At 40.0% G+C, this 288,358-nt stretch overlaps 2 protein-coding genes and 1 long non-coding RNA gene across 7 annotated transcripts; 1 reads left to right on the top strand and 2 right to left on the bottom strand.

Annotated features, from left to right (window-relative positions):
* Positions 1-20,093: 20,093 nt before the first annotated feature.
* LOC110350533 (uncharacterized) lies at positions 20,094-21,777 on the bottom strand. Its single transcript, XR_002397148.2, has 3 exons — positions 21,546-21,777; positions 21,054-21,263; positions 20,094-20,972 (listed from the first exon to the last, which is right to left on the bottom strand). It is a non-coding gene; the product is annotated as an uncharacterized LOC110350533 (long non-coding RNA).
* Positions 21,778-34,074: 12,297 nt separating this feature from the next.
* Positions 34,075-91,382, bottom strand: Kif18a (kinesin family member 18A). Of its 4 annotated transcripts, none has more exons than XM_087211508.1 (17): positions 91,252-91,382; positions 83,644-84,009; positions 82,047-82,204; positions 79,061-79,165; positions 78,589-78,699; positions 76,412-76,609; positions 73,999-74,175; positions 72,646-72,720; positions 72,321-72,433; positions 68,970-69,132; positions 66,140-66,304; positions 64,417-64,496; positions 60,523-60,758; positions 42,998-43,436; positions 42,267-42,374; positions 36,960-37,069; positions 34,075-34,746 (listed from the first exon to the last, which is right to left on the bottom strand). In XM_087211508.1, exons 1-17 carry the CDS (start codon positions 91,361-91,363, stop codon positions 34,664-34,666), a joined length of 2,799 nt encoding a protein of 932 aa, XP_087067634.1. In that variant the 5' UTR covers positions 91,364-91,382; the 3' UTR covers positions 34,075-34,663. The 4 variants fall into 4 exon arrangements, with proteins under 4 accessions (XP_087067634.1, XP_004851641.3, XP_021119613.2 ...); XM_004851584.3 differs by having other exon boundaries at positions 64,417-64,538; positions 91,252-91,381; XM_021263954.2 differs by having other exon boundaries at positions 34,075-34,741; positions 64,417-64,538; positions 91,252-91,381.
* A 2,130-nt stretch (positions 91,383-93,512) lies between these two features.
* Mettl15 (methyltransferase 15, mitochondrial 12S rRNA N4-cytidine) lies at positions 93,513-276,497 on the top strand. Of its 2 annotated transcripts, none has more exons than XM_004851585.4 (6): positions 93,513-93,689; positions 97,413-97,702; positions 167,037-167,173; positions 219,649-219,840; positions 223,530-223,708; positions 255,085-276,497. In XM_004851585.4, the coding sequence occupies exons 2-6, from the start codon at positions 97,430-97,432 to the stop codon at positions 255,519-255,521; spliced, it is 1,218 nt and encodes a 405-aa protein (XP_004851642.1). In that variant the 5' UTR covers positions 93,513-93,689; positions 97,413-97,429; the 3' UTR covers positions 255,522-276,497. The 2 variants fall into 2 exon arrangements, with proteins under 2 accessions (XP_004851642.1, XP_004851643.2); XM_004851586.4 differs by lacking the exon at positions 93,513-93,689 and adding an exon at positions 93,761-93,883.
* Positions 276,498-288,358: the final 11,861 nt, after the last annotated feature.

Here is a 288,358-nt window from a genome sequence, read left to right as displayed (position 1 = left end):
AAGGAAGTCTAGGCCATTTAACTGGCATGCTGTCCTCTCATTTGCCGAGTAATAGTGAGGCCCCACTCTGCTCTCTGTAGACACAAAATCCTCTTCCCATCAATCCTACACACCTATGGGGCACAGAGTGAACCCCCTAGCCCTGCAGCCTGCTTCTGGGTCTGACCCAAGGAGGGCTTCAGGAGGCAGAGCACTTGGTAGGAAAGCTCTAAATTGGAAACAGACATGGTAGGCAGGGGCCTGAGGAGGTGAACAGAAAGTCAGGGGCCAGATCAGAGCAGTTTTGTTGACTTCCTAAGAAAATAAGAAGTTCCTTTCATTGCAATGGGCAGCTGTGGTGGGACCTCCAGCAGATCCCTAACCTTCGGAGTAGGATGAGGTCAGCTGTTGTACTGAGATCTAACTCCCCGAGAGCAGTCATCTATTTCTATGTCACAGAAGCATCTGGGGGCTGACAGAGCAGCTTCATGGTGCTGTGATGCTAGTTTTTCATTCCTTCAGCAAATATGTACTGAATGCTCATTATACTACAAGAGATAGTGATTCGAAACATCTACATAAACAAATTCTCAATTCGATTAATACTCTAGCTTGAGGCTGGACAATAGACAAAAACCCCAACAAATTGAAGAGTATGTTGGAAAATGGTAATATTGAAAAACAGCTGAGCCATGAAGCCTTCAGCTGGGTGGTGGAGAGCTCACATTAAACTCGAGAGAGAGGGTATTCCCCATTCTCCCACTGGCCTCCCTCCTTGCGGTCCTCAGCTGTTTAAGTGGCAAAGCATTTCCCATAGATCCTACCCAGCAACGCTAGGGACACCAGCTCACATATGAAACTCCAAGTCAGCCCTCTGCACCTTACCCAGAAAACATTACCAACACCCACCATGACCAAAACCATGTAATAGGAGCTGCGGGAGATTTAATGAGCTGTGTCATACAGCTTCGAATGCTGAGGCCACAGAGCTAAAGAGATTTCCTAGGACACAAAGATTCAGGGCCAAGCCTAACATCCTGTGCCCTGTCATCTGGTGCTGTTCCTGCCATTCCAGCCCCAGCAAACCCTTACTGCCATTCAATCTCATCTTCTTTGGGCCCAGCTTTTGGGCCAGAATAGGCCAAAAAAGAAAAATGCTGTGTCTTATAGCAACCCTAAAATTCAATCAAAGCTTTCATTTTTCAGGCCTAATAATTTTTGATACTCATTAGTACATTTCAGTAAAAATGCAGAAATACGGAGCTCTATTAAGACTTGTGCTGGGTGTGCTGCTGACGGGTGGACTGCTTGTTTAGTATAGGTGAGGCCCTGGCTTTGATATTTAGCACCACAAAAATAAAGGGGAAAAGAGAAGAAAGGAAGGAAGAAGGGAAGGAAAAGAAAAGGAGGGAAGGGGTTTGGCCTTGCTGTCAGACATGGGTAGCTGCGCCCTGCTCCTTCAGGCTTGCCCCGCCCACTTGCATCCAGGAGACCATGAGGACACACCCCCTTGGCCGAGCTGGGCCTGTAACAACAGCCCCCCATCCCCACCCCCTGGCCTCTTGGCTGTGCAGCTACCAGGTTCCACACTGCAGAGGCACAGGGGACATAAAGGCCATTGTCCTGAGTTGCAGAGGTGAACAGCAGAGAGAGGGACTCTCTCAGCCTCCCTGATGAAAACTGAAGCCCACTGGAAAAGGGAAGATAATATCTGCAATTTAGGCACACCAGACCACCGGGCTTGGTAAGTTGGAGGGATCATCACCTCCCATTTGATCCTGGACTATTTTCACGGGAAAGACAACTGGAACCTGCAGTAGAGCCCTGCAGAGTTCAGCCCTGTGGGAGGGCAGGGAACTCAATTTGAAACTTGCAGCCAGAAGTCTCTGTGAATCTCATGGGTCTGTGACTGGTTTACTGGGACTCACTGACTTATAACTGACAGTACCAAAAACAAAAAAATGAGAAGACATTTAAACAAGTCACAAACTCAGGCTTCCACCCCACAAAAGGCAATTTCTTGGGAAAACGAGGTGGAAAAGCCTGATAATCAACCACCCGGACACCCTGAACTGATACCACAGGAAGTAACAAAACAGATAAATGAGGCTCTAGAAAAATACAAAGCAGAAATAATTTCCCAGATAACTACAGAGATGATGAGCAGAGTGAAAGACATAATTAGAGGCTCTAGAACAGAAACAGATAAAAAAAAAATAGATGAGCTGAAATATGCTGGAAGCTATGAATGCCCAACATGAGAAAGAAATAGAAACCATGATTGCCCAATTTAAGAAAGAAATGGAATCAATGAAACAGATTCGAACAGATATTCAGGAAATTAAAAACTCCACTGAAAGCATGCAGAGCAGATTGAGGGAATCTGAAGATAGAATATCAGATATAGAAGACAGGATTGCGGTGAAGGACCATGAAAAGAGAGATGTCTTAAAAATAGTAAGGCACTACAAGAAATCAATACAGCAACTGCTAGATTATGCAAAGAAGAATAACATAAGACTGATAGGAGTCCACAGAAAAACAGGAGAAAATACAATTGACATAAAAAAAAACTGTTCACAGAAGCAATAGCAGGAAGCTTCCCAGACAGAGGTGGAGAATTGAACATACAGACAAGTGAGGCATATAGAACTCCAATTAGCCATGATCAAAAAAAATCTACACCTAGACACACAATAATCAAGATCCCAGAAACTCAATAGAAGAATAAAATTCTACAGGCAGTTAGAGAAAAGAAACAAATCACCTGTGAAGGAAAGCCCATGAGAATCACAGCAGACTTTTCCACACAAACCCTCAAATCAAGGAGAGCCTGGAGTGAAGTATTTCAAGCCCTAAAAGAAAATAACTTCCAACTTAGACTGTTGTATCCTGCAAAATTATCTTTCAAAATTGATGGGGAAATTAGATACTTCTGCAACAAAGAACACCTGAGAAATTTCATGAACACCAAACCAGCACTCCAAACAATTCTAAGCAATATCCTAGAAAAAGACAATGAAGGTCACAATTCCATGAGGCCCAATGGAAGGAAGCCACCAGACAAGGTAAGAAACTAAAGGGAAAAGGAGAAATAAATAAGAAATAAAAGAGCCAACAACAGCAAAACATTATGACAAGGATTGGTCAATATCTATCAATTATAACTATCAATGTTAATGGTCTCAACTCACCAATTAAAAGAAATAGACTGACAGAATGGATTAAGAAGCAAAGCCCAGCAATATGCTGTATACAAGAAAAACACCTAACTCAAAAAGAAATACATAAAAAGATGGAAAACAGTTCTCCATTCCACAAGAACCCAGAAAAAAGCAGGGGTAGCAATCTTATTTGCAGAAAGAGTAAATTTCAAACCAAAACTAATTAAGAGAGACAAAGATGGTCACTACATCCTTGGGAAAGGAACAGTCCAAGAGGAAGAGATGACAATCATAAATATATATGCACCAAATACAAAAGCCCCCAACTATACAAAACAAATATTAATGGACATGAAAATCCAAATAAGCTCTAATACAATTTCAGTGGGGGATCTCAATATCCCTTTATCACAATTAGGCAGATCATCTAGACAAAAAATTAACAATGAAATCCTAGAATTGAATCAAGCTATTGAACAAATGGACTTAATAGATGTTTACAGAGTGTTCCACCCACCAAAATCAGAATACACATTCTTTTCTGCTCCACATGGGTCATTCTCCAAATAGACCACATGCTAGCTCATAGGACATGTCTAAGTAAATGCAAAAGAATTGAAGTTATCCCTTGTATATTATCAGACCATAGTGCAATAAAACTGGAGATCAAAGACATAAGAAACTGCAAAACTCACACAAACACATGGAAATTAAATAGCACCTTCCTGAACAACCAATGGGTCACAGAGGAAATTAAAGAAGAAATTAGACAGTTTCTACAAGTAAATGATAATGCCATTACAACATACAGGAATCTATGGGACACAATGGAAGCAGTTCTACATGGGAAATTCATAGCAGTCAATGCCCATATTAGGAAAACAGAGAGAACTCAAATAAATAACCTAATGCAGAACCTCAAGCTTCTAGAAAAAGAAGAGCATAACAAACCCAAAGCTCATATAAGAGAGGAAATTATAAAGATCAGAGCAGAAATCAATGCAATGGAGACTAAGAGAACGATACAAAAAATTAATGAATCAAAGAGTTGGTTTTTCAGAAGAATAAATAAAATTGATAAACCCTTAGCCAGCCTTATCAAAAAAGGAAAGAAAAGGCTCAAATCCATGCAATCAAGAATGAAAAAGGTGAAGTCACAAGAGATCCAGGAGAAATCCAAAGCATCATCAATACCTACTTTGACAATCTGTACTCTAATAAAATGGAAAATGCAGAAGAAATGGACAGATTCCTAGATACATATGAATTACCAAAGTTAAATGGAGAAGATATAGAAATTCTCAACACCCCAATTACAATGAAAGAAATTGAAAATGTAATAAAAAATTTACCAACAAAGAAAAGCCCAGGTCCTGATGGTTTCACTGCTGAATTCTACAAGACATTTAAAGAAGAACTATTGCCATTACTCTTTAAACTCATCAAGGAAATTGAAAGGGAAGCAAGGCTTCCAAATTCATTCCTGGAAGCAAGGATTACTTTTATTCCAAAACCAGGGAAAGACACAACCCAAAAAGAGAACTACAGGCCAATCTCACTAATGAATATTGATGCAAAAATCCTCAACAAGATACTGGCAAACAGAATACAGAGGGTCATCAAGAAGATCATACACCCTGACCAAGTCGGATTTATCCCAGGGATGCAAGGATGGTTCAACATTCATAAATCAATGAATGTAATACACTATATTAACAGAGTCAAGGACAAAAACCATATGATCATCTCAATAGATGCAGAAAAGCATTCGACAAAATCCAACACCCATTCATGATTAAAACCCTACAGAAAATTGGAATAGAAGGTCTTTATCTCAACTTGATTAAGGCCATCTATGAAAAACCAACAGCCAATATCATACTAAATGGTCAAAAACTGAAAACTTTCATGCTAAAATCAGGAACAAGACAAGGATGCCCACTATCACCACTCCTGTTCAATATAGTTCTGGAATCATTAGCTACAGCAATTAGAAAAGAGAAAGACATAAAAGGAATAAAGATAGGAAAGGAAGAAGTTAAACTGTCATTATTTGCTGATGATATGATACTTTACATAGAAGACCCAAAAAACTCTACCAAAAGACTTCTAGACTTAATTGACAGATTCAATAGAGTAGCTGGATATAAGGTCAACACTCAAAAAACAATAGCCTTCTTATACACAAATAGCAGACTCACTGAGAGAGAAATTAGGGAAACAATTCCTTTTACAATAGCATCCAAAAACATGAAACATCCAGGAATCAATCTAACAAAGGAAGCAAAAGACCTCTACACTGAAAACTACAGCACCCTGAAAAAGGAGATCAAGGATGATATAAGAAAATGGAAAGACATCCCTAGTTCTTGGGTAGGAAGTACCAATATAGTGAAAATGGCCATACTTCCAAAACTACTATATAGATTTAATGCAATGCCAATTGAAATTCCAACAATATTCTTCACAGAACTAGAGAAAACAATCCAAAAATTCATTTGGAATCAGAAGAGACCTAGAATAGTAAAAGAAATTTTAGACAACAGAGATATGGCTGGGGGTATTACAATCCCCAACTTGAAACTATACTACAAAGCTACTGTGATAAAAACAGCATGGTATTGGCAAAGAAACAGATCTGAGGATCAGTGGACTAGATTAGAAGATGCAGAAACAACTACAGACATGCTCAGCCCCCTCATCTTTGACAAAGGAGCCAACCACCATCATTGGAGGAAAGATAGCTTATTTAATAAATGGTGTTGGAAAAACTGGATTTCAACCTGCCAAAGATTAAAACTAGACCCATACCTATCACCATGCACTACACTAAGATTGAAGTGGATTGAAGGTCTGAATATTAAGACAGAAACACTAAACTTGCTGGAAGATAAGTTAAGTGGAACTCTTGAAGATATTGGCATAGGAAAAGACTTCATGAACAAAACCTCAGTAGAATGGGAGCTAGCACAAAGAATCAACAACTGGGATCTCATCTTATTAAAAAGCTTCTGCACTGCAAGAGCAACCATCAACAGAGCTATGAGACAACCTACAATGTGGGAAAAAATTTTCAGCAACTGTACCTTAGACAAAAGACTACTATCTAGAATATATAAAGAACTGAAAAAAATCAGACCCCTCAAATTCAAAGACTCACTTCAAAAATGGGCATCTGAAATAAACAGACATTTCTCAGACAAAGAAGTAAAAGCAGCAGATAAATATATGAAAAAATGTTCAACATCTCTGGTCATTCGAGAGATGCAGATGAAAACAACGCTGAGATTCCACCTCACCCCAGAAAGAATGGCTGCTCTCAAGAAATCAACAAATAACAAATGCTGGCGGGGGTGTGGAGAGAAAGGAACCCTTCTCCATAGTTGGTGGGAGTGTAGGCTGGTGCAACCACTGTGGAAATCAGTATGGAGATACCTCAGAGAACTAGGACTGGAAGTCCCATTTGACCCCGCTATTTCCCTGCTGGGGATCTTCCCCAAAGAATTACAAGAATCATACCACAGTGATATATGTGTACCCATGTTTATAGCGACACAGTTTGTAATAGCAAAAGCTTGGAAATAGTCCAATTACCCATCAACTGGAGACTGGATAAAGAAGATGTGTTTTTTTTTAAATAAAATGGAGTACTACTCAGCCATAAAGAAGGAGAAACTAGAGACGTTTATAGCTAAATGGATGCACATTGAGGCCATACTCTTAAGTGAAATAAATAGGACACACATGTGTAAATACCAAATAGTTTCTCTAGTGTGAGAAACTGAAAGTGTAAATGAGGATACACACGGATGAAATGCCCTAATAACATATTTCTCAGATTGTGTTTCCATCGCGTGTCATATGACTGTATCGAAATTTAAATTAGGGAGAAGGTTGGCTTATGTGGAGTCTGCTAACTAACTGGAGTTTTTTTCCAGACCACTATTTGTTCAGTGTTGGTTTTGGGGATCTTTCTGAAACAAATCACATCCTCTGGTGTCTTGTTGGTGCTTGAGATGTTTTTTTAAGTTATATGGAAAAATGTTTAAGTGCTTTTCAGTATTGTTTTGGTTGAGTTCTACTGTGTTTGAATATTATTGTGTTTTTTTTCCTCTTGTATTGTCCTTCTTTGAATGATTTTAATTTTTTGTATGTGTGTGTTTGATAATAAAGTTATTTTAAAAATTAAAAAAAAGAAAAGAAGGAAGAAGGAAGACTTAAAATATCATCTGGCTCAGTTATGTAACCTTTACATCTCTTTGACTTGACTTTGTCGGAGTCCTAAGGGCTTGAGTTGATTGTTACCTTAGGCCAATAAATAATAGTATGTATTCCTTCCATCGTTCATTCATTCAACAAAAGGGAAGGGGCCAAAATAAACCTAATTTTCAAAATGCTTCCAATGCAGTAAAATACTTGAAAATTTTCTCAATTTTTCCTCTTCTACCTTCAAAGCCCTTGCAATGGATCTGGCCTTCAGGGCCAATGTAGCACTGTGTTTGTGGATTTATTCAACAGTCTAATTTGACTTAAGAAACCCTAGGACTCATGCAGAAACGCTGCTCCACGGCCAGCCTCCACCCTGTGGCTGCAGCCAGCCCCGCCCGAGCCTCTGCTGGGCCCGAGCTGTCCCCGCGGGCCGCGTGTGCCGGAGAGGCCCCTAGGGCAGGGCCAAGCATCCTGAGGAGCCCTGGAGGTGAGCTGCCCTCGTGAAAGGCAGGGCACACCCAGGCCATCAGTGGAAACCCGGCTTCCCTTGTGGTCTCTGTCTCACGGCAGCGCGGGGCTTCGTGGGGCTGAAGCCGGATGGGACCCTCGGTTCTCCTCGCGGGAAGACGCTCCGCTCCTCGTTCCTTCCCGCTCTTCCCGTGGGCACTGGCTGAGGCGCCTGCTTGCAGAGCCTTTCTCATCTGTGCACGCCCTCGGTGTGCAGAGCAGGAGAGGAGCCAGGAAGGGGACAGGGGGAGGGGGAGGGGGGCTCCGCCACCCCCGCCGGATGCCGCCTTCCATCTTCACGAAGGCTCAGAGATCGTGCGTTGCTGGTTGCACGACGTAGTCCTGGGCAGAGCTAGTTGCCCTAGCGCATGGATGGCAAACTTTTCAGAGCTTTCAACGCTACAAGCAGCCCGCTGTGGCACGCATGCCCTAAATTCGCCACCACGGCCCTACGGGAACAGTGGCGTCTTGTCTTGGGTCCGCCACTGGAGAGCTGAGCCTCCGGCGCCAGAGCCTGGCCAGGGGACAAGGCTGAGCTGGGAGGTGTTTGAAGTGAAAAATGCTAGGGGCAGAAAAAGAAACAAGAATTTAAACAGCGTCTCCTTCAGAATGTCTGCATTCGCTGCACATTTTAGATGCCTAACATCGAATGAAATACACCGTGCAAACTAATTCAACTGTTTCTGTTTACCTTTTGTGATCTGACCCCTGAAGGATGTAAGGGTGCATAGGTGCCCGGCTTTGTATCTCTGGGGGACAGCGCGGCTCTCCTCGGTCAGGGATGAGCTAGTCTCAGCTCCGCCCCTCGACGCATGTCGCAGGGTGTGGCTGTCCCCAGCACCACAGCGCGGAGACCACTGCAGGCGGGTCCAGAAGTCTCCGGAATCCTCCCTTCCCCAGCTCCAAGGCCCAAACCAATGAAACTCTTGGTGGGGAAGGCGACGCTGTGGGTGTCCCTGCCGTGTATTAAATAATGATAAAGCAGAAGCCACAAGCCAAACATGGTGGCACACATCTCTAATCCCAGCACTCTGGGAGCCTGAGGCAGGTCGACTGCAAGTTCAAGTCCAGCAGGGACTGAGCAACCCAGTGAGCCAAAGCCAAAGCACTGAGGATGTAGCTCAGTGCAAAGGCGCTGGGTTCAGTCCCCCTTACTGTGAATCCAAATACCTAATTTACACCAAGTCATCTGCTCAGAACCTTCCTTCCGCCCCCGAAGCCCTCCCAGCCCCTTGAGCGAGTCTTCTCCTCCTCCCTTCAGCTCACTGGACTCCCAGCCGCACCTTGGTGCTGGCTCTTCCCTCCCGGTGACCACAGCCTTGTCCTGCCAATGCTCTCCCCTCTAAGCGTCGCCTCAGTTTCCCTTTCTTAGCAAGGTCTCCGGACAGCCCATTCCTGGCAGACCCATCCCTCTGGACTGCCTCTGCCCCGTCACACGAAGGCTATCACCTAGGTGTTCCCAGTCGTCCTCTCCTCTGAACACAAGCGGCACAGTCGGGGACTTGCATATGTGTTTTCTTCATTAATGCTTCCCAAGCATCCAGAGCAGCGGTAGCTTCTCAACTACTGTTTTGGAAAGTGAAATTATAGGAAGTCTGGTCCCCATCACTACCTTTCCAAGATAGACCTGTATCACCTGCTTCTGGGGCAACCTCAGGAGCATCCCACCTTGTCTCTCTGCATGCAGGCTTTTCTCAGTCCCATCCGGCTGAGCTTCCTTCATCCCTTGCTGTACAAATCTACCAGATCTGTGTTGCTGTGGATATTTGTGTCTCTCCAACATTCGGGTTGCAATGCAGTTCCCGAGGCTATGGTACAGGGAGGTGCAGCCAGCAGGAGGGAGAGCCCTCAGGAATGGGATTCGGGCCTTAAAGGGAGTGCAGGGGACATGTGTCAACCTCCATGCTGTCATTCCTTCTGCCGGACCCAGAAACAAGGCACCATCGTTGACATGGAAAGCAAGACCTCACCAGGCCTGGTGTTTGCCAGGTTGACTCCCCAGCCCTTATTATTTATTCATGGGAAATAAATGTCTATTATTTACACATCTCCCAGTCTAAGGCATTTTGTTATATCAGCAGTAATGGACTGAGACGCTTTTGCCGGCATTCAGAGTCAGTAATACACACATGTGGGAAAAGCTGGAATACAAATAGTTTATGATGGAAATATTTAACAAGTCTTAGAGGTACTGCTCTTCTGCTATGGAATATTTAGTTTTAAACCTGTTCCAATGGAGAATCATCGAAAGCTTTTTAGTAAGAGAGAGATGTGATAAAATTAATGTTTAGCTATTCATTCTTTTCAATTCTTCAAGGCAATTTTCTCAGAATCAATTTAGATAGTCATAAAACAAACCAGTTAGTTTGCATTATCTCAGACCTCATGGAATGCCTGAGTTGAGATTCGATTTGATTGTATGCATATTAAAACAAGTATTTCTATAAAGAGCTATGCAAGGGTCATCTATCTAAACCACCCTACCGTGTATTTCACAAAGTGGAAAGCTTTCTTGTTTGGTCACTAATAATCTAATAAAAGGCCAACATGATTTCCCCCACCTTAAAAGTTGTAACAGAAAATTTCTTTTTGCTTCAAGTAAGTGATTTAACTTTCCTTTAGGAAGGAATGACAGCAATAAAATCTCTAATATATTTATTTTTTGTGCAAATTGTCCAAAAAGTTTAGTTGGATGCTCTTTATGATATTTATAACATTTATTCCCTAGGCTTCATTTGGGAATCCATCCCATTACTGTTACTGATTTAGAGGGCTCACATTCTTTTGAAAGCATATGGAGTTGAGATGACAATTTTTGCCAAAATACTCAACCTTAATCTCAAGATTCATTGTAATCGGGCCCTAGAGTATCTTTCTGAATTTAGTTTAACTAAATCCTTATATACTCTTGGTTCTTTGGCTTCTTCTAAACCAGTTAAATGAACTTATTCCTGAAATTCATCCTACACTGTAGTTTCTAACCTCTGAGCCTGAATTCACATTGGAAAATCTTTCTCACTGCTGTACATCCATTCACATTCCAAGCAATATTTTTTAAAGCATCTTTTTTTAAAGTAATTTTATTTTTGTTTGTTTTTTGGTACTGGGGATCGAACTCAGGACCTTGCGCTTGTGAGGCAGACACCAGAACCACTGAGATAAATCCCCACCCCAAGTAATTTTAAATTGATAGAATATTTTCAAAGACAGTATTAAAACATTCTTGTATGTCCCATACCCAGCTTTGTCTAATGTTAGCATCTTATAAAGTAGTAAATTAACCAAAGCTAGGAAAATAACAAAAATACTATCAACTACAGACTTTTTATATCTCCCCACTTTCCCCACTAATGTTCCTTTTCCATTCCAGGGTACCATCTTGTGTTAACCATGATGTGTCTGCAGTCTCCCCAGTCTGTGATGGAGTCTCAGTCTTTCCTCGGCTCTCACAGCTTTGATCTTTTGAGGAGTAGTGGTCAGGTACTGCTGTGCTTTAGGTCTCGATGTCCCTCTGAACCTCATGCACTCATAGGTTGAGCTTTGGAGTGGCAATTGGGTCAGGGCACATGATGCTCCTCAGTGGATGAGTCCACTGATGAGTTTATAGCTAGCTGTGATGTTGGGCAGTGAAGCCTGGTTGGAGGAGGTGGTCACTGGGAAAGGTCTACCTCCCTCCTCCTCCCTTGATCCCTCTCTCTGCTTCCTGTCTGCTATGTCATGAGCTGTTCTCCTCTGCCCTCCCTCGCTGCCATGCTTCCATGCCTTGGAGCCCACTATCTATGCACTGGAACCTCTGCAAACCTTTCTTTCTCTAAGTTGTGGGTGTCAGGTATTATGTTCCAGGGACAAGAAAGCAACTGGACAATTACTTTGTAGAATGTTCCTCAGCTTGGATTAACCTGATGTGTTCTTATGCTTAGAACGAAGTTTTGGATTTGGGGGAAGAAGGCCACAGAGGGAAAGTGCCCTGCTCACAGCAAACATCACTTCAGGGTTCTGTGTCATGTAAGTCACTGGCTACAGCCACCCTGACTGGATCCCTTGGCTAAGGGGGTGTCGTCCGGGTATTCACTACTTTTCCCTGCTCCACTCTCTACTCAGAGAGGTCCAGCCTATACTCCGGTAAAGAGAATGAAGACGTGTGATGTCTATGCACCAGCTCACCATGATGAGTGTGATCGTTATACACTCCAAACATGGGCTAATAGAATAAAAATTGGGGGGCTGGGGATGTAGCTCCATGGCACCAGGTTCTGAGATTGATCCCCAAAACTGGAAAAAAAAAGAAAAAAAAATTTTAAGAAAAGAGAAGGCAAATTAGGCTGCACTTCTGGGAGGGAGGAATTTCAAAGAATTTGCAGACAGACATGAGAAAAACACAATAAATATCTGGAGGGAGATCTTTTGAGGCTATCTAGCATTATTTTAATTCCAAATTCAGTCCTTTCTTTTCAGGTGATTTTCTAACCACAGAGATTTCCAGCCTCTGATTTCCTTGCAAATGGTGAGTACATCAGCCACTCCCTCCTGTGATCTTCATGGCAGGCACATTTCCTTCCATGTCATTTGCCAGTGGCCTCACCTAGAACTCATAGTATCGCCCAGGCTTCTGACTGTCATTCTGCTGCTCCCCTCCCAGTGACCAAGACACACCAGCCCTGATGTCACCCCCAATCACACATATGCTTGTGCATTTGTGCATGTGTAGTATTCCAATCTTGCATTCCACTTAAGAGTAGGTGTTGTCATGGATCCTGGCAGTGGCTGGTCTTGTGTCTGCACCTCAGGCCTGGTAAACACAGCCATGAGATATTAAGTCATTGTTGCCTTTCTGTGTCTAGGTTCGTTCACCATCAGACAGGAAAGGTTACACCTGTTGGTATAACTCACAACTGCTGGAAGGTTATACTGTTAGAGGCAAAGCTGCCGGAAGAGTGGACAGCTCCGGCGGGAGTGTTCTAACTGTGGTTTCCTCACCATGGCCAAGCACATGAGTACTGGGCTCTCATGCATCGCCATGAGCTGCTGGGGTCAGTACTGTAGTTTGTGGGGGATCTTAGGGCTACTTGGGAAAATACATGGTTAGGTCCCCAGGCCTCTGTCTCTGCAGCTTTCAGAACAGTCTATTTTGATGTATTTTATATATTGTTTTTAGCATGAGATTTTAGTTTGAAAAAATGAGCTCTAGAACTTAATTTTTAAATTATATTATAAATTTCCTTAAGGGAGAGGAAATTGCTTATATTTTTTTGACATTCCCCAATGCAAACCATTTGACTGCACAAAAAATTGATGTTCAGGGAGTATTTAACCGACAACAGAAGGAAAAGCTCCTGTGGCTCTTTTTCCTTTGGTACCGGGGATCGAACTCGGGACCTTGTGCTTTTGAGGCAGGTGGTGGAACCACCGAACTCAATCCCCAGCCCTCCTTGTGGTTCTTTTTTTTTGGTACCGGGGATCGAACTTGGGTCCTTGCGCTTGCACAGCAGGTGGCGAAACCACTGAGCTAAATCCCCGGCCCCCTCCTTGTGGTTCTTGATCCAGTAGCAGACCTGACCCCTCAGCACGTGCCCAAAATGTCCTATAAAAGATCAAAACCAAGTTTCTTTCTCAGAGACCTGATAATTCTGAAGCTCTTGCCACACATTAAAAACAAAGCAAAGCCAAGACAACAGATCAGTGGCTTTCTGTGTATAGCATAACAGGAGAGAATCTGTGATCCTGAGAATCTTTTTCAGGGGGGATAGAATAATGAAATTTACATTCAAGTTTCTTTCCCTAATAGATTTTTTCTGCAGTAATCATGAAATGCTGTTACCTGAAGCCTCTGGGCGCTTTACTTAATGGCGACAATGCCATTTGTAGGCTCGCCGTCCTCTGGTAGGCAGGCGTGGTAAGTCACTGTCCTTGGCAGGTCTGGGGAATGGCCAAAGCCATCGTGCAAAGGCCGACCCCGCATTATTTGTGCACAGCCTACGGCAAGTTTTGCACACCTTTCCCAAACTACTCAGGACCAGGAGTTTCAGGTTTCAGGATTTTTCCCCAGATTTTAGGATTTTTGCAGGGGCATAAAGAGATATCTTTTGGGTAAGACATAAGTCTAATCAGGAAATTCACTTACGTTTCATGTCTTTCTGCTCGTGATTTTGACGTTATTTTTAGTGTGCCTGCACTTTGACTGTAACCGGCACACGAGGTCGGGGTGGAACTGTCTGCACATGGCTTCATGTCAGCGTCACTGAAACGTCAGATTTTGAAGCCTCCTGGATTTTCAGGCAAGGAATGTGTAACCTGTCTATCGTTTGGGCATTGCAGAATCTTAGGACAATAGAGTCACAGGTCTCACCCAGGACAGCAGAAATTCCAAGAGAGGAGGACATGCTTTGCCCGAGTGCGTCTTCCCCAGAGAGCTCATTCTTCCCCTCTCTCGGCGTCCTTGTCCATCAGAACAGCTGCCTACTCTTAGTTTTCTCTTCAGGCAGCTTTCAGAGCTGCATCTTCATTGCAGTAACCAGACAGATCAAACCGAAAGAAAACATCTTGGAAACAGAGCCGTGTCACCCTTCTTCCGCTCAGCCTACTGCTTAACGACCTAAATGCACCGTCACTTTGGGCAGGGTATTGACTGACCCGGGAAGAGGGTGCTGCTGAAGAGGAGTGGGTCGGGGCATCCATGCAGGGGTACGACACTCTTCACACAGGACCAGCCAAGCCACCAGGGAGCGCGAGGTGTAAGTTTTTGTATATTTAGGACATTGAGAGGAAACCTCACAGTCTCCAGTCTTCTCAGGCCTCCAAACCTACCGAAAGTAGGCTAGAGTTGAAAGGTCGCCACTGGTCTCGTCGTCTTGGAATACATCCTGGGCACATAATCTAACAGTGCAGGCCTGTGCTGCTAGCTTTGCCCTGATTTTGATTAAATAACGCGTATTTGTTTTCTGCAGCTGCTGGGATGGTTTCCCACAAGCTGGGTGGTCTAAGACACCAGAAATTTTTTCTCTCCCAGTTCTGAAGGCTCGAAGACCAAGATCAAGATTTTGGTAGAGCTGATTGCTCCTAAGGAACCAAGTCCCAGCGTCCCGTGGGCTGGTCTCTCTCTGACGGTGTCATCACCTGCTGCTCTCCACATGCGTCCTTCTCCTCGTCTTATCAGAACACCCATCGCACCAGACCCTATTCCGGTGTGACCTCATGTTGATGATTGTACTGCAATGACTCCATTTGCAAATAAGGTCACATCGAATTTTAGTTCTTCAATATGTTTTCTTGGGGGGGAAAAAAACCTCAGTACAGGGAACGCTGGGCTGAAATCAGCCGTAGGCTTGCATCCTCGAGGAAGTGTTCACTGGAGAGATAGGTCTCACGGACAGTGTTGGCACTGATTGTGAGCCTGTGTGGGCAGGAGAGGGAATGCTCGGGACATTTATAAGGAGGTAAGAATAGATCCAGAGCAGCAGAGTTTGGGGCAAAGCAGATGGAGGGAACAGAAATCTACCTCTGGCAGTAGTTCCTGAAGAACTCTGGTGGCTGGAGGTCCAGATAGGCCCAGAGAATGAAGACGCTCAAGCGGACCAGTGGAAATTTTTGAATGCTTGGGATCAGCTGCTCCCACAACTCGCGACTCTAGCTTAGGTCTGTCTGTGCACTGTCAAACTCTTGAGTATGCCTGATAACGGACATGATATCGCCATGCTACTCTCCCCCCATAACTCATTAAAGTAAGAGTTGTAAAAGAGAAGATCTAGGGGGGCCAGGAGGGCAGAGAAATCCGAGCAGTCGATGAGGAATGGGATTCTGAAAGTCTATGGAGCTTTATGGGCAACGGGGCTCAGGCGGCATCGCACCGAAGCTACAGGCCCTTGGAGGGGCACCCAGGAGGCGCTCCAGCCCCTGCCGCGGGAGCATTCGCGATTGCTTCATGGCCCAGCGCCTCAGTGGGAGCTGCTGCGCTGACCCCACCCTGCCCACCACAGCAGCTCCTCCTGAGGCCTTGGGACGCAGACTGCACCAGCCGTGTCGCCTCGGGCGAGTCGCTTGACCTCCCGGACACTCGTTTCAACGCCCCCACAGCTCTCTGAGAATGTCTTGCAGAGGTGAATGAAGTCGCGCTTGTGAGCAGCCCGACCTGGCTGCGTCCTCCCCGCGCCCGCTCCTGGCTTGCGGCCTTGGCGGTGGACGCTCACTGGTCCCTCCTCAGGCGGAAGGGCGGCCACTGGGTCGGGGCTCTCGTCCCAGTCAGGTTGGGAAGCGACGCCTGGGAGCTGCCACGCATCACCTCAGCGTGCACGGTGGGGAGTGGAAAGCGTCCCGGGCACCTGTGGACGGGGGACTCCAGCAGTGGCGCCGTTCAGTCCTGTGAAAAGCCTGGAGGTGACTGCACGGATCCCTCCTCTGCCAGATGAGAACACAAAGCTTCAGAGAAATATTTATCTCTGGCCACACAGCTGAATGTTCACAGAGCAGGACAGGCGGTGTATATTTGTGTTTTTGTTTGGATTTCGAGCTTGAGAGAATTTTATGCTTTTAATTGAACTTTGAACATTGTACAAATTAATTTAAACAATGCTAAGTAATAAATGTGTTCTTAATTGATTTGACAATGAAATACAAATTTTGCAGTCTGAAATAAAACAGAAAAATAAAAGTATGCCGACCAAGCTCGACCCAGAGTCCCCTGCCTCATCTTGGAAGAGAGTAGATTGTATTAGAACCATCTTGCCCTGAGATGCAATGAAAGTTTGTAGTTTCTTTTAAGGCTAAGGTTTGCTTTGATCTGTTTGGCAGGGAACCTGAGGTGCCCTGTGCTGGTGCCTCCCGCATGAAGTTCAGTGTGGGCCCTCGCTGCTCAGTGCCTCCAACCTCATTAATCCTCCATACACCATAGCTGCCAGCCTCCCTGCACTTCCTCCCCCGCTGTGTACTGTGCTCCAATACTGGCCGGAAGAGGCACGTGGACTTCACACTTCCATGGTGAGCATTTGGGTACCCATCAGTGTCCTTTGTCTTTGTATAGAGCTGGAAATTGGTACAGGACCCATCCCATGAATGTACTCAGCAAGTTTTTGAATTTAGTTGCTCTATTATGCTGCATTCAAGTGTAAGAACTCTGAGGGTGTTCAGAATAGAAATTCATTTACATATTTATTTGTTTACATCCCACTGTATGCTACAAAGGGTTTAAACTACTTGTGTTAGCAATATAAGTGTTATTCCAGGGAAATTCAAGAGGTTGCTTATCCAAAAGACTGAATGAATCAAGCAGGTATTTATGAGATAATTGCTTCCTTGAATTCTGAGGACAGGCATAGGTATTTTGCTTCTCCCTGATGAGAGCTTACACACAGAGGGACTCATGACTTAGAAGCCAGGAGATTCGGCTCAACAGGCAGGAGCAAATGGAAGTTCTCCAGCTCTTCTTTGGCACCGAGAGGAGAGCTGCTCACCAGATCTCTCTGCGGCTCAGAGAAGCAGAGGCGGCTGGTTTTAACGTGGGCTCTGTTGTCTTCTGGATAAAATCAGTCTCAGGACCGCTTGTGTTTGTCTAGCCAGTGGACACGCCCTGCGTGACTTCACCGTGAGACCACTGAGGCAGGGCTTTCTGGTCAGCCTTCCCCTGCAGCCCAGCAGAGTGTGATGGTGCATGACAGTCATATCAGGGCCAGGCGCCACTTCCAGTGCTGTGACCCCAAAGCCCCCCAGAATGCAGACACAACCAGCAAAGTGGCAGGTTTACATTCCCTTGACCACAACTAATTTTGTAGTCACAAAAAGGAATGAAGGGCTTTGCAGAGACATTAAGCTCTAGGAAAAGCGAACATTTTTTCTTCTGAGCTTGTGAACTGAAATTTATAGTGCATATGTACAATTAGGTGGCTTTAAACCTTGTTGTTTTTCTGATTTTTAAGGTGACGTGTTCTCCTTTCAAAAATGTAGCCTGTTTTAATTGTCACCTATTTTCTGAAAAAAATGGTATCTCACATTTATTTACAACGGTATCATTTAAAAGGTATTTTTGCATTTAATATCTCATCTCCTCCTGGTGAAGATTTGCAAGAGAATGTTGCCTTGTAGTCGCAGATGAAGAAACCGAGGCTTATGAAGCCCACGAAAGTTCCCCGGGACCAGGACCCTCTCCCAGCTCCTGTGCCTCTTCCTTGTTTCTTTTCTTCAGCTGAGTTGCCTTTCTTCTTCCTGTTTCCTGTAAAACAACCCCTTCTCTATTTTACAGGTGGATTATTTCTGTCTTCATGCAAATAAGACAAAAGATAGGGAAGGGTCTCGGAAGCAGTGAAGGAAATCCCACGTAGTACCTACCGCCTTTTGTTCCTGGTTATATCCAAACTTGAAGTTAAGATTTCTTTCCCCCTCTCAAACAGCTGATACCTACCACTTTTTGAGGATTTAGTCCTATAATATTCTCCCCTCCATTTTTATTCACTGCGCATTTGTTCTGACCTTTCTGCTCACATCTCCTCCTGAAGAGCCCAATGCTAAGGAATATCGGGTAACAAGGAGACTGGTGAGCAGGTGGGGACCATGCCTGGCCAGTGAGCAGAACTGGGCGGAAACCACTTCCCCAGACCGGAGGTTTCCACCCCTCGAGGCGCGTCCACCTGGAAGCCCCTCATGTGTACTATGGGAAGTCAGATGACGTCCATTCATTTATTCATTGAGTATTTATCATTTACTGAACATTTGTTTTGTGCTACAAGCTGTTTTTATGCAGAGGATTTAACAACATACAGGGCATTAATCACATCTTTACAGAGTTCACTTATACTGGCAAAGAGAAAAAAACAATCAAACGTGCAGTGGGTTGCACATCTGTGGCCAGGTCTGCATCTGAATCGATGCCAATTACTTCTGCCATTGTGATCGACAGTGTCATGGCTTTCGAGTGGAGCGAGGAAGTGCATGGGGTTCCGATCATGCAGGACAGTGTTCAGCAAGAAGCTGCATTTCCGGGGGCCTCACATCCTGTCTCGCGGTGGACAGTCTATCACATGATTTGCCGCTCTCAGTGGCAAATGTCAAGTTGGGGACCGAGTGCTGGTCTCCCCAGAGAGCTGCTTACGTGGTTAGAGAAGGCCTGGCCTGCTTTTGGAAGCAGTGAATGTGACATATGGAAGTAATTATTGGAACACCTGCAAAGAAATTTCCACTTCTCAAGGTTTGAACAATGAAATGACGGGCACCACACATGTTCCAACCCCACAGCCCTCAATTTCAGTGGGACAGGCTGAGGGGAGCTGCTCACAAGTCTGGTGCAGGACAGTCAGTGCCCTTGAAGATCCATCACTCTATTTGACTGGTGTTAAAGGAAAGATCAGATTTTTTTAAGTCAAGGTGCAATGAGAAGCTGTGAATCAGGCAAAATAAGCGGGATGAACTTCTATGAGCATCACGTTCACATTATCGTAATGTCCGAGGCTGCTGAGAGCCAGTGCTGAAAGTTTTCAACTTATAGTAGTTGGTTTTTGAGTTTTTGGCTTTAGAATAGTACCACAGCACATCCACACACCATTCTGCCTTTTACTTTCAGAACAGCAGTGGGTAAATTTCATGGTCAATCCACGCTTTATTGTAAGATAGGCCCTGTGTTAGATGGTTTTACCCAAAGGCAAGCGAAGGTGAGTGCCCAGAGCAGACCTGAGAAGCTCAGGACGGGCTGTGGTGTTTGGCAGACAGACGAGTCCAGTGCATGGCAACTGTGACACTGTCAGCTCTTGGTACTCATCAGGACGTAGCTCCACTGTAACCCAAGAAGCGCCCATACTTACATGTGTCAGCGACCGTGTAAACTCTGACCTGTCCTTTGTTGTCACCTGCAGGCCTATCCCTGATGTTTTACTGCTTCCCCACCCTTGAGGAGCAACGATACGGGCTGTTCTCCGTCACTCATGGTCCAGCAAGAGGAACCCCTGACATCTCCACCCTGGCCCCTCCGCACGGTGGAGTGGCTCCCTGGAACCACTGATGATGCATCGCAAATTTTGTGATGACCTTCTTATGCTGGTGGATCACACGGAAAATGAGCCTTCAAACAGATGCAGAATTGCAGGTTCCAGGCACACAGCAAAATTTAACTTCTCAGTTGACCAAATACAGCTCACACCAAAACCTGGGCTGAGCGCGTGGTGTTCAGGTCGGAGGTCTAAGGGTCCTATCCCGCCACACGCGCAGACGCACCTGAATGACGCAGACAGCGTTAATGAATGCGCCCATCTCCCGCCCTGTTCTGATCCCGCAGCCCTGCTGCCCCCTCGAGCCTCTCTCCCACAGGAAGGGTCGGGAGCATTAGCGTGCAGGGCTGGAGGGAGCAGAAGCAGCTTTATTGCTAAGGCCGTGGCTGGGCCTCAAGACACTCGAGGTGGCTCCGAGGCATTTGGCAGGAATTGTCCACCTTGGAAACGGCCCGCACCTCGCCAGACCTCTGCAGACCCTGGGCCGAAAGCAAACACAGAGCTCCACGGTGCTTCTGTCCCTTCTGTCCTCGGCCCGGGCTCACTCTGTCCTGTCTTCTGCTCACACGCTGCTTTCTGGCCGCTCTGTACACGGAGAATTCCGCTCAGCCCCACCCACCCCTATTCTTATTCCAATTTTATTAGGTGTGTATTTATTCATTGCTTGTGGGACGAGAGCGTCAGGAAAGCAGAGATTTTGTTTCATTTTGTTTACCACACTCTCCTGAGCCCTTGGAACAGTGCTGGGAACATTGACTGTGTGCGCACAGCGAGTGTTTGTTGAATGACTGACTGACTACGTATTGAATGCATGAATATGAAACAAAGTAGTTACAGTCGTAGCAGGAATCGGCCTCTGTCAGCACGTCTGCAGGCCTGCACTGTGCTGCGTGTTGGCAAATATCATCCCAGCAAGTTCTCCAGCACAGACTCCCCCAGAGCCTGAGAGGAGGAACCAGTTACCTCTCAGCTCACCATTCTCCTGCAGCAGTGTCTGGCTGGGGATCGAGAGGCCACAGCGCCAGAGGGACAGCCCAGAACTTCCCTCCACTGGCAGAGAAGAGGCTCCTTTCTTTCACTCAGAAGCATTTGGTACTGGACAGGGCAGTGGGCATCCCTGTTCTGAGAGCAGACTCAACTCGGGTGAAACCTGCAGGAGCGAAGGCAAAGTACAGTGAAGGAAAGAGCTCGGCCCCTGCTGGCATCATGGAGCTGCAGGGATAAACCTTACCCGAGGTTCATCCTGCTTCTTTCATTTGTACAAACCAATCATTCTCTCAATTCCTGAATCCAGCTTGGGAGGCTTTGTGGCTGCTTGAAGCTGAAAATCTCTTCACTAGTCAGTGCAGACGGTATTGGTAACGGGGAGCTCTCAGGAGTCGGTGATCTTCTGTCCCTTCATTGATAGAGTGAGGATAACACAAGGATAACCTCAGGTTTGCTGTGGAGCATAAGAGACAATGCAGAGAGAAGCACCGAGCTCAGGGCCCAAAGCTGGCCATGGCCTGGTACCAGCCACAGGGCATTGCCACAGAGCAAAGACAGAGGACTGTGGTTTGGTCAGAGTGAGATACCCATGCATTTCTCCTCCCAGGGGAACATTTAGACTCCTCTGTTAGCCCTGAGGAGTATACTGATCTATCGTTGACATGGTAGCCCGCTAAGCTCTCCAGTGAGCGTCTAGAATCTAACAGACAAGACAGCATCTCAGTGTTCTCTGTACCTGGGGCCCAGCATTATGCCAAGCATGTGTTTCATGGAGACTTGTTGAACCAAAGAATTCACTTGTGAAAAAGGCACTCAGAGAAGGAGAGAGATAAAAGGCCAAACGTTAGGAAATATATAACCAATGAACTGAGTGTCAGAGAAAGGCGGGACCAGAGTTCGGGTGAAAGGCACAGCCCAGGGAAGGGGAGAGGTTAATAACAAGCGGAATTCAGTTTCTGTCCCCAAAGGACTCCTATCATGTTTCTTTTAGGCCATGCACACATCCAGGCACTAAATATTTCCTAATGATTATGACCTCAGCAAACCCTAGGAGTCACATTTGTACCTGAAACAATATCACAATGGACTTGCATCCAGAGGGTTAGGACTGATAGGTCTCCCACCACCTCAGCAGCTATTAGGTATAGTTGCTGCCCTCTTCCTATGGTGCCTTGCCCCTCCCCTGTGTGACATCATACCAAGATGGTTGCTCCCACCAAAGAACAAACCCTTCTTCCCAGCATGCCCCTGTTCCCACCTAGAGAGTAACCTAATACTCGCTCACCTCCTACCACCTAGTGACATCACCGGCTCCTCCATTCCCTAGTCACTACCTCAGTCAACCCCGCCTCAGCCCCTACAAACCCCACCCCAGTCTCTATAAAAGACTCTCCCTGCCCTGGCCATATTGCTTTTGTCTCTCCTTTGTTCAGAGACAGCCCGGCAGATCTATTCCCCTAATAAAGGCTTGTTGTGGCCTGGTCTGGTCTTGGTCTTTGGCCCTCTTACCTGACAAGGACCAGGGTATTTATGTTGCAGATTTAACTGAATATAACTTTTTAAAGAGACCTCTAATGTGTTAATCTTCACTACATGACACAGGCTTGCGGCGATGGGACAGCTCCAGTGGAAAAGAGAAACGAGTCGCTGAAGGTCCCAAGTTACATCCACAAAAAGAGCAGTAAGTGTCTTGACACGCTCTTGTACTTTTAGAAATATTTCATTGTTTCGTCTTCACCAAAATCTTCATTAGGGGAACAAAGTATGCATTGTTCTTCCTTTTGAGCATGGATTAGTCATGGATTAAGTGATTTGGAGAACCGCATGCTCAACAATGCCATTGTTTCTGAGTTGGGCAGCGGAGATCTCATCCCAAGCACAGGGTGACCCCAGGGCCTTGGAGATAAATGAGGCCAGAGTTCTACCCTCAAGGAAATTATGTTTCTATGACATCAGCTAATTGGAATGCATCTATAATCAGGTTTAAGGAGAAGGAAGGCAAATACATAGAAGAAGGTAAGGTCATCTTGGGGTTCTGCCTTTTTAAAAGTTTACTTTTACTACTACACATGATTGCCTTCACAGTGGGGAGTTGGTATATTACATAGCACATCTGAATTCTTTCATCCCCTTGTTTCCTTCTGCATTTTTATAGCAGTGCAGGCTGCCCTGGGGTGATCTACCTCAAGGCCAATGGTCCACACACCAGTGCTCCCACGTAACCTGCCCAGGCTGCATCTGGGGAGATGAGCTCCCCTTCCCAGAGATCTGAAATGCCCACGAACTGCCCTGAGCGAATCCAAGAGGAGCAGGTGCATGGATTGGCGGGGTTGTCCTCCCTGCACCTTTCCTGGTGTGCACTGGATATCGGTTTCTAATCTCACCGCGTGCAGGACGTGGTCGTGTTGCTAAAGGGAATTTAGATGTTCTTTGTCAAATCTTCCTGCAGCTGCTCCTGTCCTCTTCTGCACTCTCCCTTCCAATTGCCACGGTTCCTGCAAAGAGGATGCGTCCCTTAGGGAGGCAGAAAGCTGTGGCAGGCTGTGTGGTCAGCATTTTGCAGAGCACCATGGTAGAAGAAAGCTCTGGTTTCTAAGCTGTACTGGATAAAGCTCGAGAAGACACAGATAAAAAAACCATGTTAGCTACTTTTCTCTCATTGCTGAGACAAAATACACAACACCCAAAGTTAAAGAAGGAAAGGTTTATTTGGCTCACAGTTTGTAGAGGTTTAGTCCATAAGCGGCTGGCTCCAAAGGGGCAACAGTTCATGGCGGTGGAAGACAGCAAAAGCAACAAGAGACCTTAACAATGTCTTTCTGCTCCTTTTATTTTATCGAGACTACTGGGATTAGGGCAGTGCCAAACCATCACTCCCTTGTAGTGGTTTAGTAATCACACGCCCTTAATCCTAGTATCATACACTCTAGATTCACCAAACCCTAACAAACCATAAAAGCAAGCTCTTGGGGAAATGCATTGGCAAAGCTGCATATTCAGTGGAAAGCTCCTGGAAGAAGCAGCAGACATCCTAGTGGGAGTGCTGTGTGTGACTGGCCTGAGGGAGGCCAGAAGGAAGACACAGATGGTTGCAGTAAGGGGCTGGCTTTAGCAGTGCCTAGTGGTGACAGAACACCTGTGCGCCGTGTGCACTGTGGGCCAGGCATTGTGTTAGTGCTTTACTTAGGCCATCCATACCTACTCTAACTGGATCCAAGACAATTCCTTCTGATCTCTATGGTTATTATCATAATTGTATGGATAAAGATAGCAAGATTCAGAGAAGTAAAGTCACTGCCCAAGATTACATGGCCAGAACTCAAACTCATGTCTTTCCAATTGACTTTGTTCTACCACCTCTTTGGTGGGGAAAAACTAGAAACTGATAACAGAATCCATAATCAATCTTTTATGATCTGTTGTGTGTATGCTGTTGTGGTTGCAAGTTATGCAATATGGCTTTTATTCCATAGAGTGCCCTCAATTATTTATTTTTAAAAAGTCTTTTGTCCTTTCATAAAATATACCTGTAAAGAATACCTGCAATAATTCTGGAGATAAAAGACAAACATAAAAATTTCAGTAAGTAACTAGAAACCATTAAATTTAGAACATTGCTTATTTTCAAAAGAAACAACTAGAAACTCAAGAACTGAAAAATGTAATAATGAAAATTAAAGTGCGAAAGATGGATTTAGCAGCAGTAAAAGTTTGAAAATACAGGGAGAAAGGTACTTAAATATATAGGAGGTTTAGCATGGATTTAATTAAAGTTTCAGAAGGAGAAAAGAGAAAGGGCAGAGGTCATAAAATATTTCTTTGCTGAGATGTACATTGGTTCTTCATATTTTTCCTTTTCTGAAACCGAGATGTGTCGTAGAATTGAAGACATCTTACTTTTACTAAAGCTGGGCAGCAGTTACCAATTATCATTGCCTGTGTATTTGTAAGTATCATATGTGCAGCCATGTGGGTCACTGTTTTGCAAGAAAATCCCAGAGACAGCAAGGAAGAACTTTATTTCACTCTCCATGAAATAGTTATGGGAAGGAGAAATTGCTACTGTGCTACCTCCACAGATTCAGATCCCATAACATTAATGGCCTTTAAATCCTTTATGGAATCTTTGAGGAAGTTCTTCACACAGACAGTAGCCAAGAAGTGACCCTGAGATTTGGATACATCTTTGACACTTTCCTCATCCCTGAGACACAGTATGTGTCAATTTAAAGGAAGAGAGATTTATTTGGGCTCACAGTTTACAAGTTTCAGTCTTCGCATGGTTGGCAGCATGTGTAGAGGGCGAAAGCTGCTTACATCACAGTGGCCAGGAAGTAGTCAAAGGAGGAGCCTGAGAGGGAGATGAACCCTTCCAGGTCAGCTCCCAGTGACTCACGTGTCCCAGCCAGACCCCACCCCTACAGCAAGTCAGTCATAATCCAATCATCTTCCGAACGCCTGAGGCTTTGGAGGCCATGTTAGATCTAAACCATGAAAGATTCCTTGTGGGAAGAAGTTTTAAGAATACCTGTGTAGCAATCTGTTTCATGTGTATTTTCTTTGTTTGGTGCTGTGATGGTGAATTTTATGCATCAACTTGTCTGGACCATGTGGGCCAGATGTTTAATTGAACATTATTTTGGAGATTTCTGGGAGGATGTTTCCGAACTCTGAGGAAAGCGAATTACTTTCCACAGTTTAGGTGGGCCTTGCCAGTCCATCGGAAGCCGAAACAAGAAAAGTCAGACTTCCGCTGAGCAAATGGGAATGTTCCAGCAGTCTTCCTCCGTACTGTGGCTGTGTCTTTTCCCAGAGTCCTGCCCGTCAGCTTCCCCACTGGACTTCAAACTTGACAAGACTCTGCAATCATGTGAGCCAACTTCATAGATTGGATCTCTCCCCCTTCTCTCAGTAGAATGAACATACATCATTGTATATAACGACCTATATACATATAACACATTTTTTCCTAATAAAAAATAATAGCAACAAGTATAAGATGATTCTTAAATGACAAGAATACATGTCAGAATTTATTTAATTGGCCATAGGTTTGTTTTTTTCATTTATTGGTTATATAAATTAATGGTGCCAGTATATTTGATGATATTGTGAATGTAATTGAAATATTATATTTAAGAGATAATGGTTGAAATATTTCTCTAACTGATAAAGACCTCAAACTACAGAGAGGGAGAAAGGAAACCACAAAGTATCCAACCCCAGAGAAAAAGAGATTATCTTTAAAGCAGTAACAGTGGGGCTGTCACTGACTTCCACAAAGCAAATGCTTAAATTGTTCAGTGATGTCATGATGTGCTTACGGAACATGCTTGCCAACCTAGAATTCTGCAACCTGTAAAATATTCATCCAGAATACAGGTGGGGGCTTTCCTCAAGATAGCTCACCCTATGCCCTCCAGGGTACTTTTATCCTGCCTTGTCCTCTTGCACTTGGCCCAAGTCCACTCTGCAGAGCCAGTTTCTCTTCACTTTTACATTTGCAAATAACCTTTTCCAGTGTTTTTTAAAAAACAGAACAAAGGTGGGGTTAGACAGTCTCAGGAAACGAAACCACAGAATTCACAATAAGATCTGTTTCAAAAAATTTTTTTTTAAATTCAGGTTAGAAGAGTCTCTGGGGGCAGCCTGGAAATATAGGAAGAAAGCAACCAAAATGCAAGCTGATAGAACGAAATCCCAATAAACATGCGGTGTAAAGCTAGCAGTCCCATTGGAGGGTTACCATGGAGCAAATTCACGGGGGCAGCAAAGGAGATGAGCTGAGTGGTATGAAAAGTGTAGGGGTGCTGTCACCGGAAGGAGGCAGAAATATCAAGTCCTGCTTGATCCTGGTAAGCCACATACATGCTCTAATTTCTAGTGTAGTCACCAGTAGAGAAAAAGGACACACATTCAAACTAATGGAGAGAAATGTAACAACAAAAATCCCAAAGAAAGCGACAGAGGGGGAAAAGAAGTATAGAAAAGGTAACACAGATAGAAAGGAAATATTGAATTAAACCATATGAAATTTGGGTGTAAAGGAAAAACAAATGTTTGAATATTGACAGTTTCACATAATTCAGCCTAGAGTATAATATGGACTTCAGCCCAGATATATAACAAATAACGGTAACTCTGGTGGCAGACTTTGTATCGGCAGCTCTCAAAGGCCAGAAAACAATGGCCTCAAAGCAAATGGCCTTTCTCAAAGGCCAGAAAAGACACTAGGTATGGATTTCCATCCTCAGCCAAACGAGTCAGGCCAAGTCAGTATGGATTCAGTATGTTTACTGTCCACACATCACCCATTTAACAATTACTCCAAGAGAAACAGTAGCAAAAAAAAAAAAAAAAAAGATCCAAGCAGATAGAATAACATGAAATGCAATAAATAGTGGCAGTTGGTATAAACTAAGACGTGAACAAAGACATAGAATGAAAATAAGAAACGTTGCCTGGAAGATGCCTTGTCAAATGGCAGCGTTTGAATGAAGAGCATTGTTTCTCCACTGTGACTGCTTTGCCCAGGGGAAATCTGGCATTGTTTATGAAGACTTTTAGTTGGTACAAAGGAAGTGATCGGAACAGGTTTCTGGTGAGCAGAGGCAGGAATGCGGCTCAGCAGCCCGCACAGCGCAGCAGGGCTCTTTGGAACAGAGGACAAGGGCCCACTGCTCAACAGAGCCTAGGTTGAGCAATTCTGCCCTGCGGTCCACATTTCCTTACATCAAACCAGGTGACTTAGTTCTGTATCATAACATCTATAATTATAACAATAACAGCAATAATTATAGTGGTAATTATCATATGGAGAGTCCTTAGGATTATGCAACAGAATAAAACACTTATTCTATAATAATATAATTAAGAAAGATTGATGTTGAAGGGGGGAAGGATGGAAGGACATGCACACTACAGATCACTTGGGCATCTTGCTAAACTACAGGTGTTTTATAGGTGAGGTCTAACATGTTCCATTTCTAATAAGCTCCTAGGGGTTTTTTCCCCCTGCCTGGAAACTTAATATTTTTCTTTCATTGTTGGTGGTTTGATACTTCAGCAGGAAAAATTCCACAACAAAATCTTATTGATCACTTACTTAACGTGTGGTGTGATTATCTGAAGAGAAAATTAAGCAGCTGTATATCACTGAAGCCCTCTTGGTTAGTTTTCAATAACTAGCAAGCAAGAAATAATGCTGAAATGCTTCTCCTTCCCACTGCTTCCTTAGGGTTGTTTTCCTTGCCCTTTTGAAGAAGAATGAGAGGCTTTTGATGGCTTTGTGTTTTGATTTTGTATCTATCTCTGGTTTGGATTCCTCTCTGGCCGGAGTTCATTCACATGACTATGTGGATGTAAAGACATTCATTTATGCCTTGATTTTCTAACATTTAGTTATCACTTACTAGTGCCATATTCTTTTAAGGGCTGGGATCACAATGGTATGTAAGCCATACAGTCTGGTTGGAGTGCTTCTGAGACTGCTTTTGCTTTTTTGAGAAAAAGAGGTACAGCTGGGGAAAACATTGCACCTTCCCTTTTTTTTTTCCCTTGCCTTGAACCTAAGGAGTGACCAGAAAAACAAAACAAAACAAAAACAAAAACTAGAGCATTGTGAAGAAAATATCCCTGAACATTGCTGATCTGGAGTGAACTGTAGCAACTGACTCTTGGTTTCTAGTTCTGTGAGGAAGCGAGTCCCCCTTCATTAAGCTGTCCGAGTTGGGTAAGCTCTTCTTTGCAGCTGCAGGCATTTCTGAGTAATATAGCATATGCAAACAATCAGGAACAGGCTATTTCCCAGTGACGTTATCAAGTCCTTGTAATAAAGGTTAATGATCCTGTGTGGCAGATTTTATATTAAGCATAAGTGGTAAATTGACGACAAGATATGGGACTTTTTTGCTTTCAAAAACAGAGCTAGAACTGATGAACCAGTTTCAGTAGTTCAGATTTGGATCCAACATAAACTAGAACTTTCTAAAAATTAATATTCCATTAGTGGCATGTGCCAGCTCGCAAAGAGATTGGTTTCTTATTCATTAAAAAATTTCACGAAGAATTAGGAATGCTATGCAAGGGATTCCTGCACTGCATGTAGAGGAAGACATGGAGAGAAACTCATATTTCTTCTTACCCTAAGGGCCTAACATTAATTTTCGACAATGAGAGCCTGTGAGACTGTAAGAAATAAATATTTTGTGTTTGTTTCTGGCACAGAGCTTCTAAAACTGTTGGAATTTCCTAAGTGTTAAGAGCGATCCCTGTGAATGGAAGATTTTGTTGCTCAGAACAAGCCCCTTCCAACCACACCTGAGCTTAGTTTAATGAGGTGACTTTTGGAAAGTCCCGGATAACCACAGGATGGGAGGGGGTAGTTGCCAGGGAACCAAACACGTGATTAGAGGGGAGGGTTGAGGGCCTGAAGATTGTCTTAATCATCAATGGCTGAAGGTTTAATTGATCATGCCTCCTTTATCAAAATCGAGGAGGGTGTGGATGGTTTCCAGGTTGGTGAGCACATGTGGCTGGTGTGTCTCGAGGGTATGTGGGCGCTCCATGCTCCCTCTCTCTGGTCTGGCTCAATGGGTCTCTTCCTTTCAGGTTTTCCTGAGTTGTGTCTTCACAATAAATGGGTAAATATGAGTGTTTCCAGAAGTTTCCTGAGCTGCTAGCAATGATCACACATGAAGAGGAGGTCATGGGAACTCCAGCTTGCAGCCAACATGGGCAGATGGAGAGGTGGGGATCCACTAGTTGTGACTAGGGCCCGAGGCCGGAGGTAGTCTTGGGGACTGAGCCCTTAACCTGTGGGCTCTGCACGAATCTGGGTGGTTAGTGTCATAACTGAATTGTAGGATATCTAGCTGGTGCCCTGAGAGGTGGGGAATTGGTTAATGTGGGGAAAACTTCCACCGACCTGTGTCAGAAGCGAAGTATGGAGGGTGCAGTCAGGTGAGTTGAGACTGGAGAGAAATAGGATTCTCCTTTTTGAGAAAACGGGAGTTTCTATACAGGATCAAAATTTAAAAATGTTTTAAATCAAAAACTTTAGAACTGGTAAACCTCAAAAATCAAATGACCAGAGTACTTCAGTTCCTCAATTCTAATTGAGATTATACAGGACAAAAACAATGGTAATTTCACCATATTTCCACTCTTTAAAATGAAGTATTTACATACAGTAGGCAATTATTTTTTCTTTCTCTATAGGTCAATAAGCATAGGAAAATCAAATTTAGTAAGCAATCTAGACTCTTAAATATATTGACAGTGTAAATGTACATAGGACTAATAAAAGCTGTCTACCAGAGATGTGAGATGAGTTTTAATCCAGCACATAAAAGGAACTCTGCACTTTTTAGCTAAAAATATCCTGTAAATAATTATAGTTATAACTCTAGGTGATTATTTCATAATCTTGACAATATAGGAAAGTCTAAAGTGTTAAGATGTGATTTTAAAAAAAATTTCAACCAAAGTTAAGATTTAAAAATAATCAATTCAATGTTGAGGGCTGAAATGAAATACTTGCCATGAGTGCATAGCCACATCACCTTCTGCCCACACAGGGGATGGCACACGCCTCTCGGTATACGGCTCACCTAGGAGATCCGCAACAAGTGATCCAGGCTGTCTGGGAGAGTTAGAACATATTTCAAAAGATGATCGTAAGGAGTCACTTTTTAATTGCTAGTTGAAAACTTCACTGTGCAATTTATACCAGGTTTGCATTGCATTGCCAAAGATGAAGCAGTCTGAGCCCCTCTGGGGAATGCCAGTGTGAACTATCTCAGGGTCTTCAATTAGATGCATCGAGCACAACCAAACACAGGACCAGGTGCTGTGTTAGGCACTGAGGTAAAAAGTGAACGGGAGGGAACAAGAACAGTGTGATCTTGGACTTCATAGAGCTCCCAATCTGGTTGCCACGAAGATACCACAACTAAAATGCAATGGGAGTTGAAATTATTAGTGCCTGTATATTCCTTTGACATTGAACTCAGGGTGTCTTAGTCATTTTCCGAGACTCGATACCTGACAGCTGTGACTTAAAGGAGATTTACTTTGGCTCACAGTTTTAGTCCACAGCGGGCCAGCAGGGAGGCGTGTGGAAGGGTCTGGTGGAGGGGCGGCGCTCACATCATGGCCCACTGGAAGCAGAGAGGGAGGGGAGGAGGAGCCGGGGAGGGCCATACCCCCTTCCAGGCCACGTCCCAGGGATGCTCTCCTTGGACCAGAACCGTCTCCAGCGGCAAGCTTGGCCATAATCCCATCATCTCCCAAGCACACAAGGATTCAGGGGCTGCTTTAGACCTATACCAGAACACAGCAGTTTCTGCCAAATACTTACAGTAGCACAAAATTATTAGATGATTTGATCTGATTTTAGTTAAATAAGAGAATAAAATATTTCTAAGCTTTATGTATAAAAGTTAAATCTATAATAAGGACCAAATGGAACTTTTCAGTGTGATTGCCTAATGAATATTTATGAGTATTTTTCTGCTGTGTGTTTTGTTTTCATCTAAGCTATAGGCAGTTTCATGTTTGCTTCAATGCTGCCTTTCTATTTTCTTTGACATTGTTAACCAGTTATGAATGCCTTAGCAGTATGCAGCTCTGGATAGCCTGATTCACTCTTTCACAGAGACAATGTCTGAATACAAAAGATCTCATTTGCTACAGGTGGGGAGCTAATCCTACAACTGGCTTTATCAATATAATAGTCTAAAGAATTGATTATTCAGGAACAAGTTTCTTTCCCTTCAACCCCAGGAATTTTCTAATGATACTTCCAATTGAAAAATATTGTAAATCCAAACCACTTTCATTGCTGAGTCATGCTATGTTATGCAATATTATGTTACATCCCATCTGGCATTAGATAATATGCTAGAATGTAGAATCTCTAATTGTCATCTGAATTGTTTTAGGTATAGATATATTTTAAGGTGCTATCTATAACAGGATCTATCTTGCAAATGTGTCCTATAGATAGCCCTTTCAATGACCACTAAAAGGTAAATATTTGTAGCACTCATTGTACTAAATGTGCTTTTCCCATCCAAGTGTTAAAAATTATTGGCATTCATTTGACGAACTTGTTAAGCTTCTAAAATTTTGTACCAGCAAGTATCTGGAGTATGCCTTGAAGCAATTTCTGTTTATAGACAAAGTCTGTAAGATACCCAAATACCACTGTGATGTTTACAGTTTATAAAAGAATTAAATATCAAGTCCTTTTTGGTGTGCATTTCTAAATGAGCATTAAATGAATTGGGGGAGGGCCAGGGATTTAGCTCAGTGGTTTTGCTGCCTGCTGCACAAGTGCAAGGATCCGAGTTCAATACCCGGAACAACAAAAAATGAATTGGGGGAAAAACTAGAAAACTTTCGCATCTGGCACGTGCCCACTGAACAATTACTTTCACCTTCCCTTTTAAAGCCTACTTTCAGTGGCAGGGGGACTTTCTAATGGTCATTACAGGCATGGCTGGGAATTAGTTTACTTCTGTAAATGAATTTCACCTGGAAATGTCAATTCTGTACCGTCGACTGCATCGTCTTGGGCATATGAGCAGTGAGCTGAACAATGACAGATGGTGTTCCAGCTAATCCAGGAGTTCCAGCTAATTCTGAGAGCCACTGCTTCCCACTACCCTTGGTTAAAAATGAACATCTAATAGTAGGGTGTGTGTGTGTGATGAAACGTACTCAATACCTAGAAAAGAGGTTGAACATCGCGAACTATTATCCATAATTTTTTCTGGGAGGGGGAATGAGTCAATCGGGGCATTGTGATGACTTCTAAATAAACCCAGTTCATTACACCATTTCTCTTGCCAAATTAAACTCAAGCACTAGGGAGCTGGTTCACAGGAACAATCACTGTTTCAGGATTTCCAACCACAAAGGAGGGCTAACATGTCCACAGGGTTTATTTCACTTGGTTCTCAAGGTCTGTCTTTCCAAATCTTCCTGTGAAATGGAGAAGAGAAATGGTGTATTTTCTGACGGGCTAAAAGACCTTGGGCTTGACTCAGTATTTGTGTTGGTTTTGGATGCAGGAGGCCCTGGATTGTCCCAACCTCTCCCTGAAAAAAATCTTCAGTGTTTAAAAAAGAGCACTTTTCAATGGCCTGGTACCACAAGCAGCTAATTAGCTATTTAGGCTTCTGCCACTGCTTCAAAGCAGAAAAGGTCGCAGAGGCACTGTGCTTGGACTGTAGGCTTTGGAAGCAAGAGTTACAATCATGGACTGTCAGTGCTCGGCAGCAAGGTGAGTCCCAACTGCCTGAATGATTTGTACCTATGGGGAACGTCTCAGGGTGGCTTTATTAAGTACAGCCAAATAGATGATGCGGACAGAAGCATCGGCTTGGAGTTAAAAACTGATTTTGGAAAAGTCCCCCTGAAAGATGGCCAAGATACCTAGGCCTGCGACCGCAACTGCGGCGGACGCTGCACTTTCTCGAAAGCACCACGCACATCTTTTCAGTGCCCTGTCTCCTCTGGCTTCACCGCTCCTGTGCGTGACACTCACCAATACTGGTGCCGGGTCTTTTTTTCTTTTTACTTCAGAATCGTGGGAGGGATTCTGCAGCCAGAATCATGAAAGAATCAAGTTTGTGAACCAAAGTCCGCTGTACATTAGAAAAGATGGAAGAATGGTAATAAGTGAAAATTAATGCGATTTAATAAGATAAAAGGGCGAAGACAGAAATGTAAAAAGTGTACATGACAGTAACGTAAAAATGAAAAAGGACACCACTGACCCCTCCAATGAAAGTGTGTCTGAGCTGGGATGGAAATCCGTGAACATGCAGTAGATGCAGTCATGCAGAAGGAACAACTGTGTGAAGATTCTTCTACCTCATACTTTCTCAATCAGATGTTAAACAAAAAAGCCCACTAAAAGGTTTAAAATGTCACGATTCATTTCATAGGGTTGTTTGCTTTGGTGTGAAGGTTCTGATGCTAGACAGAATTACAAGTGCAAACACAAGTTTGTTGTATTCAGCAGAAAAACAGGCCAGATAAGGCAGCTGGACAAGGCTGCAGTTCCACGTAATCCCCATAGCAGCAGGAATGGCTTAGAATATTTTCTCATTATTATTAAGCAGCCTATGAATTATTTTCTGATTTGGTTCTGGTACCATATGTCCTGATCTAGTCTGAAATACAAATATACAGAATCCACATTTTATACAGAATAATAGCATATGTAAGGGGTAGTAATCAGAGGAGAATCAAACACTTTAAAATCTACATCTTTAATGTATCAAGTAGCAAGGAACAATATTAGCATTTTATTCATTACACACATTTAAATAATATTTACAACAACTTTATGGACAACCTTTATCTACATTTATACATCAAAGGTATTTCTGGAAAATAAAATACATACATGTATGAGTAAAATACAGCATGGAAATGTCACAGAATGTCTTGGACTATAATTTTACCATTTCTAAGTTTTCTTTATTTAAAAACTAACAAGGGTAATTTAATAAGGGTAATTTAACTATTGTTTCCTAACTCACCCTCCTCAACTTGTTACAGCACCAGCCTGTTATAAAAGTGAGTGGCCACCATGCTGAGTTGGGAATTTTAAAGGGAACAAATATTTCAGAAGCCTAAAACATAAGCTTTTCCATTGAAAAGTCATATTTACTTAAAGTACCAAAGAAGACAGTTGCATTTTCTGCTTGCTGAAGACATGTGGTAAACGGCTCTACAGGACAGGTCTCTGTCGAGGTTTGAAACACTTCTGGGAGGACACTAACAAATCCCTTCAGAAGCAGACTGGATCAGTTTCGCCATCCTTGACTTTGAAGTGACTTATCTTAGATTTCCTTTTGAAATGTTTCTTCCAAATTTTCTAACCATGTTTGAGTTTATTTTATGGATGGTTTTATTCTGCGCTAGAGAAAAAAAGATACAGAAATATAGTACAAGGATAGAAATGAGTTTTCACCATTCAACTTATTTATTAAAAATTATACCCAAAGGATGGAAAATTTACTCTTTAAACAATTTAAAATACAACAAAGACACATTATATCTTGAGCTTAAAGGCTGATGGCCAAATTCCATGACACGTGTGTACACACAGGTATCAGGTGAAGTCCTGAATAAATGCTACACTCACTCACTCTACATGTCTCTTCCCTTCTTTCTTTCACAAGCAATTGTTTTCATTCTTTGGATTCTTTCCACTGGGCTTTCAAACTTTGATGATGACCCTGGACCCCATCCAGTGCTGCCATCACACCATCAAATGACCTCTTCTAACTGTGTATGCATTTTCCTGGTCACCTTAGCTTTGGAGGCACACAGTTTCCTGACACTATTTCTTCTTTCTGTAACTGCTCAGCCAACAATGGTGGGCTTCTTTACCAACCGATGGCCCTTTACTTTTCATTTGTATGTTGCTAGCTGAAGAGTTTAGGTGGGCTGGGCATGACGGTGCATGCCTGCAATCCCAGCATTCCGGGTGGCGACTGGGCAACTTACAACTTCCTGAGATCTGGTCTCAAAAAAAGGCTGGGATATAGGTCAGTTTGAAGGCCTGGGGTCTAAATGTTGATATCACAAAAACCTTCCAAAGAGGAAGAGAGTCTCATTTTTACTTTTCTAGTAATTTCCGATATGTATTTAGGTATTTTTCAATTGGATATTCTAATGTATGTAAAATATTACATTTTTTAATACCTCCCTTCTAAGTGGTCCTTTATCCTTAAGAATCTATAGTTTAAAAGAAAAAAAATCTATTGTTAGCTTTTTTTCTTGTTTGGCAAGAACTGTTGTTTAGTATTATCTACCACTTATTCTTCCACAGTAATTTTTTTCTCACTTTGCTTTAAATAAATTGATGTATTTTATACCATTCCTAGACAATAGAAAACCAAATTTCTATAATCTGAGAATTTTCATAAGGTTATTATTTAGTTGCAGAATTATAACATCTTGAAAAATTTTCAACGGAGACAAATGGAGCAGTATTCACCTACACCAACTACAGATACACATTGCTAAGCATTATGGAACACAGAATGTCAAATCAAATAATCAACCAATTTTCCATTTTAGTACCTGATTATTTGATTCTTAAATGTGCATAAAAGGTGTTTACATCCAGCTTAAGGTAAACAACTTCCACTGGCTACTACAGGAAGTAAACAGCAACACAGGTTGGCAAAGTTTTGAGAAATTATATGCAATTCAAACAGAGCATTGACAAAAAAGAAAAAAGTTTTCATATTATTCATGGAAGCACTCATAATCTCTTGAGACCCCTTCCTCCCTCCCTCCCCCTCTCCCTCTCTCTCTTTCTCTTTCTTTCTTTCTTTCTTTCTTTCTTTCTTTCTTTCTTTCTTTCTTTCTTTCTTTCTTTCTTTCTTTCTTCTTTCCTTTCTTTCTCTTTCCTTTCGAGACCTCTTTATATACTAAGTGCTACCGTTCCTTTTGAGACAAAACCAAATTGGATCTTACAGTATTTATCTTTGTGTTCACTACAGGACCTAGCACAAGGTGAACGGTTAGTGAACAGGTACTTTCTGAATGAAGTCTTTGGAATTGTAGAGTCAGAGAGACAGAGGTTTGGACATCGTGACCTAGAAACTGGTGAGCATAGTATGCCTCTAGTTCCGCTGAGGGCCCCTTCCCTCACTCCCACATGTAGCTGAGGGAATACAGTCACCTTCATTATTATCTTTTTCCATTTGTCAATGAGTGTTACAATCACTGGGAACAAATTGCGGCCAGTACAGTAATTACACAAATGAGTCAGAGGCCAGATTATTAGAACAGGTTAAGAGGAAAATTACAAGTGGGTATAGTTTATAAAACATACTTAATCAACTTATTAAATAACACATTTGATTATTAGCTAAATTATTCACCAATTCTGCAATATGAGGCAGCATAGATAACAAGAGAACAGAATGGAAAGCTGGGAGATCTGGTACCAAGCTCCCCTGCATCACAAGACCCTCTGCATGACCTTACCTGGGACACGTGTTAAGTAGTACATAAACAGGCATTTTAATGACAACATTGTAAAAATAAGAAGTAAAGTATTATGTGTACGTTAGATAATCAATCCTGTCATTAACAAGTGAGGGCTGAGACATACCTATGGCTGGTCTGTTTTCTTGTAAGAGGTTATTGCTTGAATTCTCTTGTCGAACACGTTTGGCAAATCCATGATTTTCTTCAGCAGTTAACGGATTACTTGATGTAGAGCTTGAGGGTGAAAGTTATTATTTTATTTTTAGTTAAGCAGTTTTTTATATCTTTAAGTTCTAATTCATGCTCTCTATGCAACAGTGATAAAAATCAGAACCATGAAGTTGAGAAATCTCATATCCTTTGGAGGCCCTGAGGACATTCTCCACAGGGTGCCTTCTCAAGTGGATGCTATGACCATAGGTATTTTTGGGTCACTGCTGAAATGGCAGTGATTACTGCTATGTGAGGTATAGAGAGGGCAGCACGCAGCCAGATGGTGAAGAGCTAAGCTCTTGTTTATTAGTTTGAAGCAAGAACCCTAATGGGGGGATGTGGACAATTGAGATGATCTGGAAAGCACCGTGGAATCAAAATGGTACTGTTTTATAATAAAATTGAAGATTGTTACAATTACAGTTATTACAACTATAGAAATGGAAAAGAAAGACCTATTTTCATTTGTTGCATCTTGAGAACCATAAGCAGTCACACACTGGTTATGGTTAAGGGGCCAAATTCTCTTCAGTCTGAGGTGACACATTATTAAACTCCCATGCAAGCTTGGGGGCTGAATCGGGGGAGGATTGCTCTCTTGTACACTGACTAAAACCAGCTGATTTTAGGGACTTTTTTTGGCTACTAAAGATACATTCTGCCATTTTATAAGTGATGCTGACTTGAGTGTCAGCTACAGTAAGTTGGAGGTTCCCTTGAAGGGCACAACTTGCCCTTCTGCAGTCCCAGTCGTGCGTGTGGTGAACCAGCAGAAGCGCACATCCTAGGGACGGGGCAGGTTAGCCTGCTCACTGCAAACAGCCAGAACTGCCAGGCTTTGGAGAACACCGAGGGCGGGGAAAATAACTGAAGTGCTCTGTTCAGAAGTGCAGATGGTGCCTAACCAAAATGGTTACAAAGTACTAGTGTTATACAAGGAATGCATTCCATTGCAGAAATTTTTTATTCCTAGATGGTCCTACAGTCACTACCTTTCTATTTGGATTACTAAACACTGTTGTTGACTTTATTTCTTCAAGTATATACATCACTGTCATTAGTTACTCTTGATAAGAGATAATAAATTTATGATAAAGTTGTTTTTATTATTTTATAGTATGGTTCTTTGGTTAATTCTAGGACGTCAATTTTTACTTGTAGCACACCTGCATTTGAAAATTAATTTTCTAAATAAATCTGTTTCACTAGAGCTCATACTTCTAGGAATAAAATCCAAGGCAAATAAGTTGCATATTTATACACAGGACAAGTACAATGAAAGAGTTTTGGGATTTAGATAAAATAGTCTGCTGATGAAATCTTTATAACATAAATAAAATTTAAAATTATAAAATTTAAATTGTGTTAAAGATGACATTGATAAGAAATCCAAAGATTCTTCCAACCGCGTAGGAAATATATTTTCATAATTATTGATAAAAGTTAAGAATTAAACTTTTGCTTCCTAGTTGATTAATAAACAACACATCTCATATTCTTTTAGTTGAAAACAAATTTCTAGTTGGAATGACTAGACAACTAAAAACAACAACAGTAACAACAAAATCAACCAACCAAATAAACACAAACAAGCAGAAACCCAGAACTCTGATCGATACAAGTAAAAGCTATTGGACATATCTTATTTATATATGTAGGCTAATTAATTTACTCAAAATGGTCTGCTCCAGTGATATTAAATACATTGTTAAGATTAAAAATTGAATACTCCTGGCCAGAGATTTAGCTCAGTGGTTCCAGCACCTGCCTCTCAAGTGCAAGGTCCTGAGGTTGATCCCCAGTACCAAAAACAAAACCCAAACTGAATACTCTCAAGGTTAAGCATTAAGAAAAAATTGATAGATTTTGGACTATCCAGTGCTTTTAGACTAATTGTTTTTTTCAGAGAAAATTCTGATATAAAGTAAGATACATATACACGGAGATTTATTTTTAAAAACAGAACACATAATTATACACACACCATATATATATATATATATATATATAAAATTTATCTATATAACACTGCTTTGTGGAAAATACCAGTTTATTACTTTCAAGCTCATGTAGCTTTAATTGGGGAAAAGGAAGATTAAAAAAGCAATTATGTACATTTCTAGTATTAATCTCTTTTAACCTTCCTTAATGGCAGGATCTAATTATTGTTACCAGAGGGAATGTAATAAGAGTAATTAATAGGCTATGAAAAATCAAGTTACTTTCTTTACATGTCCTTTAATATTAGTTGCTCATGTGCAAGTCCTTTAACTCACCTAAAGCTACTCCAAATACAGCTTCACACACTTAAGGCATTTCTTGAAAAGTCATGTGATTTGATAATGACCAAGTTTACATTTGAAGATTATTTTTAGCTGTAAATGTTACCATAATTAGTAAATACAACAGGGTAGAGAAACAAAAGAACCCAAACCCTCAACATTAATTAACGGAATGAATGACCAAACTGACAAAACATGAATTAGTGACAGAGTGGATGGAACAGAGGACAGTGGTTAGCTAGGCTTCCTCATGAAGTGACTGAGTCTCATTTATGAGCCAGACTAATTGCACAATTTAAGTTCATGTCTTAGAAAAATATAGTAGACCCTTTTTAGCCAGAGTATTATTCCAAAAACACCAGTGGATAATCCAGAATACTGAACCCAATACAACCTATATTTTTTCCTACTCATTTACATCTATGATAAACGTTTATCTTTTCTTTAAAGGAGGCAATTTATGGCTTCTCTTTGGCACATTTGAACTGCCAGCATCACTATTCTTTTGCAACAGGGAAACTGCTAAGTAAAATAAGAGTCACCTGAACAAGCACTGCGATACCATGGCAGCTGATCTGGTAACCAAGGGCTGCTAAGGGGTGGGACAACGGGATCACAGGCTGCAGGATGGAGAGGGACAGTGGAAGATTTCATCATGCCTCTCAGAAGAACACACATTTGTAAGACTTCTAAACTGCTAATTTCTGGAATTTTCCACTGAATGTTTTAAACCTTCCTGAAAGTGAAACCGTGAACAAGGGGCAGGCTACTGAACAAACCCTTAGATGTCATGTATGCTCGGACACTCAGGAAAAACCAGCCATGCATTTGACATTGAGACATTCCGAGGCTCTGCTGTCCTTGGGTTTTGAGGGCAAAGGCAGACCCTAAGCTCACAAGTGGAAGATGTGGTGATGTGGCATAGAATATGTGCATGAATATGGGCCATGAATGGCATGCGGCATGCCATTTGTACTTTCATTTCTTGTAGTCCACATGACAACAGGTCCATGGTAGAAAACAGGAAGTTTAAAAAGACTTAAGGTCTTATACTTGTCTCCCCATGGTAGTATTGCAAAAAAAAAGAAAAGAAAGTCAGAGGCCAGGGATTTAGCTCAGTGGTTACACCGCCGGCCTCACAGGCGCAGGGACCTGAGTTCAATCCCCGGTACCAGAAAAAACAAACAGTTATTCAGTGTTATTTGGTCACTGTGTTCATTCTGTAGAATATAAAGAATATGTGATGAAATTCAGGCCATGTAACTCCGTATCCTCTTTGGACTTTCATTGTTTTACTACTGTGGCCTGAGGTATATTTCTTTGTGTTGGTCCTGCATGTAATTTGCAGCACTTCTCAAATGTATGATTTGTCTTTTGTCAGTTTTCAGAAACCAGTAGCCATCATCTCCTCAAATACTGTTTTTGCTCATTCTTTCTCTTGCTTCTTTAGACTCAAGATCCATACATTCCAGACCTCTGTAACTGTGCCCCAGTCTTTCCCGCCTCTTTCTATATTCTCCACCTATCCTTTTGTGCATGGGAATAAATGGTTAAATTGAGTTGCTGAATTTTTAATTTCAGTAAATTCTACCCTTTCAGTTCTAGACTATCCATTTGATTCATTTTAAGAGAACTCAGTTCTTTGTCAAATTTTCTATCTTATCTACTTTGCTGAAATTAATCACAGTTAAAAATTTAACGTTGTTATGCAATACAGTTAGTCCCCGAGTTATGAACGAGTTCTGTTCTGGGAGAATGCTCCTAAGTTGGATTTGTTCATAAGTCTGACAAAGTAAGTCTTATATACCTCTGACACAAATACACAATGTAAAGCATAAAAAACCCAAACACACACATAAATACAGGAAGCCCCCGACTGTACTGTACCACTGTGCACTCTCGCACTGTACAGTAAACACACAGCAGCCCAGCTGTGACAGTGTCCAGCAGACACGGGAGCTACATCCATGACTGGTTTACATCTAGGAATGTTCCTAATTCGAGGTCTGCTCACAGTTGTGAAAGTTCGCAACTCAAATGTTCGTAGGTCGGGGACTCACTGTAGTCCCAAGCTCTGTAGCATGTACGGATCACGGCTTCTCTAATTTTTCCTTCCTATTGATTTTCAGTCATTTGATCGTGTCTTTGGCATACTCATCATAGCCATTCAAGGATTTCAAATGAACTGCGGGTGTTTGACAGAACCTGTTCTGTTATACTTCCTGAACCCTAAGTCTTGTACCCCAGCTCCAGCAGAATGTCAGAATGCTGCTTAGTACTGTGGCCCCTCACTTAGTCCAGAGTTTAGAAACTGGTAAACTGAGGGCAAAAGCTGCACAAGTGGTTTGCTGCCCTACGCCATGCATGGAAAAGGGCGGGGAACCCTGCTCCCCTTGTGCCCACTCTGCCGGGTCTGAGGCCCTCAGCTCCTGGCTGCCTCGGGCGTTCCCTAGGGCCTCCAGCAGCTGCCGACTGTACTTCCTTCATCCAGCAGGACAGCTGGCTGACACACCCACACTGTCACAGCCAGGACCAGCAGACCCTCATTTCACTGCATTACTGTCACTTATCAGGATCCACTGAAATATAATTCTAGGATGAAAGAAATTCAGTAGTGTTTAAAAGGACAAATAACTAAATGATAAAAAACTGCCACCAGAAGAAAAATTAAAACTCAGTGACATTTTGAAAGCTAGAAGACTTTTCAATTTATTGTTAATAATCTAAAAGACAGAATACTTTATGTAAATATCAAACGAAACACAGAGGCTTCAAGATCTCCCAGCAATAATGGAAATGCAGTGCCTGCTTCACAGCGATTTACCCTAGGTATGCTTAAACATGAACTGTCGATCTAATCACAAGAAATAAAAAGCGCTGCGGGCAGGGAAGAAGGGTAGAAGCCAAGGTGGAGGCAGGTTACCGTGCGGCCGTACCTCGCCAGTTTCCGTTTCTTCTTAGCGGCAGCGGTCATCGCCATGTAGGATGGCATCGTGCTCGACACAGGCACTGGGTGCGTGCCTGAGAGCGAAGAAGGGCCAAGCCTGTCAGGAAACAGCGAAAAATAAAAAATAAAGAGGAGTAACCCTGATTTATACTATCGAGACAAAAGGCATAGATAACTCCATAACTACAGAACGATGGGGTATTAAAATATAAAGGGAAATATATCTCTATACTGCATAATTGCCCTCGCTTGTGCTGGGTTTTTTGTTTTGCAAAGAGCACAGGTGGAGGTGGCAGCTTGGACGGCACAGGCAGGCAGTGCTCAGATTCAGACAGGTGGTTGCTTCACAGCAAGCCCAGCTCGGTGAGCTGCAGTGGAACTGCTGTGAAGGACAGCGAGCTGGTTGCCCTGCAGTGATGGCCTGGGTTACGGAACTGTGGCGCGCACAGGACACAGTCTATCTTACAGTCTCTCAACGAAGGTCAAGTGAGTGGAGGTGGCAAATTTACGACTTATGGTGGATTTATACTCAGGAAGCTAAGTAAGACCTCATGGAAACAAAAGGAGCACAATTTTGTAATCAAGGGAGCACACTTGATCTAAGAAATAAACCAAATACAGCTAAAGAAGAAAAAGGAAGACAAGTTTAAGGGCTGTGTTAAAAAGTAGAAAAAACCAAACTGAACCAAACAAAGAACTGGCAGCATTCTCTTTTCCTACCTTTCTAAACTGTTTTTGGTCAGGAGCGAGTCCTGTTCGGGTAACTTTCGCTTCAGGGCCCTGGTGTCTTCACACGCAGTGAGGGGCTCTGTGGCGCTCCGTCCATGTGCTGCCCTGCAGACAGCAGGGCTGTCGACCCTGCCCAGCATTTGCAGTGAGTCACCACTGTTTCCACAGGGGCCCAAGGCCTGGATGCCTGCAGGGTGCGAGGGCGGCCTTACCCAGGGCCGTGGGGACGCACACGGGACAGGTTTTCTGCAGTTCTCGGGGGTGTACAAAAGGGGCTGAAGTTCTCTGGTGAGAGAGTCATTGAGCGGGACACTTTCAGCCAGCGTTGGCTTCTCGGGATGTTTTACTGTCAGGGGAGAAGGCATCAGTTTTCTCCGAGTTCTTTTGTGCAGAGGAATTTTAAACAGATTCGGGTCACCTGAAGATGTGCCTGTACAATAAAATAAAAAGTTCAATACTGTTGCCTAGTTTGCCAATAATCCCATTAAAATTGCTAATAATTTAGTACTTTTCTGCCAATAGAGAGAAATCTTAAACAAAATAAGTAAATCAGAAAGGAAGAAAACATGGTTTATTGCTAAAACCTTTAAATACAGTTAATTTATTAGATACAACAAACATAAATAATAATGCTAACATCAATACCAATTTACAAGTATCACTATCTCGAGACCTGAGAACCCATGAAAACAACTTTCCAACCAGGTCTACTCATCCTATTGTAGGGTATCACCGTTTATCACTACTAGCTGGGTAGCTGGGAGGAAGTCTAGCCGACGTCCACAGGAACGGCAGTAACCAGTAAAAGCCCAGGCTAGTGGGAGAGCTGTGTGCTGGGATGACTGCACGGCTGTCTCCTGTATCAGACACAACTCAGAGCAAAACGACTTCGGTTTAATACCCCAAGTAAGTGAGCAGAATTGGCGAGTTCAGGGTACTCTGCCTCTTCCCATTCCGTGAAAGCCCGTTTCCCAGATGTCATGAGAATCTCTCAATACCGTCAGCTCCTGCTCCAACATGTGTTACTCTCTTCCTCCTCCACCCAGGAGACGCACATGCTTCTCCAAGGAGCAGTGACTTACCCTCTAGTCTGCATTTGCTCATTTCTTTTTACCACTACTTGCTTTTTTTTTTTTTTTTGAGGCAGGGTCTCACTGTGTCTTGAGCTCCCTCTGTCGCCCAGGCTGGCCTTGAACTCGCAGCCATCCTCCTGCCTCTGCCTCCAGAGTGCTGGGATCACAGGCGTGTGCCCCCATAACCAGCTACCAGTACTTTCTTAACAACAACTACAGTTTCTAAAACCTTTCTTTTCCCCCCTTGAATTTGCTGACCCCCCATACATCCCGCTTCCCTTACAGTTGTAGTTAAAACATGACACTCGCTGTGTCATTCTTCTCGTTCAAGTCGTTTAGTAACCCTTAACAGAAACATAATATCCAGAGACTTTAGGAAAAGAATTCTTGGTCCTTGCTCCAAAATTAAGATATAAATTGCTTTGCTAGAAAGAACTTAAGTTTCCATTCCTACAATACTAGACACACTTAAAATATTTAAGTACACAGACATCTCTAACGCCTTTTATCAATGCCTCAAAGACCGCACGGACCAGACACGTGACCATGCCCTCCAGCAGCCCTGCTGCGCTCATCTCAGGGACCTGGTGACTGACGTCCCCGGCTGCTTGCTTCATGACTGCCAGGAAGTACCTTCGCTTGGAGAAGACCGCCCATCAAAGAAACCAGGATGTATTATCTCTGCCCATGTTTTCAAAGCATGAATTGGGAACCACTGAAATTTCCACCTGACGTTCCATTCGCTTTACAATGAAATGCTAACTTAAATGGAATAACTTTTACATATTTCAATAAAGCAATTCAAATTTTCAACCAAGTCAAAACACACGTATTGCAGTCACCAACACTGTATGCATTATTCCTGTTATGCTGGTTGACGATAGGTTCTGCTATGGCTACGTTGACAATTACCCTCTAGGAAATACAATTTAAAAACAGGAAGAAAAATATGATCTCTGTTCTACTAAGGAATTTTACTTTTCTGAGAACTAGATAAATGAGATCTAGATCTTAAAATAATTTTCCACTCCCTTTAACATGACATTTGTCAAATTTTCCATTACCAGATATTTTTATACTAATGCTGCAGTGTAAAGACAGTTACTTTTCTCCACTGTGCTGCTACCACCAATTTGGTGGCTATTAATAGCTGGAAGATTAACTTCTTTTCCCATGAGAGGCAGCAGGGTATAGAGGATAGAAAAGTATATTGAGGATAGAGAAGTGAATTGGGAGTCAGGAGACTTGAATTCTATTTCTGGCTTCACCAACGACTCACTTAGTGACCTTGGGCAACTCACTCAAAGCAGTGTGGGCATTCATCCCCTCTAGTAAAAAAGGGACACCATGTTTTTATGGACAGGGAATTTCCTAGCATTAGATGACAGAAACACTTCGGGTTCAAAGAAAGACTCTATAAATAGAGATATGTTTCGAGTGTTAGCATTACGACTTTCACAGGGATGGTAATTTACTTTCCAATTGTCCATCAATAACTAACTTACAAGACTCTCTGAAACAACACATTTCAAACAATGTCTGACTTTCAGTGGCTCAAATAACAGGTTTATCAAGGGTGATCATAAATTATGATATAGGGCCGGGGATTTAGCTCAGTGGTTTCGTTGCCTGCTGCACAAGCCCAAGGACTCGAGTTCGATCCCTGGTAGCAAAAAAATAAAAAAATAAAAAAATAAAAAAATTATGATATAAACCAATTATTGTTAAAATAAGAGCATATAAGTGTCATCTGTAAATGTAGTTTTCATAACAACATTCAAAAATTTAGAACAAAACAGAGCATGAAGGCTGAAAGAGTAAGGGTCACCAGAGTCACCACTGCTCCTGTGCATATCTAGAGGGGCAGTCTCTGGGTGGGACTGGCCAGGGTCCCAGGGTGTGGACTAATGCTTTCCCAACTGCTAGGACAGAACATGAAAGCAGAAATCTGGAGAGAGAACCACTGTCCTCCGGGACAATCTGACCACAAGCCCCACAACGAGTTCTGGAGGATCACACTGACATTCTGTGGGTGGAAGGGGCAGTCTGTCATGCTGGACATCCTCAGCCACAGTCTCCCTGTCCCCTAGGATGTGCTGCAGGAGGAACCGGAAATGTGGTGGCTAACACGGACAAACACAGCATTACTTTGCTGGGCTTGGAAGAAGACATGCTACCCACATACAGTATGTACAGAACACAAATCTAAAGATTCTTTACTTTTGTAACCCTCTTAATTATTCAATTCAAAACAATGATAAGAAGAGAGCAGAAGGTCAATTCAGGACTATCCAAGGCTGATTCGTTGCTGAGAAAGGTTCAGGAAATGACCAGAGCAAAAAATAAGATTTAAAGATTCAGGTAAAAAGTAGTCAATTCACTGTAACTAACATAAAAGGATAATGACTCTGCTTGCTAGTTTTTCGTTTATATTACTGTTTACAGTCCTTGTGTGGAGTTGGTACATGTATGTAACATATCTTAATTCCTCTCTTTTCATCCTAAAACATATAATAACCACCAGACATTTCACTTGGAATGGAATCCCTGGAATATACGAACTAATGGATACGCTAGCTCTGTCTATTAGGAGAGGTGCTGTACTTTTCCATTGGAGAAAAAGGGTGCACAGTAAATTTCCAGAAGAGCAGGCTTGGGGTAGTTGTCCAGATCCCCCTGACTCAGCTTGGAAAACAATCTAATAAAGACTGTAACTCTTGGGCCTAGACAGTAGAATGATAAAGAAGGAAGCCGGACGTAGATTACAATCTCTTTGGAAAGGTCTCAAAGGGAATCAACACAGTTGCAGGCTCAGAACAAGAGACCCTTATAGAAGAGGATAATCAATGAATTACCCTAGCAAGTGAGTGCTACACAGGCTGGGGCAGGAAATTAAAAATGCATTCTTTTAAACTGGGATAGAGAAGACTGGCAGCCACTTGAGAGGACAACAGGTCTTCCCTCCAGTGGAAGGAAGTAGACAAGTGCACCATGCACTGGAGTACAGGAGGCAGTGGGGAGCAATGTGCCTTATCGTTTCTGACTTTGCTGTTTCTAGATCATCTTTAGGGGACTTTAACTCCCTCACTTATTGGAGATGTGCTACATTTCTACTGCCTTGAGATAGTTATGACCTACAGGATATAAGTGATAATAATATGCATAACATCAAGACATTTACAAGAAAAAGTTACTGCTACTATTTTTAATCTAGGATGATTGTCTTATTTATGAAAGGGGGGAAAAAAAAGCTGCAGTCAGCTACAATACAAGGACAACAATCTGAGAGGCCTGCACCTTCATAAAGAATCACGCCAGACATGTTACAGGCACACACCTGCAACTCCAGCTACTCAGGAGGCTGAGAAAGGAGGATTCCGAGTCTGAGGCCAGTTTGGGCAACTTAGCCAGATGCTGTCTCAACATAAAAAAAATGAAAATGGATGGGGATGTAGCTCAGTGGCGGGCAGGAGGCTATGGGTGGGGGAATTCACCGTTCATTTATCCAATATCTATTAAGTCACGTTCCTGCTATGCAAGTATTGGGAATAGAACAGCAAATAAAAGAGCAATAAAAGTGTATTTTTGAGGGATAAGGGGGAAGACAACAAATTAATTAATTTAATGAGGGATAAGCTGTGGAGACAAAGTAGAGAAGCGGAACAGAATGGCGAGAGATCAGAGGGGGATTTACAGATGAGGGCAGGATGGCCATTCTGAGATGGGACACCTGATCTCAGGCCCCAAAGGCTGTGGATGAGCCACTGCCGCAAAAGTCGGGGAGAAGCCGAGGACATGACAAGCACACTGACCTAAATAAAGGTGGCCATGGATTTGCTGAGGGCTAGGAAGAGAGGAGCTTTTGAGACTGAGTGCAGCAGGCCAGGGAGCAGAAATGAAAAGCCGCTACAGAGGTCAAAAGGGGTCAGCTCAGCCTAGGCTCAGGGACAGGACAAGGGTTTCGCTTCACCCCAAGCACAAAGGAGTGTCCGTAGAGGATGGGAAGTGTGGAGCGAGGTGGTCTGCTTGGCATTTAAGAAAGTTTGCTTTGCTTGCCGAGTGGAGAATGCAATTTGAGTAGGAAGAGAGGAAAAGGGAAATCAGTAACAAGGCTATGGGCGCAGCTCAGACACACTGCGAGCGTGGTGGCAGCAGTGACGAGAGCTGTGAGAATCAAATAGAACGCGCCAAGAAATCCATCGCGGCTGATAACAAGGCACGAAGAGGAGGCGCTCGCACAGGAGTGGTACGTGGCCACCCTCGGAGACGTGCCCTGGACCCCAAAGCTCACACTCCAGCCTCTTACATAGAACCAGGTAGCATTTGTACACGAGCCACGTGTATCCTTCCACGTACTCGGACTCAACTCTCTAGGCTCTCAGCGTTCCTAAACAATACTATGCAGCTTGGGGACCAGGGACACCGCCAGCACACGTCTTAGCAGACTCACTTTTCTCCCCAAACAGTTTTGATCCTAGGTTGATGAATCTGAGGAGCTGGCGGGCTGACTGTATAACTACACGAGGGAGCTAACAGAAGCTGACAACTCTCCCGAAGTCACAAGCCCTGCACACACGTCATCCCTTCAGACTCCTTGCCAACCCTGTGCACCAGGCTTGAGCTCCCGCCCTCTCCTTGTAAGCTCTGCTCCAACTAACTGCAGACATCCGGGATCTGGGTCTTTCTCTCTCTAGTTGGATGCTCATGGGCTGCAGGCAGCAGAGCTCTTTGGGGCCTGAGGACGTAATCTCCTCCTCAGAGGACGTACGTTGTAACTACCACGCTAAAGCACAGAAAGGGAAAGAAGGGGAGTGAGGACACATAGGGAAGGGTGCCAGAACAAGAGTGGCAGATGGAGGAGACACTGACAATGAGCCTTTGCTCCTCGGAAGCTGTACCACGGACAACGGGAGGGCGAGAATGAGTCAGTACGACGAGGTGCAAGAGACACCTATCTTTCGGTTCTCTGCAGATTCATCTCTGCAAGAGACACGGACACACTATGATTTCAGAAACAAGGACTAACTGCTCTACCCCAGTATCTTGGAAAATTACTGGATTGAGTTAATGTTGCTAGTAGAATATCACCTGCACCCCCGAATAGCAAAGGACTTTCTGAGCACTCTGCGCAGCTAGGACTTGAAGCTAGGAAGGCACAAAGGAGAGTGACCTGTAATAGTCCTTTAGTGCTATGTCAGGAAATTAAGAAGACAGTGGGAAGTCCTGAAGTTAAGGGCAGGGATGAAGAGGGAGGGAGGATGGGAACAGAAGGTGAGCTCAGCCGTGGTATACAGAAGATGGGGAACATCTAAGACCAGCAGGGGCACCAAGATGCCCCATGATGCAGTCCTAGCTCAGCAGCTTCAGAGCATAAAGGGACAGGAGACAGAACCTGCTGACCATGGGGGGCTTGGGACACCTGGATGAGACACTCTTGGGCAAACCGACCAAAGTTCTACCCGAGACTACTGTGACACTGCTTCCTTCTGCACAACCCCTGTGCTATTGGATCTGTAAACAGTAACACATTTTCCTCAATTTTTTTTTTTTTTTGAGACAGGGTCTCACTATGTAGCCTGGGCTGGTCTGAACTTGCAGGCTCAAGTGATCCTTCTGCCTCACCCTCCTGAGCAGCTGGAGCTACAAGGGTGTGCTGCTGTATAGGCTTTTCCTTCTTAATTTTATAACTTTTTTTGTTTTGGTACCGGGGATTGAACTCAGGGTCCTGCGCTTCTGAGGCAGGCAGCAGAACCACTGAGCTAAATCCCTAGCCCTATCCTTCTTAATACTGTAAGCATAAGTACACTTACAAGAAGCAGACAGAAAGTGCTCTGGGATGATGCAGGGGAATGGCAGAGCCAGCAGACAGACTCAGGCGCCCCAATCTTTACCACCGCACAACGCTGAACCCCTATCTTAGGGGAATTAAATCAACCAGGCAGCAGCTAATTAAAACATGGAACATTCAGAATTGCAGTGCAATTTAAAACTATCACTCACAGATCTGATGACATGGGAAAAGCTTTTTAAATAAAGCAGTATAGAAATTTAATGTACAGCATAATCCCACCTTTGACAAAACAATGGGAAAAAATAAACCCAAACTAAGTCAAAGTGTACACAAACAAACCCCACATGCAAAAGAGGTGGAAAAAGTCAGAGAAAAAAGAGCCAAAAGAAACATGGCAAAATTTATCAACTTCTTAGGCACATTATAGCTGAGAAAATTATGAGTGATTTATTTTCTATTTTATATAATAGATCTATACTGCTTCTATAAAATTATACATCACAATAACCAAACAAAATGAAAAACCCAGGAGCAATAAGAACCAGGTTTTCAGGCCTCCCAGGGCCTTACTAACTGGGGGACGAGGCACTCTCGGAAAGTCTGAGGGAAAGGTGATACGGAAAGGCTGGAAAGGCCACATGAAGCAGGGGGACTGGATTCCCCTCCCCTCTCACCCTGATCCCAAGCCGGCCGCCCTGCCTGCCAGGCTCCTTACTGCTAGTGCCTCCTTACTCTGCTCAAAGACCAAGCTTTGCTCTCTGGCCAAGTTGAAGACTTAGGGGATTAATTAATAACTTAAAAGTGAACATCTGCATAAGGCTTCTGTCCCAGTTCTCTAAAGTACTGGTAGCTGGGCTTATATATCCCCCGAATGGGAAATCAGGAAGTTCTTTTTAAGTGAAATTCAAAATGAAAAAGACCCAGATACTGACACTGGCAGGTTCCCCTAAGTTTGATAGCTTTCAGAAAAGCACTGTAAGCAAAGCTTTGTGAATCCTGCCCTGGCCTTTATAATGCTTATCCATTACTAGTTTAGGAAATATTTCACAATATCTATAAGATACTTTAAGGGATCATCCACAAAATTAAAAATGTGCATTTCGGGATAAAGTGGTTAGTGTTCTATTAATCTGTCCCTGTGTGATGGCCAGAGAGTCCCATTTTACAAAGCTTGTTTACTATAAGACAGACACAGGTAAAAACATTTTGTTGAGCCTGCCAAGTTTTAGATGCTTCTAAACAGACTTCTACACATTAAAACCACTTTTAAAATTAACTGTAAATACAGGCACTGAAGTGATTAGATGGACAAAGAACGAAAATATTTTCATCCTTAATCGTTTGGATTCTAAATGTGATACAAATTGCACTGAGTAGATGAAGATTTGTGTTTCTGGAGTGCTGTGTGGCATAAACCATGCGTTTAGGGGCTGGGATGCTGCTCAGCAGTAGAGCGCTTGCCTAGCATGCATAGGGCCCTGGTTTGACACCCAGTACTGGGGAAGTGTCCAAGCGCACATGCATACACGCGCACACGCCACAGACAGCTTAAACCCAAAACAAAAATCTATAAGTCGTAATAAAAATAGAATTAATTTTTTCCAACTCACTGAATTACATTTGTTCAGTGGCTACATCAAATTAAGAATGAATATTTGGTGCCTGGTTAACGCCTAATAAAGAAGTAGAGGAAGTTTAGATACTTGTCTGCCGTTTGCTATTTCTTTCAAATTTCTGGGATTTTAATACTAGTGTAACAAAAGCAACAAAGTACGCATTTTTTATTTTAATAATGAAATATGAGTGTCTGATAAAGAAGTATACGAAAAAAAATCTTTGATAAATTGACTGCATATACTTGTACCTTAAGGGAAATATATAAAAACTGTATTAATTGGTTGTATTCTTCTCTAAGCTAAATAAATCTACCTGTCAACACAATCTGTTCTAATATTTGTATCTTTCAAATATCTCATTTTTTTTCAAGAAGTGTATCCCACAGATTGGGCTAAAGATTCTGAACTGTTTCTAGAAAAAAATGGGTTTTTTATGTCTATCTTCCTAAAAGTATTTTTAAGAAATGTTAAGTATTTTCTTAATTTTAGATTTTAAAATAATTTTTATTATACAAATGTCCTTGAATGGAAATTAGAATTGTATTTATACACATATGACATTACATATAACATATAAAAATACATTTTGTACATACTACTTTTTACCAGATTCCAGTAAAATCATTAGCTAGACAAGGACAGAAGAAACATCTCATGTCTCATATCTCTCATATGTAGAAATTATAATATCTCCACATAGATGATTCAAGAAATATCAGTGCAACATAGTATACAGAAGCACTGGGTAAATACCAAAAGATTACTGTAAGTCATCCAGTGTGCATTTCTATAAAAAAGACATACTGTTTTATGTGTTTTCTTAAGAGTAGTTTTAAGCAATATTAGTATATTTTTTTACTTGTAAATGGTTCTTGTAAGTATAAGAAATGTCCTTAAATTAGTGCACTAAAATGACAAATCATGTTCAAATACAGTGGACCCTCAAGTTATGACCGACTGGTCTGACATATGAACAATTTGGGTTATGGCTGGAAATTTAGTTTTAACTTATGACCAAAGTCTTGAGTGACGACCTGAATGCTGGCCACTTGTGCTTCCAGATGGTCTCAGATACAGATTTCACCCTTAAAGGATTCTGGAAGGAACATGACAGCATCCTTTCCCGTGTGGGGGTTAAATGAGAAATCCCAGACCAATGTTTCTCTAAAGACACTGAGATCTGCCTGTGTACAGGAGAGAGACTTAGAAGGTTGTGTAGAGGAGCCTGATCAATTTGAGTTACAACCAGCCCTCAAGAATGAATTGAGTTCGTAAGTCAAGGGTCCATTGTAATTCTAAACCAAATGCATGATTTTTACTCCATCCCTATACAGGAGGAAAAAAAAAGCTTTAAACTTATAAATGTTTTGTAGAAGCAAAGAAACGGAAAGAACCAAGTAATATAATCCCTTGCCAACTTTATGATAGCCCTCCCTCACAGGGGCGCCGTAGTCAGCAGTTGGAATCTCCACTTTACAAGGCGTCTAACCACTAATTAACTAGATACCAAGAGAACTGCAGCAGCAATGACCTCCTCTACAGAATGAAAATTTGCTATTAGATGATGTTAGGGTGAATTTACACTCCTTACTTTACAGTTTGCTGTTCACAGCCAAAAAAGTGACATGCTCAAAGCTGAAATATCAGTTACATTTGACACTGGTAGAGCTGCAGTCACATGGCTTGTCTTCCAGTTTACTGCTCATTACCAGGAGGACAGTCAGGTAAAGAAACTGAGTAACACAAAGTAGTAACATATGCGATTAATGTAACGGAGACCCTAGATGTGAGGAGATGGTAAGATACCACTTCATCCCCCAAATGAAAAGCTAAACCCTGACTCCTATTCTTTATTACTTAAAACTGGGCTATGTAACAACTCAAACCCTAGCTTGTGCTAGGCCCCAGCATGTAACACTACTGGGAAGCTCCTAGAACTCATACAGGTGTATCTATCTATCTCCGTGTGTATGTGTAGTCAGTCGGTCTGTCTGTCTGAGAAAAGGAGTGCTACAAAATTAATAAGATAAGAGATGACTGAAAAACCAGGCAAAGGAAACGAACAGGTAATTCCGAGCACAGACAAAATGTTTGCTTTCACGTTTACGTTGGTGGGCTGTACGTAGTTATAACAGATATGGGGGTGTAATGTGACAATATCAAGTGCTTTAGTAAGTATATACTCTTTGATCTGGATATTATACATCTACGGACTTAGCCTAAGGAGATAATTACACAAGTTGCAAAATAAATACACACAGATGTGTAATGGGGTGCAGCTTATAACAGTGACAACAAAGTAAATGTTCGTCAGCAGGGGATTGGATAATTATGCTGCTATTAAAAATGACTTAGATTCATATTTATTGATAGCAAAATGCATCCCTAACAAGTGGCTCAGTGAAAATAAAAAAAGTTGGTGACGATCTGTATGCATAACAGATCTGTTTTTGTTTTTTTAAAAAAGCAAACTACATATGCATGCTTAGAAAAAATGTCTATAGCTATTAAAACAAAATATTAACATAAATTAATAAAAATATCTTATTTTTCTTGGCTTCACTTGTTCCCAAAGTAAGGTAAACAAGATAATAACAAGTTTAAAATATTATTGAATGGGGCCAAACCGCAAAATGAATTACTATTTCCAGCTTCAATAAAGTTAAAAGTTTGCTGGTGAGAGAGAAGGTAAGGTGTGCTAACACTGTAATAGTGGAATTCAAAGATAGACACGGGGCTGCAGAGGAGGAGATGTTAGCCAGTTGCGATCACTTATTGGAAGGACGGTTTCCCAGGGCAGGTTTGGGAGTAGGGTGGGGCCAGTGCTGCATCCACCACCTGACACCCACCGGGTAGCCTTTGAAGGGTCCCTGAACGCCCTGCTCTGCACAGGAGAGGAAGGTGTCTGGTGGCCGTGTAAAGGGCAGACTGGAGGAGAGGGAAGCAAAAGAGGCCAGTTTAGATGTCACTGTGATTATTTAGTCCTTGTTCCGAATTTTCTCAAAATGTTGTAAAATAAAATGAAAGAAACACCATTTTGTTCTTCCTGTTTTATATAAATCTCTAAGACACAACCACTGACTGACAATTCACATGGTTTCATAATCCAAGGGGTTATGAAATATTCTTTGAATATTTCACAGATGGTTCCTTTAAATAAAGCGACTAGATAATTTATGACCAATGAGTTTACAATCCCTCTCTTGAAAAACGGACAGGCCTTTTGAGGTCATCTTTTGATGTGCCATATCATGTGTTCTGAATGATTTTGCCCAGAGGAACTAATTTATCAAAAGCTTAAGACTGTAAATGTTAAAAGATTTAGAGCTGTAAGTTAGCATAAAAAGCAGAATGCAGTGTTTAGCAAACATGAGTCACAGGCTGCAAAGGAGGGCTCATGTCAGGCAGGCAGTGATGAATGGGATTAGATCTAATCGAAGCTCGGTACAGAATGATGGCAAGGGTGTTTCTTTTGCTAGCACTCCTGTTAATATGCATGCAAGGAGGTATTTTTGGAAATCATGCTAAGTCAAAATTAGGTGGCAAAGTTCTAAAGTGAAATCAAGTATTAATATATGCATTTCAATAAACACTTCTAGGCTACACATGATTGATACAATTACTGTACGAATCATAAATCTGGATTTTTTTTAACAGCCTCGTGACTCATGGAATTCATAGTTGGAAAAGATATAGACAAACGAATTTAACTATTTAAAAGATACGAAGCACAAGGCACCACCGAGTGGACCACATGGGCGCTCTACAATGCATTCTGGCAGTGCTGTGGCTGTCCTGGCATTAGTGCCAACACAGATGATATCAGCTGTATAAAAATACTATAAGAAGAACATACATTAGAAAACTGTGGTAGTCCATTACAAAAAATTCAGCACTTTTCGAGTAATAAACCAACCATAACCTTTCGGTATTTGCCTCTGTGGGAAATAGCAGAAGTCATGTTTCCTGCTCAGTTCCATTCCTCAGTGTGTATTCACACTTACTTCAGAAGGAAAAAGGGACGTGCGCAGATCCCTTCATTTAGCTGCAGGTGAGTAACTTATAGCGCGTATGCCTGTGGGGAGTAAGCGTCAAGTGGAACGTATTTGGGGCCACGGCATGACTTACACTATTGGTAATGAGGATATTTTGTTGTCAAGAGGGAAAAAACGTGGACGATTAAGTTCAAAACATTTTTACTACCTTATATTTGTTATATGAAGTAGGATAGAGATTAACCATTTTATTAAACATGAAATTTCCTTGTATTCGAGTAATCTGAGGGAAAATTTAAACTATATTCAGTCAGAATATCTGTACTATAACAATCTGGTTTCTACTAGGACCTTTCATTGTGCTTTTAAGATAAAACCACTGACACAGGGTGCAAAACTTTAAAAAAAGGAAAGGTTAGAGACAGAAATATTACTGAATGTGAGTTTCCAGATGGATAATGAGGAAATCTTGACTTTTCATTTAATGTCAGAAGTTTTATCAATCCCATAAATAAACCTGCCGTTAGCACCCGCACCCTGCCCAGCACTAGCGAGTAAGCGTTCTGTTTTCTCCACCCAAACTGGGTGTGCTCTACCCTAAGTCAACAGACAGGCGACATAAATATCTACCCCAAATCTACAGTAATGATACTGGCAAAGTATCAAAATTGACAAAATTAAAAATTTGGCTTCTGCCTCAATAAAAAGTAATCAAAGTTTATAAATAAGGATATTTCTAAAGTTTATTTTATAGGTATAGCAAAGAATATTTTAAAAACCAGGAGTAATGAAGGAGGACTAGCTCTGCTACAGATCAAAAGATACTATCATGTATGAAGTACTAAAATATTAACTCCTAGCCCTAGAGTGGTAAATAAAAAAGAATAGAACCAAAGTTCAAAAAACACAATTACATGACTACAGTGGCACACTGGTTCACGAATTTAATTCTTTGCATGATTCTGGTCACAAACCAAATTGGACGAGAACAGAATCAAATTTCCCCATAAGCTCAACATTGAACCTAACCACTGAATTTGATTTGGTTCTCGTCCAACTCGGTTTGCGCCAAGAATCGTGGAGAGAATTGAGTTTGTGAACTGAGGTACCACTGTACTCTGTCTGTAGAATGTAGCGACGTTGGAGGGGTGAAATGTATACAAGTGTGGACACACACACCCACGAATAACAGGCTACTCAGAAAAAAAGCTGGATTCTTGTCACCTTGTATCAAAATAAATTAGAAAATGGAAGAGAACATTTAAAATTTATGGAGGGGCTTTCTGAGGAATGATTCCTAAGGCCTGAGAAAAAGTAACTTTTACTACATGAAAGTTTGAAAACTTCAGCATTAAAATGGACACTTCAAATAAAGTCAAGAGTAAATGATAAAAGTTATATGAAGGATATAACTGCACTATGCATATTACCGGAGTTAATGTTCCACGGTGATCTCATCTAGTCCTATGGCTTTAAATATCATCTAAATGTTAACATTCTTCAAATTCTGTGTTTCACTTAGACTCCGCTCCTGAATGGCAGATTCTTAGCTGCCTACATGAGGTCTCCACTTGGATGGATCTCAGACACATTTAACATGTCTGAAACTGAATTCCTAGTTTGTTTTACCATCTCTCCTCTGCAAACCACTTCACATGGTCTTCCCCATCTTATTTAAGGCAAGTCCTTTCTTTTAGATGTCCACCCCAAACATCTTAGCCATCCTAGACCTCTCTCTCTCCTACTCCAAATCCAATTTGTCAGCAAATCCTTTTAGTTCTACTTCCAAAATACATTGGAGCTGGGCATGGTGGTGCACACCTGTAATCCCTGGATTTTGGAGGCTGAGGCAGGAGGATTACCACGAGTTCAAGCCCAGTCAGGGCTACATAGTGAGTTCAAGGCCAGTCTGAACTACACAGTGAGACCCTGTCTCAAAAAAACAATACAATGAAAAAAACCCTGCAAAGCTGTTCATGACCTGTCTTTCCCCCTATTTCTACGGTCCCAGCATTTTCTACTTTCCTTCTCTTTTGCTTCCTAACAGGCAGTGCCTTCTTGGCCACTGTGAATATGCCTGGCAAATTCCCGTGTTAGGGATTCTGTATGCTGCTTATTTCCCCTACTGGAAAGATTCTTTTCTCCCATGTGTGCGGACTAACTGCGTGAAGCCCCTCGCACTGCGTCAGGGAGCTCGATGTACCCTCACCATCCTGTAGAGTACAGCAAACCCCTCCCTGCTTTCGCTCCTAGGCCTCCGTTACTTCTTTTCACACAGCATGCAGATAAGACTGACTGAGTTATCGCACTTACTGCCTTTCTCCACTAGAAAGTAAGGTGCGTGAAGGCGAGGACAGTCTGCTTTATACTGTGCCATATTCCTTTGCATTAGTTAAGGGCCTTCCACATCGGAGAAGCTCAGTATCGCTAGGGAAATAAATACCCTCATACTTAAGCTCTTGCATATAAGCCATCATTTTGGCAAAAGACAACTATACCAGAAGAATGTTCAACAAAGAGTGGGCAACTCACAGAAAAGAACAAACACAGATCATTGTCAAACAAATAAAAACACCCTATATCCTAGTAAATAAAATATTTTAGTGATACATGCATCCTATATAGCTATTGCTTCATGTCTTTAGAAATGTATGCTAACACAAACTGCTGTTGATGCTTTTTTCCATTCATGTACTCCAACATTCTAAGACTAAGAACAATAAATGTGTATAGGTAGACTCATATCTTTGTTACTCTTTGACTCTATTCATAATGCATAGAACATACATAACTCATGGAATGGACAAGACATATGAGCAAGTAGTCTATGAAATCGTTTTAACAAAATTATAAAATAACAAACCAAAAACTAAACATAATAAAGCCAAAAGTCACCCTCTGAATGTTCCCAAACGAAAGTGCTTATTTATAAAATGCAACATGTCTTTCCTTTTGAAAACATTTTGAAAAAGAATTTAGAGGCAAATAAAGGCTTTCTTGCTGACAAGTATAGTCTATGTAATTACAATATCCATGAAATATGGATTTTTAAATAGGAAATAATGACCATCAAATAGCAGGTGGCCAGTATTTCTCAGGCTTTGTGCTAAAACCCTATTTCCTCTCCAACATCTTGAATCCATTAGAAAGAATCAGGCCCTAAAGGTAGAAGAGAATCTGAAAAATTCTTCACTTTCTAAAGTTCTCAACTATATCAAGCCGAATGACAATTTTATTAAAGAAAAAGAAGATATTATGTTTATGGAATGTATCCAACTTCCCTATCACCATATAAATACAACATGGAGGCCTTCTGTTAGTAACAAAGATGTAGTTAATTCAGACCAAGAGCTCCTCTGAAGACAACAGGAGTCTGACACCACACACACAGCTTCTACCTGAGGGCGCTGGCCGGCTAAGGAGCCTGCAGAGCTGGCAGTATCAAGAGGGAGGCACAGGGAGGCCATCTCTGCAGAAGCAGCAGCTGGCGGCTCCTGAGGGTGCTCATGGATGCCAGGGGTCAGGAGGAAGTGCCAGCAACCCTGGCAGCAAAGAGGGCACAGCAGCTTCAGGAGCCTGCTCCCTGCCCTGTGAAACTATGCTTATAAAAGTTAACAATGCTGTACAATCAAAGTACTGGCACATCATAGAGAAAGCATTATCAAATCAACCCAGTGATGGAATGTTGAGTATCTAGCTCAAAACACACAAAAACAAAAATACAAAACCAATAAAACAATCCCACTAACTCAAGGAAACAAAGGATATGTAACAGAAGACGAAGCAATCCCACCAGTAGGCTAAAAGTTAGTTGTTTTTAAAGACTTATGCTCCCACTAATGCTAGTTAGATAAAGATGAACAGGTATTTTCACACACACACTGGTATAATAGATTGTAATATCCCTTATCCAAAATGTGTGGGACTAGGATTGTCTCAGATTTTTGATTTTTTAAAATTGTGGAATATTTGCAGCATAGACTTTACTGGTTGAGTGTCCCTAATCTAAAGATATTAGATGTCCCGAAATACAAAATAGTCTTGTCTTACGTCAGTGCTCAGTTTCAAGCTTTGGAGCATTTCAGATTTCCGCTATTTGGGTTGGGTATCCTCAATCTGAACAGCATCTTGGTTTTTACAGACCAATTTGATTAATAGCATGGATTAAAAAAAAAAAAACCTATCCTCCAATCCAGTAAATCAGTTTCTACAGATTTGCAAATATGAATACACAGGTATATTCTCTGATGCACTGCTCAACAATAGACTGGCTAAGAAAATTATGGTACACCTATTTCTTGGATTTTCAAAACTTAAAAAAGGTAAATTCTTCATGTAAGTAGGCTAACCATGTTCATAATGAACTAAATAAAGGAAAATTACAGACTAGTATGTATAACATGGTACCTTTCATGTGAACATCAACAAAAAACCTGAAAGATATTTGTATTTCTCTCTTACACACACACACACACACACACACACACACACACACACACACACAACTTAACATTAATCATCTCAAAGAGAGAACACAGGACTGGAGCTCTGGGGACAGCCAAATACGGCATTCTACTTCTTACATTCTACACCATCGGAATTAATTTTAACCAAGATTATAATGTTAGCTTCACAATTAACACATTCCACACATACTTCTGAAAGTAATATGATAATAGAAAAATAATAAATTCTACACTGTGATCTCAAGAACACATTATTAGATATTAGAGAATATAGTATTATATAACTTTAATCTTTAATAGAGGGTAAATTTTAAAGAAGGATAGGAAGAAAAGCTGTTTCATCAAAATGGGTAAATGGGTTTAGTGCCAGAGCTGTTTTGAACCTCATTTTACACTCGATCTTAGATCCTGGGAAGATACGTGCTAAATGAAATGACTTTGAAGCTAATTTCCATATTAATTTTCATAAAATAGCCAAGCATACTGAAAATTAACTGTTCTGTAGGCTGACAAATAAAAGCATCTCTTTAGGAATAACGTTACTGTTTAGCTAATAAAATAAAAGCCATACTTACAACAAGGAATAGACTGAACAGGTGCAAGCTGTGGAAAGGTCATCAGAACAGAAATTCCTGGTAGATCCTTTTGATTTGGGGGTTCAGTAGTCTGATCTGCCCAAACCACCACTTTTTTCCTCTCCACCAAATGTTCAATTTCTTTGAAGTCAGACTCAAAAGAAGCATTTGACAAGCCAGCTTCTTTCAGTGTGCAATACTGTCTTCTTAGGGTTGGAAGTAAAGCATTCAGAACTCTGTTGTAGAGAAGATGGTGAGAAAGGAGAGACAAACACTAGTTTTTAAATACATCATTTACAATTCTTTTACGTAACACCTATAGCATTAGCATATTAAAATGATTTCCTGTGTATGTTTTATTTTAGAAAATGTTATTTCAGTCAAATGCTTTGACAAGAGTAATATAACAAGTGCACACTAGAAACAGTCTTGGATGGGAAGTTAAGGACCAGGCCCTCTTCCTGGATAGTCTCCATATACTTTTGTTCACTTTCTGGAGCATTTCTGGGAGTCCTTTTTTCTGAGTGTTGTTAGTTGTGTTGTCATGGCTACTCAATATCCAGAGTCAATTCTTGGGGAAGAGCCAGATCTGGCGAATAAAGTGGATGAGGACCTACAGTGATGTTTTTATGAGCCCGCCTTTCTGGTGGATGACACTCAGCAGCAGCATTCACTGTATTTTTGATCATTCTTTGCAAAGACACTCATGAAAGAGGACTCCAAGAACTGCTTTAGAAAGTGGCAAGAACTAGGGAATAAGTGTGTTTGAAGTAAGGGGGAGTATTCTGAGGGAGATTAATGACAATGTGTCTTTTACTGCAATAAATTTTTAAGAAAGTTTAGACATTCACTATGTATTTCATTTACCCTTTATACACTACTGTCAAATGAAAAGTCTCCCATTTTAAGTATAAAACATTAAAACACACAATACAACAACATAACAAAATCCAATTCTCCTTTAAGATAAGTGACCTACAAGCAGTGGTTTTCAGAGTGAGCTTCCAAGGGGTGTCAAGAAGAAAAGATCTGGACAAGAATGTTGCGTTTGAGGAGTATTTAAGGCTTTAAATTCTTGGCTCTGACTCAAAATCTTGCATATCACCAATAGTAGCACTGATGGTATCTTTTCATGTATTAGACCTCTGTACATATCAGTTTGCCCTAAACAGTCTTAACTTTGTGTACTAAACTTGTAGCCCCTAACTTTTATAAAGGCAGATTTAAACACGATCTTCAAATGGCTCAGTTCGGATTCACTGAGACAGCTGACAGACGGTGTTCCAGTTGACTTACCCAAATAACAGAACCACCTGAAAAGTACGGACAGAGCAGTTTGAAAAAATAACCAGGTGTTAATTTTAACATACAAGGAAATGATTGCCTATTGCCCCAGAACATAAAATATTTAGAAACAGTAAAAATAATCCATGGTTCTTTTCTTCTTGGCTGGGGTTGGTGTGGAGAACTCCACTCAAGTCAAATAGTTAACAAGTACAGCTGGGCTCCTGCATCTCTGGACTTATCTATGGATCCAACCAGTAGTGCAGCAGGAATACTCCCCCTCCCTGCCCCGAATCCAGAGTTCCAAATAGCAAAGTCTTAATTAGCTGCCTGACAAACACCATGCTGACCCCACAGGAAAGAAGGGGTGCGGTCTGCCCTGCTGTAGCTTCTCACTTCTCAGAGTCCCTGTCTCTCTGGCCCCTATGTGAACTATCTGCCTCAGGATTCGTTCGCCTACTCTGCAATCTGACCTAGCACAGCTGTGACTGGACTGAACTGGGGAAGACTCCTTCCTTTGTTATGATTTTCTACACAGCACAGTGTAACTATTTGCACAGCATTTGCATTATATTAAGTATTCCAAGGAACCTGGAGATGAGTTACCGCACACAGAAGGACATAGGTGGATTACTTATAAACACTACATCACCTTACGGAAGGGGCTTAAGCATGGGCTGGTTTGAGTATCAGAGGGGTTCTGGAGCCAGCCTCCTGGAGGTATTAAGGGACAGATGTATAGAGATAAAAATTATTCAAGGCTAAATAAAACATTTATTGAGTACTTGAATAATGAGGTACTGTTGTCCCCCCCTTTGCTGCCAGTATCCCACGGGGATGGTTCCAGGGTACCCTCAACATCCAAACCCAGAGTTTCGGCCTGCAGCTGTTCAGAAGAGTATCACGGGGCTACCCACACAGGACCTGACTAAGTCACGAGACAGCCAGCCCCGGAGAGCTGCGGCTCTGTGCCAAGGTGGGGGCTCCTCCAGGGTGCACCCCACACCCAGTCTGGCCAGCTGGACTGTGCAGAAGGTGACCCAGAAGGCCCGACCGAGGCTGGCCTCTTCAACCTGATGGGAAGCATCTCCCTCAGTTCCTGAAGGCATGTGCTAAGAGTGGCTTTGTGCTAGTTCCTTTAGAAAAGCCTTGAACTTGCTAATGCTAGTGAGAGGGTGTTTATGAAGATCAGCTCTCAACAAAAACTCAAGGTATTAAGTCTCGAAAGAGCTCCCAAACCAGACAGCATTTCCCATGTGCTGTCACATCTTCTGAAGGTGGAATACACCACAAGCTGTGACTCCCCTGAGGCAGGGTTCTGAGGCTCCCCCTCCCCCTCGCCTCCTTTCCCGCTGTGCAGTAGACTTTGTGAACAGCTCACAACTTAAACATAATCACAGGATGAGTCTCAGTCCTGTGGAGCCTGAAGGTGGGCACCAGGGGCATGTCTGTGCTGTAATCTGCTTGAAGGACAGGGCTTGGCAGGCTACGCAATCACTGCCTTGCTCACAGAAGCCAGAGTTCGGGACTGATTCTGAATCTCATGCTCTTCCCCTTATGCCACATTGTCTCTGTGATGCCCGGGTCACCATTTTCTTAAATTAGTGAGCCAGTGGAATCCTTTTTTTCCTATTTTAAAGTAAAATATCACCCTAACTTTATTAACCTGTGTGCCTGATACAGTAAATACGCATGGTGAAAGTGTTGTTTTGGCTCTTGGCTTGAACTTCCCGGGGCGGTCTGAGAGCCAGTGGTCGGTTGGAAGACCAGCTGCTCTGGGAGGCAGCAGGCAGCTTGGTGTGAGCTCCCATCCACAGAGGAAAGTGCCTTGAAGTTTCGTTTTCTTTTTTAAAATCTGTTACACTAATATGATTTCCTATAAATCAAAAGTGTAGAAAATTAACCAGCAGTTACAGGGCAGAGTAGACTTCAGAGTGGAAGAATGTCCGTAGAGAAACAATTTTCTATTTGCATAGAACACCAGTGACGCCGAGGAGCTGGATGACTCATCTGAGGTGACCAAAACCTCTACGCCATACTTTAAAAAAATTCTGTTTGTGAAATTAGATGACTGAAGCGTTATTACTGAGCTAGTGGAGAGGGTATTAAGGAGCATCACATAAAAATCGGGACCCTTGATATTTAGCAATTTTAGTAACAGAAAAATCATTCTAGAATTATGAATAATTAACAGTTGCCTACATAAAAATGCAGTTAATGTTAATTTCAACTGCTTCACTGGATAAGAATTCTTAGAATTTTTTACTATGTTGCATATATTAAGTCAAAATAACAAAATTTTAAAGAAAAATGCTTAAAAAATTATAAAGCATTGTAAAACATTAGTTACCAGGAAAGAATCACATCTTGTATATTCTCAGTATCTTCTTGCGAGGATTCTCTGTTGCTGGCAGACAAGGGGAAATAATACACACTACATATACAAAACACGTTTTCTTGGCATCTGCTGTGCAAGCATAAGGACCTGAGTTCGATCCCCAGAAAACAAAAAAATGCACATTTTCTGGCAGTGGAAAAGTAAACTTCGATGTTTTGAGCACTTTAGGTCTACAGTTGGAAACTGTAGGACAGGTAAACCCATATACTCACACCTCAGTCTGCCTGTGCTGCTGCTCTTGAAGGCAAGCGAGATCTATCATATGTCTAATTTGTGCTTTCAAATCTTCATTCTGGAGGTGTAAATGGTGAAAACGAAGATCTTTACTGAGTTCCTAGGGAGACCATTGCAAAATATGTCTTAGATTTATTTTTAAAAAACATACTAAAATCATATTAGCTTAATAAAACTTTATTTTATACTGATGCCAGTAGTTTTAATTTTTTATATAGGTAAAATATGTTTACAAGCAATTTTGAAAATAAGAGTCCTGGTGTAGGTAATCTCTAACTTAGTGGCAGGATAAGGTTGGAAGTTTCCTTAGAAACTGAACATTAGGAAGTCTATCCATCTTGTTCACAATATTGTGAAAATACATTCTTAGGGCCAGTTTTTGCTAAAATGGTACTTCTACCATTTTGGCCCACATTTACATGGGCTACATTATGTCCCAGTACACAACCTCTACCCTCTAATACTGTCATAGCATTGGCCAGTAACATTTCATTTACTCAAACTAGAGTTCAGCGTCTGGAGTTGTATGAAGTAAGTTATCTGCCCACACTCACTCTTATTAGCATCACCCTGGGCAAAAGCAAATTGTTAAATATTGTCAAAAAATCTCCCATCTTCCCATTTTCTTAAGCTTCATCTATATAGTCACTTGTGCTTCAATCTATAACCGAAAATTACATTTCTTTCCTCAAACCTAGTAAGCCTTAAGTACAAAAAGTATCAGCTAAATGAATACACTGAAGTATGGACAACGATAATCCAGTAACATTTTCTGCATCTTTAAATGGGAAATTTCAGTCCATGCAGTGAAAAATAATGATTTAGTTGTTCATTCTGAGTAACTGAGCCAGCATCAGGGCTGCATCTGGAAACTTCCTCCTAGAAAAATTCCCGTGATCTGTTTTAGCTTCTCAGTCCCAGTTCTCTCTCCAATACAGCTGAAGATGGATTCTCTAAAAGCTCCTGTTCTTTCTTTTCTTTTCAAAAGACTTCACTAGTAATGGGACTATGACTAAAAACATGTTACACTCTTCGTCTGAGATATGTTAAAGACAGGATTTATTTACTCAGTTCATGTTAATACTTCAAGGAATACAGTATGTATTTAAGAAAATTTCTTCCTACGAAATCAGAATGATATGCTTAGAACACTGGCCTAAATTATGTGAGTTTTAGGGATAGATCTGGTGTTAAAACAAATGCCAACTTAAGTCACAAATACGGCCTTTGTGGAGATCAGGTTACTTGACTAAAATTGAAGAGCTGGGTGAGATGATCCCTTCTTTCCAGTTCCATCAGATCACTTTCTGTAGCCATAGTAAAATCAGTGCCACTCCATTTAAAATAGTTTTGCACAAAATATCAAGATTACAACAAATTATCTACATGATGAATCCTTACGTAGTTTGAAACAGATTACTCAACTGAAGCGCTACCTCATAAAAGGCATTTATTCCTTAGGAATTACAACATGTAAAAGTAACTTTACTCTTCTCAAGTAGAGGGAAGTTGATTGTAGTAGGTAATTATCAAGCAGAAGGGATGTTCGGGTAAAAACAGTAAAAATAAGTCAGTTAAATCTCAGAGAAATGGGGCCACAGTTGTCTTTTTCAAAGATATTTATCTACTCAATAAGAAAGATAAGAAGTTTAAAAAGCTCAGTTTTCCAAACTTACTCTGAACAGAAAAACACATGTGTACCTTTGGAATATGACCATTTTGGCCCAAGAGCCTCATCTCATTTTCCACATGATAAAGCCAATTGGTATTTTCATCGAATTGCTTCAACTCCTCCTCTCTCTTTTTCTCCAGGTAGCAGCGACGAGTTTTCAGCATCGCAAGTCTATGATCTCGTTTGCAGGTGGCCTAAAACACAATGTAGTGATAATTTTGGATCGCAAGGATTTATTATAAATACCAAATGAATTAATCTATAAAATATCTGGCACATAGTCAATGTAAAATGTTCAATAAGACCCTTTGTTAAAATTACTTAGTGGTATCAACACAAAATTAAAAAAAATTATCCAACTAAAATTGTTTTATAAGAAGTGCTAATAATCAAAATAAATACAATCCTTAGAATGTATAACAAGGTTAGATTTCAGAATTTCGCTTAGCAACCATATGAAAGGGTTCACAACAAGGATATATTAATCCCATGAGACATTCTGCTACTTGGAAATCATTATATTTGTCAAAAAAATTGGGAATCACTATGTAGTTCAACCAGGTCAGTGTGCAAATGTAGCAGCAGGTCTCAAAGGTAAACATTCAGGGGCTGTGGAGTAGCTCAGTGGCAGAGAGCCTGATTAGCCCGTGCAACGCCCTGGGTTTAGGCCCTAGGAATCACACACACACAGCCAAAGGACAAATATTCACTTTTTCTTCTATCTTAAGAAGAAATTTTCAGTAAGACCAGGTATATATTGCACTTAATAAATAAATTACTAATTTTGATAAAAGATTAAGAGCTACTGATAAAGTGATATCAATGATATGTTAACGAATGTTCTATGATTAATTTTTAGTATATCACATCTTCCCCATTTAGTAGGTAAGAAAAAAGTGAGATTCTAGTTTTCAAAAGCACATGAGGGCTGAGAGTGAAGCATGGTGGTAACCCTTGACTATTGTGCATGAGACCTTGAGTTCTGTCTCCAGAGCTGCAGAAAGAACAGGAAGAGCCTTTTGGACACCAAGAAATATACGATCTATAGAATATATCTCTATCTATACATACCTAATGATTACTTCTGTGAAGGTGGGAAAAGCAAAAACATTTGGGCTGGTAATCTAAGAGTAACAGGTAGTTATTTATATGATAAAGCTTCATAACAAATAATACGGGGTACAGGGGGTGTACCTCAGTGGTTGGTAGTGCTTGCCTAGCATGCATGAAGCACCAAGTTCAAGACCCACATCAAAAAAACAAAAAACAACAACCATGTATCTACCAATGTATCATGTATCGTATGTCTTACATACTTTAGAAAATGCAACTACACTTTATCAATGAACACCAAAACTGGAAATAATTATTCAGTATTTTCGAAATGTTTATTTCTGATATCTGGTAATCTACAGTTTCACAGGTCTAGGCATATCTTTATTTCGTATTGCTCAGACTCATGCTTCTTGAATTCACATCTTTTTGGTGCAGCACTAGACCATCACGTGTCCATCCTCACGGTCTCCCTGCAGGATGCCTGTGACATGAGCGTATGACTTTCTCATTAAGAAGTCTGTCCCTCATGTAACAGCACCTTGCCCTGGATGCTACCTCTTTGTGCCGCATTTGGTGAGACTTTCTTGGCTATTTATGCGCTCTGTAATTCTGTCTTCTGCTGTAGTGAACATGGAAATCAGCAGCACAGATAGTAAGAGCACAGGCGCTAGCCTCAGCTCACCAGAGTTTGGATCACAGCTCAAGAGGAGGAGCTGGTGTGACCCTGGACAACATGACTGCTACTGCCTTGGTTAGGAGGATATTAAATACCACATGGGATTTCTGAGAATGTAATGAGTTAAGAGACTGGCTAATACTGTATCTAAAATGAGTGTTTAGTAAAAAAATAACACCTCTGGAAATTTTTTTTCTCCTTATTTGGATACTTTTTTGATAGTCTTTATCTTTGATTCTTTTATCTTCCATTTCTTCTTTTGTAATTTCATTCATTTTTAGTTTCTATCAGCTAGCCCTAGTATCTAAAGTTTTACGGATTCTGTCACATGTGCCAAGCCTGTTGATTTTTCCCTATGGGAAATTATTTCAGGTGTTTTATGATTTCGGACTGGGAGTCAGTGGCTGCTGGCATTGAGGGCTTCTTTCTCAAGGCTGAGTGTTCACTGCTCCTGCCAGGTTCCCCAGAGGCATCACTGTGCTGACACCATATTGAATATTAATCTTTCAACTTTATGGGTTCTCTCAACAACACACATGGGCTGTTAAACTTCAAACCTCAATCACTGAAAGGTACACAACAGTGACAGTCCTCAAACGAGACCTGTTCCCCTTACCGTCCTGTGCGGGTTGGTAAGATAATAGGAGGGGCACAGATTCGTGGGGTCCCCAGCCCGTTGTGGAGTGCTCACTCGCGACACTCGCCTCTTGGGTCTCAGTGGCAGGGATGTGGGAGTGCTCCGCGTGCACAGGACGAGTGCAGCAGTGCCCATGCTGAGAAGTTCCCTGGAAGCAAACCTGCCGCTGGCTGCAGCTGCCTGTATCTGAATGAGCTGCTTCCACTGCCCTGTCTGCAGCAGGAAACTAACTCCTTCACCATGTGAACTTTGCTAGGATGTGCAGCAACCCTCCAAGAAACAACAGTTGCAATCAAAACATTGTGCTTTTCTGGTTTCCTTTTTCTGAAACCTAGGAATTTAAATTTCTGCCTTGTTTACATTACGCATTTAAAACAGTGTCTGCTATATTACTCTAGCCATTCCATGAGTTTGCAGAGAATGAGTGAGTAGGTAACCTCGGCTATCAAATTTCTAGAAATAGAAGTTTGGATGTTATATTGTTGAATACCTTTTCTACTTTGTCTTCAGAACACATCATTTCTATTTGCTTATGGCATTGCTGTTGATAAAATGATTTAAGTTCATTTTCTTTAAGTAACATTTCCAACTTCAGATATTCTTGCCTGATTTCTTCTCGATTCTGGAACAAGCAGTTAAGAATCTCTTGAAATCTACCAAAAATAAAACAGATTACAGAAACTTTTCAATTTTATGATCAATGATACAAAATTTACTTAAAGAAATGAATGAATAAGGCTGGGAACGGTGGTGCATGCCTGTAATTCCAGCTACTTGGGAGGCTGAGGCAGGAGAATTGCAAATTCAAGACTAGACAAGGCAACTATGTAAGACTTATTTCAAAAAGAAAAAAGAGGGCTGGGTGATCAGAGGTATAGGGGTTGCCTAGTGTGCATGAGGCCATGGTTTCAATCCCCAATACCATAAAAAAAGAAAAGAAAAACAGAAAAAAAAATCATATTTACCCACTTATAGAACTGCACTCTGTGACAAACAGCAAATAAGTTAGAATAACTTCTGCCTATTACAAAAATGCTTAGAAAGGAATATTGTGTATTTCTTCTAAGTTTTCATTTCTTTCTTCCAAAGCTAATCACGTTATAGGAAATACAGGTATCACAAATTCTCTGATATTAGTACTGTATTTTGTCTATGCTTCTATCAGTATGTGATCTAACTGCTTAGGAAAAAATACACTGTTTCATGTCTGTAGGCAAAGGATGCTGTCTTGGTGAGCACTATGCCATTCCTAAGGCCCATGAGCAACCAGCAGGGTGAGCTGGGTATGCTGGGTGCTCTGGCGTTGGCTGTGAAGAAACAGCAGTGGGAGGCATCACCACATGGTGCCTCTGTGGCCTCCCAAGGACTGCCAGCGAGCCAGGTTTTAGCTTCCAAAGAAGATACAAGGGAAACACACCATACGGTGGTTCAGTACCCCCTGCAGCTTGGAAAAGAAAAGAGCCAAGGGACACTGGCAGGATCCAAAACTGTCCAAGTTTACAACCTGGTGAAGGGAGGAAAGCTGTTTCCTCCAAAGGGGAATATTCATCTAGAGAATCCAAGTTGAGGGGTTCGATTCAGATCTCTGAATGCCCAAAGACCTGTAGGTGACTGACTCCTACCACAAGTCTTTAATGATCCTGCAATCCTCTACCTGTCAGGGTCAGCAGAACATTGGTCACAGTGATACTTTAAAATTATAAAAAATGTATCTGTGCAGTCAAATCACAGATCAGCTCCAAGATACAGTCACAGCATAAGTAGTCACACACAGGCATGGATCTCAGAGAATAAGTAACTGCGAAGCCTTTAAAATAAAATCAAGTGTGTGCATTTAAAAATAAATGTTCTCTGGCCAGAATTTTATATATTTGTAAGGATCTGTGGTAAAAATACTGCCAATTTACGTCAGTAGTTCTTAATGAAACTCTGTTGGGAATGAATATAAGCCACAATACATTGACTTTACCGCGGTTTTGTCAAACTGATAAATATTTCATAGGAAATATGTACGGACATTGTGATTTCACTGTATCGTATTACACCAAGGCTCATGCCAGTAAATGAATTGATAAGTTCTCTTTAGGTTATACTCAAAGATAAATTCTTGGTTTTTATACAAGTTTTTACTCAAGGACAAAGTTAAGTATTTGTCAATTTTGTAATTCTGTGGTCCAGACATTTTACTTGGTGTTTACTAATTATGATGGAAGAAAAGGATTTAGTATTGAAGGTTTCTAAAGAGCTCCTTTACAAAAAAAAAAAATCATTAAAACACAAAGTACCCTAAGGGTACTTAAAAACTATTTAAATATGAAAAATGTCCAAATAAATGCTTATTGCACAGTTCAGACCATCTGCCTCCACATGATTTGACTCAACATGTTTCCACCGCCTTGAACTACCAGCGCACATGCACAACTGTCCCATTGGGCGGCTCGTACCACTGATGCTACCAACAGATCTAATCACTTTCATCAGCCTTTTTATTAATAAAACTAAATCACAGCCACCACCCAACCATGAGACAGAAGAATTACAGCCCTGTCCAATGTGCTTAAAGCTGTCAAATCCAGAAACGTTTACTAATCCGTAAGATTTTAACTGATAAAGCAGACTTGATTAAGTAGTATGGGGAAATTCTACAGAGCAATTAATCCAATTCTGAGAAGCTGATGACTTCTTTTTCAAGAATCTTTCATTAACAAAGACACTGGTTGCCCAATGACAACTTCTATGTTTGACTAAGGAAACGATCACAACAAACTAACAACATCACAGCTGAACACTTTTGTTAAGGGGAATAAATGAATGCCAGTAAATTACTTATGGTAGTTTTTAAAGGCTAAAACTAGTAGGAAATAAAAACACCTTAAGACTAATAAAATTTGACAATTTTATCTTGAAATTGGTTGCTACGAGGATGAAGAGAAATAATTTAAGCATAGTATAAAATCTGCAGGATAAACAGAGCTCTTCACTCTGATAATATATACATCAATCTGTATGAAAAGCTGATTCTTGTCACTGATGGAAACAACAGCTGTTGGGCTGTTGTAATTACTTCTTATACTGTTTGCAAAATAACAAGGGGTGGAGACCTGGGATGCCAGCGCAGACGGGACGTTTTTGCTACTGTGAGGCAGCGAGGGCCAGCATGGCCCTCAGCACTACTTGTAAGGAGTGCCGCAGTGATCAGGCTAAATGACTGCATACCTAAGTCATCAACATCTACACTGCCAAATACAGAAATAAGCTCGCAGTAGTTTAGGAAGAAACACAGAGTACTTAATAACAATAATAAAAGGAACTTTTCCTCCAAGCCGTTCTGACAATTTTCCACACTACGGGACACTGGGCCAAGAAATGTTAACATCATGTGGTTCCAGGAAGGCAATGGGTCAGGCTGGAAAATAGCTACTTATTCAGAGATCTTCTTTCACATAATTAATGATTTAAATTTAATAAGTGGGCTAGTAGTGCTATATAGAATCAATAAAATAAAGAAGAGCAGATTTGTATTCAAACTATGCAAATGATCAAGCTAGAGGAGGAAAACAGGAGCAAAACTAAAGATTAGCTAGCTTCACAGGTGATATAACTGGTGTCCACTCCTCTGTCTCATACCTAAGTCCTGCTTTTCCTGACTATCTGTAAAAACAAAATGAAAATTATTTGGTTTCCAAAATGTGCAATATAGACAGCAATCAGCGACTTTCTGAATTCCTGAGTTTGTTTGTGATGCATGCAGCGTATGACAAATGATGATGATTAACATGAAATATTTGCTAACTTTTAAAACAATAAATTCCTCAAAATGAGACTTTAATGTTCATTTTACCTTTCGATTTCTTTTTCCTGAGGGTTTGGAATCATTAACTTTGCTTCATCACTTTTAGCAGTGCAGGCTGTCTGTTCTTCATAGGCTTTTAATTTTTCCTTTAACATTAAAATCTAGGAGAGAAAATGAGTTAAAAATCCAAGACAAGTTATAGGATTCCATTATATATGGCCAAGGCAAACTTTCAGCTATACAAAGTTACTGAATAAGCCAGACTGACTTTTTCAGAGTGCAGTAATTTCTTGGACAATCAGAATTGAATTAAAGAAGCCCATAAACAAGGAACTGAGTGAGATTAGCATAACAATGTAAATAGTAGACATACCTCTGCCTTCTGCTCATTACAGATCTTTACATACTGAGATATGTGATTGTTGAGATTAAAAACGTTGCTCTTCAGCTGTCAAAAGATAGGAATGATGACTATGTATACACATACATGAACAAAATGGCATCACATCTCATCATCTGATTTCCATCAGCTCTGATCATGTGATAATCACAATTGATTATGCTTAAGACCCATGACCAGAGGACAGGTTGAGCATTTTAACAACAAACATGAATTATATACATTACTTTCCTCAGAAAAGATATTTTTAAGCATCCATTCATAATATAATAAGAATTGTCTATTTTCTTTGACTTTTAGAAATTCAGAGATAATTTCATGTTCTACTTGTTACTGAGTGAACTAGTTTTTACTAAGTTCTTATAATGTTTCATACTTTTAACGGTATGGGCCCTTGGTATATATGGAAAGCGGAGAGAATGTTAAAGACATGAGTTCAAAACTGGATTCCAACCTTCACTATCTCTCACCTACCTGACTTAGAATTTAGTGTCTCAAACTCTCTAAGCTCTGCCTTGCACAACTGAACAGTGGAGCTAAAATCGCCTGATACAGTGAATTAGAGCAAATAATACAAAGTGTATGAAAATCCTATCCACACTGGTACGGTATGACCTGGTATAGATAATATGTGACTGTGTCTCTTAGGACAGACAGACTGCTTCTCTGCAGACATGTAAAGCAGGCGGCAGAGAAGGGTGGGAAAAGTCACCACATCAGTGCCACTGTAGGTCTCTGCCAACCTGAGGTGCTATCATTTTAAACACACGTCTTGACTTTTTAAAAAAAAGTACCCCAAACCTTTAGCAAAAATTCTAACCACTCACTATTTTATTTCTTCAGCTATGTAGAAACTGGCACATCAGTGTCGTGAATCCGGATATAATTATTTTTAAAACACTATATGCTTTATAAACAGAGGCAGATACAGCTATTTTCCACATGAAATGACCGAGGGGTGGAGAGATGAACATGTTCAAGGATTTCAGGTACAAAATGCTGGTGCTCAGCTAAAGCACAGCATCATCCTTGGCGGCAACACATGGGCGAAAGCCTTGAGCGATTACTCCAGGATGTGACCCGATTGGGCAGAAATGTATTAAAGCACCCTAGCACCCTGAAGACTGAATACTTGCATCCACCGTATGCAAAACAAGAGGTTTAAAGTTTTGACTAAGTCATTGTTCAATGAACGACTAAGCAGACAATTCTGACCCTCAGCTTCCGAGTCCTTAATAGAAACACAAACCCAACACTTCCATTAGAATTACAATACTGTAATATGCACCCAGAACTCTCACCCAAATATAACATACATACACTTACAGAAGATTTAATGTCCTTTGCACGGTTAGCATACTTAAGGGTGTTATACGTGTCATCGTAGGATAAAGAGGAAGGACTAACAGCAGCTATCATTATAGTCTGACAGTTTCCTCCAAGAGAATCCTTTAACAAGCGAGTGAGCTTACTATTTCTGTAAGGAACATGCTGATTCTTTTTCTGAAAGAACAAAAAAAGAATTCTTATGCCATTTTCCACATTTAAATGCAAACCTTCTACTACTTCACTAGAACTTAAGCACTACCCAACTCTGCCCAGACTTACGATATAATTGGTGACTGAAATGATGATAATGTTTTTTTAAATTAGTTTTTTTGGTATTTAAGATATATAATATAATGACATTCATCACTGGAAACTTGCACCTTTACATGATCCATTTTGGTTCTTATTTTTTCCCCCTTCCCCTGCCCTCCCTTCAACCTCTCCATCCCTCCCTATCTATAAAGACTTTGTTTCCATTTTTCTTTTCTCGTATTAATTCCATTTCCTTCTTTCTTTCCCCTACCACTCCTACTTCCCCTTCCCCTTTGCACCTTTTCTTCCTATTTCATATTATCTATTATACCTTTTAGTCCTTAATGATAATATGTTATAGGAGTATTCAGTGAACATATAAAATAAAAATCCTATTTAAAAATTATATCTCCATCTGGGTATGAATCTTAGTATATTACAAAACAATGTATCAAAACTGGCTCATTCTTAGCTGTGAACAATGTACCATATTATTGTTGTATCACATCCCGGAAGAGTTAACAATGGGGTTGGGTGCCCATAATCCCAGCTACCAGGGAGGCCGGAAGTAGCTTCATGAATTCCAGCCCAGCCTAGGAAACACAGGGAGACCCAGGGGAGAAGTACGGGGCATATTTAGCAAAATCTTTGTATGTTAACTCAGGGACTTTTCCATAAACCTAAAATTATTTGAAAATAAAATGTCTCTTTAAAGTATTCCCACCATTTTTAAGAGAAATTCAAATATAAAAGTAAACAAATATATACCCTGCACAAATGTACTAGAGAAGTAAGAATTTTGCATGGTACAGAGTTACTTTCCTCCCTAAATAAAAATCTAGTACGGATACAAAACAAACACAAAATTATGGGTATTTAACCTGAAATTACAACAGACTTCTAAGAGAATTTAATTTTTCAAGATTTCTTTTTACTCAAAGATACAGTTCTGGTTTGAAAGTTACAAATATTCTAAAAAGTACAATTTCATTATGTTACATGTAACCAATCTTATGCTATCCAATGTGTATTTTTCATACTAAAGAATTTGAGGTAAATGAAAAATGCGCTGATAATTCAGAGCTAGAAATAAGCCCTAGGCCCCCAGCTCCCAGTAGTGCTGTGCTTTAAACCATCGCAGCCTTTCCCAAACGTGGGATGTATACTGTTGGTGCCGCCAGAAGTGATTTTCACACGAACAAGACACACATTCAAAAAGACTCATAAATGACTCAAGAGAAATCATTATTTAAATATGAAGTATTAGTATATATGGCAAACATCCTAAGCTATGAACTGCTTAAGTTTACAACATCGTCTTTATGTCACGTTGTCTGCTAACATGTTTGAGATTTTAACTCTAAATGCAAAAACACTCTCTGCTTTCAAATTTGGTGTGATTTAGTAAGATGCCCTTTTTAAAAAGGCTCCCTCTAGTCATCCTAATACACATTATTCTAAAGAAAAATATGACATTTTGAACAGTTTAACAATAATTTTCCTAAAGATTTTAACTAAGTTATCTTATTTCAAATTTAAAGAAGGAAGTTATTTTTACACATACATTAGTTATCAAAATAGGCTGTGCTCTATTGAGTACTCTGTAAAATATTTTAAAAAGCCCCCAAAGCATCTAGTACATATTATTCTATTAGATGAATACATTACGCTTACATCTAAAGTTCCCCTTTCTCTCTTTAATAAAACCAATTTAGAGTACATAAAATACCATCCAGAAAAGAATTTTGTTAAAATGTTTTCTTCTCTTCATGGCAATTCAATTATCATTCTTGCTGTATAGCAGTTATTAAATTGTCACTTTAAAAACCAAACAAGTCCAAAATAAGCGATAAGAATGTACCATACAATATTCACTACAAATCTGATGATCATTAATTTTCATCTAATTAATTTTAAGTATGAAAATGGAAATTAAAAAATATAGTATCTTACCAAAATACAACTGCAAAAGCAAACAAAAATAACTCTGCACAGCTTCCTGATAAATCAGATTTTGAGGTCTGCATCTAAAAATTGTCCATATACCCTTGAAATACAATTTGCAATAGGCCTTTAAAATGAAATTGTATTAAATATATCTTTCTAGAAATGGTGCTGTAATATTTCAAAATACTGAGCAAACAGAGAGCGCGCACACCTTTCCATCTGCCAGGGCGTTGATGACGTTTCCCAGGGCGAGCAGGGACCTGTTGATGTTCGTGCCCTCCACGAACCGGGCCCCTGTGGTGCTGGTGGAACTGGCCCGCTCGGACCCCGCCAGGTCGATAAGTGACATCTTGGCAATGCGTACATTCTGGTTGATGCTCGCTGTTTTGTCTTGCTGTCGCAAATAGATCTTAAATTTTAGAAGAACAAGGAAAAACAAGGCTAAAATTTAAAAGGGAAGCACATTTTCCTTTCAAAGCACCATGAAACTATTTCAAAGTAATATTACTGTCATCAAAAGCATGTCCCAAACGCGGTATAATCTAACATTTAAGAATACATTACTGCCGGGGATTTAGTTCAGTGGTTCCGGCGTCTGCATTGCAAGTGCAAGGTACCCAGTTCGATCCCCGGTACCAAAAAAACCCCAAATATATTAAGAAAAATACAAAGACTTTTTATATGTGCACATTATGGAAAATGTTTGGAACTTTTTTCTTTTCTTTTAAAAGCCGATACTAAGGATTGATCCCAAGGCCTTGTACATACCAACCAAATGCTCTACCTGAGTCACAACCCCAGTCCGCTTTAATTGTAAATGTTCCTAAATCCCATTGCTAAGGCTTGTTATCCAGCTTGGTGCTCCCAGGGAGAGGCAGCACCTATCCTGGACCCGGTGGCACAGGCTCGTGGTTCCAGCTACTCAGGTGGCTGATACTGGGAGATGGTTTGAGCCCAGGAAGTTTGAGGTCAGGTTGGGCAACACAGCACAGAGCCCATCTCGAAAGAAAGAGGGTGAATGGGAGTCTTCTGCTCACCAGGAATGACAGGGCCCCAGCCTCTCTTCCAGACATAAGTGATATGTTGCCTCACTACAGGGCTAAAAGCACCTGCATAGAGGTACCATGGACTGAAACCTCCAAAACCATGAGCTAAAATCAACCTTTTCACTTACAAGTAGATCATCTCAAGTCATTTATACACAGCATAACAGGGAAAATAACTCTTGACCTATTAAAAGTCAAAACATGGAATCATTACAACTGATGGTAAGGACAACTAGGTCCTACAAAAATAACATTCTTAAGAAAAAACAAAGGCAGGAGTGGTCAGCACACTTTGCATGCCTCTAAAACTGCCCCAAAGGAAAGATGATTTTGAATGCTGATCCAAACTGCAGAATAAACTTATTCTAATTTCTAAAACTGTTGCATGTCCCCATAATTATGAGAATGTTATACACAAAAAGATAATAGTATACTTGTCACTTGTAAAGGTATAGTTTCTCAGCTATTTTAAATTGTTTTGGAACAATTTATCTCAAATAAAATAGGTGGAAAGAGATGATGGTAAGCTATACTCTATCATAAAATTCTCTTATCAACTTTTCTTATAAAGCGAGGTCTAAGATTTTGGGAAATCTTAGTGTCACAGATAAACATTTCTCTCAAAACTACTGATAAGTGAAAAGTCAGTGGTAAGAAGAGAGGACAAGTAAATCTTGGGTGACTGGGGATGATCTGAATGGCCTGACTTTCTTAGAAAACAATCTCTTCAATTGGGAAAATTTTTTCCTATATGATTAATTCCATACGGCACAGTCCAGGATGAAAGGTCATTCAATCATTTGGATTCAAACACACTAGAACCCTTAAACAAGAAATGCCACTAATTGATGCTTTAGCTCTTTCTGGACTTGTATTCCTAAAGCATGTGTGTCAGTTGAGTCATTAAAGAATGCAGCTACTTAATGGTCTTCATGGTGAAAACTTCTAAAAGGAAAATTAGTATCTTTCCAATTAATTGGTTGAGATCTATACAGAGAAGTCTCACTCTGAATGCAAGCATCTATAGGAAAAAATTTTTTTCACCAACTTCAAAAAAAAAAAACTATCACTATCACCATTTTACCTTCCCATATCTATAAATTCTATATTTTTGAAATCTTGTGTCATAAAGGTTGAAAATTCATATTTTTTATTTATATCATCTTAATCCTAAATACTCTTGGTGATATTCTCAAAAGCTGCAAAGGAGAAGAAATACTGAGAGGTGGAGATGTCTACAAGTGAAGAGTTTTTTTCTTTGCGTATGACAATTATCATCCATGAGTTCTGCTCCACGTGTTTCAAGTTCCATTCTCAGAGTGATGGCCTCGTGACCTGTTACCTGGAAAACAGCATGAGAACGAGAGGAGGCTGCGTTTGCGTCAGTGGGGTGCTGTGTCCTGTTTTTGTTCCCATTATCCAGTAACTGTAAGATTTCTTCTGAGGATCTGGGCTAGAGAAATTTGGAAAGAAAAAGAAATTACTGAATAAACTCTCCCCTCCTTTTCTTCCTTTTTTTTTTTTCTTACTGGAGATCAGACCCACAATCTCACACGTGCTAGGCAAGTGCCCACCACTGAACTAAGCATGTAGGTGCTTTTAACAAAATAAGACATTAAACGTTCAAATAGATTTTTAGAAAGAAAAAGTTCACTTAATTAAAAGCAAACAAAATAAGTCTGCAGATATTCTTTAATCATTTCAGTTCTATAATTTACTAGTTCATTTCTTTCTCAAACAGGATGGAAAACAAATAATGGGCAAATAGCCACACTTGCTGTTCTAACAGGATGAGAAGACGTTTATAAACATACCTGGTGCAAAGACAGACCCTGAACAACCACTCCTTTCTGAGCATCCTCGCGGACAGCAAGCGGCCCAGAATCTACTAAGAGGTCACGAATCTGCTCATTATATACCTTAAAAAAACCCAAAAAACTGCTTTAGCCATGATGTCAAAATAATCGTGACTACATCACACACCTACTGCTGATTTAAGGTGATTAGAATTTTACTTTAAGAATAAGCAGCAGCTCATTTTCCTTCTTTCCATCTTTTTACGTAATCTTACCATAAGTTTCTACCACCCCAGAAAGTGTTTATGGTCACCTAGGTTTAAAATGGAAGCTTAAGGTCTGAGTCATTACACCCACACTACATGATCTCTGACAACTACAGTAAGACACAGGTAAGTAAGATCGCTGCATTGCTTTTCCTTATTTCTTGGAAATACATAAATTTTAGAGAACACATGTTGATAGAAAACACATACTAACTGATGGATGGTATGTACCTCACTACTCCTTCAATTACACTAAGATCAACACACAATTCCTTAGCAGGAACCCTCTCCCCATTTGAATGATGAAGGAGCTAAGGCCCTCACCTAAGTGACCTGCCTGCCCTTGGTCTCTAAAGTAGCAAAAGTGCAGGGATGAAGTTCAGATATCCCCACGTTACCGCTTGGCACTGAAAATGCACCTGCATTTGGCAACACTTAAAAAGTAATTTCTGTAAGTAACACATAGGAACAATTTTACCCACTTGATTTCATAATTTATTAAAGGTACACAGTTTAATATTTGCCAACCAAATGACCATGACAATTATTACTGATAAGAGTTAAATAAAAAGCATACAAAATAAAGTCTTTTATATTATTTTCTTCTAATACAAAACCCACAGTGCTAACTCTTTGGCGGCACAGCTCTCTCTAAGGAATGATAGCACATTATTACAATGTAGTAAGTTCAATGGTAAGATGGCAATGTGAAGAGTGAATGTCTCAGCTGTTTTGCAGATCAGCAGCACTTTCCTACCACCTCTCCTTCCCGACTGACTTCAGTCATACTGAGAGAAAGATCACTGCCAAGCTGACCTCCGTAAGGGGCTTACCTGGGAGCTTTCCAAGAGCAGATGCTCTGCCCACACCCCAGCAGTACTGCACGCAAACACCCAAGACAGGCATACCCAATAGATTTTTAAATGTTCCACAGGTAATTCTGGTGCACTGCCTGAGTGGAAAGCCTAATCAGCCACTGCCATGTCATTAATAAAATAATAGCAGATTAAAAGAATACTTTTAAAAATTATGAAAAGAACCAACTTTCAAAAACTCCCTGTTAAAAAAAATTAAGAAAAAAACCCCTAATATTCCCTTCTTTTTCCTTGTTCAGAACAATTCCTTTTACTACTTAACTATGAACACGAGTTTTAATTTTCTTTTGTCTCCAAGTACTGTATACTGATGGGGAAACTTTAGAAATGTTATGTTTTTAATTAACCACTGGAAGCAATTCTCTCAGTTGGGACCAAAGTATGAGAAATTTTCTGACACCAGAAATAAATATCTATTAATATGGCTAGTGAATACGCAGAGGTTTCTAAGACGTTATCTGAATGTAAACTTAGAATGTGTGCTTTTAGATATCATTTGTTGAATACTAACTGTTAAGTGGTAGAGGGCCTGAAGAAATAATGGGGTACATCAAAAGGACACAAGAGGCACCATGAAAGAAGCTCAATTAGCTAAATCCTACACAATTTGGGCACAAAGAAACAATCACATAAAGGGATTCTAACATATTGAATAAAGTAAGAACCCTTGAGTTCATGCTGATGTTATAAAGCAAAAGGAAAGCTCTTCCTTACAGTAAAAGGCCAATGAATAAATGGGAAAATAATGGAATTTAAAAATCACCATCGTAACCGTAACTGATGCAGGTATGAGTCATCAGTTGATGCTAATACTAATACATATAGGTTTGAGGTAAAAGAGGATATTTATATTGCCTCCCCACAGGGTACTTATTAATTATAAAGGATAGAATGGTATCAGTAGAGCAGAAAAACCTTACAAATATCCACAAAATAAAATTAAGAAAGTTAAAATTGTCAGTCATGGGACCAACCAACCACATAACCTCTTGCTATATGCAGTGAGAGCCCAACCTGACTTCTGTGGGGTTTCTGCCCATGCACAATCTGGGTCTGTGACGAACTCAGCTGAACTATGGTAGTGTCATCAAACACAAAGAATCCTACACAAAACATGCTGCACATTAAAGGGGTCTAAAGAGATATGACAAGTGGATTCATTTCTTGATCATTCATTTCTTGATTTTATATCATATACAGCATTAACAGAATAATTAGCAAAATCTCATTAGTCAACAGATTAGATAATATCATGAATTTCCTGATCTTGATAATTATTCAGTGATTAAGAATATTTCTTGTTTTTATAAGTTCACAACTTAAACAATTTTGAAGCAAATAAATGCCTACACACAGAGACAGGGCAAATGTAGTGAGATGTTAATATACAGGGGTACTGGTCAAGTGTGTCTACAAGTTCTTTGTACTGTTTTTGCAACTTCTGTTAGTCTGAGATTATGACCCCTCCAAGAGCCCCAGAAAACAAAGATGTATTTAAAAATACTCAAAACAAGAACTTTAATGATTTTATACATTCCTGAGAAAATTCTTATACAATAAAATATATTAAAACCTTGGTTTGTGAGAATTTGTTTCATTCATGATTCAAAGCATTCATGTATCAAAGCAGTGAGAGAACCAGTTGTGATCATGTGACATTCAGCATGATGTACTACTTGTATGGCAAGATACTGTCCACTTATCAAGTTAAAATTTCTTAGAAATGTTTGTTTGTCATGCAGGACACTCTCAGACCACATCATTCGCAATCCAAAGTTTGACTGTAATGCGAATGAGCCATGTTAATTTAAAGGAAGATTTTTCCCAAAACAGTGAATAACCTCAAGAATATTGGCAACTTACCTCCAGGTAAGAAACTGCAGTGCTACATATTTTCTCTTCTTTAATCTCATCCATGGACTTGTAGAGGTCTAACATTGTTAGGTACATTACTCCAGGTTCTGCAGCTGATCCTAGCATTGTGTGGGTTTTCCCAGCTCCCGTGGCACCATATGCAAGCACTAAATTTTTATGAAAGGCATCAAAGCTCTTTGTTATGACACGTGACATTTTTATATCCACTGTCCCCTGGACACTTCCCTCTGGATATCCTGAATGGTAACTTTAAATCCACCTGTTCCCACTTAGCACAAGAGTCATTTTCTGTGCCTGTCCTGATCATCACAGGTAGTCTGGTCTACTCCTAAATTTAACCCACAGTATAGGTTACACATCCACACCCCACTATCCCAGCCTTATCACAACAGCCTGTATCCAGCTGTGAGCTCCATCAGGACAGAAGCCCTCAGGGGCCTGCATCACCTGACGCGAAGTAAGTACACAAGTCTGTTGAATGAATGAATTCCAGACAGAGGCCATTTATAAAATTCCTTTTAAAATTCTCATTTTAGACAAATTATTGTTTCCAATATTCTATCCAGTACAACATAAAAGTCATACATTTCTTCAAATGCATAAAATAATCTATCTTTGATTTATAAGTAGCAAGCACCCAGTACAATAATCAATTAAGGCATTAAGTTCTCATAGTTTATCAGTTTGTTTTACTTTGTTCTATTTTACGTAAACTGACAGCTGGATATTTTGGATTCAAGAAGAGAAAAGATTTAAAAATTTCTAGAGACAATATGAAATTTTATGAAGGAAAAGAACATATGCTTAAAGTGAGAATCATATCAGTTCCAATCAATAAACCATTGATTGGATTGATCTGTTTGTAACTGATCAAGAGGGTAATTCTGTGATAAAAATAAAATGAGCCAGAGATAGAATATGGTATAGCTGTGGAATGTCCTGTGGAAAATATCATAAAAATTGATAATTACAAAAGTAAGATATTAATGATGGTGTTCAATCATTGAACTGTAACTATAATCACTGAATTAACTAGCCATTTGGCATTTATCTTTCTCTGGGAAGTCAATATGGCCTTTTTGGAAGGCAAATTATAGCCTCTCCAAAACATGAGAGATGATTCTTGGGTTGAAGATATGCTAAAATAATACCAGATAATTCAATTACAATGGTGTTTTAACAGATTTAGTTCAAAGTACTTTAAAGAAAAATGGTGCTGCAAAAAAACTGCCAAGTGTTCAGCAATGTGTGACTATTCATGAGATAGAGGCTAAACAGTTCAGCAGTGCGAATATTTATGAATATAAATTATGAGAATCAGACATCGATTGCAAGCAGTAAGTGGTTTAAGAATACAGGAATATGAAAGGACTATTCTCAGGGGCCACACCAAGGCCCTGGGAAGAGAAAAGGTTCATAAATGACAAAGAAAGTCTAAAGGTAGTCTATTTCATTTTTTAAAACTTTTTAGCATTCAAGTACCTTACATTTGACTATATTTAGAAGAAAGGACAAAGTACACGTCCCTCCCCACATAAAAATGAAATCAAATAGAGAACTTAAATCTCAAAACTGAAAAAATTACCTGTGCAATTATAACCATTCAAAAAACTACGAAGAACTGGCTTGGTGGTATGTTCAAAAACTTCCAATTGAGTTGAAGTTTCATCAAAAACAGTATCAAATACAAATTTAAGATCTTTATTTTGTCTCTTTGAAATATCAAAATTTGTACTTTTCTTTTTAGGGAAAAAACTGACTTCTTCTTGTTTGGGGTCAAAAACTAGTATGTGCTCATCCACAACTTGGACCACCTTATGGAGCCCTGTCGCTTTCTCCTTTGTGCTTTCAGGGCGCACGCGGACGGCTACTCTCATGTGGTGCCACAGATCTTCCTTAGGGACAGACATTATTAGCCTGGTTCCTGTTTCTATGAATTCCCGATATTGCCCTGAAATAAAAAAGGAAAATGAAGTTTTAATATTAGTTCTGCCTCTAAATGGTATGTAGTATTCATTCACAAAGAGGCAAGGCCAGGGATGTAGCTCAGTGGTTATGGCGCCTGCCTCGCAAGCGCAAGATCCTGGGTTCAATTCCTAGTACCAAAAAAAAGTGCTAATTCTGTTCCAGGAAAATACAAATATTACTCAAATAACCTAAAGGAAAAAATTAAATGGCGCGCGTACACACACACACACACACACACACACACACGCACATACACACAAGCATGATGGCAATGATTTTACTTGCAGTCAGACCAGACCCTGGGCTCCAGTTTAAATTCAAATACTGTGCCTGGGTCCTATATAACCACAGCTGTGCTACCCCAAAACTCAGCTTTGATGTTCACCACAGCTGCAGAACTGCTTGCACCTGAGTTGTGGGAATGGCCAGGAGAGGAGCTTTCCGAATCCTATCAGGGTAGGGATGACACAGCTCTAGCTTGGGAACTATTTTTAGTGAAAGCCATCTTGGCTGCAAGCCTCTTGGCAGTGCAAAGTGATACATCCAGGCTGGTCTCTGACTGTGCCTCTGAGACACATAGGGTTAAAAATAGTTCCAAGGATGCATCAAGTGGCTAGCTCAGGTCGGAAGTGACAGAAACAGCAGGGACCCTTTGGCATAATCTGAAATCCTAGTCTTGGAATAGAGGTCATAGGCTCCCATTTCTTCATGATATGCCATTTTAAGGGATATCAGTAATGATAGGTTAAAAAATTCTGATTTTGATGATTGCCTCACATGAAAAGAAGAAAAGCAAACTAACAAAGATGGGTGATTTAGAAATCTCAGCCATCCAGAACATATCCTAGAACCTATGAACTGGAAGGGGTAAGGGAGTTAGTATAACCCGGCAATCCCACTTCTGGGTCTACAGCCCACGGAACTGAAAACAGGATGTTAGAGACTTTTGCACTCCCAGGCCCAGTGCGGCATTATCACAATGGCCCAGATATGAACATTACTGAAGTGCCTACCACAGATGAACAAGTGAAAAACATGCATATACACACACACAATGGAGAACTACAATATTCAGTTTTAAAAAGAGAATGAAATCCCGCCGCTTGTTGATAATATGGATGAATCTGGAAGATATTATGTCAAGTAAAATAATCCAGCCACATGATTTCATGTATGTGCAGACTCTGCAAGACTGACTCATAAAGGAGAGTGCAAGCAATGATGGCCGTCAGAGGCGAGGGGTGGGATGGTCAGGGAACGGGGAAATGCGGACCAAAGGGTACACAGTTTCTGCGACCCAGCAGGAAGACGCTCTGGTGACCCGTTACTGTACAACACACATTTTGTACTTCATAACTGCTAAAGTCACATGTTTGAAATGTTTGTACCACAAAGAAGTCTATGAGGTGATGCACATTTATTGGCCCAATTTGCTCATACAGCAGCATACGCATGTGAAGCGTCACACTGCACTCCATAAATAAATTCCACTATTATTCATCAATTATAAAACACACCCGAAAACAACAGCATGTGAGTAAGGACTTGAAGCAGGGAGTTGGTCAAGCAGACACTGAGAGATGTACTTTTTAACAGAGAGCAGGGCCAATGGAAGAGCATGAGGTGAAAATGCTGGCCCCTGAAGACCTTCCGCGTATACTCCGAACAAGATGACCACTGAAGAGGGAGCACAGGAGTGACAGTGTCACCTGTCACTCTCCATGCTGCCAACAGCATAGTAGGGGAAACAAGGATTAGTCTTCTGAAGGACAGAGTCCACCAAAAAATGAATACACACCTCAGGAAAAGCCAAACAGTATGATGTTTATTTAACAGATGGTGTTACCTCATGTGGGGAGCCCGAGGATGTCGTGTTTCCCAGAAAACCCACTACACTGCAAGCCCTTAGAGAAAGAATTGAGAATGCATGTGCCACAATCTCAATGCCAAGGTCACCCAAGCAGCAGTTTGCTGTACTAATAAATGTCCGGAAGCTCATGGCCACCACGTTGAGCATCTTTTGTAACTGCAGAGGCCAAAGGTAACTGGTATTAATCTCATGATATCTCAACTAACTTAGTCTTAAAATACGTACACGCTTTTCTTTCCTCAAGTGTGTACACATGCTTTGGTGGACTCTGTAGTAGAAGTGATGTGTGGCTCAAAGCAGTGTGGTGGTGGCAGCACTGGTCAGCTGGCCCTGGACTATTCTGAAGGTAAAGCCAACAGACTTTTCTGATAGGTGTCCGCGGGGTATGAGAGAGAGAGAGGGCTCAATACCGCCAAAATTTTGTCCTCAGTGTTAAGAGAAAGGAGTAGCCGTCTAGGGACATAAAAATAATTGGGAGAGCAGGGTGCAGGTCCCGCGTGGTGGGGACACCAGAGTTCAGTTCAGGACAGCCTGAGCGTTCACAGAGCTACTCAGGTGGAAATGTTAAGGTGGTTAGAGGCTGCGTTAAGACAGCCAAGGCTTTCCTTAGCATCTCAAGCGAGTTTTGAGTTTTTAAAGTTTTTAAAAGCTTAAAGCTGCCTTAAGACTTTTGGGAACCATTAAATCAAGACAGTGATCAACTGTGTTAAGTATAGCTAATAAGTCAAGCAGTTCCTGAGAATTAACCATCGGATTTAGAAACAAAGGCCAATGTGGAAGCTTTGGGGAAGTGGTGGGAACAAAAACGGGATATGAAAAGACTGAGTGAGGAAATTGGGAAAATATGGTGTAAAAGGGAGCAGAGAAAGGGTCTGGGTAGCAGGAAAGAGCAGCCAACTGACAGTCTGGTTTCTTTTTTTAAATGGGAAAAAGCCTCAATGTTACAGCCAAACCATATCACAAAACCATATTCGTTTGGACATAATTCAAATAATACCAAAGTAGTCTAAAAGTAGCAGATGCAGGACACAGCTCTGCCTTTTTTAGGACTCCATCTTTACCCAGCAATAGAATGCTGACGAGGAAGAGCCTGTGATCTGGACTCTGGTCAGGTCTCAGATGAATTACCACTCTGCTCTTCCTCACCCTTTACAATTTGTCTACACAACTCCCACAATGCATCTGCGCCTGCTTCTGTGACCTTATATGAGTAATTTAACTTCCCTGGGTCACAGGTCTCTCATATGTAGAAAAGAGATAATAAGCTGTGTATGGTGGTACACCCCGGTCGTTGCAGACTTGGAGGCTGAGGCAGGAGGATCCAGAGTTCTAAGGCAGCTTAGGCTATATAGGGAGTTCAAAGCCAGCAGGACTATGAAGGGAAAGAGAATGAGAATAATACCTCATAGTATTATTGTGAAGGGCAAAAGGGATAAACATGAAGTCATCAAGAACTTGAGAAACATGTGTTTCTTTCCTTCTACAGGCCAGTAGTCTCCCACTTTCCTTGTGATACCCAAACCACGCCCAGCCAAGTATTTCTAAAAGCTTTCTGAAATATTCAACAATGCTTTGACTCTAACAGATATACTTATAAGTTAACTATTAGAATGTTGGAGCCAGATAGCTCAGGTTAAAACACCCACTCTGAGCAGAGGGTGGGGGTGCATGCCTGTAATCCCAGGGCTTAGGAGGCCGAGACAGGAGGATTACTGAAAGTTCCAGGCCAGCCTGAACTACACAGCGAGATCCTGTCTCAATCCCCACATACTTCACTCCAAGATGGACATGGCGACAAACACCTGTAACCCCAGCACTCTGGGAGGTTGAGGAAGGAAGATCTCAAGTTCAAGGCCAGCCTGGGCAAGGGCAGTTTAGACTTAGCAAGGCCCTGTCTCCCCACCCCCAGCTTCACTGTTATGACCTATGAGAGGGGTGGGTGGCTCACTGTTCTCATCTTTAAAGCTGGACTCACAGTACCTACCTCAGAGTTATTTTAGCCAAAGTAAGGATTAATGGCTCAGCATAATGCTTGACCTGGAGTTGTAATGTACTACCAGTGTTTGCTATTTTTGGTATTTAACAGTGCACCGAGGGAAGTGGATGTGAATATTGACACAAACAGTACAGGTATAATCTGACAAGCACTACAGTGGAGAGGTTATAAATGCTATGAAGGGTACGGGGCTGGATTAGTGCAGTCAAGTTTCCTAAAGGAAGTGCTGAGCTGAGAGGTGAAGATGGACAGTTATTTAGGTAAAAGCATTTCAGGAAGAAAAACTAATTATATATTTAGTAACTATTTATTGGGGGCCATCAGCTTCCTTGGGCCCTGAGATATAAAGGGTCAGGAGTGTGTGCAGACAGAGATCGAAACTCTTCCAAGTGTCTGGTGGGGTGACGACCTCACAGAGCCCAAGGCATGAGCCTTTCAGGGATGAGATGAGTCCAAGAACCATGCAGGAACAAGCTTGTACAGGGCTCACGAGCGGACTGTTAAATGGTCAATTTAATTCAGCCTTTTGCTTTTTTTAAACTATTCAGTTTTATATGAATAGATGTAGTTTTATCTACATTAATCAAAGAAAGGATCAAGGGAATTTCTGCTCTCTTCTGTAGCAACTGGAGAGAATGGAGAAGAAAAGAGAAGGTTGCATTAAAAAGATGAAACTGGACACAGTGAGTTTTGAAGATCTTGAATCCAAGCCTGAAGAATTTAGACTTGAATTTGAAGTTAATTGGGAATCAACAAAAGCACTTTGGTGCCAATAGGTGTTACTGAAGTAACATTTCAGGGAGAAATTTTGATAGTGATCTAAAGGAGCTGAAGTAAACGTCAAATGTAACTTTGTTTCACAACTTGTTAGAGATTTAAAGCTATAAATCTTAATTTTTAAAGTATCACATTTCCTACTTTTTAAGAACAAATGAGGGAATAAATTCTCTCTCCTTCTCTCTTTTTCTTTATGCTAGGGCTTGAGCCCTGGCCCTTGCATGTGGTATGCAAGTGTTCTACCACTGAACGACGGGCTCCTAGCCCCAATTTTCTTAATAAAGATGCCCAAAGTCAATAGAATCACCAGATTGCAAAAATTAAAGCAGGGTACTACAGTGTATGCCTGTGGTTCCAACTATGTAGGAGGCTGAGGCAGGAAGATCACTTCAGCCCAGAAGGTGGAGACCAGCCTGAACACCACTGCTAGACCTATTGTCTCAAAATAAAATAATTTTTTGAAAAGTAAAAATTTGTTCAAATATTCTGACATCTTTAGGGATCAATGGGATTGTTACCATATTACAACACAATGCCTTCATTCTTTTCTAAGATGGCTAACTAAAAGAAATGGACATGCTGTACAGGTGATTCCGAATCAAACGCAGAGAACAAATTCCTTGACCATGTTTAATATAAACTTGCAAAACAGAAGACTATTATTGTTATCTGTACAACACTGTGATGATTTACAAGTTTTTCTGGCTCCAAAATTTTATCATTTTTGTGTATGATTAGAAAAATGGTACAAAGTCTGGGCGTGGTGGCTCACACCTATAATCCCAGTATTCGGGAAGCTTAGACAGGAGGACTGCCGCGCGTTTGCGTTTGAGGCCAGCCCGGGCTACTGAGTGAGTTCAAGGTGGGCCTGAGCTATATAGTGAGACCCTGTCTCAACCTCACCCCACTAAAGAAAAGCTACAAAAGAATGATAAGAAAAATTCAAAGTTCAATTTACGCATGTGGAGCACAGGCCTTCAGAAATTTTCTCGAAGAAATTAAAAGTGCGTACTTGCCTACTTTAAAAAAACTTAAAATATTTAATTGACCATGACAATTGTATATATTCAAGGTGTACAGTACGATAACTTGATCTTTGCATATGTTGTATAATGGTTACCACACTTAATAAAACTATCTGCCACACAGTACAGTGGTTCCTATGAACTTGTTTATAACTTAAAGACTGTACATTGGGACTAATGCTTCCTCATTTCCTCTATAATTCAGCTGTGGTGAGCACCAGTCTACTTTTGACAGGAGCTCATGAATAAACGTTGAAATACACTTGTCACATATCACAGAGTAACCATTCTGGGAAAACAGTTATTAAGAACACCTGGATTAGGTAAAAATGGTGATAATTAGTGGTGGCAAGCAAAACAGATCCTCACTTGAGTATATTCTATGTGCAAGGCATTGTGGTAAGCATTTGCCATTCACCACCTCACTTTATCCTCGTAATTATCATCTAAGGTAGGTTCTATGATTGTCTTTGTTTCAGATACATAGGGACTTAACTTTAGGATAAATAATTTTTCAAAATGACATAAACCGAGGAGCCACAGAGTAGACTCATGTCCAAATCCAAAGTCCATATTCTTCCCAACTATGCTCTACTAGAATTAGGACAGAACGCTCGCGGACAAAGGCACAGATATTGAAGCACACAGCTATGAACTACTTCTTAAATAAAAACTCAAATCTGAATTACATTTTTACGGACTGGGAACCCTCCTCATTTATGGTCTCTATTTAGTATAAACTTCTCTTTGGAATAGCTTCACTCTTAGAGTTACCCTTCCACTAACTTACAAGCTTCAGTGAAAACGCAAAGTTCCAACAGAGGGAAGGCGGCACGACCAGCTGGGCCATTTTCCTCTGCTAGTCCAGGGCTAAGAGCACGGGAGCCGCTGCCTCGGGTACCTTCATCGACTGGAGCGGTCCGAGCAGCGCGGCCGGGGGCGGGCAGAGGCGGACACTCGTTACGGGCAGAGCTACTTCCCGACGCGGGCCTCGCAGAAGAACGCGAACTCGCGCGCCAGCCTTCGGCGCGCTTCGCCTCCGCCTCCGCCTCCGCCACCGGCCGCTGCCCGCGGGGGCCCGGCCGCGCTCCCCAGCTGCCCCTCGGCTCGCGGCAAGGCCGCCGTCCGGGGCAGCGGGACCGGGCACCCACACCCCGGGCCGGGGCCGCTCCTGCGAAGCTGGGAGGCTCTGGGCGCCCGGAGGAGCTCAGGAGGGGCTCGCAGAGCCGAGGGAGAGGCGGGTCCCGGGCACAGGGCCGGCCTAGTCCCCCAGCCTCGCCCCTGCGCGGACTGGGCCGCGAGGCGCGGGCCAGGGCGCCCTTTAACACCTCCGCCTCGCGCTGGGGCCGGCCGGGCCGGGCGATGCAGGGCGGGGGGCGTCCCGGGCCCGCGCACGCTCCTCAGCGGCCCCAGCCTTGCCCGCCGCCCGGCCCGGCCCGGCCCGGCCCAGCGCTTCCGCAGCCCCGAGGCGCCGGACCTCCGCTCCCAGAAGCCGTCGGCCAGAAAGGGCGGCCCGGCCCGCAGACCTCCCCCCCACCCCCGGCGCCCTTCACTCACCCAGGCCCCGGAAGCCAGCTCCGCGACCACCGCGCGGCCCCGTGCGCCTCCCAGGGTGCACCCGCCACCACAAATTCAAACCCAAGCCAGCTTCCTCGCTGCCGCGTCTCATTGGCTGGCCCCCTCCGTGACGTCACCACGTCGGACGTTCCCCCCCCCCGCGCCACCGTTAGGCGACGGGAGGCTCAGTAGCGCAGCTGGGAGAAAGCCTCTTGGTGGCTCGTCACCGTGGCAACGCGAGCCTCCGTTTCCGGAGGCGGGGCCCGCGGTGGGCGTGGCTGCTATAGGTGCAGGTGGGCAGCGGGCATCTGGTAGAGAGTCCTGGCCAGGGCCGGCCCGCGACGGCAGCACTGCCTGGGTGGTGCGCGGGTCCTGGCTGGCGGGAGGGGCGGGCTGGGGCCGCTCCCTGCCATCCGCCTGACCCGCTGGTCGAGCCCTTGGCTTCCTTTTTCAGCGCGGCCGCGCCACTCCCACTAGGCTGGCTGTGGAACTCTTCCGCGCTGTCCGCTCCAGTTGCAGGTTCTAAGGAAGGCTCCAGGAAATACATTCCTCCAAGAAACACCTCTTTTGCTACTGGATGAAGCGATTTTTAAGTCTCAGGTCGTAGATATCATTTCAGAATGTGCACTTTGACAAGGGAAAATAAATGCCTGGAGAAGAAAGGGAAATGTCTTTGCTAAGTTAACTCACTTTCATTTGTAAGGATATTTGAATGTTATTGTATCTTTTTTTGTTTGTTTTTATTGCAATGATGAGACCCAAACTCAAGGCCTCCTGAGTGCTAGGCAAACCTACTACGGAGCTACATCCCCAGCTCCTCAGGATATTATAAAATAGTATTTCAGTTGCATACTTGTTCTTTATATTACTGTATATATTTATGCAGCAAGTACTGATTGTAGGTATTAGGTACTCCATAATAAGCAGTAAAGTTAAAATCCCTATACTCCTAGACCTTATAGTTTAGTAATTCAGTATCACTGGATGAATGGGACACATAAACGTAGAGAATTATAAATGAAAAAAAACACATGGAAACCCACAGATTTTGCATGCATTGGTATTGAAGAAAGTCAGGAGCACTGTATTATATATGATTGTTTCCGGACAGTGGATAGGCCTCCAATAAAGTCACTTATCTCTGGCTGTATTATATGTATCTTAGCTAACAGAATACTTATTTGTGGGCCGGAGTTGTAGCTCAGCAGTGCAGCGCCTGCCTGGCAAGCGCGAGGCCCTGGGTTTGATTCTGGGTACCAAAAAAGAAAAGTGAAAAAAAAAGACCAAAAAAAAAAAGCCCCCCCCGCCAAATACTCATTTGTGTGGTGCTGAATTTGGTAATAAAATTGAGAAGCCTTTTTATTTTATTACACATATGTCCTCACTAAATAACACCATTGATGTCTCAGACTTTTATTAATTACTTTACATGTTATTATCTTGATTCTCAGAACAGTCCACGAGATTTATATATTGCTACTTTCATTTTGGTGATAGAAAACTGATGTTTCAGAAAATCCCTAAAGGAAAATATTTGTCTTGATTGTATAAAAAAGTCAGTTTAGAATTGAGCTGTTTGCCTCAGAAATATGTTATGGATTAAGTGACAGTAAAATGATACCTGAATGTAGCCTGAAAGTAGGCATACCTTTCCATGTTCTTATAAAATCGCTTTAAACATCAGGGAATAAGTAAACGAATGTTTTCCATTTTGTCTTACTGTGACATCCATGTTGTGTGGCTTCACAGTCTGACAGTTATTGCCACACCTATGCCAAGTACTTACTGCACCCTATATTTCCCTTCAGTTCCCTTGCTGTATAGTACTGTCCTGCTTATACATCTGCATTCTTAAGGACTTGTACATTTTATTAAAACAGAGATTTTGACATAGTGCCATTAGTGTGCCAGCTGACTTGTTCGTTTGGTAAGACATTAAGGAGGTGTAACAGAGGATAAGACGGTAGAGTATTTTGCAACGAAATGGAGGGGAAGAAGAATCAAAACTTTCCAAAAATTTAGAGCTAAGATTCAAATACTGTTTTGTTAGACATTAAAGTACTGTATAACTGGCATGGTATTAGAATCCAAATGTAATGTGTTTTCATAGTAAACCAAAGTACAGAAAAGATAATTTAAAACAGCCCCAGACATATTTTTTTTAAAAGTAAAAGCGAATTTAGCGAGGGCAATGGCTAGATCTCTCCTCTTCCCTCCAGTCCTTTGCAAATCTCAGGGTGTTACAGGGACCTTTCGCAGCCTCGGAACCAAAGGCGCGAGGGCCTCTGTTGCGGGCGGACGAGGGTCCGGTTCGTCCGTCCGTGCCAGGTTCCCCCACGTCTGGGACTGACTCGAGCGGGAAATTTCAGGCACACCGGCAACACGGTGGTCATCTCTGCCTCCAGTCAGAGGCCAGGAGAGAAATCTTCGTGCCTCAGGTGAGGAGAAGGCCGCGGAAGCCGCCCCGCCCTAGTGCGCCGTGGAGGTCGCCAGGTCGCCTGGTGGAGGAACACGCCCCCCCCCCCCCCCCCGGCTGTGAACCGCGCTTAAGTCGGGTCTCGCCCGAGTCCGATGCTGGGAACAGGCTGGATCCTTCCTCTCGCTCTCTCCGTCTGGGGGCTGGCCTCCGAGTGTAAGCATTACATTTGCACACAGGGTTTCCTTGCCCGAGGGCAGTTCTTAGCATCCTTGAGACCCAGGCTTCGCAGGCAGCACGTTCCTAAAAGGACGAGCAGCTGCCGGTGCGGTGGGCTCCAGGGCTCCCGCCGAACTTGCTGGAAGGTAGCCGGTGAAGGGCGTGCGCAGGCTGCCACACCGCCTGCTGTTGAGGCCTGCTTCCCTGACTCCACTTTGTCCTGTTGCGGAGGGAGTGCACATGACCCTAAGCCAGTGAAAACGGGTGGCCTCAGAAGCCTGCGGAGGACTCTGGTAGGAGCCCGGGCCACAGAGGAGAGGGAAAGCAGAGAAACTACCAAAGAGGAAGATGAGTCACGCGTAGCCCTTCTCCCTGTTGACCCAAGTTAGTGGCCAGTTCGTTCATAATAAAATCTTTAGGCTTTGTACCTTGAGTAGAGTTGAATAAATACATAGAAGTTGAATACCGTAGAAAGGAATGAAAGACTGATGATAGCTTTTTTTGGGGGGGGGGTCTACAGTACCCCTTGCTTTTCCTCATGTAGTTCAGGTTCCTGTATTGTAATTGATGCCTTTTAAAAATTATCAAAATTGCCGGGGATTTAGCTCTGGTTCAGCCGCCTGCCTCGAAAGTGCAAGGTCCTGAGTTCGATCCCCGGTACCCAAAAAAAAAAAAAAAAAAATCAAATTATGAGATAATATACATGCATAGTCAGCATAAGGTCGTTAAATTACATGAATTCATAAAATAGTTCCAATAGGTTATGTTTATATCTTGGGGGCGGGGATTGCAGATTGTGGGAGTAGACTGCTCTATAGCTCTCTGTGTGACCTTTGGGAAATTATTTAATACTTCCATTTTCCTCTTGTAAAATGGAATAATACCTACCTACAAAAGTGATGGTAAGGATTGGATGAGTTAGAACATTTATTGTGCTAAGAGTAGTACTTAGTAATTGCTAGACTAATGTTAGACACTATTTTGAAAACCATTACTAAGTTATAGTAAGCTTTCTAGAAAGTTATAGTAAGCTTTCTGGAAAGGCCAAAGAATAATTAGCAATTTACCAATTTGTCATTGCTTAATATCCAGAAATACACTTAAAAACTCATTTCTAGTCTATTTTTTTTGCCAGTTTTTTCTGTATCATGATGCCACATAATTCAGTGTGTTGTATCTTTAATAAAGTTGACATATCCTCAAGGTGATATCTTATTCAAGTTACATTTATATAATATATATTCACATTCCATTCTATTTTAATAATATGTGTGATTACCTTTTTATTTTCTGTTGAAAAGTAAATGAAGATATTTAAGAATGTGTTTCTTGAAGAATTTTGAGAACATGTGGTTTTTGGTAGGCTCAGTCAAGTTTAATTGGCTAAAGTGAGGATTGATAAGAATATGTATTCTGTGGGCTCTGGAATTTATCATACATTTTTCTTTTTTTTTCCCCCAGGAAGACATTATTAAGCACCTAGTATACATCAAATTTTGTGGATACAAGGGTGTAGGTCTTAACTCATAATCCATGAAGAAAAAAGAGTAGTGTTAACTAGGTATTTCAATCATATTAAAAACACTGTTTCAAAGCAGTTGGATAAAATGCACAATGTTTTCAAAAGATCTTATGTTAGTAATTCATAAATAACTTTTCCCCTCTGAATTTAAAAGAATTACAACTTGCAGAAGAAAATAGAGCCAGTATGAGAAGTTAAAGAAATGTTATCAATTGTTTACTTGATTTTTCTTATTTTTATATTTTTTACTTTTTTATTACTTAAATTCTTTTATTGGTACATTTTCGGTATACAGCACATTTACATTTCTCATTGGGAACTTGTACCTTTACATGATGCATCTTGGTTCTTATTTCTTCCCCATTCCTAGCCCTCCCTTCACGCCCTCCACCCTTCCCTATTTACAAAGACTTTATTTCCATTTTTTCCATTTCTCATCATTTTTCCTTTCCCTTCTTTCCTTTCCCCTGCCCCTCCCACTACCCCTACCCCTTTGGACCTTTTCTTCCTATTTTACATTATCGATTATTCATTCTAATCATTGGTACATTTTAGTTATACAATATAATGACATTCATCATTGGAAATTTGCACCTTTGCATAATCTCTCTTGGTTCTTGTTTTTCCCCCTTGCCCAGCTCTCCCTTCAACCCCTCCATCCCTCCCTATTTACAAAGATTTTGTTTCCATTTTTCCATTTTCTCATATTAATTCCATTCCCTTCTTTCTTTTCCCCTACCCCTCCCACTTCCCCTTCCCCTTTGCCCCTTTTTTTCCTATTTCACATTATCTATTATACATGTGTGTCCTATTTACTTCATTTAAGAGTATCACCTCAGTGTGCATCCATTTAGCTAGCCAGACATCCTCACTGGAGGAAAGATAGCTTCTTTAATAAATGGTGCTGGAAAAATTGGGTTTCAACTTGCCGAAGATTAAAATTAGACCTATATCTCTCACCATGCACTAAACTAAAATCGAAATAGATTAAAGATCTAAATATTAAAATAGAAACGCTGAATCGGCTGGAACAGAGGTTAGGTAGAACTCTTGAAGACATTGGTGTAGGAAAAGATTTTATGAACAAAACCTCAGTTGCCTGTTTACTTGATTTTTGAGTACAGGGGACAGACAAAGGTGGCTTTGGCTTTAATTCCATCACCCCACAACAACTGAACAAACAGACAGAAAAGGTGGATATAGAAAGCTAAAGTGTGCTCTGATACGTGTGCATAAAATCATAAACTGATGCAAGCTTTGTTAACATGTTTCCTCAGAGGCTAACCATGATAAACCCACAAGATTGTCAGTGGCTGACTATCTTCCTTTCTTTTTGTATTTTCATGTCTAGTCTTTTCCCAGGAATGATCTTTTGTACAAATATGAGAATTTTGCATTATAAGAGAAACAGACAGAAAAGCGAGAAATAAAAGGCCATCTGACTATAACCTAGGACATTTGTCATCCTTTTACTCATCCAGATAGTTTTTGAAATAATTTGAACTCATTGAACCCATTCTTTTTTTTTTAATAAAGATGCAGCTTGCTTTCTTTTCTTTCCTTTTCTTTCTTTCTTTCTTTCTTTCTTTTCTTTCTCTTTCTTTATTTTGGAACCAGGGATTGAACTCGGGACATTGGGCTCGCGAGGCAGGCACCGAAACCACTGAGCTAAATCCCCGGCCCTCCCATTCTTTAGAATTAAAGTTCGAAAATATATTTTTCAGAAAAAGATGACTGCATAACCAATTTTCTTATCCCTGCTGGTTAAAACGTTAATAGTTCTAGAGCTTGTTAGACCACATTAAAAGTTATATTTAAGTTACATTTCTGCATTCACTCAGTCCCTTATTTCATATAAGGAGGTTGGTCACCTTCACTTGCTCAGGTCATGAGTCACAGTTTTTGATGTGTTAAATATTTCATATTAATGTACTTTCTCCAAAGTATTTTAACTCTGTTTTTAAAAAAATCCAACAAGTCTCGTGTTTTAAATTTCTTTTCTAGATTTGTTGACGTACAGAATGCTTCGATACCCATATTTATGTAGATGTATATATAAAGAGTGTTTTTCATACTGGTTGGAATCTGGCATACTTAATTTAGATGCCTGGCAAAAAAAATTACATACTACAACAGGAAGATGGAATGAGTATAAAACCCAAGCGCAAGCAGGTCAAACTGGAGCCCAGGAATCGCACACATCTCCAAATAGAGATTCTGACACCGTGGCTGAATTGCATATTCCGGTGATGGTGAATGAAGTCGTTCGTTGTTTGGCACCACAAAAAGGGCAGGTGAGTAAACTGAGATATCATTTACTTATGTAATATTCGCCATTTTAAAGAGTACAGTGGAGAGTTGTTACTATATTCATGAGGCTTTGCAGTCATAACTCCTGCATCTAATTCAGGAACATTTCCTCTCCCTCGTAGGAAACCTCATATCCATGTGCATTCAGTCCCCACTGAGTTTATTCCCTCAGCCCCTGACCACCGCTCATCGACTTTCTGTCTTTATGGATTTGCCTCTTCCAGACATTTTATATAGATTCATATAATAATATGGCATTTTGTCTTTGCTTCTTTTACTCAGTGTATTTTCAAGTTTTGCCCATGTTGTAGGACATATTTGTCTTTATTCCTTTTTTTTTCAGTGGTACTGGAGATGGAACCGGGGCACTGTGCATGTGAGATAAGCGCACCCCACAGAGCCACACCCCCTGCCTGCCGACTTAGTTCTTTTTGATGCCTGAATCAGTCCATCATGTGGACACACCACATGTTGTTCATCCATTTATTGCTTGGTTAGCATTCATATTGTTTCTACTGTGTAGCTATCGTCAGTTGGCTATTAGGAACATTTGTATACAAGTTTTTATATCCACATGGGTTTTCAGTTCGTTGGTGGGCATACCTAAGAATTGCCAACATCGTGCCTCTGGTGCTTTGGGTCTGTGATGAAGTCTGAGAGGGTTACTCGGACAAAAGCAACGTGGCAGCAGTGGTCAGACAACCACTGGGTCCCTAACAGATGAGCGGCTTACAGTGGAGAAAAGGAGGTGATTCATGGACAGTGACAGCGTGGGTTTTCTATGGTGCCCAACTGAAAACTTGGGAATAGTTTATTTCTGAAGTAAACCAAAGATGATTGGTGTCATGGAAAGTGAAAGTGCTGATACAGGAGGACTGATCTGTGCATGGTGTGTGTGTGTGTGTGTGTGTGTGTGTGTGTGTGTGTGTAGAGAACTGGCTCAGGAAGTGAGGAACCCTTCACCTGCAGGGTGGGCTTGCAGGCTGGAGAGCCAGGGAAGAGCCCCTAGTTGAGCCCAGAAGCAGTCAGGCTGTGCCTGTCCGAGGCCTCCGTTCTGTTGCATGAGGGCTGTTCGCTGATTGGATGAGGTCTGTGCTACGAGGGTAACCTGATACAGGAAGAACCCACCAGTGTAAATGTTGCTCTCACTCCAAAGTCACCTTCACAGAAATATTAGGAATACTGTTTGATCAGATTTCTGGGTACTGTGATCCAACCAAGCTGATACATGAAATTAAGTATCACACTTATCTTACTTATGGTACTGCTAGCAGGATTCAATAAGGTCTTTTTCATGAAAAGCTTTAAAATCAGGGAGGAGGTCACAAAAATGTTAGGTGATATACTATCCCCAAAAAGGGTGGAAAGGTTTTGATAATTACATTCACACAAGAAAAATATATTTAAAAAGCAGATTTTTTCCAATGTCTGCTTATCACTTAATACTGATAATGTTCTTAATGTAGTGACCGTAGAAATAAAACTTCTTATTGTAGAAGCTTTTGCTTTTGCCTAAGTCATATTTTCATTTTAAAAGTCACGTCTTGCTGCTTTTCTCAGCATGTAGGAGCACATACAGATTAACAGCAAAGATTTAAGAGCAGAGATTCTGAAACTGGACTGTCTCAGCCCAAGTCTGTCTAGGATGTGTGCCCATGCTCCCACCCACCCACCCACACACTAAGTTCTGAGCTATATGTGTGAGAGAAGACATGAACTTGATGCTGCTCGTGTACAAGCTGTCAATAATACAAAGTGGGTTTTCTTCATCATGAAATTGTTTACCTTTCCTCAGACAGTGTTTACATAACAAAATAATTCCAGCATTCTTGTGTGTTAAGCCTATAGCTCAATGCTGTCACATTGTAGGGACTCTAAAATAAATATTCATGAAATACGAACTGAATAATTAAGTGGGGTAAGACTTTGTGTTGAGTACAACTTATTTAAATGAAATCTCTTCATTTTCTTAAAGATTCATTATGCAAAGATAGCAATGAAAACCTATACTACAGTGGTTTTTTTAAAGGTATATTTATATATGATACATTTTGTGCACATACACACATATATAATATGTGTTGGGGGCAAGTGACATCAGTGGGTTGAATTTGACTTCTTGAACCTCAAAAACCAAAGAACCAGGATCAATTTACTGAACCCTAGTACCAAAACCAAATATTTATTTTGTACTAACTCATGGAGTAGAAAAACAAACAAAAAGAAATCCCACTAAGTTTTCTAGTACATTTGTAGCAATATCTGTCTTTTTTCTAAAACCAAATGTAATAAAATTAGATGATTCTATAACTTGACCTACTTGACTGGCATTTCATTCCATGCAAATTCCTGACGAAAGTAATGTTGGTTTACTTTCACATTTCCACTGGTCTGACCTGGGTTGGGTTTACCAGTAACTTTTTATAGAAAGTTTAATTTTATGAATGTTATTTCTGAAAACTTTCATGTGAGGTACACAGAGAGACGTTGTTATTCTTCCCTCTCTGGCTGTCTGGCAGACAGCTTTATTCACTCTTCCCTTAATCTTTAAGTAATAAAGAACTGGTGACAGCCCTTGGACAGGAAAGGTCTTCTTTCCACCCCGATCCATTATCTGACTCTCTTCTTCCTGAGCCTTTTCCCCAAAATCATTTTCCTTTGCAAGCTGAGTCATACATCCACTCATATCAGTCACCCACTTAATTACTGTTTCTACATCATCTTCTGGAGACTTTACAGATGAAATGTCTGATCATAAGAGGAGCTTCACAAAATTTCTTGATACAAGCTAAAGTGAAGTCTAGGGCATTTCATAGTTATTTGTTCATTTTTTAATATTTAAAATATACCGATTTAAAGACCATACTGGTTTTTGGGATTTCTTCAAAATCACAGCTAGTTTACTACTGTGTACTGATATTAAATTAGTCTTACAGATATATTTATAAATATTTACTAGTTTGTATTATATGGAAAAGATATGCTCGTCTTCCACTCCCTTGTGAGGTACAGAAGGAACTATCATTGTTTCTCCATGCTTAGTTTTTATCTCACATTCTGAGTAATGTTTTGTAAGTAATGTTTTGTATTAGTGACTTAGAAACATATTCTTGCTTTTGAAATGTTTCACTGTAGGCTACATTATCAACTTTTCATTCCCAATTTCTGAAAACTGAAGAAATAAGTATTATGTCATCTCACAGCTTCCATGAGTGCTGTTATAAGGAAGATGCTCTTTGTGAAAAAGGACTTGTCCTAATAGCGGTGCAGATTCGGCCAAGTGCCTCGTGGCCATGTCCGTTTCCTCGCGTGGTTACCATTTGGACAGTGAGTTCATGGAGGTCAGTTGCTGAGAATGATGATGTAACAAGTACTGTGAGCTCAGTAAACATCCAACTGTCCTGATCACGGGGAAAGAAAGATGAGGGTTGGCAGCTACATGAAAAACAAACTTAAGGAGAGAAGTGCCGGGAGATGGCAAAGGTGGAAGCAGCAGCCTGGGCCTTGGAAAGGGCGGCGCTCTCTGGCCGGAGTACCCCTCCTCGCCGTCCTGCGGCCGTGAGCCCAGCTGTGCTTCCCAGCCTGCACAGGGGACACATTCACCGAGTCCTGTGTGTTTCTCCTTCATAAGACGCATAACATTCTAAAACCACAGCTTTTCTGAGTGCCTTCATTCTGTGGATGTCTCTCAGTAGCTTGCTTCCTAGGAAGTTATGGACATGTTTGTCTGGCAGTGCTTCGCCAGAGGTCTGCCACACAGTGGTCTCAAATGACATTTTAATCAAATGAATAAATGTTAAATAAGCCAGAGGATAGATGTGAGGAACCGATGAAGTGAATGTCCCTTGGCTGTTGAGGTTCCTCTCTGGGTTAAAACTTAAATAACTTCAGCCTCCGAGTGGCAGGCCTTGTCTGATCTGGCAGCTGTAGAAACTCAGTGATGAAACACAGGAAGACCAAGAAAATGAGCTGATATCTAAGTTAAAGCGATAGATTTATCATGAGGAATTGGCTAAGGTTGCAGTGTTTGGTGGATGAATATTGTTTTAATATCCTGACATTTATTATGAATGTTTAATATTATTAGATTTGCTACAGTTGTCATGGTACTGCCAATGGTAAATGTTTTCCTTTAAAATTTTTTTAGTTTTTATTTTTTGTGGGGCTCGAACCTAGGGCCTCATGCAAGTCAGGCAGGTGTTCTACCACGGAGCTACACTTCCAGCCTAATAATTTTCTTCATAAAAACTGTATTATGTTCTGTATAATGGAAATCTCAACATCAATAGCACTATTTTACGTGCAAATCCTTGTAATCTTTAATGCAGAGTAAACGCCAAACAGAAAATGCTAGAGCTGTGCTTTCCCTCGTTAATGATGAATCTGATGCCCAGGAGGAGTTTTGCCTGACCAGATCTTCAGAGAGCTAGGAACCCTTCTAAGGGCCAAGAGTAGCAGCATAGCAAACAAGTAGTTGGATCCCCTTAGAAAGACCTTTCAAGGTTTCAGATGGAACGGACTCTAGTGTAGCGTTGTTCTCCTACTTCTTCGAATACGGGTTTCCTTGAGAAAAAATTTCACATAGCATCTTATGTTTGAAGAATGTTTCTGTCTTAAAACATCATGTAGCACATTAAATGGCCTTTGTATTAAAATGCCTTCTGGAGTGAGATATTTCCAGTGATGTGCTGGTAAATGTTTAACACTTGGCTCTGGGAGTGGGGCTTGGCTATGAATTAAAAAAAAAAAAAAGCAAAACCCCTGATCTGCAGTGTTTGCACATTTCTGTATTACACACTATCTTTCTGTTACCCTCTTCAAGCTGCCAGCCTGAGGCCCCTGAATGTAGATTTGGTCTCTGCTTGCTTCTTCACCTGACTTCTGTATCTGGTGAAAATGCAGTCCTCTGCACGCTGCAGCGTTTCATACTCCTGTGCCCTTGCTTTTCCTTATGACCTATTGTTTCATATTTTAAATCTGGGTTTGTAAATTCACTCATCTTCAAGGGTCTATGAAAAGTTAGCCACTGTCTTCTCTCCATCACCTCAGAACCTTGTCCTTGTTAAAACTATGGAGCGCTTTACACTGTGTTATACCTTCTCCTTTGTTGCCATTAGACTGGAAGCTCATTCAGAACAGGAATAATGTTTTTGTCCTTTTTTGTATGCTACTGAGGATTGAACTCAGGGCCTTCCACATACTAGGCAAACAGTCTGCCACTGAGCTACATCCTCAGTCCTCTCATTTAATTTTGAGATGAGCTAGCTAAAGTTGGCAGGTTCCAACTTTTATTGGGATCCTCCTGCCTTAGCCTCCAGGGCAGCCAGGATTATGGGCATGTGCTGCTGCACCTGCCTCTTTTTTGTGCTCCCAGCACCAGTAGGGTTCCTGATTCATAGTGGGAGGGCCCTACATGTTTATGTGAACTAGAATTATGCCTGTGATTTGTCAGTGTAATGAACTGATAGAATTCAGTTGGCTTTCTCACTACCCCGTGGGGACCTGAGGAGAGCTCTGTCCTTGGGCTGTAGTCACACAGCGAAGGCTTGCTTCACTTGTGTAATAAATTTAGAAGGAAGCCCTTTTGATTCTTTTAATAAATCTTTAAACGATCACAAAGCTTTACTGGCTGGAGGTGGGGTATGGGTCTATGGTGGGACAGGTCAGCCGCCATATGTGAGGCCAGGCTCGGTCTTCAGTGTCCCACACAGACGTCGCAGGGAGGGAGAGTCATGGTGGGCAGCATGGCTGAGAACGGCCATCTTAGTGAAGTGAAATATTTTAGAGGAAAACTTCTGAAAGAAACTGTTCTTTTCATATTACTTTGTAGTTTCCAGAAATTGATGATTGTTTTATAATAATGAGAGCATTCAAGTAAAATGAATTGTTTTGTTAATTTTACTGTTGCAGGTTTTTTTATTTGTTGCATATTTTGTCTATGAATATTTCTGAAGAATATCTTTAGTATATGTTTAAAAATCCTGTTAGTATTGGATTTCATGATTCGTTTTGTGTTTCTTATATGTAAAACTTTATTAGTGATATATTTGTTATCTGTTACTTGAACTATTGTTATCATTTATTTATCATTTATTGGGAACCCACACTGTCCGGTGACATGGTGAACATTTTGCAGAGTGTTATTAAAATATGTTAGGGAGTAAACAATAGTACACACAAAGCAGTTACACAATAATTGAATATTCAACTTTTGTATTTGATTATTTAAAAAATAATTTTTATAAGATACTTAGAAAAATTATGGTCTATCAAACTGAACTAATATATACTAGTTAATTCCATATTACTCAAACTATCAAATTTAGAAATTCTATTTCAGGGAGTTATGTAAAGGCAAATGGATCTCACTGGTGAATTTACATAGTTTTTCTAATGAGAATGTATGTTAATATAAAATGCTTATCATATCACTTTGTAAGACATTTAAAAACTGATGCAGAAATATTTTTTTTGGTTATCTTTTCAAATTTTACTTGATGTCTATAAAGAAATAAGGCTTTTAGGTAAAAGAGTTACTTAGTCATCCCAAAAATGTTAGTGTCTTTAATGATCCTTTAATAAAAATACAACTCACACAAAATTCACACTATCATAGGTAATTTTTTAAAATAAGTGTTTTGGCTGTTACTTTTTAATATAAACAAAAGTGAATAGTGAATCCTTTTTTTTTTTGGCTTTTTGAGACAGGTTCTCACTATGTAGTTCAGGCAGTGATCCTCCTGCCAAATGCTAGGATTACAGGCTTGTGCGCCACCACGCCCAGCGTATGATACAATCCTTAAAAGTCTATGGCTGATAAAATCCCTAGATATGGAGAGAATCTAAATGAGCCCGGTGAGCCAGGGACTTCTTATAGAAGACACCAAAGGCGTGGCTCATGAAAGAAAGCACTGATAAGCTGAGCTTCACCAAAGATCAAGATCTCTGCTCCATGAAAGAAACCCTGCCAAGAAAATGCAAAGACAAGCTACAGATGAGGAGACAATGTTTTCAGGAGATATAGGACTATTACCCAAAATACACAAAACATTCTCTTAGTGCAGGATCCTTTAGCCCCTTTGGGAGACAGGAGGGCAGTTCTTACAGAACTGACCGCACTCTTGGTATACAATCCAACAATCAGTCTCCTTGGTATTTTCCCAAAGGAATTGAAAAGATGGCCACACAAAATCTGCACAAATTGCTACGTTTATAGCAGCTTTGTTCATAATCACCAAACTTGGAAGAAACCCACATGTTGTTCAATACATAATTGAATAAAGTGTGGTACCTCTAGACAGTGGAATGTCAGTGTTAAAAAGAAGTGAGCTCTGAAGCAGTGAAAAGAGTGGAAGAAACTAAGTGCTTTTTACTAAGTGCATGTTACTAAGTGACAGAGCCATCAGAAAAGGGCACATATTGTAGGTCCAACCATATGACATCCTGGAAAAGTCAAAAATATGGAGACAGTGAGAAGATGAGTGGTTGCTAGGATTTTCAGGGGGAGAGTCAGCAGAGCACAGGAAAAACTTAGGTTAGTGAGACTACTTTGTGTGACACCATAAGGTGGGTACATGTTGTTATACCTTTTTCCAAACCTATGAAGTACACATCACCACAAGGGTGGTTTGGGATAATAATGATGTGTCTGTGTAAATAACTCAGGTAACAAATGGTCCACTTTGGTGGGGGCTGTTGATGTTTGGGGACATTGCTTTTAAAAAATATTTGTACATGTTTGTAGTACATGTATACATGTTTGTAGATAATGATAACATTTATCACAGGGAGTTCATACATGGACATAACATTAACTTTTTTCATTGGGAGGGAGACTGCTTTATAGTGGCAAGAGTTTGTGCTTAATCTCTGTAACTTTTAGTTTTCCTGTGAACACAGAATTACCCTAAAAAATAAATGTATTAAAAAGAAATCTTTGATCCAGATAGCATCAAAAATAAATGTATCTCCATGGCTGAGAAAAATGATACTCTTCCACATTTGGAAGTCAGATACATGTACTGAATTTTCAACTTACTAAGACCCATTCTTCTGGTTCAGGAAATAGAGAGGACCTGAGACAGCAGGAGCTCGTTCTGTATGGGAAGCCAGGGAGAGGAGAGAGGCAAGGGAGGTTTTTCTGTTCCCAGAGCACATTCCTGTGAGTCATCCTGCATACGGGTTGCTCTCTATTTAGGTCAGCATTAGTCCCTGATCAATAGTCTAATCATAGCTACAGCAAGAGGCTGGGCCCACTGGCTCTGTCTTTTCCATTCTTCTTCTAAGTCTCATATTGTTTTTGTGAAGAGTGGTGGGAAGTGTACCTTGACCTTTTGAGTTCTCACAACATTTTATTTCACTCTTCCACTGCCTTCTCATACAACAAACTACTGAGCTGTAAGTAACATACTTAAATTGTTACTTTGTAATAAACCAAGTTGCAAAACCTTATGGTGACTCATCTTATACTGTTCTGTTATAAATATATATATATATATATATTTGTTTGGATGTACATACATTTGTTATATATATTATATATATATTTGTTTGGATGTATATACATTTGTTATATATTATATATATATTTGGATGTATATGCATTTGTCATATATATATATTTTTATATATATATATATATATATATTTGTTTGGATGCTAGTGGCTACCCCCTTTGGGTGAAACAAATACTATTTACCAAGAGGTACGATGCACTTAAGATTTTATTTTCCTTGATGAATGTTGTTTTAGAAAGTATGTGCATTTTTATGTTTTTTTCATTTTTTATAGACCATGAACTTGACTTTTTAATCTTCAGTATTTGAGATATGGTTGTATCCCATTACATACTAATTTAGGTGCGTATTATATCCTTGTCCTATTTATTTGCTCTGCCACATAAAGTGTTTTTCTGTATTTATGATTAAATTCCAAATTAGAGACTAATCCTTTTTGTATTCATATTTTCTTTTAGAAAGCAAAAAAATTAATTGTAGATATTGAATATATTCATAAAGATGGAGAATTTTCCACTTGAGGCCAGTGTATCCTGAAGGAGTGTTTTTAATAATAACATAGACTTCTGCATTCTACAAGGTTTTATTGTTGAATGTGATTTTATTGTTGAAACAATTTTGGATGCTGTTTCCTGTGCGTTTCATTCGTATCAATTTCAGTAGTATTCTGTAGAGAGTGTTGTGTCACACACAGAGATAAGTAGAAAGTCTCTAGTGCTTCTGTTCTCCTGGTGCAGTGGCAGTGCCTGGACTCTACTGGACGGGAATGCTCCCCGCTTGTGACGAGACAGCGTATGCTTGTCCTCCTCGGGTTAGTTCCTGGGCGCGGATGGCCCCTGAGACCTTCGCAGTCTGTGTCCCGCTGATCCCGGGCAGCCAGTGTGGCCTCGTGTGCCTGGAGAGCGGATCCCTAGCCTCCTCGCGCGGTGGCCCCGAGCATGCTTTGCCCTTGCGGCATTCCCAGCCTGCTGCGGAAGGACCCGCGTCAGCTCGCTGGACTCCACGGCGCTTCGTCTCAGCTTGATCTCATTCTCACGAGGAAACCTTGCGTGTTTAATAGCAGAGTGGGATGAGAAAGCGCTGAGACAAAGGTTTGGGAAAAACTGACAAGTGCCATTCAGTAACCGAGGCTTAGAATGAAGACAGAGAAAGGGGGCGTCAAAGAAAACTGAAGAGGATGACTTGAAGGATAAAGGTGTTAATTCTTAGGAAGGGAACAAACTCCATACGTATGTATTCTTTATGTTTTCTTCAGCACGTAGCTACCCTAAGTCTCTTCTCTGTGGCGATGATTCCAGTCTTACTTTATAGCAGAAATAATGAAGCAATTGCAGCTTAGTTGCCTTCCTGCCTCCCATTTTAAGGGGGATATCGAAAATTTTTGTCATAAAGGCACAGAAACTTGGGTGTACAAAACCCATCTTTGTTATCTATTGATGAATTATTAATTTTAATCTTATAAGTTTTATTATATTAAACAATGAGTACTTAACAGGAAAAAATAAAGTATTGAATTTTTAATATTTATTGTCATAAAATAGCATCAAAATTTTCTTTTTTTATTACTTAAATTCTTTTATTGGTACATTGTAGGTACACAACACAATTACATTTCTCATTGGGAACTTGTACCTTTACATGATGCATCTTAGTTCTTATTTTTTCCCCATTCCTAGCCCTCCCTTCACGCCCTCCACCCTTCCCTATTTACAAAGACTTTGTTTCCATTTTTTCCATTTCTCATCATTTTTCCTTCCCCTTCTTTCCTTTCCCCTGCCCCTCCCACTACCCCTACCCCTTTGGACCTTTTCTTCCTATTTTGCATTATCGATTATTCATTCTAATCATTGGTACATTTTAGGTATGCAATATAATGACATTCATCATTGGAAATTTGCACCTTTGCATAGTCTCTCTTGGTTCTTGTTTTTCCCCCTTGCCCAGCCCGCCCTTCAACCCCTCCATCCCTCCCTATTTACAAAGATTTTGTTTCCATTTTTCCATTTTCTCATATTAATTCCATTCCCTTCTTTCCTTTCCCCTACCCCTCCCACTTCCCCTTCCCCTTTGCCCTTTTTCTTCCAATTTCACATAATCTATTATACATTTTAGTCCTTATTTACACTTTCAGTTTCTCACACCAGAGAAACTATTCAGTATTTATACATGTGTGTCCTATTCATTTCACTTAAGAGTATCGCCTCAATGTGCATTCATTTAGCTGTAAATGTCTCTAATTTCTTATTTTTTATGGCTGAGTAGCACTCCATTTTATAAAGAAACACATTTTCTTTATCCAGTCTCCAGTTGATGGGCATTTGGGCCGTTTCCAAGTTTCAGCTATTACAAATTGTGCTGCTATGAACATGGGTGCACATATATCATTTTGGTATGATTCTTTTAATTCTTTGGGGAAGATCCCCAGCAGTGGAATAGCTGGGTCAAATGGGACTTCCAGTCCTAGTTCTTTGAGGTATCTCCATACTGATTTCCACAGTGGTTGCACCACTCTACACTCCCACCAGCAGTGGAGCAGGGTTCCTCTTTCCCCACAGCCCTGCCAGCATTTGTTATTGGTTGATTTCATGATAACAGCCATTTTTTTCTGGAGTGAGGTGGAATCTCAGCGTTCTTTTCATTTGCATCTCTCCAGTGACCAGTGATGCTGAACATTTTTTCATGTATTTATTTGCTATTTCTACTTCTTTGTCTGAGAAATGTCTGTTCATTTCAGATGCCCATTTACACATTGGGTCTTGGAACTTGGGAGGTCTGATCTTTTTAAGTTCTTTATAGATTCGAGATAGTAGTCCTTTGTCTGAGAAACAGCAGGTGAAGATTTTTTTCCTCACACTGTGGGTTGTCTCTTCACACTGCTGGTGGTTTCTCTTGCTGTCCAGAAGCTTTTTAATAAGAAGAGATCCCACTTGTTAATTGTTTGTGCTAGTTCACGGGCAACTGAGGTTTTGTTCATAAAATCTTTTCCTAAATCAATGTCTTCAAGAGTTCTACCTAACTGCTGTTCCAGCTGGTTCAGCATTTCTATTTTAATATTTAGGTCTTTAATCCATTTCGATTTTAGTTTAGTGCATGGTGAGAGATATAGGTCTAGTTTTAATCTTTGGCAAGTTGAAATCCAATTTTTCCAGCACCATTTATTAAAGAGACTATCTTTCCTCCAATGAGGGTGTTTGGCTCCTTTATCGAGGATGAGATGGCTGAGTGTGTCTGGTGTTGTTTCTGCATCTTCTAGTCTGTTCCAGTGGTCCTCAGGTCTGTTTCTTTGCCAGTACCATGCTGTTTTTATCACAGTAGCTTTGTAGTATAGTTGCAAGTTGGGGATTGTGATACACCCTGCCATGTCTCTGTTACCTAGAATTGCTTTTGCTATTCTGCATCTCTTCTTGTTCCAAATGAATTTTTGGATTGCTTTCTCAAGGTCCATGAAGTTGGCTGCTGGGATCTCAATTGGAAATTGCATTGAATCTGTATAGCAGTTTTGGAAGTATGGCCATTTTCACTATATTGATCCTTCCTACCCTGTAGCAGGGGATGTCTCTCCATTTTCTGATATCTGTAATCTCTCTTTTCAGAGTGCTATAGTTTTCAGAGAAGAGGTCTTTGATTTCTTTCATTAGGTTGATTCCTAGGTATTTCAGTTTTTTGGATGCTATTGTGAAAGGAATTATTTGCCCTATTTCCCTCTCAGTGAGACTGTTTGTTATTCCTGTAGAGGAAAGCTATTGATTTTTGTGTGTTGACTTTGTATCCAGCTACTTGACTGAATTTGATTATTAAGACTAGAAGACTTTTGGTGGAGTTTTTGGGGTCTTCTATATAGAGAATCATGTCATCTACAAATAATGACAATTTGACTTCTTCATTTCCTATCTTTATTCCTTTTATTTGTTTCTCTTGTCTAATTGCTATGGCTAATGTTTCCAAAACTATATTGAACAAGAGTGGTGATAGTGGACATCCTTGTCTTGTTCCTGATTTTAGTGTGGAGGATTTTAGTTTTTGATCATTTAGTATGATACTACCTGTTGGTTTTTCATAGATGGCTTTTATCAGTTTGAGGTAGAGACCATCTATTCCAATTTTTTGTAGGGTTTTTATCATAAATGCATGTTGGATTTTGCCAAATGCTTTTTCTGAGTCTATGGAGATAATCATATGGTTTTTGTCCTTGGCTCTATTGCTATAGTATATTACATTGATTTGCTTGTGTTGAACCATCCCTGTATCCCTGGGATGAATCCCACTTTATCAGGGTATATGATCTTCTTGATGATCTTCTGGATTCTATTTGCTATTATCTTATGAAAGATTTTTGCATCTGTGTTCATAGGTGGGATTGGCCTATAGTTCTTTTTGGTTGGGTCTTTCTCTGCTTTGGGGACCAAGGTGATGCTTGCTTCCAGGAATGAATTTGGGAGTATTGCTTCCCTTTTAATTTTATTGAAGAGTGTAAACAGTAGTGGCAGCAGTTCCTCTCTAGATGTCTTGTAGAATTCAGCAGTGAAGCCATCAGGGCCTGGGCTTTTCTTAGTTGATAAGTTTTTAATTACATTTTGAATTTCATTGGTTGATATTGGGTTGTTCAGAATTTTTAGGTCTTCTTTGTTCAACTTTGGTAATTCATATGTATCTAGGAATCTGTCCATTTCTTCTGTGTTTTCCATCTTATTGGCATATAGGTTTTGGAAGTAGGTATTGCTGACCCTCTGGATTTCTGCTGGGTCTGTTGTAATTTCACCCTTTTCATTCCTAATTGCATGGATTTGGGCCTTTCCTTTTTCTGATAAGGTTGCCTAAGGGTTTGCCAATTTTGTTGATTCTTTCAAAGAACCAACTCTTGGCTTCATTGATTTTTTTGTATTGTTCTCTTAGTCTCCATTGCATTTATTTCTCCTCTGGTCTTTATGATTTCCTCCCTTGTATGAGCTTTGGGTTTGTCCTGCTCTTCTTTTTATAGAAGCTTGAGGTTCAGCCTCAGGTTGTTTAATTGCGCTCGCTCTGTTTTCCTAATATGCATATTGACTGCTATGAATTTCCCTCGTAAGACTGCTTTCATTGTGTCCCATGGATTCCGATATGTTGTACTGTCATTGTCATTTAATTGAAGGAACTGTCTGATTTGTTCTTTAATTTCCTCTGTGACTCATTGGTTATTCAGAAGTGTGTTGTTCAATTTCCACATGTTTATGAAATTTTTCCAGTTTCTTTTGTTATGGATCTCCAATTTCATTGCACTATGGTCTGATAATATACAGGGGATAACTTCAATTTCTTTGCACTTACTTAAACACATTCTATACACGAGTATGTGGTCTGTTTTGGAGAATGACTCATGTGGAGCTGAGAAAAATGTGTATTCTGATTTGGTGGGGTGGAAGACTCTGTAAACATCTGTTAAGTTCATTTGTTCAAGAGTTTGATTGAGTTCTAGTATTTCATTACTTTTTGTGTAGTTGATCTATCTATTTGTGATAGTGGGGTATTGAGGTCCCTCACTACAATTGTATTAGTGCATATATGACTTTTCATGTCCGTTATTATTTGTTTTATATAGTTGGGCAGTGCACTAGTGTTTGGTGCATAGATATTTATGATTGCCATCTCTTCCTGTTGGATTGTTCCCTTTGCAAGGATAGAATGTCCTTCTTTGTCTCTCTTAATCAGTGTTGGTTTGAAATCTACTTGATCTGCAGAGAGGATAGCTACTTCTGCTTTTTTTCAGGTTCCCGTGGCATGGAGTATTGTTTTCCACCCTTTAACTTTCAGTCTATGAGTTTCCTTTTGAATTAAGTGTTTCTTGTATGCAGCATATTGTTGGATTTTGCTTCTTGACCCATTCTGCCAGTCTGTTTCTTTTGATTGGTGAATTGAGACCATTAACGTTGATGGTTATAACTGAAATGCATTGACTTATTGTTGTTGTGACTTTTTTTTTTGTTGGTTCTCCACCTTCACATTTAATTTCTTGTCATGCCAGATGGGTTCATTCTGCTTTGCTTCCTGGGGTTGTGATCCTCATTGTTTGATTCTAGGATATTGTCTAAAATTTTTTGGAGTGCTGGTTTTGTATTCATGCAGTTCCTAAGGTGCTGTTTGTCATGAAAGTATCTTATTTCTCCATCAATTTTGAAAGATAGTTTTGCAGGTACATCAATCTGGGTTGGAGGCTGATTTCCTTTCAGGCTTGAAATATGTCACTCCAAGCTCTTCTTGCCTTAATGGTTTGTGTTGAGAAGTCTGCTGTGATTCTGATGGGTTTTCCTTTGTATGTGATTTGTTTCTTTTCTCTAACTGCTTGTAGAACTTTGTTCTTCTGTTGAGTTTCTGGAATCTTAACAATTATATGCCTATGTGTAGATATTTTTTGATCATGGCTATTTGGAGTCCTATATGCCTCACTTAACTGTATGTCAAGGTCTTTCCCCTGCTTGGAGTTTTCTGCCATTACTTCTGTGAAGAGTTTCTTTATGTCGTTTGCACTCTCTCCTGTTTCTTCTTTGACTCTAATCAGTCTTATGTTATTCTTCTTTGCATTGTTTAGCAGCTTCTGGGTTGATTTCTTGTGGTCACTTAGAATTTAGAAGCAATTTTTCTTTTCCTGGTCACTAATTGCAATCTTATCCTCTATATCTGAAATTCTGTCCTCGCATTGGCTCATTCTGCTGTGTAGACTTTCAGTGGAGTTTTTCATCTCCTGGAAATCTATGTGCATCTATTTTATGGATTCCATTTGTTTCCTATGTTGGGATTCCATCATGTTCCTTAGCTCCTCTCTAGATTTATTAATCATGTCTTGGACTATGAACACAATCTCTGCTGCTATCTGAGAAATTATTTCTGATTTCATTTTTTCCAGATCCTCTTTTGTTGCCAGTTCAGGGGGTCCAGGTGGTTGAGTATCAGAGTGTTACATCTCATTTCCCTTTGAGGTTGCTGTAGATGATCTGGAAGTCTGTTTTTGAGACTTATTTATGTGTCTTCTCATTTCGACCCAGGGTGTGGGGGGGTCGGTGCTGTTGGGTCCCGTGCGGCCCACCTCCTCTGAGCTGGGAGAGGTTGGACAGGAGCTCAAAAGCCCCTTCCTCTGTGCCAGGAACAGCAGGATGGATGGCGGCCCAGAAACCCCTTCCTCTGGGCTAGGAGTGGCAGGATGGACAGCAGCCCGCAAACCCCTTCCTCTGGGCCAGGAGTGGCGGGATCGATGGTCAAAGCATCAACATTTTCAACATCAGCTGTTTATTGGTGTTCAAAGTCTAAAAAAATAACAACAGGAATAAATTCCTGTATGTTCTACCATGAAAATACCAATAGCACTACAGAAAAAAATATCTTTACTTCAATTAGCACACCTAAAGCAGTCTTTACACATGACAACAGCACATTGCATACACAGGTGTTGCTTACACTGACAGCACATGTGTTTTGATTTTCCTGGCCTTTTTGTTGGACTTACTTGACATCTCGCTGGTCTTGCTGTTTTGTCAGGAGGTTCTAATTATATTACACAATGTGTAGTTAAAGCCACATAAAATATCAATAAAATAAAGTATTAAATTATTAATATGTATTGTGCAATTAAAATAAACATCAAGATTTTCACATCAGCTGTGTACCTGCTTACAAAACCTAAAAGATAACATTAGAAATAAATCCCTATATGAACTACAATGAAAATATCAATAGAACTCTGGGACAAAAATTATCTTTGCTTCAGTTGTCACACCCAAGGCAGTCTTCACACTTGATAACTGCATGTTCCATGCACACATCTTGCTTACACTGATAGCACATGTGCTTAGCTTTCTTTTCCTATGTGGCAGGCCATTCTTGTCACTTCTGTTGTCTTCCCGTTTTGTCAAGAGCTTCCTGCTATATTGTATAACATGCACTTAGCAGGGAAATCACTTATCAATAAAGTAAAACATCAAATGTGTAATGAATGTTTAGAATAGACATCAACATTTTCACTTACAAAACCTAAAAGATAACGTCAGAAATAAAAACTTATGTGAATTACACTGTAAATACAAACAAAAGTCTACCACAGAAGTTATCTTTGCTTCAACTGTCACACCCAGGGAAGTCTTCATGCATAAAAACTGCCTGTTCCTTGCACAAGCATTGCAAGTATAGCTTACACTGATAGCACGAATGTTTTGTTTTCCTGTCCTTTCTTGTAGGGCACTGTTGACATTTTTTTGTTTTCATGTTGTCCTAGTAGGTCTTTGGGATGCTGTCCCTGCCTGTTAAACTGTCAGCTCACCAGTATGCTCCACAATTTTTTGCATAGTTCCCTGAGCAGAAACATTTTGTTTTTCCTCTGCTATAAATGATCTTTCATGAGTTCCACTCCCAGTCCTCTAAGAAATTTCTCCAAGGTATTTTCTTGTTATTTTCTTTGTTAACTATTAAACTATTTATGCCACACATGTTTAGGATCGAGTAAAACACAACCATTGGGCAATGCTTTGTGTTTCGAGTGATATCATAGTTGCTGCATAACCGATCAACAGCATTCACTCCACCTTTGGTTTTGTTGTAGAAACTTTCCATCTCAGGTCTCTGTTTTGTCAGTTTCTCTATCAATATTTCCATCAGGGTGCAATGTTGACATCAGCAGTACCACTTTGTTTGTCTTTTTCCTTTTTTTTTTTCTGGTACCGGGGATCAAACTCAGGACCGTGCGCTTGCCAGGCAGATGCAGTGCCACTGAGCTACATCTCTGGCCCTAGTTTGTTTTTCTTTGCCATATATGAGGGCAATGTAAATCTTTCTGAAATCCAAAGACTGTATTATACAATTCCGTGTTTTGAAATGGCAGCATTTCATGTGGAATTTCTGCTTTGTTCCTGCACTCAGTTCCTGTGCTGGTGAACTTGTGCTCTGTTAGGAAATGTAACATTAATTGGAAACTGGTAAACCAGTTGTCCAATGTCACATTCCGATTAGTTTGGGAGATGGGTGCAACAAGTCTGTTCACATCATTCGGTTTATTACTATATGAATAAGGACCTGGTGGCTGAGTTCCAGGATAAATTTCTAAATTGAAAGTATAGTAAGTGTTTGCATCTACAAGAGCATAAACTTTTTTGCCATATTTTGACTCATTACTTTTCCATAAGTCTTTCACATAATGATATATGCATTTTTCCACCAGTATGAATTATTATCGCCAAAATGGCTTCTTCTTTAGTCATTATATGTGAAACCAAGATATTTTGAGTAGAAAGTTTTAAGATGACCAAATGGGGGTTCAGGGTGTGGCTCAGTGGGAGAGCACATTACTCAGCATTTGAGAGACCCTGTGTACAATCCCAAGCAACAAAAATATATACAAATATAAGGGGCCGGGGATTGAGCTCAGTGGTTTCACCACCTGCTGCTCAAGCGCAAGGACTCGAGTTCAATCCCCAGTACCAAAAAAAAAAACAAATAAAATAACCAAAATTGTAAACAGTTTCATAAATGAGCCTGACCAGCTTCTCTTACAGGGAATTTAAAGGCAGATCCATTATTTTCAGAAGGGAAAGTAGGGATAACGATGAATGAGAAATGTTTTACAATGTTTCATATTGGTGTATTTATTTCAGCAGCGTTATGTGTCATGTTAGAAGAAAAAATGATACAGCTTTTTCTAAAACTTTCCCCAGGGAACTATCAGCTTAAAGACACAGTTGATAGCATATGTTGTGGTTTTAATATATCCCCCTAAAGTTCCTGTGTTGAACACTTAATTCTCAAAATCATATGTTAAGGGTATTTGTGGGTGGGGCCTTTGGGAGGTCATTAGGGTTAAATGAAATCATGATGATGGTATTAGAGGCTTTGTAAGAAGAGGTAGACAGCTAGGTTGCAGTGGTGCATGCCTGTAATCCCAGCTACTGGGGAAGCTGAGGTAGGAGAATTGAATGTCCGAGGCCAGCCCTGGCAGTTTAGTGAGATTCCGTCTCAAATAAATAAAGTTAGATTGATAGATACACAGATAGATGGATGCATACGTATAGCTCACAAGGCAATTTAGTGAGACCCTGTGTCAAAGAAAGAAGGAAGAAACCAAGGGGGAGGGAAGAAGGAAGGGAGGAAGGAAGGAGGGAAGAAGGCCGGCGAGCTAGGAATGTAGCTCAGTATTCCTAGGTTCACTCTGTGGGGGAGAGGAGGGGATCACCCTAGCACGCTTGCTCCTTCTCACCATGTGGTGCCCGCCACTGTCTTACGATGCAGGAGAAGGTTGTCACCACCTGTGAGAAGGTACGAGTACCCCGCTCTTGGGACTTCCCGGCCTCTGGAGCTATGAGCCAAATAAACTTATTTAAAAATTATCTGGCATCTGGTATTTTCTTATAGCAACAGGAAAGAAAGTAAAACAGCATATAAAACATTTTATTTCAAGATTTATTCTAAGTAGGTATTAAAAAGTCTTTGAGACATTTATATCAGGGACGTAACAATAAGTTCTGCTTAAAGTGACTCTGCCTTCTGAAAATCAGGAGTGACAAATGACTTTAGTGTCAGATTCTCCATTTCCTATGTGGTTTGCATGTGGATTGACACTATTCTGGTTTAGTGCTGATGTTACTATAATGGAACCTTTGTAACTAGATAAAGGAAAACAAATATCCATCCAAAACTTTGGCTAGCTTTTGGTGTATTCTGTGTTGAATTTTTGTTAGCTGATTTGACACATTTGCTGTTATAATTACATATGGGATAAATTTAAACAACAGTGCTGTAAATCTGTGACATCCTTTGCTGTGTCTCTGTCAGGTCTGGCTTGGCATCCCTAGAGGTGAAGCTGATTTAGGAGTAGAAAGAGGCAGGTGGGTAATTGAGTTTGAAGAGAGGGGGCAAGCATCTGAAATGTCCATTAGCAGAGTGAAGGACTAGAAGTAGGAACTAAATGTGAATATTGAATGTACAATATTGGTGATGGTTCAGCTACTGAGGGTGGATATGATTGCTGAGGCAGAAAGAAAAAAACCTTGGATAATGTTAATTCTGAATATCAAAGCTGGATAAGAATTTCTGAGGAAGAAAAGAAGGGTTAAGAGAAGTTGCTAGTTACATAAGGTAAATTGGAATATGACTAGCTTCCAGTCTAATCTTCATTACTTTGAGACCACTGGTCTAAGACTTGAAGGGAAACTTGTTTTCTGGCCCTGTGAGTGCTTCAGACAGAAGGTTAAAAATCATTTAGAATACCTCTGGTACTTCGAGTGTTTCCAAAATGTTTAGAATTAACTTTTGTCTGCAATTGTTAATATTTCTTGAAGTTCTAAAACACTCACTTTTGGTCCAATGATTGCATTCATCTAGAAACCAAATCTGTAAAGAGACTTTTTTTTGAAAGAAAGTTTCCATTGCTCTTATTTTATGTACAATTAGCATTACTACATTGATCTAACTAAAGTAATACTTTCTTTCTTTTCTTTTTTTTTTTTTTTTTGGTAAGCATAGTGTTTTTATTTTTTTTATTTTTTATTTTTTAATTTTTTTTGGTACCGGGGATCGAACTCCGGTCCTTGCGCTTGCGAGGCAGGTGGCGGAACCACTGAGCTAAATCCCTGGCCCTTAAAGTAATACTTTCATCACAAGCACACCTGACAGATTTATTTATGTAAAAGAGTACCATAGAAACTGCACAGACAGTCCAAGGTCTGCCAACTTGCTAAACAGTAGGTTACAATCCTGGTCCATTATTGGAATTTTGCTGTATTTCTAATGAGTTTATAGCTTCATTTTCTTGGGCCGATAGTCCACCTATTAGTTGTCTCATGCCCTTCAGGGACTGGCCTATGTTCTGTGTTAGTTAAATGACTTTCATTGTCAATGTGATTTCGTCACTGTGTCTCTTCTTCTACACCTGATGAATTATAATACTCACACTGAACAGAGAAGAGGGCAGGTCCTGTATGTGAGTTTCCATTGAATGCTCCGTGGGCATTCTCTCACAGCAGCTCTGCTAATCCAGGCAGGAAGATTGTTTTCACATTTCCATGGTGATGGTGCTGTCTAGGTTGGGTAAAAATACGAGTAGAAAACCAGGACTAACTGCTCAGTCTCTAGATGGATGCGTGTTGCTATTTACTAGCTACTGCTATGGTTTGTTCCTTTGTGATTCCCGTGTTGGAAGCTCTTCACTGCCTTTCAAGTATTCCACAGTTACAATGCAGTGGAAATTTTCCTGGAGCATGCTACATGTTAAACTCTCTGACTACTATTTCAATTATCAGTAGTCATAAATTCCATGCTGTTTGTTTTCAAGTGTGGGTGGATGAATGTGTGTTTACACCCCTTTCCTTACTTTATGCTCAGGGAAAGCTTAACAGCTATTGATTCATTCTATTATTTAAGTCATCTTTCTGGTGGAGCTTAGTAGGAGAGCAATTAGATCAAGACACATGGTATTTTTTTCCTCATGGTAATAGGGAATCTTTGAAAAATTTTAAGGTAAGGAATGAATCTGATTAAATTTCCATTTTTCATAGGGTGGTTAGGTGGATTTAAGGTATGGAATCTAACATTTTCTATTGAAGATATAAATGTTTGAACCATAAGAGCAGTAATTAGTGTGTAGAAGGAAGGAATTGAAGAATCAGTAGTTGGGATGAATTAGATGAAGGGAAAAAGCTAAGATGCCTCTGTGTGTGTGTGTGTGTGTGTGTGTGTGTGTGTGTGTGTGTGTCTGTGTGATGAGAGTACTGCTGCATGATTTAGAGAAGGAGGAGGAAGACCAGGCTTGGAGGGTGAAGGTAAACTGAAGCTTGTGCCTGTGGGTCTGCAGTACTTAATGGCCATCTAGAGGTCAGTTTCCTGGAATATTGTGAAGCGTGGAAAAGAAGACCGGAGTAGCCATAATAATTTAAGGAATCATCAGCCAGGCTGAGAATGAGCTCAATCAATGATTGTATGTTTGAAAAACTGAGCACCAAGGATAGGAACTTGAAGGGAGCTTACTAAGGTATTGTAAATTTAATGGGAGAGGACACCCTAAGGAAGGAGCGCTGTAGGGAGAAGGTGTCGGGAGGCAAGAGACTGGTAGCAGGACGCCAGGGAATGGAGTTAAAACACACAGGGTCATCAGCTGTGGTGTGTGCACCGGACTTTCAAAGAGGTAGAGTGGAGGAAGACCTTAGGGAACCCATGAATAATGGTTCAGTGGGAATCAGGCTCTTGCATGGAGACATAGGAGGAGAAAGCAAATGTGTCTGCACACATGTAGATGAGAAGAGGAGGAGAGCAATGGAGGGCAGCAAGTCAAAGATGGGCTTTCCATACTGTGTACAAATGTGTGTATATAGGAAATACACACTCACTTTTGTGAGGATGCAGACGCCAGACTGAGAGCCCAGGAGAGGGGATGTCTATAAAGGCCGAAGAGTCTTGATGTGTGGACACAGGCTCAACACATTGGCCTTGTGTAGGAGGGTCACTTCCTCCTCTGGCACTTGACGTGATGATGGATGCAATTGAAGACCACTCTGTGGATGTTGGGTCAGAAGAATTGAGAGGGATCCAGTTCCAGATTCGTCATCTTCATGACGAAGCAAAAGGCTGTTTTTTTTGTTGATCATGGAGGCTGGGGAAAATGCCATTGGAGGGGGGCTGGCGGGAGATTATTGAAGTGATAGAATATGCATTTAGAACTGGTGTTGTGACCTACTTGCCTAGTACTTGGCTGTTCAGTTAGAGAAACAGTTTGTGCACTCATTATGTGGTAATGGTTTTTCCAATGTGCACATCAATCGGGCTTTTTGGATGGAGTGGAAGTAGTTCCGGTGCGCCTGATGGCTCTGGGCTGGCTAGGGATGGGGGAGTCCCGAGGGCTCCCCTAGACTGACGACGTGAGTGAGACCTGAGGAGGCTGTGGTAGGGAGGTGGGCAGGAAGACAGGACAGAGGACAGGGGGACAGAGGCCATTCGCAGGCAGCCCTGTGACTCCTGCAGAGACCCTGGTTGGCGCTGGAGGAAGCAGCCAACGTACCAGCTGCCCTTTGCCAAACTGCATTTCATCTAGGATTTCACCTTTTCCTCCTTTGTGCCTATGCCTCCATGGATATGATAGGACAGAAGAGACTGTTTTCTAGGGACAAGATCAAGACCAGGTTGAACATTTTCTGAAAATAATAGTGTTTCCCACATAAAGCCAGAAGCGTGGCAAAGGGTTGCATTTAAGAACATTAGGTGTGTGGGTCCCCTGGGTCACTCCGTGTTGGCTCCCTGGTGGCCTGGTGCTGTCCTCTCAGAGGAGGACAGGAGGCAGGACTAGAGTCCAGCAGACCCTTGGAATGAGATGACCCTGGGGCTGTGCCGGCCACACTTGATTTATCTGAGAGTGTTGGGCCACTTGGAATCCCTAGAGTTCATGTTTGTAAACCGCTCTCTGGAAACATTTGAATTACTTAGTTTAATTAATGCATAATCCTTTCTTGGCCCGAAAACTTGTTAAAACACCTATTGATTCAGACACTGAAGACCAGCTGACTAAAAACAGGCACTGGCAGTGTTTATGCAGCCGCGGTCAAACCACACAAGCCTGCACTCATCAGGTGGGATGCTCTGACCTTCTGGGCTCCTTTCTCCACTTCCTTTTGCCCAGAGATCACACCTCCCCTTTCCCAAAGGAAACGAAACCTCTTGCACCCTAAGCTCTGAATGTTTTTCCTCAGGAGCTTTAGATAGTCCTACGCAACACATCTTATGGCTGAAATTAAATTCTACAAAAGTTGCAATGAACTTCATAAGGATATAGGCAGGCGATCCGGAATATTGTTACTGACCAAGCAAGGACTCTGCTCAGCGTTTATCTGCGGAATGGGGTGATGATGGTCTCTCAGTGGAATACTGTGCAGGTTACTCGGGGCTGCCTGTGATGGGGTTAGAATGGGGTCTGGCACGCTGGAAGTGCTCTGAAGGTTTCAGAGCTACTGTCTTTATTATTGACTCACGAGGAAGGAGGCAGAGCGCTTGCAGTGCGGCGGGAGGCAGCGCGCAGACAGACCATTGGGAGAGGCGGTGTGCACCTCCAAAGCGGGAGCACTTGTGGCTAAAGAAGGGCCTCTGGATTTCAGCCATCTCTGTGGAGTGCCTTGCCCTGATGCAAAGGCCTAGCCGCTGCCTGGGAGAGGTGAGGATCATTCGGTTTGAAATGGACATATTGTTGACGATTTGTGTTTATAAACAGCCCAACTGTGACTGCAGCATCTGCCCATGCAGACTGACAGAGCTATGTTGTACTCACCACCTAAATATGACAAGTGACATTGCTAAATGTGACTTGATTTTCTGAAATGGAGAGATATTCTTGGTAAAGTGCTTCTCAGTTTATTCAGTAGTCACTTTCCTAGAAAATTCAGGATATTAAATCTCCCTAAAATGGACTGTTTATAAACACAAATACTGCGTGTTCTCACCCACCAGTGGAAGCTACAGAAAGTTGATTTGTAGAGTAGGACAATGACTACTAGAGTTTGGGAAGGCAAGGGAGCTGGGGGCTAGAGAAAGGTCAGGTAATAGGTACCAGATACAGTTAGACTCGAGGAATAACTTCCGCTATTCGACAGCGCAGCAGGCTGACTGTAGTCTACAATAATGTATTCCACATTGTACAAAGGAGCTAGAAGGAAGGAGCTCAGAGGCTCCCACCACTAAGAAATGATGATGGAATACTCTTAAATAAGATGGAATATTCATTACACCGCTTTGACTGTGAGCTGTTGTGTATGTGCATCAAATTATCACACTACCGCACAACTACATGCAACTATTACAGGTCAACTTTTTGTAAGAAAGCGTTTAAGTTTTGTTTCATTGCTTTTGCCCCCCTGCACCCTCATAAACACGTGGGGTAAGTGCCTCGGAGTTGGGCCGAGGCCTTCTGAGCTCTGCTGCACCTCCCCTGCAGGCGTCTGCACCCCTGCCCGCAGCCGCCTGCTGCCCGGGGCATCCCTCTCCCATGGCAGCCCGCATGCGTGCGCAGTGCCCTTTCGAGCATCCTGGTTAGGGGAGAGGAGCCTTGGCCCTGTGAGCGAGACCTCTGAGGGCCGGGCCGAGCACCGTACAGCCCAGCCTCCCCGAGTCGGGTGGAGCTCGGTCTGACATGCTTGCTGCAGGGGGCAGAGTTCTCCTCTGGCCCCGCCTCCCCTCCACGTTGGCCCTGCCCGGCCACCCCATGCTTGGGTCTGGTAGCCCAGTGAGAACTCTTGATCGATTTCTTAGAGATCATTTTTCCTTAACTAATTTAGCATTGCCTTTCTTTTTATCGTACTTTTAGATAGTCCCTTTCCATCCGAAGACAGGTACAAATGCCGTGTAAACGTTTATTTCTCTATTTTTTCTTGCTGTAAACAAATGTATAGAATTGTCATAATTACCTTTCTGTGTTTGCTTTTGAACGTATCCACATGCATGAAAAGTGGCGCAGTCAGTGAAGATGAAACCAGTTTCGTCTTTGGTCCAACCCGATACACTGAACAGAGCCATCTATCTTTGGCCAACTCTGACCGTACGTGTTGTTTTGGAGGACTCAGCTCATTTGCTGCAGTTTACCTCCGGCGATCCTAGCCAACCCGAAGTATTGCTTCTAAAAGATCGATGTTATAAAGTCTAGCCAGTTTAGGCTATTTAGATATTATGCTTTGTTTTAAATTAGGTGACTTCTGTCATATGAGATGATATTGTCGATTTTAAATAAAATTTTAGGATGACAAAAAACGTGGTTATTCTGCTTGCGGAATTAGATGAGGATCTTAACTTCATTTGGGAAGCTGTAAGGAAGAGCAGAGTCACTCCTGAAACATGCAGGTCTTGTGAAACATATTCCTAGCTGTACTCTTTTTCCTGGAGAAAAGCTCCTGCCTCGGGGTCACTGTGAAGAGCGTCAGTTGTTCTTCGTCTCGAGTCTCCCTGCAGAGAACACTGAGCTGTAAAAACGAAACCTCTCTGTGCCAGTAAAGGTCACTGCCGCAGACGTGTTCCGGGTGGGCCCGAGACCCACGGGCGCTTCTCTGAAGTTCGCGGCTCCCGAACCGAGGTCACCAGGGCACGCGTGGGCGGCGCCTCCTTCTTACCTCGCTTGTCTTCCAGATTAAATGTGCAGCGCTTCCGTAGGAGAAGAATTAGATATTTCATCAAATTAATTTATTCTTGTCCCTTAACATTAACGCATCATTTAGTGTATGTTATAAGCTGGTAGAAAATAATTTGTTCTCTCTTTTTCTCATAAAATAAATCAGTTAATTTCAGCCGCTTTCTTCCCTCTTCCATGTTGGCCATCAAACACAGGGCCTGGTGCATGCCAGGCGAAGGTTGTACCACTGAGCACAGCCCCAGCGGGTTCGGCGGCTTCTAAATCCGTCCTGTGGGAGATTCCCCTGCAAGATCTTCATAAACTATAATTCAGTTTGTGGGTACCCTTTAAATAAGTTTTCCAATGATCTTTACATTGAAAAATTCACATTGTGTGGCATGTGGTACCTTATGGAATTATTTCTTCATCTTTGATACATAATACAGTGGTTTGTTATTCTCTTTGGTTGTTTTTACCACCACAGACAGGCTTCTGCAAAGGTATGTGAGAATTACAATTGAAGAATTTCTGTTTCTTCACTGTATTACATGATAAGGTGCGAATGTTGTATTTGAAACGCAAGTACTGAATTAATACTTATTCTTAAGAATTTAGTATGAATGAAGAGAAGATGCATTTTTTATTTTTAGTGTTTATTTTCTCATATTTGAAAGTCCACAGGCTTAGTAGACTAATAATGCATGAGAAATTTAATAGTTTCTCTGTCTTATAATAGTGAGTTTTAATTGGTGATATTTAAGAAAATACATTACAAGGAACAAAATCCTAGCTGGGGGTATTGCTTGAGATTAATCTAAGAGAAACTGGGCATGGTGGCACATCTGTACATGTCTGTAATCCTGGCTACTTGGGAGGCTGAGCCAGGAGGATTGCAGTTCAAGACCAGCCTGGGCAACTTAGAGAGACCTTGTCTCATTTAAGTAGACAGACAGACAGGAAAGGTAGTTAGAGAGGTTCCTATATTCAAAGAACAGAGAAAAAAATCCCGATAAGGGAACAGCGTGAGGCATGGCCCTGTAATGGGAAAAAGAGGGCACTTTTTTTTTTAGGGTGCTTTAGGAACCTGACGACCAGAGTGGTGAAGTGTGCACAGTGCGGAGAGATGGAAAGATGCCAGAAAATGCTAGGCCTGTAGCCATTTTGTGAATTTCTGTCTGTATTTTCAGAGCCACGAGAATTCACTGAAGAGTTTTGAGCAGGAGATGTGGAATAACTAGATTAGATAAGTGTTCTGTAGAGAACATTCAGCTTGCGTTGTGGAGAATAGTTTAGAGTTGGTAGACTGGAAGTGGGTTGTGCAAAAAGTGGATAAGTCAGGGAGATGACTTAAAAAGCAGCTGTGTTTATTGAAAAAAATGGGTTTAGAATAAAGTGGTAGTGGTTTAAATGGGGAGAGGTCGGTAGATAGGAAAGGTGGAAGATATAAAACTAACAATGCGGTGAGGCATTAGACCGGGAGCATGAAGAGAGATGCTAAGCTGAGTGTTTTTCCCTTGTCCTTAGATGGATGAGAACATTATTTTTTTTCTCTCTGAAGCTCTCATATTCTGTTTAGGACACTTTTTATTTTATGCTTTTCAGATATCCAAACTGGTGTTTCAAGAGCAATTAAATGTTCAGTTCAAGACTTCAGAGGAGAGGTCTGAGCTTAAGACAAAAATTTGTGAGATTTAATGCTTATTAAGTCATAACCCATGTGATACAGCCCTTGCGGAATATTGGTCAACAGAGCAGATCCCAGTAAAACAACAATTATGTATTTCAAAAACAAAGTAAGTCCTTTCTTCATTCCTCCAAAAAAATATGAAGGTAACCCTTCATTCCCAGCACTGCTTTCTGATGTTGCTCTTATTCCCCTCCAGAACCTCTGTCTTCATCAGATGCCACTATTTTTCCATTCTTTGTTTTCTTCCTTTGTTTTTTTCTTTCAAAATTCCTGAAGAAGTTACCCCTCTATTTGCATCCAGGCTACCTTTTCTGGTAATCCAGTGCTTGTCTTTTGTTCTATGCCCTTTATTCCTATTTTGACAAGATGAGGCTTTCCTTGCAGTAGGAGGTAAGGGAAGAAGCTGGGAACACAAAGCCAGATGTTCTTGTGATGGCTTAGGGATAGGGAAGTCAGGGATGCGGGAACAGCGGTACATCGGTGATTTTTGTCATATGAGTGAGTAATGAGCATGTAATTAGAAATGTAAGCCAAGGGCCCGGAAGACTTAGATTGTCATTGAGACGAATGGGGTCCTGATTGTGGAGCAGCTCCAGTTCAGTGACTGGGCTAGGACGGTGAGCCCAGGGAGCTGAGGGGAGGCCAGCCTGCTGGCTTTGCATGGGAGCTTCTGAGCTGCCGCCCTCCAGGCCTGAGCAGGTCTCCCACGTGAGCTTGTGTGGCTTCTTCTCCAGCACGAACTGAGCCCTGTTGCTGTCCTTACCTTTGCTGTAGGACGGGAGTTAGGGTCCCCACTGCTTCTCCCGTAAATCCCATCTGTCTTGGTGATGGGATCAGGAAGCACTTGCTCACTGCGTTCTGACAGGTATTCGTTCTCATCAGGCTTCAAGTGACTGTCAAAATAGACCTGCTCTTCAGCAAATAGCATAAAATAGCTATGCTCCCGGTTCTGAGGTTGAGTTGGAACTTCCTGCCATCTTAATCCCTGTAAAGTTTATGAAGGACTGCAGTGCAGTTGGACCACATCAGTTTCACACTCCTAGGATTGCTTTCACTGAGCTGTGCTTTGCTCTTGTAACATAGCTTATAGTGGGGGATATTAAAACCAGTGCACATCTCAACCCCTGCCGTGTTCACTGTTTGGGAAGAGCAGGGGGTGATAGTTTACGGTGGCTTCTGCACAACGGCTGAGAGCAAGTGTTTTTGTCAAGGTGTGTTCATAAGAAAGCGTATTTGGCCCACTAGGATTCGTGGGCATCAGCCAGACAGATGCAAGAAGGTGCACGCGGTGTGCCTGTGGAGTCTGCTCCGGCCAGTGAGGGCATGACTTAGGAAAAACACAAACTCCAGTTTTTCAGAATGTCATCTGAGGCAGTCTGGTTTTGTAGTTTAGAAAAAAAAAAGACTATGAGGCCCTGGATTTAAGCTCACACCCACACTCAAGGAGGGACGGCAAACTAGCCGTTACAGTTGTACGCCTGACGACAGCAGCACATGGCAGTGACCGTCGTGGGTCACTGGCTCTCTGTTCTAGATAAGAACTGCGTAATCGGAAAGCAGAAAAAGGCACTCCAGGTGTTTATTAGATTACTGGAGTCCAACCGTCTACAGGAAAATGAGCTGGAGTGAGTAAAGGGTGAAATGGGCCGTATCCTGAGGCTCCGAGAGCGGGAAGGCCGGGTGCTGCCCCCCCAGCCCTGTCCGCGTGGCCCTGTGTGCGGTGCCCCTGCCAGTGCTGCGTGATTCCTCGTGACTGTGCTGCGCGCTGCCCCCACTCCCGTTCTGTCTGACTCCTAGGAAACTCAGAGGTCAGCCTGTGCTTCTGTCGGTGAGCATAACCATCTCATGCCTCGTGCGCTGAGTAATTCAGTTAGACGCTGCCTGCAGTCCCGCCTTTACGTTCCTCCTGTGTTCACTGCCACCTGCATCCCCTTCCCAGATCCGTTTTTCCCTTTATTTTCTGTGCCATTTATCATTGTAAGTCATGTCAAGCACGCTCTCTTTAGTCATAGGGAATCGTGGACATTTAAAACATCATAGCTGTCTCATGGCTCATCTGTGGGAATGGACTTGGTGTGACCCTTACCTCACGGCATCTTCTGGACTCTTCAGACGCAAGAGCTGCTTGTGGCCTGTGCGCCTCCCTGTGTTTTGGTTCCCCATTCGGGAAATGGTCTTTCATTCTGCCTTTCTGTGATCCTCCACCCATCCTCTCAACCTGAAAGCATTTCAGATTTGTAAAAATATTTGCCTATGTTATAACTCTGTGATTTAATAAACTGAGTTTAGGAAGAGGCAAAGTTCATAATAAAGGCAAGAAAAGCTAATTATTTTCTTCTTACTCATATTATGTTTTGTAGTTTTATTTGAAGAACATTTCAACATTTAGATTCATTCTAAAACTTAATAATCTTAGAGCACACTAAGGATAAATTAAATCTGAAATAAATCTAAGAAAATTCATATGGCATGGATGTATATGATGATTTTAAGCATTTGTGTCTATATTTTGTTTCTGCTGCTATTTTAAGGAGTTAGGTAAGATGGGATAATTCAGTATTATGACCAGGTGAAGTTAATAGAACATTTTAATGTTGGTTTATATTATTTATATCGTCTAGTTTAAAAATAAGTAGTATTTTTAAAGATATATTTGCAAAATTGATTTTCTAAAGCAATGCATTTTCATTGTTCTGTTAACAAATCAAACTTTTCAAGCTATTCCTGTTAAAGCTTTCTGGAAAGTTGTTCCTTATCCTTCCGGTCATCTAAATTTATCACAGGGCTTTAGCTAAGAAGCTGGTGAACCTTCTTTCCTTTTGATCTTGCATCCTGGCGGGTGCTTGGATATTTCTTGTGTAAGAAGAGTGTTGGTGGATGAGTCAGGGAGCTGAGTCATAGGCAGCGTGAAGCCTCTAGTGTTCTATGCTAACTAACTGGAAACAGCTTCAAAATTAATTAAGGCACAGTTGTCAGCTCGGTGTTACTGATTGAGATCCCTCCAAAGTGTTTTGTCTTTTGGCTACTTGCTTAATTGTACTTTGATATTTAGGTTTTTGTTTTGCTTTTGAGTTTTTTTTTTTTTAATGTGCTGAATAACCGGTAGTTACCATGTTGATTTTTTTTAGAGCCCCTTTATGAACCTGTGTCATCTGTGTTTAATTTCATCCTTGTTTGGTACCTTTTTTTCCCCTTAAAAATATTCAATACAATTCCTTTTCTTTTTCTCTTGCTAATTTATTGGTCTGTGCGAGAAGTCTTTTATGCTCCGTAGAACGAGTTCACACAGTAGCAGTATGTTGGTTTGTCGTGTAAGAGCCTACTCTCCCCTTGGTCATTGTGTATTTTATATAATAAGACAAAATTATACGACTCTTTTGCCTTGTAATAATTTGCACTGAAGAAATTCATTAAAAAATAACATTTTTTTGAGAGTTGGTTTCTTCATTGGGCTCTGATTTGTTTGAAAGAAAGTATTTCATTTATGGACTGGAGTTTTCATGGGGGGATTGATAAAGACTAAACTAGAAGAAATCAAGAACAGGAAAATATTTTGGCTGAAGAGAGCAAGTATGTTCTAGCAAGATGATAAAATGCTGAGGTGTATTACTGGGAAAATAAGAAGAAAGAGAAGAGAACTCACAAATAAGTGCCTACCTGCTCTTAGGCACTTTTCTATATTATTTCCCTTAAATTCCAGTATCTCTATAACATGAGAGTTATTTATCCATAATCAAATATGCAACTTGAAGCTCATGAGATAACAACTTATTAAAGTCTTCAATAGTATTGGTATACTAAACTCTGTGAGCAATCTGTTACAGCATTTTCCTGTGCCGTCTAGTGTGATCTGCAGACATTATACTACAGGGAGACTCCAGAATTTGATCTAGTTATGTAAGAGACAATAAACAGATCACACAGATTTTAGCCATTCCTCTTAATATTATTTATGAAGTTAGAGGTTAAATTGAGACACATCTACAATTGATGGCATCTCATAATTTAATTGGCAGCATGTTTCCTGAATGGTATGTAAAATATAATGCTGGATCTTACAATCAGCATCATCTTAGACTTGGTAGAATAAAATATATGATCTTTGATGGAATACAATATATGATCTTTCTTACGACTTAGAAACTAAGAAATTTTAAAGGTCAACCATTTGACCTATTATTTTTTTCATTCATTATCTCCTAACTTTGTAATGATGAGATGATCTTAAAAAATTCTGTGGTCAGACATGTTTTAGAAACTTAGTATAGGGGTTGGGAAATGAAGCTCAGTGGTAGAGTCATGACCTAGCATATGCAAGGCCTTTGATCTTCACTATCCCCAAAACAAAAATGAAATGAAAGGAAGAAAGAATAAAAGAAAGGAAGAACAAAAGAGAAAGAAAGAGTGTATCATGCTCCTAGAATTTCTCGGAGTACAGGGGTATATAAAAATTCTAGCAGAAAAACTAAATAATACTGATTTTGATTAAGTCAGTGTTGTGCAGATTTGTTTGATCGCAAAATCCTCCCACCTTTCCTCCCTGTTTTCTAAAGGGCGTTATGAATGTACCTCAGGAACTTAATGATTTGCTTATCCAACCTGGAGAAATGCTGGGTTCCATACTTGCTTGCCTAAAAGTGAGCAACACCAGTGAGAGATTAACCTCCTGAGGGTCAACAGGGTTTACTGTTCAGCTTTCCCCTCCTTTTGTTTAAATTTTTTGCTCATAGATCAGCCTCAACCACATTACTAAGTCATTATTTGTTTTAAATTTTTTCTGTCATATCTTATTATGTAGTTTTTCTTCATTTGCTGACAAAATTGCAATATTTTCAACTTATTAACTGAGTGTTTGCAGTTTTATTAAGGATTCTGAACAACTAAAGAATTCTTGATAAGGTATAAATTGCAAAAAAAATCCATTTTCTGGCATTTTATGACATCTAAAGGTCAGCAGGTTATGGGAGCCTTTTTTCCATATCTTATGCTGATTGCTGCAAAGGTAGAAAATTTTCCATCTTGAAGGACTCAATAAAGAGTAAATCTCCATTCTCTGTTATTTTGCTTGTTTCTTTTCTCCACTCTCTCTAAAATCTAGACTCGCTTTACTTACCAGTTCTGTATTTGTAGGATTACTCATTCAACCCTGCAATATTTGGTCATGCTTATTCCAATTGTTTTTCTTTGCTTTTCTTTTCTTTTTTCTTTTTCACTTTTATTCCATTGCTTCTGGTATCCTGCCTTTGACTCTTTTTAAAGTGACAGAACCTGCCTACTTCTAGATTTTTAGGCCTATCCTAAACTAGTTCCTTTTTATCCCATCTGCCTTACAATAGAGCATCATATTAAGTCACCGAAGACTTCAGTTCTTATTGCAGCTTTCTCCAACTTCTTCCTTTCCTATGTATGGTATTTTTAGTTACAGTTCATGCTGTGGTGGTCAGCTCTGTCAGCAAGTATTCTCAAGATTGTGTTTTGTTCCTATCACTGTGGTAGCTGTTATGGACCTTACTTATTTTGTGTTTTAAGGACGTTGATCTCAGCAAGGAAAAGCCACTAATTCGTAACTTAGTACTCATAGCATATAAAGGGGCCCAAGGAAGCATAATACTGTGTTAAAGGATATGAGAAATGAGATTAAACATGTGGATGGATACTGTTTGTGTAGCAATTTGACTGTCAGTGTAAGGCACTGCTAGGCTAAAACAGCTTTTGATAAAGGCAATAATATGTTTCAATGTTAGGTGAGAAACTTGACTTTAAAGCTTGATGCTTTGTTAGCACATAGTCTGGATTTTTATTTCTTTTCTGATTTTATTTTAGCCATTGCTACTTTGAAGAACCTTATGTCATAAGATTTTTCTATTGTTTAGATTAGACAGTGTTCCTAAAATATTTAACAAGTAGTACTTGGGACAGACTGAGATGACAAGAACATGATGACCAAAAGTACAGGAATGAGCATGTGTCGTGCAGCTGTGTGGTCCTGTATGGCAGGAGAGTGGGTCCAGCTGGCTTGTGTCAGCAGACAGGCCACATCTGGGCCACTCTTGCATTCATGGTTCCAGAGGGAGAATCAGAGGACCGGAGTTTTGGTCCCCGCTCTTTGACTTTGCACATGACTTTCCCTTGTAGGCCACAGTGCCTTTGTGGATAAAATAATGCATTTAGATTAGGAAATTAGTAAAATGTATGATTGTGAATTATGCTGTATGATTCTTTGGGAGGGTATGGGGGATTGAACCCAGGACATTCACACTGACTACCTGCTTAGCCAGTTCTCAAAATTAGTATTTTGAGATACAGTCTTGCTAAGTCTCCCAAACTGGCCTCAAATTTGCGATCCTCCTGCCTCAGCTTCCCAGGTAGCTGGGATTATGGGGATGTGCTGCCGTGCCCGTGAAGAGGATGTTTCTTAGACAGGACAGAAGCAGTGACATCAGACAGGACAGCCTGTGCTGTTTGCTCCTGAAGGTAGACAGACACTTCTTTTACAAAAGGGCAGTCCTTCAGCTGTGAGGCCAGCAGTCTCTCTGATACCCATTGGAAGTATACCAGTCAAATCTATGGTGGTGTGGCATTTTTTGGGGTCTCGCAGTGGTTGAAGGAGAACATGAAAGTGGAATTATCTCTTTTGTCTCATTGTACTCTCATGGATTTCTAGCCCAACTTGCAGATGGCACTCCAGAATTCATCTGCTTACAATATAAGCATTATTTTCCCTACAAGAAGGATTTATACAAAAAAGCACCGTGAAAAACATTGCTCAAAGTCCATTTATAATGTATTTGCGTGTTTCAAATTAAGAGGTAAGAAGGAAGGTTTCTAGGCAAGCACACATCTTTGAGATGCTCTGCAATTAGAAACCACTCACTTTCTCAGGGAGACAACTGCAGAACTGAGGAAAACAAGTGTGGAGGTGTTGCATGTCAGTATTGGGCGTGGCCAGGACGTGGCCAGGACGCAGCTTCTTCGGATTCCTAGCACTATGCGGATGACAGGCCTAGTGTGACTCCCGCCTTGCCTTGCCTGTCTGGGACAGTGGGTCCTCACCTGGCCAGATTAGATTTGGAAGATTTACCCAGTCCTTCCTGGCTTCATTCCCTGGTGTCTCCCATGGTGCTGCTTCATATTTTCGTGGCAAGAAAGCAGTGAGGCTGGATTCCTGATTCCTTCCAATTCACTGCGTCAGTGTAGTGCTGATGTTTTTTCGCTTAGCACACGTTTCACTGTTCTTTGCTCTTTTGTCTTCTCCTTCCTGGAGTTGCCTGTTTCCATCTTCTCTTCTTACTGCACCTCTCTTCTTGGGCTGTGGCACTCAGGTGGCTTCATTTGAGAGATACTGAGAAATCAAAGGAATTGGATTGATAACTTCCCACTCAAGCAGACACATGAAACTAACTTATGTATGATTTTGTATATGAAGAGGGAGGAGATGGGGAAAAACAAAAGGGGAGAACGTGAGGATGTTATCCTCTGGTTATCAGCAGCATGGAACTCCTGCCCGTTAGGGTGCAGTGTTAGAACCAGAATTGTTTCTGTCTTCTCAGGACAGTTGAGACTGTAGCCTTACTTTCTTATAATGCTTTAGTTATCGAAGGTGTCATCAAGAGGTGATGATGACCCTGAAGTCGTTCCAGCCTGTGCCGAGGTTCTCCCCCTTGCGTTGTTGGAAGGCACTGACACACTCTGTAGAACCGTGCCAGAGATCTTCCCATCTGAAGATGCTGCCCGCCCTCAGTTGGCTTAAGAGGAGGAATGTCCCGTCTGTTCAGCCACAAGAACAGTGATCAAAACATAGGTGATAAGAAAAGATTCCCCTTTTTAAGGTGCACTTTTTGTTGATGAAAAGTTTTCATTGGAATAAATTGTTTTCACATGACAGATACTTGGCTCTGGTGTTCAGAACAAGTATCTGGACCTGAATTAAATGCAAACTTATAGCTGTACTATTATAGTGTATACTCTACTTGCTTTGGTTGGAACTTGGATGCAAAACTCTGTTGGCATTCTTAATTGCTTAATACAGTATCTCACCCCCCATCCCATTTAAAGTATCATTTCACTGCCTTCTTGCTTCCTACCATGCTGACACACCAGGATATTTTATTTGGTCATTTACTTTCAATGCATTGTTTACTTTGCTGTTACATATGTCTAACTTCAGATCTGATCATATATCACTTTCTTGTTTAAAGTATTAGTTTTCATACCTCCAGGCCCCTTCTAGCTCTTCAACTTCTCCTTCTTGCCACCTGCCTCACACATGGGATGTTTGTTTGGGTCTCTGTCACTGTGCCCATACCTCTGTCTTTTCTTGCTGCCATGGTGATATTTATCACTCTGTCTATTAGGCTGTTCATCTACGGTAGTTTGTATCGACTATTAACTTGCCTGTTTCCTCTGTAAAACTGTAGAGGGTTATATCTACTTTGTATTTTCATAGCATTTAGCACAGTGCATTGTTCAAAAACTTTTTATTGAGTTATGACCTCCTCTTCTGGATTTTAGAAATTTCTGTGCACCTCAGCCTCCACATTTTTAGAATCAGAGGCTTAAAGCAGTTCCTTAAGGCCTTCAGTTCTGAAGGATTTCCTTGAAAGGAATCTCTAATTTCTAATTTTTACCCCTTTCCTTGTGATTGTAGGAATCAGGTGTTCATGCGCCCCTTAAACAGAGAAGCTTAGGCCCTAGCACGCGTGTCTGGTTTAGCTCGCTCTGTAACAGGGTTAGTGGACCTTGCACCTCTGCTTTTACTTCCCAAGACTTGCAGATTCCTCCATCCTCTGGCTGTGCCTGTTACTGCTCGATGCACACGTTGGACAGTGACCTGTTGGCGAAGTGACACTGAAGTTGGTGTTAGGTGACTGCAGAGCCCTGTGCGCTTTCTCGCTGCCTCCCCTGGCTGACGTCATAGGCACTGTGCCTAAGCACCTTCTAGGATTGTCTTCTGACTTCTCTTTCGAGTTCAGGGTCTCCTCCCTCTCTTCCTCTTCCACTTCCCCCGCCTTCCTCCTGTTCTACTTTTTTTTTTGATGAGACTGATAACCCAGGCCCTTCACATTGAGCCTTTTTTGTCCCCCAGACTTTATAAAATGTATTTTGAGGCAGCCTTGTTTTTATTCCCCAGCCTTTAAAATTTATTTTTTTATTTTGAGACAAAATCATGCTGAATCACTCAGTTGCCCAAGGTGGACTTGAACTTGGCCCTCCGCCCTCAGCCTCCCAGAGTGAGGACATCACCGGTGTGTGCCCCGACCCAGCTTAGAAGTTATTTCTTGTATTCAGTGGATGGAATGGAAGAAGCGGGGCCCAGGAACCAACATTTTCTTTCCAGTTAGTTTTCATGAGAGGGCTGTTTATGTATTTAGGGAAAGCTATACGGGGGTCATCAAATAATCTTTTTATAGTCTAACAGAAAGGGAATGAAAGGAAAAAGCATGGCATATTTCTTGTTTTAAATTCACAGTCTTCTTCTATTTTTTTCTTCTTACTTTGGAAAATAATTTTGAGAAGGAAATAGTCCAATATGTGGTTTACACAGTTTGCTGAGATTGATCCAGTGGGAGATGGGCAGGGTATTGAGATACACAGGTCGACGAAGCCATGAAAATATTACTCTTGTTTGTTAGTAAGAGAGATAAAGAGTGAGGGAGCTTCATTCTGCTGTAACCCTGAAGTTCCGTGTCTGGGACCCAGGCTCCTGAGTGGGTAAAGGACTGCCCAGAGCATGATGGAGCTGACACTGAGAAACCCAGCAGATACAATATTACGCTCATCTACTCACGAAGCAGCAGCAGTTAGGGTCCCAATTCAGAATGATTCTGCATGGAGCTCTGATTGTCAGGCTGTACCTGACAAATACCCCTGTGGTAGAGTTGGAGGCATGAGGTAAGCACAGAAATTACGAGTGCTGAAGAAAGCTCTGGTTCAAAATTTGAGTCCCCATTCATTTTCATAAATTGGCTAATTTGAATTTTAGTGTAAATATCTAAACATCAATGGAAGTAATGGAACTGTTTGAATTTTCAAACTGGGTTCTTATCCGATGTTTCCACTACTGATTCTTCCATGTGTGTCTTACTAGTGCCAGGGACGGGAACTAGGAATCCCATCTGTAACTGAAGGGCACGCCCAGCACAGTGGTCGGGACACAGGCTGTGGAGACAGGCTACTTGAGGACAAACAGAACAGAACAAAACAAAATCTTTGTTCTTTCTCTTACCTGTTTGTTGTTTTATGATACTGGAAAAGCCACTTGGCTTCCCTTTGCTTCAGTTTCCTCATCAGGATTATGGCCTGGCCTACCTTAAAACCGAGTAAGTTCATGGTAACTTATTGTGTAATCTTAGCAAGTCACTTTATATCTCTAAGCTTTATTTTGTAAAAGGGACTCAATAGACTCACGATTCCCCTCTCATTCTGTAATTAATTTTAATGGAAGGAAACAGAAGTTGATAGAATATTTGTATGAAAGAATAGATTTTCCTAATAAATATTTGGATAGATCAGGTTTTGATCTCAGGAGTCTGTAACTTAGTACTATTATTTTATATGCAAGTTAGCTGTTTTTTTGTGGGTTTTTTGGTACTGGGGCTTGAACTCAGGACCTTGTGCTTGTGAGGCAGGAGGTGGAACCACTGAGCTAAATCCTCGGCCCAGCTGTTTCTTTTTTAAGATGTAGTAGTCTCATAATGTTGGCTAACAGCTATTTTATAGAGATATTGTGCTCATTCTATGAAATAACAAAGCAAAATATCAATTATAGTATCCAGTAATACATTATGTATTAAAAAACGCTACTGTCCCACAATGCTCCTTATGTAGCAGTGTCAAATGGCAAAATTACAATTTACTTTAAAAATCTTACTTGGTTATATTTTCTATTCCAGAATCAAGTACTTCTTTGTTCTATAAAATATATCAAGTGTTCCAGTGGGCTGAGCAGGTGAGGTTGTTTATAGACAGGGACTGAAGAAAGCAGAAATAAGGACAAGAATAGGTTGGTACTTATAGTTTCTTTGTGTAGTGGAACAGGAAAGCAAAACAATAGAAAAACAGTGGACTGATTAACTTCAGATCACTTTTTGTAAGGATGAGTGGATGTAAGGAGTTGAAGCAGAGGGGGTTCACTGTTAAATATGTTGGTCTGCCTGGGTAGTGGGCTTTCTCATTTCCTGAGTTCTTGGAAGTCTGTCATAGCGCAGCTTCCGTTTGGTGGCCTGGAACACTAGTACGGTGACTCCATGTTGCTTAGTCTGGTCTTAGAGGACCAGGCCGTTGCTTGGGCCAGAGCAATGGCCCCTCCTGTATTTTTGTTTGGCAGTAGTCCATTTCTCTCAATTCTCTTTCTCTCAGAGGATCTTGTTGTAATTGACGGATTTGAATTTGTGTGTGTCTCAGCGTGGGGTGACTTTAGCTCATGACTTAGGTTAAGCTGTAGTTGCTAGTGAATTTGAGACAAGAGCCTGTTGTATCCATGTGTTTGGGATGACGAATTTTACTATGGCTACTGAGAGTTGAGAAGCTATAAGAAATAGAAAGAACAAACCTCCTAATAACATTTCTTCTCACAGGAGAACATCGGGAAAAGAATTAAAGTGGAGTTCTAGCTGTCCACAGTGATAGGTCTCCCACCACCTCAGCAGCTATTAAGTACAGTAGCTGCCCTCTTCCTATGGTGCCTTGCCCCCTCCCCTGTGTGACATCATGCCAAGATGGTTGCTCCCACCAAAGAACAAACCCTTCTTCCCAGCATGCCCCTGTTCCAACCTAGACAGTAACCTAATACTTGCTCACCTCCTACCACCTAGTGACATCACCGGCTCCTCCATTCCTTAGTCACTACCTCACTCAACCCCGCCTCAGCCCCTACAAGCCCCACCCCAGTCTCTATAAAAGACTCTCCCTGCCCCAGCCATATTGCTTTTGTCTCTCCTTTGTTCAGAGACAGCCCGGCAGATCTATTCCCCTAATAAAGGCTTGTTGTGGCCTGGTCTGGTCTTGGTCTTCGGCCCTTTTACCTGACACACAGCATTAGTGCAGCACTTTATAGGACAAAGCATTCCTATCTTCTTCCTGTATAATTCCTTTATTTTATTCATGTTTTTCTCTGGCACAGAACTTTAGTGTATTTAGTAATTTGCCATAAACAAAGACTTGTAGAATGTTTTCTCTCCAATAAGTTCTTGGAGAGAAAGAACTGGCATTGGTTCTTTAACTAGTTTCACTACTTGCTCTGTAGATACTGAAAAGAAAAACCGCCTAAGTTTTCTAAGTTCCAGCCTCTTCTTTTGGAAGAAGAGGAGCGAGGAGGAGATTGGATTGGATGATGTAAAGGTCCTCCAACTTTAAAATGCCATGGCTCGTGTTCCTATTACTGGCTGAAATGTGGTGCTCTGCCCAGTACAGAGTATGAGGCCTAGGAAATGCTGCCTTTGTTGCAATGAGGTTGCCTTTGCAGCTGCTCCTTAGTCTGTCTAAGAGCACGTATCCACTACTTCACAGCCTGTGTAATGCGTCCTTCTTCTCTTTGCTTCTGACCTTATGAGGAGGCACTATCCTTTCCTTCGCTCCTCTGCCAGCTCCCCTCCGAGACCCGTGCCTGCGTCATCAGCCCAGTGACTGGCTTTGCAGGAGTGAGGACACGGGTACAAGTGAGCAAAGGATGAGAAAGTAGGGTTTGGATAAAGACTGCCTAAGTTCAAGCCCTGGCATCTTTCTGCACCTCAGTTTCCTTAAGCTTAATGAGAGCAATAGCTCTCACAGGGCTGTACTGAGGTTATGCACTTAGTAAAGACTGGAGGCACTGCTCGGTTCTTAGTGCGGATTACATGAACAGCAGCTGACATTAGCAATTGTTATTTCAAAGGCTTTTACTGAGCACTTTATAAGGATTGTACCAAAAATAGATTGACCGTTTATCTAAGTTCATTTATATGCTATTTGACAGTAAGAGTAGTAATTGGTATCGTGGTCTTTACTCTGTGTGACTGATGTGATTAATTGGAATTGTGTGCCTAGAGTCAGAGGCTATATAGATGCATTACTTCTCCGAGGTGGCATTCTGCTTGGAGAAAAGTGTATGTCCTTACATTGTCTAGCGTGTTGATACCACATTAAGAGTCTAAGTATACATCCTGGGATGGAAAACTAGATTTGGAGGGACCTCAGAGAAGATCTTATTTATCCCTTGTCCTTCGCAGGCAAAAGATATGATCATGGAAGAGTCCCTGTTGTGGCTTGTGTCTAGATGTCCCCTAAAGCCTCATGCTTTCTCAGAGGAGGCTGAATCTGGAGTGTGTGATTGATTTATGGTAGAGGTAGGCCCAAGGGCACTAGGATTAAGAGTGTGAGTGCTGCCCGCCCTAAGTAGTCTGACTAAGATAAAAGTGGCAGAAAGACACTGTTAAGGTCCCTTGTTGCTTTGGTACCTTCTGGCATCACAAACTCTTTGTCCTGTGTGATGCGCCTCTGCCATGCCACCCTGTCGTGGAGCCACCCAACTATGGACTGAAACCTCTACAAACTATGAGCTACAGCAAACCCTTCCTCCTTTAACTTGGGGTGTCAGGTATTTTGTCTCAGCAACAAGAGAGAAGTAACTAAGACAGTCCCCAAATGGGGAAGAAGGAAGTGATGAGGATTTGAAATCACTATTAAGGGATATACAACTGGGAAACATTTTCTGTCTTTAAAAGAGTTAGAATGCTTAGAGACTCGTCTTTCTATTTATATCATAATGTATTCCATGGTTTTGTTTTTTTTTTGAGATTTCAACATAAACAGATCTCAGTGTATTTAAAAATTGTATCTTCCATTCAAAATGCTGTAATTCTCCCTGACTGTGGGTATAATAATATTATATTGTAAAATTATATTATAATAATATAGTAGAATCTTTAAAGCCTTAAAAAGTGACCTTTTCAAATACATGAATATCTTTCCCCAGAAACATTTTTGTCAACATTTTGTAGATGTTTTAAGTCTCTCTTATTTTTATTCTGAAGTATTAAAAATTACCAATGCTTTTTCCCAGGGAGAAGAAGGAGAGAATAAAGTAATGATACAAAATTAAAAAAATTATGTGCTCTCAAATTTGTATACAGATTTGTTTACCCCCTTGAATTATAAACTTATGTATATCTACCACCTAACCTATGAAAGATAGACATAGACAGTTATTTTATAGTCTGGTGGCTTTGGCTCTACCCAGAAGATCATGGCCTCAAAATGCAAATAGGTGCCCAGAAAAGGTTGACATCCAAAGTCAGCAGAGACAAAACTTTAAATTGTTTCTGAAAAGTGTGTTAAATCTCATGTCTCATATTCACAAAGATCAATATAATGTACTAGCTGTAATTTCAAGATGTAAAAGGAAAAGGGACATGTTAGAAATTGAGCACCACAGTATGTCCTTGCTAGAAGACAGACGTCCAGATGCTGGCACCTGTGCTGTGGAGCCCGATTAGCAGAGAAGCCAGTATTATGCACCAGGCTTTTTGCAAAAAGGAAAACACTTCATTGCACAGCTGACTGGAAGGTGACTGGGAGCTGTACGCTCCAGTCTCCCCTCAGATCAGTCAGTGGGTGGACAACTACAGAAGCGATAGGGAGAAGTTTCCTGTCGCATGATGGCGAGCTCTTCACAGGTCCAACTTCTCTTCCTGGGACCATGTGTTCTGCTTGGGGTGGCTGGAGTGGGTTCTGACTGGACCCGAGGGCTGCTTCTGGAGTCCATTCTTGGACAGCTCGTCAGACTCAGACTATAGGCATCATCATGGAAGGTCTGGAGGTTTCCCTCAAAGACAACTGAAGAACTGGGTTTTAAGGGATTTATGGCCTGTGTGTTCAGGCCTTAGTCGATTTCACACACTTACAATGAGTCTTTGAGGAGCAGAGAAGTAGGGAGATTACAAAACATTTCAAAAGAGCAAAATAGGGACTTGAAAGAGCTAATGTACAAGCGGACACTATAGTAGGAAGTGATGTGAGAATAAATAGTAGCAGATCACATTTATTAGCTTTTGGTTTAAGCAAAAAAAAAAAAGATAACGTTAACCAAAGAAGGAAAAACATGAGATGGCAACTTATATTCTGTCAAGTTGGATGTAATAAACTGGGCCTTATGTTAAGTGCAATATTATGCTAAGTTGTTGTGATGCAAGGTGGTATAGTAATACAATACACTAGACACTTCAACTTGTGTTATGAAGTTTTACTACATCTAGAAAAAGGTTATAGCGGGGAAGGGGGTTATTGACTTTGTCATGTTGGCAGGGCACTGTAGTGGAAATACTCAGCAGGTGGCTGAAAAGGAAATTTAAAGTTGCAGAAAAAGGGTCTATCAGGAAGATTTAGCTTTGAGGGTCTTTCACAAAGCAGGAATAATTGCAGCCAGTGTATGAGATGATGTTGCAAATGAAGAAGACCATAGTAATAATAGAACTTAACCTCAGGACTGCTAACATTTGTTGATACATATCAAAAAAAGTATAATTGCTATATATTTGATGTATATTATGTAACATATTTGACATCCTTTTCACATATTTCTCTTAAAATCTCTATAAAATAGGTGGCATTATCACCAGCATCTCTTCTTTGCAGGTGAAACAACCAACCAAGAAGTTGCCATGTGCCGTTCATACAGCTCGTCGGGGGTAGAATTTGGATACAAACTCAGGCAGTCTGGCTCTAGATCCCATGTCCAAGGAGTAGTTCTTGAGGATCGCATTCATTTTGGAGGCAATAATAAGAAAAACGTCGCTGTTGGTGAAGACAGTGAGTGATACTGTTGTGCCCAGGTCAGGCAGTGTCCTCTGAAGACAGGAGTGTGATGCAGTAGCTAATGGCACAGGCCTGTGGTACTGTAGGAACAATCACTGGATCTACTGATCACAAAGTCCCTGGGAAAGGAGCCTGCAGTCAGGGCCGCTGCAGACCCCGGACAGCCATCTGAGCACGTAGGGCTTTTATTTTGTGACTCTAGAAATCTTCAGTATTCTCTTTATTTGTTTCATAGCTATGCTGTACTTTAATATACTTTATCACATTGTATTTTTGAACCTTAGCAAATTTTGTATAGCCATTCTTTTAATAAATCCTGGTGCCATTCTCAAAGGAAATCTATTAGAAATAAATCTAATGTTGGATTTTGTAGGGCAGTAGAATCTGTTGAAAATAAATCAGTTCTAGATGAAAAGACAAAGATTACAGAAAAGTTCGGTGTGAAAAACATTCAAGTATGACTTATACTATGTAGTCAAGCAGCAGCTCATCATTTGGGGTGTGCTAATAAGGAGGGAAATATGCATGTGGGTGTTCTGATGATTAATTAGTTGATGTGGGTAAAACGCTTGAAGGGAAAGAAAGTATGGCACAAATTCTGAATATTATTCTTTTATCCCCAGAATTTGGTAAGGCTCCGTGGCCGCCTTCCCGTGCGCCTGTCTTCGCTCGCTGCTGCCAGCCCTTCTCCCCATGGCAGCCCTGTTGGTTCTCTCGCCGCCGAGCTCTCTCACACACTGCTGGGCCCGGCCAGCTAATGCTCTGAGAGATCCTTTGAACAGGGTGCGTTTTCTTAAAGAATTCTGCGTGTGTGAGCATGGAGTGTACACAACCAAACACCTTTCACACCATCAGTAAGTTCGGTACAATAATTTTGCCCATATAATTTGGGCCCAGAATTAATTGCCCCACAGAGCTGATACCCCAGAACTGAAGATGCCTCGTTTTTATCTTTAAAATTTAGGAAGCTGCCCTCATTGCTGTTGGTTTATCAAAGTCTGTTTCTTTCTGTTGTTTGGAAGTCGTTTGCTAGCCCATTAAAGTGGGAACTTCATTTAAAACTTGCCATAACGGAACATGTAACTGTTCTTTTATTCAAAGGAATTAGAATTTTAATATATTTTATGAATTATAGTTTATGCCTCTCTGGGAGAGTTTCTTTTTGTTAGGAACAGAGCCAATTTTTTCCTACTTCAAAATTAGTGGTATTAAATCTATTTTTAAAAAATTAAATATTAATCTTAGAGGATTATAAATGAGAAGAAAATGCAGACATCAAACTATCCATATACAATTTTAAAAAGTCATAGAAACAATAAGTAGAGTGACTTGTTTTATAATTTATCTTACATGTCCAGTTTGCTTAGCTTGTTATGCAATATAAGTGAAATATCAGGTTACTATTCCTGTGCCCTTTTTATTATTAAAATCAACACAAAATGCATTCTCTCATTTCATACATACTGGGATATTAAGTTTTTGAAATTACTGTTGATTTATTAAGTTAATTTATTTTTCCATTCCTTAAATTCACTACACCTTGATACAGTCTGTGGTCACTATGATTTAACAGTCTGCATAAATTGTACAAATAAATTGTGGCGAGGCTCTATTATTCTATTAACTAGATTTTTCAGGGTACAAGGGTGTTATATTAAGTTGCTATTGTCAGATTCATTTAGGTGATGAATTAGCTGACTGTGGAACTCTCAGCCACATTTCATGTATTAATGTAGACAACATTTATTGGGAGCATATTCTATATTGGAGAAGATTGAGGGACTTCATATTTTCAGCTTTCTTTAAATAAAAATCAAGTATATTTTCCTATTTTATATCAGGTGACTAAATGATGCTAGTTGTGCGCCAAAAATTGTGAAGATACTTTGACAGATGATGCTTTTGGTGCTCCATCTGATCAAAGCTGAAAAAAATGAAAAATTAAAAAAACCCATATACAGTTCCTCAGGAATACACATCTTATTTATTTCTTAATAAAACTTCAGTGGAGTTTTAGGAGTGAACATTACTTTTCGCACGAGACGCTACAGCGCCGGGCACCTAGCACAGACATGGGTCCTCTGACCTCACAGCCCTTGCTGTGTGCGTGTCTGCCCCTGTGGAGCTGCCACTGCTCAGGTAAGGATGAGCGGCAGGTTTCCCACAGCCAGTGTGTGTGGAAGGGTCTGCCTAATGCACTGAAGCATGTTAAAGACATATACACCTAGACAGCGAAATAAGATACCTTGTTCTAACTGTAAGTGATTCTGATGGTAATTGCAGTTTTTAGCAATGAGAATCAACAGTATTGTAAGCATTTTAGGTGATATTTCACTTATGCACATTTTTATCATTCACAAATTCGTATCATTTGCATAATGCTAAATGTAATGATGCTGCTGCGTTTCTAACCGAAACCTTCCTACTTTCTAAAGTTTATTTCTTAGATATTTTCATATATACTTGTGAAACCTTTCAGTCTTTGTTCTTTTACATTTATTCTACCATAATCAGAGAAATTATTATTTCTGATTCAGGAAGATGTGGTTTTATTGTTCAACACATGACAGAATATGGCTTCACGAATGATGAATCTTAAATATTCTAAGGAGCTATGTCTTACCCACCTGCTTTTCCTTTCCTTGCATCTTCTTTTCCTCATCATTATCTTCTAGACAAATGAAGCCGTATTTTTTAGAACAAGAAACATGGTTACCTTTGCAAAACGCCATGGGTTACATAAACTTGCTGTCCTCTTTAGTGCCCGTGGGGTCTGCATAGCTTATGAAAATCTAACTTCTTCTAATCACAACCAGAGATTAAAGCAGCTAAGCTTTCAAATATATTTCTTTTGTTTTGCACTTAGTTTTGAGAATCTGCTTTGAATTAATGGTATATGACTTAATTTTAAAGTTCATTTAAATGAACTGTTGCCAGTTCACTTTAAGAGAATGTAAACACATCATTTCCATTTCTCATTGTTGTGATAGCTTGGATTATCCCGAGGATAAATAGTTTGCTAAATGAAGTTTCCTCAGTATGCTGAATATAATATATTTCTATTTAAAATAGGACAATTTAACTTCAAAACCATCGTGACACCTGTCTTTCAGGCTGCTAATTCCATTAGAAAGCTTACACATTAGTAACTGTTTACCTTCTGTCGAGGTGGGTAATTTTATTTACTTCATTTCTATATTCTACTTTTATCCTGTTCCTATGCACCCAGTTATGATACCTGTTTCAGCATTGTAGTAACTGCTGCGCATTTGCCAGCAGTTTCACCGTAGCCCAGTGAGTACTGACTCCCAGTCTCAAGATGCAGGGCAGGCTGCAGAGTGGCTTATTGACCATGGGCTCGGTTTATTCATCGTGTCTGGCACTGCCGTAGGTCACCCTAGTTGAGAGTGGTTCAGGAAAGCCTATGTGTGCTCCCAAAATGATTCAACAGAGGATACCAGTATGAGGCTCTGAACTGTTCCACCCAAGAAGAAAAGAGCAAAGTAAGAGACTTAGAAGAAAATCTCTCTTGTTGGCTCCTCCTTTTGTTTTTTTGGCATTTCACTTGAATAGCTAAACAATGGTCATCAAAAGTTTAAATGTTTGAAAAATATTTTCAAAATTCAGAAGGCATGAATGTGATAAACCCCTTACCTTCCTTTTATGACTGTAATGATTTTTAGCTGTGCTTATTGGGAGGAGTGTCCTGTATAAATAAAGGCTGCAGTCCCACTGTAATTATTTCTTAAAGTTCTGCATATTTGTTCGTGTGTGTGTGTGTGTGTGTGTGTGTGTGTGTGTGTGTGGTGGGATTTGAACCCACGGTCTTGAGTATTCTAGGCAAGCACTCTACCACTGAGCTATACTCCCAGCCCTACATTTGAACTTTCTGTGGCAAGTCTTAAGAAATGAAACACTTTAATAAATCTGAAAAGTGAATTTTGAAAATATTTTTATAAACTTTGTGTTGAAATAATAAAATGTATTTTAATAAAGAAAAAATTGATATCTAACATTTTGTTTTGTTTTGTGATACTGGGGATAAAACGCAGGGCCTCTTGCATGCTAGGGAAGTGCTGTAGCACTCAGTTACATCCCCAGCCCCACAAATAACATTTTATTGAGAATCTAACTTTGCACCAATGAGTAAGGCTCTCCACTGAAGATTCTTTAGACTTAAATTTTCAAAATTACTTGACATGAGATTTTAAAAAAAAGATGCTGTTTCTTCAAAGATTGAAATAAATGTCTTCAAATTTGAAACATTTGCTGGCAAAGCAGATGTTTTATTTGAGACAAGTATTTCACATTGTGTTAAGATTCTCAAGTAAAAGTGTACATCTGTATTTAGTATGAAATATGGGGATATAGGTTCAACATGTGAGTTGCAAGAATTAGGTATGAAAAAGTGATTTATATAATGAAAATAACACAGAATCCTGGAAACTGGAAAGTTATATTACTGACTTACATGAGATGAATTAGGAAGATATTCAAAGTTGGATGCTTTTTTATTATTCATTTTCATAATTCTCTTGTGATCATTCATTTCCTCTGTATGTGGGAAAAGTGATGGAGTCTGTTAGAAGTTAGATCTAGAGTCCCCTTAGGTTTTAAAGAGGAACACTTAAGATGAAATCCTGAATAAATTTTTTAACTTATGCATAGCATCAGAAGTTTGCAGTATTCTATCATGTTTGTATAGCAACTTATTTGTCCATTCTCCTTTTGATAGGCTTTTTGATATTTTCCAGTTCTTCCTGTTTTGAATAAAGCTGGTGAGCACTCTTGTATGTATGTTTGGTGTGGTCATATGCACTTACTTCTCTGGGGCTTTGCCCAACAGTAGAACTGCAGAGTCATGCTATAAGTATATATTTAGCTTGCAGGATCAACCAGTTTTAGGGAAGGTTGAATCTTTTCCACCTTTATCAGCCATGTATGAAATTTCCAGTTACTTCATATACTCAGTGCTTCTTAGCATTGTCATTGTTTTTAATTTTGGCCTTTCTGATGTGTAGTGATATCGTTTTGGCTTTCATTTGCATTTTACTGATAGACAATGATGTTGAGCAAACCTGAAAAACTCAAATAGTCCCAAATGAGGATTGTATCTCCTGACCCATCTCTTCCATTTTCTAGTTAATCAGGGATAAATCCCACTCAGTTGGTAGGCGAGGTGTCTGTTATGTTTTGTATCAGTACCGTGATGGACCATAATGTCTGTTTAAGTGCCAGGTATCTTTGTTGCTGAATGAGTGAATTCATTCCTTTTTTCCTCCACGTCTTTATGGTTCTAATTAATGGGTTTTGACAATTGCATGTTCTTAAGTGCTTTTCAAAATACCATTTCATCTCTGACATCGCTGCTATTACCTTAATCTTCCTGTGTTCTGGATTCAGCACAGGTGGATGAAAAGTAATCTGGCCAGTTTTGTTGTGAATCTGAAAGTAGCTGTCACTGGGATCGCTTTTTCTTTCCTTTTGTGTGGTTCTGTCATTGAGGAGTTTTGTTAAAGAAGGGGTCAAACCAAGAAGGGCCTGCACCTCTGCGGTTGAGGTGTTTATTAGAAACATAGTTAGCATAAACTATGGCAATCCGCTCTTTGTAGTTCACCTCCCTTTTAGAGAAGTAACTTGCAATTTAACAGTCTCGTTTCCTGAGCTGACAGAACCTGAAGTAGAAATAAGATGATTTTTTTAAATGAATGATACAAAGGAAACGAAAAATGCCTCCAACACCAGTTTCCCCCAGTTCCCTGGTACTTCATTTCTTTGGTCCTTTTCTTCTACTGATAATCTCCAGGACTGTGTGAGAGAGATGAACTCTGGTAAGTGCTGCTAAGTGTTTGGTACCAGCTTTTCTATAGTTACTGTTGATAAAGCAAGTAAAGGCATAAATGAAAGACATTTACTCACACATTAAACCTTTCGTGTTCTTCACTAGATTTCATTTCCTGCTTCTGGGCTCTGACAGGAGCTGCTGGAAAGTAATAAAACTGACTGAGGTAGTTATTTTCTCTTGTTTGCTGTTTGTGATAGGAGGTAGAAAATGATGAAAAGTTTAGATAAACAATGAAAACATGAATGGTGAGAGATACAAATAACTAATCTGATATAAAGATAAGGCCTCAAACATACATGTAGTTACATAGATGAGTCATAATCAATTGTGAGTAATTTGTTACTAATAATATTTAAATATACATGTAAGTACTTAAGATAGTAATTAGCTTATAATTCTCCATATTATTATTCCTACCAAAATTTCACAGAGTTTTACTTGAAAGTTTAAAAAGTTACAGCTGATTCAAGTCAATGGTGTGGGAATACAATATCATGTAACGACTTACGCATATACCCACAGGTACATATCGGGGCGAGGAAGGGTAAGTGATAGGTAGTAGGTTGGCAATCAGACTTTCACTGTACCTTCTTACAGAGGAGGCTTGGCCTTGCCAACTCCCATCCGATGCGTCCCAGGGAAAGAAACTCTGTTGAGAGGGCTGTAATAGTCTCTGGTAAAGGACCCAGAGACCCCTAATGATGAATACTGCTTAATCCGCATTTTAATAAGTATGTTTAACATGAAAAATTACTATAGGAAAGGAGAATTTTGCATTTTTTAAAAGTATAAAATAACTGCTTTATAGAAGATTCCTGTACCATTTCCTGATTTGAAATTAATCTTCATTAATCCCTTAAATTGTATCTAATAAGCTCCTTAGAACCAGGAATCATATCTTTTCTGTATATATACTTAATTCCTATAGTGTGCTAGACATTGCAGCTGTTTATTGAATTTTTTGTATTAAATTGATGCTTATTTACAATATGCAAATGCAAGAATTAAAAAGAAAGGGAAGGGGGCTCAGTGGTACTGGCTTACTGCACTAGGCCCTAGGTTCAGTCTCCAGCACTACCTAGAAAGAAAAAGAAAGGAAGAAAGAGAAAAGACTCAGATTTTGAAAGAGATTCATTTGTGCTCAAGTCCTGGCTCTTGAAACCTTGGACAAATTGTTTATTCTCAGTTTTTTGGTTCTGTGTCTATACTTATAAGTTATACCTATCTTTTAGAAATTTTTTAAAGATTAAATGTATACAAACTATCTTCTAAAGTGGAAAGCAGGAATGTAGCCCAGTGGTAGAGTGCTTGCCTAGCATGAGTGAGGCCCTGGATTTTATTCCCAGCACTGCCAAAAAACCCCCAAAACAAAAATAGTAGCAAACAAAATTAGTTGTTCTCACCATTAATTTCTTATTGATAGTGCAGAACCAACTTGATTACTTTATGATGCAAAAGAAATATATTTTAATGTACTCAGAAATAAAATAATTCATCAGTTATTATCCTCTAATGTTTTTATGTTTAAAGCCATTTCAAATTTGATCTTAAAGCCCAAGGTAAAGCAATATGAAAAATCATTTATTCTAATTCTGTACATTACTTATTTATTCACTTAATAAATATTCACAGAACACTAATTGTGTTTCAGGTACTGTTTGCAGGCCTGAGGTTATAATAGTTAAGAAAATGTTCATTTTTTTATGTAGTTTATGATCTACTGGGGAGTTATAATTAATACATAATCAAATAAATATACACACATATGAAATGTCTGCATACATTAAAAGAAGTGCATATGTGTATAAGAGTCAGTTTCTTAGCCATGTTAAGTTATGGATGCATAGCAGAAATCTGTGTAGAAATGGCAAATAGGACATTTGGGTTTTGGGTGTAGACAGTGGATGAAAGGTTAGGGGCAGAGGATGTTTAAACTTGTGGCTATGGAAGACAGTAATTTAGGGCTGAATCATTTGTTAAACACTGTGGTGTCAAATACGAGAACATCTGAGTTTTGCCCAGTTATTAGCGCTTTCTGAGTTGCTTCAGGGAGGTGACTGGGTTTGGAGACCTGGGAATGAGAATGTCAGGACTGGCCATAGGGTCACCCTGTCACAGGGTGCTGTGTTAGCAATTTTTGTGAAATATTGTCCATAAAAAGATTTCTTAATCTTCATGCACCCAAGATTTCTTTTTGTTTATATATTACTGAGGACTTTTTGGAGGCATAACTTTATAAGAACTTAAATTTTAATTTATAGTAAAAATCATTTCACTGGTTCACCTCTAGTTATTAAAACTTGTTTCAGAACACTTGACTTAATTATAAATAACCTGAGTTGCCTATTTTTTCATTTTATGCAACAATCTGTAGTAGCTAGGGATAAATACAGTGCTGCTGGATTAGTCCTGGGCCCAGGCAGGGGCCCTTACAGCTAAGCTGCACCCCCAGCCCAAGAAGACAGTGTTGAGTCTTTGCTAATATTTAGTTGGATAACAGTGCTGTATACGTTTTTGATAAAACAGTCTTCTTTATTTCTTAACTTTATATTGGCTTACTTTCTTAATTTTACCTAATATCAGAGTAATATAGTTTAAAAAAATAAAAACACAGAAGAAAGAGTGCTCAGGTTAAGTGAATTTAACCTGCGTGCTCAGCGTCTTGTCAACAGCAAGGCCATCGCTGGGGGGCACAGGCCAGGGGAAGCTGTTCAGACATGCGCACACGGGCTCATCTTGAAGAAAGCGTCTGTAGAAATCGACCACTTCACCAGTCACATACCGTCATTCCATTCATCAGAGACCGTGTTAATACACTTGTAAAGAAGCCTCATGAACATGTGAGAACACTGTTACTCTTACTGAGCTCGGTTAAGTGGCATCACCCTGATCAAAGCTTTCCTAGAAATTTCTTAGACATAAATAACAGAAAGCTTCAGACAGATGTCTGTAATGTTTCATAACTGTTTGAAAATGAAAAAATTGAGTAAATATAAAAAACTACATTCAAATCTAGAAGTTGTTCTGAATAAAAGTAGGCAAGATTTAAAATTATCACGCTGGCTTAGGTTTCCTTTGATTTGACAAATCCCAGCTGAACCTCAGGTATATATTTTCTGGTAGGTTGCCGGAGATTTCGAGAATGTTTGGAAATGTGTCATTCGGGAAAAGCTGAATAGTAAGGGATGCGGTAGGCCTGGTCGGGGAGGTGGGTAATATCCATCACGTTTCAGTCTGCATAATGAGAGGATGCCTTGCCTGTTTGGTATTTTTCATCACTAACCATCTACTCTCACATGTTCCATCCAGCTGTGACTCATGGCCAGAGATCAGGTTAATATTCTGTCCATTGGCTTTTGTTACATTAGTTTTGTTGACATTTAAGCATTTACTGAATCCCACACAATTTAATCCAGTTAACTTTTTAAATGGGAATATTCAGAGACACAGCACATTGATGGCATTTCATTTGCCAGACAGTGTATGAATCACTCTCTCTTTTCTTTGGTGGTGGATGGGTGCTGGGGATTGAATCCAGGACCTCACACTTGGCCTGCAGGTACTTACCACCTACTACATCCCCAGCCCCTGAGAGATATTTTAGTACTCTTAACAAAGTTTTCAATGCACATATGATTCTTAGCAATGAAAGCTGTAACTTTGCGCTTTTCGGATTTATTTTGGAATGAAATATATCAAGTCAGATTTTACTCATTTACTGGGATTCTGATACTATTAATTGAGAGATAATCATGTGTGGTGGGATTGTAGCTCAGTGGTACCCGCAAGGCCCTAGGTTCAAGCCCCAGCACCAAAAAAAAAAAAAAAAAAAAAAGGAACTTACTGATTTATAGCGTTCTTATTAGTAAAGTGTTGCTGAGTAAGACCTACAGGAGACCCAGGAAGCTAGGAGGTTATGCAGAAACCACTGCATTCTGTCCGTGGTGAAGCTGATGTTAGGACTCCCCTGAGGTTGCCTTACTTTGAGAGCCTTGCTGGTTCCTTGTACTCCTGAGACTTAGCGGTGCCTTTGAGAACGTCACCGCACTGCAGGTGTTACTATTATGAGTCTTAACAGTCAGTGTGGATGATACCGCCCAGCTCTTTGGTTACTGACTCTTTTTATACTTCAGGGTCATCATTAACTTCTTTGTGCATAAATCCTAAAGTATCTTTCTAAATGAAACGGATTTTTTTACATAAGTCATAGTATAAAAAACACATAAACTTGTTTCTTACGGTCTACTCAGCTTCTTTTTAATGTTTACATTTGTGAAATTTATGCTCAATGTGTAATTTAGGTATATAGCTTGTTTTATAGTAGCTTTATCTCTAAGATCACATTTGAACTTGCAATAAAACCAAAAACATACAATATTGTAAACTGGCTGAAATACTGTGCCAATAAGTATATTGTTAAATTTTTATTTTCCTCAGAAGCACACAAGAAATGTTGAAAGTTGATTCATAATTCCAAGTTTCACTTCTTTTCTGTAACATACTACTTTGAAATTTAGAGGGATTTAGCGTTGCTACAAAATTACTCAAAACCTCAGCTAAGAAAGGAGAGTTTTGTGCTGTTTAATTTAACGGCATTGTACTCTGTGTACCATCAGTTCTTATTTCCCAAAGAAAGAAACAAAACCCACAAAATGTTGTAATAAATACAGGGTTATATCTAAAGTCGATACCAAATGTTATCTTTTGAAGAAAGACACTGAAGGAACTCGGAGGATTTTCGCCAACCCTCTAATCTGAATATTACAATTTTGTTTTCAAGTCCTTGTGTTGATTCCCTGGGTTCCGACTTGGGTGAGTTGGCCAGCCTTGGTGAGCCGTGAGGGAGCCAAGGCGAGTGCAGAGCACCTGCCTCTCAGCCTTGGGCCTCAGGTCCCCCCCACGCTGCCCAGCAGCTGCGGGAAGCCTCCCTCCCGAGCCATCCCATTCGATGAGCCCCCTGGGGACCTGCTCACTAGCACCGGAGCCTCACACCTCATGATCTATCACTAGGGTGCCGTACAAGGGTATTTCTGATTTGTTCAAATAACGTGGTAACAGAAACGTCAATAACGTGAGATCCGAATGGACTACACCCAGCTGTGTTGTCATTGCAGAAACACTTAGTTATGAAGTCATTACTGAAAAGTTCTTTGAAACAGATTTCATACATATTTGCAACGCTATTTGATTTGTAATTTCTCTTTTCAGGGCCCCTGCTAGAGTACCATACAGTAGTCTGTGTTCTGAGTTAATGCTATTGATTTGTTCGTCAATGTTGATTATACTTGATTGAGTGCTTTAGATTGTTTCTTGATCAATAGTTATTCAAAAGTTGATTTACTGCTGTTTATTGCTGATGATTTTAAAATTAGTTCTCATAAAGAGAAACCTCTGGCCCCTGATTTCCCTTAATAGTTTTCCTCTTGCCTGTGAAGGCAACCATTTATGTAGAGAAGGGAAATAGATGCCCTCTTTTTGCCTTTAAGAACACAGATAAAATTTCCTTCTCATTTTTTTCCTGTGCCTAACAGTAAGAAAGTAAATTTATGTTTTTATGAATGAAAACTGGAAACCCCCTAATTATAAAAGAATCTCACATTGTAACAGAATCATTTCAAGTACAGTGGGCTCGACTTATGAACTCTATCAGTTCCTAAGGGCTGATGGTACCCCAAGTTGGTTGTAACTAAGTCGGTGCAGCTGAGATCTGGATGTTTACCTGGGTACACACTATAGATAGCAAGAGGAAGATGAATCTTCCATTAACCTAATTAACCCAAGTTCCTACGTCGGGCTAGTCGTAACTTGAGGGTCCACTGTTTTTATCAGTCTTTTGATTACCTACTCTTTAGACTTACATTTCCTGCCCACTTGATGAGATATTAAGTTAAAACCAAGTTATATGAAGTCTACTTAACTTTATTATGAGTGCAAAGATGTCTCCATTTTATAGTGAGAAGTTGTGACCCTGTTTATTTTAGAATTACATACTATTGGACTGGGGATGTAGCTCAGTGGTTGTACCGCCTGTCTCGCAAGCACAAGGTCCTGAGTTCGATCTCCGGCACCCAAAAAAAAAAAGAATTACATGCTATTTGAGCTTGAGGAGATCATCTTTTTTGAGTCTCCTCGCTATATTATTAAAAAAAGAAATGAAAGTCTAAAGAGATAAATTGACCTGCATGAAGTCACGTTGTCCATGTATTTATTTATTGGTGCTGGCGTGTACCTGGCCCTATCCATATTACTGAATAAAGACTTGAGTTGATACTTTTGCATGAGGTCTTTAATAGTTATCCATTAAATTCGATGTTTGTCAAAATTTGGATAAATGGTCATGGCATGAGAGTTAATTATATAGAATTACAATACAAACTAAAATTTTATTAACAAAATTAAGCAGACTCTTTTTTGGTAATGGTGGAGTTAGGCAGCACTTGTGTTAGTTACTGCCTGTTCAACAGGATAATGGATGCACACTGACACTAATGAGAGTGAACAGCAGAGAGTTGGCTACACACATCTCATAGGCCAAGCCGGGCTTCCCTCACGTGATGAACATCATAAGGTCAGGTTCCACAGTTATTCATGAAGTAATAAATTGCTTTTTGGAACTGAACCAAATGAATATTTTTGTACTTGCCTGTAGATTTTAATAATAGTGATAATACTTCTTAAAATTTCAATTTTAAAGCAAACATGTACTATATATAAATTGAAGATTATAAGTTTTCTTTCCGAGTCTTTCTTGCTTTAATATCAGGGCGATTGAAAATACTTGTTATTTTTCCTTGTAGTTTTGTATTCGTTGTGGGAAATCTTTATTTCTCGGGGTATAGGATGCTGGGATTGATTCCTTGGGCCTGAGTGTGCTGGGTGGAGACTCTCTCTCATTGAGCTCCACCTGCAGCCCAAGGGGTATTCTTGAGACTGGTAGTTAACTAACATTAGAATGGTTACAGAAATCCCAGAATAGGGTTTTGAAGAGATTGAAATGAAAGATCTGAGTTTTATTTATGCTTCATATAAACTAAAGAAATTTATCTTTCCAAGACTGTATCATCCTAAAATTAAGTTTCTTCAGTACGTATAGCAGTAATCACTAATGGTCTCTTTCCTACTTAAAGTGAGTTTTCTAAACAAAAATACTACATGGCTGCAAATTTGTGGTATAAATCAGATTTTATGTGTAATATTCTGATGTTTAATTATGAACTCCCAAGTATAACAAGCAAATGGTGATACATTATGGAATACTTCTTTGGGCCTGGAAATAGTTTAAGAAATAATCAAAATTACATATCTGAGACTAGATAAATTCCTGAGGGCAGAGTTGATTTATTTTCAAACCTATTGTAAAACTATTAGAAAGGAGCTTAGTGTTGTGTTCTGATATAAAATACCGAACTAATTAAAGAAAGTGCTGGTTAGTTCTGATTATTTCCCTCCCTCTACCAAGAGTAAGAATTTATTTTAATTAAAGCTCATATTTTAATATCTATCTATAATTTCTTTCATTAGTCCACTCCTGACCTCTGCTTGACAGGCTCACTGTTTATGTGTTTAAAGCCTTTTTGATAATGATTTAGTAGATCATCTCAGATTATTTGGGTTGTAATATTTTACCCCAAACACAAGCAGCTGAAGTTTCTTCTGTGCTTATTTGGCTGTCTTTTCAAGATTGAATATTCTCTGTTTTATGGTCTTTTCTCTTAAGACTATATCATATAATGCTTGCTACCCTGCTGCATGAGAGCATAGATGTTATTGTCTGACAACAGTGATAATGCACTCTGGAATAGCACAAATTAATAGAAGCAAAAATTTGGGAGCTTTAAGTGTTGAATTATCTTTCTGCAGCAACATTCCAAAAGTAGAAGTTGATGATTTGTGAATGGATAGCCAGCCTTGCATTCCTGGGACCAGCTCACTTGGTAGTAACCTGTTATTCTTTTTATATATTCATGGATTTTATTTGCTTATATTTTATTGAAAGTTTGTATGTCCATGTTCTTAAGTCTTATTTTCTGTACTTTTCTTATGTTGTTGTTTGTGTATGAGGGTGATAATGATTTTATAAAATGAACTGGGACCTATTCATTCCTTATTATTTCCTGGAAGATATTTTATAGAATTGGTTCTATTTCTTCTTTAAATGTTAGGTATAATTCACCAGTGGAATCACTTAGACCTGAACTTTTCTTTTTTAGATGGTCTGAACTAAAAATTCAGTTTCTCTGATCGACATAGAACTTCTCAGGTTATCCCAGGAATTCTCACCAGGGCTGTTTTGCCCCTCAGAGGATGTTTGACAGTGTCTGAAAGTATTTTTGTGGATCACTAGAAGAGGGGTTCCCAGTGGCATTTGGTGACTGAGGCCAGGAGTGCTTCCGAGTGTCCTATATAATTCAAGGGTGGTTCTTATATAAACAAGAAATCTGGCCCAAAATATCAGTAGTACCAACACTAAAAAATCCTCGCTGTCTTTTCCTTCTTTGAGTAAAATTTGATAATTTGTATTTTTTATGGACTTTGATTTTACAGACATACAATTTTACAGACACACAATTGATTTTATAGACATACAATTTTTCATAGTACTCCCTCATCATCCTTTTAATATTTGTAAGATCTTACTACTTCGTTGTTTTATTTTTTCATACGTGCTTCTGCTTAATATCCGAGGCTTTCAGTCCTAGCTTTTAGACCTATTACAGTCATGCATCTGTTAATGACCGGGATACTTTATTAGTCAGCTTTCCCTGTACTGAGACACAGTACCTGACACCCACAGATTATAGGAGGAGAGGTTTAATTTGGCTTGAAACGTTTCAGAGGGTTCATATCATGGTCAGCTAGCAGCAAGGAGAAACATTATGGCAGAGGGTATGGTGGAGCAAGCATGGTTAGTTTATGGTGGCCAGGAAGCAGAGCAGGGGAACAGTTCTGGAGAGGAAGTGGCCAGGAACCAGATAGAGCACACAGGTTAAACCTCTATGACCCACCCAGAGGTGAGGTTCACTAATCCCCTAGTGCCTCCCAAGCCATCAAGTTGACATAGTTAGGCTTAACCACTACATTTTACCTCTTCTCAACTTGACATCTAAGCACATCTTCTTAAGCCAATATTTAAACTCCAAGTAAACATAAGATCATAATTCTACCTAATATGATACAACATTGAACATATAAATAAATGCAATAATCCTTTCCCTAGAGTCTCAACAGGTGCAACACTTTTCAAAATTCCAAGTCCAAGTCTCTTTCGGACTCAAGGCAAACTCTTAGCTGTGAACCTTTGTAAAAGTAAAAAAATATATATATATTTCAAAGTACAATGGCTCAGGGTAAATATTCTTGTTGTAAAAGGTAAGACTAGGGGGAAGGAAAACGATTGGAACAAAACAATTCCAAACAGAAGCAGGGCAGATATGAAGTCCCAGAGCTCTGTGTCCAGTACCCTTGGGACATAGTGATGAAGAGAGAGTTCCAGACGGCTGTGCTGGCTTCATCCCTAGAGCCTTGCTGGTTGCGGCCCTGTGGGCTGGCTCCACACATGGCCTACAGCTTTCCTTGGCAGGCCTTCCACATTCCTGGCATCTTGGACCTAGGTCTCCATTTCACCTTTGGCTTCGTTCCCAGAGCCTTCTCAGGAGCTGCTTTCCTGGTCCTCCAGCCCTTCCTCTGAAATCTGGGAGGAAGCCTTCGTGACCCCAAAATTCATGGATTCTGCATGCCAGTAATAGCATTATCACTTGGTACAACAACACAGTCTGCTGCCTCCTGGGACCATGGCTGTAAGCAGTTTCTTGAGTGCCTGAATAGCTGAGCTTAGTGAAGAAAAATGGATTCCAGGGAATCAAATCCCTCAAAGACCCTTCTCTACCCTTCTTGATAAGCAGCATTTCAAACAAAAAGTTGACACTTGCAGCCTAGAGCTTTGGACGAGTGGGCTCTTGCTGATTTCCGAGATTCCCTGTAGGCATCCTGTCTCCTTGTGCCTGCATAAGCACTTGGTTTCTTTTTAATGGCACCAATCTCTTCAGCATCCACAGCACCTTTGGCCTTAGCTTACACATGGCTCTTTTGGAGCCAAAATTTAAGTTTTTCAAGTTTTCTGCCCTGCATTTTGGTCCCCATTCTCAGTATATGTCTGGCTACAATGTTGGGCTGCCTTGAAATTTCCTCCTCCAAATCAATTCGTCTGCTGTCCTTAAACTCAGCATGAAGTCTCAGGACCTGGGGAAAAATGTAGACAGATTTTGCTAGTGTGTAAAGTACATGTCCTCTACTCCATTTCGAGATGGAAATCTCCTGAGTCTGGTGTTTCCTGTTTGTATTCTAATCAGCGTTCTGATCCACTGTGTCATGCAAGACCAGAAACACCCATCTGGCTCTGCTTACAGTCTTCTAGGCTTTCTCCAGCCTGGTTCTCCAAATCTTCCAAACTCTATACAAACTGGTTCCAATGGCTTCTGAACCACATGTTCAGGTATAGTCACAGCAAGAATCTCACTTCACTTCTCTGGTACCAATATTTTCCGTTAGTCACTTTCACATTGCTGGGATAACAGTATCAGGCACCTGACGTGGAGCAGGATAGTATTTTTATCTCCATTTGCCCATGGGGCATTTGAGGTCCAAAGAAGTCAAAAACTTGTCTAACTTTTATGGAGATTCAGCAGTAGATTCTAGAGGAAAAACTGGATATTTTTGATCTTCAGTTCCTTTCTCTTATGCTACTTGATTTATATATTTCTTTTATATAATATTTGTAAGTCACAAAGGCAGTTTGCTCTAAAAGTATATGTTTTATTCAACCTACTTCTTATTGTTGTGAATTACTTTAGAAAATATTTTCTTTTCTCCCAAATTTTCTCACTTCTTATACTTTGCTTTCTAACATCTATTCCACACAAGGATTTTCTGAGGTTGTTTTATGCCCTATTCTGAATCTCAAAGTTATACAACCCCGAGTCACATGTTTAAACAAGTTGAGAATATGGACGTTCCTCATCATCTGCCCTATCACACGATTCTGGTGTGTGCATTCATAGCAGTAAAATATTTTAGTCTACATTGATTCATGTAAAATTAATGTTATTTGGAGGCCAAGCCATAAAAAATGTCACTATCATTTCTTTTAATTGTACTTAAAAGAGTTTAATATTAGAAGCATGTTGAAATTGACATCAGTAAAATGACTTGTGCCAAACATTTCTTTGAAAAGAGCACTTGCTAAACACATTGAAAGTGCTCCGTATTTTCAAAATGCTATATGTAGTCTACATATTTAATAATTCTTAAGACAATATATCTACCAATCTCAGTGCTGATGTGAAAGTTTATCCAGAATGCGTTGTATGACTTTCCTCAATGATATGGATAAAAAAACTATTTTTCTTATTTAGAAGGATCCTAACAGATTGACATTGCTCTTACCAGAGACCTCTGTGAAATTAAGCCCTTGGAGATCAGTATTTTCATCTGTGTGCATTAATTCTACTGTTTTCAGTACCAGCAGCCTGAGTGGCAGCTCCATTGTAGAAAGCTTGGGGCTCACGATTGCTGTTCTCCCCATGTTACTGAAAACTGTGAAACCTGCTCATCACAAAGAACAATGAATACTCCAATAATTTAACTTAATATAATTGAAGAACATACTTAAAGAGAAAGATACAAATTTTTGTTACGACGAGTAAATGTTTCTTTTGTGAATAGGATACGGTGGAAGCTACAGATGAAATATTTGCAGAATTTAGGCAAAGTGAGTCATCATAGTGACACCAGCACTCTTGATGAAATGAGAACAGATCAACTTACTGCACTGATTATTTTGTTTGTGTTATAACTTTTATGTTCTTTTGAGATTTTTCCGCCGTAATAGTTACAAATAAAACGAGGTAAGTGCTTAGCAGACAGATACTCAAGAGGGCTTGACAGGACAATAAATCAAGGCACTTGTTGGGAAAGTGTTGGGAATGGTAGCTGATTCTAAGTGTGGCCTTCTGTGTTCACCGTTACAGCTTCTAATTTATTCAGTTGTACAAATCCTTCAGTGTGACAGATGCCTGCTTGCCCACATGTTAGGAAGAGAATACAGGCACAACCCGGGACAAGCCTTGGTCTGGCACACAGTGGCAGGACAGTCCCCTGCCGTGGCAGGTGCAGGCACCGCAGTGCATTATTCAGCAGAAGACTCCATCTAGTGATGCCATCTGGACATCGAACCCAGGGCCTCTGCAGCGAGCTACATGGCCAGCACTTTTTATTTTCACTTTCACACAGGCTCTTGCTAAGTTGTTCAGTTGTCCACACTGAGCTCTACCTTGTGAACCTCCTGCCTCAGCCTCCCAGAGTGATGAGATTACAGGTGTGCAGCACCATGCCCGGTTTAATAGAGAGTTTTACACACACACACACACACACACACACACACACACACACACACACTAGTCAAGAGTATGCAGAAAGCCTTGCTGGTCCGGGCCACTTCTTGCTAATTATGCTGAAAGGGTCCCCCTGGTTGTCCTTGGGAAGCGTGTGTGGTGCTGGCTGTGCTTGACCAGCGTGCTCTTGAAAGGCTGCACCATATCATCTGTGTATAGAGAGCAAGCAGTATGTTTTTAAGATACACATATCAGGGTTTTGCTATGATACACTTTTAGGCTTAGAATCTGATATTTCCTAAGCCTTATTGGCAGTGAAACTTCTTGTGTGTCTGTCTTATGGTCCTGGGGATCAGGACCTGCTGCTTGCTAAGCCAGCACGGTACCGCTGAGCCACAGCCAGTGAGCTCTTCAACCCACTGCAGACGCTTGCCCTGTTCCATTTGCAGAGATCAATTTTTTAAATCCTTCCTTCCAAAGTCTCTACCTGGCATCACCCTTCTCTTCACTTATTTTGAGTTTACTACAAAAAAAATTATCCTATTCTGACATGAAATTTATAAACACTATTTTTCTCTACCAAGATGTCTGCACCACTGGACATGATGGCAAAGACCTGTAAACTCAGCTATTTGGGAGGCTGAGGCAGGAGGTTCCCAAGTGTGGGCAGTTTAGTAAGATCTTCTCTTAAAATAAACTTCGATAAAAGGACTGGGCATGTTGCTAAGTGGTAGAGCCCTTGCCTCATATGCGGTAAAGCCCTGGGTTCAATCAACAAAATTAAAAAAAAAATCTGTTCCTTTTCATAGTTTTTTATTTTCTCTTATAGGATAAAAGTGTGCTCTGTTGCTTTTCTTTACTTTGGTGATGGGGACTGATCTTGAGTTTCTCAAAGTTAATATGTGTATTGCGGGAATCAAAACCATGAGGAACAAGGAGAAAAGTTCCTGGCAGTCATGCAGGGCTTAGTGGGAGGAGTCCCTGCATCCCCCGTGTACACACAGCTTGCTGAGTTGTGGCCACATGTGTGTGTGCTCTTCCACATGCCGCCACGCATTTTCAGCAGTTTCAAGTCCCAAAGCTCAGAGAGTGTTTTTGACACCCAGGAATACGCTACTCCAACTCAGTCTGTTAGGAGAAACTTGTAATCGTGCCTTTCTTGGGGCCCTTGGCCTTTCCAGCACCTCACTGAGGGGAGGCAGGGGAGAGGAAGGAGGGAGAAGGGAAGGAGGAAATGCTGCTCAAATTTCTGCTCTGTCTCCAATGATGCTAGTTCAGGCTTTCTGGAGTAAGTTGCACCAACATCATCTGTGAAATGGGATTTTGAAAGAAGGAAATCAGATCTGCACTTAGGCCTGTATGTGCAGTGATGCCAGCAGGAGGGCTGCATGATAAGTGGTCCTCTTGTCCTCCTATTACCCAAATGGTGTGCTTTCTGATTGTTTGATCAGATGTCTGGATCCATGCCATGTAATTAGCCCGCTCTGCATTTGTAAAGAAGGGAAGCAGATAATAGTGCAGGCTTGGGGAGAGACAGTTGTTCCCGAGGTGGGTGTCTGCCATTCACTGGCTGCCTTCAGACCTTTCCTTGTCTCAGCCCAGCCCTCCCTTCTCTTGTCTGTGAAACTGCTGATAACAGGACCTGACCTCGGAGTGCAGCCTTGGAACTGTTGTGTTGTGTGTGTTTTTATGCCTTGTATGCAGAGAGCATGGCTAGCATCCTGCTGGACATAAAATAACCATTCAGTGAATGTAATCGCGATAATTCCTTCTGTTGACACAGTCTTAGTTCCTGCTGCCCGCTAAGTCTGGAGGTCCTCTAGCAAAAAAGAGCAGTACCTCAAAGATGGAAAGACCTCCAGACTGAAAACTATGTGAACACCTGGACCAAGTTTTTTCTGAACTATTGTTGTATTTCCAAGTGCTGCAGGCATGTTAGGACTCTCATAATTGTTTGAGAGTAAAAATGGGAAGAGATGGAACACAGCAAAAGAGTTTGAAATCATCAGATGGCTCAGAGTATTTGACAACTTGATGGCTCAAACATATGTGCTAAAATTTGTGTCTGAGAGTAGGGCAAGATGATTTTAAAAGAGGTGTAGGGGTCAGAAAATGAGGAATCTTATCCATTATGGCTAGAAATTTAGACTGTAGATTTGGAGAGCCATTGGGGGTTTCACATGGTTGTAGATGGCACACGCAAAGATTTTCCTCCTAGGGTATCTTGTCAGCAGTGTAACAAACACAGTGGGATGGGAGATTATAGGGATAATAGCAGTTACAAACTTATTGCAATAGCGAAGCATGTGAATGTGTGGCCAAAATTAAAAGTGGATATGGAAAGAGTCAAGACGTCTATATGATAAAATCAGGACTGTTCAGCGGACTGGATTTGGAGAATATGGATGTCTGAGAAGATAAGGCGAACTCTCAATTCTGCACAACCTTCGGAGCCCAGTTGAAGTGTGATCTCCTCCAGTCCAGTCCACCTTCCTACTTAGTAGAATAAATGTCAGTATTTGGACTTCTTACAGAACATTGTGTGTGCCTTTTTTACAAGGTGGATTTCACTTTGGGGGTGTTGCGGTTATTCTTGTGCATATCATGATTCTCATACCTGATTGTAAGGCCCACCCATATGTAATACCTTTGTATTACTTCCTATCACTTTATCTAAAGTGAATATTCAATAAATATATAGATTTATGCCATGCATATTTGCCTGCTGAAAAAAATTCAGTCAACTATATACTTGGCATAATTCTCTACTTCAAAATGAAATTGCTTGCAAATAGGTGAAGTTTAACTAAAAAAAAAATTTTAAAAGTACTTTATTTCTCAAAATTCAAAATTAGCAGTTGCCAGAAAAGAAAATATTCATAGGAAGAAATTTTAAAGTGAAATCAGGCCATATTGTTTTCAGATTCAGATGGGAACTTACTATTAAAAATCTTGCACAGATTGGAAATGACTAATCAACATTAGAAAAATGAAATGGGAAGATCTGCCCTCATACCGTTTATGGCTAAAAATGTTTTCATGTCCAATTTTAACAGTGTTTTTCCAGCGTGAAAATTTCAGTGATTAGCACTGTTGGGTTGGGAAAATAAATTGTGTAATTTTCGGATCTGTACATGGTGATGTTGCCTGGAGTCCTGTCAGAGTGCATCGGCAGAGCAGGGCCCGCAGGTGTCTGGGTTGGATTCAGAGGCATGGAGCGTAGGGCTTAGGTATGCTCTAGGAAAGTGGGGAGGCATGTAGAATACAGCAGGTGCCTTGAATCACTTCCATGAGTCCTGTCTGTTCACCCAGGATTCTACGAGTTTCACTTTTTCATTCCATTTTGTTGTTGTTTTCTCACTTCAGGATCAATTTGAAAACTGTAACCTGTCGGTTAAGTCTGTCTTCATGAGTAGCTGTTAGAGACAAGCAGCAGGCATCCATACCACGCCATGTGCAAAGCAATTGTTCTTCTCTGGGATTTCATTCAGTAGATTTACCTTCATAAGGACTGGTGGAACAGTGGCTGACTTTAAGTGGGTGGAGTCTTAAGGAGCAAAGATTTCATATGTCTGTCTCCATATTAAGAAAGGAAAAGGGTTTTTAAAGAGCAGTTGTCTTCGTTTCAGTGTGATTCTACAGTTTCAGTGGGGAGGTGATGGGGCAAGTGTTTTTGTGTCAGCTTGCCCACAGCTCCCTGCCACTCTGCCTGTCTAGGGCTTGGTCTCCATGTGAAAGTCTGTCACGTTGCCGAGAGCTCCTTGGCACCTCTCTCTCTGAGATTCTGCCTTTGTCCCCATCCACATCAGAGTGACAGCTATGGTTCAGCTGTTGACTCATCATGGAGAAAATAGGTAGAACCTACTCATTGCTGTGATATTTTGTAGACTACTATGGGAATAAAATATCATTTAGTTCTATTTGTTTAAAAACAGCTAGCTTAAAATAAGAAATGCTCATTTTCTCATTGTAAATATACAGGGGCCAGTGACAAATAAAATCAAGGTTTTTACAGAGTTAAATCATAAATACATAAATGATTAATTATAAATCATTATTCCCATTCTAGAAGAGTTCTATTTGTGCGATAATCATTAGTGTTGGAATATACTGATGTCAGATGACTCTTAGAAGAGGTTCACCTTATCTTGAGCTGAATCCTGGCCTTTGATGCAATCCCAGGTAAGGAGTCCGGTATTGTGCGAGTGTCTCTAGACGTACACACAGGTGACATGGCCGTCTTTCCCATCGTCTCCTTGGGAGGCTCGAGCTCCCTTTTTCAATCGCTGGGTATAAACCAAGCATCTGTACTCTGTACTGACCCCACCATGTGAAGTTGAAGGCAGAGCTGATTTCTGTCCTGAAGTTGTTCTCGTTCTGACTGTGAGACGCAGCCTCTGTGCTGAGAAACTGCCCACCCAGTCCTCCCCTGAGCTGCAGCCCCGCATCAGAGGTGTGCAGGCTGTGTTACTCGCCTCCTGCCATGCCAGGTGCTCCCTGAGCTGCCTTCTGTCTGACCTGTATCACAGAGATGCGGATCACTGGCAGTCCTGGGGGGGCCGCCCTGTCCCAGGCCACCGTCTCGCTAGGTGCCATGGGCTCTTAGTGGCTGTCCCTTCTGTGCACCTGCACCTCCCTGCATTGGGTCGGTCCTCACCACCCTTTATACCAACATCCGAGAAATCTCTCCTCATCCCTTAAAGATGGTGTTATCTACCCAGGATAACTAACATTCTCTCTTTCTGAGCTTTGCTTTTTTACCAAAAGATAGGAAAGTAGTGATCTTTGAGAGATAGGAAAAGCAAAAAGTTTTTTCCTTTCACTATGCAGAAATCCCTGAGGAATATCAAAAGCTTTGAGTATCTGGACACCTGCCTGAAAGGAGACAGGATAGGAGGAGAGAGAAACAAAACTTATCCCGGCACACTTTGTGACAAAGGAAGGAAAGAGAGAAGAAGGCAGCAAGGAAGATTAGCAGGAAGGGAGGTGGAGAGGGAAGGGGAAATGGCTAAGGAAAGACATTTCTCAAAACCTGAATAAATCCCAGCAGAGAGGGCTGACCTATAAACAAATAACTGCTGTGAGCTTTTATAGAGCATCACCGCCACGATTCTCATTCCATCCAATTTTTCTCTCAGAAAAGACACAGAAGTGAGAGTTAGTGAGAGCTGGGGTCCTGAAACACGCCCTGCATCAAGTCACACTGTCTTGGCGCACTTGAGTTTTCTCTTCTGTAAAAAGGGAGCAGTGCCACTTGTCTGTGTGTCAGACAGGAAAGCATTTGTGCTTGGTGAACTGGGAAGCAGGTCGCAGACTTCCTTGATGGAGTGCAGACAGAGGCGTGAGGATGAACGCAGGGTCCAGAGCCCTCCCCTGCCCCCTCCAGGCCGCGTGGGACCGCGGTTCCCACGTCTGTAAAATCTAACTCCGTGGTGGTGATGTGGAGAAACAGGACTATCTTTCTAAATCTCTGTGAGGCAAACAGGGGTACGTTTGTTCTCTCTTCTTGTTAGGCGAAATAATTGAAGTTCAGAGAATTTCAACAGTTTGATCAAGGGTATACAGTAGTAAGTGAAATAACCAGAGGAAACTTTATATCAAATATGAGTTTGATGTTTTAAGATAAGTTATATCAGGTAACTTCGAACAGGAATTCTACATATGTTTGGAGCCTAAGAGATAAATATTTGAAATATATGTATAGATGAGATCTATAGAAAGATTTCTTTGAAACATTCAGATATATTTGTTCTTAGGCACTTAAAGAACAACAACAAATATATATTTATAGATATATATATCTATATGTAGCTCCTATTTTATTACCAACTTCTGTAGATAAATAATATTATCTTTTGTCATATTAATGACTCAGGAGAAGGGAATAGCTAATTGAGTTTTTTTTAGTTGTACCATTGGGTGACTCATGAGACCTAGATGTCACTATTATCTTTTGTAAGCGGTGCATATTAAAATTTTAACAATGACAGTTGCCAGCTCTAGTCACCTATTAACACAGGACATAAAGCAGGGTTCACTTCTTGTGTCTCCCACATTTTGCTCTCCGTGTTCCCCCTGGCAGATAATAATAGATGTGTTTTTCCTGTGGAAACTTCCTTGATTGTCAGTATATCTCCAAGGATATAATCATGACATATTAAAAAACCATCATGTAAATTGTAATCATCACCTCCCTCACAATTTCCAGAATATTTCTACTAAGGAGGATTTTTCTTTTAAAATGTTGATTGGGAGTTTCTTGGCTTGGGCTATGATAATCATATGCAAATTGTTTTATTTGCTAGATTCTTAATTTAAATCCAGGATTATAGCAAGGCTTGGTATTGGTACCATTTCAAGGAGATGGTTTATAGTTCTACACGAGGAAATTATTTGTTTAAATTATACTGAACTCACAGTTTGAAAACTGAAGTAGGATAAGGTAGACGATTTTTTTCCTGCTCATAAATACATTTAATGTGTATGTAACCTGAGCACATAGTTTGATCTTGTGATCTAAGTATGTATTCAAAATATAGTTACTGTTTAAAATGGTGAAAAATGTATATATACTCATGCCTTTTCCCTTTGTGCTGGTAGTAGTAGAAGTGCAGAATGAAGTTATATTAAAATTGTTGTTAAAAAGAAATGCTTGTTCATTTTTACCAGACTTACATCTTTTTTACATTTTATGTCCATCTTCTTTTCAATTTTATTCAGAAGATTTCCCCCTTATTTTCTTTCAGTAGCAGGCTAACTCTTGAGGACTTGATCAGAGGGTGGGACTCAGCTTGGTAAAGAGGAGCCACGAAGTCACAGTGTGATTATGCCCTTAAATACTTAAATCCATTTCAGGCATTGCCCTTTTTTTCCAATAGCTGCATGAACTTTAAAAACATACATTGAATAGTTTTAAATCTAGCTGATAGACGTAGGTTATTTGTCATTGTATTCAATATTATTAGAGTAATAGTTTTTAATTTTTATGGTACTAGCAAAGCTTTTTGAAACTTTAGTGGAATGTGTACAGTACATCTCTTGACTTCCAAATCAGTCACAATCAACGAACTTGCGTGCACACATGTCCTGGTCTGGTTTATTGCTCAAGTGTGACCTAGGCATTCGCTTTAGAATGGGGAGATACAACGCCCAGAAGTAGATTCGGACCTGCCGAACTGCGTCGTGTGCGTGGAATGGCCGGTCACTCGCAGACCTCCCTTCACACACAGTGTACTCTGTTCTCCTGCCAAAACTCTCAGTGGTGGATCTTTCTCTCGGAAAAGTGTGGTGGTTTCTATGAGAACTGTGTTATCTTGCCAGTTAGGCAGGTGATGATGGCGCCCTCTCTTTCTTGATAAACTCTGGGGAATCGAAACACAGTGGAATTTTGTGACTTTAAGTGATTTTTCCAAAGCTATGCAGTTACTTAGTATCGAACCTACAACTGTCTGTGGGTATTTTGATTTAAAAAGTTGTAGGCTTTGTCTAGGTGTATTTGTTACAGTTTAGTTCCCCAGGTTATATTTGATTTGCCCTGTGACTTTATTTTTGGATATATTCATTCTCATTCATTTCCTTTTTGTCTTTCTCTTTTTCCCTTACACCTTCCCTCTTTCTCCTTATCTGTGTCTGTCTCTCTTTCTCTTGCCCCATAAATACATTTAATTTGTATAGAAAGCATTTACAGAAACTGAGATAAAGTGAGCCACACTAATTTAGAGCCATCTCCAAATGGCAAGAACTTACTGGAAAAATTATTATCAGCTGGGTAGATTTGTCTTAATTAGCCAGACTGTGCTACATATTATTTCATTGATACTCTGATATTTTTTTCCCAGATTGGACACTCATAATTGAACCAGATTTCATATATGCAAATTTCAACTCTGATGAAATATTGCTTTTCTCAGCTCTGAAAATCACTATGCACTTCTGGAAATTAAGGTAGCTTATAAGAAGAAGTTACATTCATGATAAGAGTTATTTTCTTTCTTTCTGTTGGCTAGGTTTTTCTAGATATGACATTCGGTTCAGGAGGACACACAAAAGCCCTTCTCCAGGAGGAGCCGGATATTACTCTGTACGCCTTAGACAGAGACCCGACAGCTTGTGCGCTAGCCGAGCAGCTTTCAGAGCTATATCCGTAAGTAATGTGCTTGTATTTAATTTTGTTGCTTAGTTTTATAGCGCTTAGTTTACCATGTTGGGATTTGTTCTACCTTGTATGATGTTCTTTTTCTGTTTTTCCCACTAAATATTTCCTCCCTTTTCACCCAAAAGGAATTAATATAATTAATGTTTTCAGTGACAGAGTAAGGATATCATGGGATCTATCTTTTCTGTTTTGGTAACAAATACAAAAATGACTTCTGGCCCCAAGATAGAGTGTGTATTACAGTCCATTCACCAATAATATTTTGATGAATAACTCATTGTAAAAATACTAATTTTGGTTAGGCAGGTGCTCACCTATATCACTACCTACTCAGGAAGGGGGCTGAGCTAGGGGGGTCATTCAAAACCAGGAGATCAAAGACATCTCCAGCAACCCAGGAATGCCCCTTTGGGGGGAAAAAGTCAAAATGTGTGCTAGTACCTTTTGAAGAATTTAACGGAGTAAATAAGTAGTTGAGAATTCCCTGGAACTCGCGATGTCGTGTACAGCAACAGAACGCCCTTGTTTTCTGTAAGGGGTTTCTGCAATGCACAGGTAAATTTAGAGGAAGCTGCTGTCAGAATTAGTGAACTGTCACTGTAGAACTTCTAGAAATAGAGAAGATTGTCTTAATGGGTAACTGGCCTTCAGATAAAGAGTTTTGCTTTGGGAGTAAAATCTACATGATATATTGTTTAACAGCCATTATTGTACCAGAGAAAAATACCATGGAGAAAAGGAGTGTCTTCAAGTCAGGGGCCATCTGCAGAAATGAGCTGTTTTATCGCCGCATGGTATAGAGACTGGAATCAAGGCCCCCGTGGGAACGTGAGCTAGTTTCAGAGTTGTAGCTGTCCCAAACTGTAATGGTCTCTTGGGTGCACTAGCAGCGGCATGAGCACGGAAAAGGCAGTGGGTGACTAAGGGTGGTGGGTTACGTTTCACACGTGTAACTCCTCTCAGGCCCCAGACTTCGTGAATCTAATGCATGCACTTAACTCTCTCAATGGAATTGTAAGTAAATATGTTAGGCTTCTGTTTGAAAAATCACAAGGTTTTTTGCAGCTCCTGAACTGCACTAGGTTATTTCCTTTTAATTATAATGTGAGAATGTAGTTTAACAATACAATTGTAATTTTTTTTGTTGTCTTTTTACTTTTTAAATCTTTCTTCAGCAATGTAGCTGGTATATGAAATATTGAATGAATATTTGAAAGGTATATGTTCTTCAAGATTTTGTTTTACTGGGTGTAGTTTTTCTACCTAACAAGAACCTTCAGGTTCTGCATTCTCTTCAGTTTCAGATGTGAAAACCATTCGTTGGACAGATTTAATAATTTGTGAAAAGGCACATGAGATGTACATGACATAGCAGGGACAGATCTGGAACATGTATTTTGATTCCCAGCCTACTCAAATCATTTTATCACACTGATTTGCTTCAAACATTCTGACCTTTTTCCTTCATCAACAAAGATCCTTTTTCCAAACATAACATAGTCGATAAAGAACAACAAAATAAATAAAAATATACTAGGAAGAAGTAATTAATACTGATGAAAACTGGAATCTGGGAAACTGAAAACAAATGAAAAATAAAAGGAAAGAAGGAAATAAGTGGAAAATACAAAGAGATCTACTTCGAAATAGCAAAATCTGCTTTAACCCTGATTACTAGAACCAATAAAGGTCTGATTAGGATTGCAAGAAGATCAATCATATGGATAGGGTAAGCTATTCATAAGATAATGTAAACCCAAACTCTGGTAAATTACAAAATTTATGTGAAATAAATGGCGTCTTATTAAAATACTGTTAAAACAGACTCAAGCGTAACATTTGAATAGGTCATTACCATGTTTGAAAGATTATTAAAATCCATGGAAAAAATGTACCCTGGCCAAGTGATTCTTTGATTATCTAACTTAAAACAGTTTTTAGTTTATCAGTACGTATGTAGTACATAGCGTCTCCATTCCTGTGAGAATTGGTCCGTGTACACAACACAACTTAATTCTTTTTCATCTCCTGTCCGTTCACTCCCTCCCCTTCCTTCCATTGCTTGGTCTGCCCCTTTTTCATGTACATGTATGCAGTATGGAATGTTTATATTCTTACTGTGTGGTTGGTACATACACATAACACATCCCAATTATCAACCTTTTTAAAAAATAAGAGAGGACAATGCCTTTCACACTACTCCTGACCATGATAAACATGGGAAGTTCTTTTAGTTCATTTTATGAGTCTAGCACATTTTATAACCAAATTGTAACAGAAATAATATAAAATAAAATCATCCTCACTCAAGTAACAATTAAACCATTGAAAAGAAAACACTAATATATCTAATTCACACATTATTTAACTACAAGAAATATACCGTTGTTTTTTGGCCTTTTGGCTAAAATCCAGTGAAGAATAATACATGTCACTTGACAGTGTATATTTCAGGAAAACAAGAGTGGTTCCATGTAAAAATCCAGTCAATGATAGGTTAATAATCGTGACAATAATTAGCTCACTATTCTTATGTAAAACTTCCAAGTTAACAGGAGAATATAAGGAAAATACTTAAGTTTAAAATACCATCTTAACCAAGCACAAACAACATTTATTTATGTAAAAGCTGTAAAATACTATTAAACATAGTTTAAGTCAAATTTTAATATAAATAGAATTTACTTTGTAAGTGTGATTACTCAGTAGTTTTGGAAGGTCTGAAAAATTAATTTTTAAAAAGATTAAAATATTTTCTTATAATGATTTGACTGAATAATTAAACTCCCAAAAGACTTATAAAATTAATAAGATTATATAATACCTTGTTTATATAAAAAATTTCAAATCCAATCAAATGGTAATATCTAGAAAGGGTAAATAGGGAAGAATACTCCATTCTCAAAAGTATCTAAAATTATACAAAAAATTCCTAAGTGTATATGGATTTGGGGAGATGACAAATTCTTTTTGAGTAAAAAAAAAAAAAGTAAGAACAACCTTGCCTTTCCTGATATCAGGTCGTATTATAAAATCACTATAATGAGATCAGTTTGGCATTGGCATTAAAAACAGGCTGGTTGGGCCGGGGATTTAGCTCAGTAGTTTCGCTGCCTGCTGAGCAAGCGCAAGGACCTGAGTTCAATCCCTGGTACCCCCCCAAAAAAGAACAGGCAGGTAAATAGATTATGGAGAACAGCATCCAGAAATAGAATTCACAAAATAAAAGAATTTAATAGGGATGGAAAGTATTGGAATTCATTAAGAAATAAATGATAGTGATACCTGTCAGGCTTGAGGACAATAAAGTGGACATTTACTTTAAGTCATAATAAAGCCTCACTTCATGATGGAGTGAGACTGTGTGAAAAATTGAAAATGATACTACTTACATAATTTAGGGGTGAGGAACTTCCATAATCACAATTAGAAATCATAAATAAACACTAGCCATATCTGGTTATGTAAATTCAGAAACCATGGCAAAATATTATGATCATTTCCAGTCAATCTGGAAAAGAAATATAAGTGCAGTAATATAGAAGGGCTATTAATATAGAAGGATTTAATATCTATCAGGATGAGTTTTACACATTTGATAAGAAGATCACAACATCCAATTTTACAAAGGAACGAAACATATAAAAAGATGATTCATAGAAGAGGTGATTCATAGAAAAGTTGCTTCAAGTCAGAAGCAGTAACGAAGGAGATAAAATAACAATGGTATAACATCCTGGAGAAACACAGTTTTGCTAATAAAGATATGGAGAAAAGGATATTCTTCTCTATTTTTAGTGGACATTATATAATATTAAAATACATAATTTACCTTGAGTCTGCCTTATTTAAATATAAAAATCGGCATCTAAGCAAACATATCCTTAAACTTATAATGTGTATACTGCATTGTTTGCATATATAATTGCAGAGAACTTGAAAGGGAATGGGCTCAAAGTGGAGGGAGGTTGAAGGAAAGGGTCAGCAGTTTAGAAAAGACAAACCCAGAGATCGTATGGTCATAGCTCTGGAAACTTAGGTAAATTAGCAAATAGTCGTGCTATATATTATGTATGAGTTCATACTTAGGTTGTAATAGTGTAAAATATACCCAGGAAAGAAAAATTTAGACACAGTTATTTCTGGGGTTAATAGATAAATGGATAGTTGACTGGAACAACAAATTAGATTATCATCTTAAAAATAAATTCGTAATTCAAATTTGTGGTAAAGGACACATTTTGTCATTTTTCACATGAATATCCTTTGAGGAAATACCGTGATTTCTTCCTTTTAGTTATTTATTTTGTTCTTATTAAAAAATACAACTAAAAAGTTCAAATTCTTTTCTCTGTAAAAACTAAGGCAGAAATAGAAACTAACAATTTTCACAGAAATCTAAGCACTTCAATGGAAGGCTAAATTTTGCGTTAACCCATTTTAGCTCTTTCAGAAAAGATGACATTTTAGATCACCTGTTGTTTGAAACTGAAGCTTTACCTCATTGCCTTTGAAGGCTCCATAAGAGAAGAATTTAAATTGGAGGAAGGGAATGTTGGGTGTTGATTGACTTCTAACGTTGTGCAACATGGATTTTGGTTGATAATTTTAAAAGATTGTTTTTTTTCTTGTGTCTTGAGGAACGATATGTACTTTGTGTACGTTTAGAGAATTTAGCCGTTTTATAAAGAAGAAAATAAAAGCCATAAATGATTGCATCATTTTGCTATAATTTAAGAATGTAATAACCTGTTATTTTCAACAGTTTATGAAAGTAGATTTGCTCACTGGGGAAACAAAAATTATACTTATCCATATTTCCACAATCTAAGAGAATTAGCATTGATGATTTTGTATAATTCACTATCTTTTTAATTGTCAATATTTTATTATATTGTATATATATATTTCTTTTTCAAACTTTCTTGGAAATTATTTTGATCAATTGTATTAAATATCTAATTAACTTGGAAATAATTGACATCTTTAGTTTGTATTCTGTTCCAGAAGACTGATCTTTCTTTTCATTTATTTCAATATTTTGTTCCTCTGTCATTTTTCTTAATTAAAATCTTAAAATGCAAAAATATACTGAGAAAAATTTAAAATGATTTATACTATGAGCACCAATGTTAATAGTTTGGTATATTTCTGATTTACATATATCATTTTTTTATAAAGTTGATTCTTATACATTATCAATGCTTCCTATTTTATTATCTTAAAACATAGTTTTATTAGTTGTACTTTTCATCATGTAGTTATAACTTACTACAATTATAATTTTATTATAGGCATCTATAGTCACATTGATATTTGAATTCTTTCTATGCTATATTATTTTATACATGCTTCCTATAAGCAATAAATACCAGATGGAATTTGTGTAAATAAATCTGAGTATATTTTATTAGAAAAACATCTACACTTGATCCTAGCCAAAAGTCCGAGAAGCGATAGAAAAACATCTAAATGTATTATATCAAAATGTACTTGTTCTTCTTGTCTTAATTTTTATTTTCCATTTTCAATTTCATTGAAATTTTTGTGCTTCTGAAACTTTGCTTTTACCATTTCCTCTCATGATTTTGATTACAAATCTTTTTATTTTATATAATTGGCTTCCTTTAATATTTTTCAAAATAAAAATATTTAAATATTTAATATTTAAATATTAAGTATGCAGAATAAAGTAATATTTATTGAATTAACCTCACGTAAAGTGAGAAATTAATACTTTTATTTTCACTTCTTTTCCCACCTTACATCTTATCTTAGATATTATATATTAAATGTCTTCTCTTCTGATAATTATTAGTTACCATTTGATTTATCTGGCAGTTTTTATTTAATACCATTTAATTATTTCAATGCACACTTCTATTTCTTTAATAATACTTGTAAGTCCCATTTTGAGTTTGTCAATAAGCTCCTTTATTGGTTGATTACATGTTTAATTTTCTTAGACTATGCAGAAGAGGAGCATCTGAGTTCTGTCTGCCTAGGACTGTTTCTCATGCCTTCTTACAGGACAAGTTGATATAGAATTTTGAGAATTTTACAGATCTTACTCTTTTTCTTCTGGACTGTAACACTGTGGATAAGATCAGGGAAATTTTTATCTACTACTTCTTTAAATATACTTTCTGTTCTTTTTCTTCCCTTGTATAATGCATAGGTTCTGGAATCATAAATTAAATGTTGTTATTTTGTCCCAGAATTCCTATGGGCTTTATTTTTTTTTTTGTTCCTCTGAGAAATTTCAAATGTTCTTTGAGTTTTCTTGATTGAGTCAGCTCTTGGAGTCATTTATTGTATTTTCCAGCTTTGTAGCTAGATTCTTCATCTCTAGGTTTTTTCTAAAGTTAGGTTTTTGTTTTTTATTTTCCATCAAACTTATTGTGTTGTTCATGTATAGTGTGTTACAGAGGTTTATATTCACTGAGAAATAAAACCTAACCCCTACAACTTAAAACATAAGAGTTTTAATTTGTTCATAGTGTCTGTCCATGATTGGCTGGCTTTAAGGCAGAGACATCATGGTGGAAGGGCATGGCAGAACGAAGCTGCTTAGTTCATGCCAGCTGGGAAGCACAGCATGGGAAAAGTGCCAGAGAGGAAGGGATCAAACATAGACCCCAAGGTCATGCCTCCACAACCTACCCAGATACACCTAGACATGTGCTGCAGCGATCCTTGGGGTGAATCCCAAGGCCAATCAAGTTGAAGTTGTACCCTAACTGCCTATCCCACCACTTTTCAACTTGGTACAAAAACACATCTTCCTAAACCATACTTAATCTCCAAATACAGACAATAGCAAGTTCATAATTTTACGTAACATAATGTAGCAATCTAGGATACAAGTAGAAATACAGTAATTACTTCTCCAAAGTCTCAACAGTTCCAGTATTTTTCCAAAGTCCAAGTTCAAATTTCATCTGAGACTCAAGGAAAACTCTTAGCTGTAGAGCTATGTAAGAATCAAAGACAGTTCACATAATTCCAAGGTACAATGTCAGAGAATAAACATTCCTATTTCACAGGAAAAGAATAGAAGGATAGAAAAGAATCAGACCACAGCAAGACCAAAACCCATCAAGGCAACATTAAGTCCTATAGCTCCCTATCTGACATCCAGTGTCATGGTGGTAAAATGTGAGTGCCAAAGAGCTTGGATCGGACCCACCCCTGTGGCCTGGTTGCAGTTGCAGCCCGCAAGTCCTCTCTCCTGAGCTGGCTTCATTCACAGCTTGCACTTTTTATGAGCAGACATTCCACATTTCTGTCATCTCAGACTTCCTGGATTCTCCATGGTACTATTGGCTGCATTCCCACAGCTTCATACAGTACCCCTGCAGGGACATCTTTCCTGGCCTTTCATACCTTCCTTGAAATCTGGGTAGAAGCCTTTTTGACCTCACAACTCTTGACATTCTGCATGCCAGTAAAACCATTATCACTTGGACAATGCCAAAGTTTGCTGTCAGAAGAAGCAGCAGCCAGACCCCATTGGACCATGGTAATGGCACCTTTTGAGTGCCTGGATGGCTGACCGTGGTAAAATAAATCCTGGGGAACTATTTCCCTAGGAGGCCCTTCTGTAATGGGGATTCTAGGGACTCTATTCCTAAAAGAAAGTTTGGGTTCAATTTTGCTGATTCCTGAAATACCCTCAAGGCATTTTTTTTTGTTGTTTCTATAGAAAATACTTGATTTTCTTTTAATGGCACTAATTCTATAGCAGCCCCACTTCCTTTGGCCCCAACTTTATACATGGTTCCACTGGACCAAAAGTTCTTTTTCAAATTTCTCTACCCTGCCATTTGTCCCTGATTCTGACTATAAATTGGGGTAAAAGCAGCCAGTAGTTCCTGTGCCACAGCCTGAATGTTTGTCTTGAAATTTCCTTTGCCAGATTAATTAGTCTACTGCCTTTAATCTCAGTCTTCTGCAGAGTATTAGGACATAGGCAAAATTTAAACAAATTTTCTGCCAGAGTGTAACACAGATGACCTTTTGCTGACTGCCAATGGAGTCCTTGTTCCCATCTGAAATCCTCCAGTGGGGCATAATAATAATATGCCTATGCCTTGTGTTGGTGTTTTTGTATATGCAGAGAAAGCCACCTCTTCTGGTTTGTACAGAGTTCTTTGGCTGGCATAGATCTTCACCAATTAATCTAGCCTGCAATTTTTAGTGGACCAGTTGGCTCTAATCTTCCTTTCAGGTCCTCAAGATGGCTGGGTGTGCCTTGGCTCTAAGTTCAGGAGAGCCAGCTGCACATGCCTGGCTACCCAGAAAGACCACTAAATGAGCTCTGCTAAGCTGTTTTAAGTGTCCTGCAATCTCTTCTGCCCAACAGTTGGACAGAGTTGCAGGAGGATCCCTAAGATTAAGGGGATTTGGATGGGTGGACCATCTGCTATCTCTAGTAGGAATGCACGATTGAGATTTACCTCCCTTTACCATTTTCAGTTGTAGTATGTGAAGACATGGGATGCACTGATTAAAAAAAAACAGTGCCTGTTTCTTTTTTAAAAAAAATCAATGTATTGCTTAGTTCTTTCCCCCACTGAGGAGTGGGATTAACTTCTTTGGCTGCAGAGTGTGTTGACTGAGCCCCTGTTGGGATAGTACTAATGTATCCTTCTTTCAAAATTTACTGTGAAGCTCTTCTCTGAGCAGGTGCTTGATGTAGAGTCCAGGCCCATCTAGAGATTTTCACCTTTCCTGGAGCAACCAGCTCAGCTTTGGAATGAACTCTGCTGCTGCCTGGTACCTCTGGTTCAACATGCCTGGAGGCCGATACTCTGAATTGTCACAAAAGCTCACACACTGCTCTTTGGGGACTCCACCTCCTTGCTTTATTTCTACTCTATACTCGGTTCTCCAGCCTTGCAGTTCCCTACCTTTCCTTTTCCCCAGAACATGAGAATGCAGTCACCTCCTCGGGTAGCATCTTGGAACCTTAGATTCGCCAGTGTCCACCTCATTGGCTTTGTGTGCTGCAGAAACTGCAGGACACAGGAGTCCTCTTTGTGTGGTGCTCTGCAGCTCGGATAGAAGAGGAAACATGGTCAAAGAAAGACCATTTCTCCTACACCTTCAGTGCTATTTGTCTTCAGTTCTGTGCACATGTTAAGGTTTGTACTAAGCTGGTCTTGTTTGGGGGTTGTTGCTGGTTGAACCTTCTGTGGTGTTGGGGGAGTGAAATCTAGGACCTCCTGCTCCTCCATTCTGTAGCATCCTGGCTTCTACTTTTTCCTTAAAGTTTGCTCTCTGGGCTTTAACTGGAGAGTTACAACTATATTTTTCTGTATAATATAATGCATCCTAAATCGCTTGATCTAGTCTAATTTCTAGTCTATTGTCTAGCACTTGCAATTTAACATATACCTTTTTTTCCTGTTAAGCAGCTACTTTTTTTTATTTCTTTGTAAATTTTGCAAAGACAAGTCTAGTGCTCTTGGCTTCAGATTTGCTGCCTGTGCTCTCTCAACCAGACTACAGTGTCATACGAGAAGCCATTTAGTCAGCTTCTTCAGCAGGGCCAGGACGCAAACCAAGCCATTTTGAGTCAGGAACAGTGTAAAAACCATGTTAAAAGCATATGTTTAAAGCAACTTTATCTTCTGTGTAGACTGCCAGGATAAGATATGAGACACAGCTGTTATTAATCTTCCTAACCATAGGATGTCAGTTCCGCTATGCACCGTCAAAGGGAAAGAATTTTCATAAATATAAACAAACATGAAAAAAAGAAACTTTGGAAGCGTTGACTAAACCTTTCTGAACTGTTGGTGACGGTCTATCATCTTTTTATTATTTTACATGAAGGTTACTTAAACAGGACATTGTATTTTCTCCCATTAAACGTTATTAAATTCGTAGTCTTGGCTCAGCAGATATCAGCCTTGCATGATGAAGATATTTGTTTGTGGAGATAAAAGTACTTGACTCTGGTTTACTTAACATAATTTCAGGGCTGGAGGAATATGCCTGCTGTGTGTTATAAACATGTATTGTCCTACTAGTTTCAGGCAGTCTGCTAGTCCTGAGGTTCCTGGAGGGATTAAAACATAGAGTCCGATCCATGTCTTCGCCATGCTTATGGTGTAAGGGAGAAATAGGTGAGAAGCAGATAATATCACAATTAATTATTTAATTACAGCTGTGATCGTGGCTATTAATGAGTGCAGGATGTTTTAAGGAGCATATGACAGGAGGATTTAAGGGAGTCTAGAACATCTGGAAGACTTTCACATGGCATGAGTCCAGGTCACAGCCTGAGAGAAGAGTGAGTGCTAGCTGGGGAAGGAGGGAGGCTGCTGGAACACGTGAGAACACTGGTAGCAGTGAGGACGAAGTACAGCTCAGTCTTCACAGGGAGGAGAATGGCGTCCTGAGGGGACCTAAAATAAGCCGTGGGAGGGAGGGAGGGCTGGTGACAGAGGTGAACTGGGGCCAGATTGCATGCCACCTTCTGAAGGCTTCTGTCCTTCTCCGCAAAGCCCCGGGAAGGCACCAAAGTGTGTAAAGCACAGAACTGACGCGGTCCTGTTTGCATTGTGAGCAAAATATTCTGCCTGTTGTGTAAAATTGGAAAAGGTCGAAATGAGAAAGGATTCATTCAGATCAGTTGGAAGGCTAGCAGTTGCCACAATGTGAAAGCTTATGGTGGTTGGGTGTTCAAGATTTTCTTTTCTGCATCATCCTATTAGAATCCAGCTTGGATTTCATACTCTCTGATGTCTCACTGTAGTGGGATGATTCTGAATGATTTAAAAAATGCATTCCAAGGAAGAATTATGTCCCATGAGTATAGATTACATTGAAGTTAATTTTATGACAATAAATTGTAGACCATTCAAGAATTCTGTTCTGCCAACTTGGCCAGTGTAAAGAAGGAATCAAGGAGGAAACTGAACCTTGCTGTATCCCAAGCCCTGCAGTCTGTGTTCTCAAGGGAGACGTGCAGTACTTCCCTGCCGGGCTCTTCTGCTTCCGTCCCTTCCTCTGGGCGAAGGCTGTCATCTTGGAAATGGAGGTCCCTTCACTGGGTTAATGAGCCCGAACACCAGTGTCGCTTTACCCCTCCCTTCCCTGCTGTAATCAGGAGTGTGAGCCTTTCTCTTCTGCCTCAAGTTGAGTCACATTTAATGCCTGCCCTTCTTAACCCTCTAGCTCTGGAGCCAGACTGCTTCTGTTTCAAGTCCCAGCTCTGCCACTTCCTCACTTTGAAACCTTGAATGAGTTACTTAACTTTTCTGTTTTCATCCTTAAAATGGGGATAATGGTAGTACCCCTCTCCCAGAAATGTCGACTGGGCCTTTAGAACTTTTACTGAATTGTGAAATTGTTACCTTGAGTCTTAATCAGTGTTTCATGGACTGGGATAGAATTGGAATATCGAAGTACACCGCATGAAAATAAATTGAGCATTGTTTCTAATGAAACAATTTTATGTACACACATACACATGTATACATTGTATTTTTGTGTGTTTATGGGGTTGCACTTACACCACAGTTCTGGCTGGCAGTGTAGCTCAGTGGCACAGTGCTTACCTAGCACAGGTAAGAGATGGGTTCGATCCCCATTAGTGGAAAATAATCAAATATTTATGTTAAATACGTGATTTAACCTTTTTTGAATGTATATTCTTTTTTATTTTGAATGTATATTCTTATCTCATAAATGAGGTATTATTAATGCTTACCTCATGGTATGTTAGCACTGTTAAGATTATGTAATTAAATTATTTGGCGTAAAATTGTGTAATAAATACTAGCTATTGCTGCCTTGTTATAATCATTATTATATAAGATAGCACATATTTGAACAGATTATCATTTTTATTATGCTAAGAGTTTGGTAAGTTTCATTGGCATACACCAAGAGGATGGTCCTGTCTTTTCCTGCTTGGTTCATTAACATGCACAGGTAGAATTAATCTAAGTTTTGGGGTCGAGAACACTGCATTCAGCTTCTTTCACCTTCCTAAAGTGTGCTGGCATCAGTCTGCCTTTTGTCGCAGGCTCTTTCCTGCTGTCAGCACAAAAACTGAAGACCCCATGTTTGTGGTCTGAATGTCGGGACCCTGACGGTACTGAGAGTGGGCCTAAGAGCCTCCCTCTGTGGCAGGGACCGGCCCTCACCGGACCCCGCGTGCACCAGCAGCCCCTTGGGCTCTGCTGAAGAACGCAGGAGGTGGGTTCCCGAGCTGCCTGGGCAGCTGTACCCAAGCTGAGGCGTTTGTTAGAACAGCAGAGAGGACTGCGAGAGCCTCCACTGTGGCTCCTGGTGATGCGCCTTTATCAGTCTTCGTGTACCCCAGGCATACTGTGTAGTGGTTGACAATTCCTGACTTCACCCAAGCTAGCTACTAGTTTGTGAATGTCACCAGCCAGTCAGAAGCTCATGCCCATATCTCTGCACCTTTGTGACACTGCTCTTGTGTGTGTAAATGCCATTGGCTTTCTGGAATCTGCTTCTTCCTCCTTGGAGTAGTTTGAAGGCTTTCTGGGATGTAATTGCTAGCCCCTTCTTATTCTGAAGCCTGAAATTTCCGCAAGGCTGATCTCCGAGTCATCTTTATTATCTGTAGATTAAAGTTTTTATTGTTGTTATTTAGCTTATTACTGATGCGAGGAGACACAGCCTGTGTTTATGTCAAATAAACTCTGCTTTTTGTTTTCTGACAAATGCAAATTTAGCTATAGACCTACATATTAACTACAACTGTTCTCAAGTAGTGTTGTTACAGATTTATTCTTAGAATATTTGGCTTTAAAGTTTACAGAACTGATTCATGAGAGTTAGCATGCATATTTGAAATGTAAGTGATATTTATATTATAACTATGAAAAGATGAATTACCTCTTCACAAACTTGAGATAATCCATTTTTATTGCCTACGTCATTTGAACATATCCATATGGTACCGAATAAGAATAGCAGCATGTTCAGTACAAGAATAACTATACCTAGAAAGACTTCGTGTTATTTTGTCTTGGGTAAACAGTACAAATTTAGAGGCACATTTTATTACATATGAGAGAATTTTAGTAGAACTCTTTATGTTTGGGCTTCTAGGTTATTAAAAGAATGAAAACAATAGTTATATTTTCTGTAACATCACAAGCTAATTAAATCAAAATGAGTTTTCTCTAATTACATGTATAATCCTCCAGTTCTCTTCACTCCCATTTTTGTCTGATATTTAAAGTAAGACTGAAACCAACAGCTGCTGGATTGGATTATGTACTTTAGTATTTTAGTCTTGTCTCCCAAGAGAATACACTCTTAAGTTTAATGTACAATCCAGGATTCATTTTAGTGCCTGCTGTGTGTGTGTGTGTGTGTGTGTGTGTGTGTGTGTGTGTAGAAATAGACTTGGTTTGGGGAGTGCTGAACCACACGGAGAGCTTGTTATCGAGTAGACAGACAGGCTGAGCTCTGCAGGGTCACACAGGTAGCTCTGGCTGGGAAACACTAAACATATCCTAAAGCAAAAATCATTATTTTTAGAATATATATTCTTAGTTTTCTTGTTGGCATTGTTTCATTTAATTCAATTCAAGAAATTCTTATTTTGGGGCAAACCAAACCACAGTCTGGGATTACAGCTAGATAAAAAGATCAACATACTCTCTTCTTACTCTGTCAGGAGATGGGTATTAAGCGGAGCAGTAAGTGTCAGTACCCAGAAGTATTAAGTGTTAAGGAAATCTGCTTTTATAACAGGGAAATGTTGCTCCATGTCATTTAAATTAAATGCCATTACAACAAATATTTATGAGATGGAAGGGCACTCATTACATACATTTTATTGTACAAACACAGTATTTGATAAGCTGTCACTGCTTGTGTTACGAGTCCACTGATCAGGTTAAATGAGCTCCTCAAACAATACTTGTATATAACAGATATTTTTTCCATGGTAACATGTTTATGGTTTTCCGGTTGATGTGACACAGTTTTCAGAGTAAAGTTAAACTTTCCTGTTTACCACAGGAGGTGATGGAAGACCTGGCTTATCTTTATTTTTTTCTTTATTTTGGTCCCAGGATCTAATTTGGGATGTTACACTTGCAAGGCAGGTGGCGGCACCACTGAGCTAAATCCCTGGCCCAGACCTGGCCTATCTTTTCTCTGGATTCATCTCTTAAGAATTCACACCAGCATCTCCCCAAGCCTTATGAAATGGTGAATTTCTTTTGCATGGACTCATGATGTTGCCCCTGGCACTTGCCCCGCCATCTACCCAGAGTGACTTACCCCTTACCTTCTGAGCTGGAGCACTGTGCTTCCAGAGTCTCCCAGACCTCCCTGTTGGATTTCAGTGTCTCCTTCACCCCCTCACACAACTTAGCACCCTTTTCCGAGTCCCATGCCATTCTGCGGTTTGCTTAGAGAGTTATGGCTGTGCCCCATTGGATGGTGTGCCTTCAGAACCTTGGCATATAGTGGCCACTTGATTTTCGTCCATGGATGGTGACTGAATGGATTAGTGATGGATGATGATTTTCTGTTTTCTATATCAAATATGTAAAAGGAGTACAAATTAGATCTAACATTCTAAATTTATTTTGCTTACTATATCATTGACCTAACGTAAATGATGTTTTAAACCCAGATTTAGGTTCTAGAAAGAATCAGAGAATAACTGCAGATTCAATTCCTCACAAAATATTTATATAGAAATGTTTGACAAACTGCTTAGATATAGTATTCCTTCCAGGGAGCCCAGCTTTTACTGATGAGAAGTTCATTGTCGCTGCTGTCTCCATTTCAGATCTCACGCCAAGGGTGTGGATGCCTGAGTGCATACACGTGTTCATTAAAAAACATGTTTATATACTCTGTTTCATAAAGAAACTGTCTCAGAGTCTGATAATGCTCATGTGTTTTCGAGATCCGAGAAATTGAGATGTAGCATATCAAACTCCTATAGAGAAATTAATCATTTCTTTATAAGAAAAAGGAAGTCAATATTATATGATGTTCAATTATCATGTAAAATTAAGGATATCAGGACTCACAGAAGAAATAATAAAATGGTTTTTTATTAACATTTTGTGTCTTAGAGCATGATTTTTCATATCAGCAAGAATACTAAAAGGAACATATTGTGTGCAATGTGTAGGCTCAGCGTAGGATTTTCTGCACTAAAACTTTGCAATGATATTGGTTAATTGCTATATTTCAGGCACCTTTCTAACCTTCTTTTTAGTGGGTGTGAAAGAGTTTATTTGTAAGAGATATTTCTACTGACAGAAATTTATCTTTTTCTCCTGGAATCTCAACAGCAATTCCCATGTTAGAGGCATCCCCAGAAAGCTTCTCAAAGGATTTCCGCCCACACTCTGAATATCTAACAGGGCCTGACCTATTTTTTCCCCCTATTAATGTAGCAGTATACGCACTGTGGGAGAGAAATAGAATAAGAACTCATCTAAGCTTAGAGTTTCAAAAATGTATCTACTTGTGTGCAAGGAACTGAGGTGGAAACCAAAATTAGTCTTTATTTCTTCTTATGCTCCTAATAACAATCTAAATTTCTCATATTGAAAAATCATCTGATTTAATGAATATAGCTTTTAGAACTTAAATATGTGTTTTTATTCTCAAATGAAATGAATGTAAATGCCAAAGTGGTGCACATTATAAATCAAGAGTCTTCTTTTGTACCTATTTTTAAGATACAGTGTTTACTCATTAAATGGCATCCATACTAATGATTAAATGATGACTAAAGCTAAGTAAGCTCATGTATTCACGTATTCATTATTCATCCAACAACTATTAGATCTGGTGTGAACACCACCTAGAGTTTGTCATAAATGTTTGTTACATGAGTATGTCAGCGTCTGAGTAGGTGTCCAAAGAAGAAAGGGGGCCTTAACTTGCCCCAGAAAGGCTCTCCAGTCATCAGCACAGAAAACCATGTCAGTTCTTGTCCGAGACAGGCATAGGCAGATGTACCAGGCAGCGGGAAAGTCTGAGCAGAGAGGCAGGGATCTCAGTGTGAGGCGCTGGATCAGACTGGCCCTCACAGAGGAACGAGATGGTCTCTGAGGGTGCTGGGCTGGCCTAGTTTGCTTGGTCATTAGCTCAGTCCTGGTTTTGAAAGAAGGCTTCAGCAGAAGTCCCGGTCCTGATCACCTAACTGACGCTCCAACGATTGCTTTTGCTTGGGGAAGTCTCAGTTCTGTACAGTCTCTCCTGGAATCACAGGTGACAATGATTAGAGGCTCTGGGGCCCTCCCTGGTAGTTGAATGTCCCTGTAAGTGTCTTGCTTTGCTATCCTCAGTCTTCAAGGGAGATGAACTAGGTTGTATAAATTTAGGATTTCACCAAGCTTTACGGTAGCAGAGGAGACAGATACAGAATGAAGGGCAGGCTTTGTTCTGCTTTTAGTGCCCATGGGGCATCTGTAGGTCCAAGGAAAGAGACATTATTTTAGCAAAAACAGATTTTTAAGTCCCCAACTGCCTCAGAAGAAAACCCACACCATGCTCTTTCAATGCGTAACAGGTTAAAGACCCAAGATTGTGCTGTGTCTCTAGAGGGGTCTCTGTTTGTGGCAAGCAGTATGTACTTTGTTTTAACTACCATGAAATTATATATTCCATAAGGGTTTCTGAATAGTGAAGAATTTTATATAGATATCTTTGATTTCAATTAGACAATGAGGCAGTAGCTGTAAGAATACCTCAAATTTTTATTAAAACTCACCAATTTCATTTACAGTGGACCCTCAAGTTAGGACTGGCCTGACATATGAACAACTTGGGTTAAGACTGAAATTTTAGTTTTAACTTATGACCAAAGTCTTGAGTTAGACCCAAATGCCTGCTGATTGTGCTTCCATGTGGTTTCAGGGTTTCAGATACAGATTTAACCCCTAAAGAGTTCTGGAAGGAACATGACAACATCCTTTCCTGTGTGGGGTTAACTGAGAAATCCTGGGCCAGTGTCTCTCTTAAAGCCACTGAGCTTTGCCTGTGTACAGGACAAAGACTCCAAAGGCTGTGTAGAGAAGCCTGAGTCTTCATTGACCAATGCCCTTGGGAACAAACTGAGTTCATAGGTCAGAGGCCCACTGTATTTATTTGATCATTACATTGAGTGTGTAGAATGTAGGATTAGCATTCTTTTTCTAGCTTTTGAGGTATATACACTGAGATCCACGGTCCTAGGGCAAATTGTTCTGCTGGGATTAAAGCTTTGTACTTAGGTGTGAGTGCTTAGTGTTTTTTAGCTTCCTCCTAAAATATACCACACCCTTAAACAGTTCACCCACCTTGAATATTGACATCTGTTTTTAACTTCTAAGTTTTTCAACATAGTCCTTCTTAATCAGTTTTTAAAATTAAGATTTAAAGGATTTTAAGAAGTTGGGAAACCTAGATGACAGAGGAAAGGAAAAAGGACATAATCATATTTCAGGAGCAGTTAGAGAAATATGGATCATGAGAATTTGGATGAGAGTTTAAATGTTGGGAATCCTCATTAATTGGCTGGTGTTCCAAATTTAGAAGAAGAAAACCAAATGGAATGATTTAAAAAGATTTGGCTAATCGGTTGTCAGGTAATGAAAGACGTCTTTTAGAAAGGCTTATCATATTTTTCAAAATAAATGAAATACTCTGGAAGCATTTTTTGAAATACTGTACTATTCATAGAGAAAAGATAACTTGTTCCTTTATGTAACACATTTGTTGAATGCCTGCAGTGCACCAGGCACTTTTCCTGGTGCGCTGCATCATCACTGGGGAAGTCGGAGCTCCGCCTATGGGAGCAGCTCCCACAGGGCTGACCCATAGTGGACACGGTGAGGAGACTGTGCGGTGGAGGACTCGCAGAGCAGAGCAGAGGGGCCAAAAGGTGTGCGGTGAGTGTGTAGACACAGCTAGGAGCAGAGCTCAGCAGCGCGCAGAGGTGACCTTAAGAGTGGGGCCGTTTAGCAGACATGGCAGGGCTAGTCAGCATTGGGCAGAGTTGGAAGACTGCATTTAGGAATAGGAAGAGCTGGGGCTGGCTGAAGGCATGAAGCCGTATCACACGTGTCTGGTAACTTCAAAATAAGTACATCCACGTGGAGAGCCCGGAATGAGCAAGGATGAATAGGAGATTGTGAGGGGAGTGGTCGTGCTCCCATGACAGAGTATGTGGTGGAGCGAGGCGGAGGCAGGAGGATTGCCATGGATTCAAGGTCGGCCTGGGCTACCTGGCGAGATCCTATCTCAACGACAGCAGCCACAAACAGCAGCTCTCATGGTGTAGGACCCACAGTGCCATCTTGGTTGTGCGCGCCAGTCGCCCTGCAGGGCCACAAGCATCCAGGAGTGTGGACTGAGTCGTGGGGTGCTGGTGTGATGTGGCTTCTCAGGCCTCTCTGGCTGCACCTGGCCTCTCTCTGCAGGGAGTGTGTGCAGTGCGACTGCAGCTGAGGAGAGCGTATACCCAGCGAATAAGCAGATGCGTTTCTCTCCTGATTGCTGTCCTTTTTTTTCCCTGTTAACTTTATTGGTACATTTTAGGTATACAGTACAGTTACATTCATCACTGGGATCTTGTACGTTTACATGAGTCTCTTGGTTCTTATTTTTTTCCCCTTCCCCTGCCCTCCCTTCACCCCCTCCACCCTTCCCTATTTGCAAAGACCTTGTTTCCATTTTTTTCCTCTTCTCATATTTTTTCCTTTCCCTTTTTTCCCTTCCCCTACCCCTCCCAATTCCCCTGCTCTTTAGACCTTTTCTTCTTGTTACACAATATCAGTTATATATTTTTTAAATTACCATATTAAGATCTAGGAGACATTACCACAGATTTTACAGAATTTAAAAGGATATAGAAAGCATATTACAAAAATCTTTTTTGAAATAAATTTGACAACTTCTAAGAAGTAACTTAGAAGACAAATTAATGAAACTCACTCTGGAGGAAATATAAAATTTGAATAGCGCCTATTAAAGAAAGTATATTCCCAGCTTGAAAACCTACCTATATGACAACAGCAGGCTCATAAACATTTTAACTGATAAATTATATCAAACAATTAAAGCACAAAAAAGAAGGAACACTTCTCCCCTCATTTTAGGAAATCAACATTGTGCTAATCCTAAAACTGGATAAAGATAATAGAAGAAAAATGTATGAACATAGATAGAAATTTGTTTAACCAAACAAACTCTTAGAAGTCAGATCTGGCAGGATGTAGAAAGTGGTTTTGTTATAGGGATGACAGTGTTGGTTCAGCATTGGAAGATCTACCCCCAAAAGTCATCATTTTAACAGAGGAAAGGAGAAAGCCATATGATCCCATCACTAGTTGGAGAAAGAGTATTGGACTAAATTCTACAGCTGTTCATGGTAAAAGCTATCAGGAGACTAGAAGCAGAACAGAACCTTCTCAACAGATCAAACACATGTACTCCATACTTCCAACAAAAACTCCTTCTATGAATGGAGACGATACAATGCTTTCTCCCTAAAGTGGGGAACAAGGGCATATATGCCTACTCTTCATCTGTCCATTAGACTTTGAAACATAGGTCTAAACCAAAATAGTCTGGCAATAAAATGACACAACTAGGATAGGATTGGCACGGCAGAAGCAAAATCTTTATATGTAGATGAAATGATCATCTACAGAGAAAATACTAAGAAATCTCTAGGAGCCCCTAGAACTTGTACTTGAATTTAGCAGGATTAGAAGACACAAGGTATATATAAAAATTCAGGTCTGTGTATACTTGCTATAAATGAAGAACTGGATATTGAAATTTTAAAGTTATGTAGGAGTACAAAGGACCCAAAAAAGCCAAAAACAAAAACAGTGTTGGAAGACGTTTAGCACCCAATTTTAAGACTTCTTCTAAAGCTACAGTAATCAAGGCCATGTTGGTGTAAGGAAAGACACATAGATCATTTGAATAAAACAGAGAATCTAGAAATAGAACCACACATTTTGAAACACTATTTAACATTAGCATTTTATAGAATATAAACTCGATTCAAGAGTCGAGGAAGAGATAGTGTCTTCAGCAAACGGCACTAGAACACCTGGTATCCGTGTATAAAAAATTAACCTCAACCCTTTTTTTCCATACATGAAAATAACTTGAAGGGATCTATGAACCTAAATAAGAAAGCCTAAAAGTATAAAACTTTAAGAAGAAATTATAAGGGAAAATATTTTATTTATGAACTCAGGGTAGGCAAGAACTATGTAGGATACAAAAACTATGATGTATAAAAGAAAAAAAATTGATGAGATTCCATCAAAATTTAGAACTTTAAATGACATCATTAAAATGAAAAGTAGTCCTTAAACAGACCATATTTACAATGCATATAACCTATGACCAGAATATATAAAGAACTCTTACAACTCATTAATAGACAACCCAATTAAAAAGTAGACATAAGAAGATGATAAATAGCCAGTACAGCACAAGGAAAGAGGTGCAACTCTAGAATCAGAAAAATACTAATCAGTACAATAACAAGATTGAATTATACACTCATTAGGGAGATGAAGTTAAAAGTTTGAAAAGCCTTGTCATGACTTTTCTTTTTGTTGGATTCTCCCCCTTTGCGTTTAATTTGTCATGCCCAATGGATTCATTCTGCTGGGCTTCCTGGGGTTGTGATCCTCATTGTCTTTTCCTAGGATATTGTGTAAAATTTTTTGGAGTGCTGGTTTGGTATTCATGCAGTTCCTAAGGTGCTGTTTGTCATGAAAGTATCTTATTTCTCCATCAATTTTGAAAGATAGTTTTGCAGGGTACATCAATCTGGGTTGGAGGCTGTTTTCCTTTAGGGCTTGAAATACATCACTCCAAGCTCTTCTTGCCTTGATGGTTTGCGTTGAGAAGTCTGCTGTGATTCTGATGGGCTTTCCTTTGTATGTGATTTGTTTCTTTTCTCTCACTGCTTGTAGAATTTTATTCTTCTGTTGGGTTTCTGGAATCCTAACTATTATATGCCTATGTGTAGATTTTTTTTGATCAAGGCTAGCTGGAGTCCTATATTCCTCACTTATCTGTATGTCAAGTTCTTTTCCCCTCCTTGGGAAGTTTTCTGCCATCACTTCTGTGAAGAGCTTTTTTATGTCGTCTGCACTCTCTCCTCTTTCTTCATTGACTCCAATCAGTCTTATGTTATTCTTTGCATCGTGTAGCAGCTGCTGGATTGATTTCTCATGTTCCCTTACAACTTTAAAGCAATTTTTCTTTTCCTGGTCACTAATTGCAATCTTATCTTCTATATGTGAAATTCTATCCTCACATTCATTCATTCCGCTGTGAAGACTTTGGATGGAGTTTTCAATCTCTTGGAAATCTGTTTGTATCTGTTTTATGGATTTCATTTGTTTCCTATGTTGGGATTCCATCATGTTCCTCAGATCCTCTATTTTTTATCTGTGTCCTCTCTAGATTTATTAATCATGTTTTGCACTATGAGCAAAATCTTTGCTGTTACCTGAGTAATTATTTTTGATTTCATTTTTCCCAGATCCTCTTTTGTTGCCAGGTCAGAGAGTCCAGGTGGTTGAGTATCAGAGTGTTCCATCTCATTTCCCTTTGGGGTTGCTGTAGGTGATCTGGAAGTCTGTTTTTGAGGCTTGTTTATGTGTCTTCTCATTTTCACGGTGTGGGGGGGCTGCTTCTGGCGCCCACACGGCTCACCTTCTCTGCCCTAGGAGCTTGGGATGGTAGTGGGGGAGCTTCCTTCCGGGTGCTGGGACCGGCTCTCTCCTGATTGCTGTCTTTGAAGCCCCTTTCATCTTCCTTCCCAATTTAACAAAATGGAATTTTTAAATAAAATAGTATTTTGGCATTTCAGCTACTTTTTTGAAACCCAAACTACTTCATTCTTTTTTTCTTCCTTTTTGCCAAGGTTCCAGCATTCGAACTCCTAAGCAAAGATATCAGTATTAAGTTTTATCTCAAGTTAAAAATAGCATTCCAGGATCTCCAAACCGTGGACCCACTGGCCATTGGAAGTTCCTGCTCACTATGGATATTCTAGCCTAATTCAGTGTATCTGTTCCAGACAGTGTTGCTTCCGCACCAGTATTCCCCGGGAAAGTGCACATCCAAGGAACAGACTTCATTGTTTACCTGTGGCTTCTCAGCCAGCAGCCACGGCTCCCTTGGCTTCTCCCTGGGGCATCCATCGTCCCCAGGTGTTGGGCTGGAAGTGACTCTCCCTCCCTCTTTGAGTCCACCTGACAGGCTTCTTCAGTTTGCCTTCCTGCAGTTGGGTTTTTGCTCATGCCTTGTACCCCAGTACCTATGGATTCTGGGGAGTCATTCTGGCTTCTGGGTCACCTCTAGACACTGTGGGGCCCCTCTGGATATTTAAGTTTTGATGTGAACATAGTGATATTCAACACTGTTGCACACAGCCACATGACTAGTTCAAGGTAGTTCCCAGGGTTAACATTAGATCATGTATTATTTCTTTCAAAGGCATCTATCTTTATAGAGTGTGATTTTCAGTGATTATTTTTGAAAAGTCGCACATACTTTTAATCAATATGGAACAGTAAATAGTATAATCAATGTGGAACAGCAAATATCAATGTGGAACAGTATAATCAATGTGGAACAGTAAATAGGATAGTAGTAATGTTCCATTTGATGCCAAGGTTTGAAAAGCTGTATACCTAACACACATGCATAACTTTTTGTAAGTAATTGTGATTAAGAATAAAATAATAGTTCTTCTTTCAATTAATACATATTTAAGTGGTTACTCTAAGATATAAATAATTATTTTTTGGCCCTAACTCCTCAATTGATGGATATTTATTTTGGCTTGAAGATTGTGAAAAAAATTACCGAGACATTGAGGATATCATTAAACAAGCAAGTTCCATATCTCCTAGAATTGTTAGGGCTTTGACTTAGCTAAGAAATGTTAAGAGATTAGAAAAGTGCCTAACAAGTAGTAAGTGCTGTGTGTCACCTATTGTAGGCCAAACCACATGATCAGTAGATTTATTAATAAAGCCCTTGCTATTATATTGCTATTACTAGAAAAAAGAAACCAAAAAAAGTACTCCGAGACTTTTATAGTTTTAGTAGGGGGTACTAATTGGCTCCCAAAGCTCACATGTTTTACTAAGATGACTTAGTGATATATACATGTGATGTCTGTGAGCTGCATGACCATGTTCCTGATAGCGTAGGCACTAGCCACTCCCACATGTGGGAGCCAGTTGAGCACTGATGTAGCCCATGTGACTATGGGACTGGATTTCTTGCTTTAATTAAATAGAAAAAATGCTTTAGTTACTGAAAAAATATTTTGAGAATACCATGAGCATGTGAATCTACTCTTTGAGCATATATGAAATATATAGAGATATATATGAAATCTATATATAGATCAATTATTTCTGATGAAATATTGGCATTTAAATTGAGATATGCTGTGAATGTAAAATACATTATTTAAAATACTTAGTATAAAATATAGCATAAAATATAATAATTCTTAGATTGATTGACATCATGGTGGACACATCCGTGCATGTAACTTTGCACATGCCTATAATTTCTCAGGAGGAAACATTTTGAAAATATTATAAATACATTAAAAGTTCTACATATTTTAAATTGTAGAGGATATTGCCACAGTTATATAATTTTATAATAGCAAAGTTTGAATTTTGTTTTATAGCTGATTTTCTTAAATTTTTAGAACACTAGTTCAAGAAAAAGAATCTTTGAAGAAAATGAGTTTATTTATACTTACCTTTCTCTGGATTATGAAATGAGTTGGTTTGTACCTTCATGCTCTAAATGTGAATCAGTTAGCATCTTTTATACTTTGACCCACAAATCAACCTTTATGTAACTCTAAAACTTTTAATGATATTAAAGATTGGTAGTTTGAATGGTTCCCTGGGTGGAAAGAGAAAAAAAATCTGGAACTGAAAACTCATTGTCTCCTTACCAAGTTGCTGACTTCATTGTCCCATAATTGGCTTTTAGAGGTACAACAGGTGCCTTGAAGGCACTGTGAGTTAACAACTGTGAGGCTTTACAAGGCTTTTCTTTTGAAATATTTTACCCAGAGAAGTTACTGATAACTCTTGCTTTTTTAAATTCAGTTGACTTTTCTATTATAAAAATAATATGAACAAATGAAACACATTTTGAAATCCAAGAAGTATAAACTACTCATTTAGAGCCACCCTAATATGAACTGTAGGTTTGTGGTAGTCTTCCTGATAGTTGTTCATTTGCTTTTTTGACTTTTTTGTCTCTATATGGCCCCACTACACTGTGATGCCAGATCTTTTCTCCATCTTAAGTTTACCTTTTGCTGAAACATGACAAAGTTACTCTTGGAAATTCCTTAAAAGGTTGCCACACTGGGCAGACACATTGTTTCTCGCATCATAAGTGGCAAGTATATGGGTTTTTGTCAAACACAAACTGCTACTTTTTGACTGAGTTACCTGGGGAAGCAGTTGGCTTAATCCCAACAGTCTGAAGTCTCAAGCCGGATTTTTGCACATGAGGACTGTACTAGTCGGAGAGGTGGTAAGGGGAAATGAGAGAAACTACCGTATCCTGGCTCCTGCTCACGAGAGGTGAGTTCATCTGCAGACTCACTCTCCAGAGCTCAGCGTCCTGCCCTCTTTCATGTGAGGATAGAAAGTGAACCTAAGCAGTCACAGGTACACATATTATACATTTATTGGCACACAAAATGCTTTATTCTATTCTTTTACCTCTGTCACAACATCTAAAAGTAATGAAGAGACTAGAAAATATGCTCTTTTCCTTTCAGTGTACACAAGAATTTTTTATTAATGAAATTGAAAAAATATTAAGTAGTTTTATACATCTTTTCTTGTACATTATAAGCGTTTCAAAAATAATCTTCTGTAAACTTAATTTTAATGGCTATTATATGAATCCATTATAGAGATGCAGCACAGTTTACCCATATGTGTCTATTGTACAACTATTAAATCGTCTAGATTAGTTTCCATCTTGCATTTATGGAAGTAGTTGTGGTGAACGTCCTTATGTATAAATACTCATTGTTATTGCTGGTTATTCTTCCTTATGTTTTTAAAGGTTAAATATTAAAGTTAAAGATCTTCATGTAATTGTATACTTATATAAAATATATATATGCACACATATTTCTAGATTGGATTTTTAGAAGATTCTACTAATTAACCAATCCACTTACAGAAAACAAAAATGACTATTAAGCTATCTACTTAACCTATATATTTTCCTTTAAATTCTTCTTTAACTCTATCCTCTAAAGTTTGTTTTATTTAGTTTTCATTTTTATACAATGTAAAATATTTTCTGATTTCTTTTTTTATTCATCTTTGACTCAGCAGTTACTGAGAAGTTAATTTAGTTTTCACATATTTGAGTATTTTGTAGAAATATGTATGTTATTCATTTCTAAATTAATATATTGTGATTAAAACATTTTGTATGATTTCGATTCTTTTAAGTATATTAAGATTTCTGTTATAGCTCAACAATTGAATTATTTTGCTATTATTGAATGAAGTGTTTTATAAGTACTAATTAGATCAATTGGCTGATTATGTTATTCCAGTCTTATGTAGCCTGATTTTTTTATCAATTAGTGAAAAAGAGGTGGATAAATATTGTGGATTTCTTTTTTTCTTTTTGTGATTCTGTGCCTTTTGTTTTATCTATTTTGAAGCTCCATTATCATGTGGACAAAAATTTAGAAGTGTTATGTTCTCTCATTAAATTGATCCTTTTTTCATTATAATCCTGTTTTGATAATATAAATTTTTTTAGTATTAATATAGCCCCTCTGCCTTCTTTCTTATTAATGTTAATAAGATATGTTTTCCCCATTGTTTTACTTATGACCTATTTGTGTATTATATTTAATATTGGTTTCCTGTCAGGTAACAAATAGTCGATACCACTATTTTATCAAATACAACATTTACTGCCATTTTGTTAGAGTATTTGTACCACTTACATTTAATGTGGTTTTTGATATATTTGGGTTTAAATGTTCATTTTTGTTATTTGTTTTCTGTTGGTACAATCTTTGCATCTTACCTTATTTATTTATTTTTTTTTGGTACTGGGGATCGAACTCAGGTCCTTGTGCTTACACAGGAGGCGGTGAAACCACTGAGCTACATCCTCGGCCCTATCTTTCCTTATTTTTCTTTTGCTCCCTTCTTTTGAATTAAGATTTTTTTGTATGATTGTATTTTCTCCCTTTTGGCTTATTTCTTATTACTGTTTATTTCTTACCTTTAGTGGTAAGTACACATTTTTAATTTATCATAGTCTACATGAAAGTAATGTTTATAGTGTAAAACTTACACCACTATATTTTTTTTATATATTGTTATATATTTTACATAAACCCAACACACATTATTATTTTGTTTCTACAGTAGGCTTTCAAAAGATTTTTAAAATAAGAGGAAAGTGTCCTATAAGTTTACTTACACACTTAGCATATCTGGTGCTCTTTATTTCTAGTGCAGATTAGATTTCCACCTTGGGTGATTACTTTCCTGCCCAGTTCACTTCCTTTAATGATTTCTCCTCTCAGCTCATTTGCTGAAGAAGCCTTTTGATCTTTGGTATGGTGCAATCCTTGAGCTAAATCCCCGGACCACATCTTTGTTTTCTGATATCTTGTGAAAGGTATTTTCACCGAATATGGAATTCTAGGTTGACAGTCGTTTTTCCCTGTTCTACTTCCAACGTGTTTCTCCACTGGCATTATTTCTGACAAGAAGTATTTTGTTATTTTAAATTTGTTCCTCTGTACATAGGGATCGTTTTTCTGTATCCTTTTAAGGTTTTCTCTATCACTGGTTTTAAGCCATGTGATTATAAATAATTGAGGCTTGGTATAGTTTTCTGTCTCCTATGCTAAGATCTATGTGAGTTTATAGCCTGCAGCTGTAATTTATTCAAATATATTTTCTGTCCTTTCCTTCAGGTTCTCCGTTACTGTATGTATTAGGTTTCTTGACATTGTTCTACTATTCATTAATGTTTTATTTATTTTGAGTCTTTATTTGCCATGCATATATTCTATTTTGAATATTTTTATTGCTATGTCAAGTTCACTATTTTTTCTTATTGTCTAGCTTTAGTTAATCTCATCCTGGGAATTTTTTATCTTCAACATTGCAATTGTCACCTTTAGAAATTTGACATTTTATCTAACAGCTTACATATCTTTGATTGAAATAGTCACTGTTTACTCTGTTGTGCATGTGCTACATAGTTATAATGTGTTTTTAACGTGTCTATGCAAACTAATTCTGCCATCTTTACTACCTCTGGGCCTCTTTCTGCACATTAATTTCTGTCCTCATTCTGGGCCATAAATTTGTAATCTCTTTTTCCATCCTTGGAGTATTGATGAATACTCCATTGTGAATTTTACCTTGTTATATTTTCTGATTTTTTTTATTCATATATATCTTTTGGATTTTGTTCCAGAAACTACTTAAACTACTTGCAAATAGTTCAGTACTTTGGAGCCTTCGCTTTTAAGCATTTTTAGAAAGGAGCAATGTAGCCTTTAGTCTAGAGCAAATTTTGCTCCATTTCTGATTTTCCATCTGAGGAAGTTACAGGCTTTCCTACTATGACTGTTAGGAAAATGAACTGTGCCCAGCTATGCACGAAGTCTGGCTCTTGTCTTTCTGGGATGATGTTTCTTGGCCTTCACTTGGCTCTTTAATTTGTGAAGTTTACGATTCACAGTCACCATAGTTCACACTCACAAATTGTAGTTAAGATAATGATGGTGATTATTGTTACTGCTACCACATGCCTTGTAGTATTTAGCTAAAAATTGAAATACCTTTATTCTAACTCAAGCCGGTAGTATATTATATATGTAAATATATCATCTCCTAAATAGGGTTTTATCTTCTGTGATGGAAAACTTTAGGCCTCTTAAATCTGAGTATTTCCTCCTTGCTTTGGAGTTGTTAGCGCACTAGGAGTGTTTATTAATGGTCAAGTCATTTCTTCATTAAATAGGTAATGCTCTTCATTATGCACATTAGGTTGCATAATTTAGCTTTCTTTCTCTATTAGAACAATAACGTAGTGTGATGTTACACTAATTTGGTATACCAAGCAATACCTTAGCAATTAGCTCTCTGTCTTAAGGATGATATTTCTCCTACAGTGTTTGTTTTATTCATTTGTTTTTCAGAAAGGTAGGGAAAGAGAAGCCTAACTATGAAACTTTCTGGCTGATTCAGCAAACTTATACAGTGAAAGGTCTGAGCAAACTTGTGCTGGTTGGCTTTCTTTGTCCAGAAAAATGATCTTCAATTCTGTTTTTCACCTGCTAGAGAAGGCTTCTTCCCTTTTGTTATCACCGACCTCTGACTTGTCGATAACATTCAAAACATTGTTATTTCTTCATTACTAGTAAAATATACCAGGTCAGCCACCTTGTCAGTTTCAGCTCTTCACTTTCCTCTCCTATTTGCTTTATTTGCGGCTATATATATATGTCATGGATTTCAGGGATTTCCACAGGTATTTTTGGGAAAGGGCGATTCCGAATCGGCACCATCAGATCTGTAGTTTGCTTTCATTTTTTAAACAAAGCTTTCTCTCAGGCAGCTAATGAAATGCATCCTCTTCTCCGAGCCTCGAGCCTCGGTGGCTCTCCGACTTCCTGTTTGCTTCTCAGCTCTCCTTATCCTGGCATGCCAGCTACCCAGCGGGGTAGTCGAGCAGCTTCAGAGATGGCGGGCTTCCTCCCTTCCTGTCACCCTTGCCCTCACCACCCCACCGTCGACACTGTTCTCCAGTGGAGAGATGATTGGGTGTACTCCCGGTTTGGTCTAGTCACCAGTTACTAAGTTGGCTAGACTTTCGCTTGACACTTCGTGAATAAACCCACTCAGTAGTTCATTTTAGAATTAATAAAGACTCTAGCTTTGGGTTGACTGAGACTTTTAAGTCAGTCCAAACTCCTGAGTCTATCAAAATCGGTTTTATTCTCGGTTAGATAGACCATCAGGTTTTCATGTAAAGGATCTTTACTGCAGGGCTCTGAGATTCCTGCGCTATGCAGAAATAGTACCCTTATTTCTCTTCTCTTCCCGCCCCCTCTCCCTCCCTTCCTTCCTGTCTGCCTTGCAATAACTCACAAAGCCCTAGATCTTCCCCACATACTAGGTACCTGTTGCTCCAGAAATCATCGCTACAACGCTGTCACTAGCCAGTCTCCATCCTGAATCTCACTCAACACCCTCTTCTTTACATTCCTTGGCTTCTGTAACTCCAGTGAAGTTTTCTTCTGTCCCTCCTCAGTCATGCACACACATGATCATATGGTCTAAAGTTTCAGTTTTAAACATTTCGCTCCTTGCCCCTCATATCCTGTCCTTCTAGCTGCTCCCCACACGCACTCCTACGGTACGTATATGGGAGCTTCTTACGAACTTCCACTCTCTAGTTAGCGTTCAGCTTCTATAAGGCTATCATTTTCCCCACTCTATCACCCGCTGTGGATCTTTACTTGTCTTTTGCTGTAATCCACTGTGAGGAACTTTGTAAATACCTTGATTTCCATTCTCCCTCTACCTGTTACCTGGCAACCCTCCCAAGTGTTATCAAACCCACCTACCAAAATACTCAGCACTATGTATCAGCAATACTGCCACAGAGAGCAGAATGTCCGGAGGGGAGTAAATAGGGCTGTAGCTGGGGTGAGGGCAGGACTGCAGTTTTAACCAATAAGGAAATTGTCATTAATTTATTACTGGCATTCAAATTCCCACTTCATTCCAGATGGGATTTCACACTTAGTTTTCCTTAAGTCTCTGACTCCTTTTCCCTCTTTATTTCTCTCAGCCAATGACTTTATCTCTTACCTAGCTCACAGATAAAGCAAGATGTAATAAAATGGGAGTGGTCTCAGCTCTATAGGCTTACCTGGCTTACCTGTATCTGTAGCCATCCTCTGTGAAGAGCCCCTGCCCTGGTTCTGGGGCCTGAACTCGGAGCCTTATGCAGGAAGTATCTCATTTATAAAGTAAGCCTCACCTCTTAAGCACTGCATGCCCGCCCATTTTTCCTTCTAGAAGAGTCTGCTCCTGAAATTTTCCCCTCCTTGCACTGTCAGGCTTTCCCGCTGTATGGGAGCCCACTTGTCAGTGAACAGTCTCCCCTCATGTCGTAGTGTCAGGGTCCTCTTTGGCCTTGCATTCCTTTGCTGCCTCGCTTTGGTTTGACACAATCATCCACATCCACTTCCGACGGGCCTTCGTTCCTATCACTCCTTAAGCCACTCCGGTTGGGTTTTGTTCTTCACCTCTCTACTGAACCAAATTCTTTTCCTTCTTGATGCAGGGCTTTCTAGGCTTCCCTGACCCATCCCTGGCATTCTGCATGAACTCCGAATTTCTGGCTCCTCCTCCTGCATTGGACCTCTAGTTTGGGAGTCTCTCCCTTTTCTCTCTCTGCACTCTTTCAAAATCTGATGCCATGGCTCCGGAAGCCACCTCATCAGGGCTGGCTATAGAATTCGTATCTCTACCCTGATCTTTCCCCTGCCCAATGCAAGGTTAGTCACATTAGCCAGTTAACATGCCCCAAGCCAAAGTGCTCTCCTCTTCCCCAAATCCTCCAGTCTTTCCTGTTTCAGTAGTAGGCATCCAGTTGCCTGTGCCCCAAACCAAAATGTCATCCCTGACTCCTTTTCCCTGATACACTTTTTAACCGCCCCAGCGTGTATCCCTATGTACTGTCTCTTGCTGTGCATCCCGTTACGAATTTAGTGAGGCTGCCACCGCCCAGGTGCAGTGCACAAGCCTTCTGACTTTTCTGTCTCTGTCAGTTGGCTTTTACTTGTCCATTCCCGACCTCCTCCTCCTCCTCCAAACTGCTTGCTTACAGTGTTGTACTCAATAGTCCTTTCTGTACAGGGGACGTAGAGATCTGTGCTCCGAGCCAGGTACTCAGCTCCTGCTGTTGTATTCTCTTAGACCATCCTTCTCCATCCTGCTTATTATTTGGGCTCCAACATGTGAACTGTCTGTGGAAGGTCATTCTTTCTTTCCACGTCGTAGCTGAAGGAACCTCTTTCTTCATTTCATTAGCCATCACTGTCCTACTGCTTTATGTTCTTAACAACCTTGGCCAGTACCTGGAACTACCCTATTTTGTGTGTGTTTAAATGTTTCTTATCTACCTCCCAACACACACACACACACACACACACACACACACACACAATTATAAGCCCCTATATGCACAGATTTGTTGTATTTATCTTTTGTCTCTGTCGCTTGGCATTTGGAAAGTGATCAGCAAGCATTGATTCCCAGATCAAACAAAAGACAGCAAACACCTGCCTCTCAGCCACTACAGTGGAGCAGACCCATGGATCTGAAGGGGAAACTGAAGTATTGCACACATGAAAATATTTTCTAAGCAAAACTAATAAGATTTTTGTTAACATATAGAATTTCAGGGACCCTAGATTATGAGAACATACGTTGTGCAATTATTTGGAGTCCATAATCAAAACAAGAAATTTCTTTCTTTCCTTCCCTCCTTCCTTCCTTCCTTTCTTTTTTCTGGTACCAAGGATCGAACTTGGGACCTTGCACTTGTGAGGCAGGCAGCAGCACCACTGAGCTAGATCCCCAGCCCTAAACAGGTTATTTCACAGTTTCATGATAGATATGTGAAGTCTGAGGATTCAGTGAAACTTGGAATTCCTGATATTTTTATTGTCATTCTACAAAACTGAGCTATAGTAAGTTTTAACTAACCTAGACCTTTTTTTCTAACTGAATGAATAAATCTACCAAAACAAAACTCATCATGTAAAAGACAAATTTTACATATTGCCAGCCGTAACTAGGATAACTGTTCCACTTTAGAGGACATTGTCTACAGCTCACATCATATTTCTGTGTGTCTTCTAGAAGCAGAAGTCAAAAATGTTATTGCACTATTACACTGTTACAATTAAGTGTATTTCCTCCCAAATCTGAGCAGTGAACCAACTTGAGAAGCCTGCTGTCTGCCACCACAAGCCTTGTGATTACTAGGTGGAAGGAGTGTGTCCTACTGTGACTGAAGGCCCACATCCTATCCCTGAGCTGCTTTATCCATTGCTCCCACAAGCCTCAGTGAATGCAGCTTTTAGGGTGCGAATGATGCAGCCCGGCCGTGTTACCCGCTTCCCCCGGGATACCGTCCAGGAGCCCCGGGAGGCCGCCGATGGCAGCACACCCTGTATACACTGTTGTTTCTGTGCACACATAACTGCAATAAAGGTTAACTTGTAAATCGGGAAGGCGAGAGATTAAAAGCAGTAACTAATAATAAAATAGGACAGTTGCAACACTGTGCTGTAAAATGGTTTCATGAATGTGATCTCCCCTCCCTCTCAAAATATCTTCTTGAATTCTACTCACCCTTTGTAAGGAGGTGAGATGATGGTGTCTGTGTGACAAGAAGAACTGAGGCGAGCCACACGGCATTGTCATCTCACGTATGCTCTCTTCCCCATGCTAAGCAGAGAGCCCTTACCCTTTTAACGAAGGAAGCACTTACAGTTTCTCTTCGCCCTGTCCACATTGCCGACATCACTGCTCGTTTGCTTCTGGTTGCCGGAACACTGTGACACGCTGACAGTCGATCCCGTAACAAGGCAGCCACCAAGGGGAGGCGAAGGGTGGGTGTGCTGGATAGCAGTGACCCCCCCTACTGGGATGGAGAAGGACAGCGCACCCTGTAGCACACAGCTCAAAACCTACACATTGTTCATTTCTGGAATTTTCCGTATAATATCTTAGGCGGCAGTTGACCATGGGTAGCTGAAAGAATGGAAAGTGGAACCACAGAGCGGATGCTACTGGAGTTAGCAGAGGAGCCCACGAAACATCACCAGATGACAACCTAATTCCTCAGAGCCTTACGTTCTTCATAGCCTTTAAGTGAGCTTTCAAGGGATGTTTATGAACCCATCAGAAACAGGTGAAGCAGCCCTGCCTTGTTGGTGCTGTATAAGGGAGAACAGAGTTCCCCTGAGAGACCTGGAGACCTGTAATCTCCTTCGATGCTGTGTTCTGTCTCAGAGAGTATGGCCTTCTGAGGGTGAGTGCGTGGATGGATGGTTAGACAGAGAGTACACAGACAGACAGACAGATGTTATGTGTGAGTGCACAGACATATTAGAAGATATGCCTAAAGACCTTCACAAACCTCTCGTGAGACTTTCAGGGACCCACCTCCTAGATCACTGAGAAAGACTGCACTTTTTTTTTGGTCCTATACATTGAAGACCCTAACATCAACGTGTGAATAGATAATAATGATAACAGCTGCTCTTCACTGCCTGCACACTATGCCTGGTCGATATTCTCAGCGCTCTACAGGTGTCATTTAATCTTCATAATGAACCGAACACATAGGTTGCCGTCACTATTTCTATTTTTATAGAAGAAGAAACTGAGTCAAAGAAGTTCAGTAACTTGCTTAAGTCACAGAAATCAATAGCAGAGCCTGAATCTAAACCAAGGCGGCCTGCTCTATGTATCCCTAAAACACCACACCGCTCTGCCTATTAGATGCCCGCCTAAGAGAGGCAGATAGTAGGAGAGCAGAAGCAATGCAAACCCTTGACTGTCCATCGTACTGCCGCACACAGAGGAGTGAATGGATGAACGTACTGTGCTTGGGCAGCCCACAGTCTGCCAACGGAAGTCAGCATCTGAGTACTGAGATACGAAAGATGCCATAGCTCCTCAAGGGGGATAAAGTATTATGTTTGGCCTCACAGAGGTAACATTCCCAGGAATGAGATAGTGAAATTATAAGCTTCTTAGGTCAGCAGAGTTATTGGATCCTACTCTTGTTACGTTCTTAGGGTAGACAACGTGTTATGCATATCGAGGCATAGCACATGTCCCTGCACCAGCCCGGGCAGCCTGCCAGCCTGTGTGTGTACGGCAGCCCCCAGCTGCTCGTCCTTGCTGAGCACTGTCAGTTCCTTCATCATTCAGGACTGTATTCTTGCTACCATGAGAGGGTCCTGGAGGAGGACAGTTACCAGATCAAATTATTCCTGGTCATCCACACATGCAGTTTCATCACTGTATCAACGAAATGGAAATTGTTGTAAAATTTCTTATAGATCTTAAAATTTTAATTTTACTTTTTTTTTTTTTTTGGCAGCGCTAGAGCCTAAAGCAGGGCTTCACCCATGATAGGCAAGTGCTCTCCCACTGACCTGTATCCCAACCTTCATATTTTCAATGTTCCTGAGAACTTCAATTCTTACGTCTGAGTTTTTCTTAGGTTATTTCTACTTCCTTCTCCTTCTAACCTCTTAAAACATGACTTCTAGATGCGTTCCCTCACTGACTTCTGAGTCAGCATGTCTTTTACAGTGTGCTCTGCACTGAATGTGTATGTGCTATGCGATCCATAGAGCACAGTAACAGGTGGTCTTCCTGTCCTCTGAAAATAATTAGTAATTATTTCAGCCTCTCATTATTACGATGGGAAGAGATGCAGATTCATTTTACATGTGATAGAACTTATTAGTTCTATCGAGTTCTGTCATGTTACACACAATAATAAAAACTGGGACTCTCTAAGGTTTGTTTTGTTGCCATGCCTTCTGCCTTTTGGACTTACAGGCATGGATAATGTTGATGAAATACAAATTCAAGGTGGATAAAGACTAACCTCATGGAGGAAATCAGTTAAATTTGTATAACTTTTTAAAAACTTCATTGCAATTGAAATTGTATCTCTGCAGTTTGAAACACCTGTAATCATAAAGTGCCATGTCCTCCTCTGTCCATGGATAATGTCTTGCATAGCTTCTGAAACGTAATGGATGTGCAGTGTTTATGGACCTTTCTTGAGTAGAGTAATTACTAACAGGCTTAATTTTTGAAAGACCTCATCAGATTTAAGGAAAATAATTTTAAATAGCCTTCATTGTGTATATATCTATCTATCTATAGTGTTAGCTACCTATCTGTCTATCTATCGATCAGTTACAGACTCATTTTTGCCTTTCCTTCCCTTCTTGCTGTCCATTTTCTTTGCTTACACAACACATGGTTGTACACCATCCTGGTGGCCTTGCTGTACTTCCACATTGTCAGGCGCCCTGGACTAAGGCCATGGTGCTGCCTGCTTCTTTTGCTGATGCTCCTCCCTCTCCCTGGCCTCTTCCTTCCACCAGTGCCCTCTCAGTGAAGTCTCCTGACCTCCCTGCATGAATGATAACACCAGTGCTTCTTGCTGATGCTTCTCTACTTTGTGTTACTTTGTATTTTTTGATACTGGTTATTATTTATTAAACTATATGATTTGCTTCTTTATAGTGTTTATTGTTATCTGCCATCCCTATTAGAATATCTGCCCCATAAAACCAGCCTTTCGTTTGCTGAGAGAGAAGTCAGGAGTCTGGAACAGTTCCCAGCACATGGGGGGTGCTTCCGGAGACTCTGTGTGCCCTGCTGCACTCCAGACCGCCTTGTGTTGGTCAGGGAGTGGGACCCCTGCTTCAGCTTGCTGGGCTTGCGTGTCTGAGCCTCCCACTCCTGCACTTGCTTATGCAAAGTGGGTGAAAACAGAGGAGTGGAATGATAGGTATAGGCATGGATCACCTTCTTATTTTGTAGTTAAAATACTTTTATATAAATGTCTACATGTACGTATAAAATATTTTCTATTTTTGTATGAGATGATAATGGAATAATGCTATAATTTAAATACTACATAGAAGTTGCTGTCTTCATTAGTAAATGAAATATGTATATGTAGTCTGGTTTTAATATTAAAGAAATATTGTTGCTGAAATAGTTTTATTTTCCACCTTCTCCTGCACAAATATGTCCTCTACACAGTCTAAAGCAAGAGACCAGCATAGAGAAATTGCTGTCATTCTGGTTGGACATTCCGTTTCATGGATTGTATAAGCCTTATATGATCTCTTTTGCACCCTCTTTAATGAAACTGACTCTGTCATTCATTATTAATATAACATGCAATTAGAGCACATCATTGAGAGGTTTTCAACTTAAATTTCAAGTCTATTTTCTAGGATAAGGTGACACAATTTCTGTTTTGATTTTAAATGTCTATATGTCAATATCTTTGCCAAAAATAACTGATATTCCTATATGATCTAACATAAGAACCATCTTTTACACTCTATAGACATGCCATTCCTTACCACTCCATACCCCCACTTAGAATATTATTACTATCAGCGTATCTACTGAGGGTGCTTTAGCAGTGTAAGAACACTTTTTCTTTGAGTTATGTAAATATTTCTAAATTGACACAATGCTAGCAATGTATAACTCAGTGGTATACCACTTTAGGACAGGACAGTGGAAAATATGACGATTTTATTTGAAACTGAAGAAGCTGGGTATCCTTCCCACCAGATACTATTTTGGTATAATCTATCACCCTTGTTAATGTTTTATTGGATATAAATCATATCATATCAGGTTGCACAGTGACAATATGGTTCACCAGGCATTCTATTTTTATAACTTTATTTAAAACTGACATGTAACTTGCTGTACCTGAAACCCCAAGTGAGCCAGTTATTGGAGTGTAACAAAGTTTTGACGTCAGAGTAGCTATTTATTCTACTGGAAACCATTAGCAATGCATTACCCCTTGGCACTGCTGTTTTTTTGCAGAAACATGTTTAAAATTTTATGACTGATTTTGACCAATTTCTCTCCCCCTTAGAACTAAGAAATTATACATAATACACAAATATATATACACGTTGCCTGTATAATATGAACATACTTTGTACCCTGAAGAATGTTATGTATTTAAATATTTGTATTTATATTTTTGACATTATACATATAGAGCCTTTTAAGTTTCATTCCAACAGTTGCGTGTTACAGTTTTGTTCTTAACTTCAAGCCTGATTTGTATTTTCTGCAAGGGAACTAACTGCTTATTATTGTTGTTGTTTTTTCTGTGGATGTGGATGTGGATGTGGACTAGCTGCCTCGTGCTGCCATGTTTGTTTGTATTATTGCTGGTACTGTTACTTCAGGAGGACTCCTAAGCATTGTATTTCTTCACCATCAGCAGGAGATTCGTGGAAGTGATAGAGGCAATTCTCTTTTGTACAGATGCAGTTTAATCGGTCACGGACAGATTGTCCTCCTGCCTGGCGTGTCGATCCCTCCTGCCCTCCCGAAGGCACTGAGAGTGCTGTGGAGTGCGAAGTGCCCCACTCCAGAGCCAGGCTCTGCCAGCTCCTATGCTGATCTCTGCCAGTGCATTTCAGATTGGATCTGATGGGACTGTCATTTGGAATCAAGTGGAGGAAAGGGTTTCAGATTTTTATCTCGTAATTTAGATGCTCTTAAAACCCTACACAAAAACATTGCCACACCCGTGTTTGCAAAATAACTTGATTATTTCAGCTAAGAAAAGAACTTGCATTTAAAGGGGTAAAATTCTTTCAAATTCCAGGATGATCCTTTAAATTCAACAGTGTTACTATTATTTTAATCCCTTGTCCACTAAGGAATTTTCACAAATTATTGAATTGTTTTCTCTTAAAAAAATTCACATTCCTATATCATTTTTAAATCAGAAGACATCTGATAATTATTTTTCATATCTGTACATTTTTATATTTCAACATATTATCTACTTTTAGTTGACAAAGAAATATATATATATTTCCTGTTCATGTTATTTTGAAATATATATACAATGTAGAATGACCAACTGAAGCCAATGAAAATTACGTATAAATATAATAGTAGAACGCCATATTGGTAACCCTTTTAGCAAGTCCCAATTCTTCCATCCCTATCTTTCCCTCCTGAAAAGATGTCCCCCATCATCAAGTCTTTTAGTACAGAACGTGGAGGATGAGTTTCAACTCCAGAAGTAGTGTGTTTCTCATAGAGCATCGTATTACACAGTAGTTAACAGGAGAGGTGTTGAAGACATAGCAGCCACAGTTAGAAGGTCATTCTGCTACCACCCGTGATAGACCAGTTAGTCCAGCATTCCAAGTCCTGATGTGTAAAATAGTTGTAGTGAAAACTGCCTCCAAGATTGTTTTTGTAAGGAACAAGTGAAATGCAACAAACAGAAAGCCCTTAGCCCAGTGCCTAACACACGCTGGTAACTTCAGGGCTGGCTGTCATTTGTGCTGCTGGGCGTGGTCACCCCTAACTGCAGGGCAGTGCAGCATGGCATGTGATGGCAGCACAGGCGTGAGGACAGGCTGCCAGGATTAGCGCTTCCTCCAGTGTAACCTTCAAGAAATCGCTGCACCCCCTTCGCTAGCTTCCCTGCTTGTGAAATGAGGGTGCACACCCTACTTCTGAAGTATTTTAAATGTCTTTTTTTTAAATTTTATTTCATTGGTACATTTTAGGTATACAATATAATGACATTCATCATTGGAAATTTGCACCTTTACATAATCTCTTTTGGTTCTTATTTTTCCCCCTTCCCCTGCCCTCCCTTCAACCCCTCCACCCTTCCCTATTTACAAAGACTTTGTTTCCATTTTTCCATTTTCTCATATTAATCCCATTCCCTTCTTTCCTTCCCCTACCCCTCCCACTTCCCCTTCCCCTTTGCCCCTTTTCTTTCTATTTCACATTATCTATTATACCTTTTACTCCTTATTTGCACTTTCAGTTTCTCACACTAGAGACACTATTTGGTATTTACACATGTGTGTCCTTTTTATTTCACTTAAGAGTATGATGCAGTATTTTTTTTTTTGTACCGGGGATCGAACTCGGGTCCTTGCACCTGCGCAGTAGGCGGCGAAACCACTGAGCTAAATCCCCGGCCCAAGATGCAGTATTTTTGAAGATTACACACTTTAATACAGGGAAAATGCTTAAAACAGGGCCTGACACATGATAAGGATTTAATAAATATTTGCTTTTTGTTAGTATCCCAAAATCATGGACTGTGAACTTGCTCTTATTTCAGAGACTGGTTTCAGTCCAGCTCAGATTGTGTTCTTCAACAGGGCTGACGATAGAAATGATTTGTTCAAAGTCACATGCATTTGTGGACATTGAGGCAGTCAGCCCAGAGAGCCTGTAAATAGCCCTTCAATAAGTAATTGCTGTTAAGGTTGTGTAAACACGAGCGTTAGTATTTATCGTAAAGCTCATGCTGTGGCTTATGTTTAAATGTCCCCCAGCCTCGTGTGCTCCCTCATAGGCAGGCGGGCAGGGGGCCCCATAGCTGACTTGCTCTCTGGAAGCCTGGCCTGCAGTGAGAGGCGGTCACTGGAGGCATGGCCTGGAACGGGGCCGGGGGGGGGGTCTCCCCTAAGCCGTTCCCTGCTCACTCTGTCCTGGCCCCTGTGATAGAAGCAGCTTCTCTTCATCGGCATTGGGGCCAGCCAGCTGTGGACGAAAATATGAGCCAAAATAAACCTCTCATTCTTCAAGAATTCATTTTAGTACTTGAATTTACTTCAGTACTGGTTGCAGAATGACATTATTTCAGGTTTTATGGTTATGTTTTAAAGTTGAGGTATGTGGTTCTTTTAGGAAACCTTTGTTGCCAAGAAGCAGCTAACCTGGTTAATTCTAATTTAAGACTGATATTGAGACTGTGCCTGTCCTCCAGCACACAATTCGGTTTGCCATCAGGCGGATGACTGTGTCATAAACCTACAGTGTCCGAACCATGCCCATTGGTAACGTGGATGCTACGTCCCCTCTGGCCCCAAGGAGATGCTAAAACCAGAGCGATGCAGACTCTCTCCTAGTATGCTCCCACCCTTTAGAAAGCTGTGTACATAGCTCAAGAAGTCCTATATTGAGAAGGTGTTGAATCAGTCTTTCACAGAGGTGGGAACACCCTCCAGTGCTATCCTAGTAATACTTTGACATTCCGGTCTTGGAATTAACTTACCGGAGTTTAATTCTTAGCCTTACCACTGATAGCTCTGTGACTTTGAGCAGCTGTTTTGTTCCTTCATTATCAAATATTGAGCACTTTTTCTGTTCCCTGTTAATAAGCAAGGTAATCTGATGGAAAGGTAGGGGCAAAAAATCTCCTCCCAGCCCAATTTTCTGTAATTGTAATGAGGCTAAAATGTGTATATTGTAGAATAGTGATGCAAGTCATACTGCGATTGGCCCAGTGGATACATTAGGTGAGTCATAAAGTTGCATCTTAGCATTCCTGATTGTGGGCAGTATGTCTTTGTTACTTCAGGATCTGAGACATTGTACCCGAGACTGAGAAGTGTTTAGAAAGTGTCAGCAGTGGACTGGTTTACTGATTTTCTTAAAAATCTCAAAAACATCTATCTGTAAACAGAATGTTGTTTCAAAATTTAAACTTACAAACACAGATGATTTACTGCTTTTACTTTTCTGACTGTGTTATGTATAAATATGTGGAATTATGTGGAAACTTCCTACGGGATTCCCTGAAAGAAAATGTAGTCTTAGATAAAATCAATTATTTATTTACCCTACTATCAGCTGGCCTTAATTCGTGCAATGTAATACAAGAGTTGAATTAAGAAATTATAAGAAGTTGGCTAAATCTATCATGGCCAATCACTGGTATTATTTTTATACACTTAGAACCATTGAAAGCCTCTGGAGTTTGGATAATTTATTTTATATTTCCCATATAGAGGCATACTGAGTGAGAATATATTTTATACCTGAACTTAGTAATCTTCAATAATGTAATTTACTTGATTGTCACAATCATCAACTCATTAAAATCTGTCTTATTATTTGAACACTTTATTAATATTACTAAGCGAATTAAAGGTGCAAATTTCAGCTCATGGGGCCATGTCTAAACATATTTCATGATTTTTTTTTTTTGGTACCAGTGATCGAACTCGGGACCTTGAGCTTGCACAGCAGGCGGCTCGTGAAGTCTATTTTGATGATGAATCTCATAGACAATAGAGCAATAAGGTATCAGACAAAATTAACTTGACAAAAAGAGAGTGAGGTCCTACGGGTAATCCTTACCTTGCACTTCCAGGTTTGAATGGAGTCACCAGTCAGCCTTTTGCAAAATCATGACAATTAAGTCCTAGGTAAACTAAATTCATGCTTGGCATGGGAGGTGATTTCATGCTCACTCCACTTGCGTCTGACTTTAAAAAGAGGAAAGAGATGCAGCAGTCTCGGGAATAAAGCTGAGCACTGCAGGGTCCAGGTGAGCTCCTTCAGAGAGGCCCCAGGAAGACAGCGTGATGAAGAGATTTTCTTCTGCAACACACCCAGCTAATTACTTTTCATTTACACAGGGAATGAATTTTTCTTACTCCCACTGAACTTAAAAAAATGAAAATCTACTAAAACTCACACTACCAATTTTAAGTTTTAACGAACTTTTTTCTGGAGGTCAGAAAGGCTTATTTTCATTCCTTAGAATAAAACCAGTAAGTGCTTGCCATAATCTTGTCGTATTGTGTAACAAACACCGTGAGTTTGGGGGCTAAGGAGAACCACCACCCAGAGAAAAGCTGCTCGCTCTCTTCTCTGGGCACCAGTTTAGTGTTCTCAGCGCTGTTCTGCAGCATTGCCCCTGAGCTGCAAGACTAGGGAGGAAACAGTGTGTCTTTCTCGAGCATCCATTTGATTTGTCAACAAAAACCCATTATTTTCTATGAAAAAGAATATGGACATAGAGTAGATAAAATGTACGTTAATTTTAAGATCTGAACTCCAGACTTCGTGGGCTGTCACTCTGAGCTAATTGCTGGTGTGTTGGTCAGCTTCCCATCGCTGGGACACAGTGGTGACACCCACAGCTTACAGCAGGAGAGGTGCAGTTTGGCTCGCAGTTCAGTGGATTCAGTGCACAGTTGGCCTGCTCCATTGTGAAACATCTCGCCCATCCCAAGGTCGTAGCTTAGTTCACGGAGCCGAGCAGCAGAGCAGAGCAGAGAGAAAGGGCCCAGGAGTCCGGATACAGAAGCCCAGGCCACGCCTTCAGCACACCCAGACGCCCCTGCAAGGCTGCCCCACCACGCCCCTGGGCAGCTCCCACTGAGAGAGCATCCCCTCTGCCTCCAGTGATCGCACCAAGCTTTCTAGAAAATCGGGCGAGAGGGTAGGGTGAAGGGACCGATGTTGTCAAACATAAAGGAGCAAGACATATTAAAACTCATAGGAACACTTGGACAGACATTTTACAATTACTGTCTGATAATTATTATCCAAAGAAATCAGACTGTACATAAATCTTTCTACCTATGAAACAAAATGTACACTTTAGTGGAAAAAGCGTCTCAGAAGGGAAAATAAAGGATACTCTAGAAGAATTTTCTTTAAATAATTCTGTGATTGTAATACCATTCTTCAAAGTAAAGCATTGCTGTATAAATCAACCCTAACTGAATTCCCTGGCTTTGACAGATGTGAATTGTGTATTGTATTTGCTTTGTTAAGTAGAACATGCTCTCATTTTTTTTTTTGGTTATATTTGATTTTCTGAGATATTGTAGGTGACAAGATATCGCTACAAAAATTTACAACACATCAACTCTTCTAAACTTTTGACTGAAATTATAAGGTGTGCCTATAGAGCTTCTCATAATTCTTAGAAATGGGAATGATAGCTGTCAAAAACTAGGCCCTTGGAACAATTACATGCAGTTAAACTTATGGGATATACATTATTTGTTCCAACATAGCACATATTAGTACACTTTGTATCTTACATTATTCCTTTAGCACTTTGATTACATTCAACTACATGGTGAAAAAAAAAATGTTGTATTCCTGACTGTTTGCATCTTTTGAACACTTTTTGAGAATTTTCAAAATCACCATGTTTATAATAAAAAATGTTTATTAAGTGTTTGCAATCTTTTGAATGCTGAAGATAATAACAAAAAATGTGTATGACATCATTCATGGGACCTTAAAATTTTATGTTAGCTCCAGATGTATATGGAAGATAAATATCATTACAATGTAGCATGTGTTAAGAGCCGCATGAGTCATTAGTGAGCTCTATGGTCTCTGTTTGAAGAAATCCTCATCACCCATTGAAATAGAACCGGCCTGTATAGGTGACGAGGAAGAGTTGGGGCAGTGGGATATAAGCACAGAGGTCAAAAGTTTTTTTATGTCAGAATTACATGCAATCAAGCATTCAGTGATTAAATATCATATAAAAAGTGTAGCGTGAGATGTTAAGACAGTTAAGAAAGCAGTACAAAGAAAATTTCCTCATCAAAATTCTTTTTTGTTCATCTTCTAATCTCTTTCATAATATTAAAATAGATACACTTCCCTGTGAGAGGCCCAAAAGTAATGCAGCTTTCTCTAGGTGTCATATTTGAGAAAACTACATGTTGCTTCCGTATTTCTTTTTGTGTCAGGTATCTACTGAAGATATTGGCCTAAAACTGAGACCAAAAGAGTCCTTGTATTTTAAAATTGTGAAAAACGATATATTTAATCAGTGGTACTAGGTCCTCCTCTTGTCAGGCAGTGACAAAGCCTCTTCCTGCAGCCATGGGCCCCTCCTTCCTGCGGCACGGGAAGTTGCATGGGAAGTACTACATGCTTCTCCACTGCAGGCTCTCGCCCATCCCATGCCAACCTGGCAGTATCATCTCGCGTGGATGTAGCTGGATTTGGTCTGTCTGTCTGTGTGTTGTTAATTTTTGTTGTTTTTAGAGACAGGGCCTTTAGTTTTCCTTTCTTATGTCTTTTTTGAGTTTTGTTCCTCTGTTTTATTCTCTGGAAGAGTTTTCGTAAAACTAGTGTTTGTTTCCACAATATTGAACTTACTTAAATATTGAGAAGAATACATGGTAATGCCATGTGGCCTTATTTTTTTCTCTGTGGAAGTTTTCATAGTTACAGATTTAATATCTCAATGATTGTAGGCCTATTTGTATTTTTGTTTCTTCTTGTGTCAGTTTTGGAAGTTCTAGTTGTCTGAGAATGTTTTCACTTCATTTAAGTTTCAGAATTATTCATAGAAAGTTGTTATTAATGCTCTTCTATTATGTTTTTAATTTCTTGTATGGCCTGAGGTGGCATATTTTTTTCCATCCCTCAAGTTGGCAATTGTGCATTCCCTCTTTTCTTCTTAATCACCCTTACAAGTTGTTAAATCAGTTTTCTCAGTGTTTTCAAAGGACAAACTCTTGTGGGGTTTTCGTTTCTTTTTGTTGTATATTCCTTTTCTATTTGAATAATTTGATCGCTCACATATACATATATGTATATAATTTTCCTTTTTAGGTGTTTTATTTGCTACTGTTTAAATGTATAAAAAATATATCGATCATTGTCAACCTTCTTTTCAAGCACAGCGGTACCTCGGTTCATGAACTTGATGTGCTCTGTGATTTTGGAAGAGATGCCCGCGTTTGTGCTTGGTTGGGGAAGGTGGCTGTGGCTGAGTTTGTCACCTGATGTGGGGTCTGCAAACAAAACCAAAATTCTTCCAAAGCATCTGTTTGCGAACCAAGTTGTTTGCAAACAAAAGTGCTCATGAAGTGAGGTATCACTCTATATACATGTAACTATGTGGGATGTTCTCTAAGCCTGGTGTTAGCAGCATATCACAAGTTCTAATATGTTGTCTTTCAGATGAAATATTTTCTAATCTCCATTGTTTTGGATTGTTTACCCATGATTGTAGAAGCATATTTCTTCATTTCAAAAGTCCACGTTTGGACTTTTTTAGTTTATTTTCTTGATATTGACTTCTAGTCAGATTCTACTGGAACTAGAAAATACAGTCTCTTGATATCAGGTCTTTGAAATTTAGTGGCTAAAATATGTTTCGTGGGTTTGGAGTGTGGGTTTTTATATGTCTGCTATGTCAACCTTGTTAACCGCGTGTTTCCGAGCAGCTCCATGTCTATTTCACACGTGAGGAAGATGTTGAAAGCCGCTGTCTTGGGCATGACTGTGCTTCAGTCCCATTGGTTGTGCTCGGTTTTGAAACTGTGCTGTTAGGTGCAGCTGAGAGGCCCTGCACTGCTGCCTTGGGCTGTGTCTGCACACGACCATAACAGACTGTGTATTTGGGAGCCCAGACAAACGGTTTTGAGTACTTTTGCCGTGAAGAAATAATACATGGGGGAAGCATCTGGTTTAAGAATTAAAGTTAACTTTCAAAACATCTTCAAAAGACCAAAATGATCCACAGGAAACTTAAGTGCTTCCTAGAATAAAGCCCAGCACTTTTTAAAGCAATACAGAGTCTAGCACCAGGCAACACAGGTCCCAGAATATCTGTGAGCCAATCAGTTAATGCCTAGGCATACAAAAAGTAGGGAAAATGTCCGTCAGACATCCAGGGCCAGAAATTACAGAGAGGATGGAGTTAATATATCAGTACGAGAAATATTTTATAAATATGCTCAAGTATGTTTCCAAAATCAAGAGTATTAAAGGAAAATGTGAACAAAAAGAGGAGTGAAAGGAAGAATTTTTTCTGTTAATGAATTTACTCAAATATGACTGAGACAAATGAAAGGTTTTGTAAAAGAACACAGTGCAACTCCTAGGGATGGCAAACGTACTGTCTGGAACAGACATGCCTGAGTGAGATCGATGGCAGACGAGGCACTACAGAATATCGCTGAACTTGAAAAGATAGCAATTATGCCCAAAACGAAGCACAAGGAATGAAATGGAGGAAGCTTCAGTGCTATTAGGGACAATACCGAGTCGTCTCACATTCCTAGAATGAACCCCGAGATGGAGCAAGGGAGGAGGAAGAAAAAATGTTTGAGAAAATAATGGCCAATAGTGTTTCCCAAATTAGGTGAGAACTATAAACGTTAAGACTCAAGAAGCTTATAATGAGCTCCAAACAAATAGAACTAAGTAAAATAATTTGAAAACCAGACTAAACCTCAACAAAACCACTATAAAGAGAAAATCTTAAAAAGTAGCCAGAGGAAAAGGTACACTGGGACTCTGTAGAATTAAAAACAAACACACCCTGGATGCTAAAGGCTAAAAGTGTTTGAAGGAATACTGCAACTCTCTTTCTTCTCAATATGACCCCCCAATATATACTTTACTGTGTTTACTGTGACTTGTCTTATTCCAAAAATGTATTCTGAATATCTTTCCCAATGTAATTTTGTCTTAATATTATTGTTTTGGTTTTGAAAATACATACTTAGGTCTATGTTTGGTTGTGACTGTAAACATTTCCTCCTGCGAGGAAGCCAGGTGTCAAGGGAGCTGTGAGGCGAAGAGCTTAGAGAGGGGATGGATGTACGGAATGTGAGCAGAGGCCCGGCCAGGGACCTCGCTCCTCCTGACAGCAACAGCACCTGGCAGCAGCTCATCACTGGACTGACCCATGGACGAGCAGAGCCCCCCTATGCGTTCATCACTTCTGAAAGCCCCACTTTGGAACACGGAACTTCTGGGGGACATCTTAGAACTCAGCCGTAAGAGCATGGTACAGTGGGAGGGAAATGCAGCGTAACAGTGGCGCCTAAGGGAGCCCGGGGAGTAGTCCCAGAGTGCTGGGACGGCCTGCCATGGGTGGGCCGCAGAAACCCTTGCCGTCGCTCCCCATTCTTCATTGGCAGCCCAGCAACAGAATTGTATCCAAGGAAAGAAAAGCAGGATGAAGCAAGGAGAGGTCCCATTCATTGAGGGCCTTCCCGGGCCTTGGCATTCTTATATGTACTAAGTAATGTATTTATCAGAGCTCAGTGAGGTTGGAATTGTCTGTTTTCCTCATACTACAAATGAGGAATAGGAGTCTTGAGGGATGAAATAATTAGCATGTTCAGCGTCTGACTTGGTCAGACTGGAACTTGTTGAGGTGTTTCTACTGTACTTGAGCTGGCTGAGAGAGGAAAAGAAATAATCATCATGAGACACCGGAGGAAAGCCTGGGAAAAGTGCGGCCAGAGCCTGGTATGTTGTGTGCTGTATGCCTGAACTCCTCTGTCCTGGATGTTCCCTTGCCGTGTGTCCTTACAGCACTTTCCGTAAAGAGAGAGGCAGTTACTGAAGCCCTTGGCTTGCTCTCACTAAGACGTACCAGACATTTACGTAATGCTTGTGCGTCAGGGTGGCCTTCCCTTGCTGCTTTTGCATCGGGACCACTAGTGCACTCGGTAGAGAAACGCTTGAGATGCACACTGCCTTCACTGTGTTCGTCACGGTCCCCATCCCTACCCGTAACCGAGGCTGTGTGGAGCAACAGAAGTGGCTGCCACACCGAGGTGCTGTTTGCATTCACTCTTGCGTCCCTTGGCTCTTCTTGGGGCTGGGTGTAGAAACCATTCTCAGTTACCATGAGCTTCTATCCTGTAGGGCACAGGCGGACGGCAAATGATGAGGATAAAGGCTTGAACAAGTGGTACCTTTGTAGTTTTGTTTTAATGTCTTTGTAAGGTGCTATTTTTGTGAACATTGTATCCCTGCCCAACTGGTACTTTTCTGTTCCTTATTTTATAATACCTGTGAAATACTTTTGTAAAATTATTGAAAATAAAATTTAAAAGAAAGAAGGAAGGAAGGAAAAGGGGCAGGGAGAAAAGGAAACAGAAAAGAAAAGGATGAAAGCAGGGAGAGAAGAAGGAAGCGAAAAAGGAAAGTAGGCATGGAATTTGCTATTCAGGAAGATTAGCCTCAACATAATCGAACGTGTGAGATGATGCCCCAGGGTCTGAAGTCAGGGCAGCAAATTCCGGGGTGTTTCCTTCCTCTGAGAAAAAAAACCGATTCTAGAAACAGAGCTGACCTAGCCTCAGAAAACTCTGCCTTAAGCCTTTAAACATGGTTCCTTTGCCCTCTCTCCCTCCCTCCCAGTACTATAAATTGAACCCAGTGTTTACTTGCACTAAGGTACATTCCCCAAGTCCCCCCCTTTTTAAAACTATTTTTTGGAGGCAAAATCTCAAAGTTCTCCAGTTCCCTGGGCTGACATAAACTTGTGATCCTCTTGCCTCAGCCTTCTGGGTCACTAGGACTACAAGCCTGTCCGACATACCTGCACTTTTTTATGGTCTTCTTCTGTTTGGCCATCATTGTGATGAGTGTGGTACCTACCGCAAGGATTACAGTTTCATTATCTGCTCATAATCAAACACAAAACCATATGAATATTGTATATTCGCCAGTTAAGTTTGAGGACACCAAAGAATGCTGACATCCCTTATAAAATCATATTTATTTTACAAGTATATTAGTCACAAGCAGAATAATAGCTGTAGTGCCTACGGAATTAAGAGTGGACAGCAGTGGTGCATTGGAGGCCTCTGCTGCAATGCTAAGATCTCTGCAGTGAAGGTAATAGGGGAGTCCCAAAGGGCTGTAGCAAATGGATAGGGTAGAGATTGTACTTACAGCAGAAGAGATGGCCAGAACGGCCCACACAGAATGCAGGTAGGAAACAGCCAGGGCTGGAGAGCCATGGAAAATACGAGGGGATGAGGTGCAGCCTAAGTCAACAGCGTGCAAGGGACGCTGACGCTGTCTTGATTTTAAGCTATGGCGATGTAATAACTAGAATGCAGGAGGCAAGAGTTTATTCTGTGATGGTCATAGAATTGGGACATAGGCACAGAGGCAAACTGGAACCCATTCATAAAAGAGCAAATCAGTACGTTAAAGGTTCTCTTTAGTGTGGAGACTGGCTGAAGAAACAAGAAATAGGTGGTTGAAAGAGTAAGCCTTGAGCATTATGGTCATGGTAGGGATGTTTTCTGTTGTAAATAAAAGAAAAATCAGCTCAAAATGGCTTCAATACCAAAAGTAACTTATGGACAGTTGGGTTTTCTGTGAAGCTGGATCCAATGTCCTGATTAATCTTCCTCTCTACTTTCCATTCTAAGGTGGCCACATCTTGCGGCCCGCCCCCGTCCTGTGAAACAAGGTATCTGCTGGCCTGGTCGCAATAACCAAGGCCGTTTTCTTTCATGGCAGAGATGGTCAAAGAAACTTCTTAGCCCCCGTAGCTCAGTGGAAGAGAGAGGGCTCTTCTGTCCCCAGATCCCTGAGAAATACCTTTTGCCCCTCATTGGCCAGGCCTGTGACACATGCCAACCTCTGAACACATTAGAGCTAGCACAGGAATGCTGTGTGCAGAGTATCTTAGCTCATCAGAAGTCTACCTCGAGCTGGGATTCTCAGCATTCCCCAGAAGCAGAATGGCAGGGCACAGATACACAGATGAGTGTGTGTACTATATAGGTGTGCTGGAGAATAAATGTGTATGTAGTACATATGCTGTGTATCTGTATTTTAACTTGTTCCTTTCTTTTAGTTTTGGTACTAGGGATCGAACTCAGGACCCTGCGCTTGCCAGGCAGGTGCTGTGTCACTGAGCTACATCCCTGGCCCTTTAAAATATTTTTTGGGGGGGCAGGTACTGGGGATTGAAACTGTGGCCTCCCACGTGCTGGACAAGTGCGACCCCTGAGCTACACCACTTACACGACTATGCTGTCTCCCCAGCCCCATGTTCTGACTTGTAAAGAAATTTGTCCCTAGAGACTTCCTGACGTGACCACGGTGGGCCTGTGTGAAAGCTGCAGGGCTGGAACTCCTGGTAGAGGCTGATGCTAAGTCTTGAGGCAGATTTCTTCTTCCCCTGGCAAAATTCAGTTTTTGCTCTTTCGCCCTCTCAACTGATGGGGTAGCTGCGTTCTTGACGGTACTGTCCTTTACCTAAAGCCCGCTAATGGCAGCTGTTAGCCACAGTTACAGCCTGCCTTCACAGGGGAATCAGTGCTGGATTCGAGGACCGGATACTGTAGTCTGGCCAACCTGACAGGTAACCTGTCACGATAAGATCGGTCCCTTCCACAGTGTGTGGCGGAAACCTCGAGTTCCCCTGGAAGAGAGAGATTGGAGGCACAGAGGAAACCAGTCAGTTCCCTTAGGGGAGCTCGAGGCTGCCTTGGTGATGGCTTTCCACCCGTCTTACAGGGAGTAGTACTGGGGACACACGTTGCGTGAGACTCACCCACCAACTAAAGAACTGTCCAGCAAGACAGTCGCCTTTCTTCTTTGTTTTCGGCTCTGATTTGATTTGGTTTTATGTAGTTCCAGGATTGACTTCACATCAAGAGCGCTCGCCGCCGTTGGCACTCCCCAGGAGTGTTCAAGCGCATGCTGGGTGACTGAGATGCGTGGCCTCAGGTTAAGGCCGAGTAGCATTTGTTTCTCGGCCGCGTTCAGGGGACCACAGATGTGATTCCACTTCACTCCTACACTGAACAGTTCTGAGATACGTCACAGCATCCCCCGGAAGACCAGAACAGTGCACAAGGCAGTTCTTTCCCCTCTCCCCACGGTGTTCATGCAGCCAAACACCTTCCCTCTCCAAGGACCATGTGCTCTTTCTGTTCATCATGGATGAGTGGTTTCAGTTGCCGGCCGCCCCTCGGCATTGCGCCTCGAGCTGACCACATCCTCCTGTGAATCCCCGAAGGCTCTCACTGGTTTGATGCTGCTAGAGAACCCACTGCCACTGTCCGAGTACACACTGTGTCCTCTCCCCTGGAGGCGAGGACAGGTGGTTAACAGACTCCGGAGCAGTCCCTCCTGTCCAGTGTTGGCTGTTGTGGTCTCCGCCATCCCTGTAGCTTGAGGATGGGAACCCTGCCAACCCAAAGAGGTGAAAAGGAGGTGATTCCACAGTGTTTCCCTCCAGCCCCACGCGTAGCAGTCATGTTGGATTGGAAAAAGATTCAAATATCAGTTGAGTTACAGTAAGCGATTTCTTCATTGCCTTCCAAACCCAAGATTTTACTATTTTATTATTTCTAGGTTCCCCATGCTAGTATTAGTGTTCATATGTTTCAGAAACAAACAGGGCAAATTGTTCACTTCTCTGTCATTCTACCTCCCACCAGGCTGTTTCCGCAGTATGTATTTGTGTGTGTGTTTCTTCTTAGCTCGAGCTCAGAAAGCCATGCTTTATTAATCTTCCTGTACCTTCAGGATCCTCCAGGGAGCACAGCTCCGACTCAGCCTATATTCAGTAAGGATTTGGTGAATGAATCTGAAAATCACTTTCTCCATCAGAATTTGAGAAAAAATTTACCTGTGAGCTGCAAGTTCCCCTTACACAGCCTAACATAAGTAATTGCCCTGAAAATGAATCCCCCGCCACGGTCGAAATCCAAGCCCACCCACCTTCACAGCGAGGAATGAGATCAGGAGAGTGTTGCCCGATTTTCTTTCTTCATTTCCCTTCCAAAGTGAATGCCAGCTGCCCTAAGGCTTCTGAAGAACCCCAAAGGTGGCTGCTCACTTTGTATGGAAAGGGGAATTAGTACTGTTATGAGGTGATCCTCCAGTCTGCCTTTATGAGGATGCTGAATGCTCCCTTCACTTCGCAGCTCCTGCTGAGAGCTGAACATCGCTTGTTCGAGAGCTGCTTCAGTCCAAGTTTCCTCCTTCAATGCACAGCTGCACAGCATCCCTGTCCTAGGTCACAGGAAACACGCAGGATGCTAAAATGCTTGCGTTGGATGTATTTAACATGTTGTTTTTCTATGATCTCTGTTTTCTAATTAAATTTATTTAACTGGTACATAACAACAAAAGACTTATACGTGTTAATGGGATAATATGTTTCAATACCCGTATACACTGCACAATATGTAAATCAGGCCAAATGTCTGTGACCTCACACATGTATCATTTGTTTATGGTGAAAACTTTCAAATTCCTTTCTTCTGGCTTTTTGAGGTGCACAGTGCATTGTTATTATCTCTTGTCATTTACTGTGTATGCCAGCACTTCCTGCTCCAAGCTAACTAATCCAGTGCTCCATCATCAGCCTTCCCAAGCTGCAGCTCCTGCAGAACTGGCCACTGCCATCTGCTCTCAGCTTCTCCAACCAAGATGGACTTCTTCAGATCTCACGTGAGAGTGAGGTTGTGTAGGACGGGATTCCTGCACCTGGCTCCCTTCCCTAACATAAAGATTCCCAGTTCCATCCATGTTGTCTCCAATGACAGGTGTTCATTCATTTTATGGCTGAATAGTATTCCAGGGTGTATATGTACCACGTTTTCTTGATAGGATTTCTGTTTTATTACTTACTATATTTAATTTGACCTGCTCATTAAAGTAATTCTTTTAACAGAATGGCATTATAGATTTAAGAATTTTGTAAAGAAAAGTTGGAAAACCTGGTGCAACAAAGGAATTTCTCTGATTTAGAAATGTGTCATACACCTTCCCAGTGTTATTCCGTGTATTATGTTTTGCAGCCGGAATATAGTGGGGTTGCATCCACCATGGTGTCTGCTTCCATTGTGCACAGAGCTCCGTGTGTGGTCATTGTCCAGGCAGTGTGCATCAGTAACAGGATGCGCTCTCCCACAGCTAGAGACTCCGAGAAAGACTCTAGTGTAATAGCAGTGTTTTCCCATCTCCTCCTCGATTTGTCCCCAGGAAACAGATCCGAGCTCTGCTAGGCCCGTTCAGCCAGGCCGAAGCCGTACTCCTGGAGGCTGGGGTGCAGCCGGGGACTTTGGATGGGGCTCTGTTGGATCTCGGGTGCTCCTCCATGCAACTTGACACTCCTGAAAGAGGTTTTTCCCTTCGGAAGGACGGTCCCTTGGACATGAGGATGGATGGTGGCAGGTGAGTATTGACAAAGCATTTCTCCTCACAAAAATCAATTTCTCCGAAATGCTCTGAATTTAATTTCCTCTTAAGACAGCAGAATTCCCATCACACACCCACAGCTAACACTCCCCATATGCAATAAATCAGTTTTGTTTGTACCCATATAGACTTTAGTATTTCTCTGGCTTTGGAATGTGAAAGAAAAATGGCTACTGTCTTTACACAGAACAATGCAAAGGATGCTGACCCACTTCATTTGTGCAAGGTAGGCCTTGAGAGTACTGCTGTATGGACAAACGCCACGACACTGAGGCACTGATTTCATTTTTGTGCGAGCCTGACTCACCTCTTAGGAGGGGCAAAAGGACATACATTTACTGCATAGTCTTTTACAATACTGCACAGACGGCAGGGTGCTGGAGGCCAGCAGTTGTGTGTTTTCTTCTGTACCTTGTAGTCAGTTTGCTTGAGCCTTCTGAAGAGAAACTACAATTTCTGGTACTACATCAAACATAGTACCACACACCTTAGGACACTGATGGCAAACCTTTTAGAGGTTTCTGTGACACAGACAGCTCGCTGCAGCATGCGTCCGTAGGTTCACCGCACCGGTACAGGGCATCTTCTGTACCTTCTCCTCGTCCCTCCCCCGAGGGAAAGGCTGGCGTTTGTTCGCCATCATTCAAAGACCTACATGTTACATCCTAAAGAAGATCGCCGTAGGGGTGGTTAGGCATCATTCCTTTTTATCTGAATGAATTTTAAGAGGTAAGCGGCTTAGTATCTATATCTGGGCCCAACACTGGCCCTGGGCGTGGGCCACCTGTGTCCACGCAGTGTAACCCTGCTCTTCTCCCTCCTCCTGCACTCCCACACGTGGCGCATCCCGTGCAACCACTCACACAGCCTCTCCCTCATGGCGGGAGGATGTGTGAGCTGGGTGTGGCCTGTGCTGTTAGATCCCTGCTGTCCGAGTCTTCTCCCTTCTTCTGCACACACTGTTGGCCTTCATAGAATGAAGGATGTCATCATGAAAGAAAACAATGTAAACCCTTTAAAACCCAGTGACTAATAGTAAAGGTCAAAAACAGCCTCATGCTTCGAGATTGAGGCGGTTTACAGAAATAAAGAAATGTCAGGGAAACTTCTGCTGCTCTGTCTTGCTAAGGAGGCTGTCTGCTGAAGCTGGAGCCCCGTGGGCAATTGCTTCTAGTTAATCGAGGTAAACGCCTGTGCTGTTACTGTGGGCTTCTCAGCAGATCACAGCCTGTGAGTCAACCCTGCAGTTCCCCTCCATGAACCTGAACATAAGATCGCCCTGAGGATTCACCTCCCCGTGGCTCAGTCAGTACCTAGTGGATGAGATTACAGTTCAGCCCATTGGTTTTAGCAGGACGAATGGCTTCCAGGAGGACAGCCTGGAGTGCAGCCTAAATAGAGATGTTAACAGAGCTGAAGGAAGCCTGTGGCATTCAGAAAGAAGAGTTGACTCACTTGAATTCGTAGAAAGGGAAAGTCAGAAGTGTAAATATGAGCAATTCTAAGCCAGTGTCAGCAAAGAGCGTCCTGGCAAGAATATGGTCTGTCAGTTCCTGGGGGGAACAGATGCCTGGATGCAGATGGACGCCAGGGCTTTCCTAGCCCTCTGCCCTTGAACACTGACATCTTCAAGAAATTTATTCCACGCTGATCTCAATTTCAGCAACAATTTCAGGTTGTAGTAAGGCTTCTCAAGCAGAAAGGGACTCACGGCTCCAAGGACTTGACAGTGTGCTCCTGTTGAAGGTCCACTCTTCCCTAGAGCCTGGGGGCTGGGGCTTTGTCAGTGTGTACTTTCCCTGGGGAGTGTAGTTGCTATAAGCAGTGGAACCTGGCTCACAGCTTGGCCTCCTAACTGCGGGGCGGGGCGGGGCAGGGCTGCACATCGGGATCTCAACTCCTTCCACTGTGAAGCCTGTTCCGAAGCGGCCTAGCCACGGCCACCCATCCACACTGATGTCCTTTTTGCCCTGTAGCACTGTGAAGACTTCTATGCTACTCTTCAGTAATAATAATATTACCAGCATCAATAGTAATATGAGAGTACAATACGATTACGCCTGCTTTCCACTTGATCAAAATGTTGTTTGAATTTTCTTGTTAAGATGAGAAAGTTATAATGAAAAACCACTGAGTACATCCACAGTATCTTACGATTTGCTGCTTTGGCAGTGCTGGGGTCTACATTTGTCCTCATTAACAAGGCTCATTCCGTGCTCGGTGATTTGGACAGCCTAGTTCACAGATGGGTGAGGTCTACCAGAGGTTTTGTCATTGAAGCCGAGAGTGATCAGTGGGAAATGTATGAGGGGACTGGAATTTATTGGACATCTTGTATGTGTCAGGCACCACACTGTCTGTGTTTACAGTGACATCCCCTGCTTCTTCTCCCAACAGTTCCATGGGGTAAACATTGCTGTTTTCAGTAGTTTAAAAAAATCAAGGGTCCAATGGCTTAAAAGCTTCCCCAGTGTTAGCAAGGCTGGCTTCCTAACCTAGGTCAGTGGACTCTAAATAACAGACCCTCATCTTGAAAGCTGAAGAAGCAAAGCACACTTAGATGGAAATCAGGATTACTTTACAGAGACATTCACTGGTGATCTCAGAAGTAAGATTTTGCAGAGAGAGAGGGAGGGAGGGAGAGAAAGAGAAAGAGAATTCACTGAAAGTGCTAGCATGTTAACAAAGTTCAGTTTCCTGTTTTCAAGAAGTGTTTGCGTTGTCTTGGGCAGCCCCACTCTGGTTTGATCCTCAGGCCTTAAAGTTGCCACATTTTTGTTGCTTACAGGTCATCGCACTGATTGGTACCAATAACCAACCCAGTGTATCGGTGTAGATGTAGCAGTTGTATTGCAAGCAAGACTGTCCAAGGAGCGGGCTCATGGCTAGCTCACCAGTTAGAATTCCTGGGTCCGTTGCTCTGAAGTATACTGAAATGCTGTGATAGTGAATGCTCCTCTCTGCTACTGTGATTCGTTCTACAAGGCAAGAGTTTGGCAGTTCTTTTCATGCTCTATCTGAGATTTTATTTAGACTTGTTCAATATTGTATGTCTATTTTATGGTGACCTTTGTCATGGGTGACAGAGATAATATTACAAAATTTGACATGATACATTATTGCCATTAAGATTATTCTAGTTTTTTGTGAGTGCAAACTGATCAATATTTTCTCCTATAGACTTTCTGCCTTCAACTATCCCACAAGTAGTTACTTTACTGCCGTAGATTCAGTTAAGTTCCTGGGGCTTAGATTTGTTCAGGTATCATTGATTGGCGAGTCTTGTATGTTCCTTACTGCAAAAAAAAAAAAGTCAAACAGTAATTTAATTTTGAAGAACTTAAATCCAGACAATGTCCATTATTTTAGTTTGAAGGAAATCTACAGAAGTGATAATAACCTCTCTGAATTAAAGGTTAGTAAAACATTTTAACTTCCTGCTGTCTTGACCTTGGTAAAGGTTCCAAACCATTGCTCTTGCCCTAATGCTGAGTATTTGAAGTGGAAAATCTTTTTCATTTGTGTAGGATCTCAGCATCTCACTTGGAAAACCTCAGCCCTCTCCCCGGCTGTTGTGTATGCCTGACTCTGTCAGGACTCTGAAGTCTCACCTCCTGTCAATACAAGCTGATGTCAGGGAGCTAATTGGCTGTCCTTGTGCGTAGGTATCCCGACATGCCCACCGCGGCTGACGTTGTGAACGCCTTAGACCGACAGGCGCTCGCATCCATCCTGAGAAGATACGGGGAAGAGAAACACGCCAGGAAAATCGCGTCAGCAATCGTTCAGGCACGGAGCACATACCCCATCACCAGAACCCAGCAGCTTGCCAGCATTGTAGCAGGTATCCTCATTAATTCTGAAGTGTCTGAAGGGAAGCATATAAATCTATAAACCCAGAAATGTACATATATATATATATATATAAATGTATATATATATAAAATCTCCCCCGACTCCCAGAGGGACTCATCTGTACCTGAAAAATCATGCAGGATAGAACCTTGGCCAGGCTCCTCTAATGTCAGATTTCTTCTGGTTTTGTAGGCTTCTCCCCTCCAACACCTCTTTTTCCCACACAGTATTTTAAAAATACGTACGTAGTGTGCGGATTAGTTTAAGAATAGAATTTTCTTACAGGAAGTAATTTGTCTTTGTACTTCCCAAGGTGAAACACAGAATGACAAGAGCAGAGGAAGTCCTTAATCCTTCACCGTGGTAGATAAGCAGCTGTATAAGGTTGGACATCACCTCTCTTAGTTTTCATACTTTCTGCATTTTAATATTTTGGGCAAAGGAGACTGGCGTTGCCCAACTGGTAACATAAAACCCAGCGCCTCATGCGTCTGTTCTAAACAGGCAATTGCAAGGGTACTGATGTATGGCTTATTCTGCCTCGTGAACGCTAACTCCATCAGCCGGAGGGGCTTAGTGGAGCACCTCACATTCTCATGCTCACACCCATACCTTCTGGAACCTCAGCGTAGCACGGAGGGGCGTTAGGATAGCCTTTCTGCTTGAAGCCAGAGTTGTCTCACAGCTGCGTCCCATGCTGAAAGTGTCTAAGGGAAAGGTGTAACTCCTGCAGTTACTTAATACAACTTCAGTGCTAGTGTCCATCTTCTCTGGCCATCTGAAACCCTGTGTCATTTGTAGTAACCACAGAGTGTCCCTAGGTTTCTTGTCAACGTTTCCTATGAAGTTATGTAAATAAAGAAGTAAAAAGGAGGAATATTTGTGTAGCATTTAAAAAAGACCCTGATATTGGTTATCCATAGTTGAAAGGATAAAAATTATAAATATATTTAGATCATTAAAATGTAGCATTCATATAGTAGTTGTTCTTGGTGTAGTGAGATAATGCTGTATTCTTCAGATTATGGGATGCAGAGTTGACTAAGTCTTCCACTTCTTCAGCTGCATCCTCCACAGCTTTTCCGACTTCGTGCTGGTGTTCCTTTAATTCTCATGAATTAGGTGGACATAAAATATTTCTTGGCATTGTTCTGTTTTTTCACAAGTACTAGGTATGTTGTTCTCTGTTTCTCACGTTAGGAAGAAAAGCGGTGAGATGTCACATTTTTTTATTCAGAAAAAGATCCTACTTTTTCTGGTGCTGAACTTGAGGGCGCTGATCCAGCGAGTGGCCGAGAGCCCCTCTCTGACGGCCGAGGGCGGCTGGGTTGAGGCCATCACTTGCTCACTGTCGAAGCCCAATTCGTGACAGAACTGGGACTAATCCAGAACTTGCAACCCCCACCCCCGAATTTGAGGCATATTCGCTTCGCAATGTGCCTTTAAGAAGTTAACTTTTCTGCTTCAGGGTCCTGATCCTTAAATGTGGGGAAATAACACTGGTGCTACATGGGACTTATATGAAATGTGCCATAAGAACGCCTTGACTGTTTTCAGAAACATGATGTGAAAAGCGTGCTAGTGCTATGACAAATGGTACAGTAAACATGAGAATATGCACGTGTGGGTAAATTAAACCTCACTCTAGTAAAAGCCATTACAAATATTGAGTCCTCTACACATCTGTTTTCATGTCTTCAGTATGAACGCATAATAACACAACTTTTTTGAGGATGTGATGTTTTTGAAAAAGGGAAAGCAGAAAATAATGTTTCTTCTTTGTGGTCATTTATGAAAAAAATATTTTGGGAGAGGCTACTGTGTATTAGGCACTAAGCATAAAAGACAAATTGGGAAGCAAATCAGCTACAGCCTCGGTGTTCCCCACTTCCAGAAATATAACAGATTAAGCAGTCTAGTCCCTGAATACAAGCAGTTTACAGAGCTACTTACAGTAAAAGTCTTTTCTTTCCTGTCATCTGGAGTTATGATTCTGAGGATAATGGAAACTGATAGAATCAGAGAACTATGGAACCTATGCAAATGCACATCATCCTGTGTGCTTGGGTCCTACTGGCATTCATGAGCCCTTTCGTGTGTTAGACTATACCTACAACATTGTGCTGAGGTCTCTGCTTACAACTTTAGTAAATGAAGTAAGACTTCAAAGATACTTGCAAAGCAATCAGAATGAGGATTTTTTTTTAAATCTCCATGACTTCTGTTCAAACTTTTGTAACTGCCTCAGCCACACTTAACTTGCATTTATCAATAGTTTCCAAAGTTCCACCTTACTTTTCCTGGGAGCAGCAGCTTTCTTTCCTGCGGTCACATCTCATCAGTTATGTAATACTCAGGTAGATTGCGTCTTGACGTAGGGAGTGCTGCGGTGTGTACACACTCATCAGGTCCACAGGGCAGCACGCGCCCGCTCCTCGGCTCCACCAGCAGGGAAAAGGGCAGACTTGTCAGCTGCGCTAAGTGGAGGTTCCGAGACAGTGACTGGATGGGGGAAAGACAGGGCACAGAGAGATGACCCCTACGTTGCTTTCTGGGGCTGCTATTCGAAGTATCCCCAGCTTGATGGCTTACAGCAGCAGAAATGTATTCTTGCAGCGTCGGGGGCTTGAGGCCTGTGGTCACGATGCCAGCAGGACTAGAGAACCTCGCTAGATGGTCTCAGCTGCTGGTGGTCCGCAGACGTTACTGTCTCTGCCTCCAGGGTCACTCAGTGTTCTCACCTTGCCTCTCGTTGTGTCGTAATTTCCTTCTTCTGACATCACTGCTCATCAGGGATCCACCCGGTGTGCCTGCATCTTAACTTCGTGACATATGCAGACTCCTGTTTGCAAGCAAGGTCACGCTTACAGATGCGAGGTAGGTATGAGTTATCGGGCAGAACCTTCATGGGGTTTGGATTCAGTGATATCCCTACACGATATCTTTATCTGATAGCATGTATTTGAGAAGCTATAATATACAGGGACAGTATTTAAATGCCTTTTCTGGTTCTAATAAATTCATCTTAATGTGTTCAGGACTGTCAAGCATTCTAGCACCGTTCCTGGCATGTATTAAAACTTAGGTAGACAGACAAATACATAGCTCTATCACTTCCCTTACTTCCAAAAGCTGATAATCCAGTTGGACAGGGAACACTAGCCACCCACTTGGAATCAGTAAAACTCTTAATAGACTGCATGATTATGCTGCCCTAGTACCTTTTGCAACTATGAATGATTGCAGTTCTACTGCTATTCCACATCAGAGAATTCCACAAGACAGACCTGAAGCTCTAAATTGGAATACAGCACATGTAATCACTGTGAATCACCTTGTAAATGATCAAAGCAAGTAATTTTGCAGGCAATGTGTAATTCCAAAACAGCCGGTAGAGCTGCACTCTTCATCCTGCCACACACGTTATACATCCAGTACTGGCAAGAAGATGTAGCCACAAGTTTAATATAGACATTTAAGACTTGTATAGTATTATACATGGTGTTCCCGCCAAAAATCATTTATAAGTAACAAATCACATTTCATCAATCATAATTTTTATTCCTCTACTGTTAGAGCTGAAGAGTTAGCATCATGGAATCTGAGTTGGAAATGGCATGAAAGATGCATTTAATTCATCACCGCACCTTCTCCACCTCCAGTACAGCTCATCTGGCTTTAGCCTTTCCACCGTCACACCCCGATGTCTGCCCATAAAGCATCTCTGCCCCAGCCATGCTGAAGATCTTGCAGCCTTTCCAGCAGACCATAGGCACCCACCTGCAGGCCTTGGATGCACTTCTGCCTGGAATATTGACCTTTGTGCTTCTTTCACAGCCCTGGCCCGTTCCCCTACCATTTCTTCTGACTCATTTTGGCTCATCCTTGGGAGCTTAACCAAAGTGTCACTCCCTGCAGCCCCACCTGGGTGGGTAGAGACTCCCGCCCTCCTGCATGCTGCATCATGCCGCCTTCCTGTTGCGGCTCTTAATGTGCAGTGTCTTACTGCTGGCTTCCTCGTTGACTTTTCCCCGTGTCCTCTCTGTGTGGTCCAACCCAGCTGCCAGGCACTACGTGTGCCTACATTTGAAATGTGACTGCTTTAACTCAAGAAGTGTCGTGAAGGTAAAATACACATTTGATTTTAAATACTTAGTTTTTAAAAACTTTTAAATATATCAGTGATTTTTACCTTTGTCATATGTGGAAATGGTAGAGATCTGTCTACTATCTGTCTGTCTGTCTGCCTGTCTATCTCTACCTATACTTATTGCAGTATTAACAATAACTTTACCTGTTTTTAAGGTGTGGCTCTGTAGAAACATTTTAAGCGAGATGTATTGATCATACCGTATTTTCTGGCCAGCAGGCACCAGACTAGAAGCACAGTGAGGGCCCTGCTGGGACTTTGCTTTTTGGGGCACTGCCTCCCAGTGCTTAGTCTGATGTTTAACTCTTGGGAGATGACTTTTTCAATGTGAAGGTATACAGTTAGTGAAGTACACATTAGAACAGGAAGGTGTGCATTCAGAAATATTCAGCATCAATATAATAAAACATTATTTTTAGTCACATAGGTCACAAGAAACAAGTCTTCGTCACACAGATCTGCCTGATGATATCAATGCTAACATAAAAAATAGGAAAAAGCACTTTGTACTTTTTTTTTGGTACTGGGAATCGAACTCAGGACCTTGCGCGTGTGAGGCAGGCACAGTGCCACTGAGCTAAATCCCTGGCGTAGTCTGCACTATTTTTATTTACTCATCTTTAAGTTGCAATGAAATATGTTCCCATCTTATTCATTAGGAATGCCGTGAAGAAAAATAGCGGTCTGATAAAATATTTTTTAATTATAAAAATATTTGATAATGACAAATGATACCTATGGAACCTCTCAAGCTCTTTGGGAGAAAGAAAATTTATACATCTGCTTTAGAAAAAATGTCTACAGAATTGATGTATATTTTATTTGTGTAGTCTTAAAAATGACATAGATCCTAACATTCTTTGAATAAAAAAGTCTGAGTATTTTCCTCAGTTTTGCCATATTCTATGGTACTTTCTATGCTGAGGTTACAGCCAAGAAAATCAATTATTAAATGCTACTGTAGTTTCATGAGAAGATCTTAGTTCAAGTCCTGGTTCTACAACTTGCCTTTTGAACAAACCGGAACAGTTGTAGACCTTATCTTTCTTGTTTTGAAATGGAGGTGAATAATAGTTATAATGATTACTATTATTTTTGTTTAGCAGGCATAGCCAGTCTGATTTTGTTTTGCTTAAGCCAATATTGCAATTTACTTGCAACCTCAGAAGTTATGTGAAAATCAAAAAAGCACACCAATCACTTTTCAGATCAATGAGATTTGTGTTAATTCCACAAATCAGATGATTGATCCATCAACAGTCAAAACTGACAAAAGGCTCGTAATATTATTTGAATGGAAAAAGAAGAGAGAAGCTTGCCTCTCAGATGTTTGTGATTCATGTTGATGAAATGTGCAGACTTTCTCCCTGGCTGAAACTTTTATGTAACCGTTGTTCTGACTCATGAGCTGGGTGCATGGCCAGAGCCTAATGAATGCTTGATGCACAAATAGCTCAATTCAGTGCTGTGTGCATGTCTAGCAAATGTAAGATGGAAGTTCGGGGTAAGAAAGAATGAAATGGCCAGGTGTTCCTGGGGACCAAGTGTGCTCTGCCCTTCACACCAAAGGAAGAAAGAGAGCTGGATGTCAGAAGTCCTTAGGATAAACTGAAGCAGCTGAGGAAGACGTGAGACTCCTCAGGCCATGGAATGAAAGCATTCTCAAGTCCTGTTTGGGGTCTGCTACTCATTTGCTCTGTGAACTTGAGGGAATCGCTCCTCTCTTTTGGTCTTCATTTCCTAATCTGCAGGATGGAAGTAGCAAATTCTGGCTGTGAGCAGTAGTGAGATGGGATATAGTGGTGCTCTCTGCGAAGCGTAAAGTGCAAGTGCACTGCACAACTATTTCTCACCTTCCTACCCAGAACCGGCATCATCAGAGAGCAAACCAGTGCACCTCTGGGAACTCTTGGGTGTGTCTTCCACACCTTGTGATCCATGAGAAGTTTACTACCTCAGTCCAAAGTGTTCTTCCCTTCGAGATGACGTGACTTTCTTTTAGTGGTGGGTAATTATCTTTTTCTGTACTGGGACACATAAGGTAGATCTTTACATAGAAATAAATTTACTTATGAAATATCATTTGATTATTTAAGCAGCCTGAAGTTCCTGTATTAATGTCCTATACAATAGATAGAACTAAAAAAAATTAAAGTGATGATTTAAATTGATGGCTCCAGCCTCTACTTGTATGTGAAATCATGATCTTTTTCTAGAAAAGTTTTGTTAATGCAGTGAAAGAACTTTAAAATAAGAAAATAAATAAACTAAACATTTATTAAGAAGTAGTCATTCCTACTAGTTTTAGTAGGAACATAAACTTTTTCCTAAAGCTAATCAAGCTACTTTGCTATGACTTTATTGTTTAATAACCTCATGTTGTTCCCGCATCCCTCCCCCAAAATACTCTTTATATGTACTAATATTGCCACAATTCAGAAATAAAAGCAAAGATGTCACTGTGTTCAGTTAGGATTCTGGTGGAGAATTGGGTGGCCCCACCTACAGCTGAGGTGGGATGGCATAGCAGGGAGTTGTACCTGTTGTTGCTGCTGCCTGTGATATTACACTTCTGTCACTGTCAATTTCTTGACTTTAAACTGTTATATTCTGTGTGTATCGGTATGGTATTCCTTCCAACAAAATTACCAAATGACATTTCCTGAATAAACTTAAGAAAAAATGGTCTACACAAGAAATCCAGCTCAGAAGAAAATGAAATGGGGTTGGGGGAGAGACTTGAAAATGTCTTTTTCTCTTAAAAAATCTAGCTAATCTCAGTCTGTAGTACCAGGTGAGGAGCAGAGAATGTTCCAGTACCAACTGACCAACTCCCAATCCTAGTTTATTGATGATGATGATGATGATAAGTAATGCTGACACTTACTAACAAAGTAGAAGGTATTATCCAAAATTATTTTCATAAATTAACTCACTTAATCCTCACAACTGGCCATGAAGCAGGTGCTATTTTTATCTCCAATTTCAGGTGAGGAAACTGAAGTGTATGGAAGTTAGGAACTTTGCCTTTTGTAGTGTAAAGGAACCCTGAACTGTGCATTCTTCATTGTGATACTGCTCCCGGTCCCGTGTGGTTGAAGGACAACATGCACTCTTGTGGGAGAACGCAGGCAGCTCGGGCTTCGAGACTGTCCCATGGGCATACGGGAGACAGCTCTGTGTAAGCCACTCTATCCTAGCAAATGCTGAGTATGATAGTTATGGACACAAAGATAGAAGAACCTGAAAGAAAGGAGCAGTGGATGTCAATGTAGCAAGAGAGAAAGCTTCCATAAGGAGGAGAGTTTGGTACAGGTTATAAACAAGGAAACTTTCAGGACTTTAGAAGCAGCAGTGATGCCTATTTATGCGAGAGCTCTTGGCACCTAGTAGAAACTCATTGATTGGAGAAAGGAAAGGCTGAATGGAGAAACAAATGAAGTATGTAGGATTTCAGAGGGCTAGGGGAGAAGGTAAGCAGTCTAGGATCCAGCCCTAGACCTCATATGGTTCTAAATACCTGGAGTTCCCCATTTCTTTGAATACACTACCCTAAATGTGACCTTGAGCTGGGTCCTACTCTTAGAACAGTAATTCAGTCTAACCAAATTCTCTAGATTTTCCTGATTTGAGTTTCAGACTGCTTTGAGGGAACAAGAGAAAGGAAAACGCACCCTTTACCTCATTATTTCATTTTTTGTTATTTGATACTTGTCATACTTCTGCAAGTGAAAATTAAAGTCTCTTAAGCATTGTGTGTTCAACACATTAGCAGTTTGTACAGTGATCTTTTTTGTGAAGATGCATATCACTGGCCAGGTCATTTTGTCCTTTTCTTTATTGGTTAATAAGGAAGAGCTAGTTCTTACAGCTAATTATTCAGAAGCCTTACGATGTTGGAGGGAGATATTTATATGAGCTCTCCATTTAAAAATATTCTAGAACAAATAGTTTTACGTTTCTTCCGTGCTATCTTGTTTCAGAGATTACACGGTTCACTTCTTGTCCGGGTGATAGGTGTAATCAGGTCTTGTTTACCTCACCCCCAAGTGTTAAGGAGTACGAGTGTGCAGCGCCACCCTCAAAGCAGTAGTATCACCCAGCAGATAATATATATATATATATAATATTATATAATATAATATTGTATTTTATTATATTATATAATATTATATCCTGAGAGTGTTCTTTAAAAACAATCACAAGCCTTCATGCTCAGAGTCTAAACTATTCAAACCATTCCAAAACAGTGTCCAAGAAAGACAGTTCTAAATGCTCCTAGGTTGACAAAGATCAAAGATTACATTTCTCAGGCTGGGACAGGGGATAGTGGATGGGAGAGTAGTTTTGATATCCTAATGTTAATTGTAACTAAAAATTAATAATGCTTCTAAATTGCCCTATATTGTGTTTTTTTCTTTTGTAAGTGCATTTGAGAAATTATGGACTACCTGGAAAAGATATTCCTTAGAATATATAAAATAAGAATCTATATTAACTTTTTAAATATCCATATCTTTCTCTTGTTTATCTCTTTACTTTTGTAAAGAATACCACAATTTCAGAATTTCCCAAACAATTTAATTCATCTTATAATCTTTATGTGGTTGTACATTGCCTCACTTATTTTTTAGTCTCTTGGAATCACTTCTACCATATTATAAACTGGAGAATGATCTCCCTTTGTATTTGTGTGAATGTGTGTGTGTGTGTAATTGCACACAGAAAGCAATAGAAAACATTTGCCAACTTCTACATTTTTTAATGTATAACTATATATTTGATGACGTTTTTAATCAGCTGAGTTGTGTACTACATGAGGGCGAGATCTGTCTTCATGGCTACATTCTCAAGAACTGATACAGTATTTGTTTCAAAAATGTAGCACTTGTAATAGCTTTTTTCTACTCATAGAGGGTAATTCAGGTTCAATGCGTCATCCAATACCAGGTCAACCTTCTATATTTTCAATTTCCTCATTAGCAGAGCAGGCAATTTGACCTAATAACGAGATTAGACACCTATTTTATACATGTATTATGTATCCATTTAATCATCAAGCATTTATTGAAAGTTCACTTTGTACTAGGTGCTAATGAAGGCACATCATGATTAAGAAACTTCCTAAAAATTAAAAAAGGTGATCTTTCCTGGTTAAATAACAGGCTTTACAGTTAGTCCTTAGTTGGATATTATCAGCATGTTTACTGGGGTTTTGTAGCTTAGATTTCCTTTATGAATCCCACTCCTTTTTGGTATTAGTTTACTTTTTTTACCCAAGAGCAGATTTTATTTTATTTTATTTTTTTTGGTACCAGGGATCAAACTCAGGTCCTTGCACTTGGGAGGCAGGTGGCAGAACCGCTGAGCTAAATCCCCGGCCCCTAAGAGCATATTTTAGAATATTCTCAATGAGCAACTATAAGTGACGTTCACTATCACACTTTGTAAAATTGTATCCATATTTAGCCCTCCCTTTTGAATGATATTTCAGTTGGGTATAGAATTGACTGGTCTGTGATTATTTTCACTCAGTAGTTGGAAGATATTATTCCACTGTCCCTCATTATCTAATATGGCTAATGAAAAATCTATCTATTGGTATTTTATAGCTAATCATCTGTTTCTCTGATTATCTTTAAGATCTTCCTGCCAGTGATGTTTAATTGTGAAACGCTTGGTTGTATATTCTTTATTGGTCCTTGATGAAACAGAATAAGCTTCTTTACTCTATTTGTTCCTGTAAATGTCAGACAGTATTTCCTCTCGTGTTTCCCTTTTCCCCATCCTCTCTGTTACTGTTTGAGTTGTCTACACTTTCCCATATTTCCAAGGTCTTTGTTAGGTCTCTGTTAACCATCTACGTAAGATCCTTTTTTGACTCACTGTTCTTCTTAAGATACAGCTAGTCTGTTTTTTTAGCCCATTTGCTGAATTTTTTAATTCACCAGTCATTCCATTGATCTTAAAAATAATTTTATGTGTATTCTTTCATTATAGTCTCCTGATTATTTTAAATCTTAATTTATTTTAATATAAAAAATGCATGTATTTAATTTTATAGTCCAGCTCTTATGTTCTATAACCTCCATTTCTTCCTGTTTATTTCATATGATGCTTTGTATGCGACCCTTTCGTGTTTGTGCCTGTGTGAGTGCCCACGTGTGTGTGAGCGTCCTGAGCACCTCGCCAGTGAGGTGACCCTGATCCTCTTTTGGGCCCTGCTGTGGTCTTTCTTCTTTGCTTTTGTCTCTTCTTTCCTACCTAGTTACCTTCTGGTCAAACAAAAAGTATCACATTAGGCTCTTAAGAGGTTGCAGAGGTTAAAGACTACATATTTTGGCAAATTTAAGTAGTAGAGGACAATTACAAACTATGTAAGGGTAAGAAGGGAGGCTGACAGGGCTCCACATGCGGATAGAAGATAACGACCCCAGCTGCACAGCAGGTCTCTGAGAGAGGAGGGGCGACTCGGGCTGTCCCGGATGTTATGCAGTTTAGCAACCAGACTGCCTTTTGCAGCCCCACCAGTAGATGTCTTGGTCTCTGACCTGGTAAATTATTGTTATTGTGGTGTGGTTTGGCTGCTCGTAAGTTTTACAGCTGCATGTCCTAGGGTTATCATTTCTGCCTACTCAGATTGCCATTTGTTGTTTTTACTGTCTCATAGCTTCATAGCTTCCTGTGTGCTTCAATTCCTGCTTCTTTTATCCACTGCTTCTGTCTCCCCTCCTCTTTTCTTTCCTCTGACCACTCGCTCATCCCACCTGGGTTTCCCACTGCAGGATCTGACTTGTGATGCAGTTTTCCTGAACTCTTCCTTGTGTGGCGGAATTTTCCACTGCCCTGTTTGAAATGGCTGCGGTTAGACCAAGGGTGGCCCGTTTGCATGATAACAGCGTCTTGGCCAGAGCGAACAGGCTGCCTGACACAGCTCCACTTACACATACATTCGATACATTCTTTCCCAGGGTTGTAGTAATTATGTAAGGAATACTTCAAACAAGAAGTTGCTCTTAAATTTTTTTTTTCTCCTCTAAAATAGTTCAGCTATCTTGTATGAAAAAATTAGGTTACCTTATAAAAGCAAGATTGACTATAATTCGTGTCTTTTTAGTAATCTTTGTTGACAGTTGTTTTTTGACAGTTTTTCCAGTATGTCACCAAAGCATGATAAGATTTAGTTTCCAAAGACTCTCAGGAAACCAAGCTTTCCTTCCATCTGCCCACCAAATAGAAGGCTGCACTGAAACTCTTCTCCATCTCTCCAATGTTTCCCTTCATAGGTTCATGGGGCGGAGGGGAGGGAGAGAGAGGGAGAGAGAGACGGAATTCGTCAGTAGCCAGCCTTGGCCCGTAGCATGCCTCAGTCCATGTGCAGAGCACTAGGAATCAGGGAAGCTGATGATGTGACTGTTAGTCTGGGTGAAGGCCTGAGAGCCTAGGAGCCCACTGGTGTTAAGTCCTGGGAGTCCCAAGCCTGGGGAGCCTGGAATCCCAGTGTCTAAGGGCAGAACCATCCCAGCTCCAGAAGAGGGTAAGGATATTCCCTGTGCCCACCTTTTTACAATTCCACCTGGATCCACACCGAGCAGGTAGCATCTGCTCATACTGCGTGGGGGTCTTTTCCCCAGCGCACACGCCAGTCTTCTCTGGAAGCTTCCTCATACTCGCAGCCAGAAGGCACGCTGTAATTCTCCAGATATGCCACGATCTGGTCAAATTGACCACTAAATGAAACATCAGGAGTCCTTTGCCCATTGTTTTCATGAACAGAATCTGTTTTCCCTCCATCCGTGTGAATCTATTTAGTGAACATTCCCTTGGCCATCTGTCACTATTCTCTTCTGAACATGCTTTTTATTCTTTACCCCATCCAGGCTGAGAGTTTCCCAAATCTTTTTATTCTGCTTTTCTTTTGATTATAAATTCTGTCTTTAAATCATTTCTCTCTTTTCTCATTTTACTGTACCTGTCTAAAAATAGAAAGAGCCATTCACCAGTTTAAATACTTTGCTCCCTTTATGTTTCTCCTATCAGATATCTTCATTTGTTACTCTTGTGCTCTGCCTTCTTCAACATCCCAGCACATGCGCACAGTTCCATCAGCTTCTTTGCAACTGTTGCAACAAGTGTGGGTTTACCCCAGTTCCTAATCCTTAGTCCTGGAATGACAGCATCACTTCACCCTGGAGCACAGACCATTCATGATCAGCACCTCTTCAGCCTCTCACTTCTCAGCACTACTGTGCTGGGATGAAGTTTCCACCACAGGAATGTGAAGGGCACGGACAATAGCACTTGTTCTCTCTCTCTCTCTCTCTCTCTCTCTCTCTCCCCCTCTCTCTCCCTCTCCCTCTCTCCCTCTCTCTCTCTCTCCTGCTTCATCACCTTTACATTACAGCCAAGGTTCTTTCTTATCTGTGCTTTCTGTTGTATCACTGAATCGTGGATGAAGAATTAATTCTGGAATTATGCACAAACCTGTGTTCTATTTCCAGCTCTGTCATTTATTAGCTGTGAAAGCTTAAACAGCATAACCTCTCTAAGCCTAACCTTTCTAAACTAGAGATAATCATTCTGCATAATAACAATGACATGTAGGAGTACAGTGATGATTGGAAATTACCTTTAAAACCGTGAAGCCTAGTGCTGGGCATATGATAGGTACTTGACAGAAGGAAATCAATACAAAGAAGTTACCTTTTCTAGTTAGTAATAAAATCTTCACAAACATATGTAAAAGATAATTTGACATTATGATCATAGATATCGTAAGTTCATAATGAAAAGGGTCATGAACTCATAATTAATGAGTATTTACTAAAATTCATCACAGAAGTGCAGGATTTTTTTCTAGATAAAATGTGTATGTCACTTATGAGTCACACAAAATTACTAAGAAATTTAAGAGAAAACTTAAACAACCTGTAACAGCATTCAGCCACCATAATACAAATACACTTTTGCATATTTATTTCTTTATTGTCACATTTTTGAGTTGGAATGATCGAATGTATACAATGTTGGATTTTCCACTTACTATTTCATCATATTGCTTAATTTTATGCCAATATACTAGATATTAGTAAGAGGTACCATAACTTATTTATTTCCTTATTCTTAGATATTTGGCTTACTTCCAAGTGGAGCTATTATTAAAATTCTTATAATAAATAAGTTAGCCATAGTTAAAGGATTTGGGAGGCTCAGTCCTCTCGAGAGTAACAGCATGAGTGTGGCTTTCAGTCTTGAAACAGTGCTTTTCAAAGTGGATACCGTGTTAGAAACCGAAGCCCTCACTGGACATGGCCCAGAGCACTGTTACTGGAGCAATTGAGTGAGACAGAGCGGGCAGAAAAATACAAGATACGGAGGGGGGGGCAGTCCAGAGATTTGGATGTGGGGGAAGAAGATATTTATAATTTATGTTAATGACCATCCATATGCTGTTTGCCCTCAGAGTGTTTCGTCATGTAATCTTTACTTCAGTCTGATAATCTGTCTTTCAGTAAGCCTGCATGGTAAAAGTGATAGCACAAAACGTCTTTGCTCTAGAAGTTTATATTTCAGTAGAAGAGGGAGTTTTTAAAGAGCACGGTAGCTTAACTGAGAAGTGTTCTGTTGTAGGTAAGTATATCAAATGGGGACAGGCATCTGGGGTTCAAGGATTAATCATGATTACATGCTGACCTCACAGGAAGAGGAACATTGCTCATAGCTTTTCCCAGCTCTTGGAAGTGATAATGGCCCAGCTCTGAGAGTGAGGTTGCATCAAATAGAATATTTGTTAAAGTTTCCCATAAAATATCTCATGAGTCTTAAAAATACTAGAACTTCCTGCTTAGACTTCTGATTTCACTTCACAGCATCTGGCAAATAGGCCTCCATCCGTCCTGAAAAATCTGATCATTAAATCTAAATCGCCACCCTAAATAGGTAATAGAATCATAATTCAGTTTGACCTAGCCCATCTATGCTGAGAAAATTAAGACATAGGTAGAGTATAATTAGTTTTATTGAAAAACAATGTGTGAAGAATTTCAGTCTTTAATTCTGAGCCGTGTTTCTTAGCTCGCCTCAGCAGGTGATATTCCTCATTACCTTTCTGCTTGAATCTATAACCTGATGTTTCTCTTGCTGTCTGAGGGTTTGTAAACCTCAGCTACCCATAGTGAGATCGTGTTGTCATCAGACTTAGCCTGGTAGGGGTTGAAGGTTAGTTGAGACTCTGAAGAAGTTGAAAAAGAACCTCACTGAAAAAAGCCAATGTTATCCAGGGCCGTTCAGGTTTCCAGATTTTAATTAACAGTTTGAAATTTGTAATATTACTTGAATTTCAGTTGGGTGAGAATTTAACACTATATTAAAGGATCCCAGTCAAAAGGACATGAATTGCGTCACAGAGACTTATTAAATGTGATGGAAATTGAACAGACGAGTGCTGGCAAACAGGTACGAGAGCTGAATTAATCTTTAAACCCTACTGCTCAGGGCACTGCAGCGCGTCACGTCCACAGCCCCAGCATGGTGCTAATTTCATTCACAAGCTTAAAAATCTCAATGCATTCTAGCGTGTGAATGTATTAGATTTTACAAAGTGTAAGTAGCATAAGGGTATCCCAGAACTAAAAATGATAACTTCTCTCTGGGACTGGAAGCCATTTATCTAGCCAGAAGCAGCATGTTTTTATGAATGAAATCCATCTTCCTGCTCTCCCATACAAATTGTGTTCTATTATTATATGTAGTACAGACTGTTACCAAGCAAGATTGTCTCTTTCTTCCAATGTGAAATCCTTTGTGAGTCAGAAGAAAGCTGAGTATTCACATCCTTGGTTTCCAGCTCCTGGCTTCATGCAGAAGTTCCTTCTCCATCTAGCTTCTGCTGGTACAGAGTGGTAAAGGAGCTGGAGTTGAAGAAAAACACAGCACTACTAAATGAATGCTAAAGATTTGAACATAATTACAAGTGGTTAAGCTGGCAGCTGGGAAGTCAGCCAACTCATGGTTTGGTCTCACCAGGAGCTCACCTTACTTGGGGTCCCAGGTCTGTTTGAGAATTCGAGCTAAGCGGTGATGCCGCCACAGAATTACACACACACACACACACACACACACACACACACACACACACACACACGATCTTAGAACAATTTCAGGGAGTGCCTGAATTTGTACATTCAGAATACCACTTATGGGACATCTTGGTCTTCACTGGGATTAGAGGCTTTTCCGTGGGTTTTCCCCAGTGCCACCTACCGGGCACCAGTCCCTGTAGCTAGATGCAGAGAGGTCAAATATGGACCCGCCTCTGGGCCTTTTGCAACCCAGTGCCGTTGGTACGTGAGTAGTGCAGAGTGGTCCGTGGTAGTTGCAGTATGTGTTTAAAAGGTCATGCGGAATCTTGCCTGAAAAGGTGGCAGCTTAGTAAGTTTGAAGGAAGAGTAGATAGAGGCTGCAGGAAGAGAGAACAGGCGTTCCCAGCTGAGGAGCACAGGCACAGAGGCGAGGACAGCAAGCCCGCCCGCTTTGCTAAGCATGTCTGCTTACGTGTGCAGAAGTAGTTTGGTCTTCTCTCAGCATTATTCGGGGAGCGCTAAAGAAAATAAAGGGAGCTGGGCTTAATTTTCCAAGATTTTAGTGAGCTCAAATCTCTATTCCGCTTCGGATATAAGCTTTCTCCCTTGTTTTGCCTAGCTGGAGAATATTCAGCACCCATTTCTGGAATGTAAATGCAACTGTCAAGAGCTGTCTCCCTAACCCATGAGTCAGGAAAAGCCCATATGTTCTACACTGAATGACTCTGGATTCTCAACCAAGTGCATGTAATCTGTACCTGCCCAGAAGTCTTTAGATAATGGCAGTTGCAACTGTTTCTTTTTTAAACCCATTATCAAGAAGGCAGATGAAAAAGAGACAAATGCACAGTCTAATAACCTGAGCTAACAATGAGTTATTTTCAATAGAGCAAAAGGGACAAAAGCCAGAGGTATTCATTACCGTTCCCAGGGTGCAAGACCAGGGCGCTTGCCGCCTTTGCAGATGCGCAGTCTTCAGGCCTGACAATGCACAGCTCCCCAAGGGAGCCGGCCAGCGAAAGCCAAACTCTTGCAACTTGATGCAAAGTGATTTGGCCTCCATTAAAACATCTCTCAGTGAAAGGCTATTCAGGCCTAGAGTACAGATTCCACACTTCTCTTCTCCCAGAAAAGGAGACTGCTATAGAAAACACCAGACACAGGATCAGAGCTTCTGGAGACCACTCTAAGCCATGTGATATTATCTTAGCTCCTTTAGCTTCTACTCAGGTGAAAGAAAGGTGATGAGCTGCCTGGCTCGGCGACCGTGCCATCTTATCGTCACTGCCTTACTTTTGCACACTTAGAGACAAGGAGACTCGAGAACATAGGACTCTGAACGATATGCAAACCTATGTTATGATACTGGAGAAAATGCAGCCCTGATGTGGGCTCCGCAGGATGTGCCCAGTCGGATCAGCTAGCCAGCCGGAAGTGTTACCCTTCTCCTCTGAGGTGGAGCAGACTTCGGACCCCACAGACCCGCGTGACTCTTCACGCCCCTGTGAGTCTGGGAATAGACGTTTAATCCTTCCGTCTTACTTACGTCTCAGAATTTGTGTAAGGATTCAGTGACATCATTTGACACGTGTAACATGATACATTCAGAATTTTCCCAAAATTGTTACCTGGAAAATAAATTCTATCGAATGTTATGATAAACAATATGATGTTTATGTTATGTCGTGAAATGTTATGATAAAATAAAAAATTTGTTGTCAAGCAGCTGAGAAAGGCGAGGTAGGCACAGTTGGTTGTCTTCAGAGCTGAGCCCTGGTGGGGGGCGCTGTGAGCCCCCAGCAGGGAGTGCCGCCTGCTGCATATTTCAGGGTTACTCTGCAGATAGCCTGGGGTTTGGGGATGCAGGGCCTTGTGCTCAGGAGCTCACTGTACTGGGAACAGCGGTTGGGAAAGTGCAGTGGCATAGGGGCCGGGTTCTCCTTCTTCCTTTTTGTTCCCATGACAGCATGTACAAGCATTTTTTTTTATATATATATAGAAGCATCCCAATATTTACATGTCATTCTTTTCATTGGGTTTGAATTTCTTGAGGGCAGGGAGTGTATATTCAGAAATGCTTTAATCCTTGGTGTTTAGTACATTATGAAAATAAATATTAGCTAAATGAAAGAATAATGGATTATTAAGGATGTGCATTTATTGAATTTTGCCAAATATTCCTCATGCCAAGCTAGACTATAATTGTTTTAGTCTAGACAACTTAGAGTAGTAACCTGAAATTTGACTCAGGTATAGGCATTCTAAATAAACAGGCTTTAGGGGACCATGAAAACAGAGAGGATGGGCTGAAGTGACTCACAAATGTGTATTGTTGTTGTGGATCTATGCTAAAGAAAGAAGATACCTTTGCAGAAGGATGTTCCATGCAGAGTAGAGCAAGAGGAATAAGAAAAGATAAAAAGAGAAAAAAACAAAACAAAACAAAACAAAACGTGCTCTTAACTGCCAGAGCCAAGTTGTATACTTAGATGATGAGAAATCTAGAAATTTCACTATTGAAAATAATCTGCTGGCCAGGTGATTGAAACATAAGATAGATAGATAGCTAGTTTAGGGTAATGAAATTAAGGTTCTTAAAATTCTTAGCAGTTATTAAATAGTGAAGATCAAACTAAATATTAAAAAGAATGAACTCTCATTCTTATTCCATTCTAAGTCTTCATACTTTGTAAAGTACTAACTTTGTAAACTTGGAAATGCACCATTAATTTGTAAATTGGGAGCATTTCATCCATTAGTTTGGACGCTGAAATGTGTTAGTCCAATGCCTAACTCAGAAAACTCATGTAGTGCATTTAGGTTTTCAGTAGCCTTCCCCTTGACCTTCTCTACTTTTAGTCCAAGTGAAAGAATTAGTTTGCCAGACCCTTCAAACTGAATGTATCAAATCCCTTCTTTCCTACTCCATCTGACAACTGAGAATAATAAATAAGTAAATTGTGAATGGCATTTATAAAGGTGCTTTTATGCTAAGTACAGTATGTCCTACATGTTGCTGAACGTTTTTAAAATTTGATATTCACAATAATTTTGTGAGAAGTGTTATTATGCTGTTTACAATGGGGAAGCAAACTCAGAAGTTATGTATGTGTGTTGGCCTACATCAGACACCCATAATAAAGAAGTGAAAGTTCTGATCATTGGAGGTATATGTGTCTTAAAAATATCTTGATTATAGCTTTAGTGATGATAACTATTAAAATATAATGACAGACATGCAAAATATTAATGGAAATACTAAGTTTCCTTGGTGGAGTGCTTCAATATTATAATTAAGTTTTACTCAAATTAGTTTAGACATTTACTGCAATTCCAATCAAAATACTTATTCTCATATACTTTATTGATTTTCCCAAATTTAATTTGAGCCAGTAAATGCATGAGAATGTCTACGAAAACATTTTAAAGAGGTTAATGGTGGAGTGGAGCGGAGGGCAGGGAGGGATCTGCCCCACTCATAGCAAGAGTGACTGCATAAAAACTGCAGTAATCATAGCTAAAATAATCGTGTTCTGGCAGAAAAGTAGAGAGATACATCAATGGGACACTGCTGAGAATCTAGGAGCGCATTTACCTGAATATTGAAATGTAGTACACAATCGAAGTGGTACTTGGAATTGAAAAAGAAGTCACTAAGAAATGAGAACATTGGCTATGTAATTTTAAACAATAAAGTTAAATCCCAACCTCATGTTATGCTAAAAATTAATTTTCATGTGGGTAAAATATTCAAATGTAAGAAATGAAACCAGAGATGTACCTCCCCAAAGAGATCTGATTATAACCTTGAAGTGGCATTAGACTTCTCAAAGTTTTATGAGACCTAGAACTACTTTATAGAGGGTCAAAATATTTAAGATTTGAGTTCAGTCTCAGGCAACTACAAAGAAAAAATATTTTCATATGCCAGAAACTCTGCAAGATATAGAATCGGAGTCTGGGGAATATACTTTCGACAGTATATGAAAGCCTAATATTTCTGTTTTATAAATAGCTCATCCAAAGCAATAAAGAAAAGCACACATCACATCAAGAACATGGACAACGGATTTGTTCAAGGAGTTTGTAGCTGGAATCAAGTGGCTATTAGATTTGAAAAGATGCCCAACCCTACTAATTGCTGAAGAAATGCAAATTAAAACAACAGTAAGCTGTCATCTGTCTGCTATTAGGCTGGTCAAGGTTAAAGAGTGCTAATTCCTACACAGGGGTGTGAGGAGATGGACTCTCATATTTTACTGATGAAGGTTGGGCCGGGGATTTAGCTCAGTGGTTCCGCCACCTGCCTCGCAAGCACAAGGTGCTGAGCTCAATCCCTGGTACCAAAAAAAACCCCACAAGAGTCTATTGATGAAAGTAAATTGGTTCCATCTCTTTAGAGGGTGGATTTAGAAGTATTGAACCAAATTTAAGTGGACATAAGTATCTTTTAACCTCACAATTTCAATTCTACAGACATACAAGATCCACATAATATGGTAAATATTTTTCTCAGATGTGACTGTCCTTCTACTATGTAGAAACTTAAAGTGTGTAGTTCATATGTTTCTTGCAGCATTTTTTATGATAACAAACTAGGAAACATCTAAGTGTTCCTGCTACGCTCCCAATAAGAGCTTCAACAGAAAAATCGATAGCATTCCAGTACACAAATAACAAACTCATTGAGAGAAATTAAGGAAACCACACCTTTCACAACAGCATTGAAAAAAAATGAAATACTTAGTAGGAATCAATCTACCAAAGGAAATAAAAGATCTTTACATTGGAAATTATGGTACTCTGAAAAAGGAGATCGAAGAAGATACCAGAAAATGGAGGGCCATCCCTTGTTCTTGAATAGGAAGGACCACTCTTACTTACCATCTTATTCTCAGTTGGCTAGTGCTATGTTTGACCCTGTAAATGTTTGTTAAGTGTACAAACAAAATGAGTTATAATATATCTACAAAAGTGGAATCATTTTTAAAGTAAGCAAAACAAATGGAAGATCATTTTCCAGATTATTCCCTTCATATATATTAGTTCTAGAGTATTATAATTACTGTATCTTTTATGTAGTATATATATATATGTAAACATAAATATATATACATTTTCATTATGTTTATAAAGGAGGAAAAGATAAGGCACTTCTTGTTTGCCCCCTAAAGAAGAATTTAAAAAGTAGTGACACTAGTGATTTACTTCATATACCACTAATCATATTTCCTTTTGCTATATTTCCATAGTGTGCATTTCCTGAATTTAAAATTGCTTGCAAGTTCCCATTGCACGTGCAAATGACTGAGTAATTAAGGGTGTGCCTGGTCATTAGCAAACATAATTAGGTGTACGCAATCAGTTGTATTGAAACAATGAAATTGCTAGCAAGTTTGAAAGTTCAGTTGCTTCCATTGACATCAGAATTTAGTACCAGCAGTCGCATTTTACACAGAAGACTGGACCTAGACCGTGATTTTTTATAATTCTGTTCATGGTTACTGTGACTAAAAATACTATGCTCTTCATTTAGTTACTCATTGACAAGGCATTACACTCTTTATAGATTCACCCAATGATGTGAATCAAACTATTTATACTAATAGTCCTGAATTTTTATTCATCCATTTGTCCATTTTTCTCCATTCATTATCTATCCATTATCTTTTCAGCAAACATTTATTGAGTGTTTACCATAGTAGCTTTTAATCTTGGTTGCATCTCAAAATCCTCTTGGAAGCTCTTTAACAAGTAGTGATTCTAGGTATTGGAGACCTGACTCAGTAGGTTGGAGTGGGGCCAGGCGTTTTTATTTTTGTCCAAAGAGCTGCAGGTAACTGTGACCTGCACTCAGAGTTAAAATTCACAGGCTCCTCTCTCAAGGGGTGTAATAGTGCATGTGAAACAGCTCCTGTTTGTGAAATCAGAGTCAAAGGAGCAGGGCACCAAAGTAAACGGTGATTACAGTTGTGTTGTGGTAAATGCTATACTAGGGACAAACATACCTCTTCCCATTCAGAACTAATATATATTGGCCCTGTCTTAACTGTCTCCACTGATGGTCTATGAGGCACAGAAAGGATATTTTTCTCCACCAAACTGAATGACCAACTTGTGATTGAGACTGTGTTTTCTATCTTGCCTACTCTATTCCTTAATCAAATGAATTAGCTCAATTGAATGCAGGAAATGCAGGAGCAGAGAGACCACTTTCTATTTCTGATATAAACCTATGGGAAATTACAAAGAGGTGAAGAAAAATTGCCAAACTGACTCCTCAGGGTAGGGACCATGTCAGTCTCATTAGTATTTATCTCCCTACAGCCTAATTCAGAGACCAGCATATGGATAGGCATTGAATTTGGTGTAGTTTTTAAATCTTTGCTTCCTGATGATTTGTTCTTAACTTCTCTGTGCATAATAAGAAAACTCTGCTGCTTGCTATCCAACCAGTGACTGTAACAAGGAAATCCCTTTTTGATTTTTCAGAGGCACAGGACATTTACATGTCTTTCAATTCTTCATGCTTGGATGTTTTTTCTCCTCTTCTTGTCTGTTTGCACCCTTGCTGTCTTGTGTTTGCTGCTTTGCTGTCCATTGTTGTATGCTCTTTATATTCATTTTACATGGTTTGCATCATCAGCCTTTCTTCCTGTGAGTTACACACACCAAGTACTAGGATGAGGAAAGTCTAGCCCTGGAAATCTAACCATTACAAAGTAAAGGAGGAGGTGTGCCTTTGGTCCCCAGAATACCACTAAAAATCTCCACAGAGCAAACACACTGTCCACAGAAGACCTTTCATTCCCTAAAGATGGGACTTCGAAGATTACTAGGATACATGTAGAAATCCTTCCCAGGAAGCCCACTGAACATAATCCAGGTCAGAATTCCATAAATAATAGCAAGAAAACCTCAAAAGGAAAATCTTCAAGGCTGTAAGTTATCTTGATATATTTAAGACCTGAATATAATGAAAGTTTCATGTTCATTCTCTGCGACTTTTTGACACTGGCAATGCCAACTTGGACCTAATAAAGTAAAGCTGTCTGATTGCAGTGATGTTAACTTGTGAGCTGCAGGTTCATATATAATGTAGCTATACCTCATGTGACTGGTTTATTGTCTTGGTTACTTTTCTCACTGCTGAGACAAAATATCCAACACCCAAAGTTAAAAGATGAAAATTTTATTTAGCTCACAGTTTGTAGGATATTCAGTCCATAATTGGCTGGCTCCAAGGCAGGGTGGCATGGCAGAGGGGCATCACAGAGGAGCTAAAAAACATTTAATGGAAGGCGGAAGGCAGCAAAAGCAGCAAGCTGTGACAAACAGTGACCCTCTTTCTATCCCTTATATTCTATCCAGGCTACTCACAAGGTCCTACGTTCGATCCCCGCTACCAAAAAAAAAAAAAAGTAATTTCCTCAAATTAGAGACATTAGTTAAGAACCTCAGTTTTGCAGCTAGGTAACTGAACTATAACTCAGTCCATCCTGCTGGCATAGGAAGCTGTTTCTGCTGCTGGTAAGAAGTCTCACATACTTAGGCATGTCGAATAAACCAGTGCTTTTGTTTACACTGAAATGTCCAGGGTGATTTCAGACATTATTTTGTTACTTTTGCTGTAAAAAAAATGTTTTCTGTTTTCATTAATTTTTGTTTTGTTTTATTTTTTTGTTTGTTTTTTAAGACAGGGTGCTGCTATGAAGTTCAGGCTGACCTTGAACTTTGTAGCCAAGGCTGGCCTCGAACTTGGGGCAATCCTCCTGCCTCAGCCTCTGAGTGCTAGGATCACAGGTGTGCGCCACCATGCACTGCTATGTTTTTATTAATTTTAAAAAACATTTATTGACAATAGCAAGCAAATATTTATTAAGCTTCCTGCTTTTCACACATTTATGAATTTAGTTAACATGGAGCCAAGCATGACTAATGCAGTGCAATGTAAAGACTGCATCATGAAATAATTTTTTGAGATGGAAGTTCTGTGATAAAATGTCAAGAAAGGGAAACAGTTGCCACATTGAGCCATGCTTTTAATTCCTGAAAAATATTACAGATGACACTAAGAAGTTTTACATCATTAAGTCAAAGGTATCTGCAGCACTTATTGGTCAGTGTGTTCCATGAATGTTTCCTATTTTACATAAAAATATATAGTCCATTAAAATGTGTTTTATATTACACTTCTTTCAAAAAATTAATCTTGAATTATTCATGGTTTGCATCAAGCAGAGACTTCAGGATTTCCTGCCTCCTGAGGCTTCCTCTGAGTCCAGGCCCCCAAATGTAGGAGTGCGTGTTTGCTCGGGTCCATGGGGTCCTCGGGAACACACTGCTCAGTGGGTGAGCCTTTCTCTGGAGGATAGAGGAGTTGAATAGCAGAGGCAAAGAAGCGAGCCTGAAGGCCTCTCCAGCCTTGACTCTGACTTCTGCTGAGTGAGCTGGCTGTTGGAGGGTTTGCTCCCCAGTGCTTGTTTTTAGCCTTTTGACTAAGCTACTGTTGCACAGGAGAGTGTGGCATGATCACCCTGACCATTTAACTTTACACAGCCAGTTCCTCCACTCTGGTGCATGTAGGGTATAATTTCTCTCTCTCATCTCGTTGCCTTGGAAGACTGATCAGACGTTTACACACCTTGAGGCACAGATGATTGAGATGTGAACAAAGGCACCATCTTGTTGAGGATATGCAAATGCCAGGGTTAAAGTCATCCTCTCAGATCTGCATTCAGTGCAAATCTGCAATATTAGGGTTGTTTTTCTATGGAACAACATTCTTCAAGAACTTCCTTCTAAGTCAGAGAAAAATTCCTGCATAAATGCATTGTGTACTAGATATTAGCATCATATTCTAATCACTATGTGTGAGAAAAACTGCACTTATTAATTTATGTAAAACTCAGCATTTTCGTCTTAATTATTAAAATAAATAGGGCTGTCTGTATAATTAAATAGCAAAATATACTATAGTGTCATACCTGTATCATTCTGCAATTTACATCTTTTCTATATGCTAGAGACGTGTCCCTTGTTACGTACTTGACTTGCACTTTTTTCCCATTTTGCAAATTATTGTTTGATTTATTGATAGTGTCCTTTGAAAGATCAAAAAGGATTTTAATTTTGATGAAGTTCAATTCACCTAATTTATTCTTTTATTGTTTGATTTTTGGTGTCATATCTAAGAATATGCCTAATTCAAAGTCATGTGATATAGCCTTATTTCTCCTAAGAATTTTATACTTTTTGCCCTTAAACTTAAGTTTTTCATCTGTTTTGCTTTGATTCTTTGTATGTGATATGACATGAGTCCAACTCCATTCATTTACATGGGGCTATCCAGTAGTCCCAGCACCATTCCTTCAAAGATAGTTCACTGGTATTGGCACTTTTAATAAATCAGCTGACCATGGATGGTCAGGTTTATTTCTTGACTCTCAGTTGTATTCCATTGGTCTCTGTGTCAATAGATGTGCCAGTACCACACTAATTTCCTCACCATTGCTTTATAGTAAGTTTGCTGGTCCCTTAGAACCAGCTTGTCAATTTGTATCAAAAAGTCAACTGGAATTCTGATAGTGATTGCATTGCGTTAGGTTAGCATTGCCATATTAACAGTGTTAAATCTTCCAACCCTTGAACATGAAATATTTTTGTATTTACTTAGGTCTTCTATATTTCTTACAAAAAATGTTTTATACCTTTCAGAGCATGAAAGTTCTTCACTTCCTTTGTTAACTTATTTCTAAGCATTTCATTACTTTTGATGCTTATTGTGAATGGAATTGTTTTCTTAATTTCATTTTCATGATTATTTCTTGCTGGTGTTTCAAAACACAACTGATCTTTGCATGTTAATTTTGCAACCTGCTATTTTGTTGAATTAACTTATTTATTCTAACAGTTTGTATGTGTGTACATGTGGGATCATTAGGAATTTCTACTTAAAAGATTTTATTGTCTTGAATAGGGATTATTTTACTTCCTTTCCAAATCTGAATGTGTCTCCTACTTTTCTTGTCTAAATTTTTAACTGGAACTGCCACTAGTAAAGTAGAAGAGGTCGAACTGGATAGTCTGTCTTACTTTTTATCTTAGAGGTAAATCTCTCAGTCATAAATTATTAAAAAGTTAGCACTGAGTTTTTGAGATATGGCCTGTATTGTGTTCTGATACCTTCCTTCTATTCCAATTTTGTTGAGTGTTTTTATTATGAGTGTTGAATTATATCAAACATATTTTCTGCTTCATTTGAATCAATGATATGGGATTTTTTATTTTGTTAATTGATGTATTACATTGATTGATGTTTGTATTTTGAAGCATAGTTGCATTGCAGAAAAAAATCTCACTTGCTAATGATACACAAGCCTTTTAATCACATGCTGCTGAATTCATTTTGCTAGTATTTTGTCGAGGGCTTTTATATTCATATTCGCATAAGATATTGATCTGTAATTTTTTTGATATCTTTGGTTTGGAAGTGTTTGTGAGCATTGGTATTAATTTTTTTTCTTTTTTAAATGTTTGGTAGAATTCATTGATGAAGCCACCTGTATCTGGACTTTCTTTTGTGGGGAAAATTTTAATAATGGATCAGTCTCTTCTCTTGTCATAGGTCTGCTCAGATTGTTTCACCTAACTCAAGTTCAGAACTTTGTGTCTTTCTAGAATCTAGCCATTACAGTGCATATGTGATATTTCTCATAGTTTTAATTTATATTTCCATAATTAATAATAATGTTGAATATCCTCTTATATGTTTATGAAAAGGTATATTATATCTTTTGTGAAATATCTGTTCAAACATCTGTCCATTATTCAAATCAGTTGTTTGGCTTCTTATTATTAAGTTGTGAAATTTCTCTATTGTGGATAAGGGAGCTTTGTCAGAGAGCTTTTGATTTTAGTGTTTCTTTAGGTTTGTCGTCCATTGTGAATTTTTGTGTATAATATGAGGTAGGGTTGAGGTTCATTTTATTTTCAGAGATTCATTTTTGTTGAAAAAATTATCCCTTCTTCATGGAACTGAGTTGACCACTTGGTCAAAACCCAATTGCTCGTGTAACTGTGGTTCTGTTTCTGAGATGTCTCTGTTTCAGAACTATGTTATTAAGTGCACATACACTTATAATTGTGACTTTCTAGTGTATTGACCTTATTCTCAATAGCAACTTGTTTTGTTTTTTTACTTTTAAAGTACATTTATTATAGACAAAATTTAGTTTTGTATTTCTGTTTTCTGAATTGATCTCTACATTTTTATTGAACTATGTAGTACATTTTTGTTTACTATAACTATTATTATATTTGGATTTATTGTCTCTTTTTGCCATCTGTCTTCTGTCTCTTTTTTTGTTTCACTCTTCCTATCTGCTCTCTTTTGGGTTAAACAATTTTTTGTGGACAATTTTTATTCTGCATTAGCTTTTTTTTTTTTTTTTTTCTGGTACCAGGTATCAAACTCAGGGCCTTGCACTTGTGAATCAGGGGCAGCACCACTGAGCTAAATCCCTGGCTGTATCAGCTTATTAACTTTATTTCCATGCATTGCATTTTGTTGGCTGATCTAGGAGCCATAATTTGGTTTTTTTCCCCTGTTAAGTTTATTGGTACAGTTTAGGTATAAAATACATTTACACACATCATTGAGATCTTATACCATTACATGAGTATCTTGGTTCTTGTTTTTTTTCCTCTTCCCCTGCCCTCCCTTTACCCCCTCCACCCTTCCTTATTTGCAAAGATTTTGTTTCCATTTTTTTCCTCTTCTCATATTTTTTCATTTCCCTTCTTTACTTTCCCCTACCCCTCCCACTTCCCCTGCTCCTTTAGACCTTTACTTCCTGTTACACAATATCAACTATACATTTTTAAAATTAAAATATCAAGACCTAAGAGACATTACCACAGATTTTATAGAATTTAAAAGGATATAGAAAGCATATTTCAAAACTCTTTTTTGAAATAAATTTGACAACTTCTAAGAAGTACCTTGGAAGACAAATTAATGAAACTAACTCTGGAGGAAATATAAAATTTGAATAGCACCTATTAAAGAAAGTATATTCCCAGCTTGAAAATCTACCTATATGACAACAACAGGCTCATATACATTTTAACTGATAAATTATATCAAACATTTAAAGCAGGAAAAAAAAGGAACACTTCTCGCCTCATTTTAGGAGATCAACACTGTGCTAATCATAAAACTGGATAAAGATAATAGGAGAAAAAAGTATGAACATAGATAGAAATTTGTTTAACAAAACAAACTATTAGAAGTCAGATCTGGCAGGATGTAGAAAGTGGTTTTATTATAGGGATGGCAGTGTTGGTTCAGCATTGGAAGATCCACATCCAAAAGTCATCATTTTAGCAGAGGAAAGGAAGAAGCCATAAGATCCTGTCACTAATTGGAGAAAAAGTATTGGACTAAATTCCACAGCTGTTCATGGTAAAAGCTATCAGGAGACTAGAAGTAGAACAGAACCTTCTCAACAGATTAAAGACATGTACTCCATACTTCCAGTGAGAACACCTTATATGAATGCAGAAGATACAATGCTTTCTCCTTAAGGTGGGGAAGAAGGGCAGATATGCTTACTCTTCATCTGTCCATTAAACTTTGAAACCTAGGTCCAAACCAAAATAGTCTGGCAATAAAATGACACAATTAGGATATGATTGGCAAGTTAGAAGCAAAATCTTTACATGTAGATGAAATGATCATCTACAGAGAAAAAACTAAAAAATCTCTAGGAGCCCTTAGAACTTGTATTTGAATTTAGCAGGATTTAAAAACATAAGGTATATATAAAAATTCAGGTCTGTGTATACTTGCTATAAATGAAGAACTGGATATTGAAATTTAAAAGTTCTGTAGGAGTACAAAGGACCTAGAAAAGTTTAAAAAAAAAAACAGTGTTGGAAGACGTTTAGTACCTAATTTTAAGACTTCTTCTAAAGCTACAGTAATCAAGGCAGTGTTGGTGTAAGGAAAGACATATAGATCATTGGAATAAAATAGAGAATCTAGAAATAGAACCACACATATATGGTCCATTGAGTTTTGAAAAATTATTTAACATTAACATTTTATAGAATATAAACTCAATTCAAGAGCTGAGGAAAAAACAGTGTTTTTAGCAAATGGCACTAGAACACCTGGTATCCATATATAAAAAATTAACCTGAACCCTTTATTTCCATACATAAAAATAACTTGAAGGGATCTATGAACCTAAATATGAAAGCCTAGAGGTATAAAACTTTAAGAAGAAATTATAAGGGAAAATGTTTATGAATTTAGGGTAGGCAAGAACTACCTAGGATACAAAAGACATGATATATAAAAGAAAAAAAATTGATAAATGAGAGTCCATCACAATTTAGAACTTTAAATGACATCATTAAAATGAAAAGTAGTCCTTAAACAGACCATATTTACAATGCATATAACCTATGACCAGAATATATAAAGAACTCTTACAACTCATTAATAGACAACCCAATTAAAAAGTAGACATAAGAAGATGATAAATAGCCAGTACAGCACAAGGAAAGAGGTGCAACTCTAGAATCAGAAAAATACTAATCAGTACAATAACAAGATTGAATTATACACTCATTAGGGAGATGAAGTTAAAAGTTTTAAAAGCCTTGTCATGACTTTTCTTTTTGTTGGACTCTCCCCCTTTGCATTTAATTTGTCATGCCCAATGGATTCATTCTGCTGGGCTTCCTGGGGTTGTGATCCTCATTGTCTTTTCCTAGGATATTGTCTAAAATTTTTTGGAGTGCTGGTTTGGTATTCATGAAGTTCCTAAAGTGCCCTTTATCATGAAAGTATCTTATTTCTCCATCAATTTTGAAAGATAGTTTTGCAGGGTACATCAATCTGGGTTGGAGGCTGTTTTCCTTTAGGGCTTGAAATACATCACTCCAAGCTCTTCTTGCCTTGAGCGTTTGCATTGAGAAGTCTGCTGTGATTCTGATGGGCTTTCCTTTGTATGTGATTTGTTTCTTTTCTTTCACTGCTTGTAGAATTTTATTCTTCTGTTGGATTTCTGGAATCCTAACTATTATATGCCTATGTGTAGATTTTTTTTGATCAAGGCTAGCTGGAGTCCTATATTCCTCACTTATCTGTATGTCAAGTTCTTTTCCCCTCCTTGGGAAGTTTTCTGCCATCACTTCTGTGAAGAGCTTTTTTATGTCGTCTGCACTCTCTCCTCTTTCTTCACTGACTCCAATCAGTCTTATGTTATTCTTCTTTGCATCGTCTAGCAGCTGCTGGATTGATTTCTCATGTTCCCTTACAATTTTAAAGCAATTTTTCTTTTCCTGGTCACTAATTGCAATCTTATCTTCTATATGTGAAATTCTATCCTCACATTGGTTCATTCTGCTGCACAGACTTTCGATGGAGTTTTTAATCTCCTGGAAATCTGTTTGCATCTGTTTTATGGATTCCATTTATTTCCTATGTTGGGATTCCATCATGTTCCTCAGATCCTCTATTTTTTAAATCTGTGTCCTCTCTAGATTTATTAATCATGTCTTGCACTATGAGCACAATCTTTGCTGTTATCTGAGAAATTATTTCTGATTTCATTTTTCCCAGATCCTCTTTTGTTGCCAGTTCAGAGTCCAGGTGGGTGAGTATCAGATTGTTCCATCTCGTTTCCCTTTGGGCTTGCTGTAGGTGATCTGGAAGTCTGTTTTTGAGGCTTGTTTATGTGTCTTTTCATTTCTGGGGGTGAGGGGGGGTGCTTCTGGCTCCCGTGTGGTTCACCTTCTCTGCCCTAGGAGCAGCATGGAATGGTGGCAGGGAAACCTCCTTCCGGGTGCTGGCACTGGCTCACCTTCTCTGCCCTAGGAGCATGGAATGGCAGCAGGGGAGCCTCCTTCTGAGTGCTGGCACTGGCTCAACTTCTCTGGAACCATAATTTGTTTCTCTTACTTTTAGTAAAATATCAGAGCCTTGCAAGAGTTTGCTTCCATTTGCTTATGCCTGTTCTTTGGACTACTGTTATTATATATAGTCATATCTCTATTATAAAAAATGAGATTATAGCATTATAATTTATCTTAAAGATTCCCGAGTCTAAGCAAATCGAGGAAAGAAGCAATATTCATTTATCTGTGTTGCTTATCTCTTCATTCCTCTCTATAAATCCAAGTTACTGCCTGGTTTCTTTTATTTCAGCCTGATGTATTTCCCTTATCATCTTAAAAATGTAGACCTATTCACAGTGAATCCTCTCATGTTTCAATTATGAAAAGTGTTTTTAACTTTTATTTTTGAAGAATAAGTTCAATGGACATAACCTTCTTAGAAAATGTATTGCCACAAAATTTTGAATATTATTCCAGTATCGTACAGCCTCCAATATTTTAATGAGAAATTAGTTGTTATTTGTATTTTTGTTGACATTTATCTAATGTGGAGTTTCATGGTTTGGTGGTGGTGGTGGTGAAGTTTTTGTTGTTGTTGTTTTGTTTTGGGTTTTTTGCATTCTAGTAGTTTAATTATGAGGTGCTTAGGTACAGATTTCTTTATTTTGAGTCCCTTTGGCTGCTTGTAGGTTTTAGATATTTTTCAGCAAACTTAGGAAGATTTGAATTATTATTTCTCCAGATATTTTTCCACCCCTTCTCTTTCTCTACATATTATTTGTTTTGTTATCCTTATGAAGTATGAAAAATATTTGTGACATGTAGTTTTAAACTTTGGAAGAATTTTTAAAAATCAAAGAAGGGAGTTGTGCAGTGTGGCACATGGCTGTAATCTCAGTAACCTGGGAGTCTGGGGCAGAAGGATGGCCATTCTGAACCCAGCATAGACAACTGAACAATAAAGCGAGACCTTACCTTCAAATAAAATATAAAAAGGGATAAAGATGTAGCTCATGCAAAGTCCCTAGTTTCAATCTCTAGTAATGTGAAAATAAATGAATCAATGAATTAATTAAAAGAGGGAAGTATGGATGAAATGCCAAAATGTACAAGAAAATTTAATTCCTTATATATAGGCATAAACACTGCACAACCCACCATATTTATAGTGGGAAATATTAATATATCTGTCCGTTTTCCTGTTTTTGCAAAATTTATTCCTAGGTGCATTTCCTCCTTCTGCTATTTATGCACGGAAAGACTTGCTACAACGATCGACCCATATTGCTACCAAGACTTTCCAAGCTCTTCGTATATTTGTGAACAATGAGCTCAATGAACTCTACACAGGACTTAGGACAGCTCAGAAATTTCTGAGACCTGGTGGTCGCCTTGTTGCTATCTCCTTTCACTCATTAGAGGATCGCATCGTCAAGAGATTTTTGCTTGGGATAAGCATGATGGAAAAGTTTAACCAAAGTGTCAGACAGAAGATGGTGCAAACCTGGGGTTCAGATCATGAAAACAAAGGTGGAATTGCTGTAAAAGCTCCTTTAATGTGGGAAATGATACACAAGAAGGTACTTACCCCCAAAGATCAGGACATACACGATAACCCCAGAGCACGGTCAGCCAAGCTGAGAGCAGCTATCAAATTGTGAGAAACTTAACATAATATGATCATCACATTTTCCTTCAGTAATATTCCTGAACACCATAATATAAAGTGTGGGACAGTGTGGAAATTGATGGTATCTAGTATTATTTTTTTCTCAGAAAAAAATTGTAAGAAAACTTAGCATGACAGTAGATTTCAAGTGGGAAGCAGCAGCATCTCCAGACTGGGAAAATTCATTTGTCTTTGTATAATATTTGACTTTTGAGACACAATCTTTACCCAGTAAGTAAATAATAAAGAATTATATTTTGTATTTATCTAAATATGTAAACTCAGGTTGTCAAAGATGAAGAAATTATAACCATATCTGCATGCCCTAAATTCTGAATTTAGATGTTTACATTTGCAAGACTTTCTATGGCTCAAAAACTTAGTGATGGTCATGAAATGAATTTTAATTTCCCTAGTTGTGAATAATTAATTGGTACAAATTTCTCAAATACAGGTGTTTTACAAATTTTACTTTCCAAATATCATTTTAAAATGCATTATACTGATGGATTTCACTGTTGAAATTATAGTTCCTTATTTTACTGGGATTTTTCATTATGAAATGAGCTAATTTTTTATGTATCACAAAGTAAAAAAATGTAGAATTACCCTAACAGCCATCATAGAGAATTGTTTTATGGAACTTACATTTAATGTCAATTGTGTCTATTTTAATAACAACTCAGAAAACCTTTAGTAAATAATATAATCTCTTGTTTGAATCCTGCATTTTTAATTGAACTATTCAAAAGAATTCAGAGCCTATTTGAAGTAGAAAACTATCTGATTTATTCAGTATATTAAAATTAATGTTCCTTTCATGTTTTTACTTAAGTATAGTAGCTGTAATCAAGAGAAAATCCTTATTCAGGATAAATCTCCTTGGTAGAGAACTCTTTAAAAAATTGATGACATTGATTCATAATTCCAGTGCTAATTTTTTATATGTAAGTATGCGTTTCCAATTTATTCATTCTTGAGCAAGTACTGAATTTGTCATTAGAGAAACCTAGGTACTTATAGAACACACGGGCCATAGTACCTGTCCTATGGAGCCCACAGTCCTGTGGAGGAGGAGGATATTTTTTCCACAGTCACAAAAACCAGTGTAAAATGGACACAGTGGTAAATGCTGCAAAGAAGTAGCATTCAGAAGTACCAAAATGGTGCATTTGGAGCATCTAATAGGGATCTGATCTATTGAAGGAAACTAAATCTGACAACATAATACTCTTGAATTGCAACTTGAAGGATGGGTAGGGGATAATGGTAGAGCTCATGGGGTGGGGAGGGGACATGGTGATTAAAGACACATGTAAATGAATATTCTCACCAGTAGTTATCCTTGAAATATTATTTGCACTCTTAATTTGCTGCAGGAAAAATTCATATTTTCAATTATGTTGACAAATTGGGAATCCAAGTGAGTAATATATGTGTGTGTGTGTGTATATATATATATATATATATATATATATATATGTAAAATAGATAAGAATTAAATATATGACTTTACCTCAGATTTATTTTACTTGCTCTGTAATATTTAACTTTAATTCCCGAACTTCTTTGGTGCTATTACTTTACAGATTGTATACTTAAGTCTGAACAATCTTGCAGTGAAATCAGAACGAGAAAGACTCCTTTTAAACAGTATGCTCCAAACAGAAAGAAGAGAATCTAATGAGATTAGTCTCCTGACTCCTACCCAAAAACTTTCCTAAGCTTCTCTTCATAGGTATAACATTTTGTGAATGAGAAAGATCCCCTAATTTAAGTTCCCATCTGAGAATCTGATTAGAAAATAACACGGCACACTCATCTTAAACAACGATTCCCCTGTTTCATCATTCTTTTTTATTAGTCCATGTTTGCAGATCAAAATATCTACATTCCTCCTGTGGAGTTGGTCCATGTACATAACACATCTCGGTTCCTCTTTTCACCCCCCATCCAATATAGTTAGTATGGAAACTATTCTCTTTCATGTTAAATGGAAATTCATCATGGGTTGGACGGTGTTGACACCTCTCTGAACTTCAGAATGCAGCGTTCATTGGAAATCCAGTCGTTTCAGGTGTAAGTAGTTAAGCTGAGGCCCGGCTGGAGCAGAGCAGGCCTTTCATCGATAGAACTGGTGTCTGAGAAAAGACAGAGACACAGGGGAGAATGCCTGGCAGGGCAGGAGGCGGACATCGGAGTGAGAAGTCTGCAAGCAAAGGGACATGGAGGATCTTGGGGAGCCCCTGGAAAGAGGAGAGGAGCGTGGAGCAGATGATTCTCCTCAGCGTCTCCAGGAGGAGCCTCCCCTGGTGACTCCCGAACTTGGGATCCTCACCTCTAGAGCACTGAAAGAATACATTCCTACTACTGTAAGCAACCCTGGGTTTCCGGTAATTTTTGACTTCAACTCTAGGAAACTGATACTCTGAGAGATAAAAGTCTTGAGTCATATGCATGAGAAAAAGCCTTCAGTAAACACGAAATTGGTTTCAAAATGTTTTATTGCAAAACTATCTTAACCCTTTTCGGTGACTGGTCTTTTTTGTTGGGCACGCAATACACAAGTGAGTTTTACACAGTTAACTGGAAAAATTCAAACAATACAAATAGAAATTGTTCCTGATTGTTCCAGTGAATATATAGCGCTTTGCTAATGAAATACTTGTGAATCTCTGTGTTGAGCACTTTAATGAGTGATTTTAGCATAGCACCAATGTTATGTAGTACACAGTTCACAGATCTTGGTTCACCAATTTAAAAAATTAAATAAGTCTGCAATTGTTAGTTGCTATTCCTATTTTGATGGTTTGTTTTTGTTTTTGAGACAGGATCTCACTGTGTATTTCAGGCTGGCCTTCAACTCACTGTGTAACCCAGGCTAGCTTCAAACTTGCAGTGCTCCTCTTGCAAGCAGTGCCTTCTGAGTGCTGGGCTTACAGGCGTGTGCCACCATGTCCATTCTGTTTTGTCTTAAAAGTTGGATATTAGTTACTATATTCTCACCGAAGTTTATAGCATTCTTAAGAAATTTTAATCATATCTGTATCTGTTCCATGTAATATACATAATTTATACCTCAATTAACTTTTATTGAAGTATTTATTTATGTATTTATTTTTTGGTACTGGGGATCGTACTCGGGACCTTACGCTTGCAAGGCAAGCGATGGAACCACTGAGCTAAATCCTTGGCTCCATATTGTGTTGTAATCAGTACTTCTAAGAGAATACAGTATGCCAATTAGGTTTTTAAAATTAACTAATATCTCTTAAAATTCACTTGCAAATATTAAAAATTTTTATTTTTTTAGTTTGGCTAGTATGACATATTTCCAGAGGATTTTAAAGAGAATTATTATATCTAATTTTTGTTTTTAAATTATGATTCTGTATTGTGGGCTTTAAGAAAGTAATTTTAATTTCATTTGAAATCTCGTGTGTGTGTGTGTGTGTGTGTGTGTGTGTGTGTGTTTATATTCACTCAGTAAGCACATTGAAAACTATTTAGGAAGCAGTCAAAAAATACCTCTCTCATTTCTTTTTTCATGTTCCTTCTCCTGCCTTTCTCTGTTCACATAGGTAAATAAATGTTTATGTGAACTGAGATGATTGTAATATATGTTTCAACTTTATTCTGCAAAGAAAAATGTTAGGTAATAAAGAAAAATATTAGGTAATATTGGCATGTACTCTGGTGAACCAGACCCTACATACTAGAATCCTTGAAATGGATACTAAAAACTGCTTTTGGTTAAATTTTTGTATTTATTTCAATATAGCTATTTTTATTCTGTTTTTATAATACCACGGTTTTCTAATAGTTTTTTGTGTGAGCAGCATTCTATGTAACAAGAATTAAAATACAAAGGGAATTTTATGAAGTGCTTGATAAATATAAATTTAATGACAGAAATCCTGATCAAAAGTGTACTTTTCTCAGAACTACAATACCATATGTTTAATATCCAATAATGTATAGTGTGTAAAAATCAGCACCATATTCAAAGGATGCTAGATTGCATAACAAACGTAACTATTTTCATATTTTCTCCAATTTCATCTGTTTATAGCTACTATTTTCAGCTAATGTTTGGTAGCATAAAGGGTGATCTACAGAAATGTGAAGACAACATTTAAATATAAATTATTTTAAAAGTCTAGTTAAAGTATAAATTTTCAAGAACACTAAAAATTAATTAGGTTAATAATGCAAGAAACAATGGTTATAGTTAGAATGCCTATTATGAAGTTCTTTGCACTGTACTTTGTTCTCTCGTAATCCTCCCAAATTGTCAGACAAAAAGCAAAGAAATAAAATTGAATACTGTGATATACAAAGTAGAGTATTGTGTTTGATTCTGTTGGATTTCCATACATGCTACATTACTTAGATATTGAACAAATGATCTACCGTTAGCAGTTACCCTCTTACATGATCGTCTATAATGCTTATCTCAAGCAAGAGGACATGAGCAATGATTCTTGTGTAACTGTTTTGATTTCTCAAATGCCATCTCACGCTTTGGCCAGTAATACTTCTCTCCTTTTCCAAGTTGAGCATTTTAGAAAAATCAAGTAATGGGAATCCCAATTCTTTCACAAAGAAAAATATTATCATCCAGCTTTTACAGGTGCTGAACTGAGAAACATTGTAAATAACAATATTGGCTGTTGAGTCCAAAAACCAGGAAGGAGTTTGAATTCTAGCTTTGCCCTGCATATATTAGCTGAATATATGAATTTGGGAGTGCCATTTACACTCTTGAATTCTTGTTTATTTCAGTTGAAAATGAGGTGGTGTTGGTGTTTTCTAATGGACTTACTGTGAATCAAATAGAAGATAAGTGTATGCATGAACTCAGGGTGAAATGAGTTAAAGCACATATGTGAAAAGCACTTAGCACTGTGCTAGACTTAGCAAATAATTATTGGTGCTATTATTTTGCTGGAAAAGGTTTGCTAAAATATAACTTAAATTTCTGGTTACTATGATTAAGGATGTGTATGCTTTATTCTGGAGTTTAAAGTGTAGCCTCAGCATCACTAGCGGCACTTGATTGAATTATGGTCAGTTTTATTATTTGAGTTTTTTAATCTTATTTTTTAACAACATCAGTGTTCGGTACACCTTGACAGGCTACATAAAATGCACAATCTCTTGCTCTTGTGGTGTTTCCATTTGTAGGAAAAGAAGATGAGAGAGAAAAAAAAGTTGTTTGAACTATTTGACCTTCATTTAGATTGGAGAAAGTATCCTCCTACATGTCCATATGAGTAAGTGGGCTGACCTATGTGCTTGTTACCATAGGGTGATCCAACATATGATTTTACAGGGAAAAGGAAATGAGCAAATTGTGAGACATTGGATGAAAAATTGTTAGAAATAGTATGAAAAGTTTGCAACTTCTGTACTCTAAGACTAATAAAAAAGCCTAGGAGAGCAATACAGTTTTATTTCATCAGGTCTTAATTTATTTTGTTTGCTTCCTCCAGTCTTTAGCTGTGAACCTCTCAAAGAATGAAAAAGTTATGTGATCCCAAGGTTTAGTGGTACAGGTAAATATTCTCAATCCAAAAGGAATGAATCAGGGCATCGCTTCTCAGCCTTTTGGCTAAGATCAAGTGTAGGAATGAATCAGGGGATAGAAAAGAATAGGAACAAAATACTAAGAACAACCTGCAAGGCAAACATTAAGTCCTGTAGTTCCATGTCCAGCATCCAGGGCACATGGTGGAGAGATGTAATTTCCAAAGTGCATAGGTAGCCTCAGTCTGTGGACTGCTATGTTGCAGCCCATCTGGCCTTCCTTCCTCTTGGGCTGGCTCTTATGGCCTGCAGCTTTTCTTGGCAGACAGTCTATGTTGCTGGAATCTCCAACTTCCTAGGGTCTTTATTACACCTTCAGTTTTTTTCCCACAGCTTTATGCCCTCTCAGGGACTCATTTCCTGACCTCCCAGGCTTTCCTTTGAAATCTGGGAGGAAGCCTCTGTTACCCCATAACTCTTGTGTTATGCCTGCCAGTAAAAACAACATCATGCAGACAATGACAAGGTCTGCTGTCAATAGGAGCAGTAGCCAGGGCCTCTCGAACTATGGCTACAGTGATCTATGAGTACCTAGATGGCTGAGAAGATTGAAATGAATCCCTGGGAACCAAACTCCTGGGAAGTCTTTCTTGAGCAGGAATCCAGGGACTCTTCCTAAATGAAAGGCGAATACTTTTGTACCCTTGAGCCAAAAATGGTTGAGGTCTTGCTGATTTCTGATATGGTATGTCCTGAAGGCATCTTCCTTCTTGTCTTGGTGCAAAGTACATATGTGTGTGTGGGTGTGGGTGTGTGTGTGTGTTTTAATGATGCTAATCTCTTCAGCAACCATACCTCCTTTGGCTCTAACCTTACATATTATTTCTTTTGGGCCAAAATTAGTTTTTCAAATTTTTTCTACTTTTCTTTTTTGCCCCCAATTCTTACTATAAATCTGGCTTAGATCATGCAGCAGTACTCATGCCACTTCCTGAGTGTTTCACTGTCTTTTAATTTCCTCCACCACATCAATTAGTCTGCTGCTTTTTGTATGAAATCTTAGGACATGAGCAAAATGATGACAGGTTTTTGCCAGAATGTAAAATGCATGGCCTCTAGTCCTTTTCCTAATGCACCTCTTATTTCCATCTGAAAACTCTTCAAACTGGTTACTGCGGACCCTGACAGAGGATCCTGATCTCCTGCTTGGTGCACCAATGTAAGGGAAGAAGAAAAACTCAGAGACAGAATCACAATGAAATAGGGAACTGGGATGGTCAAAGCTGAGTAAGCAAAGACCCTGAATAGCCAGAACTGCTGATATTTATTGGTGACACAATCATTTGTCAAGTTGGGCTGAGGGGGATGTGTGTGGATGCTAGGGATCAGTCGTTGATGCAGGCAAGGCTTGTAAAAGAAGAGACAATACATTCTTGTGTTAGGAACAGAACAGAACAGATATAGGTTGTGTTTTCAGTTAAGAAGTTTTAAATTTTTGGAACAGAATTTGGATATGAGTCATTCTGACTTTCGTTGCCGTGTTGTCTCATATCAAGCCCCACAGCTTCATGGGCCATTTCTCTGCCTCTGCCATGGCCGTTGGTAGTGGGGGATGATATTGACCCATGTGCCATCCACAATGCTCCTATGAGTCATGTAGGCTTCAGTCAAACTCACTTCTTAAAATAAGCCAATTGTGAGGTTAACTCTTTACAGCCTGCACTGTTTACAGCCTGCTTTGGGTATAATCAACAGGTCAGTCTCCTGTATCTGGCCTTTACTATCTCAATTTCTATCAGTAATTTGGTCTTCTGAGTTCCCACCAGAATTACCTACCAATCTGCTTACAATATTCTAGGGCTCTAGCCAGCTTTTCCAAATTCCTACCACAAGCCACTTTCAGAAGCTTCTGAACCACATGATCAAGTACAGTCACATCAACAACCTCACTTCTCCAGCACCCATTTTCTTTGTTAGCCTTCTCACCACTGAGACACAATACATGACACTCCCAGCTTAAAGGAGAAGAGGATTAATTTGACTCACTGGTCAGGAGGTTTAGTGTATGGTCAGATGGCTTCAAGGCAAAAACATCAAGAGGAAGGATGTGGTAGAGCAAAGATGCTTAGTTTATGGCAGCCAGGAAGCACAGTAGGGGAATAGTATAAGAGAGGAAGGGCAAGGGACTAGATTTACCCATGGTCAGGCCACTTTTGACCCATCCAGACACACCCAAAAGTATGCTTTGCTAATCTGGTAGGTGTTTTAATCCAGTCAATTTGACATATCACAAAATGGAATGTCCACAACATGGAAACTGAAGCCAAATGGACCTTGAAGAAATTGAAGCTCTTTCACACCATCTTCCTCCTGAAAACTGAATTAAATTGATCCTGGATGCTAGTCTGTAACTGCCTGTCAAGAACTACTTTAAATCTTCGAGGAAAAAAAAAAATAGTTCTTAAATCATTCCTGTAATTGTTCATATTAAGTGCTATAACTTAGAAAATTACCATTCATAAAGAGTTCAGACATGATTTTTTAAAATAGAAAAGAAATACAGGTAGAACAAAAATACTCATAGGTGATTCAGACCAGGGCTGTAATTATCTTCAAGGAAATTAAAAAAGTTAAAACCTATAATAAGTAGACAAGGAGTTCTAAAACAAGAATATAGTACTCAAGAACTCAGTGGGTCAATTTAAGAGAAATTTCTACACAAATAACAAGTAGTGAAGTAGGAAATACTTCAAAAGGAAGTATCTTGAATGAAGGATGAAGTGACAAATGATAGAAAATACAAATAAAAAGATTACAAGAGACATAGGAGTTACAATAAGTGTAACTCATGGGGAAATCTGAAAAGGAGAGAAGACAAAACAATTAAAAAAAAATATATATATATATACTAGAATCATATTTGTAGAGGAAATGTATGAGAAATTCCTAAAAACTAATGAAAGACAAAGCTACAGATCCAAGAAGCCCTGAAAATTTCCAGAAACAGACACAAAAACATGGAAATCAAAGTCAGACAGAAACAAATAAATAAATATGAGGAGGAGGAAAAGAAAAAAAAATAAATTGGTATAGATGTAGAACTAAGTTTAAGCCATTCTGGGAATTTTGGTTACAAACAGACTCCGAACATGTCAATATAAAATTATCAAAACTCACCAAAATTATGAAGGTAAGGAACAGAAGATAGAGAAATATATATTTAGTAATTCTGTTTTTAAAAAGCAAGGAATCAATACTATCAATGGGAAAGATAATTTCTTTTAAAAATGGTTCCAATCTTTTTTATATTATATATATTAAATTCTATTTCATAATTTTTGTAATCTAAGAGTTTTCTGTAAAAATTCAGAAGTTCTTCACTCTTCAATTTCTTTTCAGGTAAATTCAAATAAAAGTAAAAGTTACACTTAGGTTCAGAATATACTATGGAATGTAATGTGCCATTTTCCTAAATTTTTTCTGCTCTATTTATTCTTCTGTCCCTATTGATATATGAAAGATAGTCTTTGTTAATGATGCTTAATTCCAGGTGCAGGTATTTGTGGAGTATTTAGTCCCTCTTCCTTGAAGATGTCTGTGTTAAATTGTGTTTATAAAGGACATATATCTATTCTACAAAAAACAGTATGGTTTTGTTAGTATTATTATTTTGAAAGAATGCAGGTTTTGGAATGAGGTCCAATGTGTATTTAAATCTTGGCAGATACTGAGTAGCAGTGTCCCCTTAGAAAGTTTAAACTCAGTTTATTCATCTCAAAAATGAAGACATTAATACTTCTGTTATATCAGGAAATGGTATTAAACATCAGTATGTACTATATATTAAAACATGTGATGTAGCAATACAGAAAGTAATCAGTATTTTTTTATTGTTACTTTTATTTTAGTCCCAGCTGTCTTAATTTGTCACATAAGCCAACACAGGATATGTCTCTGCTTGCTGACTCCTAAAAGGTGGAATTACTAGATGAACCTTGGTACCCTGCACTTCCCCTGGAGCTCATCTCCATCTGCATTGCACCTTCTTTGCAGTCTGCCTGCTATTTCTTGGCCTCTTTTGCCCACAAATCTCTTGATTCATTCTTGTCACAGGTAATTGTTTCAGGACTGGACTCTAGTGGTTTAGGCTAAACTTGCCTACAGGGGGCTGACCCAATCTGGGCCTATCCTTTCTTTAAAAAAAAAAAAAAAATTGATGTGGAAAGCAGATCTCTCGGACCCACTTCAGTATCTGAAAGATGTAAAACATAAAACCCTCCGGAACACGTTCTCACTGTGTAAGAAGTGGTGCGTGCACTGAGGAGAGAATGGCTGGAAGGGGAGAAGTCTTCCTGGGGCTGTCACATCTGTTAGCCCAGTTGTTTCTGAGCCCCAGGTGTATCCATCTCCTCCCCATGATTTGGGGGTGCAGAGTGAGTTTCTGTTATATGTATTCCAATCACTGACAGATTTAGATTAGATGATTTTAAGGCTTTTTTAACCTGAAGGATAAAGAATTTTCAAAAGTACCTTTATTAACTTGACTTGTTAAATGATTCACTTATGTGGGATTTTTCATGATCTTAATAAACTTTTGCAAAATTGTTTCACATGTAAAGTTGAACAATTTACATCCCAGTCCTATGCGATTAAATATGCTCTTCAACTTATCTAGATGTGACATAAATTTGTCATTAGTCTTGCTAACCACATTTGATAATGTACTTCTGAAAGAGACAGTCTAACTCACAAAACTTTCATTTAAATGATGATAAATATCTTACATTCTACATAGGACTGATTTGGAAAGAAAGAGAAAATATGTCCTTATTTACTATTCTGCTTTTTCTCTTTTGAATAGCATCATACCTACCTCTAACTCTTTGAAAATCATTGTTTACACAGAAACCCTTTGAATGATGAAGAAAACCACCTTTAAGAGCAGCCATATATACATATATATATATATGAAACTATATCTATCTATCTATCTATCTATCTATCTATCTATCTATCTCCTTTCTATGGTAGGATGGTGTGTCAGTAAGAAGGCAAATGCATAAAATCCTAGAGTGAATGTGGAACCTACCTAGTTATTCTAAAATCTATCATTATTTCTTTGAAGAAATTCAATATTTACCTTACAACTAGAGAATAAACAGCAGCAGCAGCAGCTGCTAGGGAAAGCTATTGAATTTCAGAATCTCTGAAATGTCACAAAAACCCATTTAATTTTCAGACATTTTTTTTAAAGTATCTAATATTTCCTCATGACTCCCAGATCTACACCTGCTTATATTCTCTAACTTAAAAGTTTATTTCTACCAGGAGACATATTGCTATTCTTCCTATCTTACAATCTTCCCTTTCCTGTGAACAGTAAACGATGCCTATGTACATATCCTTCTTAACAGTTTTGATTGGTCAACCTTTCTTCAGGTCAGGGAGATTTATGAACATCAGACAGGATCATGTGCTAAATCTGGTTGACAATCTAGAAATCTACAGCTCTAGCTTTAAATCCAGCCCCTCACTAAACTGTAATCTTTAAAGCTGTATTTGGTCATAGATAAACTTTTATTTTCAGATGTAAACAAATCAGGCAGCAGTCATTAAGTTATCGTTTTATTCTACATCTGTTAGGTGGCTGTTTAGTAGGCATTGAGAGTGAGTGAGAAGAAAGTGTGTTCATTCGTGAAAAGCCACATTTTAGTGTAGTGAGATGAATACATACATTTTAAGACGTTAGAACATAATAGTAAATTCAGTGATAGAGACTAAAGTACAGTGGGGGCCCCAAGGAATGATGAAATGAAGTTTCTTTCCAAGCATAAGTGAATTTTATAACATAATGTCATAACACAATTATAACATAAGCTACATGAGTTTTGTATAGCTTGGTTTCTTGGGACATAAGCAGTCGTCAGTGTCAGATTACATTCCCACCACTGGTGGTCCTCCCAGCTTACACTCACTGTTTGTTGTTGTGCATGCATACCGGTGTGCTTGGCCTTCCATGGCTTATGTGCTCAGAATGCTGTCTGCAGATTGAGCTGTTGGCCTGAATTCCATTTCCACAGCATGGAAACGCAAATGTTCACATTATAAGGGTACTAATTTTCATGGCATGGGTGACCATCTAACCATAATTATGAAATAACCTGTCTGAATGAGCCATTTCTTCCTAGAATTAAGGTTCTTAGTATTTTTGAAGCCAGGGTCCCCTGTAAACAAAGCTAATCAAAGTTACTGCCTTTTAAAGGAAAAAGCACATATTTTGTATATAGTATCAAGGGGGCTATGAAAACCCATTGGATCTATCCTGGGCTCTACCCTGTGACTCCTGTACTACAGAAACATTTCTCAATTCATGTCACCTACCTAGATGTGACCCTATGATGACTCAGAGGATAAAGGACAAGGATTTTTACCTTTTAACATTATCTAGTCCTATCTACATGGGCGCCTCAAGCTCCATTCACTGATTAGAGAACTCTAGTATCATTTACCTTGTCAATGTTCTGGGAAGGTCAGCATTGCTCCAAACAGTTTCATGCTAGGCACCAAAAAACAAAAAGACCAATTAAATTATTGCTGAGGAGTAAAGAGATTGAATGTTCTAGACTCACCCTGTCAATAGAAATATAATGCGAGCCAGAAATTTGAGCCATGTTGTAACTTAAAATTTTTGAGAAGTCATTTTGAGCAAAGGAAAATGAAACAAAAAATTAATATTATAGCTGTAAACTAATGTATTCAAAGCTGTTATTTCAGTATGCAATCAATATAAAACCAAGAGATTTTGTGGGGTTTTTGTTCTGAGGCTTCAAACTCTGGTATTTTAGAGCACTTCTCAATTTTTCCTGGTTTCATTTAAGAATTCAAGTGCTACAGGTTCATGTGGTTTTGTTATGCCCATGGTCACTTTTTCACATTTTTAAGAAATTCCTTTTGCTACAGTAAGCATCTGACAATACATGAATAAGCAGTGTCTCCTTTCTAACTTAAGAAAGCCACATATAGTTCTGGGAAACAATTCCAGCTTGAAGAGAAAGATGGGCAGCATCTTGCTGCATCACACGTGGGAGATGGGATCTGGGTCCATGGAATATGATGCAGTCACCCTGAGACCAGAGGAAGCTGCATCTTCCCATTCTTCCTTGAAGGTCAATGGATGCAGCACAGCTACAAAACCTCCTTACACATAAAATACCCAAACAGATCATGTACCTGCATTCAGTGTCATGGAACCCTATGCTAGCACGCTCGTTAAAATCTGCTTCAGGCTCCCACACCAGGATCGCCCTTCAGATCAGAATGAAAGAAGAGTGTATCTTCTGGCTCCACCAGTGCTTCCTGACCAGAAGGAAATAACCACCGCACATTTGAAGCCCAGGGTGACATTTAGGATGAAAGATAGATACTGAGAGCAAGTGATTATTTAAAAAGAACAGGAAATTCTTCCCTCCCTACTGCCTTAATCACACACACACACACACACACACACACACACACGCACGCACGATTGCTGCGCTGTTCAAATATTGTAGAGCATTTAATGAAATAGTCTTGAACACCAAATACCAAAACTATGGCTCATCTGCAGCAGCTATTTTAAAAATACATCTTTTGCATGATTCCTCAGTCAAGCTATCTCTTGTATGCATTTCATTTTTGGAATAAGTTTTCTTGAAATTGAATGAAAAAAACCTGCCGAATTCTTTTTTTACCCAATTAAGTGCTCTGTTGTGTTTTTAAATGGCATCATTCGGTAGAGACACATCATCCTTTGAGGAAAGGGCACATTGTTAAGTTTTTTTACAAAGCCATACTGAGCATTTTGAATATTTTTCTCAGAGTTAAAATCTCAATGCTAGCAGTTAATAAATGTTAATAAGATTTTTTAAGCAGTGAGTACAATATTAGAGTATTAATTGCATTGCTCACTGAAAAAATGCAGTGAGTCATATTTTATAGTTATTTCTCATGCAATTTGGAGAACTGAAAAGAATAAGCACTTGATGAAGAAAAAGGGGACTCTAAATCTGAAAAAATGAGTCTAGAAAGATCATTTCCTTTCTTTAATAGAGTTTAGAAGAATTGTAATTAAGAACTGACTAAAGCAACTTGAATTTATGTTATAGATTAATAATCTTTTGAACTCAACAGAATCTCAACAGAATCAGTTGATATCAACTGTTTCCAAGCTTTTCAAAATTGAAAATGCTTTGGCCATTCTTCACTACTAGTTTCTCTCATCAACATGAATCCAGAGACGAAAGAGAAAAAAGTGTATTCTACTAAATAAAAATAAAATGTATTTCCCTTTTTTATTAAAAGTGTATTCAGTTACTAAGCATCTTCTATTTGTTCAATACACAGCTTGTGAACCAAAACTCCAGGGAAAAGACAGTTATTAGATTAGCACCCACAGTTGGACAAAAGACTAAAACCAGGAGACTTAACCACATTAGGAAGGTCAAGGTAATTGGTAGGCTCTCCGGGGTTCAGTTTCCATATTATTATAGATTGACGAATGTGGTCACAACTCAGCTAGAGCAACTAAAAGAAAATTGATAAAATGTAAAGTACTAAATGTTTCAGTTTAGGCTCCTTCACACCTCTCCCGGAATTTCCTTCACCTCTTTTGCCAGTGAAATAAATCATCATTATCCAGAGCAGATGTAGGGGTCATGAGAATGCACTTTATTGCCCTCCCATTATCAGGGTCCATGCTGCCACACCATGAAGGCCGTCGCTTGTCTGCCAAGGCCATTCCCAATGGAGTATTTTTTCCCAGTGATTGAGGCGTGTGGTAGAAATACCAAGGCAAGCCCCAGACTCAGGTTTTGACTGAAGGACTCACAAATGACTTTGCCAAGCCTTCTATCCAACCTTCCTTCTCCTCCTTCACTCAGATGTATGTCACAATATCATGGCTTTCTCCACTTCTCCAACATTTTTTCTATGTCCTTTTATACAAGCATTTTGCTTAATGCACTGCATGTGCATTTAATCCTGACATGGCAGTTGCTTCTCAGAGGATCTGCCTTTTCCAACTCCTCCAGAATTTATCATTCACTCTGTCTGTGCTCATAACACTGTGCTAAAGAAGGCAGCAGGAAATAATCCTTCATAACTGGGCCCCAGTTCATGTCCCTGATTACACGTACCACCTGCTGTCTATGTTACCACCTTCTCTGTGTGTCACTACCTTCTCTTCATGTTACAGCTACCCGTAAATTGCTTCCATACCCAGGACTCTTCACTTTTGAAAAAGCTGTCTCCTGTCCCTGTACTTACTTCCTCTTTACTTTATATGACAACTGTTATATTTTACACAAAATCATCTCCTTTCCTGAGCCTTTCCTGACACCACTAAGCAGAATTTGGACAGCGTGCTCCTCTTGCATCCATATTTTACTTACCTTTTCTCGTTTTAATGTTTTTGAAGATAGGCCAATTGTTTTTCCACATATCCTACAATGTGGGTCTGTCTAGTGCTTCCTTGTGGTTATATTTGAGCTATGCAACTATCATACTGTAATAAGTACTGTACTCTTTTCATTGCATCCTATCAAGTTTCACATGATGTCTATTTGTCTCGTTTCTGATGTACTCACCCAGATTACCTAAGATGGTATCCACCAAGGTTCTCTACTTTTTGTTCTCTTTGCAATTAACAAATATTTTATAGGAAGTACTATAAAACTGTGTAAAAATCTCCTTTCTTATACATCTTTTTTTTTTTTTTTGGTACCGGGGATTGAACTTGAGATCTTGCACTTTTGAGGCAGGCACCAGAACCACTGAGCTAAATCCCTGGCCCTAAAAATCTCCTTTCTTACCCTACTTACATCTACTTGTTTCTTGCCTTGATTAATTCTTACTATATTTGTTGACCATCAGTGATTTCCTAAACTGGCATAATTGGAGATTCTGTACTGCAAGGATGAATGCTCTTCTCCCTATTTATTTAACCATTTGTTTATATCCGTGGGGCATCAGTTTAATTGATGGGTTATGGTTTGTGGTGTCATTATTTTAGTGCACTTTTTGGCCAATGGGAGCCCCTTGAAGCTTATTTCTGTATTTTCTTCTTAACTTCTCATCCTTCTTTGGGCAGTCCTTACTTTGTGTTGCAAAGATTTTCCAGGTTCATTATATTCTTTCCCAGCTGCAGTCATGATTCAATATTTCTTTGGGGAGCCCTGGTTCATTTCAGAATTTGAAACCAAGATATGAACATTAGATGCTGATTAGCAATACTCAAGGCCTTTTCAGCAGACAGCTAGGAACCACACTCACATTTATGCCTGTATTTATATTTATCTATGTGTAATGAAAACTATAAAGCCATTCTTTTTAAAAATTTTATTGGTACAATTTAGATATAATGATCACATTCATCATAGGGAATTTGTACCTGTACATGATGTATCTTGATTCCTCTTTTTTTCCCATTCTCCTTCCCTCCCTTCACCTCCTCTTTCTCTCCTTATTTACAAAAGCTCTGTTTCTATTTTATCTCTTCTTTTCTCATTCCCCCCTCCCATTTCCCCTTTCCTTTTGAAAAATTTTTTCCGATTTCACATGTTGGCCCCATTTACATTTTCAGTTTCTCACACCAAAGAGACAATGCAATATTTACACATATGTGTCCAATTTATTTCACTTGAGTATAGCTTCAGGGTGCATCCATTTAGCTATAAATGTCTCATGTTTACCCTTCTTTATGGCTTAGTATTTCATTGTATAAAAACCCACAATTATCCATTCATCAGTTGATGGGCACTTGGGCTGTTTCCAAGTTTTAGCTATTACAAACTGTGCTGCTATAAACATGGGTAGCATATATCACTGATATGATGCTTTTAATTCTTTTGGGAAGATACCCAGCAGGGGAATAGCTGGGTCAAATGGGACTTCTAGTCCTAGTTCTTTGAGGTATTTCCATACTGATTTCCACAGTGGTTGCACCAGTCTACACTCCCACCACCAGCAGAGAAGGGTTCCTTTTTTCCCACAGCCCCACTAGCATTTGTTATTGGTTGATTTCTTTTTTTTTTTTTTTGGTACCGGGGATCGAACTCTTGGCTCTTGGGACCTTGCGCTTTCAAGGCAGGCGCCGGAACCACTGAGCTAAATCCCCAGCCCTTCTAATTTTTTTTTTTTTTGGTACCGGGGATCGAACTCCAGTCCTTGTGTTTGTGAGGCAGGCAGTGGAACCACGGAGCTAAATCTCCAGCCCATTGGTTGATTTCTTGATAGCAGCCATTCTTTCTGGGGTGAGGTGGAATCTCAGCGTTGTTTTTCACCTGGATCTCTTGAATGACCAGTGATGTTGGGAAGAAATACAAATGGCAAATAAATATATGAAGCCATTCTTGTACCTCCAATACTGCCCTGGACTTATTCTAACTTTATTGTTTCCCTACTGTTACTTCTCTTGCCAATAAGGTGAAAGCTGGCTGTCATTTTTCTCAATATATTCTCTGATTTGCTCAGTATCCCTGGGTGTAGTCAATCTTGGGGTGCTATGAGACCCCTACCCTCTTTGCAAAAAGTTTGCCCTGTTGTCAGCCTCCCCTTACACAGGCCTGACCCCCTACCTGGGCCACCTACCTGTCAGGACAGTCTCATGGCTCATTGACACTGGAAGGAGAGACACAGATATATTTTTTTAAGGAAATAAAAGGGGAAGAGACAGAGCTACTAACATGTCTTTATCCTTTTTAATACATATCAACCTGCTTTAAAACAGGAAAGCAGGTGTCAGGTTTAGCATATAGGAATAGTATCTAGAACTTAATACACTATTTTACTTTACTCGTGTATGCACTTAAAGTTACCTGATCTTTTTATTTTCCTAAGATATTGACTGCAGAACATGTACATACTTTAAACTGCTCAGATTTTAGGCATGCAATTCAAGGAGTTCTAACAAATAAGCGGTTCATGAACTCGATTCTTTCCACTAGTCTAATCACAAAATGAGTTGGACAAGAACCAAATCAAAGTCAATGGTTAGGTTCATTGTTAACCCTATAGGGAAAATGTGTACACACTTCCACAGTTGCCCGTACTAATAAATGTCTGGAAGCCAATGGCCACCACTGTGAGCATCTCTTATAAAGATACCTTTGCACAAGCCAAAGGTAACTTGCATTAATCTCATGATGTCTCAATAAACTTAGTATTAAAATATTTATACAAGTTTTTATTTTCCTGATATACACATTTTTTGGCAGACTCTGTCATATATGATAAACTTGAACTGTCTGGAGGGAAAGGATGGAGTTCTGTAGCTCATTTTTTGGCTTGAATCAAATATATAAGATTTTTTAACCCGTAGGAGTTACCTGCCCCTCCCTAATTTCAGTCATTCTGCTCCTCTCACCGTGGCTGAGCTCTGTCCCACCCCAAGGCCTGAGCTCCCCTGCACCACAGCCCATCCTTTCCCTCACCCCAACTTGCACCCCCTTCCCTGAGTACCGTGGGTGAAGGAGGCCGTGCTGAGCTGAGGCTCCGGAGGGGACACAGCCGGGCACCCCGACAGCAACAGAGCTGATGGCTGGCCCCGCGGTTTAGTTTTCACAGCAAGAGGCCCCACAGTCGGAGTGATCACAGCAAATACCTATGCATAGGATCGCGGCCTGTTGCAGTGTCAGATGAGGAGTAGTGTGGGGAAGCAGGAGAAAAGGTTAAAGAGACCGAGAGGGTCTCAAACTTTTGGCAGGAATGAGTAGGAAGCAGAGGGTTTTGAGCAATGAAACAACACTGCTATGAAACCAAGATTTAGGCTGAATTCATCACACAGCTATACCCAGCTCATCTTCTGAGACGCCCCCCACCGAAAGGTTGCTACAGTTCTCCGGACGCAAGGTGATGTGGGGCCTAAAGGGGAGGAGCCCCAGAAGCATCGAGTGTAGTGACCAGAGGGGCTCAGGGTGAGCACCAACAAATGCACTCTGCATTTTTACCATGGATGCCTAGGAAAATGCCTTACCTCTTGCCATAGACCCATCTTGAGCAGAAGAGCATTGTTTAACCGTGAGGATATGAATTTTGAGGTCCTAAGAAACATCTAAGTGGAAATCGATGAAAGGGTAGCAGTATATCACCACTTGGAAAGGTCTGCCATCCAATTTTGATCAATGAATCCAATTGATTTTGCTCCAACACAGTTTTATAATGGTTATGTCCACTGGACGAAATGTCAACAGGCCACTTTCTGTTGGTAATAATACAGCACCACAGCCTGGGGGAACTCAGAAAGAAGAGCTGTCTATTTGGGCGCACAGTCCCGGGCCAGCGCTGGGGCTGCAGGTGGTCATGATCTTGTTGCAGGCAAACAGGCAGTGCGTATGCTGTCTTGTGGCCTCTCTCCTTGTTATGTAGCCACTCGTGTCAGACATGGGAGCTCCACCCCTCAGACCTTCCTGACCCTCATCCCCCACAAAGACCACAGTCAGATTCTGTTTCCGACCTCACAGTGAAAATAAACTACAACTTGCGTTTCCGAGGGAACAAAGTGCGTTCAAACTTTAGCGCCCTCCTCTGTCGTGGAAAGGGGTGAGAGACATATTTACACTCGGTGTAAATGAGATGGAGTGTTTACTGGGGTGTAAGAACATTGCCTTGTATGTCAGTGTAATGAAACTCCAAGTGAGACTTCCCTTGTCTTGAAATTGTGGCTGAAGACAGTGGGTAAAAGGCACCTCTATATTTTAACGAGAGGTGTGGTCTGAGCTACGTGGGCTGTGCTATTGGAGCAGGGTCTGAGAGGGAAGCCATCAAGTGAAGTGTGAACACCTGGGACCGGGAAGGCTCTCGGCAGACCTCTAAAGAGCCCCCTAATGCACCCGCAGAACACAGAATGTCCAGGAGCACCCAGGGAAGGTAACGACAGCAACCTCAGTGGATGAGTGACTTCTCCGCTTCCCTCCCCTCCTTTCCCTGGCCCAGGCCAGTGCTACCCAGAAGAGCAGCATGGAAGAAGAGAAGAAGGCGGATGTGGGAGTAGTGAGGAAGCGGGCTTGGTCAGTTTTCCCACTCTTCAGCTGTAGAATTGCTGGGTCATGCCATACAGGGAAGAGAGGAGCTTGAAAGTGAATAGGAGATTGGATGTTGCTGTAGATTTATTTTTGATATTTGAAAGTACTGTTATCCAGAAATGGCTAGAAAAGCTCTGAAATTGGTCAGAGAAGACAGAAGAGAGAGCTGACAGAATAGCTGGAGGGCAGCAGTGGAAGAAAAAATAAAATTGACTTTATTGTATCCTTCTTAGTTCAGCTCATTCAACAAACAGAAGCAAGAAAGGTCAGGGCAGTAAACATCTCTACTCATACAATGACATAAAGCTTAAGAAAAATTGGCAGGTGGTGCTGTAACTGAGCAATATTTTTTCCAAGCTACCAAACTTATTTTTAATTCAGCACTGAACTTCTAATTCCTTCGTGTATGCTTAGAGTATATCAAAGTGTGCTCCAACCGAAACAGCACTGAGAGCCCCTGTGGAAGGAGCCAGGAGACATGGGCTTGGGACGGAGCGAGGTGCTGGAGCTGAGCAGTTTCACAAGCCATCAGCACAGAAGTGCCCGAGATGACTCTGTGACCCCGGCCCTGGTCTATCCCAAAGTGCTTCCTGCCAGTCTGAAGCAACAAGGCTCCACGTAGCCTCCGCCTTGTGTTAACTGCTTTCGACTGTCACCCTCAGATAGAAATACCTATATAATTTCATCTCCAGTTTACTGTGATAGGGGAGCCTCTTTTGAAAGACTTCGCAAAAAATGTTTTCCACAGATTTTGGGTTTCTAGGTCTTGTGGATTCAAGTACCTGGAACAAAAATTCCATTCAGAACATACCATTTGTGTGGCAATTTGAAGCTACTTTGTACTTTAACAGCATCTCTGTGCCTTAATCACTTTCTTGTTGCTAGGGCATAACATCCAACTTTGGTTCATGGTACAGCCCATGGTCGGCTGGCTCCAAGGCAGAGCACGTGGCAAAAGGTGCAGCAGGGTAAGAGTTGCTCACATCATGGTGGCCAGGAAGCAGAGAGAGAGAGAGAAGCCGGGACCTGGGAAGGGAGATAATTCCTTCCAGGTCACCCTCCCTGTGACCACCTCTTCTGAGCAGACCAAAGTCAGCCATGTGACTCCTATGATTCACTCATCTTCCAAAAGCCCACCTATGAGCACAGGAGCCCTGTGGTGGACATTCTCCATCCAAATCATAATGCTGTGCAGGGCCAGGCCCTTCTGATCTTTGGCTCCACTGTTAGGTTGATTAAATCCCAGAACTTGGTTTTTCATTCCCAGAAAATACAGTAATACCTAAGAGGCTTGTGCAAGGATGAAGTGAAAGAGTGCATATTATGGCCTGCAGGTACCCCATGACTTGGACTCTACATGTGTTTCCATCTTTATCTCTTGGTTTTTACAGCTCATCCACCTATAAGCCACAATTTGTCATCTGCAAATGAGTCACGAATCCAGCTGGCATTCTGGCTGACCTAAAACGTGCCCCTAGGAAGGAGAGGCATCATCTGACATGGCCAGAGGTATGCTGACCCACAGGCTCAGTGCTCCAGGGACCTGGACACCTACAGCGCCATGCTTGGGCTGGACTCTACAGAACCAGAACCTCACGGCTGCTAATGACATCCTGGCTTAGTACACACAGAGAAGTTCTTCTCATTTTCTTTCCTGCTCCTGGTAGGCAGAACATTTGATTTTAGCTTTGGAAGGGCTGTGTCACTTATAGAGCTGATAGACTGGGAGGACCCCAGACTTTGGATTTACATATGTTTCTTTTGCTTTAGCACTTTACAAATTCAATGACAGATGTCACTTCATCTGAGTGTCAGTATCATCCTTGACTAATGGAGAAGGTATTACAAAATTGGATAGCTTTGAGGACTCAATAAGATGGTGTGAATGTGTTTGACACATAACTATCTCCTTCCTCTGTCTTTTTCTTCCTTTTCCATCTAGTTTACAAAAAACAGAAAGTCTCTCTCTGGTTACTAGGAGAAACAACATTGGGTAGTGGCCAGAAACTGGCCTCAACTATGTCACCTTGTGTTTCCAACTGAGATTTCCCTGTCCTGATTTATAGACTTGAGCAAGGCACTCAAACCTATGGTGGTATTAACTGCATTCCTCATTTAGGAGTCTGGGTCTCGAAATTATGAAACTGTCCCACATTCACAATGGAGAAACCAAGAATTGGCATCATTGTAGGTGGAAAATACATCAGGGATTTTAAAAAGTGTAAATTTAACTTAAGACAGCTGCTTAAAAATACTTGAAGAAAGAAGAATCCTATTGTCAGGAGCACATAGTGTTGATGTCTGGAATTGTTTTTCTGCATTTTTCACTAGTCAGACACTATGTAGAATCTTATGTTCAGTTCTAGAAGTCTTCAGTAAAAAAATTGTTGGAAGCCCAGACACAAATGTCATTCATCAGAGGGCAAAAGAATGGAGAGAAGGCCATAAATCTCTATGGTAGAAACACTTAGGGATGTTAATCCAGACAGAGGCCAGAGTACAGTGGGTCATTATATCCATCTTTAAGTAAGGTAATGGATCGTGTAACTTACAAAGGACTCAAACCAGCTTGATTCTAATTTCTCCTTCGGATAAAACTAGGAGCAATGAGTAGAAACTATACAGGGGGGAATTAAAATTCATGTTAAGAGGAAAAACTAGAAATTCACTCTTTGAAATGCAGAATTATCCATCAATGAAATGAACACATTCATGAAGCAGTGACACCCCGACCTCCATCCCAGAGTGGAACTCATTAGTGGGGACAACTGTGTGTGGTATTCTGATATTGAGCATTTGGAGCTTAGAAAATATATAGATAGAAAATGTCTGTGGGAGCCTGTAAGAGGATTCTGTATCACTCAAGGCTCCCTGTAAAACAATATCAGGGAGATAGTGAAGCTAAATTGAAGCTGTATGCTTTTAAAATCTATATTCCAATATGAATTATCTAAATAACATTATGCCACAACAAGTCAGCAGAAGAGGACGCTCCTGCCCTTGTTCCTCCGCAGAGACACTGACAATATGTGATCCAAACAGCCTTTATGAGAACTCCAGAAACCAGTTAAGAAGTCACAGTCCCCCAAAACAAGCATAAAGCCAAGGCCAGCTATGTTGAAATAGGCAATGAAAGCCACATTACCTGTAAGAGCCCTCACCCTCCCCAAGCTGGCATAACTCCTTGTGATCAGGAGAAAATGTCAGTCATGGCTTCTCTCCCAGGAGAGAAAGAGCAGGCAGAAAGGTGTCCTCGTTTGCTGGCTCTGCGGCACTGTGCAGGGCTGCTTTCTGGCTCGTCTGACCCAGAGTGTTGACAGCGTCTTGGCATAGTTTAGATGTCTGAGGGCAATGAGAGAAAAAAGAGCGTGGGAGCTTCTTGCATTATCTGAGACCCTGAAGTACACAGACAGAAACCAGAGAGGAGACTTTATGAAGTCTAGGAAAAGAAACCAGCAAACATCTCAGATTGGGAAAATACATACGTAAGCCAGAGAAGGCATATGCGCAGAAGATGGGTGAGATGTTCTCAGAATCCAGCCAGACTGATTGGACAAGATCCTGCTCTGTACAGAGCCACTGTGAAGAATCAGAGAGGCATCTGTTTTTCCAATGCCAAGATTCCAACACAAACATAACAGAGCGTACAAAGAAACAGGAAAACACGGACCACTCAAAGACACAAAACAAATACAGCGCTACCGTGGTGCATGCACTTGATTCTTTTCATGATTCTGGTTGCAAACTGAAATAGACAAGAACCGAATCAAATTCAATGGTTAGGTTCAATGTTGAGCTTATGGGGAAATTTGATTCCGTTCTCATCCAGTTCAATTTGTGATCAGAATTGTGAAAAGAATTAAGTTCATGAACCGAGGTACCACTATATCCCAAAATAGTGTTATGATTTGGGTCTAGATGTCCCCCCAAAGCCTCATGTGGTCATAGACTAGAGTGTGTGAAGCTGGAATTGATTCATGATGCAATGCTAGAGTCAAGGTCCCTAGGACGAAGGGTGTGAGTGCTGCCTGCCCTATGTAGTCTGAATGAGATAAAAGGACCAGGGAGACGCTATTAACTCTCTTGTTATCTTTGCTGCCTTGTGTGGACATGTTGTATCTGCTCTGCCATGGCTGTTCGTCATCCCTGCCTTGGAGTTGGCTGATTATGGACTGAAAGCTCTATGAACTGTAAGCCAAATAAACCCCTTCCCCTTTAACTTTGGGTGTCTGATATTTTGTCTCAGCAATGAGAGAAAAGTAACTAACACACGGAGAAACAAGAAATCTATGTATTACTTGAAAAAATAAAAATAAACATCTTAATGAAACTCAGCTATAAAAGAACACAGAAAGTTAAATGAAATTAGGAAAATGATGAATGAATGAAATAAGACTATTGACCACAAAATTACAAAAAAAGAACCAAACAGAAAGTCTTGAGCTGCTGACCACAAAAACTGAATTGAAAGATTCACTAGAGAGCTTCAGTAAAAGACTTCATCAAGAGGAAGAAGGAGACAGTATACTCAACCATGGCTCCTTTGAAGTCATAAAAATAGAGCAACAACAATAAAAAAAATGGAAAAGAAAATTGCAAATCCTAAGGGACTTAAGGAATCCAACTCAGAACATCAGTGTGTGAATTATGGAATGTCTAAATGGAGAAGAAAGAGAAATAGTAGGGAGCTTAGTTCAAGAAATAACGATTGGCAGGTTTCCAAGTCTGAGCCAGGAAATAGATGCCCAACAAGGATAAATCTAAAAACCACACCAAGACACATTATAATCAAACTGTCAAAAGCCAAAGACAAGGAAAATATTGAAAGCAGAAAGGGAAAAGTGACTTGTCACATATAAGGGAGTTTCCTTACATTTTTCAGCAGATTTCTCAACAGAAACATTATGGAGTGATATGATATATTCAAAGTGCTAAAAGAAAAAAACCTGCCAACCAAAAATTCTATATCTGGAAACACAGTCTTTAAAAAACGAAAGATACATGAAGATTTTCTTAGCTGAGCAAAAGCTGGTGGAATTCATAAGCACCTGCCATACAAGAAATGCTAAAAAGAGTCCTTGATGTTAAAATTAGAAGGACATTGAACAACAACACCAAAACATCTGAAAATGTAATGTTGTCTGGTAAAGGAAAATATATAGACAAATAAAGAATCCTGTAATGCCTTACTGGTGCTCCATAAATTACTCTTGATTTTGATACAGAATTTAAAATAGAATTGATATAGAATTTAAAATATAAAATTTAAAAACATGTTCATGTCTTTAAAATATAAAAGTAATAACAAAGTGGGAAGTACAAAGGAGTAGGATTTTTATGTGATTAAGTTTTCAGTTCTAAATAGATCATTGTAATTATCAAATATTTTATGTTGACACTCATAATAACCACAAAAAATATCTATAGAAGATTCTCAAAAGAAAGTGAGAAAGGACTCAAAGCATGTCACTACAAAAAATCAACAATACACAAAGCCAGCAAAAGACGAGAAAGAGGACGAATTGTAGATGAAGCAATTAACAACATTTCAAAAAATTAAACTCCCATATCAGAAAAGCAGAGATATGTGAATGGATTAAATAAAAGATCTATGAACTGTCTACAGGAGACTCATTTTAGATATAAGGGCACACATAACTAAAGATGAAAGGATGGGAAAAGATTTTCCATGCAAATAATAACCAAAGAGCAGGGTGGCCATAGTTATATCAAGAAAAATAGGGATTAAAACTTCAAAATACAATGAAGAACATCACACAATTTTCCTATGATGCAGCAGTTACAAATACATACATATATGTATATATATATATCTGATATCATAACAAACAAATATATAAAACACATGGACAGAACTGAAGAAAGAAATAAACGGTAACACAATAATAATAGAGGGTTTCAATGCCCCGGCGTCAATAATGGATTGAACAGACAGATGATCAGTAAAGAAAGAGAGGGCCAAGGCAACATTATAGATCAGTTAGACCTAATGACACATACGTAGCCTTACATCCAACAGCAGCAGAATTGTCTCAAGTATACACAGAACATTGTCCAGGATAGATCACGTTAGGTCACAAGTCTTAACAAAATGTAGGAAGACTGAAACCACGCTAAGGGTATATTTTATGACCCTAGTGAAATGAAAGTAAAAATAGCAACAAGAGACTGGAAATTTCATAAGTGTGTGGAAATTAAATATTCTTTTGAACAACTGGAGAGTCAGAAAAGATAGAGCAAAGGAAACTGGAAAATATCTTGAGATAAATGCAAATGAAAATACAGCATACCAAAATAATTTGTATGTGATGCAGCAAAAGCAGGACTAAGAGGAAAATGTACAATGATAAATGCATTGAAAAGAAAAAAAGTCCTGCTTAAATCAACAACCTAACTTCATATCAGAAAGGGATAGACAAAAAATAGAAGAAACTAAACCCAAAGTTAGCTACAGGAGGGCTAATAAAGATCAGAGCCAAAATAAATGAAACAGAGAAAAGAAAAATAGATTTAAAAGCAACAAAACTAAGAATTGGTATTTTGAAAAGAAAAATTCAACAAACTCTTAGCTAGAGAAGATTAAAATAACTAAAATTAGAAATGGAAGAGACACTACAACTAATGTGACAGATATAAAAAGCATTATGTGAGACACTAATAATTATACTCCAAAAACTTGAGTAACTTAGAAGAGATGGATAAAATCTTACAAACAGAAACTATGAAGATTGAATCATGAAGGAATAAAAATACCTGAACAAATCTATAACCAGTAAGGAGATTGAACCAGTAATAAAAACAACAACAACAAAGAAAGCCCGTGAGCAGAAGGGCAGATGGCTTGACTGGAGAACACAACCAAACATTTAAAGAGAAGTTAACACCAATTCTCCCAAACTTTTCCAAAAGTTAATGAAGAGGGAACACTTCCAAGCTCATTTTATGAGGGCAGCTATTGAGAAGCGTGGAAGACATAAACCAGTGAACAGAATATAAAGTCCAAAAGTAGACTCCTACCTATATGGTCAGTGATCATTGATAAGGTTACCAAAGTTACATTATAGAAATGGAGCAGCCTTTTTTAGACTGTTGGTGCCAAGAAGCTGGATAAAACATGTAGAAGATTTAAGTTGGATCTTTACTCCACATGATGGAAATGCTAATTATCCTAACTCAATCATTACACATTTTATGTAAGTATCAAGTTATTATACGGTAGCCCATACCCATGTATAAATACCGTGTCTGTAAAAAACTGGATTAAAGGTCTGATATTAAGACCCAGCACAACATTAGAAAAAAGCAGAAAAACTTTAAGACATTAGATCTGACAATGATTTCTTGAATATAACACTAAAAGTACAAACAACAAAAGCAAAGCTAGACAGAGGATACTACTTCACGTCTAAAATGTTATGCACAGCAACAGAAATACCCAACAGAGTGAAAAGGTAACCTATGTAATGCAAGAAACTATTTCCAAGTCTTATATATGAAAAGGGGTTAATATCCAGAATATATAAAGATAAATAATCCAATGACAAAAATATAAATAACTAAATTTAAAAAGAGGTGAAAGGCTTAAACGGACATTTCTATAAGAAGACATACAAATGGTCAACAAGCTTAGGAAAAGATGCTTAATATCCTCATTCATCAGGGAAATGCGAGTGAAAACTATACTGAGATACCACTTTATGACCATGAGTGGCCACTATGGAAAAAACAACAACACAGCCTGAATAAATAAATCAATCCCAGAAAATAACCCGTGTTGGCAAGGATGTGAAAAAATTGGAACCTTGTGCACTTCGGCTGGGAATGTAAAATGATACAGCCACCATGGAAAACTATATGGAAGTTCCTCAAAAAATTAAAATAAAATTTCCACGTGACCTAGCAATCCTTCTTCTGAGTTGGATCCAAGAGATTTGAGAGCAGGCGCTTTGAGGAGGTATTTGGGCACTAATATTCCTGGTAGCACTATTCAGAAATGTTCCAAAAAGTGGAGCAAACAGTGTCTGTCGGTGGATGAATAGATAGAGAAAATGCCATGAAATAGTATTCAGTCTTAAAAGTTCAGGAAATCCTGCATAAGAGCATTGCCCCTGACCTTAGTAGAATCACTCACTGTTCGCATTGTCTGTAGGTCAGGAACTTGCAAGTGCCCCCAGCTTCCCAGCAGCCTTTCCACTTAAGTCTCTCCTCAGATGTATTAGTCACTTTCCTCTTGCTGGGATGAAATACCTAACATCTGCACCCTAATGGAGGAAGTGCTGATCTGGGCTCACAGTTTCTATTTGTTCAGTCAATGGTTGACTGGCTCTAAGGCAGAATAGCTTGGAGGAGGAAAGCTGCTTAAGCCACGGCAGCCAGAAAACAGAGAGGAGGAGCCAAGCATGGGAACACACCCTTCCAAGTCGTGCCCCCAGTGGCCCACCCCCTTGACCAGGCCCCACCTCTGAACGAGAGACTTTGGGGCATACTTTGGATCTAACTCATAACATGGTCAGGGTTCCTGAGAGGTTTCACACTCTACTGGCCAGCTTCTTTCAGACAAAGTAATCCAAGGGACCAAGGCAGAAGCCACAGTGCTTTGGATGACCTCGTTCTGGAAGTCCTCACCTTCAGCTCTGCCATCCTCTCTTGGTCACCAGTTCTGCCTTGGTTCACTGTGGGCAGACACTGTACAAGGAGGTGGACGACAGACAGTGAAGCTCACCTCGAGGCTTTTTGGAGGTTTCCACCTCATCCCTTATCACCTTGATGTTATTCCTCTGGGAATCCTAATCTCCTTCCCAAATTATGTAACTGCTGCTCCTCTCTGCTTCTACTATATATAAAACTATCCATATATGTCCAAATTTGAATATATCCATACAGTGTGTTACAATTACCTGTTTATGAGTCTGAATTTCCTATTAGGCTGAGAACCTTCTCAGTAGTGTTCATGCCTTATTATTTGTATGCTTGTATTAGGGTTCTCTAGAGGGACAGAATCAATAGAAATATATGTATAATTATGCAAGAGATTTATTAGGTGGGCTCACAGGATTGGAGGCTCCAAAGTCTGCAGTGACCACCTGCAGAGTCAGAGGCAATCATGACTGTCTTTGGGGATCAAGAATCTGCAGTGGTCAACTGTGTACAGGAGACCCAGAGCATCCATGGCTGCTCCACCCAGGAAGATGGAAGCTGCACAACAAGAGGGGTCAAGGACGCAGCACCAGTCCAAGGTCAAAGGCCTAGAAGCTCCCTGGAGAGGCAGAGGTGCGAGGCTACGTTGGGAGGATGAAGGACCTGGAGATCCTGTCCAAAGGCGATGGTGTAGACCGGAGCTCTTCCAAACTGGACCGGCTTTCCCATCTTCTCTTTTTTATGCTGTCCAGGCTGTAGTCCTATTGGTTGGTGCCACCCACACCTGGGGTGGGTCTTTCCTTCTCAGTCTGCTACACCCTTTCCAGTCTGGCTCCCAGGACCTACTCCTACTGACCAGGACCCACCTCTGAACATGGGACTTTTGGGGGCATGGTTAGCATCTAAACCATCAAAAGGCCTTTAATGAAAGAAGGAGGGAGGCAGAAAGAGAAACAGTAAAGGGAGGAAGGAGCAATCTTGAGCAGTTAGGTTTGGTTGTCACCAGCTGTACGACACATAAGAATTTCATTCCCATTAATGAACATGTGACGAACATAGAAAAATATCTTCATAGGAGCATTGGGCTGAATCAGGAAGTGTTAGGAAATCCTTCCTTCACAATACAATGCTGAGAAATGTGTGTGAACTTTGGCATCATTCAGTCTGCAGTGTTCTAACAATCATGCCCGGTCGGACTTGGATTTCATTTTCTTCTCTGTCCTCTTTCTGATGTTTTACTCACCTTTTCCAGCTCACAAGCAGAGGCATGGGAGTTATAAAAGGAGTGTGGTCTTGGAGGTGGCAGAGGATAAAAGTTGTCTGTACTAAAACCTTCCTAAAACATTTCACAGATTCTTTCAGTTCTAATCTTGCCCGACTGGGAGGTCCACGTGCCCTGAAGATAATTACATGTTTTTCTCATGACAAGATTCTCCACCAAAGGCAAGCTGTACACGTACAGGTAGTAGTGGTGCTGCATCTTCCTAGTGACCCCATTGCTCTCTACCGTGGAACCAGCCCCTCAGCTTCCCCAGGAAAACTCTTACTTTGTTTTCTTGTGCTTTGTTTGCTTGTGCTGGTTTCTACCCTGGCCTATAAAAGAATCATGGTTACTCATTTTTATATACACATTAAGTCTAAAATACATAGTGCAGACCCCAGAGACTGGGCAGCAGTCACTGTGGCGGACACGGTTGTGCACTGTCCGGACTCCTCACCCTGCCTATGTGAGGACTGCAGCACTACTTCGCTTTGTGCTCGGTGCTGGTGATTGAGAGCTCGTGCTGAGTCCCTGTGGGCAATGTCCCCTTTCCTAGGGTGGCCTGTATGCAGTGACTGCTCAGTGTGGAAAGACCCATGTCTGGCCCCTGGCCCGGAGAACCTGCAAGGTCCTGGCTGCCCTAGATCTCCCAGTGGGGTTGCTGGCTCGTGCTGTGACTGCATTGGTCTGCGACTTCTCCCTTTGCCGTTTCGTTTTTCCTTCCCCCTTTTAGGTGTTCACCTTGAGATCACTCTCCAGTGAACCCCACTGTCGGCTTCCCAAGGGACACGGCTTGTAATAAGCCACTGTCATTGCTATTCGACAGTCTCATGAAAATGTATATCAACTTTGGGCTTCATTTTGAAGTTTTTAATGGAGATATTTTACAGGACAAACCTAAGTTCAGCCAAGAATTTTGACAAGACTAGTAAACATAATTAACTGAACAACAGAAATATTATTTACTTGTTTTAGTATTTATAACCCTTGCCTAGTATGCAATACTGTTGCAATACCTACTGTTAGAACTCAGTACTCATGAGAGGAGTCTGAATTATTTTCAGTGCTTTAGAGCTTAGGGACTTTTATTCCCTTTTACCCATAGAAGCTACTGTAAGAAAGGGAATAGGAAATTCTACTTTCATCTTTCTGAAGAAAACTTCTGCATAACATACTTGTGTTATATTCGCATAAGTATTTTTAATAATCTGCCTCCATCTTGCTTATATTGGAATTAGTTGGCTAAAATCCTATAATATCTAATTCTATTCTATAGAGGAAATGGATATTTAGCAAGTAGTTAATATGCGTTTTCTTACTTTGTTACACACCTGTTTCCCTTAACATAAAATTCTATATGTTAAGGTATAAAATCTTCCTAATCAGACATCAAAATGCATCAGCTTATTGAAAATGAAATGCCAAAAATAGTTTTTTTTTTGTACTGGGGATCGAACTCAGAACCTTGCACTTATGAGGCAGGCAGCGGCACTGCTGAGCCAAATCTCTGGCCCCAAAAGTAAAAATTTTTAAAATCCTTACATATAATTTGCACAAATATAGGACACACAAATTCAAGGTAGGCTTAAGTCATTCCCAACGTCTTTTGTTAAACTTTTCTTAGGTTAACATGCTATGAGAGAGAATGACAAATTGGCCTGTTTCTCAGTCTATTTGGCAAATGAGTACCTGAGCTCCTGGGCTAAATGTTTATAATCTACAACGTGGCATGCAAAATCTACATGAAATTTTAAGATAGTATATAAGACCAAAGAATTGCTGTATTAACTGGCTTTGCCTCATCTGGAATTATCTTCCCTTCTCCCTCTTACAAGCTTTGCAGTACTTACAGAGTAAAGTTAAAAACACTGCCATACAGATTTGGCCCAGCATCATAAAGTGCCTCCTGCTGAGAGACAGCCAGAGCGTAGCATGACTTCGTCCATTACTTCTTGATGACCTACTGTGTATGGCATTGCATAAAGCAAATTTACGCCACTCCCTTTTATTTTTCCACAGCAATTGTACACCGTACAAGGAAGCTTCTATTCACCTATAAACCCCAGGGCCACTCTTAGCCTATTCATTTTTTAAGGCTTTAGTGAAGTTTTAAAACCATCAACTTGCAGGGGCCATAAGACAGCTAGAGCTACCACCCTTCAGAGCTGAGCCCCAGAAGGTGCTGCAGGTGGACAGCACGCTGGTCTCCCTGCTTAGACGTCTTCCCAGGTGCCTTCTGGGAAGACAGGGGTGATCTGCAGATGAAATGAGACGGTTTAAGGCCCATCTTGGTCAGTGGAGTCGAAGTTCCTTCCCCCTTGCTCCACTTTAGACACAGGGTTACATATCCCGGACACTTCCCTTGCAGCTTTCTTGCTCAGTGGACTTTGTGGCACCCGAGGGGTTTATCTGACCCAGATGAGTGTGTTGCGAGTGGCCTTGGTCAAGGGGATGAAAATGTTTGCTAAAGAGAGAGAGCTCTTGTCATGCTTACTAACCATACAACGTGTCTTCCAAGCACCGATACTGGAACATGAGCATTTTCCCCCAACCAGTTGGCTCATCGTTGAATTGAACAGAATCGAAGACACTTGAGAGCCATAACATATCTGAAGTCTTGCTAACTGAGATTTCAACTGGACCAGGAACATTAAGTCTATGCAGTGAATGAAAAAATCTATGTGTGTGAGTAACTGTCAAGGGGAAGTCATTCCCAGTCAATGTTTTAAAAACAGCCAAGTTTTTATTAACAGAAAAGATATTTTTTTACTTGGCACTCCCCCATGACATGCCCAGTGGTACATGTTGTCATTTTAATTTTGACAAAAACTACTGATTTGAGTGTATGTGACACTGCCATGTCTGAGGTTTCAGTTTAATGAAATGCCCAGCTAGGGAATCAGCTCTCCTCCTTGCAGCTGCTGTTGCTTGCCTAGAACACGAGTCGCTGCTGTGGCTTTCTGCCCATGAGTGTCTGCTTGGATATCCTTTTGGGGACTTTACCTATAGATATCTCTTAAGAAGTAATCCTTTAGCCTATTTTTATCTAGTCAGTAGACAAGGTTTTTTCTATCATTTTCATTTTTCCAAATTTAGAGAAGAAATCTTCCTGGTTCACTCTCATGTTTGTCTTTTATGTTTTTTTTTTTTTCCCTTTTGTTGACCATACTGTCTTGATCTCTGCTTTTGTCCTGGGTAATTCCTTTGATAATTTCTGTCTTGTGAATTTAGCTTCTTTTTCTACTCTTGTCAATGAAGCCTGTAGCCAGCAGGGCCAGGAAGCTCATAGGGAGCAGTCACTCCTGCACATGGGGACACCCCAGT

Source organism: Heterocephalus glaber, unplaced genomic scaffold (assembly GCF_053883595.1).
Source record: "Heterocephalus glaber isolate CG9 unplaced genomic scaffold, H.glaber_assembly_v1.0 deba00001428, whole genome shotgun sequence".
In the NCBI taxonomy this organism is placed as follows: Eukaryota; Metazoa; Chordata; class Mammalia; order Rodentia; family Bathyergidae; genus Heterocephalus; species Heterocephalus glaber.
The sequence above is the reverse complement of the archived record's forward strand: the minus strand, read 5'-3'. Positions and strand labels throughout refer to the sequence as shown.

Coding starts and splice junctions, on each gene's coding strand:
- Kif18a (XM_004851584.3), bottom strand. CDS start 91,363: ATGAGACGCGGCAGCGAGGAAGCTGGCTTGGGTTTGAATTTGTGGTGG. Junction 78,700..79,060: donor AGGGTCTGTCTTTGCACCAG/GTATGTTTATAA, acceptor AAATTTCTCTAG/CCCAGATCCTCAGAAGAAAT. Junction 69,133..72,320: donor CAGGAAAAAGAAATCGAAAG/GTAAAATGAACA, acceptor TATTTTTGGTAG/ATTTCAAGAGATTCTTAACT.
- Mettl15 (XM_004851586.4), top strand. CDS start 93,823: ATGCTGGGAACAGGCTGGATCCTTCCTCTCGCTCTCTCCGTCTGGGGG. Junction 97,703..167,036: donor TGGCACCACAAAAAGGGCAG/GTGAGTAAACTG, acceptor TCTGTTGGCTAG/GTTTTTCTAGATATGACATT. Junction 167,174..219,648: donor CAGCTTTCAGAGCTATATCC/GTAAGTAATGTG, acceptor ATTTGTCCCCAG/GAAACAGATCCGAGCTCTGC.